Raw genomic sequence first — 276,971 nt, forward strand, 5'->3', positions numbered from 1 at the left:
GCTATTGAAGACACATAATTATTATTAGTAAAAACGCTCACCAAAGTATATAATTTGTCATATATTATCATTTTACAGGTGTATGGTTGAGTAAGCAAAAGGCACATTTTACAAAAATATCATGTTTGTTTTTACTTCATATTTCGTTATTGAGAATCTAAAACAATTGTACTTGGAACAATACAAACATACTGCATAAATATGACTCTAAATACGGTATATGAAAATCAATACATTATTTAATGCTAATAATCACGCACCAAAAACTGTTAAACACCATTTATTTGGACATATTCACAAAACAATAGTTATTACATCATCAGGAAGTTTTTGTCTTCAAAACATGTTCAGTTGTATTGCAGTTATAATTTGGGACAAATAAAAAACAGGCCTGTGTAAGAGGCGTACAGTCTTCGCAACACAATGTTATTATTGAACCAAATTAGAACTCCCGATAGACACCTTTGTAACGACTGGAAGATGACATCTTGAAAATTATCGGTGATAACGGTCTGGTCAGTAGGGTATTGTTGTATAAAACTCTCTCGAGAAGTTATTGCCCTACAATGACCATGTATTTACTGATGTAAAATTGTACGAAAAATCCCAGCCAAAACCTATTTCCCGCAAACATACATAGTACAGTTATCCGGGTGAATGCGCATACAGGTAAGATACGGGAAGGGTTGTTCATGTTGTTGTCTTTTATGACAACACTGAACATATTTCTGAGTAAGAATTCGTTCGCAAAGTCCAAATTATCACAAAACTATAAAGCAAAATCAATATTCGCTACTCACAAAGTTATCATTAATATTATTTGCGTTATCTAGCTAGCTAAATACGTGCGGATTGGTCATGATTGTTACATAAAAGACCCAACATCCCAGCAAACACAAAACGTTTTCGACATCATTCGCAAAAGGTTATAAAAGGTTGTCAGAAAACGTTTAAATGTCGGGTTATATAAAGGGTATATTAAGAGTATAAAACGTTTTCTTTACCTTAAAAAACATTTTTTGATAATCTACTGCTCAGCAAACAAAAATGTTTTGCAGAAAACGTTTAAATGTCGGGTTATGTAAAGGGTATAAAAACGTTTTAATAACATTCCAAAAACATTCTTGAAAACTTGATACAAAACATTCTAAATAGAATGTTATTTTGGGGTTGAAAAAATATTTTGCGAAATATGTTTGCCCAAAATATTTGCAATAACGTTTTAAAAACGTTTTCATGACCTTTATATAACCCGACATTTAAATGTTATTAAAAGGTTTTGAAAAGAACATTTTAAGAACATTTCTGTGTTTGCTGGGTTCAAATATTTTAACATAATGTTATTTAAGTATTGACAAAATATTTGGCAAAAATGTTTGCAAAAATAGTTTAAAATAACATTTTTTGAAAACATTTAAAAAATATTGTTGTAGCGTGTTTTCATACAAAACGTTTTAAAACGTTATCATGACCTTTATATAACCCGACATTTTAATGTTATTAAAACGTTTTTACCTAAACCAAAAGCCAAAATATAACTTATTTAAAACGTTTTTAAAACGTTTTTGTGTTTGCTGGGATCACACGGTTGTTTGATGGCATGTAAAACTGAGTCATTTTAAAGAAAAGTTGAACAATGGTGGCGCTATTTATCTAAAATCTTGTTTGTATCTTTACAAGGGGTAGACACTTGCAAAATGGTATTAGAACATCAGCAAACATACTAACAAGGGAATTTTCAAAAAAACTTAATCATGAAATAAGGCCAGAACTCATTATGATTGGCTAATTTAAAGTTAAAATATTATGTAAATAGTGCCCTCAATTTGCACACAAATGTATACAGTTATTAGAATTAAAATTACCACAAAAAAGCAGAAAAAGATTAATAATTTGATTTAGAAATGAAAATCTATGTTGAAAATTGCTATAAAAATATACAATTTATTAGTGTGATAGCTGTTGGTATTATTCAGGTCTAGAATTGAACATTATAATGTTTTGTTAGAGAAGTTAACAAATGATCACATCAAACAACCGTGATCATCGGCTAACATTTTCTTCACATGTCTCACCAAATTGCTTTAACAAGACCTGCGCATCAGTCTCTGATAAAAGTACTATGTCTGTGTCATTTGGGTGCAGAAATAGGTTCTATTCTCCATTCTAGAAAAATACAGCACTAAATTTTTGGGATTCAAAAAATATTATCCTGTTTTGCCAAAAGAAACATAGCTTAATCCTAATCCTTTAGTTCTAACCGGCAATAAAAGTCAAATTTTAATATTTGGCCAATTTTTGGAAATAAGTGCCAAAAACATGCGTTTTAAGGGCGTTTTTCATAATGCTGTGCCAATCAAGCCCAAAGACCTGTACTAAGACTTATTTCAGGTAATGCATTCTAAATTTCGGGAAAAAAAACCCTTTTATATATATGAATACATGAATACAAAAGCCACCTAAGTCCATGCGAAGTTATTTTGAGAGAAAAACCCGTGTATCATTTTAATTCCTTCAGTTAGATTTACCTGGTCAATATGGTAAGTTTTACGTGCAAATGAGTGGATTAACCTGTATTAGGTATGACGATTAGCATTTCAGGGACTTCGTGGGGTTCATTTTAAATTTTGGACTTTGGTGGTTTTTTGAATCTATGGAGAATGCAAACCTTACTGATGTGTTGAAGCCATCGAGTCCCAAAGCCAATATCTCTCAGAAATGTTGTCCAAGGACATATTTTCAACATACCTGAAGTTGATGGTGGATCAAAATGCCTGACATTGGTTTTCAGGGGGTCAAAATGTACAGAAAATGTACAATTGGGGTTTTGCGTGGGTAATATCTCAGCTAAAAATATTCTAATAGGCTCAATATTGGTTAAGAGTAATGTCCTACCAAAGGGCTCTGACTAGCAAAAAAAATGGACATTAAAATTATTTTTACTTTTGGAGTTTTGACCCCCCAAAGTTGGTCCCGGATGGACGAAGTTGCATTTTGAGGGCCCTATATCTTTTAAAGTAAAGGAGTTACAAGTTTTCTGATGCCATATTTGAATTCTACACAAATAAGTACCCCAGGATACATACTTTTCAAAGTTGTAAATGGTTCCCTTTATACATTCATGGACCTCCAAACATCGTCTTTCGCGTTACGACACATTTTTTACGCTGAACCCTCTAAATTTCAAATTGATGCCACGGGAAAACGAAATGGAGTATGAAGCTCAAATTTTCGGGATTTTACTTTCTCATCAATATCTACCACCACACAGAAAAAGAAAAAAATTGAAGAGGTGCTGCGGTGCACATCCCTGGAGTTGACATGGAATGGGCCTCAGTTGCATTAGGAAATACTGCATCCTTTACCATTTCCTTGCTGACTCACTTTGAATCGCACTTGTTCTGTAACCATGGTAATGAGAGAAAATAATAGTGTATCAGTGAAAAACACTGAAAAAAACATGATATGAGCCTTGTCATTCAGTGATGTTCATCAGGCAACAGAACGTCATACACTATAATGTAGTATAAGTCTCACTGAAGAACGTTTTGGTCAGTACCAAGAGACCAGAAAATAAACAAGATAAAGAATGCAAATCAGGGTCTGATCCTTCAAATATTTTGAGTAGTGCAAATTAGAATAGTAAGTTAACAACATAAAAATCCTAGACATAAGAATAAACAACATTAAAGACTCTAGTTACTTCATCTCTACTTTTGTAAACTACATTAATTCAGCTTTCTATAGGAAAGGCTAAGCAGGGAATTTATTATACTCGTATACTATGTTTGAGTAAACAACTTCAGACGCCATTACTGTTCTTAATCTTAACATGAGTACATAATTTAAGAGAAGATCTCATCTTCTCTGTTTATACCAAATATTTTTTTCTCATTTACAATTTAGATATTTTTGTCGAAATATATTCCAAGCGAACTAAATTTGTATTAACCCACAATATTAGCTCAATGTGGTAGATTTCAATTAAAAACATATACTGTTAAGCTTTACTGTTGTTGCTTTCCAAACTAAACGTGTTATTTTGTCTGGTGATTATGTTGTGGCAGGATGGACAAGCTATCAATTCCCTAATAGATAAAAAGGTTAATTAAAATCATGCAAAAATGATGCAAGTAACGGTCTGCTGAGTCCCACTGTGAATTACTGCGTACTATTTGCGCATTAACTAATACAGTCACATACTGTAACTTATAATTTACATGATTGTTCTAACCTGTACGTGGTGCATTGAAAGTGATATTCAAAGATTTTGGGCTGCATTATAACAAAAAATATGTTTTAATTTTGATTCAATGATCTGACACGTCCTTTGTTGAATATCATATGAAACACAGAAGAACAAAAGAAAGTTGCAATAACATGTTGTTTTGATACGATGAAAATATTGCTGAAAATGTTTGAAATATAACTTTTCATGCTATCATGGTCTGTTGTTCTTATTCTAATTACAAATCCTGTTCACATCCAAAAAAAAGTATAATTACAATTGTGTAACCATATGATCATGTCTATTTTAAAAACTATTTGCCAACTGCTTCCTGATATACCAGCATTAATTACCTGCTAACTTCTTGCGTCCGATGGAGACAAGACTCTCATACAACTCTTTCAATGGGTTATCGTCAATCCCATGAAGCCATATCAGCATCAATCGATACGTGTGCTCTTTCCAACTCTTTTTCCCTGAAAACATAAATTGAAATGTCATCAATTGAGTGACTTATTTTATGTTGTCAAAAACATTTTATGGATTTCATTCACTTCATTTCCAGAAAGTTCTTGTTCTTTCTATAATGACGTACTTACATCAATACCCGGGCCTCAATAACAGAATACTTATCCTCTCTTTAAGAAAGCAAGCAATGATGTTCTTATACGCTTACATTTTGAACACATTGTGGTAATCAGTGAAGTAACTGACTTACATCAAAACACAAGTATTTTAAATTTTGTTATTCCTGATTCGCATGCATTATTCCGGCTGAAAAGCCCACATAATATGAAAATACAATATACGTGATAACTGGTAATATGTATATCTAAACATTATCCAGACTGAAGGTTATGGTCACAACGCAATGGTGTATTCAACAATTTGAAACGTTAGATCTGATCATCTGGTAGACAACAAATTCTACAGTTTGATAAGCATATACCATGTTTAGCTACCCTTTACCAAATTGAAAATTACATATAAATTTGTAAGCGCTCTTTTTTAAAAGTCATACTTCAGTGAATTTACAACCGTATGACAAAATAGGCGAAAATAGTAACTTTTTGCACAAGATTTGCAATTTAAAGAGAATTGACCATTGCTCGTTCTAGTGACTCTAGTATATGGACAATATAAGTGTGCTTTTTCATTTAATGGCATAACATTTGAAAAATATTGTAAGGAACACTTGAGGTTTTGACTTTTAAAACCTACATTTTGGTCAACAAATGTGCTTGGATAGGTAGTTTTCAACAGATTTTCCACATTCGCTTTGCTATAACATTGAATTTCGTTATCTGTTGACCTAGTGACGAAAAGTGTTTTTAGAGTGAAGTGTTAGCCTTCGCGTGAAAAATTATGATTGGATGAAGAGAACACTTGAGGTTTCGACAAAAACTAATCAAAGAGGCCAATTTTTTAGCTAGAAGCTCCACAGCTCTTACATTACTATGCTCTCAACCGTGTAGTGTAATCAAAGTCTGTGGTGGAGACATTGACTGCTTGTTGTTCTCTGCTTGGAAGCTCTTGGGGCGAAAATGTGTGCTCAGGTGTATCGAGGTGGAAACTGATGGCGCATGATGGTTTATCGTTTTTGTATAGAAACCTTTCCATATGAAACGTTTTTACAAGGAATTAAGGGCTGGGGTATGAACGTTTGGACAGTATTTATTTTGGGACATCAGAGCACATCAGACATATCGAATTGCATTCTGAATACGAAGAATGTCATTCTGATATCAAATAATTTTGATTTTTGAAATTCGCAATTTAATTCTCATTTTATGGCAAATCATTAAAAATTAAAGTAAACTTTATAAATCTGATGACTTATACTTAAAGTGTATGTAGGTGGGATGAAAAGCCGACGATCAATTGAAAATTTTAACCTTTCGTATTGAAGATATGGATTTTTTTTCCCAAAACACCAAAAAAATTAGGTCTTTTTGGGAAAAAATCCATATCTTCAATATGAAAGGTCAAAATTTTCAATTGACCGTCGGCTTTTGTCCCTACTACATACACTTTAAGAATATATCATTAGATTTATATAATTTACTTCGAGGACTGTTATATATCAAAATTTGACAAATATCTAATTTTTATAATTTGTCATAAAATTTGTATTATATTGTGATTTTCAAAAAATGAAAATTATTTGATATCAGAAAGACATGCTTCGTATTCAGAATGCAATTCGATAGGTCCGAGGTGTTCTCATGTCCCACAAAAAATACTGTCGAAACGCAATAAACGCTCATTTTAGATCCCTTAAGAATAAGATGAAGGTGCACTAATTACGGATAACATGCAGGTGGTAAATACAGATGAGTAAGTGGGTCTGTCACTTTAACCTACCAGTAAATTGACTCTGTATAGCCTTAACCTGTGGCTGTGTAAAACTCCAAACAAAAATCAGTTTTTCCATATCTTGCGTGAGATGCTAAGTGGCCAAATCCCAACACACTGGTCTCGTTTGGCGTTGCGCTGCGTTGCGCTCTTTACGGAACTGTATCTGCTCGCTACCTCGTTTATATGCTTGACCTGATTGTTTCTACAATAGTGGAATAAATAATTACATTGTACAGATGTTTCATCATGGATCATTTTCTAATATTGACCCCTGAATATAACCATTTTTGATAATATAGGGTTATTTTTCAACTGACTATATTAGGGGTCAAATCAATTTTAAGCCTAAATATAGTAATTTTTAACCACAATTTGATTCAAATTTGCAGATCACCTGGGTCAAATCATATTGGACCCTTCTTTAGTCGGTGCATAATTGACAATCGCCTGTGGGGTCAAAAATGTATTTTTAAGTGTCTACAATCGCTTTTAGTTCATCAAGCATTCCGCTCTTCTCTTGGACTCGTGGCTTCCATTCTTTCTTCTATCACTTTTCATGACAACTTCGAAAGTATTACTATGTGTCCACTCCAATTCTTCTTTCTGCTCCTGATGGTACTTATTATTGACCTCTCTTCACCCACATCATTTAACACTTCTTTATTATTTTGTCTTTTAGTCTTTCCAACAGTGGTGACTTTTGTGTCCTTCTTTATAGGCTTTTTGATAAGCAGATATTTCTTTATATCGAATGTCGCCTCTATAAGCAGACTACATGGGTATTTGAGCTGCTTCACATGCTCTATATTACTATATACCATTTTGGCTAATATTAAATCGGCATCCCTTTCCCAAATTCCATATTGATGTTAACGCTTTCGGGTTCTGTGGTTCATCTAAACAAGTGTATGGGGAGTTGTGTGGATATGGTCATTTCCATATTTTACATCAGAGTGGCAATTTTATCACATTAGAAACGTCTTAAAGTGGAATGTTTACATTGGCGGGGGTGAATGAAAACTAAGCTGACCATTTTGTGTTATATAAATGTTCCCTCAGTCTAGACCCTACATATTTATAAATTGCCAATGAAGGAAACATTGTAACAATAAACCGTCAAACTGCTTGTTTTACTTTCAAACCTTTCTCGAATCATTGTTTTTGTTATTTTCTTTTACAAATTGCCTTTCCGTTCTCTGTATTAGCCGCGAAGTGCTCTGTTCTCTTTGGGCGCAAATTCGTAAGCAAAACACAACATAAATCTTGACACCCTGATCAAGTGTACATCGTAACCAAAATGCCTACAAGATAGAAACATGATTGGCAGTAACAGAGACGTCGACCATGTTAACATTAAGTACTTCATTGAGCACGACGTTGACCATCCTTAATTGCTCACGGCTGAAAGTGTTTTTGTTTGTTTGTTCATGTTGTTTGTTTGTTTCTCGTTGGCTGTCCATTTCTTGAAAAAGCTTGAAGAAAAACAGACGCGTTTTTCAAATCACTGCATGTGCATTTCACGGGTTGTGTGTATGAGTATGGGTGGGGTATAATTATCTGTACCTGCCGTTTCCTCCCTGTTGTCAAGGGCGTAGCGTCATTGGGACAAGGGGTTACATGCCCCCCCCCAACCCCATCGATTGTTGGAAAATTTAGAAAATCCCATAGGAAATTGCCGGAAAACGGTTTTTGCCACCCTTAATCAGCCCCGGTGCACCAATCATGGTTGGTTCTCATAGGATGACTGACACTAGGCCACTGCCTGTTGTTTTTGCATTTCTGCATGGGTTTTAATAGAATTCTTCATTTTTGGCTATCAAACTATCGGATCTGTGTATACATTTGGAGTTGGTATACCTTGCTGCCACCTGCAATGCAATGCAATGCAATGCAATGCAATGCAATGCAATGCAATGCAATGCAACGCAATGCAACGCAATGCACTGCACTGCAATGACCTGCAATGCAATCCAATGCAATGTAATGTAATGCAATGTAATGTAATGTAATAATGTAATGTAATGCAATGTAGATTTGGATGATGGGTTCCGGATGAATATTTTTGTTTTTTGTCAATCTGTCATCTCAATATTTCACTATTGAACTTAGCCTGTGTGATCAAAAAGTTCAACTGTGGTCACGTCTATCTACGGTTTAATTATCTGTGAAGAAGATTAGCAAAAACAGATCTGAATTTGATTGGTACCATAATTGATGCGAATTGAGCGAATGAACCGTATAGTTCCCAGTCATTAGGCTTCTATGACCACTATGAGATTGCATAGTACGCAAAATACACGAGTAACAAGAATCTTTTTATTTTCTCATAAGTTTTATTTCTATTTTATTCCTAGTTATACAAGTACTTTCTAAGACAATAACTTCTTAACGACACTCTCAATGATGGAAGCGAATGCGTAAAAAACCAAACTAAAATTAGTAGCATATCTTATAAGTGAAGGGTATTATAATAAGTCGATAATTTGTCATGGTATTTTTGTCATCATAAAACATATCGCAAAAATGACGAAAATTGCAGTGTTCTTAAATATGAAGTTCCATTCAAATGCTAGATGCAAGTGTCCGTATGAACTCCCCATCATTGACAAAAATAAGACACTTTACACATACCAGGTAATTTTCGGTCTAATCACTTACATGGTATGCTATTAGCACACCCAGTCTTTTACAAAAATGGAATATCTGATTTTTAATGATATTCTGATTCAGTGGATAGTACCTTTAAACATGATAAACGACAATATTAAAAAAATAAAACACATTTAAGTTAAAACACGGCTTACAGAACACAATATCCCGCGCCTTTCACAACCCTTGACGCTATGATATTTGCAAATCAAGGCACATATTAGTACAAACGTTCGCCAAAATATTTAATTTATCATATTTTCATTCTATAATATGGTTGAGCAAGCATAAGGCACATACAATTAATACCATATAAAACATGTTTGTTATTACTCCATATTTAATAAGAAACTATACTATTCTACGGAAAAAAATAGATGACTCTAAATATATGAAAAACAATACATTTGTTAAATCTTCAATGACCATGACTCCCCCCCCCCCAAAAAAAACCCCAACAACATCAACATTAAACAACGTTATTGGACTGATTTACAAAACAATGTTATCATCAAGTGTTTTTTAAGACAAGTCTAGTTGTAGCAGCTACCACTTGGAACGAATTAAGAGCCATAAGGTCTACTGTGTTCATTTGGCAGATCATGCATGGTCATGCATGGTAGAGTGCATCAACTATATTAATTTTACGAAAAGAAAAAAATTGCCTGCCCTACATGTATAAATGGTGTGCATCCCGGATTTAGCATTCGCAATCTAAGGTTATTTGAACCATAAATGAGCACTCCACTTGAGACACTTTTGTTACTCCTGGAGGCTAACATTATTGATCCAAATGTATTATTTTGCACATATTGGGTTATTTTCGCTCTTGATTGTCTGATTTAGCGGATTGTGTCTTTAAATGACAACATTAAAAACACGGCTTACAAAACTCAATACCCTCCCGTGCCACACAACCCTTGACGAATGATATCAAGACACATAGGTCTCATTATTATTAGTAAAAACGCTCACCAAAGTATATAATTTGTCATATATTATCATTTTACATGCGTATGGTTGAGTAAGCAAAAGGCACATTTTACAATAAATATCATACCATGTTTGTTTTTACTTCATATTTCGTTAATGAGAATCTAAGACAATTGTACTTGGAACAATACAAACATACTGCATAAATATAACTCTAAATATATGAAAATCAATACATTTTTTAATGCTAATAATCATGCACCAAAAACTATTAAACACCATTTATTTGGACATATTCACAAAACAATAGTTATTACATCATCAGGAAGTTTTTGTCTTCAAAACATGTTCAGTTGTATTAATAATAATAATAATAATAATTTAATCTTATATAGCGCATTACAAACAAATCTCAATGCGCTTTACAAAGCATACATAAAAGCATAAACACATGGCAACAATATTGCAGTATTGCAGTTATAATTTGGGACAAATAAAAAAAACAGGCCTGTATAAGACGCGTACAGTCTTCGCAACACAATGTTATTATTGAACCAAATTAGCACTCCCGATAGACACTTTTGTTACGGCTGGAAGATGACATTTTGAAAATTATCGATGATACCGGTCTGGGCAGTAGGGCATTGTTGTATAAAACTCTCTCGAGAAATTATTGCCCTACAATGACCATGTATTTACTGTAAAATTGTACGAAAAATCCCAGCCAAAACCTATTTCCCGCAAACATACATAGTACTTTTATCCGGGTGAATGCGCATACAGGTAAGATACGGGAAGGGTTGTTCATGTTGTTGTCTTTTATGACAACACTGAACATATTTCTGAGTAAGAATTCGCTCGCAAAGTCCAAATTATCACAAAACTATAAAGCAAAATCAATATTCGCTACTCGCAAAGTCATCATTAATATTATTTGCGTTATCTAGCTAAATCTAGCTTTATCTACTAAATACGTGCAGATTGATCATGATTGTTGCATAAAAGAACCCAACATCATCGGCTACCATTTTCTTCACATGTCTCACCAAATTGCTTAACAAGACCTGCGCATCAGTCTCTGATGAAATTACTATGTCTGTGTAATTTGGGTGCAGAAATAGGTTCTATTAATTCGCCATTTCAGAAAAATACAGGGCTAAATTTTTGGGATTAAAAAAATATTATCTTGTTTTGCCCAAAGAAACATAGCTAAATCCTAATCCTTTCGTTCTAACTGACAATAAACATGCGTTTTAAGGGCGTTTTTCATAATGCTGTGCCAATCAAGCCCAAAAACCTGCACTAAGTCTTATTTCAGGTAATGCATTCTAAATTTCTGGAAAAAACTTTTTTTATATATATATTTATATCTTTTATAATCAATTATCAAAATTAACATATATATATTTAATTTATGAGCAAACTCATAGCCTATACTACAAATTTTGAATACTTACATTTGTACCAAATCTTTGAATTTTGTGACTAAAATTGTCAGAAAGCATGCAAATTGCATGTTTTTGGCCTATTTCCCCTCAAATTACAAAGCTATTCAAATTTGAATTGACTAAAGGATCAAAATTTAGCTATATATTTAATTTCGCAAAACAGGATAATATTTGTTTAATCCAAAAAATTTAGTGCCGTATTTTTCTAGAATGGGATGTAGTATGTAGTTCAATCCTGTCGCACAATTAGTTGATCAAAATGTTGCTGCTTTCATTTAGGCCGATCGCTTTAAATCCAAAATACATAGGCCTATATGTTGTTGTTTTTTGGCTATTCTGTGTTATCAGCTTGCTTCGAAGACATGATTAAATAATAATATAATAATAATGTAAAACATTCACATATCTACAACTAAAACTAAGTTAAGATGACAATAACACCGAACATTGAAGTATATACGTGTGGACGGTTTATACCATTCCTCCAATAGCACCCTGGTTTTTTTTTTAAGTTATCATTTTATCATTATTTACATGGCATATATATAGTTAAACACGATATGAACTATTTTTCATCAATCTTAACAATTAATATTAGACAATTTTTACACACCAAACATTGAAGACATTGATGACATACATTGTTTTAAAATGTTTTTAAAAGGTGGTGAGTTTCTAAAAGCATGTCATAATGGCATGATAATCAACACGGTAGGCCTACAGCATTATAACATTTTGTTTTGAATATTATAGTTGGTGATATATAATTTGTGCAACTGACAAATCGATCCCTAGAGGATTTGAATGTTCTTATTCAAAATTTCAAAATTCAAAATTTTCTTTTAATGATCTGTTTTGTGAAATGTCACATTCTGGAATTACATTCACTTTAGATACAAAATAGTAAAATTACTCAATGTTGAGTAAAAAGAGAACAGAACAACAACATGAGTCAAAAGGAACTCAATATTGTACTCAATTTGAGTACAATTTAATCAACATTGAGTTCAATTCACTCATTTTATTGCTCTGTTCCCTTTTTACTCAACATTAGAATAATAATTATTTGCCGTGTTCTTATTATTCTTCCCGGATTCATAGGCCAAAACCATTAAGTATAGTTGTATGAGTGTAGTCTTACGAGTGTATAATACACTAAACATTTTTGTAGCTAATATACATTGTAGAATACTGCTGTGTAGCGTTGGATGACAAATAGTTTTTATCTTCTTGGCAAGATTTTGCTTCATATTATGTTGTCTCATTAGGAAATACTGCATCCTTTACCATTTCCTTGCTGACTCACTTTAAATCGCACTTGTTCTGTAACCATGGTAATGAAAGAAAATAATAGTGTATCAGTAAAAAAAAACTATTTATACTCATACACTACTCGAACAACTTATAGGATCAGACTTATTTATTAGCATTTTTCCCAAACAGCATTTTAAAACATGAGATGAGCCTTGTCATTCAGCAATGTTTATCAGGCAACATAACGTCATACACTTAAATGTAGTATAAGTCCCACTGAAGAACGTTTTGGACAGTACCAAGAGACCAGAAAATAAACAAGATAAAGAATGCAAATCAGGGTCTGATCCTTCAAATATTTTGAGTAGTGCAAATTAGAATAGTAAGTTTACAACATTAAAATCCTAGACATAAAAATAAATAACATTAAAGACTCTAGTTACTTTATCTCTACTTTTGTAAACTACATTAATTCAGCTTTCTATAGGAAATGCTAAACAGGGAATTTATTATACTCGTATACTATGTTTGAGTAAACAACTTCAGATGCCATTACCTTTTCTTAACATTGAGTACATTATTAAAGAGAAGATCTCATCTTCTCTGTTTATACCAAATAATTGTTCTCATTTACAATTTAGATATTTTTGTCGAAATATATTCCATGCGAACTTAAATTTGTCAGTATAATTATTTGTTCTTTATTAACCCACGATGTTAGCTCAATGTGGTAGATTTCAATTAAGCTTTACTGTTGTTGCTTTCCAAACTAAACGTGTTATTTTGTCTGTTGATTATGTTGTGGCAGGATGGACAAGCTATCAATTCCCTAATAGATAAAAAGGTTAATTAAAATCATGCAAAAATGATGCAAGTAACGGTCTACCAAGTCCCACTGTGAATTGGTGCATACTATTTGCGCATTAACTAATACAGTCACATACTGTAACTTATAATTTACATGATTGTTCTAACCTGTACGTGATGCATTGAAAGTGATATTCAAAGATTTTCGGCTGCATTATAACAAAAAATATGTTTTCATTTTGATTCAATGATCTGACACGTCCTTGTTGAATATCATATGAAACACAGAAGAACAGAAGAAAGTTGCAATAACATGTTGTTTTGATACGATGAAAATATTGCTGAAAATGTTTGAAATATAACTTTTCATGCTATCATGGTCTGTTGTTCTTATTCTAATTACAAATCCTGTTCACATCCAAAAAAAGTATAATTACAATTGTGCAACCATATATATGATCATGTATATTTTAAAACTATTTTGCTACCTTCTTCTAGACGTAGCAACATTAATTACCTGCTAGCTTCTTGCGTCCGATGGAGACAAGACTCTCATACAACTCTTTCAATGGGTTATCGTCAATCCCATGAAGCCATATCAGCATAACGTGTGCTCTTTCCAACTCTTTTTCCCTGAAAACACAAATTGAAATGTCATCAATTGAGTGATTTATGTTGTCATAAACATTATGTGGATTTCATTTCCCGGAAGTTCTTGTTCTTTCTATAATGACGTACTTACATCAATACCCGGATCTCAATAACAGAATACTTATCCTCTCTTTAAGAAAGCAAGCAATGATGTTCTTATACGCTTACATTTTGAAAAAATTGCGGTAATCAGCAGTAACTGACTTGCATCAAAACACTTTTTTAAATTTTAAATTTTGTTATTCCTGATTTGCATGCATTATTTCCGGCTGAAAAGCCCACATAATATGAAAATACAATATACGTGATAACTGGTAATATGTATCTAAACATAATCCAGACTGAAGGTTGTGGTCGCAACGCATGGTGTATCCAACAATTAGAAACGTTAGATCTGATCATCTGGAACAACAAATTCTACAGTTTGATAAGCATATACCATGTTTAGCTACCCTTTACCGAATTGAAAATTAAAACGGTTTTTACAAGGGATTAAGAATAAGATGAAGTTTACAAGGGATTAAGAATAAGATGAAGATACACTAATTACGGATAACATGCAGGTGGTAAAATAGGGAAGGTGAGTAGGTGGGTCTGTCTGTCACTTTAACATACCAGTAAATTGACTCTGTATAGCCTTAACCTGTGGTTGTGTAAAACTCCAAACAAAAATCAGTTTCTCCATATCTTCTTGCGTGAGATGCTTAGCATGCTTAGTGGCCAAATCCCAACACACCGGTCTCATTTGGCGTTGCGCTGCATTGCGCTCTTTACGGAACTGTATCGGCTCGCTAGTTCGTTTATATGCTTGACCTGCTTGTTTCCACAATAGTGGAATAAATAATTGCATTGTACAGATGTTTCATTGTGGATCATTTTCTAATATTGACCCCTGAATATAGTCATTTTTGATAATATATAGGGTTATTTTTCAACTGACTATATTAGGGGTCAAATCAATTTTAAGCCTAAATATAGTTATTTTTAACCACAATTTGATTTAAATTTGCAGATCACCTGGGTCAAATCATATTTGACACAGGCATAATTGACAATCGCATGTGGGGTCAAAATGACCCTCCGCGGTTATTTTTGACCCCGTATTTTTAAGTGTCTACAATCGCTTTTAGTTCATCAAGCATTCTGCTCTCATCTTGGACTTGTGGCTTCCATTCTTTCTTCTATCACTTTTCATAACTTCGAAACTACCCGGCGAAAGTACTACTATGTGTCCACTCCAATTCTTCTTTCTGCTCCTGCTACTTATTATTGACCTCTCTTCACCCACATCATTTAACACTTCTTTATCTGTCTTTTAGTTTTAATATGTGTATTAGTTAATAGTGAAGCCAATTCTATATACATTAAACAACCGTGTTCCAACTCACATTTCGATTCTTTTGCAGATCCAAGGCCATGCCATCCTCTTTCTCATTTTTCTTCAGTCATGTCCATGTCTTAGCTCCAGAGCAGGTCGCACGTTAAACTGAGTGCGTTTGTGTCCTTTATAGGCTTTTTGATAAGCATATATTTCTTTATATCGAACGTCGCCTCTGTAAGCAGACTACACAGGTATTTGAGCTGCTTCACATGCTCTATATTAGTATATACCATGCTAATATTAAATCGGCATCCCTTTCCCAAAATCCATATTGATGTTAACGCTTTCGGGTTCTGTGGTTCATCTAAACAGGTGTAAGGGGAGTTGGGTGGATAGGGTTATTTCCATGTTTTACATCAGAGTGGCAATTTTATCACATTAGAAATGTCTTCAAGTGGAATGTTTACATTGGCAGTGGTGAATGAAAACTAAGCTGACCATTTTGTGTTATATAAATGTTCCCTCAGTCTAGACCCTACATGTTTATAAATTGCCAATGAAGGAAACATTGTAACAATAAACCGTCAAACTGATTGTTTTACTTTCAAACTTTTCTCGAATCATTGTTTTTGTTATTTTCTTTTACAATTAGCTTTCCGTTCTCTGTCTTAGCCGCGAAGTGCTCTGTTCTCTTTGGACGCAAATTCGTAAGCAAAACACAACATAAAACTTGACATCCTGATCAAGTGTACATCGTTACCAAAATGCCTACAAGATAGAAACATGATTGGCAGTAAAGAGAGACGTCTACCATGTTAACTTCATTGAGCACAGCGTTGACCATCCTTAATTGCTCACGGCTGAAAGTGTTTTTATTTGTTTGTTCATGTTGTTTGTTTGTTTCTCGTTGGCTGTCCATTTCTTGAAAAAGCTTGAAGAAAAACAGACGCGTTTTTCAAATCACTGCATGTGCATTTCACGGGTTGTGTGTATGAGTATGGGTGGGGTATAATTATCTGTACCTGCCGTTTCCTCCCTGTTGTCAAGGGCGTAGCGTCATTGGGACAAGGGGTTACATGCCCCCCCCCCCCAACCCCATCGATTGTTGGAAAATTTAGAAAATCCCATAGGGAAATTGCCGGAAAACGGTTTTTTGCCACCCTTAATCAGCCCCGGTGCACCAATCATGGTTGGTTCTCATAGGATGACTGACACTAGGCCACTGCCTGTTGTTTTTGCATTTCTGCATGGGTTTTAATAGAATTCTTCATTTTTGGCTATCAAACTATCGGATCTGTGTATACATTTGGAGTTGGTATACCTTGCTGCCACCTGCAATGCAATGCAATGCAATGCAATGCAATGCAATGCAATGCACAATGCAATGCAATGCAAATGCAATGCAACGCAACGCAACGCAATGCAACGCAATGCAACGCAATGCACTGCACTGCAATGACCTGCAATGCAATCCAATGCAATGTAATGTAATGCAATGTAATGTAATGTAATAATGTAATGTAAATTTGGATGATGGGTTCCGGATGAATATTTTTGTTTTTTGTCAATCTGTCATCTCAATATTTCACTATTGAACTTAGCCTGACGACTTATGTGATCAAAACGTTCAACTGTGGTCACGTCTATCTACGGTTTAATTATCTGTGAAGAAGATTAGCAAAAACAGATCTGAATTTGATTGGTACCATAATTGATGCGAATTGAGCGAATGAACCGTATAGTTCCCAGTCATTAGGCTTCTATGACCACTATGAGATTGCATAGTACGCAAAATACACGAGTAACAAGAATCTTTTTATTTTCTCATAAGTTTTATTTCTATTTTATTCCTAGTTATACAAGTACTTTCTAAGACAATAACTTCTTAACGACACTATCAATGATGGAAGCGAATGCGTAAAAAACCAAACTAAAATTAGTAGCATATCTTATAAGTGAAGGGTATAAGTCGATAATTTGTCATGGTATTTTTGTCATCATAAAACAAATCGCAAAAATGACGAAAATTGCAGTGTTCTTAAATATGAAGTTCCATTCAAATGCTAGATGCAAGTGTCCGTATGAACTCCCCATCATTGACAAAAATGGGACACTTTACACATATTAGGTAATTTCAGTCTTATTACTTACATGGTATGCTAGTATTAGCACACCCAGTCCTTTTACAAAAATGGAAAATCTGATTTTTAATGATATTCGGATTCAGCGGATAATACCTTAAACATGTTAAACAACAATATTAAAAAAATAAAACACAATATCCCGTGCCTTTCACAACCCTTAACGCTAATATGATATTTTCAAATCAAGGCACATATTAGTAAAAACGTTCGTCAAAATATTTAATTTATCATATTTCATTCTATATAATAGTTGAGCAAGCAAAAGGCACATACAATTCATATAATATATAAAACGTGGGTTTTTTACTCCATATTTCGCTAAAGAGAAACTAATACTATTCTACGAAAAATAAATAGATGACTCTAAATATATGAAAACAATACATTTGTTAAATCCTGAATGACCATGACCCCCCCCCCCCAAAAAAAACCACCCACAACATCAAACAACGTTATTGGACTGATTTTTTTTCTAAAAGACAAGTCCAGTTGTAGCAGTTACTACTTGGAACGAATTTAGAGCCATAAGGTCTGCTGTGTTTATTTGGCAGATCATGCATGGTCATGCATGGTAGAATGCATCAACTATATTAATTTTACGAAAAGAAAAAAGTAGCCTATAAATGGTGTAGCATTCGCTATTATCATAAATGAGCACTCCACTTGTGTCCCGATATCGACACCCTTGTTACTCCCGGAGGCTAACATCTTGAAAATTGCCGGTGATGTCGGGTGTGTTTTGGTGTTTATGGCTTTAAAAATACATGGACATGGTGGACCTGTATTGTAGCTTCAGGTGTCCGTTCAGACAAACTCCCAGCTCCATTATTGATCCAAATGTGATATTTTGCACATATTGGGTTATTTTCGCTCTTGATTTTCTGATTTAGCGGATTGTGCCTTTAAATGATATTTTGCACATATTGGGTTATTTTCGCTCTTGATTTTCTGATTTAACGGATTATGTCTTTGCAACCTTAACAAATAAAACACATTTAAGGTAAAACACAGCTTACAAAACTCAATACCCTCCCGTGCCACACAACCCTTGACGATATAATGATATCAAGACACATAGGCCTCATTATTAGTAGTAAAAACGCTCCCTAAAGTATATAATTTGTCATATATTATCATTTTACATGTGTATGGTTGAGCAAGCAAAAGACACATTTTACAATAAATATCATACCATGTTTGTTTTTACTTCATATTTCGTTAATGAGAATCTAAGACAATTGTACTTGGAACAATACAAACATACTGCATAAATATGACTCTAAATATATGAAAATCAATACATTTTTTAATGCTAATAATCATGCACCAAAAACTATTAAACACCATTTATTTGGACATATTCACAAAACAATAGTTATTACATCATCAGGAAGTTTTTGTCTTCAAAACATGTTCAGTTGTATTAATAATAATAATAATAATAATTTAATCTTATATAGCGCATTACAAACAAATCTCAATGCGCTTTACAAAGCATACATAAAAGCATAAACACATGGCAACAATATTGCAGTATTGCAGTTATAATTTGGGACAAATAAAAAAACAGGCCTGTATAAGAGGCGTACAGTCTTCGCAACACAATGTTATTATTGAACCAAATTAGCACTCCCGATAGACACTTTTGTTACGGCTGGAAGATGACATTTTGAAAATTATCGGTGATAACGGTCTGGGCAGCATTGTTGTATAAAACTCTCTCGAGAAATTATTGCCCTACAATGACCATGTATTTACTGTAAAATTGTACGAAAAATCCCAGCCAAAACCTATTTCCCGCAAACATACATAGTACTTTTATCCGGGTGAATGCGCATACAGGTAAGATACGGGAAGGGTTGTTCATGTTGTTGTCTTTTATGACAACACTGAACATATTTCTGAGTAAGAATTCGCTCGCAAAGTCCAAATTATCACAAAACTATAAAGCAAAATCAATATTCGCTACTCGCAAAGTCATCATTAATATTATTTGCGTTATCTAGCTAAATCTAGCTTTATCTACTAAATACGTGCAGATTGATCATGATTGTTGCATAAAAGAACCCAACATCATCGGCTACCATTTTCTTCACATGTCTCACCAAATTGCTTAACAAGACCTGCGCATCAGTCTCTGATGAAATTACTATGTCTGTGTAATTTGGGTGCAGAAATAGGTTCTATTAATTCGCCATTTCAGAAAAATACAGTGCTAAATTTTTGAGATTAAAAAAATATTATCTTGTTTTGCCCAAAGAAACATAGCTAAATCCTAATCCTTTCGTTCTAACTGACAATAAACATGCGTTTTAAGGGCGTTTTTCATAATGCTGTGCCAATCAAGCCCAAAGACCTGCACTAAGACTTATTTCAGGTAATGCATTCTAAATTTCTGGAAAAAACTTTTTTTATATATATATTTATATCTTTTATAATCAATTATCAAAATTAACATATAAATATTTAATTTATGAGCAAACTCATAGCCTATACTACAAATTTTGAATACTTACATTTGTACCAAATCTTTGAATTTTGTGACTAAAATTGTCAGAAAGCATGCAAATTGCATGTTTTTGGCCTATTTCCCCTCAAATGACAAAGCTATTCAAATTTGAATTGACTAAAGGATCAAAATTTAGCTATATATTTAATTTCGCAAAACAGGATAATATTTTTTTAATCCAAAAAATTTAGTGCCGTATTTTTCTAGAATGGGATGTAGTATGTAGTTCAATCCTGTCGCACAATTAGTTGATCAAAATGTTGCTGCTTTCATTTAGGCCGATCGCTTTAAATCCAAAATACATATATGTTTTTTTTGGCTATTCTGTGTTATCAGCTTGCTTCGAAGACATGATTAAATAATAATATAATAATAATGTAAAACATTCACATATCTACATGATCTACAACTAAAACTAAGTTAAGATGACAATAACACCGAACATTGAAGTATATACGTGTGGACGGTTTATACCATTCCTCCAATAGCACCCTGGGTTTTTTTTTAAGTTATCATTTTATCATTATTTACATGGCATATATATAGTTAAACACGATATGAACTATTTTAATATTTTAACAATTAATATTAGACAATTTGTACACACCTAACATTGAAGACATACATTGTTTTAAAATGTTTTTAAAAGGTGGTGAGTTTCTAAAAGCATGTCATAATGGCATGTTAATCAATACGGTACAGCATTATAACATTTTGAATAAAGTTGGTGATATAATAATTTGTGAAACTGACAAATCGCTCCCTAGAGGATTTGAATGTTCTTATAATAACCTTTTCAAAATTTTCTTTTAATGCTCTGTTTTGTGAAATGCCAAAAAGAGCATTGTTTTTAAGACAACTCCGGTGTTGGTTGACACATTTTGGAATTACATTCACTTTAGATACAAAATGGTAAAATTACTCAATGTTGAGTAAAAAGAGAACAGAACAACAAAATGAGTCAAAAGGAACTCAATATTGTACTCAATCTGAGTACAAATTAATCAACATTGAGTTCAATTCACTCATTTTGTTGCTCTGTTCCCTTTTTACTCAACATTAGAATAATAATTATTTGCCGTGTTCTTATTATTCTTCCCGGATATATAGGCCAAAACCATTAAGTATAGGTGTATGGTCTTAGATCTTACGAGTGTATAATACACTAAACATTTTTGTAGCTAATATACATTGTAGAATACTGCTGTGTAGCGTTGGATGACAAATAGTTTTTATCTTCTTGGCAAGATTTTGCTTCATATTATGTTGTCTCAGTTGCATTAGGAAATACTGCATCCTTTACCATTTCCTTGTTGACTCACTTTAAATCGCACTTGTTCTGTAACCATGGTAATGAAAGAAAATAATAGTGTATCAGTGAAAAAAATATTCATACTCATCAGAATGGTCGACTGCAGATCCGTCGGATAACGCTTTTTCAATGGGAAATAAACTTTGCTGCTTGGATGATGTCACGATGAGGTTAGCATTTATTCCGTATTGAAAAGCGTGTTCCGACGGATCTGGACTCGACCGGCCTCCATACACTACTCGAATAACTTAAAGGATCAGACTTATTTATTAGCATTTTTGTCACAAACATCATTTTAAAACATTGTTAAATGAGATGAGTCTTGTCATTCAAATGTTCATCAGGCGACGGAACGTCAAACACTAAAATGTACTATAACTCATTGAAAACATTTTGGTCAGTACCAAGAGACCAGAAAATAAACAAGATAAAGAATGCAAATCAGGGTCTGATCCTTCAAATATTTTGAAAAGCGCAAATTAGAATAGTAAGTTTACCACATTAAAATGTTAGACACAAAAATAAACAACATTAAAAGACTCGAGTTACTTCATCTCTACTTTTGTAAACTACATTAATTCAGCTTTCTATAGGAAAGGCTAAATAGGGAATTTATTATACTCGTTTACTATGTTTGAGTAAACAACTTCAGACGCCATTACTTTTCTTAATCTTAACATTGAGTACATTATTAAAGAGAAGATCTCATCTTCTCTGTTTATACCAAATATTTGTTCTCATTTACAATTTAGATATTTTTTGTCGAAATATATTCCAAGCGAACTAAAATTTGTGAGTATGTTTGTTCTTTATTAACCCACGATGTTAGCTCAATGTGGTAGATTTCAATTAAAAACATATACTGTTAAGCTTTACTGTTGTTGCTTTCCAAACTAAACGTGTTATTTTATCTGTTGATTATGTTGTGGCAGGATGGACAAGCTATCAATTCCCTAATAGATAAAAAGGTTAATTAAAATCATGCAAAAATTATGCAAGTAACGGTCTACCGAGTCCCACTGTGAATTGGTGCGTACTATTTGCGCATCAACTAATACAGTCACATACTGTAACTTATAATTTACATGATGTTCTAACCTTGTACGTGGTGCATTTAAAGTGGTATTCAAAGATTTTCGGCTGCATTATAAATAACAAATAATTATGTTTTAATTTTGATTCAATGATCTGACACGTCCTTGTTAAATATCATATGAAACACAGAAAAACAGAAAGTTGCAATAACATGTTGTTTTGATACAATGAAAATATTGCTGAAAATGTTTGAAATATAACTTTTCATGCTATCATGATCTGTTGTTCTTATTCTAATTACAAATCCTGTTCACATCCCAACAAAAATTATAATTACAATTGTGTAACCATATATGATCATGTCTATTTTGCTACATTCTTCTTGATATAGCAACATTGATTACCTGCCAACTTCTTGCGTCCGATGGAGACAGGACTCTCATACAACTCTTTCAATGGGTTATCGTCAATCCCATTAAGCCATATCAGCATCAGTCGATACGTGTGCTCTTTCCAACTCTTTTTCCCTGAAAACATAAATTGAAATGTCATCAATTGAGTGACTTATTTTATGTTGTCAAAAACATTTTATGGATTTCATTCACTTCATTTCAAAAAGTTCTTGTTCTTTCTATAATGACGTACTTACGTCAATACCCGGGCCTCAATAACAGAATACTTATCCTCTCTTTAAGAAAGCAAGCAATGATGTTCTTATACGCTTACATTTTGAACACATTGTGGTAATCAGTTAAGTAACTGACTTACATCAAAACACTTATAAGTATTTTAAATTTTGTTATTCCTGATTCGCATGCATTATTCCGGCTGAAAAGCCCACATAATATGAAAATACAATATACGTGATAACTGGTAATATATATGTATATCTAAACATTATCCAGACTGAAAGTTATGGTCACAACGCATGGTGTTTCCAACAATTAGAAACGTTAGATCTGATCATCTGGTAGACAACAAATTTTACAGTTTGATAAGCATATACCATGTTTAGCTACCCTTTACCGAATTGAAAATTAAAACGTTTTTACAAGGGATTAAGAATAAGATGAAGGTGCACTAATTACGGATAACATGCAGGTGGTAAATACAGATGAGTAAGTGGGTCTGTCACTTTAACCTACCAGTAAATTGACTCTGTATAGCCTTAACCTGTGGCTGTGTAAAACTCCAAACAAAAATCAGTTTCTCCATATCTTGCGTGAGATGCTAAGTGGCCAAATCCCAACACACCGGTCTCATTTGGCATTGCGCTGCATTGCGCTCTTTACGGAACTGTATCTGCTCGCTACCTCGTTTATATGCTTGACCTGATTGTTTCTACAATAGTGGAATAAATAATTACATTGTACAGATGTTTCATTATGGATCATTTTCTAATATTGACCCCTGAATATAACCATTTTTGATAATATAGGGTTATTTTTCAACTGACTATAGTAGGGGTCAAATCAATTTTAAGCCTAAATATAGTAATTTTTAACCACAATTTGATTCAAATTTGCAGATCACCTGGGTCAAATCATATTGGACCCTTCTTTAGTCGGTGCATAATTGACAATCGCCTGTGGGGTCAAAAATGACCCCCGTATTTTTAAGTGTCTACAATCGCTTTTAGTTCATCAAGCATTCCGCTCTTCCTCTTGGACTCGTGGCTTCCATTCTTTCTTCTATCACTTTTCATGACAACTTCGAAAGTATTACTATGTGTCCACTCCAATTCTTCTTTCTGCTCCTGATGGTACTTATTATTGACCTCTCTTCACCCACATCATTTAACACTTCTTTATTAGTTTGTCTTTTAGTCTTTCCAACTCACATTTCTATTCTTTTCTAGATCCATGGCCATGACATCCTCTTTCTCATTTTTCTTCAGTCGTGTCCATGTCTCAGCTCCAGAGCAGGTCGCACTTTAAACTGAGTGGTGACTTTTGTGTCCTTCTTTATAGGCTTTTTGATAAGCAGATATTTCTTTATATCGAATGTCGCCTCTATAAGCAGACTACATGGGTATTTGAGCTGCTTCACATGCTCTATATTACTATATACCATTTTGGCTAATATTAAATCGGCATCCCTTTCCCAAATTCCATATTGATGTTAACGCTTTCGGGTTCTGTGGTTCATCTAAACAAGTGTATGGGGAGTTGGGTGGATATGGTCATTTCCATATTTTACATCAGAGTGGCAATTTTATCACATTAGAAACGTCTTAAAGTGGAATGTTTACATTGGCAGTGGTGAATGAAAACTAAGCTGACCATTTTGTGTTATATAAATGTTGCCTCAGTCTAGACCCTACATATTTATAAATTGCCAATGAAGGAAACATTGTAACAATAAACCGTCAAACTGCTTGTTTTACTTTCAAACCTTTCTCGAATCATTGTTTTTGTTATTTTCTTTTACAATTTGCCTTTCCGTTCTCTGTATTAGCCGCGAAGTGCTCTGTTCTCTTTGGGCGCAAATTCGTAAGCAAAACACAACATAAATCTTGACACCCTGATCAAGTGTACATCGTAACCAAAATGCCTACAAGATAGAAACATGATTGGCAGTAACAGAGACGTCGACCATGTTAACATTAAGTACTTCATTGAGCACGACGTTGACCATCCTTAATTGCTCACGGCTGAAAGTGTTTTTGTTTGTTTGTTCATGTTGTTTGTTTGTTTCTCGTTGGCTGTCCATTTCTTGAAAAAGCTTGAAGAAAAACAGACGCGTTTTTCAAATCACTGTATGTACATTTCACGGGTTGTGTGTATGAGTATGTGTGGGGTATCATTACCTGTACCTGCCGTTTCCTCCCTGTTGTCAAGGGCGTAGCGTCATTGGGACAAGGGGTCACATGCCCCCCCCCCCAACCCCATCGATTGTTGGAAAATTTAGAAAATCCCATAGGGAAATTGCCGGAAAACGGTTTTTTGCCACCCTTAATCAGCCCCGGTGCACCAATCATGGTTGGTTCTCATAGGATGACTGACACTAGGCCACTGCCTGTTGTTTTTGCATTTCTGCATGGGTTTTAATAGAATTCTTCATTTTTGGCTATCGAACTATCGGATCTGTGCATACATTTGGAGTTGGTATACCTTGCTGCCACCTGCAATGCAATGCAATGCAATGCAATGCAATGCAATGCAATGCAACGCAATGCAACGCAATGCAACGCAATGCAACGCACTGCACTGCACTGCAATGACCTGCAATGCGAAGCAATGCAATGTAATGTAATGTAATGCAATGTAATGTAATGTAATGCAATGTAATGTAATGTAATAATGTAATGTAATGCAATGCAATGTAAATTTGGATGATGGGTTCCGGATGAATATTTTTGTTTTTTGTCAATCTGTCATCTCAATATTTCACTATTGAACTTAGCCTGACGACTTAAGTGATCAAAACGTTCAACTGTGGTCACGTCTATCTACGGTTTAATTATCTGTGAAGAAGATTAGCAAAAACAGATCTGAATTTGATTGGTACCATAATTGATGCGAATTGAGCGAATGAACCGTATAGTTCCCAGTCATTAGGCTTCTATGACCACTTTGAGATTGCATAGTACGCAAAATACACGAGTAACAAGAATCTTTTTATTTTCTCATAAGTTTTATTTCTATTTTATTCCTAGTTATACAAGTACTTTCTAAGACAATAACTTCTTAACGACACTATCAATGGTATTTTTTTCATATATAAAACAAATCACAAAAATGAAGAAAAGTGCAGTATTATTAAATATGAAGTTCCATTCAAATGCTAGATGCAAGTGTCCGTATGAACTCCCCATCATTGACAAAAATAAGACACTTTACACATACTGGGTAATTTTCGGTCTTATCACTTACATGGTATGCTATTAGCACACCCAGTCTTTAAAAAAAATGGAATATCTGATTTTTAATGATATTCTGATTCAGTGGATAGTACCTTAAAACATGATAAACGACAATATTAAAAAAATAAAACACATTTAAGTTAAAACACGGCTTACAGAACACAATATCCCGCGCCGTTCACAACTCTTGACGCTATGATATTTGCAAATCAAGGCACATATTAGTACAAACGTTCGCCAAAATATTTAATTTATCATATTTTCATTCTATAATATGGTTGAGCAAGCATAAGGCACATACAATTAATACCATATAAAACATGTTTGTTTTTACTCCATATTTAATAAGAAACTATACTATTCTACGGAAAAAAATAGATGACTCTAAATATATGAAAAACAATACATTTGTTAAATCTTCAATGACCATGACCCCCCCCCCAAAAAAAAAACAACAACAACCCAACAACAACAACATTAAACAACGTTATTGGACTGATTTACAAAACAATGTTATCATCAAGTGTTTTTTTAAGACAAGTCTAGTTGTAGCAGTTACCACTTGGAACGAATTAAGAGCCATAAGGTCTACTGTGTTCATTTGGCAGATCATGCATGGTCATGCATGGTAGAGTGCATCAACTATATTAATTTTACGAAAAGAAAAAAATTGCCTGCTCTACATGTATAAATGGTGTGCATCCCGGATTTAGCATTCGCAATCTAAGGTTATTTGAACCATAAATGAGCACTCCACTTGAGACACTTTTGTTACTCCTGGAGGCTAACATTATTGATCCAAATGTGATATTTTGCACATATTGGGTTATTTTCGCTCTTGATTTTCTGATTTAGCGGATTTTGTCTTTAAATGACAACATTAAAAACACATCTTACAAAACTCAATACCCTCCCGTGCCACACAACCCTTGACGATATAATGATATCAAGACACATAGGCCTCATTATTATTAGTAAAAACGCTCACCAAAGTATACAATTTGTCATATATTATCATTTTACAGGTGTATGGTTGAGTAAGCAAAAGGCACATTTTACAATAAATATCATACCATGTTTATTTTTACTTCATATTTCGTTATTGAGAATCTAAAACAATTGTACTTGGAACAATACAAACATACTGCATTAATATAACTCTAAATATATGAAAATCAATACATTTTTAATGCTAATAATCATGCACCAAAAACTATTAAACACCATTTATTTGGACATATTCACAAAACAATAGTTATTACATCATCAGGAAGTTTTTGTCTTCAAAACATGTTCAGTTGTATTGCAGTTATAATTTGGGACAAATAAAAAAAAACAGGCCTGTATAAGAGGCGTACAGTCTTCGCAACACAATGTTATTATTGAACCAAATTAGCACTCCCGATAGACACTTTTGTTACGGCTGGAAGATGACATGTTGAAAATTATCGGTGATAACGGTCTGGGCAGTAGGGCATTGTTGTATAAAACTCTCTCGAAAAGTTATTGCACTACAATGACCATGTATTTACTGTAAAATTGTGCGAAAAATCCCAGCCAAAACCTATTTTCCGGAAACATACATAGTACTTTTATCCGGGTGAATGCGCATACAGGTAAGATACGGGAAGGGTTGTTCATGTTGTTGTCTTTTAGGACAACACAGAACATATTTCTGAGTAAGAATGGGGTAAGAATTCCCTCGCAAAGTCCAAATTATCACAAAACTATAAAGCAAAATCAATATTCGCTACTCGCAAAGTCATCATTAATATTTTTTGCGTTATCTAGCTAAATCTAGCTTTATCTACTAAATACGTGCAGATTGATCATGATTGTTACATAAAAGAACCCAACATCATCGGCTACCATTTTCTTCACATGTCTCACCAAATTGCTTTAACAAGACCTGCGCATCAGTCTCTGATAAAAGTACTATGCCTGTGTCATTTGGGTGCAGAAATAGGTTCTATTCGCCATCCCAGAAAAATACAGCGCTAAATTTTTGGGATTCAAAAAATATTATCTTGTTTTGCCAAAAGAAACATAGCTAAATCCTAATCCTTTAGTTCTAACTGACAATACACATGTGTTTTAAGGGCGTTTTTCATAATGCTGTGCCAATCAAGCCCAAAGACCTGTACTAAGACTTGTTTCAGGTAAAGCATTCTAAATTTCGGAAAAAACCTTTTATATTTTTATATTTATATCTTTTATAACCAATTATCAAAATTAACATATAAATATTAAATTTATGAGCAAACTCATAGCCTATACTACAAATTTTAAATACTTACATTTGCGCCAAATCTTTGAAATTTGTGACTGAAATTTTCAGAAAGCATGCAAATTGCATGTTTTTGGCCTATTTCCCCTCAAATTACAAAGCTATTCAAATTTGAATTGACTAAAGGATCAAGATTTAGCTATATATTTCATTTCGCAAAACAGGATAATATTTTTTAATCCAAAAAATTTAGTGCCGTATTTTTCTAGAATGGGATGTAGTATGTAGGTGAATCCTGTCGCACAATTGAATGTAGATATTCATTTATATAGCGTTTTATGCCGTAAACAGCCTCAAAGCGCTTTACATTTATTCCGCCGTTATTAGAATATGTCGGAACCATGTTTGCTGCCTACAAATGGCGCAGGGTTCATCAGTACAACGACTGTGACTACCCCTAACAGCTTCCCATTGCACCTGGGTGGGGTGAAGCAAGCGAGACAAAGCGCCTTGCCCAAGGGCGCAACACGGTGGCGGGAAGGGGACTCGAACCCATCACGTAAAGCAAGCTCTCAGATTATGAGTCCAAGGCCGTAACCACTGAGCCACCGTGCCCTCAATTAGTTGATCAACATGTTGCTGCTTTCATTTAGGCCGATCGCTTTAAACCCAAAATACATATTTTGTTTTAGCTATTCTGTGTTATCAGCTTGGTTCGAAGACATGATTAAATAATAATATTATAATAATGTAAAACATTCACATATCTACAAATCAAACTAAGTTAAGATGACAATAACACCGAACATTGAAGTATATACATGTGGACGGTTTATACCATTCCTCCAATAGCACCCGGGTTTTTTTTAAGTTATCATTTTATCATTATTTACATGGCATATATATAGTTAAAAACGATATGAACTATTTTTCATCAATCTTAACAATTAATATTAGACAATTATTACACACCTAACATTGAAGACATTGAAGACATACATTGTTTTAAAATGTTTTTAAAAGGTGGTGAGTTTCTAAAATGTTAATCAATACGGTACAGCATTATAACATTTTGAATATAGTTGGTGATATAATAATTTGTGAAACTGACAAATCGCTCCCTAGAGGATTTGAATGTTCTTATAATAACCTTTTCAAAATTTTCTTTTAATGCTCTGTTTTGTGAAATGCCAAAAAAGGAGCATTGTTTTTAAGGCAACTACGGTGTTGGTCGACACATTCTGGAATTACATTCACTTTAGATTTTAAAATACAGTAACATTACTCAATGTTGAGTAAAAAGAGAACAGAACAACAAAATGAGTCAAAAGGAACTCAATATTGTACTCAATATGAGTACAAATTAATCAACATTGAGTTCAATTCACTCATTTTGTTGCTCTGTTCCCTTTTTACTAAACATTAGAATAATAATTATTTGCCATGTTCTTATTATTCTTCCCGGCTAAATAGGCCCAAACCATTAAGTAGTTGTATGGTCTTACGAGTGTATAATACACAATAAACATTTTTGTAGCTAATATACATTGTAGAATACTGCTGTGTAGCGTTGGATGACAAATAGTTTTTATCTTCTTGGCAAGATTTTGCTTCATATTATGTTGTCTCAGTTGCATTAGGAAATACTGCATCCTTTACCATTTCCTTGCTGACTCACTTTAAATCGCACTTGTTCTGTAACCATGGTAATGAGAGAAAATAATAGTGTATCAGTGGAAAACACTATTCATACTCATACACTACTCAAACAACTTATAGGATCAGACTTATTTATTAGCATTTTTCACAAACAGCATTTTAAACCATGAGATGAGCCTTGTCATTCAGCAATGTTTATCAGGCAACAGAACGTCAAACACTAAAATGTAGTATAAGTCCCACTGAAGAACATTTTGGTCAGTACCAAGAGACCAGAAAATAAACAAGATAAAGAATGCAAATCAGGGTCTGATCCTTCAAATATTTTGAGTAGTGCAAATTAGAATAGTAAGTTTACAACATTAAAATCCTAGACATAAAAATAAATAACATTAAAGACTCTAGTTACTTCATCTCTACTTTTGTAAACTACATTAATTCAGCTTTCTATAGGAAAGGCTAAGCGGGAATTTATTATACTCGTATACTATGTTTGAGTAAACAACTTCAGACGCCATTACTTTTCTTAATCTTAACATTGAGTACATTATTAAAGAGAAGATCTCATCTTCTCTGTTTATACCAAATATTAGTTTCTCATTTATAATTTAGATATTTTTGTCGAAATATATTCCATGCGAACTTAAATTTGTCAATAATTATTTGTTCTTTATTAATCCACGATATTAGCTCAATGAGATAGATTTCAATTTAAAAACATACTGTTGGTTATGCTTTACTGTTGCTTTCAAAGCAAAAAGCGTTATTTTGTCTGGTGATTATGTTGTGGCAGGATGGGCAAGCTATCAATTCCCTAAGGGAGCGATCGTTATTTATGGCAGGGGGGGAATGGGTAAATTTAGGGGGGAACACAAAATTTTTTGTGGTCTTGAGGGGGGAACCTGAAATTTTTAGTTGAACCAAGAGGGGGATTGTTAAATTTTAAATGGAGAAAATTGGGAAAACAAGGGGAACGCGAAAATTTTGAGCGGACGCGAGGGGGAACGCGAAATTTTTTGTCGATATTTTTGCCAAAACACCCATTCCCCCCCCTGCCGTAAATAACGATCGGTCCCTAATAGATAAAAAGGTTAATTAAAATCATGCAAACATGATGCAAGTAGCGGTCTACTGAGTCCCACTGTGAATTAGTGCGTACTATTTGCGCATTAACTAATACAGTCACATACTGTAACTTATAGTTTACATGATGTTCTAACCTTGTACGTGGTGCATTTAAAGTGATATTCAAAGATTTTCGGCTGCATTATTAAAAAAAATGTTTTCATTTTGATTCAATGATCTGACACGTACGTCCTTGTTGAATATCATATGAAACACAGAAGAACAGAAGTTGCAATAACATGTTGTTTTGATACGATGAAAATATTGCTGAAAATGTTTGAAATATACCTTTTCATGCTATCATGGTCCGTTGTTCTTATTCTAATAACAAATCCTGTTCACATTCCAACAAAAAGTATAATTACAATTGTGTAGCCATATATATGATCATGTCTATTTTTAAAACTATTTTGCTAACTGCTTCTTGATATATCAACATTAATTACCTGCTAACTTCTTGCGTCCGATGGAGACAAGACTCTCATACAACTCTTTCAATGGGTTATCGTCAATCCCATGAAGCCATATCAGCATCATTCGATACGTGTGCTCTTTCCAACTCTTTTTCCCTGAAAACATAAATTACAAATGTCATCAATTGAGCGACTTATTTTATGTTGTCAAAAACATTTTGTAGATTTCATTTACTTCATTTCCCGGAAGTTCTTGTTCTTTCTATAATGACGTACTTACATCAATACCCGGATCTCAATAACAGAATACTTATCCTCTCTTTAAGAAAGCAAGCAATGATGTTCTTATACGCTTACATTTTGAAAACATTGCGGTAATCAGTGCAGTAACTGACTTGCATCAAAACACTTTAGTATTTTAAATTTTGTTATTCCTGATTCGCATGCATTATTCCGGCTGAAAAGCCCACATAATATGAAAATAAAATATACGTGAATAACTGGTAATATGTATCTAAACATGATCCAGACTGAAGGTTATGGTCGCATGCATGGTGTTTGCAACAATTAGAAACGTTAGATCTGATCATCTGATAGACAACTAATTTTACAGCTTGATAAGCATATACCATGTTTTAATAGCTACCCTTTACCGAATTGAAAATTAAAACGTTTTTACAAGCGATTACGAATAAGAAGTAGGTGCGCCAATTACGGATAAAATGCTGGTAGTAAATACAGATGAGTAAGTGGGTCTGTCACTTTAACCTACCAGTAAATTGACTCTGTATAGCCTTAACCTGTGGCTGTGTAAAACTCCAAACAAAAATTAGTTTCTCCATATCTTCTTGCGTCAGATGCTTAGTGGCCAAATCCCAACACACCGGTCTCATTTGGCATTGCGCTGCGTTACGCTCTTTACGAAACTGTATCGGCTCGCTACCTCGTTTATATGCTTGACCAAATTGTTTCTACAATAGTGGAATAAATAATTACATTGTTAAGATATTTCATATATACAGTATGGCTTTATCCAGTGTAATTGTAACATGCAGGCTGACAAAATAATGAATAAAATGGGTAATGCATATATGAATAGGGAAAGATACTTTTTATTTTTTATTTGTAGCTAATTGTGAAGGGGTGTGTTTCTTTTTAAAGTATTATTCTGTGTCTTGCATTTATTTTCCAAAATGACTATTGCTGAAAGAATACCAATAAAATTTCTGTATATGCAGGAGCGGTTTTAAAAGTTACAAAATAAAATGAATATATAAATCAAATCTAAAGAGGATGATAGGTGAGATTTCACAAACAACTTCTATCGGCATTGCGTTATGAGTGCACTTAAATCACGCCTACACTTTGCTTGTCTGGTAGATAAGTGGTTTCATTTAGTGCCATTTCTAAAACAAAATATTCTCATCAACTCCATTTATTCACGACTTCGTCATTTTCAAATGAAAAGTCAGTTGTCATAGAACACCTAAAAAGACACTTCACATAATATACCAGGGATATACTAAACATGTTTGGGCGTCTATCAGGCAAAATCATGCAATTTGCTATAAATCATGACATTGGTTAGTCGTTTATCTCAAACTTACTCTTTTGATGAAAAATCTATCAGCCTTTATGATCATATCAACGCAGGTAATATTCTCAGCCCTAGCAGCCATCATCAGTGCCGTTTTACCAGACTAGATTAAAATGACGAAAAGAAGTATTAGAAAAGTTAGTCGCCGTCAAATTCCGTATCATGTGGAAAACTCATAATACTTAAAGACAACTGAGCAGCTCCCACGCACGTCACTTTTTTCTTATGTCTTCAGCTCTACGCTATAGCTTCCTCAGATTCACATATTCATATTCCTCTTGGTCTTTTCTCCTCCATTCTTTCTTCTATATCACTTTTCAAAAGTACTGCTATGTGACCACTCCAATTCTTTTCTCTGCTCCTGATGGTACTTATTATTGACCTCTCTTCCCCCACGTCATTTAACACGTGTCTTCTTGTCTTTCCAACTCACAATTCCAATCTTTTCCACATCTATGGCCATATGACATCCTCTTCCTTCAGCATGTTCAGTCGTGTCCATGTCTAAGCTCCAGAGAAGGTCACACTTCTGTAGCCTTCGCTGGAGCTGAGACATCAGACATGGATAGTTTAAAAACTGTTGAGTGTTAACTTTTGTGTCCTTCTTTAGGCTCTTTGATCAGCAGAATGTCTTTTTATCTACACAGGTATTTTAACTGCTTCACACGCTCTATACCATGCAGTTAATGGCGATGTTTAAAATATGGCGCTCTTTCAAAAGTTTAAAGTTCTTTATATGAATCGGTATCCCCTCTCCCCAATTCCATATTGATGTAAACACTTTCTGGTTCTGCGAGGAGTTGGGGTGGAAAGAGTCATTTCCATGTTTTACACCAAACCTATCATTTTAATCCCACTTAAAAAGCAGAGTTGTCGACATACAATAATTGCGATGACTTCCTTCCAACAAAACTGTCTCACTAACAAGTATTCGTACACCATGTAGATATGTAGAGCATCATATTTTTAATAATTAACACGAGGTTGAGCGTGATCAGATCTGAATTACCGTAATGTTTCAATAACCACACTGTAATTACGGCAAGGTTTCACACAAACATTATATAAAATAAGCCAGGAAAATAAGGACACTTGTTGTGCCGGGCTTGTTGTGCTAAGGGCTGTGCAATAATTATGAGCCCTGGGGAGGGTAAAATTGGGGGGGCAAGAAATTTTGGCGAGCCGAAAGGGGGGGCAAGCAATTTTGGCAAGCCGAGAGGGGGGGGCAAGCGATTTTTGGCACACATTCATGGGGCGCCCTTTTAATAAAACGGTCTAAAAAGGCTTAGGAAAACAGTACGGAAACGCTTAAATATGCAAATTTTCCTGCTCGCTGCGCTCGCAACATACATCTAGACCATTTAAGGTTTGCAAATTGGGATCCCAAAAATTTGGCATGTTCAAGGGGGGGCAAAGAATTTTTGGCGGGCCGAGAGGGGGGGGCAAGCAATTTTTGGCGGGCCGAGAGGGGGGGGGGCAAGCGATTTTGGCGAGCCGTTTGGAAATTTTACCCCCCCCCCGGGGGGGTAAATAATTATTGCACAGCCCCTAAGGATTTGATTCAAATATATTTCAAATTACGTTATCTTATCTACGCCTATGTATTGGAGTTACCTTGTCGATTTGGGGTACATAAATTCCACCAATCAGCAGTTTCTCGACAGCGTCTGTAAATCCATTTTCTACGGCTTCGTGCAATGCAGTTCTCTTTTTCTGCAAAAAAACCCCACAATTTTGTTCAAATTCAGCATTTTTACCTTTGTGAATACGGCAAAGGTATACAAAACCCTTTTCATTTTCGAAAACCGAAGAGGAAGAAAAGGAGAGGTCAAAAAGAGAGGGAAGAAACGAAATTGAGAAACAGAAGAATTAGAGGAGGAGGAGAAGAAGAAGAAGAAGAAGACAAAAACGAAACAAGGAGTAGAAGGAGGAACAGAAGAAAAAGAATAAGAGGAGGAAGAGGACGAAGTAAAAGGAACGAGGAAGACTGGAAGAGGGGGAAGAATAAGGAATAAGAACAAGGAAAAATTTATTGGAGGAGAGGAATTAGGAGAAGCCCAAGAATATAGTCTGCATAATTGTAATTTATAAAGTCAATGTCATAAAATCTAAAACCATGCATGATCCGCTAGAAAACAAACATGACATTACTGTTATTTCTTGCCACTTTTGAACCTTCACTTCAGCAAAGTTTCTCTATATAGTCTGTCAATACATTTAGTCTGTCAATAAATTCTTTGAAATACTATTCGATGCATCACATGTGAGACTAAAAGTCCCACACTTTTCTCACTTGTTACAAGAAACATTTAACGTCAATTTTATGAAAAGCATTTGACATAATAGCCCGGGATGTGAGAGCAGGTCCTCCTGGTATAGCTAGTATTGACCAGGAATGTGCCATTGGGTGATCTTGTAATGGGTGCCCCGTGAACATGAGCTATTCTCGGTTTTATCAAATCGACTTTATTAAACTTTATAAATATGTACACATTGTATTGGGATAACTCACCTCGTTCATGGCATTGACATTTCCACCCCCATCCAAAATGGCATCAATAGCTTCACAATTGCCGAGGGCTGAGGCTATGTGAATTGCTGCATTCTGAAACTGTTCAAAACAAAAGTTTCAAAAACATTAAAAACGAAGATATAGACATAATATTCCATACGCAGTGTACATGTAAGAAGCGAGCTATCCACTTGACATTTTTGTAAGTGGAATGTTTATTTCTAAAGCCGTAGCTGGGGATGTGGGGGTGTGACGCACACCCCAAAATGCCAATCCGGAAAAACAGTTCCACTTATTAATATAAAAAAAGGTTGAAAATCAGCGCTTTTTTGAAGGAAAAAATCAAAGTCCACCACTCACCGCACTCCTAAAACAAATTGTGGCTACAGACCTGCATATTTCTCCTGTATACTTATTTGATAGTACAGTCTGAGAATACCGGTCGCCACCCAAACCATAATCCAACTAACTCTGAGTGATCCTAACCATAGACCCAACCTAACCAGAATTTTAACCCCAACACTATATTCATCCTTCATGAACTTTAACATGTTCAAAAGGCTAAATATCCCTCAAATTAACGGGAATCTGGACATTTCGGCACAGAAAGCTTTTTGGTGTTACCTCAACTTGAGTAAGTGGGGACACACGACACAAATGGAGTGTGCGTCGCATCCCCGCATCCCCCAACCAAGGCTTTAGAAATAAACATTTCCGTGGGCCTCTAGGAAGTGGGCCTCTAGATTAAAAAAGAAATAAAAAGCAAACAAAAAAACAAAAAAACATACCTCACATCTTAAGTTGAAATCTACTCTATATTTGGCCAATATTCTGATGACATTGGTGTGGTTATTCTTAGCTGCGAAGTGAATTGCACCAAAGTTTCTCTGAAATGGTAATTATGATAAAATGTTTTATACACAGAGAGGACAAACATCAGTTAAGAAATAGTAAAAAACGTTAATTAGTAGGCCTATATGTGCAAAGTATGCTCATGGCATTATTTTGCTTAGGGGTTCACACAGTGGCGTAGCTGGGATTTTTTTCCGGGGGGGGCAAGCCTGACGGGGCGGGGGCCCAAACCCACTAAACAAAAATGGGGGTAGGTGCGGGTGGTGCGACGCACCTCCATCGAAAAGAAAGTGTACTTTCAGAGTAAAAATATCAAAGAAAAATATTTTTTTTAAAAACAAAGGAAGTAAGTTTAAATTTTGCAATACAGTGGCCCAAGAGGGAAAATTGTCAACTGGGTTATTACTTTTCAAAGAAATTGCGCGCTCCACGCGAAAAATTTGCTTCTAATTTGGTCTTAATAGAAATGAATTTTGGCCATAATTCTTACTAATTTCCTGGCTAAACTTAGCGCGCTAAACAATTTTCCAATTTCAGACAATTTTAGCCTAAGGTAAATTTTACGTAAAGGGCAGTGCGCTCGAAGCGCGCAAAATTTTGCAATGTTACCATATATTAGGCAATTTTAGGGGGCTGGGCCCGGACCCATCTGGTTATTCTGGTATAATGGTAAATCCGGCCCTAAGCTTGAAATAGCTCATTGGTAAATGACTAAATCGGCCAATTTTGTGTCGATACTGACAATTTTTGGTTGGGGCATGCAATACTCCCTCCCTCCTTTTTCCTTGCACTATGGGGCGGGGCCCAAATAGGCAATTTTTGCCAGGGGGGGCAATAACCCAGTTGACCATTTTCCCTCTTGGGCCACTGTATTGCAAAATTTAAACTTATTTCCTTTGTTGTTGTTTTATTTTTCTTTGATATTTTTACTCTGAATGTACACTTTCTTTTCGATGGAGGTGCGTTGTACCACCCCCATTTTTGATTGGTGGATTTGGCCCCCGCCCCATACAGGCTCCCCCACCCCCACCCCCTGGAAAAAATCCCAGCTACGCCACTGAAAGAAAATATCGAGAGTGGTAGACTAATGAAGTGCTTCGAATAGGTGTTGCAAGAAAGAAATCACACATCAATCACGACAGGTCCAAACAAAATCTATACTAACATCAATTCAGATTTATTTACTAACTAACTCAGAAATATAACAAATCTCAAAAATCAGATTTTTCGCATTTTTGTAAAGATATAACTAAAGATACCTAATGACAATTGTTGACTTATCCTTCACTTTTAATTTATTCCAATGGTATTTTGTTGTTGTTGTTGTTGCTTTTGAGGGGTGCTCTCTTGCTGGGATTACTGGTCATACTTTCCTGGGTGTAAAAATGTACCGTGTTGAAGTGGGAATGTACATGCCGAATTTTCAGAATGTCAGTGTCAAGAATTTATAGTCCTCCCCTTTTTGTCTGAAAATGCACCAAAAGCCAAGCATATTTGATACATCCCACTTATCTAACAGGTACGTTTATTACAGCGGGACTATTTTTCTCGAATTTTCGACTTGACTCCTGCTCTATACCTTAATTTGCATTGCACAAATTCCAGCGTGGGTTCAAATTGGAATCCACGAATACACCTTATTCTCAATCTCAGAATATCAGTGTCAAGAATTTATAGTCCTCCCCTTTGTGTCTGAAAATGTACCAAAAGCCATATTTGATACGTCCCACTTATCTATTACAGGTACGTTTATTAGAGCGGGACTATTTTGTGCACCTGCCGATTCCTATCTGGCTACTACATGTTATATACTAGAACTCTCTTGTTGAACATGTTGAGAAGTGAAGTGTTTGATGTTATCAACAAAAAGGTGAGATTATTAACACGAATGACAAGACTAAGGAAATGAGCGAATGATGACCTCACCTAAAAGTTATCAGGAAAACAGAAAGAATCTGGAATGAAAATAGACTGGCAACACTTTGAGCCAATGGTCAATGGCACAGTTCAATAAATTTCATTCAACAAGCCAAACTAAAAATGTGATGCTGTGGAAAATGAGTTTCTGTACCCAATGTATTCATACAGATGTCATTTTGTGAAGCAACTCGTGAATGTGTAAAAACAGTGCCCTGTTTAGATGAGCATTGAAATCCTCACCCCTGTATGGTGTAAATTACACCATGGAAATAGTAGATGATTACTATTTCCATGATTATACTGTTTTATTATGTTCTTCTTTGTGTAGGCTAATGCATATAGGCCTAAAGCCTATAGTACATGACAATATTGAACCCATTGGGTGATCGCAATTTTAACAAATTCAATTGATGAAGCGTATATTAGTACAACTTCAACTTCTATATATTCCCCGGGGGGGTCACTCCCATTGTGACCTGTACACCATCCGCGATAATGAAAACGCGTAAAAAGGGTCGTTTTTCGTGGGTAGGCACGATACGCGCGTATCGCGTTTAGGGTGTCAAAAACATGAAAAATTGGAAAAAAGGGTAGCAAAATTGCTACGCGGAAATGAAATTTAGGGTATGAAATTTGATGTTAGGAATGAAATCCCTGTTTAGGGTGTCGTTTTAGCCAAGGGTTAAATCCTTGTTTAGGGTGCTTTTCAAAAGTTGATTATCGCGGATGGTGTACAGGCCACAATGGGAGTGACCCCCGGGATATATTCACATTGATGCATTATTCTATCCTTGTCTTTGCAACGAATAACAAGAAACACGCAACCATATAAAGGCTGTACACTTATGCAGGATGTAGAGTTATAACCTTAAAACACGGACATCTATGTAGTTTGTTGAAATAGTTCTCGATTTGCTTCGGTCAGTGTTCTGAAATCTATGATCAACTACTATAACGTCTTTAGCCCCATCGTTAAATGGATAGTTTTGTAAATTAAGTTTGTGTTGGGCAAAGTCAACAACCCTGGCCGTATATAGCCAACTGTTGTTATTCAAGTAAGATCAAATGCATTCTGTTGTCAACTAGGCAAATCGAAGGTTAGAAAACCTTTTTCGACCGGCCGCGTGCAACAAACAGAAGTTGCAAAAAGTTTATTCCGAAGTTTTAGCATTTAGTCGCAGAATTACAAGTTTGCTCTCCTTGTATTAATAATAAAACCTGTTAATAATTGATCATTATTATAGCCTATATTGTTTTCGTGCCAACTGTTGAATTGTTGGGTTTATCAAATCAACAATATTACATTTATGACAATTTGAATAATTATTATTTTTTTATCAGTGTACTTCGGTTATATTTATAAAGGCGCTTTTATAAATACGCACGTGACCACAGCTTTATATAGACAGTAAGTCTCGAAGTGACCTTCTACATAGCGAATGGTCTTCCTATACATAAAGGCCGAACAACGTGAGACTGCAGTGCAGCAAAATTGTCAATTTTGTACAACTTTGAGATTATATTGTAAACGTTTCGTCGTTGAATATTTTTTTCCGTCGTCAAATACTTTCAAATATTGTTTTTGCTAACACATTACAAATTCGGAATTACAAAATGTGTAATAATTTTGCTATTCAATTAGTACTTAAATTTGATGATATTTATCTATAGAGTTCCTATCCCTTTCTGTATATAGTGGTCAATGCATGAGGATTTAGTCACGCTTGCTGGTCTTGGTATGTCGTGCCCATGGGTCACGTGCGTATTTATAAAAGCGCATTTAAAAATATAACCGAAGTACACTGTTTATTTTTATGATAGTGATTGTAGCTGTAGACGAGATCCAATCTTGTCACTAAATGCTTGCTAACTGATACACTGCCCTCTGGTTCTTTTACCATCGACAAAGTGAATTATGCTGGCGTGCTAGATTGAAACTCACTGAAACGTCTCTTGCGCCAATCAGGTGCTGTTAGAATATTAAATAGGCATATAGGGGCCTAGTAGGAGTATCCTTATCAATTATTGTTAGTGTGATGCCCGGGTGTGATGGTGATATCATACCATTGCGTAGTTTAAAATATTGTTGAATCAACGTTATCAAAGTTCAGCTAGGCAAATGCGGGGAATAATGCGTCGTTTATCACCAATGAAGTTGATGTAGATATTGGCATTAGAGTTTGCTGGTTAAAACAGGTTTTGACCGCCTCAGATACCAACACTCACAGATTATATAACTTTGAGCAAATAAGAGACCGCTCTATATCAGACTAAAAAACAAGTACATTGCCACGTTGATATTGTTCCATTTGTTTGGCGGGAGGTTTTTTTTAATTGTTTTCTTTGACATTTTGTCCCGTTGTTTGTTTGTTTGTTTGTATTTTGTGAAAACTATTCTCTTTCAGCTATCGTGTCACCTAATGATCAATCTGATATAGGCCTATATAATTGTAGCTTATTGTGAATAGTAATATGATATCAATTTCAGAAAATCAAACTGCTGTAACGCTAGATTATTTAGGCCTTTTGACAAACCATAATTATTTGCTAACAACACATGCCCCGGTCCACATCCTACCTTCCCACCCATGGCGTCAATGTTACTGAAACAGATAGTTCCACTAGTCCTATTTGTAAGAAGACATTGAATAAGATTATAAAGAATGATGTATATTAGATAGCCTAACTATGACATCAAAAGTGGAGCATCTGTAGATAGGATACCAGAACTCGGATTGAGATGATGACACACTAACATCACACCACAGCAGATATATGATTGCATCTATACCATTTCATACATGACATTCATCGCTTCGAATGATTTTTCCATCCCTATGGCTCAAATTCCGAAATACAAGAAACATCAGGAATGCTGGTAATGATACATGATGTAGGACTACAGTTATGTAGGGTAGTAGATTCTATATCAAGGGTTGAGAGCCAGAAAGACTTAACTCACAATTACTTGCTCCTCCAAATGAGCATAAAGTCGCCAGGGCACTATAGAGGACACAGTCCATAAATCATGAAGAGAAAACAAAGGACATTGTGGAAGACCAAAGCATGGAACCAACTTTATGCTCATTTTGTGAGAGTTGGTCATAGTGAGTTGCGCCTTTCTGGTTCTGAACCCCCGATATATCGTCATGAGTTTGGCAGACGGCCGAATTAAATCTGAATTTACCTCTTTGTTAAATTCATGTTACGCATAAATTATCATAAATTAGCAAACATCGGATCAGCGCTTTAGAGATAGATGCCAGCATAATTAAAAATTAAAACTTAAAAATAATTAGGTGAGTGAAAGAGGATATAGAAGGTTAGTTAATGACGCAGCGCCACGCTGTTTATACTGTTCGAACATGAATTTAACAAGGAGATGAATCCAGATTCGGCACTCTGTCAAACGCATAAACATATGATCAGCCGGGAGAGGGTGGAGTTATTCATGCAAATAGGCCCAATTAGCGATAAACTTTTTACATCGTTCATTGAGAACTTTATATATTTTTTTGTTAATAATTTTATTATCCATGACTTGTTATAAATATGTAATTTTTGTGTGTTCAGAGCGATGGATATTGTTATATAGTTTAGTTTACCCCGTAACTCACCGTTCGTTCCTACAAGCAAAGCATGCATAGGGAATATAGAGCAATAATAATAAAATTTAAGTTAGAAAACTGTTATAACCTTTATTAACTGTTATTTCATCAAGATTTCAATATATGTACAGTTTTGCCTTTTATTTTGACTATAAAATCAAGAAATTGTAAGCGGGAATTCCCAGCAAACACAGATCGTTTTTAAAACGTTTCAAACGGGTTAATTTTGGGTTTTGGTTAACATAAAGGTCGTGAAAACGTTTTAAAATGTTGTGTATGAAAACACACTACAAAACAAGTGTTGTCAATATGTTATTGTAAAATATTTTTGTACATTATTTTACCACATATCTTGTCAGCAAACATTTAAATAATATTGTGGAAGAAAAATTGGCAGTAAGTTTTCAAAAATGTTTTTGAAAGTTATGAAAACGTTTTATGCCTTTTATATCCTTTTCAGGCATGAAACTGCACGTTCCTATAAAAGAACCTGAAAATACGCGTGAAATTTGGCAAAGAGTACCCAAAACAAGCTGAAATTAAAAAGTTGCAGAAATTTTGACTAAAATAGTTTTAAAACTGCATGAAAATTCTGAATGCCGCTATATACCAGACATTGAAAAGCTTTCTGACAACCTTTTCTAACCTTTTACGAATAATGTGATAACGTTATGTGTTTGCTGGGTTAACAGATCTGGAATGAGCGTTTTAAGCGTTTCGACAGTATTTTTTGTGGGACATGAGAGCACATCAGGCATGTCGAATTGCATTCTGAATACGCAGAATGTCTTTCTGATATCAAATAATTTTCATTTTTTGAAGTTCACGATATAATACAAATTTTATGACAAATTATTAAAATTTGATATTTTTCACATGTTTGATATATAACAGTCCTCGAAGTGTGTTTTGGTGAAAAAAATCCATATCTTCAATACGAAAGGCCAGTCACAATTTTCAATTGATCGTCGGCTTTTCATCCCACCTACATGTACACTTCAAGTATAAATCCTCAGATTTATAAAGTTTACTTCGAGTACTGTTAAATATCAAAAATATCAATTTTTAATGATTTGCCATAAAATATGTATTACATTGCGAATTTCAAAAAATCAAAATTATTTGATATCCGAAGGACATTCTTCGTATACAGAATGCAATTCGATATGTCTGATGTGCTCTTATGTCCCACAATAAATACTGTCCAAACGTTCATACCCCACCTCTTAAAAAGTATAATTTGGAGAGGAATTTTTTTAATTTTTCTGCAACCTATTGTACTTACACTGGACTTGATATTGCCATTTGTTTTTCTCTGAAGTAACAGCTCAACCACGTCTCCGTGACCATTTTCAGCTGCCATGTGCAATGGAGTTTTACCTTCCTAATTACAAAATAAAATCAAACAATGAATTCAAGTGAATTGCTTTTTGTTTGTTTATTCTCAAGGAACTTCGGATGCTAACATTTGCCTGGGTCGGATATTTTATACATAAATTTTGAAGAGCGCAGACGATATCATTTGCATTCCATGATGAATATCAGAATGTAAAGAAAATGGAATACCTACGTTGTTACCATGATTGTCACATGACAAAATATGTTTCAAGTATTTGATGGTCCAGAAAATGGGAAACCTACGTTGCTACCAATGATTGTCACATGACATAATATGTTTCAAGTACTTGATGGTCCAGAAAATGAAAACCTACGTTGCTACCAATGATTGTGAATTGATGGTGAAATAAACTTGAACTTGAACTTGTCACATTACAAAATATGTTTCAAGTACTTGATGGTCCAGAAAATGGAATACCTACGTTGCTACCAATGATTGTCACATTACAAAATATGTTTCTAAGTAGGCCTACTTGATGGTCCAGAAAATGAAAACCTACATTGCTACCAATGATTGTCACATTACAAAATATGTTTCAAGTACTTGATGGTCCAGAAAATGGAAAACCTACATTGCTACCAATGATTGTCACATTACAAAATATGTTTCAAGTACTTGATGGTCCAGAAAATGGAATACCTACGTTGCTACCAATGATTGTCACATTACAAAATATGTTTCTAAGTACTTGATGGTCCAGAAAATGAAAACCTACATTGCTACCAATGATTGCCCCATTACAAAATATGTTTCTAAGTACTTGATGGTCCAGAAAATGAAAACCTACATTGCTATCAATGATTGTTACATTACAAAATATGTTTCAAGTACTTGATGGTCCAGAAAATGGAATACCTACGTTGCTACCAATGATTGTCACATTACAAAATATGTTTCTAAGTACTTGATGGTCCAGAAAATGAAAACCTACATTGCTACCAATGATTGTCACATTACAAAATATGTTTCAAGTACTTGATGGTCCAGAAAATGGAAAACCTACATTGCTACCAATGATTGTCACATTACAAAATATGTTTCAAGTACTTGATGGTCCAAAAAATGGAATACCTACGTTGCTACCAATGATTGTCACATTACAAAATATGTTTCTAAGTACTTGATGGTACAGAAAATGAAAACCTACATTGCTACCAATGATTGTCACATTACAAAATATGTTTCTAAGTACTTGATGGTCCAGAAAATGAAAACCTACATTGCTACCAATGATTGACACATTACAAAATATGTTTCAAGTACTTGATGGTCCAGAAAATGGAATACCTACGTTGCTACCAATGATTGTCACATTACAAAATATGTTTCAAGTACTTGATGGTCCAGAAAATGGAATACCTACGTTGCTACCAATGATTGTCACATTACAAAATATGTTTCAAGTACTTGATGGTCCAGAAAATGGAAAACCTATGTTGCTACCAATGATTTTCACATTACAAAATGTGTTTCAAGTATTTGATGGTCCAGAAAATGAAAAACTTACGTTGCTATCATTATAGGTATGTCACAGTGGCTGCACAATAATTCTGTCATACTGTGCACGCATACATAACAGTGAATCAAAAAGCGCGCGGATCAAAGTTGGCCAATTTTTGAAAACATACATGTCAAAAAACGATTTCCTCGTTATGTTTCATTGATCACAATAATTTGTCTTTTTAAAATATGGTAGGTGAAACATTTCCTAAATCACTATCAACTCCGCCGAAATTAAACACTGCCTAGTTTAAGAGTTAAGACCTGTTTTATGATTTTTTAAATCGTCCATAAATCAATAAATATAGGTCTCTCGAAATAGAGGACCTAGTACCACCGGTCTGAAATACCAGTGTTTGTTATCATGTATTTTTTTTTCCTTGGACAATGAGTGAAACACTTCCCTATACCAATTGAAAACTCGGTGCACTTAGGCAATTAACTGCAGTTTCTTTATTCAACATCACAGCAGGTTCATATTTGACAAAATCATGCTGTATGAATAAAACATAAATAAAACATTGAAAAAAGTAAAAATTACATATGCCTAATTAACATAAGAATGGCATAAATATATAATTAGATGTAATTAGCTAATTTGCATAATTAATGACTTTTGTGTATTTTTGTTACCAAATGAAAGAACTTTGGGTACTTATGTGTGGAAAAAAAACCGCATCCTCATATCATGTACGGTTCTCTGTTGGCATTATTTTTGCATATTAATTAGCTGGACTTAGTCATTTTTTAAGCTTTTATTTGTCTGCAGATTGGTCAAAATGGCTAAAATTGTATATTTGGTGGATTTATTACATTTATTCGAGGAGAGATTTTTTAATCTTGTTTTCTTTAACGAAGTCCGGAAAGATATGCAATTAATCTGTGATACTTAAATCAATGCTACCTTTTCAAGTAAGTGTCCGAATAAGCATTACAGATCCCAAAAATTACCATTTTGCCATTTATAGCAATTTGTGGCAGGTTTTCACCCGATTTCCGGGTATCTTCAAGTTGACGTTACATCACTTTGCATTATCCGATTTCAATTCCGTTTTTTGTTTTTTGAAGCATTCATAACGATGATTCAATTAAAAGCGTCAAATAACATGTTTCTGCTGCGCTTATTTTTTGGGTGATATACCTACTATCAATGATGGTCACACTACAAAATGTATTTCGAGTATTTGGTGGTCCTGAAAATGGAAAACCTACATTGCTACCAATGATTGTCACGTTACAAAATGTATTTCAAGTATTTGGTGGTCCAGAAAATGGTTAGTTTAGAAAAGTGAAAAGAGTGTTAACCCTCTTTAGTTCTAAAAATCAATTTCTTGGCTGAAGAACCATTTTTTCCTTCTACTAAGAACACTTTATGGGTTCTTTCTGAGTGGTTCTTTAAAGGTTATTCAAGCTTAATATTCTACAACAGAACATTTTGTTTGGTTCTCCAAAGAACCCCATTGGTTTTCATGGGGTTCTTTGTAGTTTTACACAAGGAGGAAAAGAAACAATATAGGCCTACGTTGGACAAAGGATTACGTACCGAATTTCTTACGTCTATTTCCATATCGCATTCCAGTAATTTTGCAAGGATTTCTGGATGCCCTTTCGCCGCCGCTAAATGCAATCCGGTTGAGCCATTCTAGTAAGAATACAATAAGAGTGATACATTGGTTAATATTATTATTTATTGGTTAATATTATTATTTATTAGCCATATAGCAGTTTCAATTCATTTTAAATTTAAAATCGTCGGAATTATATATTCATTCCAAATTATAATTACTACGACGGGCAAGGCAAAAGATTAAAAAATATAATTAAATAAATAAATAATTAAATAAATAAATAAATAAATAAATAAATAAATAAATAAATAAATAAATAAATAAATAAATAAATAAATAAATAAATAAATAAATAAATAAATAAATAAATAAATAAATAAATAAAGTTATGGGGATAAAGGATTGAAATAATCATAAGCTATTAGATCTGACGTTTTAATAACATACACAAATAACATAATATTTAGTCTTATTTTTTTTTGTCCTCCATTCCAGTCCCCGGTTCCAATCTAAGGAACTGAAAGAGCAATAAACCGTATAAGTTGACAAATAACAAAACTAAAAAGCAACTTACAGCGGTCCTGGCCAGCTTATTACACCTAGCATTGATGAGGAATTCTAATGCCGCTAACTGACCTGCCTCGCAAGCTATCAACAGTGGGGTTTTGCTATCCTGAAACGTAAAGACAAAACTCACATCAATATTTGCTTGTCCTTGAAGATAAGATAGCAATTTACTAATTATTTGTTTAATTACCTGTGTCTTACTTTTATTTCATTGTTTCACACATTTAGGATGGTTAGGTCATAGTTCATAAGGAGGAATAAAAGTCTATCAAGAATAACGAGAATTTAGTAAACATGTAAGAGACACGGTTACGGTAGGCCTATATACAATATAACAAAAGAACATAAAACCAGATCAACGGACTTATACAAATTTTACAAACATTACGATGATATACAACATACAATATATAAAGGGACATTGTATTACACTTTGATTCGATCGGGATTCGATGTATAACAATTCACCGAAACACCGTTAACATTTCAAAAATGAAACCAATGAAGTGACTTATACTGTTCGTGCACAAGTGAATTTGATTTCAAACACATGCAAATGAACCCAGCATGCACAATATAGCAATCAAAGTGATTTTCTCCATCCCGGCGCCGCCGCGAACTGCAAATTTGCTTGTTTCGCGCTGCACATGATAAATGAAACACTATGAAAATTGACAACTATGTTATAGCACAGATTATAAATAAAATCTGTGGTTATAGTTTATGAAAGAACGCAAAAATTAATGTTACACACGATTAGTTCAAATTGTTTGCAAACACATCAACGTATTTCACAGTCTCTATAAACCCTTACCTGATCTCTACCATGGTTTTGTTTGCATTGGGGGAAATAAAAGAATTATTATATTCTTTAGGAAATCTGAACGACATATCCAATAAAATAACTCGTGTGCTAAACAACACAGTTAATGGTATCGGTTTTAGTACCGGTTAAAAATAATTATTTTTTGCCAACACTTAAATTTAGGCAGTAGGGCCTATATATTATAACCCAGTAGCATCAAGGTGTCGCCGACAATCTTATATTTCAAAAGAGAACATTTAGAAAATGAGGGATAACTTTTCATCTTTTATATAAAACATTTAGTAATAATATCGCTAACACAACATATTTATTCAATGAATGCATTTTCTTTTTAAAATGGTCATATGTCATAAGTTGATATGAAAAAAGGTACACTTTGCAAATTTAGAGAAACGTCACCAAATCTGATTCAAATGAACATAACTTTTATTCTATACATAAAATTGACATGAAGTAAACATATTTAAAATGCTGACTTATATAAGGATATAGAATATGTCAACATCAAATGTTATTATACAGGGTGTGTACATGAGATGTACAGGGTGAAACATAAAATATCACACATTTTTCGAGTATTCACATACCCAGGTAATATTTTTCTTTGAAAGTATTTGATTAAAAACAAATATTGCATTAAGAGGGCATGATATAGGGCTTTCAGTAAAAAAAAATCATTCTTTCCATCCTCATAAAAATATACAGGGTGGCCAAAATTATTATTATTAAATAATGAAAAATAAATTAATTGACACTTAATTAATACTTTAAGTTGATCTTTGGTTACAAATAATGTTTCATTAGTTTAATGTGTTATTGTTTACAATACATCTGAAGTTTGAGACACCAAAGAGTTGGACTTTTCCAGATATGACACTTAAAAGAAGGCACGGTTTTGACCGATTTGTGTGTAAACTCTATGGGTGATTAGCACTAATTAGCACTTGAGTTAAACAATTAATTAAATCTTTTGTTACAAATAATATTTCGTTAGTTAAATGTGTAATTGATTGCAATGCATGTGAATGTGAATTTATGGCTGTTAAACATCAGAGGTCTAAGATCAAATTGGACCGCTACAGGCAAGGATGCACCTCACTCCACCTTCTTCAAAGCCAGATCTAATCCTGATTACTTTTGAAGCTGACAGCGTGGACCTTTCTAGGTCTTGCATTATTAACAACTTGTCCTGGAACCAAGTAGTCACCAAAATGTCTAAGACAGTCGGTCAGCGGCTGCGACTCCTCAGAAGAGCTTCGCCTTATATTCTACCTGCCCAGAGAGCTCTCATCTACAAGGCCATGATACGATCAAAAATGGAATGCTAGCGGTTCTTGGATTGGTGCAACACCCACCTCGCTAGCTCAGCTTGACTCCATCCAAAATAGAGCTATGCGAGTCATTGGTCTGAAGATCATCGTGTTCAGCCATTGGGCCACCGCAGGGCAGTTGGAGCAGCCATTCTCTTCTTTCGTATGTATGCCCCTGAGTTGTTTTGTCAGCTGATGTCAGACATCCATGACCATGACCCCAGGTTGCCACTGTCTGTGAGGTCACATGACCTAGCAGTAGAAGTCCCAAGATCAAACCTTGTCAGCCATAAAAGATCATTTCTACAATCTACAGCTCAATATATGGGATTTTCTTCCTGCCCAAAATCCAGCCATTAGATCAAGGGCCAGCTTCAGCAGGGAGGTTAATCGCTTTCTGGGTGCTTCCTCGTCAGCAGCCTCTAAATGATTTTTTTGTCTCTGCTGTTGATGCCCAGTTATGATATGTCGTAAAAAATGCTGAGACCCCCCAGATATGAGTCTTTTAAAAAGGCATCATTTTGACCAATTTGTGTGTAAACTCTATGGCAGCACCTCCACCGACTGCACCTCCACCGATTCCACCTCTGACTACTTGAACATTTAAAGTCTAACTGTTTTATTTGTCATCCGATTGAACTGGGGATTTTTTTATTTACAAGACGACAGTATTAACAATAAAGTGATACCTTACTTCATGCAATAGGTTAAGTGCGTTCAACTTAAATTGAAGTCCAAACTAAAAAAAATAAAAAATATTCGTAACTACTCTACCTTATTGATGTACCAATTCACGACATATGACCAAATATAAATATATAAAAACAGGGACAATATGTTGCAACTGACCAGCGGGGAACCAAATGATGGATCTAAAAGGATAAAACAGTGTCACACTAGCAATGGATAAAATCAAAAATGGGGAAAATATGACACAACATTCAATGGGGGAGTAACACAACAAAACATATAAACAAAGTTAAAAGCCCGACGTTTAGAAAAGACAAAACTTTGCTTTTTCAAGGAATAAAAATAAGAGACCTGCTCTCAAATATAAATAAAATCAACTTGCTAATATTGCTATAAACCTTGAATGTTATAACCAATAACTTACCAGTTTTTCGGGAAGTTTCTGCTCCAAGTATGACTTTTCATCGCGTATCTTTTTCTGTTGCTTAACTCCTTGGAGTTTATTTGAAACGTACCCCAGAACGTTGCCTATTCCTCCCCACATGGTTCCAAAAGCACCAGCACTCTCCGTGGTCTTATGTCATGGGTAAATAAACGGGACACGTTAAACACAAGCTTAAATAATACATATATCAGGGCACATTTTTTAACAACTTGCCCTGCATTACACTCAGGTTGATTGTGTGCAACTTGCCCTGTTGCCCACCAGTATTTTATATGACTTTAGTTCTTGATATATACCGTAAAACATCGTCTACAAGCATACATAGGGTTTTTGATGAATGCTTAATTAATACGAACCAGGCGTAAATATAGGCTACCGCACAATAGTACTTGTTTGTATATGCTTGGATCTGTAATTTATTTGCTCAAACTCCATAATGTCACCTGGAATAATTTAGCTTTCATTAGAAGCACTCTATATGTTTGTAGACGGGGTTTTACGGTATTTCATTTTTCTCTTTTGAATTGCAAGGTGAATGCAAAACGCGCAGCCGTGCCATGCACGATAGATACACAGGCAAGTGGCTGTTTACATCTTTATCAACGGGCAAGTGCCCAATGAGCCCTGGTATTATAAATGAGTTGGCATTATGTTGACATTTGGCACGCCCTCTGTTGGTCCGAGATAAAAAACAAAAGGCAGGAAGTTAGTTGAATTTATTTTACATCAACTTTGATTTCAAAGTAAATAATCCCAAAAATGTTATGATATTGCAAAATTAAAACATATAGGCTTTACCAGATTTTATGTGGTATGTCATAGACACATGCCACATGTTTCAAAACACTGCAAATGAATATTATAAAAGACTAAACTTTCAATCCACTGCAATTTATCTATCAAACTTAACATAAATATAATGCGTTATTTTGGCACAGCAAAACACACACAGTATTTTTATTCGACGTAAACGGTAGCGTTGCACATGAAGTTGAAAGCGAGCATTGAGATGGTTTGCAACAATGGCCTGACATGTTTAAAGTGTAGATCATAGCGCTTTCAACATCAGAAGGACATTCCTCGTATTCATAATGCAATTTGCTGTGTATAATGTGCTCTCAGGCCCCACACCACAAAAATAATGTGCAAAGGTGGGTGACCGAACCCTTAAGGGTGCGTATATAATTTAAAGGTTCATTCATAGTCATGAACATGATAAAATGAACCGTTTATAGGCCTACATACCAGAACATTTTGTGATTTTCATCAAAATAATAACAAATAACATATAAAAATAAACGTGAATTTCCTTCTGTTTCCCTGCCGCGATCGCACGTCCGTGCCACCGGCATAAACGTTGTTTATATGCCCGGCTCTTGACCAATCACGCGCGCTTTTATATAGCGAGTATGTGTGAACTTGCACTCTAATGTCGAGTTGCACTGCTAACCATGTTACCATGCATAACCCACTTTAACCAAAGGAGCCAAAGTTTATCCATCCACAACATGCAGTAAAACATTGAACAAAATAAAGAAAACAATATATTATAGCAGGCTGTACAACAATAACAACAACACTCTAAGTACATTTAACAACAGAAGCCAGAAAGAATGCATTAGTTTGACAGTCTTGAAAAATACCATTGGAAGAAGTTCTGTCATTACACTTTCAAATGGTTTAGACGTTAATGCTCCATGTTTTTAATTCCATTGAGTAAACGATATTTTCGTGCTTTCATGCAACTCAAATAAATATATGTAATGCTCCGTAAGTTTGGAATATCAATATTGATCTCAAAGAATCATTACCAATACCTTCGTCTCCGTCCATTTCAAAATTAACCTCCGATTCCCCCAGGGCCGATTCCTTATTACCTTAGTCTGGTCTTCCATATTTGGAAGATCAGCATCTAACTCCTCTGGAGGATCATTATCTTCTTCGTCATCTTCGTCTTCCTCCAGGATGTCGGTAACTATGTACTGTAGCACATCTACGTGGCCTCTTGAAGCAGCACAGTGGACCATCGTTTGACCAAGCTGTAGAAGTTTTAAGTTTTAAGTTATTTGTAGGTTTTATATTTCTTCTTGCCTTTTTTGAACTACATTTCGGATTTTCTCTCATATTTTCTAAACAAGAAAACACAAAATTAGGGTACTTATCGCGGCAACTATTATGTTATAGTCTTACCTTATTTTCAGCTTTGACGTTTGCACCGCATTTCACCAATGACTCTATAGCTGCCTTCTGTCCAAACCATGCTGCCCATAGAATGCCATTCATTCCATACTAAACCACAAATAAAATATTCAAAACATGTTAAAAGCATAATGTGTATGATAAGGTCTACAACGGACCCATTATCAAAATGTTTAGGAATTTACTTTACAAGGTGGTGTTTTTACCCAGTGTTTTTATCTGACAAATCTCAATAAAGCATCGAAATGTATTAAGACAATAGCTATCACGACTATTCCCAATTTATGCATGTGTTAGAAAATCTGCTATTAAAACATGGGTGTTAAAAGGTTAATTTCACTAATTTTCACTTATATTGTCATTCAAATGACTATTAATAGTTCATAGACGACGCACATAAGCTTACTTCTCTTTTATCATTTTTGTCTCACCTTATCAGCGAAGTCAATCCTCACATCTGAGTCAACCAATGTTTCGATCACTTCTGTATGTCCTTGTCCAGCCGCTAGATGAAGTGATGTGCGATCTTTCTGTTGATTTATACAATATTTTGTTTGATTAGATTGGTCGTCATGTATGGAAACGCATTTTTATCGAGGCCAATTTTCCACCGCATGCATAGGACTACCGTAAAAACTCGATAGTAAGCATATGTGTTTACTATCGAGCGCTTTTAAAACATGCAAACATGAAGTGCTCCATCCACAAAAGTGTAAGGAGTTTTGAGCAAATCACTGCTCAGTTGGTAAAGCGCCAGACTTTGGTACAATTTCATGTTTTCAAAAGCGCTCGATAGTAAGCACTTATGCTAACTATCGAGTTTTTCCGGTAGCATATTAATGATTCTGAGAGGACAAGTGGTGTCTTCGTGTAAAGATGACCAAACAGGATACTGTACCTCATCCATACAGTTGACATTGATTCTATTCCTGATGAAGGTCTTCACCAGCTTCACATTTCCACTTCGCGCAGCTTCCTGGAATTCACGCTCCTCTGGAAGTACTAAAATTTCAAGAAAAAATTTGTGATGAGTAGATAGTTTTAGTAGTAGTATTGTGGTATGGCGTAGCGTGGTTCATCACATGGGGGTGGGGTCCGACCATGATTGGGGCACCGGGTCTGAGAGGGGGGGACACAAGCCGTTTTTCGGCAATGATTTTCCTATGGGATTTTTAAAAATTTCAGATCGATGGGGGGGGCAGGTGCCCCCGTGCCCCTGTGACTTTACGCCACTGAGTAGGCCCTATAGATAAAATAAAAATCCAAGCTCACTTGGGGACAAATGATCATGGCATGTTAAGATAGGAACTAAAATACCTGGTAGAGTCAAGTGCTGGAACAACCGAGATGGATTACAGGTGAGCTGGGTGCACAGTAAATCCAAGCATGGAGCACGACCAAGAATGAATCCATAAGCTAGGTAAGATGGCCGTAAGTAGGACAGTGGGGTAAGTGGGACACTCACTATATACTACATCTTCATTGCAGCACTAAATCCACCAATACGATACCGAATGGTGACGTGACTTACCCCATTGCAAATATGTACGTATGTTATAATTTTACTCTTCGATATTGAAGTTTATTTGGTATTTGAGCTGCTGGAGATGTTTGAGACCAACACTACCTTGATGTGGCGGCCAACTTTGAGGAATTATACCTATTTATTACCAAATACTTGAAAATCTTTGCTGACAATTATGGACAAATTGAAAGATAATATATTTCATTTACCATAAAAAAAGAATGCTTTTTACAAGCCTGATAGCAGAAAAACATGATGAAATTACACAAAGGAGCCAATTAGCATGATTAGGCCATTATTTGGTATGGTGTCCCACTTACCCCATCCGCTTGGGGTAGGTGGGACAGTGGTTCTTGTAATTTTTGATACAAAAAATAACAAAATTACTAAATTGCATATAATGTCGCCAACAAGCTCAAAAATGAAATTAATACTGAACACTCCTATTGAATGCTTTGATTATTGATTTTGTGGCTGAAAATCGCAAATCGTGGGCTTTTTGGGGGGTTTGTCACTAAAAACCAAGAAAAAATCTGCCTCATGTATTCAGATGAAATTAATAAACATAATGATAGTCTAGTATTACTATTTTTTGGTATAATTATGTTAATAATGGCCAAATGCTCCAATATAAATATGCATTGTTTCAAAATATGTTCTTAATGTAATAATATCATAAAACTACATGTGTCAAATTTACCTCTACTCCAGAATGTGTCCCACTTACCCCCAAAGTGTTGGGGGTAAGTGGGACAGTTGAGTCATTACATAATTGACCCCGCGCCCTTCTGTACTGTATTGGCGTATCGCCTAAAAATAACACCAGACATTGCCCTAGGATTATACTTGAATTATAAAAACATAAGTCCAATCTTCATACCCTATTTTAACAAACAACGTGTATCAGCATGACCATGCTGACAGAAAACCCAAGCAGAAGAAAGCTTTGTGGTTATGGTTTAACACAGAAGGCACTTAGAGCAGAAAGACGCAAGCATGTGAGAAGTTACCAGATGAGGAAAACAACAGATGCTTAAGAAGACCAGAGAAGATGAGACTTCATCTTCTCTGAGAAGACTACGACAATATGCCTAAAATATATGCCAGAGAGAAGCCAATTTGCTCTCTACTGTCTGCTCGCGGCAGAAAGATGACCGGAAAGGCAGGCTTACACCTGAGTTAAATTCATGGTAAATATAGTTATCCCATATTTAACAGTATGTATATCGGAGCTTATTACGTGTTCAGTGTAATTGTAAATATTCATCGGAATTGAAGCCCAAGTCATGTAATAGGCCTACTTTTACTATCACCGTTCTAAATTTAAGCTAATTATCAATGACCAAAAAATACCAAAACAAACACATAGTATATAATAAATTCTACAGTGAGTGAGTTATAGGCCTATACAGTTGTTGTTGAATGTATAACCGTGTACAACATCCAATATATACTTACATATTTCGAAATCTTCCTCATCAGAAACATCAGCCATGATTCATGTGCTTTTTACACAGAATCTATCATTACACACAAATTAGGCACACCTGCATCTAATATTATGTTATTTAGTATTCAGAGCAAATTACTGCACGATCATAATTTTGAACTGTTTTTTCCTTCAATCTAATTCCGCTATTTAGCATGTGTGTATACTACATACTGTATAAACGTGCTGATTTTTAACCCGTACATTGGCAAAATAAATACACGTACATAAAAGATTTGACTGAATTGCCTGAGGTCGATCACTGAACCAGAAATCGAATTTTTGTTGATCGTAATGTGTGACGCATGCATTGTATATAATTTACATAACAAATGTGAGTTATTCGTTTGGTATTATTCATAATTGTAAATTGATAATATATAGGCCTATGGATATATTAAATAATTGAGGAGACATATTGAAGCAGTATAACCAGAAGAGCTAAATCATGAAATGATATTACGTCTTTGATGATACCGCAGGGGCTTCAATTTTGCTGGAACTAAGTTAATATCTAATACTGATTTAAAAGATTCTTGTATACACATGAATATACCTATTTTTATAAGACATTTAGGGTAAAGATGTTTGTAAATCAAAAAAAAGAATACTACACTGTAAAAATTGACCGTAATATTTTTCCTTTATAGAATACCTGGCAAGTTGAGCATCATAACGTAACGACGATAACAAGTAGGGCCTATTTCACCATTTATAACATACGGTAAAATGAGGGTTTTTCAATATTGCCGTCCATTTCTAATCGTCACCCCCATAGACTTTACATGTAAAATAAAAAGGCTCATAAAATTTAATAGCACCTAGTTCGGATGTAAAATTCACACAAAATACTTTTTGAGTGATTGCATAGATAATTAAATACTTTTCATTCGGGGGCTATGTGGAATTTTTTTTATGTATTCCTTGTACAATGACATTTCACAATAAAATGTCAATTGGTAACAAAGGTGCCCCGTGTAAGAATAGCAATTAATTAATTAATAATAATAATTAATTAATTAATGTAGTGCTGTAAAAGGGCTACTCATAAGACAATTATGCAGCAGGTGCTAATTTGGGATTACCTCTTCCAGGAATTATTCTATGATATTACGCAACTGTTCTCTATCTTAACAAGGGACGCACCACTGATTAGATATGAAGGGAGCTAAGTAGTTTTTAAAAAATTAAAATCATTGTATAGCTATCTGAGCACAAAAAAATAGCTCCACCTCGGACCCCCCCCCAAATGCTCCATCGTTTCGGACCAGAAAAATGATTTCATGTAAAGTTTTCATCATAACATAATTATTCAAGTTCCCAGCAAACACAAAAAACGTTTTTAAAACGTTTTAAATACGTTATATTTTGGCATTTGGTTTAGGTAAAAACGTTTTAATAACATTAAAATGTCGGGTTATATTAAGGTCATGAAATCGTTTTAAACGTTTTGTATAAAAACACACTACAACAATATTTTAAAAATGTTTTCGAAATGTCATTGTAAACTATTTTTTGCAAACATTTTTGGCCAAATATTTTGTCAACACTTAAATAACATTATGTTAAAATATTTGCATCCAGCAAAAACAGAAATGTTCTTAAAATGTTTTTTACAAAACGTTTTAATAACATTTAAATGTCGGGTTATATAAAGGTCGTGAAAACATTTTTAAAACGTTATTGTAAATATTTTGGGAAAACATTTTTTGCAAAATATTTTTTCAACCCCAAAATAACATTCTGTTTAGAATGATTTTGACCAAGTTTTCAAAAACGTTTTACCCTTTATATAACCCAACATTTAAATGTTTTCTGTAAAACATTTGTGTTTGCTGTGCAGTAAATTACCAAAAAATGTTATTTAATGTTATGAAAACGTTTTATACCATTAATGTACCCTTTATATAACCCGACATTTAAACGTTTTCTGACAACCTTTTATAACCTTTTGCGAATGATGTCGAAAACGTTTTGTGTTTGCTGGGTTAGCAATGATGTATATATTAGTGCGCATTTGTTTATGAAAAGTAATTAGTCAGGATCAGCTTCATTGTCCACTTTTTGCTTCATTGTCTTTTGCACTGGTTTGGTTTTAGTCCGTCTTCATATTTTCTTGTTATTTTTGTTGGTTGGTTTTTATTTCTTGTCTTCTTGAGTGCAACATCAAAATACATAATATGACTTCGGACCAGAAAAATGATTTTATGTAAACGGTGAAAAAAAATGTCAGAAGGCAAAATAACATCATTTAGCTTTGCGCGTCTTTGTTCCGTTTTTGGCTCTGAGCGGAGCTTATCAGTGCCTTTGTCATGCAACTAACTAGCATTCATTTTCAGGTCACAATACGCTGTTGGTTTTTATGCTAAGGATCATTTAATGACTGATATGAAGACTTAAGTTTCGTTTCTAAGTTTGGCTAAGTTATTTTCGAATCGATTGCACTCCAGATTTTATTGAAATTCAGGCGATAAAAGTATTATTTTTGGGTAAAAAAGACCAAAATAGTCACGATAATCGAGTTACATCTTGGTTCCCTGTGTGTGCTAGAGATTATTCTGGTCTGTATAATTTAAGATGCGTAATACAGACGGAAACCAATGGAGGTACATTTCTTAAGATTTAGTTCAGATCAGAAATTATTTGACTACTTCTTAACTTTTCTTCACTATTTCTTTATAATTTAAATAAAGAGATAGGTAAGGAATGTCAAAAAACAGTCAAGAACATGTCTGAATCTTGAATAAATCCCCGAATAAATCTGAACAAATGACTTTTCTGGGGGACTATTTGGCTTGCGCAAGTGCAGTACGAAAGCACTGTGCCGATTTTTTTGTTAAAGGTCACGTTTTTACCGATAAGCTGCGATGCTCAACAAACTTCGTACTTTTCTATGAGGCTATTTTGAACCAATAAATCGATTAGTTTTTCTTGATTGATGACATCACCATTTCTGAACCAATCAGCAAACAGTTTTGTGTGATTGATCGATTCTTGCAGTAGTCTCCACAGCAGCCAGTTTGATTCCGCCCTTCCACACAAACATTTTTGTGGAGGGAGCGTAACCAAACTGGCTGCATAGGAGACTAAGTTCACTGACCCACTGACCTTGCAAACTCAACCACAGAGAGCTACGGTGCATAATCGAGGTGAAAATACGCTAGTTTGTTTACCATTCTGAGCTCATGAGCTTCTGGTAAATGTCATTCCGAAGCATTTACGAGCATACCATAATATTTTTTTATTAAATATAAAGATGTTTATTTAAGTTATTTGTAAAATTCAGCGATGGACTTAATATAGAAGTGGTTTGATTTTAGTTGTAAACGCGGGACTCGACCGGCATGACAAGTTGAACATGTGAAGTTCCAAATTCGGAAGCCATGTACTACTATTCCATGTACGTAGGTCTCACACGAACTGCTCCGAGGTTATACTGACTACTAGATTGTCTACTTTTGTACTTTCGTAAGTGATGAAATTGAAGAAAAAATCATGAAGTGAAATCTATCAGAAATAAACACTGATGTGATGTAGGCTAGTCCTGCTTAATCGGAGTACAGCATCCAGACCAGGCAGATCCAGATCCGAACAGAACTTACGATTGTTCGGTTGGACCGGGTTCAACACACATGACACAACAGACATGTCAGGACAGAACAGTTTTGGTGTTTACAAAAAATGCAAATGATCTCAAGTCACAAAAATTTGTTATAAAATTTCATTTTTGTCTCGCCTCAGTATTTCTGTCTGTCCGGGGGTGTGGATGTCCGTGTGTCCGTCTGGAGCTGTATCTGGGAAACTGTAACTTACAGTGTAAGACCTACGCAGTACGTGGACGCTACTTGGTGGGAGGAGGGGTATCTAAGTTTGCTCCGTAATTGTATGTTTTCGGTGAAAAATAATGCAAATTAACATAGCTAATTTGCATAATTTATGCAAAGATCAGCGCAAATTGATAAAATTTCATTTCTGAACTTTGTTCAGGATGGGACTTAGTAATCACTATTTCCGTCTGTGTGTGGGGGTGGGATGTCCGAATGTTTGTCCGGAGCTGTATCTGGGGAACCGTAAGACCTACGGGGACGCTACTTGGTGGGAGGAAGGGTATCCAAGTTTGCTCCGTAATTGTATGTTTTCGGTGAAAATATGCAAATTAACATAGCTAATTTGCATAATTTATGCGAATATCAGCGCAAATTGATAGCGGTGCATGGTAACGAAACCTTGTGACAGGAATGATACACACCTGCTGATCACCTGATTAGTTTTTGGCGAAAAGTATGCGCATTTAGTTGTTAAGTTGCATAATTTATGCGGAACGCTTCTACAAAATGGTTGGAAATCTGAAGAAATCCGCCTTGTGAAGCTGTTTCTGGGGATCCGTAAGAATGCTAAGCCCTATGATGATGAAACGTGGTGGGGGAAGCATGACCAGAGGATCTCGACCTGATTCGATTTTCAGCGCAAAATATGGTAATTACCTACCTAATTTGCATAATTTATGCATAATATGCAAAAACCTTTTCTCTCGGAGACTAGGGGTCGCACATTCTTCAAACTTGGTGGGCGGGTGCATCTTGACCCCAGACAGAACAAGTTTGTATTGGTTAGTGGGTGAAGGTCACTCGAGGTCATCCAGGGGTCATCTAAGGTCAAATTACTAAAAACTGTCGTATGGGCATGAAACTTGGTGGGTACAGTTAACATTTAGAGTCAAATTTTCTGACGGTCATTTTGGGGTCATCCGAGGTCACTTAGGGGTCATCCGAGGTCAAATTACTAAAAACTGTCGTATGAGCATGAAACTTGATGGATACACTTAACATTATGAGTCAAAGTTTCGGAAGGTTATTTTGGGGTCATCCAAGGTCACCAAGGGGTCATCTGAGGTCAAATTACTAAAACTGTCGTATGGGCATGAAACTTGGTGGGTACAGTCAACATTTAGAGTCAAATTATCGGACGGTCATTCGGGGTCATCCAAGGTCACCAAGAGGTCACCCGAGGTCAAATTACTAAAAACTTGTATGGGCATGAAACTTGGTGGGTACACTTAACATTTAGAGTCAAATTTTCAGACGGTTATTTTGGGGTCATCTGAGGTCACCAAGGGGTCACCTGAGGTCAAATTACTAAAAACTGTTGTATGGGCATAAAACTTTGTGGGTACAGTCAACATTTAGAGTCAAATTTTTGGAAGGTCATTTCGGGGTCATCCGAGGTCACCCAGGGGTCATCTGAGGTTAAGTTACTAAAAACTCGCATGGGCATGAAACTTGGTGGGTACAGTCAACATTTCAAGCCAAATTTTTGGAATGTCATTTTGGGGTCATCCAAGGTCACTCAGGGGTCATCTGTGGTCAAATTACTAAAACCTCATGTGGATATGAAACTTATTGATGGATGTATTATGCTCTGCAAATAAGATATAGCTACCAACCAGCAAGATGTATGATTGCGTGTGATCTGGCACATACAATGTATATGATTTCACCTGTTGCACATTCGACTGCAATTACTTTCACATTCAAAAAAGCACAGAGCCACAGCGCCATTGGTGCTCTTGTTCATCATAACATAACTATTCAAGTTAGCTTAAACTGATAAGTATTAGTGCGCACTTGTTTATGAAAAGTAATTAGTCAGGATCAGCTTCATTGTCCACTTTTTGCTTCATTGTCTTTTTCACCAATGGTTTGGTTTTAGTCCGTCTTCATATTTTCTTGTAATTTTTGTTGGTTAGTTTTTTATTTCTTGTCTTCTTGAGTGCAACATCAAAGTACATATGGAGCATTAAAGACCACTTCTAACATGTCTAACTTCACTTTATTACCGTGATTTGACCCTCAAATGTCATTGTTGGGTAATCTAACTTAGGCCTACTACAAACCCATTATATTATAATATAAAATAAGTAAGAGCTTTAAAATTCAGAACATTTGTTTTGATTCATACATGGGAAATCACCTAAATTTCACTGAAAAATTAGTACTGGGGCATTAGAGACCACCAATTTTAAAAATGCAAAATTTTCTTTAAAATAACGTATGGGGCTATCATCTGTTATTTATATCTATTTACACTATTAATAGGCAAAACTAGCTAAAACTAGTATAAGTATCATAAAATAGTGGTCTTAGTACAATTTTTATAACAAGCACACCACCATCTGTAATTTACTATAAGCGGAATGGTGACATCAGTGGGAAGTCCACTTTCAACATGTCATTTTTCTCTTCAAATCATTTAAATATGGTAGACCATAATGAGTGTAAAATACCAAGTTTTTGCGCGTAAAACCCCTTTTGGATTTTTTTGCAGTACGGGTTGAAATGTAACCGTTTGGATAACATTTAGGGCAAAGAGGGGCATTAAGTACGGAGTGGCATTAAGTGCCACTCAATAAACAAATAATTATTATACATATCAGAGAGTCCTGGCTACAATTTTCAATATACCCGCAATGTATGGCGTATAGGGTGGTGTGCTCCAATGTATAACATATTTCACACCACCAAATAAAATTATATCGTTGTGCGCCCTTAATTTCACTTCTTAGAAAAACCCATGAATTTAAGCATTAAAATGAGCAGAAATTTGCATAATTTTAGCCAATTTGGATTGGTCATGATTAGTAATATTATTTCCTGCAAGTGTACCACAGATGGGCGAGATCAAATAACTTTTAATGATTTTAAGCAGCATTTTCTTTTAGAAACACTGGCATGGTTTTACCTGTAAAATAGGCAATTCTCAGACATCGTAGACTTCGAGGGCCAGTCGTAAAAAATAATGAGGGTCAACCTATATTTTTTCCCAGCCAGAGGGATCAGGCAAGGGCTGATTTCAACCATCATAGCTGTCGCTTAAAACTGAGTCGCTCCTGTGAAGAAAAAATGACGTTTTCTTAAGGCAAATTTAGCACATATCTCTATGGGACTCTGATTTGGTGGTGTGAGATCATAATGGAATCTATTGTGGCCTGCTATGGGTGCACAGCACTAAATCCTTCCGCATCCCAGTAAAAAATAGTGCCTATTCGAAATCCCGGTTCGAAATAAATTATATCGGCGTCCCGAGGGAACTGGATTTGAGTGACTCTTGGTTGTGTTCATGAAAACGATAGAATAGGAGCTCAACATCACAAATCTGTTCATAAAATGTTCCGAATCGAATGTGCATGGTGATAAGCTCTTGGAACAATATCATTATGGCCGGAACGGGTAAGGAGGTACGAGTGTCTGCTGAATCATATCTTCGTATTCTCAAATTTCTTAACTTGTCAAGAAAAATCAAATTTAAATAAAATAAAAAATCTTTATTTAAGACATTGGTGCCATCTAAATATTAAAAATATTGTTACATGGAGTGAAAAACAAACTTACTTTCTTGTATTTTCACATGTATTTCAATGGGACGTTTATTTAGTGGTGTGCGCCCCTATGCTATATAGCCAATACCAAAGAGCTTTTAAATAGAAATAGAGTCGCAATAGATTATATAATCTTTTGTTCGTTTGATGCCGATTAGAAGTTGCGACAGGCTATTCATAAAAGTGGTACCATTGTTTCGAATAAAGGGGTTCCGCCATTAAATTGGTCACTGATCCGGCATCATATTAACGCTCTACACAACAGGCGAGTATCAATAAGTGACCACACTACAGTCATGTGTAAGGGCAGTCATGTGTAAAGTGGTACCATTGTACTCAATGTATCCCAAATGTGTGCTTGTGTGGGTCTGAAGACTATAAGGAGGCTTTAGCTGTCGATGCAATCATCTTTACCACCCACCTGACGATAGGTGTTTCATTTAAATAAATTGAATGCTCTTGGTGATCGATTACACATTAGAATGTATGAAGGCTGCCATTTCCAGTCCATATATCTATATTACACTATAATGGTAATCGCTATACGTATAACATGTAAGTATAAGTATAGGCCTATAAAGGTTGTTTTTAAGAAATGTCCATTTAATTTTATTTTAAGAAGGAGATTGGTATAGAAATAGTGGCGTACCCAAAGAGGGGAGGGAATGGGGAGGGACAGATTCACCTCTGTGAGAAGTCTTGGGAGGGGGGGGAGGAAGAGGGAGGAGGGGGATATGGAGAATGAGAGAGGGCTGGAGGAAGGGATAATAAAGACAAGTAGATAAATAGAAATATAAGGAAAATGATGGGAATGAGAGAGGGAGGGTGAGAGGGACAATGAGAGCGAGGGAGTGATAAAATGTAGGCCTAGGAAAGAATAAGTACAGAGAAGGGAAAAGAAAGGAATGATGAATACATTTAATAATAATTATTAGGCATATATAATAACTAAACACATAACAGCACTGGGCAGCCATTCGACGATGTCAATGCCTTTATTCGTTACGTAATTAAAACGCCCAGTCAGATGTATTTCACACCTACCAAACACAACTCACCCAATTTCGCAAACTGGACGTTGAATGTACACTCTCATGAATATTGATTGGCAACATTTTCCAATATGTCAGCGCTCTAATCGGAAACAATAGAACAATAGACCCTGCAGAGCGTTGGCCAATACTATTAATTTGTTTGTTATTTAACCACATGGTTTAACACGACACACATTGGTCGCTATTGGTACACACAGCACAGTGCTTACTACATGTACCCCGGGCTTTACATGATTTGATAATCATTATATAATGGCAAAACCGACCTCGGTATAGTCCAAAGTGCACATCGTAATAATTTAAACTTGACAACAGATTATCTATGATCTAGCTCTTTTGAGTTTCGTCGTCTTCTGGATAGGAATAAAATGGCCACAGTACTTTCATCCATCGAACGCAATGAAGCCAACCGTATGTACCATATTACGCTAAGTGACAAATCTGTGCTTAGATTTCCATACGTATGGCTTCGAGATAATTGTCGGTGCGCTGATTGCTTCGATCCGAGTTCTAGATACAGGACTTGTCGCGTGATTAAACTCGATGCTGATATTATACCAGTATCAGAGGAGATCGCCAATGACGGGAAAACACTGCAAATAAAATGGCCTGAACTGCATACTAGTTGTTATCCAGTGTCATGGTTGGTGCAGATGAGGTTCTCCGAAAGCGCTCCAGAGTGGATTGACCCGTTTAGATACCCTAAACATCTATGGGGAGCCGAGATGAAAGATATGATTCCAACCTTTCAATTTGATGATATTATGAATTCTGACCAGACCTTGTATGATTGGTTGCAAGCAATGGTAACTTACGGGTTGTCAGTCATCAAGAAAGCACCTACTGAATGCAATACCATCGACAAGCTGGGCAATAGGGTGTTCTTCCTCAAACAAACACATTATGGGTAGGTATAACCTGAGTACCATATCAAACAATAATAATAATAATAATAATAATAATAATAATAATAATAATAACAAACACTAATAACAAGGATGATAAATAAGATAATAATAATAATAAATTAATAACCGCATGAAAAACATATAAACTCTGACTGTCATGATCTATGCAATCGTCATTAAGATCATCATGATCAAAAACAATCATGTGAGTTTCCTCGAGATGAAATGGTCAAGGGTTTGTTTGCGTAGTTCGATAACATTTGCTAAAGCTATATATAGAATTGCAGATTCATTCCTTTGCTAAGCTCTTTGATAATTGTTCTTATGGCGCTATATATTTTCCTAAAATGAACACAGCTTGAACTTCTTCTTGGGCTTTTGATGAAGGAAAATACCATAATAAAGCCCATCCATGCTACATGTTGTTTCTTCTTTTGTCTGGTTTACTCATTCAGTGGATGTTTTAACGTAGTAGTCATTCAGTGGATGTTTTAACGTATCCACTGTTCTTCCATGAGTCACATTAAGATAGGGGGGTCGACAGGGAGATACCATGTCACCAAACCTTTTCAACGCAGCTCTGGAAGCCATCATACAAAAGCTTGACTGGGAAAAGAAAGGGATCAACATCAATGTGGAGAGGATAAGCCACCTGAGATTTGCAGATGATATTGTATTCTTTGCAGAAAACCCGGATGATGTGGGGTCTATGCTGTTAGCCCCCAACAATGAAAGTAATCATGTGGGCTGAAGATCAACATGAGCAAGACCAAAAGCATGTTCAACAGATTCGTCACCAAGAAGCAAGTCTACATTCACCAAACAGCACTAGAATAAGTAGAAGAATATGTATACTTGGGTCAAGTTGTCAAAATGAGCCACAACCACTTTGACGAAGTTAGAAGAAGAGTAAGGGCAGGATGGGGTGCTCTTGGAAATGAGGTGATGCAGAGCAATGGCAACATCTCATTATGTCTTAAAAAGAGAGTCTACCAACCAGTGTGTCCTCCTAGCCACGACATACGGCTGAGAAACTGGGCCATGACTCAGAGAATGGACAGCAATTGAGAGTGGCTCAACACAGTATGGAAAGGAACATGCTCGGGATCACAAAAAGAGACAGGAAAACAAATGAGTGGATCAGAAGCATGACAAAAGTCACCGATGCCATCCAGACTGTGAAACAAAAGAAGCGGTCTTGGGCTCGTCACCTATCTAGAACATCAGACGGACGATGGACCAAACTGGTTCAGAATGGATACTTCGAAATGGTACTAGACACCCACGCAGGACAAAGAAAGTTAGATGGAGGGATGAAATCACAAAATTTGTCAATGTAACCTGGATGAGAAAGACGTTGGATAAATCAGACTGGCGTCACCTTAGAGAGACCTTCACCCTGCAGTGGGTCGACGACTCGACGATGGCTTAGGATGATGATGATGATGATTTCAGAACAGAATGCAGACTATTCCATGCTTCCTCCCCCCACCCCACCCAAACAGGAAAGAACGTCTTCCAGCTTCAGTTCTGGGTTTAGAACTGTATTCTAAATGTGGTCGTACTTTATGGACCCAACCATCATATTTGCTCTGTTGCCGACCATAGCAATATGATTTTCAAATTTCACCTCCAGATCGCCAGCTGCCAGGTGTTTGACCACAAACTCCTATGTTAAATATAAACATGATAAAACTCTGTGTCATCCGCAAAAATCTTGACATAAACTTTCCACTACATTTGGTAGATTATTGATGAATATACATTGATTTGTTGTTGTTAATTTCAGCAAGGTTTCTCAGGTGATCTATCAGGCTGACAATACCAACCTCGGATTCACAACTAGATCTCTTGTTCTCCACGTGGATCTGCCGTATCTGGAACACTCACCAGGAGTAGGTACAAGTTTTTTCAACCTTGACAACTATTATAAGGCTAGTAACACACATCAGGAAATTATCATTTCAGATGATGTTTTCAAAATAACCGGTACCCATCATTTTTATGTTAATCATGATAGCCAATCATTTTGATCCGGTATACGGGAATTACGGTACATAATTGGCATGATTCATGAAAAACAGGAAGGGCGCTGTTTTTAAAGACCCACCTGAGCAGGTGACCTTCGGGGACGAAGCTTAGAGAAATCATTTTTGGTCCATGCATCAGATATGATGAACCATCTGTCATGAAAATGATCATGAATTCTTGGATCACATGTCCCAGTGTTTCTATATAAAAATTGCTTTGCCGATTTGGTCCTTTTTTGCAGTCAACCAAAATCATGTATTTCTTGTTGAACGTGTCTATAACTCCAAACTGATTCTGCTCATGATACTTAGTTACACTTCATCACCATGTTAATGTTCCTCTAGGGATGTAAATTGTGAATTTCATCATCACTATCTTAACTCGTGCAATATGAAGGTAAAATAACTTTTATTGTTTTTCTTTCATTTGGTTCAATTAATAATAAGACACCCAAAATAATCAAGACAGTGTTAGTAAGTTAAGTTATGGGTTACAGGTCTATAGTAAGGTCATTTAGTCCGAAATGACTGACCCTTCGGACCAATGAGCTGTTCCCGAGTTATTAACCTAACATAAAGCACTGTTGACAGGACAAGGTGTGCACATTCGCCCACCTCACCCACACGTCCCACCCCGTGACCCTTAATACACACACCCCTACACCTCGCATACCCCCGCCGCACCGACATCCACAAACCGCACTCCGTCCACTACACATATCCCCACCCACCACACCACTTCAAACACACTCCTATCGCCATACCCCACTCTGCTCTAACTCTAATTCTATTAATAACTCACATCCCTAAACAAAAGTCACTGAAAAACTCAAATAATAATTATACAGGCTAGAATATGGGAAAATGAGTCGTCGTTTTGTCAAGACTTTTACAGATTTTCGTCGCGCCCACTTGGGGAATTACATGGATTTAGATCGGATGTTTTAAAGTTCAATCGAATCTCAAAGCGATATTAAGAAAAAACGCTATAAATGAGTTGACATGTGACGTTGTTCCCATTGTTCCTTGCCCAGCAGTATGCGCTCGCATCATATTTTGTTCAGGGCCTGTAAAACTCACACCACATCACAATAAGGCTGTTGAACAGTGTATAGCACATCTATAGACCAGTCCGAGATTTAGTCGCGAACCGAAGTGACAATGTATGAACACTTTGCAAACAACATCGTCCCATCCCAGCAGAGACTTAGTTTATTTCACATTAAACGTGCATTGAAAACCTACATTGAAAGTCCATAAAACTCGATTGACATAGGTATTGATAATGTTAAGTGAGACGTGTTTGTCAGTTATGAAGAGTTACACTGAATAGGTTTAATAGGTAAGGTTATAATCAAGGAATTTATGCTCAAAAATTCTGTAACATCAAGTTCCCGAGCTTAAAAAATCACGTCGAATTGTTTGCATTGGCGAAATTCATTAAGGCATATATTGTTCTCCAAAGTTGGAAGTAAGCACTAATTGTTTCTTTGGAGTTGTCAACACACCAACGCAAAATTAGAGGAAAATCGGCTCACGAGAAATATATGAAATCGCGTCTGCACAAAAAACAGCTTGGGCTAAAATGCAACATCAAATACTAAGTATACCAGCTCTACTAAGTAAATTTGCGTAATTTCCTATGAGTTTGCAAAAGTGATAATGCTAAAAGGTTTCTTATTTACATCCACCATCAATTTTGTAGCTGTGATCAATATTTCTAGGCAAAAATTCACACTAAACATGGCAGATTCCTCCCATTTTTGCCAATTATTTTCAAACATTGGCAGACTTAATAATTTCTATTGGTATTTTGAGGAAAATTGTCATAAATCATACCGGACTTGTACATCCTGAACTGAGTCAAAAAGAGGGTTACTCGTCTTAAAATTTTTTAAAAAAGCATAAAAAATATTCATGAAAACAATGTGTATAAAAACTTAGTGTTATGTCACATGCAAAAATTATCCACGTGAAAAATCACGGGATCGATGATTCCCTTTATAGACTACCTCTTTCCAATACCCTACCCCTTCTTATGTTATGGGACAAAATTACACAAATTAATCATTTAATGTGCAAATACTTCAGAAAGAGAACTATCAAAACCAAGTCTATCATAGTCTGGATATTTATGCCGTCTGGTCCTGCCCTATAACCATAAATGTATGTGGATGATCATGTGAAAATGTTATTGACTTTCCTTCCCTCTCCTGTTTTTGACCAATGGTTTTACCTTTGGCAAAAAGGTGTATGTAGCAGAAGAAGAAAGGCCAAAAGGCATTCTCATAAAATTCTGTATGTGCAAGACAGATATCAATGTGATGATAGGCACTCTTCAGATCAAATTAGCTCAAATTTGAGCATAAAGCCACCTTTTCTGAGAATATAAGACAAAAACGCATGCCTTTACACTTAACTAAAATTTGACAAGATATCCATTTACCAACCTCCGGTCCTAGATCAGCTCTCTTACTATTGATTTGAATTGATAGGTGTATACTTTGACTCGTATACCTCAATAGAATAAAATTTTACTATTCGAAATATAATAATTGCATATAACTTTTCAAAGTTCATATTTAGTTGTGATCATCACAATTTGCCCAATAGCATCAAACTAGAAACTCACCGTATTGTATTATTCTCTCTACCAAGGGCAATGTTTCCGCTTTAAAAGTCACTACTCGCGCTCGGAGAATTCCATGATATACTCCACGTGTTATAATAAAGGCGGTTTATAGTTTCCGTCCGGGCATTTTGCAATAATCACGACATATGCATACGATGTTCTTTTTGAATGCACCAGATTTTAACGTATTATTATGATTTTGAAACTTTTATCAACATACAGATCGAACTCCTTCACTGCGTCCAGCAAAGTGCAATAGGTGGTGACAATCAATTCACAGATGTCTTCAACTGCGCTGAAAAACTGAAACAAAGCAACCCAGAATACTACAAAATCCTGACGACAACATTGGTTGATTTCAGGGACTGGGGTGTACCGAAAGAAAAAGTAGCTCACAACTATGACGACCATCACCTCAAATACAGAAAACCGATTCTTGAGTGAGTACACCAAGGCAACTAGGGTTAATTAAAACATTCACCGGGACAAAACTATTATTATTCTACGTGTTGCTCCTTTCAGTAAGATCTATGTTTTCAGAGTGTCTGGTTGGCTAATCTTACAGTTGCTCATAACCATCGTGCTCCAAAAAACTCGCAACAATGTTTTGCACGGGTTTTGCAGAGCTCTAACCAAATTTGTAATCACATCATGTCGCACTTTTCAAATGAAGCCATGCGTTTGCAATTGAAATTGATAGGAATCAGAAAAAAAACCAATACATTTATGATGTTCATGATGATTCTCTGTCTTGTCTTTTTTTTTTTTGATAGTCACATTGGGAAATATAGGAGAGGGGGAGAAAAAAATGTAGCATCCTTTGTTAACATCAGCTGCACATGACATGTTAGAGTAGCATGATATAGGGAATCGTGAAGAAATTCGAAATACGTTGGTTCCTAACGTGTTTTGTTTAAACACATGTTCAAACATCAAAATTGAAATAGATTATTCAGGAAATAGAATAGCACGATTCCTCACTGTCCACATAATTATCATGATTATGTAGAAACAGTTTGCAGTGTGATTCTAAAAGAATTCTGAAGCTTTGGTTGGTTTGTTAACACTTGGTGTAAGTGTTGATCTACTTTGCTCTCGTTTGCTTTGATCATTTTTCCAGATTGTCGACAGATGGGCGGTTGAAGACCATTAACTACAGTGATGCATTAAGAGCTCCTTACTTCAGAATTCCAGTAGACGAAGTTCACATGTGGTACAAGGCTTATACAGCATTGAATGCTCTCATGTACAGCCCAGAAAACATGATACAAGTGAAACTTGATTCTGGTAAGTGATGAAAACTCGATTATGTATTTTCACATTTGATAAAAAATATTAAAAAAGAACCGAGTCGTACGTTACACTACACGTACCTAGTCAGCATTGGCCAGAGACTTGCTATAAATTGATGTAAAAAACATTCCGCCAGATACTTCGTTACCTTTGCTATCAAACTTAGGCAACACTGCCAGTGCAGTGTCTCCTTAGACTCCTTAATTTCCTTACTACGGATCAAGGAACACCCCGCGAACAATCCCACAAGCTGCTCCATTTTCTCATGTTTCTAAAATTATCAAAATCAACCGAACCAATGATGTTCCAACTTCAGATAAACCTACACAGTTTTACATGCTGTATGTACAGGAAAATAAAACCTAAACCCAAATTAGCATCACTGATCAATAGACGCTTTCACATCTATAATAATATCTGATTCTTCAACCATAATAGAGCCACCATTTGAGGAGCTCCAGATTTTAAGAAGAAAGCATAATGACACTCATATGATTTATTGCTTTTGGAAAATTATAATAAGTCTGATTCGTCATTTTCAGTGGTGTATATTATTTTGATATCAACGGCATTAATTCAATACTTAAGTTGCTATGATCATGTGAAATAAATTGAAATTGAATAATAGTCATTGTGTTTAATCTTATCGTAGGTGAGATTGCCTGTTTCGACAACCAGCGTCTTGTCCATGGACGTATGGCTTACAAGATGTCAGAAGTTGGTAAAAGTAGGCATATGGAATCGGGATACATCGACTGGGACCAGGCAACTTCAAGAATGCGAGTTATCAGGGAAAGACAAGGAGAAGACCCCATCTAATGGGTTGCAAGAGAGATTTTTAAGCAAAAACTGTCAAAAATATTGTCATTTAATTAACGATTATAATTAAAAAATGACAACCTAATTAATGTATTAATTTGTCGGTACGTCGTTTCTGACAAGGGAATATTTTATACTATGAGCTAAATTTGGTTTCCATTATTAAAATCAAATAAAGTGAATTATTGTAGGGGCAATATGAATGTGAAACAATGCGATTAATATGTGATAGAAATCATAATAACCTAAAATAGTAATTTACATTAACCAAGATTGACGGGGTATCCATTATGCATTATATTAATGCGTCTGAAAATGAAAATAATGGCAAAGCGCAGCCAAACCCCGGGGGGCACTTCAATATGAAATGGATATAGGTGTAGGGCTGGTACTTTCGCACCAAGGGGCATTCGGTGAGAGCAAAATGTAAAAAATATGGGGTCATTGGGTGAGAGCGTGATTTTTGGCATTCGGTGAGAGCAAAATGTAAAAAATATGGGGTCATTGGGTGAGAACATGACCTTTTTTTAATGGAATCTTTGGGTGAGAGCCGAAACAGCGCCACAAAAACCTCGAAAATCGAATTTCTAGTTCTAAATGGCTTCAAATTTCATTGTTTTCTCAAAATAAGCAACAAAATCAGTGAAAAATGAAAGTTGCTGTTCAAATTGAACTTGTAAGGGTCTTTGGGTGACAGATCAAATGGAAAAATAGGGGGTCTTTGGGTGACAGAGCATGTGTTCGTAAAAAAATATGGGGTCTTTGGGTGACAGCGATGCTGAAATAGGGGGTCTTAACAGCCCTACATACGCGTCACCTCCAAAGATGGAGTGCCCCCCCGGGAGCCAAACCTCCTGAAGGTACATTATTCAGCCATAGAGGATATTGTGACCCCTTTTATTTCTACTGTATTACCCAACAAGGGCATGATTTGAAAAGAAAGTGCTAAACTCTTTTCCAAAATTGTTTAAACCGTTCATAACAATGAGCTACAAGGTATAGCGCTTAGGCTGCGATCACATAAAAGTATACGGTTGCTTACATCAACGTCAAGGGCGCAAACTTAGCTCTCAATGCCGTTTGTTCTGTTCAACTTGCTTGTTTTAATCTCAAGATATGTTTTAGGGTAAAATCATAATTGTGCCACTTTTACTGGGGAAGATGGCTGTACATGTAAATCAATGATAGACGTTGATGCGTCTAATGCACTCCCCGGCCCTTCGGGGCTTGTGCATTAGACACATCTACATCAGCGTGCGTGCATTATTTTGTCTAATTTCTCTCCCAACAAGTAACACGCGTTCATTAACCTATAGGCCTAAGTGTGCAATATTTGTTTGTCTTTTAACATGTCTTGAGTGACAAAGAAAACAATATTTACCATGATAAAATCATCGAGATGCATATGTATTTTACAGCAGAATGTGAAATATTTATTTATCTTTTAATCTGTACAAAGAGATTCATTATTATACCTGTATCATGATAAAACAGTAAAAACAGTAAAAACAATTGCAATTTTGTATTGTTTTGTAATTGATTCATTCTTTTGATTTCACGAAGGAACTCTTGATTAACTTGATGCTATCATTGATTTACATGTACGGCCCTCTTCCTTAGTAAAAGTGGCACAATTGTGATTTTACCCTTTCGTTGTTAACTAAATATATCTCGAGGATAAAACAAATAAATTGAACAGAACAAACAGGCCGCAGTCGAGAGCTAAGACTATGCCCTTGACGTTGACATTAGCAGCATGTCATAACGGTATTTTCTAATTGCCAAAGAGGGCGCTTTTCACTTGCACAATTTTTTTGAGACAGGCTGTTACTCCTATGTGAACTCAGCCTGATCGAATATTATTTTCATGCTTTATTTTACAGTGGTCCAATTTAAGTGTATACTTATATTAGAAGTGCAACTTTACAATTGTCCATCACTATTACTCATTTGAGTAAAGCCATTTTTCTTATAATAAATCCACTACCATATTGCGGAAAATTAAATACATAGCAACAACGTTTAACTGATCCGAGTAACGTGTAATAATGAACTACCCATAATCATGGTAAAAGAACCAAAAATTAAACAATTTGGTTAACATTTTAAACATACATGTCCATGCACATGTATTTGCTGGAATGATATTGGACCTTCAGCCAAAAACAAAAAGTGTGTGATAAAATCAATTGTGTGCATGTGAATGTTTTGAAGCTTCTATCCAGTTATTCCCTATCATTTATTATAAATTCCAAAAACAGATATGATTTGTGTGGTGTGAAATATACAGCTTTAACCCATTGAACTATGTGAGCACCATTCGAAAGATTTTTTTAATTCTTTGAATTGTACCTGTGCCTGTGCAAGAAAGCAGTAAAGTAAGTATTTTAGCACATGTGTCAGTCATCTAAGAAAACTATTTCTGTAGCTTCATATACCTCACACTTGACTGACTATAAATATAATTTACTGTAAAAGCGCAAACAAGTATTACCATAGCATTATTACTAGGTTCAAAATGATATTAAAATAATAAAATTATAAATGTAAGTTACTCACATTTTTGTTGATCATTCATGTCTCTGCAGTCCTAATTATGTGCAGTCCATTTATTTAGAGAGTAACAATATTTCCAATGTACATTGAATTCTACAACAAGTATGGCTTGTCACCACAATTCAAAGTATATTTCACATCAGAGACCAACTCATAATTCCTCTAAGCCTATCACTACACTGTATGGAAGCAGATTCTGTTCTTGCAAAATGAGCTTATTATTCCTATTACCATCTAATTATGAGCCGTGCAGCTGTATGTTAAAATACCCAGTATTTCTACTAAAATAGTAGTCGCAAAGGCATAAATTATGTTCTAATACAATATGGAATGATTAAATTTAATTGTTATATTATGCGACAGAAAATGCAATTTGAATATTTATGATTTTATTATAAACTGTAATTTTCGTTTTTTAAAAACGTCTTTGCGTTTGCTTGGATGATAATCGGCTGTTCACAGTATTGGCAATTTGGCATAGTGTCTCGTACCATTGCCTTGTGTTTGTCTCACGTAAACTGTCTTATATCCCCCCCCCCCCGATTCTGGAATGCCCTGCTCACTTCCATCATGGAATCAAATACATTTTCTAGTTGTAAAGGGTCTCAAAATGCATCCGATAGACTTCCGATTTCTGTTCATTGCTTTGCTGGCTTATTTACTTCATGCTCTGGTGTTTCTGCTTTACATTTATATGCGCAGCTGCGCTCTTTATGAGCTTTTATGTGCGAGGCACACCGACATTGCCCGGTTAATAAGTACATTATACAGCAGAGACATTGAAATGAATACCCGGGATTGATACACGTGAATGTGCTATGCACGATTTGATATTAGACGATAAATCTTTGGATACTGGGGTAGAAAATGATGAGTATCTCCCGTAATTGATTTAGTCTAAAGAAGCCAGATTTGGTTCCTTGCATTTGAATATACGTGTTCAATGGATATGATAGTCGTTAGCTAGCGTCTTGAGAAAGAAGCGTGCGTCTTGAACTCAAAAACTGAAAAATATTCTGATGTGCCGAACTATAGTGCAGCGTAGGCTAGCTGCACTCACTCGTGCAAGCAGTCTAAAAGCATATGACCATTGACCTAATAATGGCGTAAACATGCTCACTCACACACAGCGAGGTCAAATACCAGACTATTGTCAGTAGCCTTAGTCGGAGTCACTCGGCTCATTATGCGTTTCAAAGGTCGGAACAAAATGGCCATGCGTGGCTGTGGATGCAACCTACCATGGCGATTTCTGCCATGAATATATCGGGGCGATGACACTGTGCGAGGTCCTAAATCTGCATTTTTGCCGAAATTGAGATTTTGATACCAAAATAATCCTGAGAAACTGAACATTTTGGCCAAAAGGTCCTTGATTTTTGTTTTAAAACCTTGGACTGTCCATGTTGATACCACATCGGTATCAAAGTTGGACAAAATGACAATGACACAAAAAATCACACAAAATGAAAAATGCCACCATTTGCATATAGTGGCACAATGTGTATATTTTGCAATAGAGTTATGTATGCAGGGCATCTTGACTGCTCAGAGGCCAAGGTCCAATCTGCACCTTTTTCGGAAATGACAGGGTTTTTTGATAATCAATATGGGCGGGTTACTCAAACACTAGAGATAATAAATTATTCGTATTTTTTTTTTGAAATCTGCACGATTTCAGCTTTATATCCATACCAAATTTACCAAACATTTCAGGAATTGACACAACCTTTATCTCAAAATGCCTTGCTGCATCTCGGTGTGTATGCATGACCATGGAAGGTATGATAACACCTTTTGATTCAGTGCCAAATTCATAGACATAAGGGACGCACCATTAGATATCAAGGGGCTGGGTACTTGGGGTCGTGAAGCAATTTAATTTTAACACCTTCAGACCTTGGTGAAGCAGATCCTTTTTTTTTTACTCATCAGTGAGACATTTTTTTTAATCCGAAGGTTTTTTATTTTCAACAATTTGTTTTTGGATTTTGTTAAACAAATTTTGCTTAATACATTGGGATTATTTGCCCAACTGCTCCAATATAAATATGCATTGCTGTAAAATATGTTCTTTTAAAGTAATAATATCATAAATATGTGTGTCAAATTTACCCCTACCCCAGAATGTGTCCCACTTACTCCAAAGTGTTGGGGGTAAGTGGGACAATTGTGGGATAGGCTTTTACGACGGGAATTCATAACAATTAGTAGGTTTTTAGCGGGTTCGCCGTTAAGTGGGACAGTTGAGTCGTTATTGGCCCCGCCCTTCTGTACTCAATTGGAGTACCGCCCCAAAACAAATACAAGACATTGTCCTGGGATTATACTTGAATTATAAAACGTAAGTCAAATCTTTATTCACTTACATGAGTTTTATATCCAATAATATCATTAAGTGTCTCACTTACACCATGCACCATCTTCTTTTCTAGATTTCTTTTTGACATTGCCGGGGTTGATGAAAATCTAGAGTGAGTAGTAGAGTGAATTAAGCTAGTTTTCGCTCACAATTAACCTGAAAAAACTACTCACCCCCCCCCCCTTGATATCTAGATTTAACAGTGTGTCCCTAATAGTTCAAAGTGCACACTTAAGCTTGAAATACAGAATATCATTCATGATCCCCGGGCCATGATCTAGCTCTTTCGAGTTTTGTCTTTATCTGGAGAGGAACAAAAAATGGCCGCAGTACTTGCTTCCATCGCCCGCAATGAAGCCAACCGTATGTACCATATTGAGCTAAGTGACAAATCTGTGCTTAGATTTCCATACGTATGGCTTCGAGATAATTGTCGGTGCGCTGATTGCTTCGATCTGAGTTCTAGATACAGGACCTGCCGTGTGATTAAACTCGATGCTGACATTGTACCAGTATCGGAGGAGATCGCCAATGACGGGAAAACGCTGCAAATAAAATGGCCTGGACTGCATACTAGTTGTTATCCAGTGTCTTGGTTGGTGCAGATGAGGTTCTCCGAAAGCGCTCCAGAGTGGATTGACCCGTATAGATACCCTAAACATCTATGGGGAGCCGAGATGAAAGATAAGATTCCAACCTTCCAATATGATGATATTATGAATTCTGACCAGACCTTGTATGATTGGTTGCAAGCAGTGGTAACTTACGGGTTGTCAGTCATCAAGAAAGCACCTACTGAATGCAATACCATCGACAAGCTGGGCAATAGGGTGTTCTTCCTCAAACAAACACATTATGGGTAGGTAACCTGAGTACTTGATCATCTTCATGATCATTAGCTTAATCTAAAATCCCGGGTCTAAAATGTGCCATGGCATTATTTAATTTAGCAAAATATGATGACAACAACAACAACAACAACAACAACAGCAACAACAACAGCAACAACAACAACATAGTTAACTTGTCCCTGTTCCGGGGCCCGTGTGGAGCCCCTGGGATACCTCCAGTGCAATTGATCTTGATCAGGTTAATTGGAAGCCACTTTCGTATAGGCATCAATATAACATCTCAATTTGGATTTTCAAAATTTTAAACCACTTTGCACCTCCTTACCTTACTGTATCAACTTTTTCAAATAAAAAATACAATTTTCGGCCAAGTGGAAATAACATCATTATTCACACAACCTCGTACAAAAAATAAGCTTATCATACAGAGGTGCAATCTTTTGGAATAACCTTGATAACAATGTCAGAAATTCTCCCAATTTAAATATTTTCACAAATAAGTTGAAGGTTTTGCTCTGATTTATTGTATATTAGTTTTCATTTAAAACTTAGCTTCTTTTTCAATTTCTTTATTTATGAAATGTAAATATTTAAAGGCCCATTCAGTGATTTGCTCATCCGGATGATCGTAAAAATCATCAAAATTCAGATTTTGGTATACCTTTGTTATTGTCATACGCGGTCATTCAATAAGTTCTACCTCCTCTAACTTTAGTTCTGTAAATGGTAGCTTCTTCAAACTCACCACGATTACACATTGTAATCTCACCTACAAATGAGAGCAAATAAACTCCTCAACAAAAGTTTGGAAAGATTTTTCAAGCACCTGTATCTCAAATTATTTGTGTCCCCTTTGCAATGACACCCCATTTGAAACAATAACATTTTTCACGGCTGAGTACACGCCTTGTGAATGTAGCGGGGTCTCAAACAGAATTTACCAAATTCAAACAACGCTAGCCACTAACCTCAATAACTGGTGGAAAACCACAGGCAGCCCCCAGGAGGCAGCCACAATAGTCAGGCACCTTCCCTCATGCTGCTCACCGACCTGGTTACACGTTACTGTGGCATGGCATTCCATTCTTCAACAAGGATTCGTCGCAGGTCATTCAATGTGGTTGCAAATGGGCTTCTCTGGCACGTACAGCACGATCAACTACTGGATCAAGCTAGTCCCACAATTATTTAATCGGGTTGAGGTCTGGCCCCCGGGTCTGCCTGCTGATTGCAGGCCATTTTGGCTCTACTCCCATATTCTGTAGGTAGTCGAGGGGGGGGGGGGGCAAAATTTGGTCCCACTGATTTGCTGCTAAAACGCAAACAATTGGCAATTTCAATCAAATTTAGGACAATCCAAATTGAGGACAATTACAATGTGTCCTAAAAGCTCCTAAAATCGGGCCAAAGGAAGCTGCATATTGCACTAGAGCCTACCTCCCACTCCTTCAATTATGAAATACACGTGATGTCATAAGGTCTCTTCCTTCGGACGACCTAAAATGGGGAGGGTGGGGGGGGGGGGGGCAAATAATTAAGAAAGGTGGAAGGGTCAAAACGTCGAAAGCTTTTAACTTTCCCAACCCGGCTCCCCACCAAACATGCCAAAGTATTTATCATATTTTCCGGGCATTTTTTCATTTGATGAACACTCCTAACTTGTTCAAAAATAATCGTGCGAGTTATCATTTCCTCGAGTAAATGGTCAAGTTAGTGTTTGATTAATAGTATGTATTATACCATATTTGCTTTGTTTTTGTTACTTTCAGCAAGGTATCTCAGCTGGTCTGCCTGGCTGACAATACCAATCTTGGATTCACAACACGAGATCTTGCTCTCCACGTGGATCTACCGTATCTGGAACATTCACCAGGAGTAGGTTCGAGTTATCCTAAGTATTAACCGATCTATTCAAGAATATAAACGTAAAGGGTTGCTATTCGAAATGTAGAATAATGAATAATAGTAAAAACATAAAGTGATTTTCTAAGTTAATAATTCGTTCTGATTGCCGCACATTGCCTATACTAGCACCCAATTAGAAACTGTCCGTATTGTATTATTCTGTCAAAACCTTGTCTACAGAGAGCGACTTTATCTACTTTTCAGTTTTTATATTATATTGAGTCGTTTTTGCCTTGGTCGCTACTCGCGTAAAGCACTGAGTTCAAGTGTTAGATAGGAACGGTTTATAATTTCCGTTATTCGGCAGTATGAAAAATTACACGACATTATGCGTAAGATATACTTTTTATATGCACCAGACTCTAACGCAATTTGAAACTTGGTCAATATACAGATTGAAATTCTTCACTGCGTCCAGCAGAGTGAAGTGGGTGGTGACAACCAATACACAGATGTCTTCAACTGCGCTGAAAAACTGCAACAAAGCCACCCAGAATACTACAAAATCCTGACGACAACATTGGTTGATTTCAGGGACTGGGGTGTGCCGAAAGAAAAAGTAACCCACAACTATGATGACCATCACCTCAAATACAGAAAACCTATTCTTGAGTAAGTAAAACTAGGAAACTAAATCACCAAGCACTTATGCAGTGGCGTAGTGCGAGTCATCCTATTTGGCACCGATCGTGATGGCGGGGGTTCGGCAATTTTCCTATGGGATTTTCTAAAATTTTCAAATCGATGGGGCCACGTGCCACAACGCCACTGCACTTATAAACAAATAATATACCGCTCATGCGAATTGTTGCTCCCCTTCAGAGTGTCTGGTTTGTTACCTTGCTCATAAATATTGTCTCCCACATGAAAACCCGCAACATGGATTTGCAGGGCTCTGGATTTCACCTTCCAAATGAAACCATTCAAGAGGGGTCAGAAACAAAGCCGCTCTTATGCATAATCATGATAATGACTCTTGTCTTTTGATAGTGGCATTCAGAGAGAGAAGATTGGGATAAAGTAGACATTATTTGTAGAAACTTTGTGATTCTAACATGTCTAAAAGAATTCTGAAGCTCTGCAAACAACATTTCTGCAATTTCTGGTTTGCCGTGTAATATTATTAAGCATGATGTCGATCTGCTTTCGATCCTTTCCAGATTGACGCGAGACGGCAAGCAGTTGAAGAATATTAACTACAGTGATGCATTAAGAGCTCCTTACTTCAGAATTCCAGTAGATGAAGTTCATGGATGGTACAAGGCTTATACAGCATTGAATGCTCTTATGTACAGCCCAGAAAACATGATAAATGTGAAGCTGAATTCTGGTAAGTGGGGAAAATGCCCGGGGGGGCACTCCCTATCTGAAATGGCAGGGATGTGCCTCGGCCATGTTAAAAGTAGGGGGCATTCAGGTCAAATGTACAATTACAAAAATATGGGGTCATTCAGTACACAACCTGAATAAAAATGGGGTCATTCGGTATGAAACTTTGAAAAAGGATGGTCATTGGGGTAACAAAAAGTAAAATGGGAGTCATTGAGTACAGGATTGCCAAAAGAGTATCATTAAGTACACATAAATCAGTGCCAAACTGCGTAAAAACAACTTGGCCACCTTGGAAATGTGAAAAATCTCATTATTTCTGGAGGAGAACACAAATACCACCTAAATTTGGGAATTAAAAGGGGGCTCATTGGGTATAGTAGGAAATAGAAAAAGGGGGTCATTGAGTACATGGATTTTTTTAAAGGGGGTCATTGGGTAATAGGTAGGACCATAACACAAAAGGGGGTCATTGGGTACAAGCCGGTTTGAAAAAGGGGGGCATTCCCGAGGCACATGATGCGTATCCACTATGGAAGTGCCACCCCCCCCCCCGGGGAAAATGGTCCCAATGAATTCAATTTTCACAAGCGATAAAAAAAGGTGAGTTTACACACACTACTTGAACCTGCTCAAAGGCTTCACTGTTTATCGTGCTACATTGTGCATGTGGAGACACTATCCCACCAGAGGTTCAGTGGTTTCTTTGTTACGGATCAAAATCCAACAGGCAAGCAACACCACCAGATAAGAGGATATTTTTCCTCGCTATGAAACAAAGAACACTCAGATGCGAACAATCTCACCAGAGGCTTAGTTCTTTTCCTTACTGAAGATCAAAATCATCAGCCCGAGTGACCATGCATGCAGGATCCATTTTCTAACTTCAGATAACAAACAACAGTTTTCCACGCAACGTACAGAAAAATTAAAGTTCAAACATAAGTGTACGGTATGGTATGAAAAGAAGTCACATTATTTGCATCTATAATACCAAAAACCCTTCCCAGCTATCCTGCACATAATTACAGTATTATAGGGAATGATATGGGAGTAAGGTTTGATGCTATCATGGTGCAAATGATTTGGCTTCTTTCCATAACTCTTCATAACATTTTTTTCGTAAACTATGGAATCAACTTGTTACAACAGGAGAATAACAAGACTTTTTTGTTCTTGATGGCACATACGCTTTGTTCTTACACACACCTTTGGTTCAACAAAATACCACAACACACACACAAAAGAAACATTAACAACATAAATATCTGTGGAAGAAAATTACATTTTTTTCAAGAATAGCAAACATTTTACCTAATATCTGAATAAATGGCCAAAATGAACATATTTTCCCCCTGTTAACTTTATTAGACTAAGACATAGGGAGGTTTCAGAAAAGGGCAGATACGCAGAGGTTATGAATTTGCTTTTGAAAAATGACAATAACTTAGTCTGATCCTGCATTTTTTAGGATCATACTTGCTATCAACAGCATGCAACTGTGTGATATCAAAATTGCAATTGCATATATTATAGGCTATATATATAATATATATTGCAGGAGTTAAATTTATTGATATGATTGCTTTTATTAACTTGAGTCATTATTTGTATTTGATCGCAGGTGAGATTGCCTGTATCGACAACCAACGTCTTGTCCATGGACGCACGGCTTACAAGATGTCGGAAGTTGGCAAAAGTAGACACATGGCATTGGGATACATCGACTGGGACCAGGCAACTTCAAGGATGCGAGTTATCAGGGAGAGACAAGGAGAAGATCCCATCTAATGGGTTGCAAGAGAGACTGTTTAAGTAAACTGTTTGTGGAAGGAAATTACATTATTTATTAAATCAAATTAATAATTATCATTAAACAATGTCACCCAACTTAATGTATTACTTCGAAAGTGTCAGTATATGTCGTATAGCGCAATATTTTAAACTATGATCTGAACACGGTTTTTATTAAAAACAGAAGACAGTGAATTAAAAAGTCCACAACACCATCTGAATTAATAATAGTGGAAGAATTAGATCATGTGAAACCAATCTTAATAATTGTGACTAATAGTAGTCATCTTTATTTGCGTAAGTAAATTTACATTTTAAAAAACATACAAGATCTGGATGATGCAATATTCATTATACGCATTAATGTGTCTGACACAAACATATTAAAATAATAATTCTAACAAGTACAATTTAATGTAGAAGCAAAATATGTAAGTATTTAAGGTGTATAAATAACTACCATATTATTTGTCTCATAAGCAATACCAACAAATACCAGCAAATACCAGATTCAAAATGTATATACATTTTATTGCATAATAATATTCAAATAATAAAACTATGATAGTAACTAACATGTCTCTGCAATCCTACAATAATTATTATGTGTAGTTCATTTAATAAGAGATTTAATGAAGTGACCTGATATAATATTTGGAAAATAGAATTCTTTAAAATTGACGAATAACATAAACTGCTGTCCCTTTCAAGCATTCATGTGAAAAGAACACATAAATGTTTCTTGTTATGGGACTAATTCATATCAAATGAGAGATCAAATTTTTCTCATTAACATACTGAAATTAGGAGTTCCAAATTGGTGTATTTCAAAAGATATCATCAAAAAATTGTTGAATTGGTGTCAAACGTGGTATACCACAGTTAAGACTAATTCAACAGTTTTTTGATGTTTTCTTCGGAAATATACCGGTTCGGAACACCTATTTCAATGTTAATGAAAAAACAAGAGCTTTCACCTGATACCAAAATCTACATGGGGGATGAGGCTGTCAATCAGGTTACCCACCTTTAACTATATTATCACAAGTTATAAGTCTCCGGCATGCGGCATCAAATTCTGCAAGTATGGCATGCCACCAGAATTTGAAATATAAACATATAAAATGTGACATTCCACATAGACCAACTCATGAACTTATAATTCCTATTGACATTGACTACCAAAACTCTTTTAAAATATAATCTGGAAGCAGATTCTATTCTTGCAAAATGAGCTTATAGATTTGTATAACCATCCAATTATGATTTGCAGCTGTGTGTTGTAATACTCAGTATTTATATTAAAATAGTGGTCAAGGTATAATTTATGTTGAAATATAGTATGGAATGCTTGAATTGCTTCATTATGCAACAGAAAAATGAAATTGTAAAACAAAGTAGGTTGCAAACTCTATCTGCAGATGGCATTGTATCAGCAGATAGCTGTTTTCTGTTGACAAGTCTTCAGTGAACAGCTCTTTTCAGAGCCACCAAACCATTTACATTAGCAGAGAGGCAAGGTCTGCATGTTCTCTGTTGGCAAGGGACAGTCTTCATGAATGGCTCTTTTCAGAGCCATCAGCTGGAAAGGGCAACCTACATGTCTCATTATTTGATACTTTGTCCTGAAGAAGTCAGAGCTGCTCCTGACGAAAGCTTGACAATTCTAAACTTGTTCGACAGCAAACCTGCTAAAAACTTACTAATTGTAACATATTGCGCATGATATTTTACAGTCATTTTATAAAAGGAAAAACATATTACATCACTTGTACTTTTTAACCCCATAAGAACTACCTGCCGATTGTCTAAAAAGAAGTTTTCATTATCAATTAGCCCAATCAGCAACATTGTTAGAATAATTTCACCATGCAAACAAATTGGGGTGAATTATTTGCAAAGCTCCATTCTGATTGGTGATTAAAGTGAAAATATCATGTTATTGATCAATCAGAGGCAATGTTAGATCAGCAGGTAGTGCTCATGGGGTTAATGTTTCGTGAGGGAAAACTAAATGTTGTTGTTGAACTGGCATATATCATAACCTAGGATGACATAATGTTTGTGTGCATATTGCTTTGTTACAGATGCGTTTGCTTGACTAATACATCATCCAATTTGTATTTTCTGTTTGTCAACATACAGAAATTACCCAGTAGCTAATGGGCAAGTTAGGGCACTGTAATACACAAACTTGTAAATTCAATGACCGATTCAACTGACATTTGGGAATTAAGTTTTAAAGGTGATGTTAGAATCATAAAATGCTGTTAATGCCCTTTAATTTCTACTTGTCCACAAAAGCCACTGGTGAATTTCCCCACCACAAACTATATCGTTAATAAGGCATGTCTGTTACTTTATTGTGCCACATGATGCAACTTCACACAATGCAGTGGCAGAGCTTGGTATCGCCAAAATGTCAAGAGCAAATATACTGTGATTTTGGAGATGTGCCATTGACCAAGCTAATCTACACTGCCAAGTTTCTGCATGTGTAGAATATTTAATCACTGATGATTCAACACAATCTTCCGTACAACCATATAAAATCGAATAGTGTTGCAAATAATTTGCCTGTGTCTCACGTACAGCTCTCCTGGCCAAGACATGACCATAGCATATAGGTTTCTGTCACCAATTATGATTCAACACAATTTTCTGTACAACCCTATATATTCAAATAGTGTTGAAAATAATTTGCTTGTAACACACAGCTCTCCTGGCCAAGACATGACCATATTATACAGGTTTCTGTCACCTGCTCTCTGGAACTGATAAATGTCCCAATGCCACATATTTTAGAAGAAACTCGCATCAAGTTTGATCCATTTCTACTCTCAGTTTACTCAGTAAATCTTCCACTGTCATGTTTTGATCTGATGAAATACAAATTGTCTTTAGACGAGATTTGGATCCCTGTGAAATGAAGAGAAAAGTAAAATAATAAGTTCAATTCTCTCCCATTATTCCCCCTTTAAATTTCTTTAAAATCTTACTACTACAATTTGCTCTTTAAATACAAGATCCTATGCCACTATTAGTGAAATACAGAAGGAAACAACTTTTTTAAAGATTACAAAACCAATAGAATTGTGGTAAAATGATTTTGAAACACACCAACTAGACCAGTGAGATTTCTGAGTTGTGAAGCTACAACACTGAATAAATCTGACTAGCAAGACGAATGAAACATCAGTTGGTGAGTTTTACCATCACTTCACCACTATTCTATTGGTTTTGTAATAATCTTGAATACCAGTACATGTATTCAGTACAGGCTGATTACTGAGCTTATCAAAGTATAGTTGAACAACAATCAAACTAAATGAAACTTGTTTACCATATTTTGCAATTTCACCACATTTCATTTCTTTTATTTCAGAAATCCAAATAAAACACCACCCATTGTCATGCATAGAATGTTGTAGTATGTACCCATATCAGTTTTCCTTTACCTTATCTAAAGTAACATCACTTTTCCTGAGGTTGAGCACTGAAGCCAAGTATTTGACAAGCTCCGTATTAGCTTCTCCTTCTTTAGGAGGTGCTGCAATCTGGACACCCACTGCATCACTTGAAACATCTGAAATCAAACATTGGTCAAAAAGATCATGATAATAAAAGAAACAAGAAAATCTTATGTTTTATTTACAATGACCAGTGTATGTCAATAGCATGGAGTCCACATCAAGATTTTGAGGTTGAGGTTCAATAAAGCTTATAGTATTTCAAGCACATGTAATATACACATGTTTGGTATACCTGGCTGCCATTTCTAAAACTGTCTTTATATTAAAAACCCAGGGGTGTACTTGGTTTACCCATGTTCGATCCAACAGTGTTTTTCTAAATTAGATCTGATGAGTACACAATCAATTTGTGCAACATGGATGAAGTATGAAGTATCAAATGGATAATTAATATCATCATTAAGTCCTTAACAAAATATGTTGGTGGAAAAAAACTTTTTAGCAAATTATTTCCAATTTGACCAAAGTCATTTTTACATTTAGGAAATATTCAACAAGAGCACCAATGGTGCATTGGCCTTGCCTGATTCAGCATTCACAAAAATGCATTATTTGCAGGTGACTGCAAACCATTACATGTATGTCACATGCCTCTGTTACGCAAGGAAATAAAGAATTACATACCAGTATCAAAGAAAGGGAAGAAAAAGGTCCAGGAAAAAAGTTTTGAAACAATTTACAATTTGCCCTCTACATGACCTTTGATCTTGGATTTATAACCGAGTTGTTTTATCATATCTCACACACCTTTAAATTGATTTCCAGCAAGTATGTGTATAATCATAGCCACTTCCTGCAATTTCACTAACAAAATGATCTATACTTCCTGGGGAAAAAAATCAATTTTGAATATTTGTGTAAATTGAACTCATTTAACCCTAAGATGACCCTTGACCTCAACACCCTTTGGTCACTGTAAGTCCCCTGCCCAATGATCATTGCCACCAAGTTTGAGTTCAGTAGCAGTGATACGTTTGAATAGCATCTATTACCAGTATATGAAACTTAAACCACATACACACCTATACACCATACATACATATGCTGCTATGGCCTTGTTTTGCAAATCAATAGACTTTCTCAACACCTACATTTATATGTAGCATCTGTCAGAGGCATTCATTTTGTCTGCCAGGAGCAAACTCCCCATCTACATTGCCGGGCAGACAGATGGCTAGCTAAGACACTGCATACAGGCAGAAATTGTGACTGCATAGACAAAACAAGGCATGTCACATTTAACAATCTTGAATGCTAACTATGCTACAAAGTAGAAACCTACCTGTGATACAATTCTGTTTTGCCCCTGGTTTAGCTTGGATGGTGATGGCTAAACTTCCATCTTTTTTCTTTGTGACAGGTCCAGCAGGAATATCTGGTGCTGCAGTTTCCTGAATCAAAATAGCAGTGTATTTAAATTAAATACCGTATTACATTTTGTTTTTAGCCTTCCAATGCATAACAGTAATGACACATACAAATAAGTAATGATACCGTAACCACCCAGGTATAAGCCCACCTTCGGCTAATATAAGCCCACCCTCTATTTTTCAAAACATTCTGGGAACAAGGGTGCACTCAGGTATAAGCCCAGTACTAAATTTTGGCCAAGTTCTTAAATCAAATCAATTTGCTCTCATATTTAAGAACAAATATAAAAAAATATCATAATTGATAATTAACATTCCACACTTACAATTTTAAGAAATTGACATAGAAGATTTAAAATTAATACTGGTACATTTTGCATATTTATACAAATGGGGGTGATTGTTCTTATTTTTAAATTCAAGCAGTAGCCCTTTCTCGGTTATAAGCCCCCCCCCCCCCCCCATTTTTGAAGTGAAATCTGCCATCTAGGGGGGTGGGCTTATACCCGAGTGGTTACGATAGTGGCCTGGATTGAGGAGAGACTTGACTCTTCGCTCAAATGAGGTATATATAATATGCTAGAACTAGAACTAGAACGTCATGAACGCATGTCAATGTACTTTTCGTTTGCAAATAAGGCCCTTCACAATTATAATTCTTAGTTTACTGTTTAAGATTTTAAAAGGCTTAGGCCAAATAAAAACAAATAACATGTATATTGTCTGGACTTTTTCCAAAATTGGTGAGGGTTGTCCTACATGGATCGAATCCATGGGTTCCTACAGTCACCCATAGAAAACAGGGTACTGAAAAGTAGTACAGCATATCCATATGGGCCAAGGGATGGTTTGTTTACATGGCAATCATTCCTTCAGAATAGGCAATACAGATTCCAAACATATAAAACTTACCTCATATCAGTTTTAGTTGCCCCTAATAACTCCAAATTGACATGACAATTAATTCTATTTGCTCAATTTCATACCAAAATCAAGGAAAACATGGTTTTGTTATTGCAAAATAACAAGAAAATCAGAAAGGTTATATCTGGTCATTTGCAATAGGCCACTTCAGGTAATCAATATTGGTACTTGAATTGCATGACTCAGTGACTTTCTGCTCATTGTAACTTGTAAGAGTGATAGTGTTGTAAACTTGATTGCATAACATTAAGATTGCCAACTGACATCCTTTGTACTATTTCCATGATTTGAGTTGTCTGTTGATGGTATTGGAACTGTCATGGATGTATTAAAACATTACACAAAATGTCAACAAAACATGCTACTGCAGAACTCTAATATGCCTGTGTGTGTGTGTCTGAGGGCCGATCTGAGGGCTGATGACACACATTCGATGGGTGTAGGGTTGTCCTTATTATTTGTTATTATGTTATTTTCTTACCATTCATTTCTGTGTAAATTTACAATTGCAAAGTGTTTGTCATGTCAACACATCAAAAAATCGGGGAGGCCCCATAACATTTTTGTTATTTCCCCAAAGCCCTACCCCTAGCTTGAAGAAAGTGCTTGCAATGTGTTAATAAATGATAACCAAGAACTTTTCATCACAACAATTTTACTTTAGAAACAAAGTACTTTTTAGAAACAGAGCTTTCTATGAAAAATCACAGTCATAGGACATAGGCCCCTCAGGTCTCTTTTGACCTTTCCTGTGATTATTTCACTCTCACATATTGTATTTTGATTATTTATATTATTCTATTATCGTTATAATTAGTCCTGCCAGCAAGACTTCAGTCTTTATTATAAACATAATGACATAATTTTATACGGTACGACGAGTTACAGTTACTGGAACTACGTTATAATATGATGAGTGAAAATCCCGGGTGTGAAAATGACATCATGTTGAGATTTTCCTCACCTTTGGCTTTGCCTTTGCTGGTGCTCCTTTCCCCTTTTTAGTCGCCTTTGGCATTTTCGATATCGTCCTGGGTCCACCTGAGAGGAAAATTTGGGTTCTACGGAGAAAAGAATTCATCTGAGCTCAATTTCCCTGATCTTCTGGCAATTTCACTGGACATGTTAAACATGATGTTTTATGTTTACATTTTCACTTCAATTTTCCTAATGGGCGACAGGCTCTCTGTACGTCAGTATTTTTTGACGTTTTGACTTTTCAACAACATGAAATGAAAAGGAACATTTTGTTGTGATGAATATTATTATAGTATTGTTTAAAACCTTATTACATTAAAAAGATGTATATTCTTTCTTTTGCAGGTGTTCAATTAATATAAAGCAAATTTCTTTATAGCAATATTTGAATTTTTATAGAACATATTTTTGTTGCGACTATTTTTCAATACAAAGATGGCGGCCTCCTGTATCGCAAAACATGGACCACCTAAGTGTCGGTAAGTGACTTTATTTGACCATAAATAGCTATAAATAGGCAACAGACTGCGCTTGTAACAGTTGCCTTAGTTATATTTAGGTGCCTTGTTTATTGTGAATACTTGGTAGGCCCCAGTTGTAGTTAAAAAAGGACCGTTCACAAACACGTCTTGTAAATACATGAATTAAACTTTAAAGTCATATTATAACATTTGCTGAGAAGAACGCCCTCAAAAAAAATTTTAATTCAGGTGTTTACACGATTGTAATGTACTTTAGTTAACAAAGATTCTCTGCAAAAATCAAGACTTTAGGTGCAGTACGGTAGTTTTGTCAAAATCCGTGATTTCATGATTTTGAATAAACCGCCGGAACCATCGTTTTATTCAGTGCCGTACTATTACGCTGACTTTCGTATTCGGCGAGGAGGACGATTTCGACCTCCTGGTTTGTTTACAAACAGAGAGGTAGACAAAAGACCGTTCCGCTTGTCCAAACACTCAAGTATCAGAAGGATGGTCCACAATAGCGTGATTCACGTAACATGAATAGGGATTAAAAAGCTGTCACGTAGAACCATGTGCTTCTATTGTCCAATTTGCCATCAAGATTTCATATGGAAACAGTTCAGACCCAGTACAGGATCATGTCAGAAATTAATATTTTGTTCTGGGTCTGATTATTCGGACTACGTTTTATTATTACGATAGAAATATTAGTCGAACGCGTATGTGTTGTTCATAGGCACAGTACTACGTACACGGCGTGCGGGACACACACACGCCAGAGGATCGTACTGTATTACAACCGCCGGAGTAACATGCATTGGCGCTAGTACCGTAGTAAATTCCAATTTACTTTGCTTTACCTCACTTGTTCGGCTCAAAATTAAAATGGGACATATCTGACAGTAAAAGCTAACATTTTATGGACAGTATTACTAATCTATTTTTAAAGAAATGTTATAATATTAATATGGCTTTAACAGGGGGTCTGAAGTGAATATCATATGAAGAGCTTATTTCCAAACCATGTTAAGTCCACAACCCCATGTGTCTCATTTACTTCAAAATCAATTGCCATTGCATTGTAGTATTTCTGTGATAAACTTCTAGAAGGCTAGAAGCACGCTCGTAATATCATTTAAATGCATTTAAAGTGTATTTTGGTCAATCATACATAATAATGCTATTCTAATTTAATTGTATTGATTTAATTGTTATTGCCTAAATGTATTGATATTTATTTATACCAATGACTCTTGTTTACATTTAATTTTATTACTTTGTTGAGCTGTTAGTATCACTTGTACATGTATTGATGTTGATGATTGATGAAAATAAAATATGAATGAATGAACTTGTGTGATACAATCACAATTACTTTGACAACTTTGACATTAGCAACAATGAGTTGTACCAGTATGAAAAGTGCGCCGTCGTGCAAAAGTCTAAATTTAGGGGGGCATTTCTCGATCCCCTGCAACCTACACCCCCTAGAACATTCAAATTCTCTACTCAGGGTTGTTTTTACTATTTTAGGGTGTAGATTTCAAATGTGATAAAATCAAACCCATATCTTACTTCTAAAGTTACAGGGCCCCCAAAATGGGAAAAATTTCATATGAACCATACTTTGGGGGCCTCTGCCTGGAAACTAAAAATACTTTTGCTGTCCTTTTTTTCAGAGTTGGTAGATAATATTAAGTACCGTACTGACTTAGTATATCTGAGTAAACCTGTCTGAGATCAATTAGCTACTCTGGGGCTGATCAAAAATGACAATTTATTATTTCAGTCATAACTTGACCCCCCTGAAAATCAATGTCACCCATTGAGCACCAACTTTTACTTCATGTTTTAGATTGGTCCAGATGAAGTCCTATGAAAGATTCCAGCTTGGTGCGAAAGCTCCTTCTTAGTTAAACAAGCCCACACAGCTGTAATACTAAGGTAGGCCTATAGGGATTTATGGATGTGTAGTCATTTTTACAAATCTGCAACTCCTACACGTTAGTGTTATGTATGTATGGTCTTGTTTGACCAAGAAGGAGCTTTAGCACCAAGCTAGAATCTGTCATATATGTAGGACTTCATCTGGGACCAGCCTGAAACATGCCATTTGGGATTATATGATTTGTAATTTGTAGTTTTTGCTGCAATTTGATTTTGCAGTTTTTGTTTTTTTGTGTGTGTTTTTATTTTTATTTTGACTTGGGAGGCATAGGGGAGAAACAGTTTGGGATACAAAATAATGTTAGCCTTACATGCAATCACAATGATCGAGTATCACTGACACAAGCCAGATAGACATAAAAGTGATTTGTGAAAATATTTCATGGCAGTATTTTTTCTGCCAAGCTATCATACAGCATGACCTCAAATGTAATTGAACTCAAAATGTTTTTTTTTTGTGGTTTTGACAACAAAATTTTTCCTCAGAGTGAGCTCTGTATTGAATCGAGATGTAAAGCAATTTGGCAAAAAGTACATGTTTGATGATAATGAAGAAACCTGTTGGAATTCCGATCAGGTAAGTTAAAAATTACAATTTGGAATGAAATGTTATCATGTAACAAAACTGATTCAAAGATTTTGGGTAATAAAGTGATTCCCTTAATATTTTGATGATATTCACCCTGAATTTTCAGCCCTAAATTATGGAGTACAAATGGCTTGAATGACTTGAATGTTTATATTTTGTAGTAGCTAACCAAGCAAACACAAAACATTTTTGCAAAAGGTTAGAAAAGGTTGCCAGAAAACATTTAAATGTTGGGTTATATAAAGGGTACAAAATGTTTTCATAACATTCAAACACATTTTTTATGAAAATTTTATACTGCAAAGTATTAAAAATGTAATTTTATTCAAATGTTGACCAAATGTTTGACAATCATTGGCAAACATATTTTACAATAACATTTTCACATTAAAAAAAATGTTGAAGTGTTTTTTCATACAAAACATTTAAAAACATTTTCATGGCCTTAATACAACCCAATATTGAATGTTATTAAAACTTTTTTACCAAAACCAATCCCCAGCCTATAACCTGTTTAAAACGTTTTAAAAACATGTTTGTGTTTTCTGGGAGGTCCTTGGAGTTGTATTAGATTTGAATGTTAAACGTGGCTTTATTTTTGCTGAACCATGAAATGGTCAGCCTATAGTAGTCTTTGTTACTTCCTTCCTTACTCCCTTACTCGGCAACCTTTTGGTCTGAAATGGACATATCTCTAAATGCCACGAAGGTATGACCCCATGAGTGGTGTCATATGAAAGAGGAAAACATAAAGAATATAATAAAAATATTTCCAAACGTCAGAGGTCATCCAGGGGTCACAGGGGTCAAAAAAGGTCATTTTAACCGAAAATGCTCAGATTGAGCTTAAATTTAAATGCAATGATCCTTATGACATTCTAAACATTTAAAAAATATTTTCAAATTTATTTAAGGGTTCATACCACTAAATCCGCGTGTGAAGCGGTTTCCGGTAAAAGTTTATCACAACTATAGTCCCAACTTTGCATAAAAAATGTGCAAAATCGGTACAATATTAACAATTTTAGTGTTGCAAATCGTGTTTTGCTAGAACTTGTGAATGTGATCTCTACTAATTTGAACAGAAAACGCGAAAATTTGAGTGATGTTTACGATGATGAGCGCATGAACACACGAGGTCAAAACGCGTTAGCAGTCAGACGTAAAGACGGAAAATCGGGTCTTTTTATATAGCGCTATTTTTCTCAAAAAGTAGACCTAAAATATGGTGTCATTTTCAGATATGTTATGCAGAATTTTGTTCTGATTAAAATGATATCAAATATATATTTCAAAGTAAGACGTAACTTGACTTATAGCCTAAAACGTGACCCCTGTTTTGCACGTAAAGTCTATAGGGGTCATAAAGGGGTCAAAGGTCAAGTTTTTAAAAATGCTCCAATTGAGCTGCAATTTATATGCAATGATCCTTATGACATTCTAAACATTTTAAAAACATTTTAAGGTCATTAAGGGGTCAAAGGTCAAGTTTTCCAAAATGCTCCGATTCAGCGAAATTTAAACGCAATGATCCTTATGACATTCTAAACATGTTGAAAATATTTTTAAATTCATTTAAGGTCATTAAGGGGCAATAAAGGGGTCAAAGGTCAAGTTTTCAAAATGCTTCAATTGAGCTGAAATTTAAATGCAATGATCCTTATGACATTCTTAACATGTTTTAAATATTTTAAAATTCATTTAAGGTCATTAAGGGGTCATACAGATGTCAAAATTCAAGTTTTCAAAATGCCAGCTTTCCACGACCAAGGTATATTAAAACGGCAATGAATCGGCCAGTCATACCTTCGTAGCATTTCGAGATTATGTCCATTACAGAGTCCGGGTGACAGTGGTATAGGCCTACCACAATATACTGCCGAAGCCACATGGTTCAGCTATGGTGCGGTTATCGCTCTAGTTTTTTTTATCATAACAGCAGTACAAGAATAATATTTTTGATTATTAAATTTAATTTACCAAATGAGATTTCAAATTAAAACTAAAAGTGAATAGAAAATGCATGTGTTTTAAATATCATATCATTCTTGAACATTGTCATGTACTTATTTACTTCAGGGGTCACCTCAGTGGATTTTACTAGAATTCCAATCTGCTGTGGAGCTACAAGAATTACAGATTCAATTTCAAGGTGGTTTTGTAGGCAAGGAATGCTGGATAGAAGGCTCTACGACAGATGCTAATGATTTACATAAAATATGTGACATCCATCCGAAAGATGACAACTCACTACAAATATCCTTTTTGAAAATCCTGTTTTATAGTGATGTACAGGGTTCACACCACTAAATGAGTGTCCCATTCTTTACTATGTAAAAAGGTATGGCCCCATACATAATAATAATCATATATTAATTTTGCCACAAGATTGAAAAAAAAAAGGAAAATCTAGCACATAAGAAAAAGAATGAGCAAGATGAAGTACAAAACAAAGAAGGAAATAATTATTTTTGAAATATAAGTTAATTTCCTTGTTGTAACTATATCTTGATCCTTAACTTTATGACTTCACAGTTTCGATATTCCAGGTGGACACACTGCAAAATTCATGCGACTTACGTTTGCTAGTAGTACCGATTTCTATGGACGAATCACTATTTATAAATTAGATGTTATAGAAACACAGAGGTGACACGTTATGGAACACAAAGCACACCTCAGGAACTTTTAGTGAAAAGCCTCAAGAGACTTTTTAGTGTAGCGGTTTAAAAATTAAAAATCAGTGAACCGGAAAAGTTGGTATATGTTGGATATTTAACAAAATATTTCAAGATTAAAGTCCCATTCAGTGATCCCAGCGAAAGTGTACAAAAATTCAAATTGTTTGTTAATTACTCAAGTGAAGGATAAGTCATTAAAATTGTCATTTTGTATTTTTGAAATGAAAAATTTGGCAAAAATTGGGCCCATTCAAATACATGTAGATATTTTTGTATGTACTGTCAGTATTACAAATTCATGTAAATGCCTAATTATTTCGTCTTAAACACACAGCTTTCAGCTGAACCACTAGCAGGCTATATATGTTAGCACATCTATGACAATAGCTGACAGTGAGAAAGGTACCAAAATCTGAATTTTGATGATTTTTACGATTGTCTGGATAAAGCAAATCACTGAGTGGGCCTTTAATGTTCAAATTACCCAGTCTTGATTTGTACAAGTTTTTGCATTCTAAGTAGTTTTATCACTACTTGAGACACAAATCTAAATTGCTGTTGCAAAACAAAGCAATGTGTGACATTGCAACTTTAAATAAACTTCAAATTTACATAAATCATTCATAAATGTGACCAAAATATGAAAGTGACCACCCAATATCTTATATATTAGCTTATATTCATATTAGACAATTTTGATGTTTTTCTTCTGCATTGCGTACCTAACAAGTCAATTAAATGATAATAATGTCTTTTAAGCTCTCTCAATATGCCAATGATGCAACCTTAATTCTCGATGGATCTTCCAAGTTATTATAGAACATGCAACAAATAATTGAATGATTTGAAAGATATGCCCAGTTGTCAAAAAAGACCTCAGCAATTTGGATCTAGGCTCAGATAAGTGCTAGAAAGAGAAAATATGCAAGAATTTGAAACTAAAATTGGCATTTTGAATTTCTTTTGATGGTGACATAGACATATTGGGAGTTACTTGTAGCTTCGTAATCAAAAGGTTGCGGGTTCGAGCCCCACCACGACCGGTGTGTTGCGTCCTTGAGCAAGATAGCTTAATTCCCAATTGCTTCACTCCACCCAGGTGTAAAATGGGGAGCTGCTGGGGGTAATCTAAGTCGCTGAGAGTACCTGCGCAGCAGTTGCGGACTTGGTGAAGCGGAAATGATTCTGATATATGTCCTAATATTAGGTCATGCCTAGCTGCAGCGCACTTTAAATCAAACAATTATTTATTTATTTAGTACAAACCTGCCTGATAAGGTGGATGTAATTTTAACAAAGCTTTGACATTAAAAAGTACTTGCAATAAAGTACATGATATTAATATATTTGAAACATCATGTTTCTCTTATATTTTTTTAAAAATTATTATTTGAAATTCTATTGTTGACAATGGCAAATGGAAAATGTCCTCCAAAATGTGTACGAAAAATCACTTCCGTCTCGCAAATACCCCCCCCCCCACAATTTTTTTGCAATGTCCAAGCTGAACTGGCACAAAATATAATCGGCCACCACTCACAGCTTATCAGCTACCGTACGGACACAATATCGCTTGCCCCCCCTCTCCGCCTACCAAAAATTATTTCCCCCTTGCGCCGCATTCTAAATTTTTGGGATCCCAATTTACAAACCTTAAATGGTCTAGATACATGTTGCGAGTGCAGCGAACAGGAAAATTTGCATATTTAAGCGTTTCCGTACCTAGTACTGTTTTCCTAAGCGTTTTTAGAGCGTTTTATTTAAAAGGCACCCCATGAATGTGTGCCAAAAATCACTTGCCCTCCCCCCCTCTCGGCTTGCCAAAAATTGCTTGCCCTCCCCCCCCCCTTTCGGCTCGCCAACAATTTCTTACCCCCTCCCCCCCGGCTCATAATTAGTGCACAGCTGCAGCCCCTAATATGAGAGGGAGGTGAAGAAAGTTTTAGGTCCATTTATAAGGATACGATACATGATTTAGCGACAAGTGACTCATTTCGGAATGCGATCATGAATTTTGAAGAAAAAATAGTTCCCACAGGCTTCGAGGGGACTCGATTCACTCGAACCAACGATTCCACGCGTCGTTGATTATCAGTCCCGGTCTTTACCGCTCTGTCATGGAGGCAGATGAACGGAAGAGTGTAATAATAAAAGATAAATCTCATAATGCTATCTTTTAGCCTTTTGTTTGCAATATTATAACATTTTCAAACAAAATAGATTAGCATTTCTTTGCCATAAAATGTTAGGTTTTACTGTCAGATATATCCCTTTTATTTTTGAGCCGAACAACTACGGCAAAGCAAAGAAAATTGGAATTTACTACCAGCGCACATATATGCCAATACGCACTACCACTCCTTCGGTCATGTTGTGGTACGACCCTTTGTTGTGTATATCACCGTCCCGCACGCCGTGGCGTACTGTGTGTTATGAACATCGTGTATGCGTTCGACTAATAATTCCATCGTAATAATAAAGCGCTGAATCAGCCTTTAATTCAAAATCACGGATTTTGACAAAACTACAGCACTTAGAGTCTTGATTTTTGCAGGGTATATTGGTTTAATATTAAAAGTACAATTTAATCGTGTAAAAAAAGGAATTTTAAAAATTCAGTGAGGGCGTCTTCCTCAGCAAATGTTATAATATGGCTTTAAAATGACGCATTTTGTAAAGATAGATTGGCCGTTTTATGTATAAATAGCACGAACATTTGGAAAAGGGCTCAAACAAATAATAAAGACACTGATACGATGATGAAATTGCATAAGTCGGGGAATATCTCAAGCGTCGCAATGTTAAAATTCTACGAGGTTAAGACATTATCATTCAAATCAACACAAGATATTTCAGCAGTATATGGCAAAATTCTTTCTCTAGAGTGTTTTAGACAGGTATGTGAAATAGCTTCAACAATGATTCGCTGCATCAAACAGCCTTGACCTGAAAAAGGGCAAGAGGTGCCATATTTATGGATTCAGGCTAAATTCAAAATTTGTATAAAACGTTTGGTTTTTGATTGATTACAAAAATTCTTTTTTGTCATTAAAAGAAATTGTATCTGGCATGAATTACACTACAATTTTTATTCCTAGGGCTCTTTAAATATTTTTTTTAATGATAGAGTGAATCCCCTGGCCCTCTATAATTACGCACAAAAGATCGACCCCCCTTAAGAGGGGTCAAAAAGTTTTGGGTTCACGAAGAGGGCGGGATAAAAAATTTTGACATGAAAAAAATTCCACTCCCTCCCCCTCCCCGAAGTATTTCTGAACACTCCGCAACACTAGGTATGTCTTTTTTGAAGACAGTTCTTGTTGTTTAATGGTTGCTTACACTGCGCATGCGTATAATATAACAGTCTCTGTTGCCAGCAGTATTATCATCGCATTTACTGACATTCTATTGAACACAAGCAAACCGCAACAGCGACTGTTTCCATGGAATTGACCCATTGACCTGACAACAACTGCGAAAACTGCTCGTGTTTTCACCTATTTTTTTGTAGAAAATTAATCATTTGTGTATAGTTTACGACAGAAAAAAAGTACATTATGATTCCACCAAACGCTTCGCTTGTAAAATATGATAATCCTGTGCTAGTGAGTCGAAACACAGAGAAGAAAACACCTAGGGTAAGTTTTACTGAGTGATACTGATTTGGTAAAGTAAGCTTAAAAAAGTTTTGGCGATCTTTTCCTTTGCCCACCCTCGCTATAAAGTGACTAAATTATTACTTTTGCATGAAGGTGTACTTTTGCAGCAAGGTTAAACAGTTGCCAAACACTTTGAAGTCGAGGTTTAATGTATTGGAGGGAGGGCAGGACTTCGATAAATGAGGGAAATTATGGGGGAAAAACAACTTTTTGAAAACAAAATTTAAATTACAAGTGAAAACGGCTATTCATGTATTCTGCTACAGTAAAATTAAGTTTTTCTTGGCCAAACTAAAAAAGCTAGTGGCGCCGCGATAAACACACGAATGTATCGCGGTACATTACAGAAGACGGCCAGTGTTCGATTTACCTGGATTAGCATAGCAAAATGCTACTCACAATTTTGGAATTGCTACTCAAATCTGAAAGTGAGTAGCAGTTTTTGCTACACAAAAAAATGAACGAAAAATGATGACTGGCCACTGCATTTGTCTACAAACTTGCAAGAAGGGAGAAAAAAAAAAGATAGATGCAGTTATGGCAGGAATTCCCCTGAAAGTAGGAATGTTTGGCGATGGTAAAAGGTATCCAAAAAAAGCCATAAAATGTGGTGAAAATAATTGCTACTCACTATTTTGGAATTGCTACTCAAATCTGAAAGTGAGTAGCAGTTTTTGCTACACAAAAAAATAAACGAAAATCGATCACTGAAGACAGCATACACGCGCCTTACATTGGTTCTGCGTACACGCTAAAATAATAGTTTCTCGATTATCATCATGAGAGCTCAACATTAGGCACGCAATGACAATTGCGTCGGCGTACAACGCCTACCACACACGCTCTGCATTTCCCGTGGCTGTGCGTGCACAATCAATCGCGCTATTGTGTCATTCCACTAAACTTGCGACATTACGCACATTCATACTCTCAGCTCATGATCGAGAAACTATTATTTTAGCTATACGCTACATCATGGACGCAACATGTTCCAGTTTGACCAAGAAATACTTAATTTTACGCAAGATTTTTTTGTTTGACGCGATGTAACTTTGTTAGGCGGACATAGTAACTGATGCTCACTATTTTGCGGTCCCTGAATATTTTTTACTGGGTTTTTTTTGCTCATTTTTAGACTTTAATCACTAAGATTGAAAAAAATGAGGTGAATATGCAGCGTAACTCGGTAAATGATTAAGTTTGCAAAAGTGAAATTTGCAGTTGCATCACCACTGTTCGAGTTTTTATCACAAAAAGTTTTGCAACTTTTGTAAATGATTAAGGGGGTAGGCCTACTACACCCCTGCCCAATTTGTGCCTATTTTTACATGTTTCTCAAAAATTATAAAGCATTGTTGACAAGTAAGATATTTATAGGGGCAAAGACTACAACTACTGCACTGGAAATTTTATTTCAGCACAGACAACATTTGTGGAGTTACAGTCAAAAATGAGGGAAAACCAATATTTGATCAATAAATCAATAACTACTTGCCTTGAGTTGCTGAATTTTCAGTGCAATAGTTGTAGTCCTTGCCCGTATAATATACATATCTTTATATTTGTCACCATTGATGCGCTATAATTTTTGAGAAAAATGCAAAAATAGGCACAAAATTGGCCAGAGGTGTAGTACCCCCTTAAGTGTGCAAGACTGAAATTTGCAGTTCCATCACCACCGTTTGAGTTTTTATCACAAACAGTTTTGCAACTTGGTAATTTATTATCTAAGATGAGGGAATTTTTCAAAGAAAAATATACTGTGTTTTTCAAGAAATTCACCATCTTAAATAAATGCGGTTTCTGGTTCTGCTTTGTAATTGGCGCCGCCTCCGTAGAGTATCACGCCAATGGAGCCTATGGAGGGTCAGGGTCAGTTAGATGTGCTGCAGATGTGCTTTCAACCTTCCTTAGATAGGCTTAGTTTAAATTGAGTTGTTGAAGTAGATTCGATGGCATTGGGGGCAGGGCGTTCCAGTCGACTATTGTTTTTAAATGTTTCTGTTCTGGCATTCAGATGTTTGTAACATGCCTGATGTATGCGGGTACTCCTCGATGGAATCAGCCTTTTGTTTGCTGCTGTGACAAAAAGTTCTTCATTTCTGGTACAGGTTTGTCAATCTTGAGGCTTTTCTTCTTTCTTGAAGAGTTGGCCATTCAAGTTCACTGAACATAGATGTAACAGCGATCCTGACTTTTTAGACCACCTGAGCTAAATAAGGTTAAACTGTTAATCTATCAAATTAGACTTTCTCAATAAAGTTAAACTTGTTTTCAACTGTACAAAAACATACCGTTTATTCTGTTGATCAAGCTTTGTTTTGTTCCAGAATTCATGTTTTTTTAGGTATTTTTGATGTAAAAGAGCTTGATGCAAAACCGGTGATACCAGCTCCAAACTTTCGTGTAGCACGAGCGCATGATGTACGCACGTTTTGCCGGTAATTTACGCTTCATTTTTCAAGTGCAATTGACATAGATTTTACAGTGTGACGCAATTCTGCATTCATTCAAGATGGCGAATTCTCAAAAAATGTGACAGTTTTTCTGAGAAAATTCAAATATTTCTCAAACTTTTCACTCATCTGGTCATCTTTTCATGTGACGGAAGTGATGCTTATTTTATAAAGACACGTTTCTTGGTTTTCTGATTATTTTCCATTTTCACTTGTTTTCAAAAAGTTGTTTTGACCTTGTTTTTTACCCCATAATTTTCCTCATTTATCGAAGCCCTGCTCTCCTTCAAATACATTAAACCTTGACTCCAAAGTGTTTGGCAACTTTTTAACCATGATGCAAAACTAAACCGTGATGCAAAAGTAAAAATTTAGTCCTTATATAGTGAGGGTAGATCGCCATAAATGCAAATTGCGCCATGCAGTAAAATATTGTCAAACAAGCGTAAATCACGGTCAAAGCGAGTGTAAATCAAGGCTTCAAATGCTTGTGCTATGTGAAAGTTTTGGAGTTTGCATCACCTGTTTTGCATTCAGCTCTTTTATGTCAAAAATTGCAATACAAAAATGGATTTTGGAACAAAATAAAGCTTGATCGAAGAAATAAAAGGTATGTTTGTATAGCTAAGAACATGTTTAACCTTGATGCAAAAGTTTAATTTGTTAAATTCGTAATTTTAACCTTAAATAGCTCGGTGGATAACACTGCCTAAAAAGTTGATTTACTATCCATACGATAGCACTATCCATATGTGCTTTAAAAAGAGAGCGTAATTCTTACTTACTATGTCATTCTGTTTTGCCTTTATTTCATTGCAGGCTCGTGCTTTGAAAACAACAGCACAACCTCCCACTAACACAGGACCAGTACCCAACCCACCTCCTAAGGGAGGCAGTAAGCTACCTCCAGTAGAAGCACAGAAGGCACAGCAAACAGATGAAATCCTCAACTCAATCCTTCCACCAAGGTACATATATCGAGTTAAAGTTAACAATTTCGAATTGATATGTGACCTGCTACCACAAAATCAGCGTAAAGTCGCAAGGTGTTAGTCACTTAAAATGTCCTGGCTACTGCGTTGGTGTTCACTCACCTGTTAAAGCCACTAAGTATGTCTGTATGTCGTTTGTGAATGGGGGCACAATGGGCCATTCACGAAGGATAATATTACTGGTTTGTACAGTACAGGTGGCGGGCGGCAAACAATGAACATCAGGGCTATTTCATTATAAATGACACGTTCACAAAAATGGCTTTTATCATATCTGGTTGATATAATTAGGGTGATAATGCAGTGTTATTAACTTAATTCTAAGTATGCCACAAACTACAAGCTACATGAGCATTTTTACAGAATTCTGTCTATTTTTTGTATAAAAAATTGCCAAAAGGTACATTTTAACCCAATTTTGGAGTCCCATTTCATTTTGCCCATGTATTCTGAATAAATTCTTTGAAAAATTAGGTACATTCTATGGCAATGTGCTTGTTGCAATGAAAATATGATATGTGTGGAACATCATGCAAGTTGAATGGTGAAAATTGGTGCAAAAATGTTAAAATTCAGAGATTCTTGCAAAATTGGCATTTTATGTTAAATAAAAAATGAGTGTCCTCTCCAATTCATGCCTCCATTTTTGTTAACATTAAAGAGGAAATATAAACCCTTACCCTACCTGTATAATCTGTGTTATATTACCAATTGATGGGACAGGGCACTGATTGAGGAATTCATTTATTTTACATACAGTAGACCACTTGTTCTTGATACCACAGTTCCGCGTTAAAAATTTGTCCTCTCCAGAACTGAAGTTAATTACTAATTGTTGAAATAAGAAGGATTATATCATAGAATGTGAAATTTGTAGAGGAAGAGTGGTCTTCCTTCTACCAAGGTGGCACATGATTTGGTATTTGTTGCATTTTTGTAAGCCTGTATCCACGATTCTGTTTGCAATTTAACAAATGTCCTCTCCAGCACAATTATGTCATTTCCATGAATTGGTAAACAAACTAAAAAATAAAAATTTCAAAGAGCCAAACCCACAAGAAATTTTTGCATTTTATTGCAAATTATGCTTACAAACCACTTTAGTGTTCAAATTATTGTCCAGTTGTTGAGAACACATATGATATTATTCTGCATTGAACTTGGTTAGCTAAAAATTGCAATATTCCTAATTTAACCAGAATATTAACCCTGTTTGTAGTGGATTTTAAATGCTGGGGATCTTTTATGCAATAATATTGATGCAATAATATTGATGCAGCTATTTCTAAAGTTAAAGTATGCTTTATTATGTGTTAAAAAATGTGTCCTATCCAGAACAAATGACACAGGAGGGGTCTTTTATTTTAGGTTTTCCATGACTAGTACAACAGATTGACGCAGAATACTCACTTATGCATCAGTGTAGCTATTGGGCAGGACAAAATGACTATTTCATGAATTTTTCATGTGAAGATAAAGTTTATCCTTAAAATATGTAGTAATTTTGCACCATTTATCTGGATTAGTATCAATTTACTAATTGTTTTATATTGAAACTGGCATATTTAAGACACTGAAGTGTAAAGGAACATACAACAATTATTACAGACTAAATATGAATAAGTATGAACCCAATGTTGGTTACATATACTCTTTCAAAGTTGTGTATTAAATTGTTTAAAAAATGTCCCTCCAGACGGCAGCTATGTTTTACACAGCAAAAATTCAATTTAATTTTTTTAATGGTTCCTGAGGGTTTGACGCTCTAATATTTTGAGAATTATCGACACACCATCTGAACTTTGAAATGATAATGAATTTGCATGAAATAAATGAGTTTGAATTTTGACCCCTTTTGGGACTCAATGTTGTCATTTATAATGAAATAGCCCATCAACTAATAGTCAGACCAAATATCTCAAAAATACCAGCTCAACAAAATGAGTACGGTATAAAGTCGTGGCGACTTTACGCCGATTTCGTGGTAGCAGGTCACATATATGGGATTGGTCCAATTGGTAGTAGATTGGTAATAGTAAAGTGATAAACAGTTTTGATGAAAATGTTTCTGGAGAACTGAGGTGGTAATAATGGTTCACCCTCATTCCCAATAAGAGCTATTTATAATAGTTGTTCATACGTATTATTATGTGAACTTCAGATGATGCAAATGTTATCCACCCACACACATGACCATACAGGTATTCTCCCCTGAAAGACCAATGTTTTTGGACAATGCAATTCCGAAAGACCCCTGAATTTTACACAACAGCGCATTGAAAACCCTTGATTTTGGAAATTTCAGCTCTAAAAGATCACTAAATTGCTCATTCTTCACATTTCTGGTTTATTCAAAGTGATTTTCAACCAGAAAGCCAAGAAAACCCTTCATAGCTCTGAAAGACCGTTTTACCGGTATGCCATCAGCTCTCAAAGATCATCACCCCCCAGTTCAACCTCTTACCTCAAAGTGTGCTTTTTTGTTGTTTTGAACAATGTCACAGGGCCTAGATTTCGACGAGAATCACAGAATCGATTCTCGTAATGATTCTCGTAAAATTCGGTTGCGAGAATCAACTTCTCTTATTGTATCATACAGTAAGTGCAGTGACTACGATGGATTTTGATTCTTGTAAACCAAGACATCTAGGCCGTGATTGACACACAAGAAAGTTTGGCCTTTTGGGGCATATATTACCATACCCTGCCTGCAGTGCACATTGCAATGAAAAGAACAGATTTGTTCTGTGATGTTGCAGATTATACACTGTGGTACAGTAGTAAGAAGTGTAATGTTTGATATGGCTCTAGGGAATAATGGAAATATAATTTACATCTGAGTGCTAATAAGAATGTGATTTCTTTAATTCCTGTCAATGCCAGATATGGTTTTTGGCAGTGTGATTTACTACTATTTCTTGGCTTTTGTCTTCTTCTTTAACAATTTTGAAAACTTTCAAATATTTCCACAGGGAGTGGACTGAGAATGGTCAGTTATGGGTTCAGCAAGTGTCCAGTACTCCAGCCACAAGACTGGATGTTGTCAACCTACAAGAACAGCTGGATATGAGGTTACAGCAGAGACAAGCCAGGGAGACTGGAATTTGCCCTGTTAGAAGAGAACTTTACTCACAATGTTTTGGTAAGCTTTGATAAAGTGTGTATCTACTGGAAGTTTGTTGTTTTTAAAATGTATGGGTTGCTTAAGTAAAATCAGCATGTAGTTTCAGTTCTGCAACACTCTGTTGTGTAGCACACACACTTCCAATAGGTCCTAATATGTAGGTGACTATTTATGATGAGAAAATTTAACGCATTATAAGAAGCAACTTTCTGTGCCCTGTAAATATAGATCATTATATCCACTCTGTGCATGCTTTAGTCATCAGTTGACAATTACCATAACTATGGTGTGAAAGTTACAAGCTGTCCTTCATTCACTTGCCAGGTATTATCATGGATTTTGAATTGAACATACTGACAAAGGCAAACCGTACCCAGTACCACCATTTCATTTTCCTCTATTGATGTTTTCTCACATTTGCAGATGAACTAATTCGTCAAGTCACCATTGAATGTGCAGAGCGCGGTCTCCTTTTACTAAGAGTACGAGATGAGATTCGTATGACTATTGCAGCGTACCAGACCTTGTATGAAAGCAGTGTTGCTTTTGGTATGCGAAAAGCACTACAGGCAGAACAGGGAAAATTTGACATGGAAAAGAAGGTATGGTTTTGGTATATGAAACTTGGATTGATGTCCAACTTTTGGATCATCCAAATTGTGATATTGACAGGTGTGATGCAAAGTTTGGAAAATATGCAGTCAATATCAAACTATCTGTTAACACAACACACATTAATATTTTTGGAATATTCCAAGAAATTATAATGCAAAGTTTAAATCTTTTAAAACTTCAACATAAATGTTGCGTGGTATCAAAAATCACACGTAAAGCTGTAAGCACTTGATCATAATGTCATTCTTGGCTCAAATGTTCTTTGGAAAGTTAAAATATAACATATTTGCACAACATAAAGAATTAAAGTTAGAAAGCGTCCAATTGCAGAAGTCAAAGTTTTCTCGGACAAACTGTTATTCATCTTCAGTGAAAGCATGAATTACGTACATGTAACACCGTCGGATTATAGATAATGTGAACTAAATTTGATGAGATATACAAACTTTAGGAAGCGGTGAGCGAGTATGAAAAAAAGCGCCTGTTGATCAAACTTGAATGAACTTAATTTATGCACGCATTATGTAATCGTTCGTTTCTTCGCAACCAGTCAACCGAATCAAATAAAATTTTCGTATGTGATGCACAACAAAATAGGCTATGTGCTACATTTTAAATTTTTGATTCTGATGTCTATTTCTCGATTTACATTCAATTTTATTCGCTCGGTAATTTTTTCTGGGACACCCTGTAGATCCAATAATCAATCTCTTTTATAACAACAAATGTAAATTCAATTTTGTTTCTTATTCACAAATGACTGATCTAGATTCAAGAATTGGAAGAAGACAAACGAGAGCTTGAGAGACAGGTCAACGAACTTAAGGCCAAGTGTGATGCTATTGAGAAGCGTGAGGCAGAGAGACGTAATGTAGAAGAGAAGAAACATGCTGAGGAGCTGCAGTTCTTAAAACGAACCAACCAACAGCTGAAGGTGAGCGTGCCATATTAGCATCTTACTATAAATAGGGGAATGTTGTATCTATGTATGTATCTATCTATGTATGCACATAAAGGCTCCGTCAGTTTCGATCCAAATGTCACCAAATTCATACGGGAGATCGAGGAATATACGGAGACGGTAATGCGAAAATTTGGTTGAAAACGGTCAAGAATTTGCCTCAAAATCAGTGAAAATGTGGTCTGTTGCTATACTAGGTAAACAAAAAAAGGAGTCAGTTACTAAGCTAGCCCTGCGCGTCGCACAGGCGTATCTAATGCCAAGCCGCTCGCGTAGCGCAGCGATACCGCACAGGTAACGCAGCACTACGCCATGGCACGCGTAAACGACGCAGAAACACGTAATGAATGATATTAACGACCGTAGCGTAATAAATACGGGAAAAAGATGTGTGTTAAAAAGTACAGACAACATGAAGAGGTAGGCCTACTATAAATAAAAAAGAAAACAAAATGAGGACAAACAGGCTGTACGAGTATGTGGGTTCTTCAGGAAATGTAAGAAAAAAAGCTATAATAAGATCAGGAAATTTAAATAAAAAGGCTATTAAACTGAGGACAGAATTAAATAAATAACATGAAAACGGGAAATCACAAGCTATGCAGCAAATAAAAAAAAGAAGCTAAAAGGGAAATGTAAGATAGGATAGATTTAGAAAATAACGGGAACGGGATTGAATAAATAAAAACACATGGTCAACGGAAAATCGCAAGCTTTGCAGCAAAATTTTTTTTAAATGGAACAAAATTGGCCCATGTAGAAGAAACTAAAAAGAAAGAAAGATGTTCAAATGGAAACGTAGGCTTAAGGAGGGTCAGGTTCAGATAAATAATTTACTCACCTAGCGGGGACCCGCGCGTAGCGCGGGTGTCCTGCTAGTTAAGCATAATAGATGAATCCTGATTCATTGCTGAGCATAGAATTGCATGTGCATGGATGCTTTACCATCTTGTTCTGCAAAAGTAGATTGATGAGGTGTTCATTACTACAAAGTGCAAGCCTTAATTATGTCTGATTGAGAACAGGTTGTTGTGCCATCAATGGTCATTTTCTCCTTAGATTTACATATTGCATCCTTTATACAAAGACTCTTGAACACCCTTAAAAATATACAAAAAGACTCTTCAACAATGAACATACATTGTTATGTATACAGAGGTATTTAAATGAGTCATTCACAAACCAGAACTCATCCTTTAGGTTATGATGCTCTCTGTAACAAAACTGTAAGAAAGTTGATGTTTACAATGATATCAAAATGCGTATTTGGTTGAGTTGCAGGGCGCAGCTAGAATCCCTAGCATAAAAATCTCAAACTTTTTTTTTTAAAAAGTGGGGGATGAGGCTATGGCCCTTTAATGATTTGTTTTGAGATGTAAAAAGTGAAACAATATTTTTTAGTCTTTGCCATTTTTGCTGGCTAAGTGGGGAAAAAAAGGTTCCAAAAACCTGCAAATCCTACATAACTATTCAGTTTTTACTTTGACTAACAATTGGTTTATGTTTTGTTTATTTTCAGACACAATTGGAAGGAATTATAGCCCCATCAAAGAAGTAGGAGTCTAATAAATATTATAATTCAAATGTGTAAATACAAGAGTGCCTTCTGTACATAGGACAATGGCAGGTTGAAGCAGCAACCAATTCCTCAAATCTCTAGGTTAGGTACTAGTACCTATGATATCAAAATAAAAGTTTTTATTATTATAATAATTATTATCTATTGAACATATTTCATAATATTTGTAAATATGATAATTTATGTTCATGTTCAATGATACATGTACCGTATTCATTCCATTAACCGCCCATGCTCCTATAAGCACCCATACAGTGACTATACAACAAGTTAACTGATATTATTAACTGCCTATATGCAAATTTGGATCATTGTCTGAAACATACGGCACATTGATGATGATGGATGAATATTTTGGGCTATTTTTTACGTACATACAATTATGTTAACAATGTAAAAATAGCGTCTACCAAAAATAACTTTGGCTATGTTCTATAATCAAGGTAATTGTGATTATAAAAAATAGCCTGGGCGGTTAATGGAATGAATACGGTAATTAATAAACTTGTTTGCCCTTTTATATGCAAATTTACAATTTTCACATGTATGTGTGTAAAAATGTCCACACCTGAGTATATAAAGCAGCAAAGGGCAAATTAGTTCATTAAAATATCATACCAGAGGCTTTCTTGGAACCTGGTGAATATTCCTTCAGTTGAATCCTGAAACATCAGGAAGTGGTGTAGTGTTAAGGTTGCCTTCCATCCAATTCCTTTTATCAAATTGTACAGCTTCCAAACTTATGTCAAAAAATGGCTAATAAATTGAAACAATGCTGTAAAAACATAGTTTTCCAATAGTGCATTCTCCCACTGATACTTCATTATACAATATTTGTACATTACTTTTGTATGTGATTTCAATCCGTCCACTTCAATAACTAATATTCCTTCCATCTTTTTACAATACAATGTATCAATTCCATCCATTCAGTGTATCCTGCCATAACGTGATTGTATTTTATGTATGTTAGTTATTGTGTCTTTAATAAGCAAAATGTAGAACATTAGTATATAATTTATTGACTAATTGTACTAAGTCAAATTTTGAATCATTTATACTGAAAATGCTAGTAAGCTATAGTTTGCATACCTTCCTCGAGTCAGTAAAGTGAAATCACATTTTGAGACTTTCTCAAAAACTGTTAATTTGTGCAGGAATCTGTTACGCTAGTTAGATTCCTTGCATCATTTCCTTTCTGAAAATGTATATTTTTAATCTTGTAGTCATTACATTTAGAGATACAATAAAAAGCAATATCTAAATTACTTAATCGAGGAAGGTATACAGATTACATGTATAATATGTGATTTTTACAGAGAAACCATCTTGGCCTAATAAAAGTCATGATAATTTCAATGAGACATTTTGGGTATCTCCAACAATTCACTCTTCAACAATACACAGAAGCACTATTGTCGTTGTCAACAGTAACAGCATACATGAACTAGGAATAGGAAATCTCTGCAAGTAAAAGTGACCTCCTCAAATAGTAAAGGAAGGATAATGGGCCATAATTATTGTCGTGGCCAAAATAGCAATGATACAAATTCAAAAACTCCACATCCAAAATGTTGCTACTTTTGCTGAAGTGGATCATGCTTCAATTGTGTTGTTTTCATTCGATGTTGATAATGGGCTATTGCATATGAAATACTCACTGCCTATGGAAGACATGACCTTAATCTCCTACACAGAGAGTGCGATTTCAAATGAGGTTACCTGAATGAGTGATTCCATTTGAAATCTGCACTCTTGTGGGAGATTAAGTTAGTATCTTCCATAATGGTGTGTGGCTTTCATGGTGCAATCCATATGCAGAACGGTTTGGTCTTCTTTCCAATGATGTAAACGAGACTTGAAAAAGTACAATTACCCAAAAGGGTGCAACTTGCTAGACTTGAGTCCAGTCCTCATTTACGGAGTTTAATGTTGGGGTAGGAAAGTTTTGTAATGAGACTAGTAGAGTTGCACCCTATTCGGTAATTGCTCCGTTGATAAATGAAAACAGGTGTCCAGGACACACACTTGTTTGGACAAATATCTGGGTGTTCTCTAGATGCACAGATGGGTGGCTGGGTCATATAAAACCGGCTTCTCAATGTTATATTCTTCTTGATTGTTGCATTCCAAACAACTATAGGGTATCTATCTACCCATCTCATGATCATTATAGTGTTTAGCAGTGCACAGGGGGATTTCTTGAATGGCTTAAACTTTAAGTTAAAGCATGTAATATTACTTAAATATTTTGAAATAACTTGTGTAAATAAAAGTTGGATGTTGAAGTATAATTGGTTTCAGAATTTTTCTTGCAACATCTACGTAGTTTGTCACAAGCAATATTCGTCACAAATTAATTGTCACAATGAATAACCTCAGTATAACAAGAGCACCAATGGCGCTGTGGCTCTACTTTTTCGTAACAGTGAAAGTAATTGTTCTTGACAGATCACATTCAATGGGTACATCTCATATGCAGAGCATATAAGAATACATCAATCAATTTAGGGAATTACTATTTAGCGACATGAATCGAATCGGGTGGAATTGGATAGAAATGGGCCGAAACTGATCAAAATAAAATACATAGGCCAATGTCAAGAATAGTGTTGTCTGTTTATACTAATTTGATCTCAGTTGACCCCAGGTGACCCTGAAATGGCCTTCCAAAACTTTGGCTCTAAATAGTGACTGTACCCACAAGGTTTCATGCCTATCCAACAGTTTTTACTCATTTGACCTCAGATAACCCCTGGTGACCCGAAATGACCTTCCAAAAATGTGACTGCAAATGTTGACTGCATCCACCAAGTTTCATGTCCGTCCAAAAGTTTTTACTAATTTGACCTCAAATGACCCCTGGTGACCAGAAATGACCTTCCACAAATTTGACTCCAAATGTTAAAACAGACTGTACCACAAAGTTTCATGCCCATGTGACAGCTGTTACTAAATTGACCTCAGATGACCCATGGTAACCCTGAAATGACCTTCCAAACATTTGGCTCTAAATGTTGACTGTAGGCCCTACCTACCATGTTTCATGCTCATATAACAGTTTTTACTAATTTGACTTTAAATGACCTCAGGTGACCCTGAAATGACCTTCCCAAATTTGGGCTCTAAATGGCGACTGTACCTGCCAAGATTCATGCCCATCCGACAGTTTTACAAAGATGACCCTGGTGACCCCAAAATGACCTCCCAAAAGTTATACTCCAAATGTTGACTGTACCCACCAAGTTTCATGCTCATCCGACAGTTTTTACTAATTTGACCTCAAATGACCCCTAGTGACCCCAAAATGACCTTCCAAAAATTTGACTCTAAATGTTGACTGTATCCACCAAGTCTCATACCCATATGACAGTTTTTACGAATTAGACCTCAGATGACCCCAAAATGACCTTTTAATAATTTGACTCCAAATGTTGACTTGACTGTACCCACAAAGTTTTATGCCCATACAATTGTTACTAATTTGACCTCAGATGACCCATGGTGACCCTGAAATGACCTTCCAAAAATTGGACTCTAAATGTTGACTACACCCACCAAGTTTTATGCCCATACGACAGTTTTTACTAATTTGACCACAAACGACCCCTGGTGACCCCGAAATGACCTTAAAATTTGGCTCTAAATGTTGACTGCACCCACCAAGTTTCATGCCCATACGAAAGTTTTTACTAATTTGACCTCAAATGACCCCGAAATGACCTTCCCAAAATTTGGCTCTTAAATGTTGATTGCACCCACCAAGTTTCATGCCCATACGACAGTTTTTACTAATTTGACCTCAAATGACCCCTGGTGACCCCGAAATGACCTTCCCAAAATATGGCTCTAAATGTTGACTGCGCCCACCAAGTTTCATGCCCATACGACAGTTTTGACTAATTTGACCACAAATGACCCCTGGTGACCCCGAAATGACCTTCCCAAAATTTGGCTCTAAATGTTGACTACACCCACCAAGTTTCATGCCCATACGACAGTTTTTTACCAATTTGACCTCAGATGACGACCCCTGGTGACCCTGAAATAACCTTCCAAAAATTTGACTCCAAATGTTGACTGTAAATACCAAGTTTCATGCCCATCCGACAGTTTTTATTAATTTGACCTCAGATGACCCCTGGTGACCCCGAAATGACCTTCCAAATATTTGACTCCAAATGTTGACTGTATCCACCAAATTTCATGTCCATCCGGCAGTTTTTACTAATTTGACCTCAGATGACCTCTGGTGACCCCGAAATGACCTTTACAAAAATTGGTTATAAATGTTGATTGTACCCACCAAGTTTCATACCCATACGATAGTTTTTACTAATTTGACCTCAGATGACCCCTGGTGACCCTGAATTGACCTTCCAAAAATTTGACTCCAAATGTTGACTGTACCCACCCCAGTTCCATGCCCTTACGACAGTTGTTACTAATTTCCGAAAGCAATCGGGTCAAATTTTTTTTTTTTGGTAACTTTTTCTGATATTGGGGAATTTTTTGTGATTTCCCTTCACCAATAACATCCAAGAACGCATTACGTTTTCTCCATAATAATAATAATAGCCACAAAGCACATATCCACTCAATGAAGAGCGCTCAAGGCACTAAAACAAAAACAAGAACTAACAATAGACAAAGAATACTGTTTAAGATTGAATAATCGGATGGAATGGTTTATGTTTGGCAGTTCAACACGACCTTTTACATTCATTTTCAGTGTTACTTAGGCCTGTCTCTCTTCAGGTTAAAACAACTCTTGACTCGCATAACCAAATCTATGGACACCAAAACAAGCTTCTGTGGCAAAATTGCGTTTGGCAGCCGGACTAAAACGAATAAATCGACAACTTAACGAATCAATATTAATAATAATAGTGTTATAATTGTAACATAAGGTCCCCGTGCAACATGTAACAAATAATATTGAGGTCATCCGAGGTCAATTTTAAACTTCTCTTGATTGGGCTTAAACTTGGTGAACAAAATCAAACCAAGGTATAAATCCAAGGTCAAAAGTCATAGGTGGAATCTTTTGATATAAGGGGATAAGTACAAAATAAAATCGAAGTCAAAGGTCATCTAAGGCTAACCTTATTCATATTTTGTACTTTGTTCTCAAAATTACAAAAAAATGACTTAGACAATTAACGCAGTAGGCTGACGATATGAGGGGAGCATCCCGGGGGAGCATGAAAAAAATAAAATCGAGGTCATCTGAGGTCCAAGGTCATTTAGACAACAACAAAAAGACAATAAATGTGCCAGCCAGTTGTCATTTTTATCACAGATTTAAATTTTGTTCAAATTTTGTTTTATTAAATGTCACCCAAAACTACCACTACAAGATTTCTATTGGGGTCGCCTGCACAGGAACACAATCGCCAAGGTTGGTTGGTACCAGTGTAGTACCACTGCTGGTTCTGTGCAGTAGCAGCATTGGTACTGTGAAGGTACTCTGTGTGTTTCAGTCAGGTGTATCCGTGCAGGTAGCCTCAATAGGATTCTTGTAGATTACAAATTAATACAAAATATTCTATAAATCTTTAATTTTTACAGCTGATTTATCATTTTGGAGGCATACCTCTATACAGGCTATATCAAAATGATTGGTACCCATCGGTTTCCAGTGATTATGGACAAGGCTATCAATCAACAAGCAATATAGGAGCTACCTTATTTATAGATGAATGTTATAAAAGACCATTAAACTATCAATCCTGGGCACTTCAAGAGGATCCAATGTTGCATGTTGAAGAAGCGGGCTTGTCAATAAACACCAAAAACTGATGGGTACCAATCATTTTGATACAGACTGTACATTGGTTTATATGTTTGTATAAGATACAACTTGGTAATTGGACTTGGAATCAGAATAAGGGTTAGTCTAGGGTTATAAGTATTAGGATTAAGAGGTTGATATTAAAGGCTTAGGTTTATTATTGAGTGTTTTTAGACCACTACGGTCCATTTCTCCAAAAGTGACATCTTGGTGAGATAAATTTGATGTCAGTTTCTTGCTTATAATTATATATAAAATTAGACAATATAGCAAGGTTATAAGGCTGTTTATTGTTGCAAATGTCAGAAATTCTATCAATTAAGAACAATTGAAGTTGAAGCCTACAGTGGAGTGGGTTTAGCCTATAATGTCATTCACCCATTCAACCAGAAGCGGCAGATGAGTATAGTAGCCATAGTGTTTCTTTTTAGCACAGTTTTCACCCCAGCTAATAATTCCAATCTGATACCACGACTCTCTCCAATGTGTAGACATGTCTTCTCCAGATGGCCTCAGCCATCGCCGCATCAGAGGGCCACCAGAGTCGCCATCACAGGTGTCTGCAGTGCCATCGGAATAACCAGCACACAGCATTCGTTCCGTTAGATTTCCATGCCTTTCCGATTCTGTTACGCGACAGAACTTATCGTCCCTTATCGGCAGTGCTATTTGTTTCAAATGATCGCTAAGATGTCTGTCCTGGAAGTCAACTTTGCCCCAACCTGTTGCAAAAGGTTTGTTCTGCTCACCGGGTGTCATCAGTGATTGCCCTATAGCAAAAAAAAGTCAGTTATACATCAGTTATAGTACTGATAATCAGAAAAATACAGAGCTGGGTTTTTTTTTTTCTTTTTTCTTGTTTTTTGTTTTTTTGTTTTTGTTTGTTTGTTTTGTTTTGTTGGTGTTTTTCAAATAAAAAATAGCTCAAACGTTTAATTTATTAGTTTCATGTAACTGGGAATAATAGACTTACAGTTAGTACTAGGAGGTAAACAGATAGTTCTAACGAAAGGCCCCAATTCAAATGGTTCTTGTAACTCTAGGAGAGCCATGTCGTAGTCATATGTAGGTTTGATTGACGAGTCATAAGAGCTGTGATTCACGATTCGTTTCACCTCCCTCTTCTGTGCTCTTCCAGGCACACGAAACCCTTCTTTTATCCTATCGTTCATTCCTGCAAAAGTGCGATAAAATGTAGATAAAATATAACAATGTAAAGCCAATGATGAAGCCTAGAAGTTTCTAGATTGACGATATTACTATTACCAATTACTGATTTCCAGGATATAATTGCTACTATAGGCAACCTGCTCATCGACATCAAACGCTTTGTTTTTTTTCGTGTATAGCTGATGACCATAAGATGATGATAAGAGGAGACTAGATAAATTACTGAAGTTAGCAATACAAACAAAGTCAGATCTTTTCTGGGTTGCTTTGTCAAGTCCTGTTGTTGCACAGCGTTTATGTCAAAGTCAAGCTTTTTCACAGCACTTGTGTTACAGTATTGCTCTATGGCTGCGAGTCCTGAGTGATATCTACTGACATGGAAAATAAGATCAACGCTTTTGGTACATCATGTTACAGGATAATGCTGAACATCAAGCACACTGACCATATTAGTAATGAAAGGGATATGCACTCTACACGTACCCCATTACATGGTAAAAGAAGGCAAAGAACATTCTACTGTCTTATGTGCAAAAACTGTTGGGGGATTTCGACAACTTTTTATTGCCAGATGCCATTACCACTTTGGCTTCAAATCGTAGTACATGGAGAAACTTTGAAATCGCCTGCTTCGCAGCCGAATGAAATGAATGAATGAATATATGTCACAGATCTATACTCTTCCCTTCTCATGTTACGCGTACATCGGCCGGCGTAGCCGGGAGGAGGGTGTGGCAAATGCAATTCCCCGGGACTGCATCATCCACACATATACCCTGAACTTATAGCAACTAATACATTTCCCAGCATCAGACTAATAACTTTCTCATTCTTGATAAATTACAAAATATTATTTTTCTTACCCATATACACAACCAAATTGTCTGGTACATCTCTCCCTGGTAAACTGTGTGCTTCTTGTGGATCGAAACAATGTGCTGCTGTTAGAATCCAATTCGGTGCAATCAGTGTACCGCCACAGAAAAATGTGGGCTAAAACAAAATGATCGGGAAAATGTTGAAAAAGATCAAATTATTAGACTGCCTGTCTGGAAGTATAAGCTACTGCCAGTGGCAGGGAAGTGGAAGGAGGGGCCTAAAAACAGCGTTAAGTTTGGGGTTTGGTCAAAATCAGTTTATAGCAGAACATAAACAGTAAAACACTGATTTACATGAACCTGTATATTTACTATATAATACTGTCAACTTACCGTTCCTTTACGTTCAATGTGCGTATAAAGTGCAGCTTGCCATGGCCAAACATCATCAGCCTCCCCTACACCTTCATCCGTGTTTTCTGGACCAGCAGACACTCCACATATGCTATAATCTATTCAAAATAGATGTAAGGCGTTAACAAGTTCTTTATCATTTATACAACTATGTGGCTCTGAAACGAGCCCCGCAGCCCACAGAGTTAAGAATGAGATACAAAATGTATTGTTTAAACTGTCGTATCATTGCATAACAATCAGGCCAGCCTTTGGTGTACTACTCGGGGATTTCGTTGATAGCTCGTTTGTCATTATGTGGAAAACGTTATCAAATTGAATTATAGCGTTGTTATTTATGAATAAAATCACTTATTAATGTCGTAGAGTGTCTCTTTTTAAGAGAAAAAAATAACTTGCAGACAACATTTATATTTGATAGTATTGATCAAACACGGTACCTGTGGGAGTGACTGTTATTGTACTTGTGAGTTCATCAAGTGTCTTGAAATCTTCCAAGGTAAACACATGTTCACTTTCAGGTTGAGAAGCGATTACTTTCAATTCTTGCCTATTTACGTCGTTACCAATGCCAATACAATGGATAGCCACGTCGAATTCAGTCTTCAATTTAGATGCCTCCTCGTCTGGTGACCCATTCATGTTAGACTGACCTATTACAACGAACATTATGTCAAGCAAATGTTATGCTACAGTAAAGAAATAGATTTTAGATTTCAAAGTGGTTCAAAGTCTGTTTGCTGACAATTAGTGAAAGGTGTGCTTTTACCATTGTTTACCAATCGATATTATGTACGTTGAATTTGATGATTTTTATATCGTACGAATGTTAATTTCCTATCAGAAAATATCTTACCATCCGTTAACAAAAACAGGACCTTGTCTGTGTCAACACGTTTACCTCGCAATTGAGGGGAGTTACTCGTATGTTTCATGATATTTGAATGCACTAAGTTTAAAGCACTCGATGTAGCAGTTCCTTGACCTGTAAATGAAGGGAATAAAATATTGATATCAATATTGTGAGAGATCAGCAAGTCTATACAAACACACCAACTTTACTTTATTATACATTCACTTCCTTTCACAGCATTTTGTAAATTATTGTATTCCGACATTTTATACTCGGTACTTTGAAGCAGACAGCAAGTTCCCCAAGCAAGTTCCCCAGCAAAGTACTCTGGGAGTGACCAGGAACACCGCATGGCGTATACAAGTTTGTTTGTTTAACACGGTTGGTCCCTAAGGATAAACGCTAACAACTTTTAATCTCGTCTGCTGGTAAAGCTAAACATTGAGATACAAGGTAACCATCCTAAGGGACTGAGGTCCCCTTAGCCATCCTGAAGTCAGGCCAAACTGAGACTTGGGGTTGATTTTGTAAATAATAATGGTAAGGCGTGTCAGGTAACATACAAACCTTAATACTGAACCTACCAAGATGCTGATGCGTCACCAGGTCTTCTATGCTATCTAGGCCTTGCAGGACTCTTTCTGTACTGTTATCTGTCATCTGAAAGACAACAATGGGTTTGCTGGCATAGGCGATGGCACCATAGCGAGTTCCTCCTACACCAGTTCCGGATACGCCAACCTAAAACCAAGAACATCCAAGAACGCATTACGTTTTCCCCAAATATTGTACAAGAGTGAATAAAACAGTCACAAATGGATGGACTGGTTTATGTTTGGCAGATCAAGACGACTTTTGAACACTCATTTTCAGTATTCACTTCTAGGCCTATGCATGTCTCTTACTTGAACTTCCCGCCGGTTAAAACACCATAACCATGAAGTAAGGCTACGCTGAAACAATTTCTCCGACCTTGATTCTGCTGATTATACTTCAAACGAGGATGAAGCTATATGTCTTGATCGACATGCATGGCCAAGATGAACAGACCTACCTTCTCAACAAAAGCTTTGGCAAATCGTATTGCCTCAATGTGTGTCTTCCCAAGCTGGACACTTTTCGAAACGTCAAACACGAAGTACACATCGAGCCCACGGCTCTGCCCATCTACAGAGGATTCGAGAGGAATGGTTGCTAAACGTCCAGGTTTGGCTGGTCCGTTGATGAGTGGTTGCTGATCGCTGCTGTTATTTACGCTCTCTCCTTTAAAGGTTCTTTGGATGGTAAAGCCGTCTCTAAAGTTGGAAGTGGCTTCAACAAGATGTCTGCCTACCGCCTCTAAATCGTCAAATTCTCCGATACCTGGAAGATGGGGATATAGGTTAATTTTTAGAATACAGCTGCATCCGGTAATAATAACAGACGATTTTTTTAAAACTTGGTGTGGATTTGTAGACGTGCTATATGTCGGGTGTTTTTTTTTATCAAATGTCCTGTCAAAATAGATAGGAAGTGACTCTTTTATATTATAGCGAAGGAACTTTTATGAAGAGAGGAAATCAGTTATAGTCGCGTCACCAGATTTATCAGATTTGGACTATTCGTCAAAATACAATTTATTAAAAAAAGAGAACGACTTCCTCTTACAACCTTTTAACTCTTTATTAGCACTTAAAAGTGCTAATAAAGAGTTAACTAAGTATCTAATAACATTAAGCATGCGTTGACAGGAATCCTGTACTGTGAGAAAACATAGTTTTTAACTTATCTTAAAAGCTTATGAATAAAGCCCAGGGTATGCAATTGTGTGAGCTCTTACTAAATGTCTTTGCAACAAAATATATTTCGTGCACATTGGAAACTATCATGTGGTTCGCAAATCTTACCACGGCACTCTGGTTGCTCGCCACTCCATTGGCCAGTTGTAGTACACCGACGTTGACTAGAACCAATCAGATCAAAGCCATAATTGCATTCAAATGTAATGACGTCATCATGGTTGTAAGATGTGGATCCACTTACTCTGCCGTTGAAAGGTACGGCTGGTGTAGGACAATATGTCTCTAGAAAATATAGGGGTACATGTATAGAGAAAGATACTTCAAAACTCTTGTTGACGCAAAATATAGTGACTGAGGACATGGTCTCCTTGTGCATATGCCTATTATATTACATTTCCATGATTATAGTTTAAAGCAGTCAAGTTAGCTCAATCGATAAGGCGTTCGACTGTGGTGCGAGAGGTTGCGGGTTCGAACCCTGGCGGTGGTACGCTCACGTGGAAAAATTGAGTTAGCTTGAAATTCCCTGGACAAGGAACTCACTGCTAATTTGTCTCGTTGTAACCCGTACGAAACTCGGGGAGCTGATCCTGGTTGCGATAGATATTTGTGGAATGTATAGGGTGTGCGCTCTTGAAGCAGCAAAGTCCCTGATTTGTTGTTTAATGGTTTGTGGAATGATGTGGGGCCGTAGTGGTCAGCGTCAACCTGTAAAGTGTGCTGAGGCTTGTGGATCAACGTCTAGGCGTTGTGCCTGTGCGTAGCGCACTATAAATCACTGCGCTTTTTTTTTTTTTTTTTTTTTTTTTTTAAAACCATTGCACTCACAGACAGCTAAAATTGTATAATCTATTTTCATTTGGTGCATAGAGCTTTGTATACCGCACACTCCAAAAATTCGGTTTATATAATACGAGTATTATACATGCATCTTTAACAACAATTCTTTTACCCGGATTGTTGCAGGTTGTTATGGTGCCATCCCATCTCCCATTCGCCTGACAACGTCGTACAGGAGAACCACGTAGCTGGAAATTTCCCGAATTACAACGAAAATGAACTTCTCCACCAATGTTTCTTGAGTACAGCAATGTGAGTCCGTTTATTATCTGTCCTGGATCGGGACATTGGATCGCTGGAAATATCAAACAATCGGAAATCATTGCTATTGTTTGTAATTAATTGTCAATCTTCAAAATAACAGAATATTTGTCTACTTTTTAAAAATCAAGAAGTCTTTAGTGGGTATCTCTTATATATTACACTTTACCATTAAAATATGTGTATTTAAGGACAGTCTTTATCAGTCCTACCTCGACAACTAGGCGTTCGGCTTGTCCACTGTGTGTTGGCACAAATACTCCAGCTATTCCCATCAACAAGTTTGAAGCCTTCGTCACAGCCATAATGAATCTCTTCTCCATGAGTATATGTGCGATTTTCTACGTCAGACCATCCGTTAGCAATATTGGCGGCAGGTAGTGGGCATGTTGTGACTGTGAGTGCAAGCAAATGATACTTGTCAGGTAACCAGCTTACAAACCAATTACACACATCATGTGCGTGAACATTTAATGGGTTTACCAGCAGACAAGGATCCGACCAGTATTAGCACAACTCAGGAGCGTAGCAAGTGGGTGGACAGGGTGGACGAAGGAAATGGTTAGGGATATGGCTGCTGGGCTGATAAAGGAGATGTTAGAAAGGCCCGCACTATCCTTGTCCATGGGCCCCCGATGTTCATGCTACGCCCCTGGCACCACTTCTGATGGATTAGTCAAGTGAAGCTTTATAATTGGCCATTAGCCGACACACTGTCCATGAAGGCAGAGCAGTAGCTCAGAAAAGAGCTGCGTTATAATACAACATTATAGAGATTGCGATTTCCAAACTAGGTGGAATCTATTCAAATCCACTCTCCTGTGACGGGATTTTGAATAGTTTCCACGTACGTTCGATGCTATGTTTGGAAATCACAATCTCTCTACTCTGTTGGACAGCACTTCTCCATCTACTATTTACGCACAAATAAAATATTTATAGACGCTTCTTACCTACAAAACAAAAGAGTATTACACGTACAATCAGTGGGAATTCCAAATTCATAATTGGTAGTAAACTCATTAATGTTGTTAAGCATATGTTAATGATCGGAGGAATTGCACATGGGTCCATTTCCGCAAGGACTTACCTTGGCATATCGGTTGGACTCCACTCCATCTACCATTCACACATTTACGTATCTCGCTACCTTCGAGACGGTACCCATCATTACAAGTATACGCTGTATGTATCTGAGACTGCTCTATGATTGTTCCAAATTCAGGAGGTTGTAGATCATCACACGAAATGAATCCTATCCATCACGAAATTATCAAACAAAAAGAAATGGTCATGAGATTGTTGCACAATCTGTTTCCAAACGAACCCATGATTGCGTCATTTCTGAGAGTTTGAACGCATATATATAGAAAATGAAGTGATTCTGTTTCTGTTTTCTAACCCTAAGAAAGGCCGATATCAAATATTGTTTATTGGAAAGTCTTTCCAAATGGCAACCCCATCCCTACGGGATGGCTCCTTCCATTTTTCATTTTTTTAGATTCACATTGATGACCAAATGGGTCTCAGAACAATTTCGAAACAAAATCCCATGAAGACTAAAAAAGGCAATGTCTTTATAAACATATTTAAAAACGAAGGCAATAAAGGGGATATTTGACATTGTACGCATGTTTAAAGACAATCCATATCGTAAACCAATAGGGTTACCTCATTGTGATTTGTTGTTTCCATCCATGCACAAAAACTTACCATCACACGCTGTAACTGGTTTTAGCCTACATTTGCAAGCAAACGACCCTTCTGTGTTAACGCATGTTGCTGGTTCTTCACAGGGATAGTAATTCACTGAAGGCAATATCTGCTCGTCGTAGCTTACAAGACTATAATCAGTATCCTCGTCTTCATCGAAGAAGTTGCACTCATCAATATCTTTAAAAAATAAAAACGGACTGATCTTTTAAAACAGTTCCCGGAAGAACCTCAAATTATTTATGAATTCTGACAGTGAATGTGATCCAGACTCCAGCGACGAGCTATGTTACAAGGTATTAAGGCCGGCGTAACGATTATTGAAAAATGGAAAGTGTACGCATAACTTAAGCAGGACAGTAATACTACAACCATTTCTTCTCAATGGTAACAGAATGTAGATTTACCTTCACAGGTACTTTGTTGATGCAATCTTCCATCAGAGGTACACTCAACTCTTCCATCCCAACTAAACGAAACCCTGGGTTGCATTTCACGTATATTTACCTTCACAGGTACTTTGTTGATGCAATCTTCCATCAGAGGTACACTCAACTCTTCCATCCCCAAACTAAACGGAACCCTGGGTTACATTTCACGTATATTTACCTTCACATGTAGTTTGTTGATGCAATTTTCCATCAGAGGTACACTCAACTCTTCCATCCCCAACTAAAGGAAACCCTGGGTTGCATTTCACGTATATTTACCTTCACAGGTAGTTTGTTGATGCAATCTTCCATCAGAGGTACACTCAACTCTTCCATCCCCAACTAAACGAAACCCTGGGTTGCATTTCACGTATATTTACCTTCACAGATAGTTTGTTGATGCAATCTTCCATCAGAGGTACACTCAATTCTTCCATCCCCAACTAAACGGAACCCTGGGTTACATTTCACGTATATTTACCTTCACAGGTAGTTTGTTGATGCAATCTTCCATCAGAGGTACACTCAACTCTTCCATCCCCCAACTAAACGAAACCCTGGGTTGCATTTCACGTATATTTACCTTCACAGATAGTTTGTTGATGCAATCTTCCATCAGAGGTACACTCAACTCTTCCATCCCCAACTAAACGAAACCCTGGGATGCATTTCACGTATATTTACCTTCACAGATAGTTTGTTGATGCAATCTTCCATCAGAGGTACACTCAACTCTTCCATCCCCAACTAAACGAAACACTGGGTTGCATTTCACGTATATTTACCTTCACAGATAGTTTGTTGATGCAATCTTCCATCAGAGGTACACTCAATTCTTCCATCCCCAACTAAACGGAACCCTGGGTTACATTTCACGTATATTTACCTTCACAGATAGTTTGTTGATGCAATCTTCCATCATCCACTCAACTCTTCCATCCCCCAACTAAACGAAACCCTGGGTTGCATTTCACGTATATTTACCTTCACAGGTAGTTTGTTGATGCAATCTTCCATCAGAGGTACACTCAACTCTTCCATCCCAATTAAACGAAACCCTGGGTTACATTTCACGTATATTTACCTTCACAGGTAGTTTGTTGATGCAATCTTACATCAGAGGTGCACTCAACTCTTCCATCCCCCAACTAAACGAAACCCTGGGTTGCATTTCACGTATATTTACCTTCACAGATAGTTTGTTGATGCAATCTTCCATCAGAGGTACACTCAACTCTTCCATCCCCCAACTAAACGGAACCCTGGGTTACATTTCACGTATATTTACCTTCACAGGTAGTTTGTTGATGCAATCTTCCATCAGAGGTGCACTCAACTCTTCCATCCCCCAACTAAACGAAATCCTGGGTTGCATTTCACGTATATTTACCTTCACAGGTAGTTTGTTGATGCAATCTTCCATCAGAGGTACACTCAACTCTTCCATCCCAACTAAACGAAACCCTGGGTTACATTTCACGTATATTTACCTTCACAGGTAGTTTGTTGATGCAATCTTACATCAGAGGTGCACTCAACTCTTCCATCCCCAACTAAACGAAACCCTGGGTTGCATTTCACGTATATTTACCTTCACAGATAGTTTGTTGATGCAATCTTCCATCAGAGGTACACTCAATTCTTCCATCCCCAACTAAACGGAACCCTGGGTTACATTTCACGTATATTTACCTTCACAGATAGTTTGTTGATGCAATCTTCCATCATCCACTCAACTCTTCCATCCCCCAACTAAACGAAACCCTGGGTTGCATTTCACGTATATTTACCTTCACAGGTAGTTTGTTGATGCAATCTTCCATCAGAGGTACACTCAACTCTTCCATCCCAATTAAACGAAACCCTGGGTTACATTTCACGTATATTTACCTTCACAGGTAGTTTGTTGATGCAATCTTACATCAGAGGTGCACTCAACTCTTCCATCCCCAACTAAACGAAACCCTGGGTTGCATTTCACGTATATTTACCTTCACAGATAGTTTGTTGATGCAATCTTCCATCAGAGGTACACTCAACTCTTCCATCCCCCAACTAAACGGAACCCTGGGTTACATTTCACGTATATTTACCTTCACAGGTAGTTTGTTGATGCAATCTTCCATCAGAGGTGCACTCAACTTTTCCATCCCCCAACTAAACGAAATCCTGGGTTGCATTTCACGTATATTTACCTTCACAGGTAGTGTGTTGATGCAATCTTCCATCAGAGGTACACTCAACTCTTCCATCCCAACTAAACGAAACCCTGGGTTACATTTCACGTATATTTACCTTCACAGATAGTTTGTTGATGCAATCTTCCATCAGAGGTACACTCAACTCTTCCATCCCCCAACTAAACGGAACCCTGGGTTACATTTAACGTATATTTACCTTCACAGATAGTTTGTTGATGCAATCTTACATCAGAGGTGCACTCAACTCTTCCATCCCCCAACTAAACGAAACCCTGGGTTGCATTTCACGTATATTTACCTTCACAGATAGTTTGTTGATGCAATCTTCCATCAGAGGTACACTCAACTCTTCCATCCCCAACTAAACGAAACCCTGGGTTGCATTTCACGTATATTTACCTTCACAGATAGTTTGTTGATGCAATCTTCCATCAGAGGTACACTCAACTCTTCCATCCCCCAACTAAACGGAACCCTGGGTTACATTTAACGTATATTTACCTTCACAGGTAGTTTGTTGATACAATCTTCCATCAGAGGTACACTCAACTCTTCCATCCCCAACTAAACGAAACCCTTGGTTGCATTTCACGGTAGCAAATCTGCCAATAGGTAGCGTTGCGTTTCTTGACATATAATGCTCGTAATACCCATTTGAAAACGGGTCCAGTCTACAATCTGGAAAAGTATAAAAAAAATTAATGATCGGAGTAATTTAAAGACAGAAAGTCCTATTTCCAGGCACGTCTCGCACTTTAATAAATTCATGAAAGTTAATCCAATATTCTTCATTAACCGTGTAAAATCTTGATATCCGTATGGCATACAGCAACATTCTGACTAGAATGTGGTTATTAGCATTTTTCCAATATAATGTGGGCCACACGGTTTCGATTAAATTCGAACTAAAAACAAAGATCCGCTTGAAACTTCAGATGTGCAGTTTCAAGGTCATTCGAGTAAAAAAATGCTGAGGTTAGATCTTATTGTACATATTTACCTGAGAACCAAGAGAGAACAGTACCAGTGCATTGATTTGGGCACCAGGTTAAATAAGAAATAAATACATAAATAAATGTTGTCTTGTCCAACTTAAAAGACTTGGATGTTAAACTATTTTGGCCATGTTGAATGATCAGTGACGTAATCAGCATTTGTATATTTGTGCAGCAAGGGTGGACAAACACGATTTATCAAAATACTGCAGAAACTGTCAGAACATTTCAGCATTAGGGACCGTTCACAAGCACTTGTAAGGGGGGGGGCCTGATGCAAAAAGGGGGCCCTGAAAATTTTTGACCCTCCTAAGGGGGGGCCGCCCTGAAAAAAATTACCACAAATTTTCCTGGAAAAATTGCGTTTATATGCTTTTCTATGGGGTTGACCCATAATTTTCATGTCAAAAGGGGGGGGCCCTAAAATTTTTGAGGTCTGTAAAGGGGGGGGGGGCCGAAAAAATTTCGCGATAATTTTTTTTTTCATCAGGCCCCCCCTTACAAGTGTTTGTGAACTGTCCCTTAACCCTAATTAGTCTTCAAGGAGGACCACACTCCATTTAGTACGATAGTCAACGTCGTCAGGCGGCGTTGATTATTGTGCTAAATATTGCATTGGTCCTGTATGGACTAACCCTAACCGAACCCATGGTTTCTTGCAATCGGAAAGGAACAGTGGTGTAACTAGGCATTTTCGTTGGGGGCATAATAAATAAAGGGCAGGCATCGTTCATGCTGCCCCCCCCACTAGTTACGCCACTGGAAGGAAATCTGTACCATGTCAGTGCATTTTGCTGTTGCGTCAGTTGGACAACTGCTTGGTTACTGACATGTGTTTAGGGACCGATCGTTATTTACGGCAGGGGGGGGGGAATGGGTGTTTTGGAAAAAATATCGACAAAAAATTTTGCGTTCCCCCTTGTTTTCCAATTTTCTCCATTTAAAATTTAACAATCCCCCCTCCTGGTTCAACTAAAAATTTCAGGTTCCCCCCTCAAGACCCCAAAAAATTTTGTGTTCCCCCCTAAATTTACCCATTCCCCCCCCCCATGCCATAAATAACGATCGCTCCCTTAGAGTTCAGGGCGCTGAGTAAACAAGTTCAGGGATAATGCAGGAGAGTCGTAAGGGATATACTTTCTATTGGACGTCGAATATTCAATCCAACATGTCTTCTTTATTATCTATTCCCATTCTATTCCGTTAGAAGATACAAATTAATTGAAGGTTTTGACCCAACACCCTACAAAATACATGGCAAGTGCTTTTTGAACGGTGGTCACGGAATGGATTATGTGAAAAATGGTAACATCAGATAACAACATTTGCAGTATTTTTGTGATACATGGGCGCACATCACATATCGAATTGCATAGGAATACGATGAATGTCCTTCTGATATCAAGTAATTTTGATTTTTTTTTAAATTGGCGATATAAAACACATTTTATGGCCAGAAGAAAAATTGATGTTTTTTTTTTTATTTTTCGTATTTAACAGTCCTCGAAGTAAAATTTATGAATCTACTGATATGTATGCAGCTGGGAGGAAAAGCCGACGTTCATTTGAAAATTTGTATCTTTCGTATTGAAGATACACATCCCCAAAAGACCTAATTTTTTTAGGTCTTTTGGGGAAAAATGTCGTCGGCTTTTCCTCCCAGCTTTATACACTTTAAATAAATGTCATTAGATTTATAAATTTACTTCGAGGACTGTTGAATATAAAAAAATATCAATTTTTAATAATTTGCCATAAAATTATTTGCCAAATATTTTGCCAACACTTAAATAATATTATGTTAGAATATTTGCAGTTAGTTATCAAAAATGTTTTTGAATGTTATAAAAACGTTTTATACCCTTTATGTACCTTTATATACCCCGACATTTAAACGTTTTCTGGCAACCTTTTCTAACCTTTTACGAATGATGTCGAAAACATTTTGTGTTTGCTGGGGAGTCAGCAGATTGTACAGTTTAATAAAAAGATGGTGTGTGAAAAAGGAAACATAAAATTGGACTTACCTTCTGAGGTAAATAATGCTGCTTTCACTGGCAGTCCCAAACTGAAGATACATAATATCATCGTCAGTGAAACAGCCATGTTGGTTGTCTGGTTGTAGCAAGTTCAATCTCCCGAGTTACTTCTGAAAGTATTGTTATATGCCTTGTTCCTTATAGACTTATAAGAACTTATGTGGGGAATCCCCTAACAGCTAAATATGTTATGTTAGCATTGGTATTCCGGGTTTGATCATGATGACATCCTGCCACATCCTCATGAATGATCTCTGGAGTGCTTATGTATACGGTGCTAAAAGGTCCTGAAATCAGCTGGTTGCCCATTTTTATTTCTGATTTATTCCTTAAACACTGGTAAATATGGCAAATGGGGAACTTATACATAGAATAATATGTACATGGTAAGTGATAAAAGGAAGTTATCTGTGATCATAACCGTTTATGCTGTGATATACTCATTTACAGAAAAATACTCCTAAGTTTTGTTCAATAAACAATGATAAAGTCAGTGTTTCACTTAAAAAGTGCAAATAGTTCGGCGACGGTTCGCTATCTCTAAGGACCGCTATCTCTAAGGTTCGCTATCACTAAGGTTCGTTATCACTAATTACGAAAAAGGTCCACTATAGGGCCTACCTAAGGTTTGATATCACTAACTTTGAATAAGGTTCGGTATTTCTAAGGTTCGATACCACTAATTTTAAATAAGGTTAGCTATTTCTAATTTTAAATAAGGTCCGCTATCACTAATTTATTGAAAATTCGATATCTATGGTTCGCTATCACTAATTTAAAATAAGGTCCGCTATCTCTAAGTTTAACAATCCCGCGCGGTATCCCTAAGGTTCGCTATCTCTAATTCTAAATAAGGTCCGCTATCTCTAAGGTTCGCTATCTCTAAGGTTCGCTATCTCTAAGGTTCGCTATCACTAATTTCAAATAAGGTTCGCTATCTCTAATTTTAAATAAGGTTCGCTATCTCTAATTTTAAATATGGTTCGCTATCTCTAATTTCAAATAAGGTTCGCTATTTAAAATTTCAAATGAGGTTCGCTATCTCTAATTTTGCATTTTGATCGAAGCTCATAGGAGAATGCAATTTGAAATTAGAGATAGCGGACCTTATTTGAAATTAGAGATAGCGGACCTTATTTGAAATTAGAGATAGCGAACCTTATTTGAAATTAGAGATAGCGGTCCTTATTTAAAATTAGAGATAGTGGACCTTATTTAAGATTAGTGATAACGAACCTTAGGTATAGCGCACCCTAATCGAAATTAGTGATAGCGAACCTTAGAGATAGCGAACCTTAATTAATTAGGGATAACGAACCGTAAACAAAATTAGTGATAGCGAACCTTAGGTATAGCGGACCTTTATTGCAATTAGTGATAACGAACCTTAGAGATAGCGAACCTTCAATAAATTAGTGACAGCGGACCTTATTCAAAATTAGTGATAGCGAACCTTATTTAAAATTAGTGATAGCGAACCTTATTTAAAATTAGTGATATCGAACCTTCGAACTAGCGAACCTTATTCCATTAGCGATATCGAACCTTAGAAGTAGCGGACCTTTTTTAGGTATAGCGAACCCTTTTTCCTATCAGAGATAGCGGGATTCTGATCTCCATAGACTTTACAGTTACACGTTAGTGATAGCGAACCTTAGAGATAGCGAACCTTAGAGATAGCGGTCCTTAGAGATAGCGGGATGTCGCCAATAGTTCGACCGGTATCATTCGATCGATAGCCGACCATTCTGTGGCAACAAAACAACGTCATCGATTGGCAAGGGTCCTGAATTCTAAGCAAGGAATGTGTCGCTAGATCGCAATTAAGTCATGAACAGAGACGAGGGGCCCATTTTCTAAGTCACATCTACGACCTGCCCATCATCACCGCGAGGGCTGAGCCCTCTACAGACCGAAATTCGTCGGAGATGTGTTGAGAAGGCTTTGAGACCTAGTTCAAAACTCTGAAGAAGAATGTCAACCATGACGTTCGAAACTGTCAGGTTAGTGAACAAATCTACTTGGTTATGAAAGATGAACTTTGTAAACGGACCATAATTCCTTCAAATAAAAGGTTTGGTGCCCGATTTTGCGAATTGTTTTTCTCTCGATAAATGCTCGAGGACAGTATTATTTGCAAACGGTATAAACCTATCAACCTTGGTGGTTTCCTTTATAAAGGATTCTATTGGTTTGTGTGGCGTTTAAAAGTTTCGACATAACGATCTTTTTTTCATGGGGATTTTGCCTTTAACTTGTCTTAAGGTGGTATACACCCCTTGATATATTTATGACTATTTTTGCATTTTTCTCCAAAAATAATAACACACTGGTAACAAAGGTTATGTATACAGAGGCAATGAATCCCGTTACTGGAATTTCAGTGAACCACTTGTCTTGAATCGCTGAAATTTTAGTGAAGTAGGCCTAATTGGATTCCTTGCTCCTATAATATAGGACCTACATAACTTTTGTTACCAGTCAGTGTATAGTTATTTTTTGAGAAAAATGCAAAATTAGTCACAATATGTATCAGGGGGCGTAGTACCACCTTAAGGGGCAATGATGTAACACAACTATATAGAGCAGTTACCGTACCATAGCTGAACCATGTGGCTTCGGCAGTATGGTATTATACCGCTGTCACACGTTTCGGGTTTTGTTTTCAAAATATTCAGAAAAGATCCTAAAATTATGAATATTGACCCGGATCTTTTAAAGGAATAGTGTCACGTCTGGTTTAGACAATGTGTTATTATTATTATTTTATTACATTCTTTACTTTTTTCGCCAGCCCATAGGGCTGGTACCTAATTCTGAGATGGGATTTGTGTACACTAAAGATTAGCTAAGATTATAGCCTTCTTCTATTGGTATGATTTGTTTTTGTACTTCTTGTGGTGGAAATGTTTTTGATGTCTGCTAATTCGATTTGCAAGGAAAAGAAGGTATGTTTTGCCGTTTCAACGAACGAAAACGATTGAGTATAATTGCCAAAGTTATGTTTGAATTAATTATGACTTAAAAAGTTATCATAGGTTAGGCCTACACATATAAACATAAACTTGTTCAGCAATCAGCATATCAAAAATATGACATGGTCAACAATTAGTAATTAGCGGGAATGATCACTGGAACAAGGTCATATCAGTGGACATAGCATGATGTTTGGTTGCCTGTGAGTGCATAATTGATGTTGATAACAGATCTAATAATGTTGTAGAATCAAAATCTTCATTATATGGACCACATTGAAGTCAAAGTAATTATCTATCCTATCCTGTATCGTTTTATGGATACAATTGACTCAAAATGTTATTGATGATATTATTGCTATCTTTAACATTAGTTTTGTCTTTTCAACGGGAAAAATCCGATGGGAAAATAAAGTTTTTAGGGGTTAGCTATAATATTGAACAATAAATCCCATATTTTGGCATGCACTTATAGAAAATAAATAAATTATTGTCTTACTTTATAAATTATAAATACTGTAAAATGACACATAACTAAAGTGAGGCCACTTTCTATCTTTTTTATTTGATTCATAAAATTACATTCAACAAATTAAATGATTGAAGACTGAGAAAACACACAATGCAGACTATTACAGAATGGAGTAGGTAAGATGCCATGTCCATAGCTTTGCAGGAGTTTCGGACTAACAATCAACACATTCAAAAATACAGTTTAAAAGTGAAGATTGTAGTGAATGATCAGTCCTTTTATCATGTGCTTGCCACTATCTACTTTATAGTAAACTATACATTGCGAAATAATATAAAATCATTTTAAAATAAAATGTGCATGTAAGTTGAGTTTACATAGCGAATTAACTAACAACTGCAGTGTATTTCTTAATTTTAATAATAAGCATGGGTAAAAAGCAGTAGGCCTAAAGACAAAAATACAGAACAATTTGGAGTAATGAATTAAGAGTTGACAGGAGTTATGAGTTAATGCTTTTTGCTGTTTCAGTGTGCATGTTCTCAGCATTGATGGTTTGGTGAACTGTCATGTAACATGGATGTAAGCGTGATCCTAAAAAATGCCTTTCACGGTGACCCAAACTATTTACAAGACCTCTTCTGCATTGAGGCTGGCCTTCCCTTTTAAAGGGAATTTTTATTCTTTCATGTGACACCACTCGAGGGGTCATATACCTTCTTGGCATTTTAAGATGTGTCCATAGACCAAAAGGTTGCTGATTAAGAAAGTAACTAAGTTAGACTAACATAAGCTGAGACTATTTCATGGTTCAGCACAGGTTCAGCAAAAAGAGAACACAAAAAAGCCCCGAGTCGTGATATTCTAAATAATCTCGACTCCATGTCCATAGTTCAAGTTGATACAGTAGCGTAGCGTTGAGCGACCATGCAAAAAGCGCCTGTTGATCAAACTTTTTTTTTTTTTTATCTTCATGTATTTTTATTGTCAAAACAAAGAAATCACATAGAAATCACAAGAAATCACATGGAATCACATGGAAAAAGCAAAGCAGCATACAAAAATAGATTACAGTGGTACAACTAAAACATTATACAGTGTACAAGTGAAAAGTTAGAGAGTTACAATTCAAATCTCCATTTTTTAAAATGCACAGATAATTTACCTTTCCTCTTAGCAATATAATATTCAGTATCTTTAAGAACATTCAGAAAAGTTTTAAATGAAACGAAAGTAGGTTTTTTGTCTTGAAATTTACACAGATAGATATGATATTTCAAAAATAAGCAAATGTAAGTGATATATTTATCTGAGGGCACTCCAAATAATTTATCAAATGTTGACAAATCAAAATCAATGTCATGTTTAACTTTGATAACTTGAACAAGCGCCTCCCAAATAGGTTTAAAAATATCACAATTGCAAAAAATGTGGGAGGAAGTTTCTGGAGCTTTATCACAAAAAGCACAGTTGGGAGAATTTTTTCTTTTGATTTTAAATAAAAAATCATTAAAAGCAATGGCATCATGAAAAATTTTTAAATAAAATGAACGTAATTTGGAACTAATGGAACATTTGAAATTCCTAAGATGAATTTCTTCCTGTTGATCAAACTTGGAATGAACTGCATAATATAAGTGCAATTATTTTTGCTATCTTCAGAAGACAGCAATTAATTGTGTCATTTGAGGGGTCATGAATTCTGGACCACTCCCGGGAGCACTATGAGGTCCGTGGTCATTCTTTGATTCATTACAATTCTAGACTCAACTAACGCGATATTTATACATCGCACGTTATACTCGTGCAATACACTCTTTTCATGTCCATTCACCTGTATAGGAACGAACTTGTGCAGAGAAATTTTTTGGCCTATTTCATTAAAAAACAAGGCGGATTTTTAGATGACCCTGAAATGACCTTCCAAAAATTTCACTCTAAATGTTGACTGTAGGCCTACCCACCAAGTTTCATGCACATACGAGTTTTTAGTAATTTGACATCAGATAAACCCTGGGTGACCCCGGATGACCCCGATTTGACTTTTTTTTATTATGACTAGCGGTCCTAAATTTATATTATGACTAGCGAAAGTGTTTCTCTATTATGACTGGCGGTCCTTTTGATATGACTATTGGCCGTGAATTTTTTCATTTATGACTAGCGAGCCTTTTTTTCTATTATGACTAGCGAGCCTTTTTTTCTATTATGACTAGCGAGCCTTTTTTTCTATTATGACCAGCGGTCCTTTTTTTCTAGCGAGCCTTTTTTTCTATTATGACTAGCGAGCCTTTTTTTCTATTATGACTAGCGAGCCTTTTTTCTATGACTAGCGAGCCTTTTTTTCTATTATGACTAGCGAGCCTTTTTTTCTATTATGACCAGTGGTCCTTTTTTTCTATTATGACCAGCGGTCCTCTTTTTCTATTACGACTAGCGAGCCTTTTTTTTTTTAGCGAGCCTTTTTTTCTATTATGACTAGCGAGCCTTTTTTCCATTATGACCAGCGGTCCTTTTTTCTATTATGACTCCTTTTTCTATTATGACCAGCGGTCCTTTTTTCTATTATGACCAGCGGTCCTCTTTTTCTATTATGACCAGCGGTCCTCTTTTTCTATTATGACTAGCGAGCCTTTTTTCTATTATGACTAGCGAGCCTTTTTTTCTATTATGACTAGCGAGCCTTTTTTTCTATTATGACTAGCGAGCCTTTTTTTTCTATTATGACCAGCGGTCCTTTTTTTCTATTATGACTAGCGAGCCTTTTTTTCTATTATGACTAGCGAGCCTTTTTTCTATTATGACCAGCGGTCCTCTTTTTCTATTATGACCAGCGGTCCTCTTTTTCTATTATGACTAGCGAGCCTTTTTTTTCTATTATGACTAGCGAGCCTTTTTTCTATTATGACCAGCGGTCCTCTTTTTCTATTATGACCAGCGGTCCTCTTTTTCTATTATGACTAGCGAGCCTTTTTTTCTATTATGACTAGCGAGCCTTTTTTCTATTATGACTAGCGAGCCTTTTTTCTATTATGACCAGCGGTCCTTTTTTCTATTATGACCAGCGGTCCTCTTTTTCTATTATGACTAGCGAGCCTTTTTTTTCTATTATGACTAGCGAGCCTTTTTTTCTATTATGACTAGCGAGCCTTTTTTCTATTATGACCAGCGGTCCTTTTTTTCTATTATGACCAGCGGTCCTTTTTTCTATTATGACTAGCGAGCCTTTTTTTTTCTATTATGACTAGCGGTCCTCTTTTTCTATTATGACTAGCGAACCATTTTTTCTATTATGACTAGCAGGCCTTATGATTATAATGAACCCTTTTTCTTATGACTAGTGAACCCTTTGTTTTATTTACTAGCGAACTCATGGTATAGGAAACTACACGTTATGACTAGCGACCCTTATGACTTATGAACCTTTTGACTAGTGACCCTTATGACTATAGCGACGTCTAACCTACATTCCGCCATGCACTTATACTTCATTATACAATATTTGTAAATTACTTTTGTATGTGATTTCAATCTGTCCACTTCAATAACTAATATTCCTTCCATCTTCTTACAATACAATGTATCAATTCCATCCATTCAGTGTAGCAACAGTGATTGTATATCTTGGGCATTTCGTGATCCACATCATCATCCCCCCACTTTTCTCAAAAAAAGATGAGATTTTTATATTGTTGGAAACCTCTGGCATGCACAAAAAATTTCCTGCAGATCAATTCGTTTGGCAAAGATATCATGAAATTTGAATTTCGTTCTGATACCAGAACGAAATTACAACATATTGTCTATGGAGCAGTGTAATACACATAATCATGCATAACTCGCGAACGCAAAATCGGAATCAACTGACATTTTGGGAATAAGCTTTTTTCGTGGATATCTACTGCAAAAATGTCATAAAAATAGGATGCTAGGATCACGAAATCCTCCTTTAATAAGCAAAATGTAGAATATTAGTGCATAATTTGGTGTTTTAGTGTCAATTTTGAATCATTTATAAAATATATTGAATGCTAGTTGGCTACTGGCTAGTATATAATTGTTAAAGAAACCATCTTGGCTTCTAGTTACTAGAATTGGAACAAGACTTTTCTGTGTTTCCAACCATTCACTCTTCAACGGGCTGTAACACAATACAGTACAGGGGCAGCATTCTTGTCCTTGTCTTCAGATTTGAAAATACAACAAAGATGGAACAGTAACTAAGCATGGACTATGAGAGTAAAAGTGACACCCTCAGATAGTGAGGTATTGATAATGATCCCCGGGTAATGATCCATAATAATTGTCTTGGGGCCAAATGAAATATCAGTGATAAAAATTCAACACAGTGGCGTGGTGGGAAGTGCTTAAATCATCCTCTGAGCAGGCCTTATGATTAATGAACCCTTTTTCTTATGACTAGCGAACCCTTTGTTTTATTTATGACTAGCGAACTCAAGGTATAGGAAACTACACGTTATGACTAGCGACCCTTATGACTTATGAACCTTATGACTAGCGACCCTTATGATTGACTATTCGCTACTTGCACGGTTCCGCCATTATGCACTATGTGCAGGGAGAGCCTCGAACTGGCAGCATACATGAATGGGAATTGAACTAGTCATAACGTTCTGTGTAAGGTTACATAATTCTTCCTTTCATGTATGCTGCCTTTTCGAGGCTCTCCCCGCACATAGTGTATAATGGCGGAACCGTGCAAGTAGCGAATAGCGACGTGTAACCTACATTCCGCCATGCACTTATACTTCATTATACAATATTTGTAAATCACTTTTGTATGTGATTTCAATCTGTCCACTTCAATAACTATATTCCTTCCATCTTCTTACAATACAATGTATCAATTCCATCCATTCAGTGTAGGAACAAACAGTAATTGTATATCTTGTGCCTTTAAAAGGGCATTTCGTGATCCACAGCATCATCCCCCTACTTTTCTCAAAAAAAGTTGAGATTTTTATATCGTTGGAAACCTCTGGTATATACAAAAAATTTCCTGCAGATCAATTCGCTTGGCAAAGATATTTTGGGAATAAGCTTTTTTTGTGGATATCTACTGCAAAAATGTCATAAAAATAGGATGCTAGGATCACAAAATACTCCTTTAATAAGCAAAATGTAGAATATTAGTGCATAATTTTGTGTTTTAGTGTCAAATTTTGAATCATTTATAAAATATATTGAAAATGCTAGTTGGCTACTGGCTAGTATAATTATCTTGGCCTCTAGTTACTAGAATTGAAACAAGACTTTTCTGTATTTCCAACCATTCACTCTTCAACGGGCTGTAACACAATACAGTACAGGGGCGTCATTCTTGTCCTTGTCTTCAGATTTGAAAATACAACAAAGATGGAACAGTAACTAAGCATGGACTATGAGAGTAAAAGTGACACCCTCAGATAGTGAGGTATTGATAATGATCCATAATAATTGTCTTGGGGCCAAATGAAATATCAGTGATAAAAATTCAAAATTCCATCCAAATTTTGCTACTTTTGCTCAATGGATCATGCTGCATTATTGATAAGCCATGTTGATAAATGGGCTATTGCATATGAAATACTCACTGCCTATGAAAGACAACACAGAGAGTGTTAATTTCAAATAAGGTTACCTGAATGTGTGGCTCCATTTGAAATCCACACTCCTTGAGTGGAATATTAAGTTCATATCTTCCATTGGGGTGTGTGGATTTCAACTGGAATAGCCCGATCCATAATGAAAAGCAGTTTGGTCTTCTCTCCAATGATGTCAACAAAAGTTGAAAAAGTTAAAAGCAGATGGAAACAGGTGTCTGGGAAACACACTTTTTTGACAAATATCTGGTTGTTCTGTAGATACAATCAGGTGGCTGTGTCATATAAATCCTACTTCTTAAATTTTAATGTTATTCTCTTTTTGATTGTTGTATTCCAAACAACCATAGGGTATATACCGCATCTTAGCATCTAATAGTGTTTGGCAGTACACAGAGGGATCATAATTGTTAGTGGACAAAATGAGTTGAAGCATGTAATATAACTTAATATGTTCAAAATAACTTGTGTAAATAAAAGAAACCATAAAAACAGGGAAAATCTATTCCAACTGACCAGCGGGGAACCAAAGGATGGATCCAAAAGGATACAACAGTGTCACACTAGCAATGGATAAAATGGATAAAATAAGCCTCAAGCCTCCACTGTTATTCAGATATCTTTTATTTTCTGCTGCTATATTCAATGCTCCAGTCAATGCAGCTTTTTATCTTCTTTTTGTGTTTTTGATCAGAGCTGGTCTCCACTATATTGAGAGCAGGTTTCTTATTTTATCCCTTGAGAAAGAAAAGTTTTGTCTTTTCGAAACATCGGGTTTTTACTTTGTTTATATGTCTTGTGTTACTCCCCCATTGGATGTTGTGTCATATTTTCCCTGTTTTTAATGTTAAAGGCAAACAGTTGAGTGTTATAATTAATAACTGGAAACCATCCATTTCAAGTGTACTTGTTTGAAAGTTGGTCTTGCAATATCTATGTGGTTTATCACAAGCAACTTGAAAATAAAATGTCACAATAAGAAATCTTTACATGCACGTTCAACTAAATACAATCTTTCTTGTCAGTGTAATTGTTGATAACATATAGTCTCATTCAAGCATTTAACCCCCTGAGCAATACCTGCCAATCTAACATTGCCTCTGATTGGTCAATTACATGATATCTTCACTTTAATCACCAATCAGAATGGAACTTTGCAAATAATTTACCCCAATTTTTTTGTGTGGTGAAATTATTCTAACAATGTTGCTGATTGGTCCAATTGATAATGAAAACTTCTTTTTGACCAATCGGCAGGTAGTTCTCATGGGGTTAAAAATATTTGAATGAGACTCCAAATATAAATCCTTTTATAATATGAGAAATTAGATATAACATGATGCCTTTAAGTGGCAGAGAAATCCAAATGCCAGATTTCTGTAGTCGGAAGACTATCTGGTTTCTCTGCTTATCTCGCATTTTTATGTGGGACTGGGATGTTCTTCAAACATGTCTAAGTCTGCACAAAAAGTAAGGCAGCTGTTATAAATACACCTATAGCTTCAGAACTAATAATTGTTTCCACAATATTTCTACATAGAAAGAAGGATGCTTTATTTTTGCGTATTTTGATACCCCATTTGTCAAATGCTGTTTAAAGAAAAATACCCAAATTTAAAAGTTGCAGTTTACAGCGATCAATGTTATTTCGCAAGCATTGTGATACGTAAATGCTCCATTATCTCCGCGCTGACTTCAAATCAATACAAATAGCTGCAACTTTTAAATTCCGGCATTTTTCTTTAAATTGTTAATTTAATATTGAACAAAATTGGGGGTATCAAAATGTGTAAATAAATCATCCTTCTTTCTATGTTGAAATATTGTGAACACAATTATTAGTTCTGATGCTATAGGCGTTTTAATAACAACTGCATTACTTTATGTGCAGTCTTTACATAACATACAATTGAACTTGGCAAATTAGAAAATAAAGCACAAGTAGCTCAAGAAGTTAAGATCAAAATTTAATTTTATTTATTTATTTATTGCCGTCCATATACCCATATATTACTACCTTTTGATAAAAAATTTGATAAAATTATATTCCATAAAATTGTATTAAATATTAAATAGTACAATGCATTGACCTTATATTCTTAAAATAATTACAATGAATATCAGTTCTCTAAAAACTACAGTGTGTCAAAAAGATAATATATTTGAAAGATGAGCCTTGGTTATATTTACATCATTAGAAATCATGATTATTTCTGAATACAATTATGATTGCCATATACAGTAAGCCAAAAAATTATGGTACCGGTTTTGTTAACCCCTGTATAGCCTAAATAAAGACAAATATGTCAAAATAAAAACATGCAGCCAATACCTGTATTCTTTAGCTCTGATTTAAGACCTTATTTGTTGAAATTGGTTGAGAATTAAAGAAACAGTGATCTAAAACCTAATGAAGAAACAAAATCAAAAGTTGCACTTTTGTGTTCTAATCAATGAAAGCATGACGCTAGTTTTAACGTGCTAATCAATGGAAGCACCGCGCTATTTCGCTTGATTGCGAACGAACGCGTTGTGTACAAATCAATAGGGCATCATATGGAGCAAACTGCAACTTTTAAATTGGCATCTTCCTTGGGTTTTTGGCTTGTCGTGTCTTTATTTTTTGAACAATATCAACAAATGAGGTCTTAAATTCGAGCTATAAGATGTAGCTATTGGCTGCTGATTCCAATTATGACATATCTGTCTATTTTTTATTTTGCGTGACAAACCCAGAAATATTACTCACGGCTTGAGGTTTCGCCCTCTTGGCTGATGGCTTGATCACAAGTGCCTGTTGTGATCTGGTGAGCAATATTTCTGGGTTTGTCACGCAAAATAAGAAATAGTTTGATCTACAACCCTACTTGATGCATCTGTTTACGGATGACATATCTGTCTTTGTTAAGGTTATATACAAAGGGTGAACATAACTGGTACCTTAATTATTTGACCCCAGTCTCTAAAAACTACAGTGTCTCAAAAAGATAATAAATTTGAAAGACTATCCTTGTTATATTTACATCATTAGAAATCATGATTATTTCTGAATACAATAAGCCTCCTTTATCTGTGACTACAACTGGATGTTGCGGTCATAGGCACGGAGCACATGAATTAACTGGATCAGATACAAAGCACATTGTTTACTTTATCAATCATGATGATTCAACTACAAATTACAATGTTTCTTACCCCTCTTATTTAGCCATCTACATCCATATATACATCCATTTAAATGAAAACGAGCATGTTCGCTTCAACCACATACCTTGTTTTGATTATGAAAAGTTAATTACAATGAATATTATTTCAATTGTCATAATATTAAAATTACCCTAGACCCCACCCAGTCTCTAAAAACTACAGTGTGTCAAAAGGATAATACATTTGAAAGATGAGCCTTGTTATATTTACATCATTAGAAAATCATGATTATTCCTGAATACAACAAGCCTCCTTTACCCGTGAATACAACTGGATGTTATGGTCATAGGCACGGAGCACATGAATTTACTGGATCAGGGACAAGGCACTTTGTTTACTTTATCAATCATGATGATTCAACTACAAATTACAATATTTCTTACCCCTCTTATTTAGCCATCTACATCCAAATTTACATCCATTTAAATGAAAACGAGCATGTTCGCTTCAACCACATACCTTGTTTTGATTATGAAAAGTTAATTACAATGAATATTATTTCATATTTCAATTGTGATAATAATAAAATTGCCATAGACCCCAGTCTCTAAAAACTACAGTGTGTCAAAAAGATAATACATTTGAAAGACTATCCTTGTTATATTTACATCATTAGATTCATGATTATTTCTGAATACAATAAGCCTCCTTTATCCATGACTACAACTGGATGTTGCGGTCATAGGCACGGAGCACATGAATTTACTGGATCAGATACAAAGCAATTTGTTTACTCTATCAATCATGATGATTCAACTACAAATTACAATGTTTCTTACCCCTCTTATTTAGCCATCTACATCCAAATTTACATCCATTTAAATGAAAACGAGCATGTTTGCTTCAACCACATACCTTGTTTTGATTATGAAAAGTTCATTACAATGAATATAATTTCAATTGTCATAATATTAAAATTGCCATAGACCCCAGTCTCTAAAAACTACAGCGTGTCAAAAAGATAATACATTTGAAAGATGAGCCTTGTTATATTTACATCATTAGAAAATCATGATTATTACTGAATACAATAAGTCTCCTTTACCCGTGAATACAACTGGATGTTATGGTCATAGGCACGGAGCACATGAATTTACTGGACCAGATATAAAGCACTTTGTTTCCTTTATCAATCATGATGATTCAACTACAAATTACAATGTTTCTTACCCCTATAGCTCTTATTTAGCCATCTATAGGAATTGAGAAAAAACGTTTTTATCATCATTTAATGTCCGGTTATACAAAGGTCAGGGAAATGTTAAAGAACGTTTTGTATAAAAACACACTACAATAATATTTTTAAAATGTTTTAAAAATGTTATTGTAAAATATTTTGCAAACATTTTTTGCCAAATATTTTGTTAACACTTAAGGGATCTAGAATGAGCGTTTATTGCGTTTCGACAGTATTATTTGTGGGACATGAGAGCACCTCAGACCTATCGAATTGCATTCTGAATACGAAGCATGTCTTTCTGATATCAAATAATTTTCATTTTTGAAAATCACGATATAATACAAATTTTATGACAAATTATAAAAATTTGATATTTTTCAAATTTTTGATATATAACAGTCCTCGAAGTAAATTATATAAATCTAATGATATATTCTTAAAGTGTATGTAGCTGGGAGGAAAAGCCGACGGTCAATTAAAATTTTGACCTTTTATATTGAAGATATGGATTTTTTCCCAAAAGACCTAATTTTTTTGGTGTTTTTGGAAAAAAAATCCATATATTCAATACGAAAGGTCCAAATTTTCAATTGATCGTCTGCTTTTCATCCCACCTAAATACACTTTAAGTATAAATCATCAGATTTATAAAGTTTACTTCAGTACTGTTAAATATCAAAAATATCAATTTTTAATGATTTGCCATAAAATGTGTATTAAATTGCCAATTTCAAAAAATCAAAATTATTTGATATCAGAATGACATTCTTCGTATTCAGAATGCAATTCGATATGTCTGACGTGTTCTAATGTCCCAAAATAAATACTGTCCAAACGTTCATACCCCAGCCCTTAAATAACACCATGTTACAATATTTGCAGCAGGTTATCAACAAATGTGTTTGAATGTTTTGAAAACGTTTTATACCCTTTATATGTCCTTTATATAACCCGACATTTAAACGTTTTCCGGCAACTTTATCTAACCTTTTACGAATGATGTCAAAAACATTTTGTGTTTGCTGGGATGTAACACAAAACAAAAAATTCTGGTACATATAGCTTACACATTACAATGATTGCTATTTGGGTGTCCCACCTGCTGTACCATATTCCAAAAAAGTATTTTTGAGTTTTAATGTGTGAACCAAATTGTTTACATTTAATACAAAGACAACAAGTATGTTCTTTCTTCAATGTTAAAGTGGTTAATGTAGAACAATTTGGCAAACAGATTATGTCACAAGTTCCTGTGTCATAACATTTGTAATTCCTAATTGCAAAGGTTTAAAGGTAATCAAGTCACTTAGGCCATATGTGATATGATCTGGTAAAAGTCATTAAGCAAACTGTACTTCATAAAATATGATGAAAATTGCATCCAAATAGTCCTGAGATATATAATTACGGTACATTATTTCACATTGTTTAAAAAAAGACAGTCAATTGAATTAACAAGATTAATTTGTAATTCCTAATTGCAAAGGTTTTATGTAACACGATCAAGGGAAATGAGTTGGATGTCACTAATATCGATTTTGAGATATTGGTAAAGAAAGTGTTAAAATTCTTTTGTTTTATGTTGTTTTCAGCAATTACTTCGCAACGAAAAGTCATATCAACATGGTGTTTTCAGTGTCTGAAAGCTCTAAATGTCCTCTTTAGAAATATATGCAAAACTCATTTTCGACCAGGGTCGACATGTGACTCATTCACCTTGATCATGTCACATATAATCAAGTCACTTAGGCCATATGCAATATGATCTGATAAATGAGTCACTTATTATGCTGTACTTCATAAAATATGATGAAAATTCCATCCAAATAGTACTGTGATTCCTGAGATAAATTATTATTTCACACATGTCAGTTGAATTAACACTTTATTTGGGTGCAGAAATTAAATTTCAGGAATAATTGACTCATTTTGCTTGATTGTGTCACAAATTATCTCGTCTTCATACACTCTTAGATCGTGAGAACCAATCAGAGCAAATGTTAGAAAAACACGAAACATGCATTGATTGTGTATATTGTGCACTCCGCGTACATGTGCACTGTTTCGCATCGCGTAGGATTGATTAATTTTTCCGCCGGTTGATGCATTTATATTTGTTTCTATTTTGCGACATTTTTAGTGACAATTCGTTATAAAAACAGAAAAATCATGTGTTTTTTTTCTTCTTGTGTATGAAATAGGTTAATAAACGCGTTTTACTTGTTGCTCGAGAAATTAGACAAAATAATGCACTGGCGCTGATGTTGATGCGTAACATCAGCATGTGTGCATTATTTTGTCTAATTTCTCTCCCAACAAGTAATACGCGTTCATTAACCTATAAACAATCAATGCGAGATAACGATGAAATCAACTTAAAGCAAAGCAAATGTCATACTTGTCATATCCTCCCTGTTTGTGTAACTGCTGCATATAGTGGCCCAATATGAGCTCAATATTTCTAACATTCAAAACCTTTTTTGACATACCACTTAAAATCTCTTAGGCTGATGTGTAAAGGGTGAAGTGAGATCCAAGTCTAATAGGGATCCCTCGTTCTCCTCTCCAGGCACTTTTGAAAACGTGTAATGGTGTCACAAATTATCTCGTCTTTATACACTCTCAGATCGTGAGAACCAATCAGAGCAAATGTTAGAAAAATACGAAACATGCATTGATTGTGCATATTGTGCACTCCGCGTACTACGCGCAGTGTTTCGAGCTCAATATTTCTAACATTCAAAACCTTTTCTGACATACCACTTTAAATCTCTTAGGCTGATGTGTAAAGGGTGAAGTGAGATCCAAGTCTAATAGGGATCCCTCCTCTCCAGGCACTTTTGAAAACGTGTAATGGTGGAAAAGCCAAGTGAATAAGAGAAAGATTTCTGCTTTGGCAAAAGACTCCCCAAGACAGGATCTCCTCCCTATAGAGAATGGAAGAAAGCTGTTGGGATGTTGTCGAACCTGGCCAGCTTCATCTAAGAAGTGTTCTGAAAGAAAAATGAGAAGCAAGTCTTGACATTGGTTTTAATCATGATTTAACACAGAGGTAAGGCAATATAGATATATATAATGTGCCTTCTCGGGTAAAAACTTGGTAATACTGAGCTCCAACTTTGTGATGTTGCTTGGAGTGAGATATTGTCAAACAGGGGCTTACTGGGATTGTAATATTGTTAGCCAACTAAAATTATTAATTGTTGACCTGACCCCTGATGTTTTTCTCCAGCGTACTCAAGAATCTATAAAGTGTTGTGAGGGACAAAAAATTGTCCAACATTATTTTGATGATGCGCGAGATTTTACAACCTTGTGACGTGAGAAAGTGGCAATTGCGAGACTCATGCCGAATGTGTGAGAGTTGAAAGACCTACTTGTGTTACTTTGGAAGCAGACTGGTTAAAAAACATGAAAATTTCACAACCAATAACTGCTGATGTGTGACGACCACTTGAATCTAGAGAGCTCTAAATTTAAAATTTAATTTTACATAAGCTTAGGTATTACAAACTAGACATGCCTTAACATGTAGGAAGCATTAAGCACAAACTTCCTCCCGTTGATGAATTGCTGGCAGCAAGTGAGCCACAAAACACTCACTGGGAGCTCACGCTTACGCAAAATCATTTAGCCTTAAATTGAGGGCGCCCTACTACATAAAAGTGGACATAATAAACGGCTGTGATATATAATTATATCTACCTCCCAAATAAACAAAACATAATATTTATTATATACCTCATCTAAAGATTCCCGCCATCTGATTGGTTACAAGAGCGGGTATAGTTTTGACTATGCCCGCAAAAGTAACTATTCCCCGGGCATAGTTCTGCGTGTGCGTTGTTCCCAGCGTAAAATGATATTACGAACATGTTAATATTTTCGCGCGCTATAATTACGCGGAAATCACAGATTGTAAACTGTGCCGTTCGCATTGAAATTATTAATTTCTCTTCCCAAAATCGATGCTTTTAACCAAACAGATGACAAGAATCTTAAGATTTGGTATATAAAACAAATATTGACTGCTTTTTATTCGGGGCATAGTTAAAATTATAGGCCCTCGGTGATCTCAACACCATGACTATGCCCTTGGCTACGCCTCGGGGCATAGTCATGGTTTTGAGATCACCTTGGGCCTATAATTATAACCATGCCCCTCATAGCAGTCAATATTTGTATACTATGCTAGTTAGTTTGTCCAATTTAAAGTACGAAGTAAGGTACGCACATCTTGCATAAGCGTATCGTGTGTCACATATTAAGATGCTCAAGCATTTGTGTGCACCTAGCAGTGTGTTAATTCCTTTTGACATTATGACGCCCCAAATCTGTGCAATTTACTGCGTACTTTTACTTCGTACTTTATTTACTGCTTAAATGTTGGAGCAAACTAATCAGTGGCATACCGTGGCCGCCCCTTCCCCGGGGGGCTGAAGAAAAGCCAATTTTGCCGCCCCTTCCTCAACAGCCCGAAAAGGTTGCCCCAATTTTTTTTACGGTCGTTTGAAAAAGTGAAGAGCAAAAAAAAAAAAAAGGGAATTATAGGCACTACCGCCCCAAAAGCAATACATTTTGATATATAGTACAATTTTTCACATTTTCCGCCCATTTTTTCTTTACTAATTCTTTTTGCCGCCTTCTTCTTCTTCCGCCCCTCTTCCCGCCGCCCTGCATCTTCCCTACCGCCCTTGATTTTGCCGCCCCTGCTTTGACCCCCAAAGCCCCCCAAAAATATGCGCATGCTAATCCAACAGCTTACCTCCAGATTGTTTATTTTAGAGAGGCAGATTTTCTTGGTTATTACATGTATAACTCTCATCTTTTGTATTTCATAATACAATGTAGTTTGCATGCCAAGTCTCTCTTTGCCTCAATGTTCATAGACATACCACCTAGACCTATCGGTCAGTTGTCTAGGTACTTGTTTGTCTGGGCCAATGATTATAACTTCATCTTTGACCTTCTTACCTGGTCTGAATTCAAATGGCTTTTCCCAATATCTCTCATCTCTATGGAGACCCCAGTGGTTAATCATCACCCATGTGTCTTTAGGAATGTTGTAACCACCTGCAATATAAGTCAAACAAAATAATAATTAGAGAATAAAGGTATTGTTTTTAGTCACCGGAGTGTATCTATCGTCTCATATAACATGTGCGACATCATTATTTTCGCCTCATTGTTTTACACCAAAAATGATGTCGCGTGTTATATGAGACGATAGATACACAACAGTGGCTAAAAACAATACTGCTATTCTCATTCTTAAACACTTCAATTCAAATAAATATATTAATCATAAGTATACCAAATTTTAATCAAATCCTACAATTTTACAAGAAATTAACTAGAGCTTAAAATCAATCAGTCCTGTTGTTATTATTATTTATTCTTTCTTTATTGAGGGTTATACTGCTTCAGTGACAAGCACTGCTTTTCAAGCAGGCCCTCATGTTGTTGTTATGCACCTCTGATTGGTTCGAATAACACGTACGAGAATCGGGATCGCGTCGACTCGCACATGCTTAAGTGTGTGATATCGTGTCATACCACATGGGTAAGAACCAATAAGATTGCAAGAACATTGTCAAGTGTTTAAGAATTTAATATACAGATTACATGTTACTTGCATTAACCCTAATTCTAAAAGTGTTTTTTGCTATCAGAAAGGAAAGAATTAAGGAACAAAAGAGATCAAGATGAACACAAAATTGTTTGGTACCAGCTGCAGGGATTCAAACCCCAGAGCCCTGGCTTGTCAAGTACTCCATCGCCAGGTATTCACTGACCTGGCCATAAAAAATGTACATTTGGATTTTATTGGCGCGCTACCATAATAGATTTCTGCTATCGAAATGATTTTGCCTTGTTTGTTTTAATATTGGGTGCCCCGACAGTCAATTTGAGGCAGACCCACTTCATGTTACAATACAATTATCAGTAACTTACACAGTGTAACATCTTCCATAGTAGTGTGTGGAACCCCAACTGGACCCACAGAACTATAGCGAAACACCTCATACAAAGTTGCCTCTGTGTAATGCAACGTTCCTCTATCGTCCATACATGGTAGCCTGTCCCTGCCGATAACACGATCACATTCCTCAGCAACTTTAGCTTGGATTTCAGGATGCTCACAAAGTAATGCGAATGCCCAGTGAAATGTGTTGATGGTGGTTTCTGTACCAGCTGAAATGATAACATACACAGATGAAGAAGATATAGTATCGGGTATGTATAGCTGTTAGACTCAAGTGGCAAGTTTTCTGTGATTTAAAACACAGAATTCCACGATTTTCCGAGGGCGGTTTTAAATACTAAATTCTTTGATTTCATTAGAAAGGATGGAATGCCCTTGTGCTAGGTAGGCGTACAGAAGATCACACCGCTAAAAATCGGGGTAAAAATAAGTTACTTGCATTATATTTTTACTTGTTTTAAGGTTGATTAGTTTTACCTCACATTCTCATTATTTTTTCTTCACTTTTATTTTTCTCAAGGAAAAACATGTTTTCCGTGAATTTGTGTGTTTTCCATTTTTTTTTCATAAATTCTGTGGATTTTTCCATGCCACTTTATGTTAGACAGAGCAGGGATGTTTATTAATGCTGACAAACCCCAGGCAACTACAGGTATGAACTCTCACTTTGTATTATACTGCAGTGTTCCCACGGTCCTTGAAAGTCCTTGAATTTGAAAACACCTTTTCAAAGTCCTTGAAAATTGGAATTTTATCTAAAGTATAATTTTGACAAAATTGGAGAGGAGCTGTCACTTTTGTTATGTGCGCTGCATGGAGAGCTGTATCAACTTTTTATGTTGTGGTAAGTCCTTGAAAATCATGCTTTTGGACCTTGAAAGTCCTTGAAAAGTCCTTGCATTTTAAAGGCTTCAATGTGCGGGAACCCTGTACTGACTTTAGAGAGTACTATATCTTTTTTATAGTGGAAAGGGGGGACACTGTTTACGACTATGCAAGTAGAAATATTACTTCCTGACTCACTAAATAAGATTCATCAGGATTGTAGATATACAGTAAAATAATTTTCTTATGCACAAAACCAAAATATTTTACTCACTTCGCCTATCATGGTCGATAGGCATCATCTAGAATGATGTTGGTAGATCCTTACTTCTGGTAGGACGTATCCGGACTGTAGAGGGTGTATTTACAGTCAGGAGAGGATCATACAAGTGACTAAGGTAGTGGTAGAGATGCAAATGCCAGATATGTCAAAGAATCAATATTTATCAGGAGACGAGGACCCAATGTCATGAACAGAGAAGAGGGGGCCCACTACCTTAGTCACGTGTATGATCCTCTCCTGACAGTAAATACACCCTCTACAGTCGTGATATGTCCTACCGGAAGTAAGGATCTACCAACAACATCATTCTGATGATGTCCATCGACCATGATAGGCGAAACCGTCAAGTGAGTAAAATATTTTGGTTTTGTGCAAAAGAAAATTATTTTACTGTTACTTCCTGCACAAGATTATGACATGTCAATCAGGGACATATTTTTTGTTCACAGATAGGGTATATACACTCTTAATTTTGTATTTACTTTATTTACAGCCCATTGTACATATTTATAAAACAGGGATGGTACCGGGTTCCTGAGAGGTTCCCAGGTATCACACTTAGACCAAAAAAGTAAATTGTTTGTTTGTCCAATGTCCATAGATCACTTTCACAAGTTGGGTCAGTCTGATGGGAAAAGATTTTTTTTTTAATCTTTTCTTTTAAAGTACCAAGAGTATAATGTGAAGTACTTGTACGTAAAACACTCAATGACCACAGAATTTCCACCAAAGACAAATTCAAGATAAACCCTACTTTATTGACATTATACATGTCTGGCAGAGTTAAAATACTGCATTTTTAAGTTCAACAATGTTTTACTTGTGTAGAAGCTGAGGATGATAATACAAAATATCGGTACCCTCAGCCAGGTACGACTGCAGGGGAAACATGCAGGAAATGGTATTTTATAACATTTCTTTTCTATCTTCAGTTTTTCAGATAAAAATATCGTGACTTTTGGGGGGAAAATTGTAAAAAAAACTTCCGTAACAAAAAATTCTACGGTCGGGACTGCAGAGACAGTCAGTCGCACCATGAGAAGCAAACAACTTTACAAACGCACACCCACTCACTCACTCAAAAAGAAAACATTTCACATGATTGTATTAAATACTGAGTACCTCCAAATACATCAGCTACAGTCTGAAATAGATGAGTGTCAGTAAGGAGTCAATTGTAGGAGATCCTTCATCAATGGCCTCTTGCTGAGCTTTGAACAGAGAGTCTACCAGATCTCGGATGTTTTCTGCAATTAAATATAAGACATGCATTTATTATGGCAAATGATATCAGATTTTTTTTTTTTTTTTTAAATCCAGAATATTACTCCTATCTTTAGCTTTTGCCATTTAGGATGATGGCTTTCTCAAAAGTGACTTGGTTCACTGCTTCTCCCACAGAAAACAGCTGTTACATTATTCCAGGGTGCAATGGTGGTGGGAACGGTGAATCAAATATGTGATCTAGTGGGAAACTACAAACGTCATGGTTCATGGTGTTGGCCCCCTTTCTCCTGATCCATATTGCCTCCCTGACTTTTATTTTGAACTGGTACACTTTGTTAAGTATGGTGGCTCCATTCCAATCTATGACATGGTTTTCTGCAGGGGGGCCGGCCAAGATTGACTGAATTTTGATGTCGTCATTGGTTTAACACGTAAACACGAAAATGTCTCAAATAATTCCAAAAGTGTATGTATGTTATCAAGCACTAATTTATCAGACTAAATCCTTCGAGGATCGACAGTGAACCTCGTTGTAAATACTGTTTTTTTAAATTTTTTCTGTGTGTGGCAACGACATGTTATTATTATTATATACTGAAAAAATTCCACCGTGGTATCAATGGGCGTGTGGTGTAGTTGTTAGCAGATTCACCTGCCACCCAGGCGGTCCGCGTTCGATCCCCAGCGAGGGAAATTTTTTCTTCATATCCTATTTGAATCCAGAATTATTTATTTTCATGCGAAAATGTGTACATTGCACTGGGAAGTATATGTTGTGAACTTTTTTTCCTGTAACGGGGCCAATAGAGTTAAAAACGCACCTCGACTCAGGGAAAATAATTGCGTCCAACGTCCAGGCAGTGTTGCCGTCATATTGTCTGTTTTGCTGAATACGATATTGGCTGTTGCCGCATTAAATAATGTTGGCCACCATCGTCTGGTTTTCTGCTTGTTTGTTTGTTTGTTTGTTTACCCAGGTTGGTCCGTGATGACATGATCCGAAATTGCTGATTTATTGAGTTATGTAGTAGATACTTTTTGTCTTGTGCGAGTGTACTTATTTTCCACTTTCTCAACATATTTCTTGTGTTCTTTCAGTCGTGTGCCAAACGCTATCCCTGTTTCGCCAATGTAGGATTTTTCACAACCTTCACAGTCGATGTTGTAGACTACCTTGTTCATCTGGTTGGTTTCTCTTTTGTCTTTGGGATGTACTAACAAACTCTTAAAGGGGCATTTCGTGATCCACAGCCTCATCCCCCCACTTTTCCCAAAAATTGTTGAGATTTTTACACCACTGGATACCTCTGGCTACATAATGTTTATGTACCAAATATTTCTTGCAGATTAATTTGTTTAGCAAAAATATCGCCAAATTTGAACCAGAACGAAATTACAACACATTGTCTATGGAGCAGTGTAATACACATAATCATGCATAACTCGCAAATGCAAAATCGGAATCAACTGAAATTTTGGAAATAAGCTTTTTTCGTGGATATCTACTGAAAAATGTCATAAAAAGAGGATGCTAGGATCACGAAATCCTCCTTTAATAGTGTTGTGAGGTGTCATGGCTGTTGCGATTTTATGTTTCCAGAAGATACATTTGAGCGTTTCGGAGAGTCCTGCAATGTATGGTAAGACTACCATACCCTTTGATGGGTTGTCATCATTATTATTCTTTAAACTGTTACTATTGGTCTACCGTCTTACCCTCTTCTTCTTCCTTCTTATCTTCCTCCTCCGTTACTATATACTATCCATTCTGTCAAATAATGTTCTAATTACCCTGAGTTTTTGGTGTACAGGGTATTGCGAGTCAAAGTTTAAATATTGATCTATGTGGGTTTTCTTATGGTAGATGAGGAGCTTCAAGTTATACTGCCATCTTGCTTACGAACCACTAACATATCAAGGAACGGTATGCTACCATCTTTCTCCACCTCACGTCTTAACTTGATATTCCCCGTTTCATCCACCTGATTAAGATGTTCGTTAGTCTTCCTGTGGTGTCCTTCTTGATGACCTCAAGCACGTCATCCACATAACGGCGCCAGTATTTTGGTGCACAATCTAGCATTGCCGTAGCAATGGCTTGCTGTTCTAGCCATTCCATGTATAAATTCGCCCCTATTGCACTGACTGGGCTACCCATGGCTGCTCCAAACTCCTGCTGGTAAATGTTACCTCTGAAGGAGAAATATGTTGTCGTGAGAATAAATTCTAACAACTCCATGATGTTGTTGACATTCAGTCTAGTGCATTCAGGTAATGATGTAACTTTTGTAAGCTGGTCTCTTATGATCTCCAATGTCTATTGGTATGTTGGTGAATAACGATACTACATCGTGAGAGTTAAAAAATGTCTCCATCATCGATGAGTACACCTGTGGGCTCTTCAGCACACATGAACCGTGACGTTGGTAGTTTCACACTAGTCACATTTAATTCACTGCTTGCGCCACCATCACACCCTGGGAATGAGGCAACAGCCGTTTTCCGTGGGAGAAGCAGTGAACCAAGTCAGTTATGAGAAAGCCATCATCCTAGATGGTGAATGCTAAAGACATGAGTAATATTTTGGATTTGTTTACCAGATGAAACTGTTGAGTCGCAGCGCCTCACACACTAGTACAGTGACCATTTTGAATTGTAATATTGTTAGTTATTTAATACATTGGGCTTTTTCAGTTGAAACCCATACACCCCCTATCTGTTTCAGATTTCCTATGTTTAGTTTTTCTTGTTTTTTGCTTCTTTGTTTTTGTTTTTATTTTTATTGCGCTTTGAATCCAGCGGTAAAGGCGCTATATTTAGGATGCTCCCTGCTCCCAAAAGTAAAAGACACGGTAAAAACCTCAGGAATGCTCAACAACTTGACCCGCCTAGATGCAAGAGAACTCGCTACCAAAAATCAACAATTCCTGCAGTTGTGAATCTTTTAAATTCTTGATTTGTTGTTTGTCAAAATATGTTGTTGTTGTTTTTATATTTATATTTCTGTGTCTTTTGATGTATGCATTGTTAACCAGATGTCTCAGTTTTCTGACTGTATTTCTGGATTTTTATACCGTAATAAATAAATAAATAAATAAATATAAGTGTTGGTTAATGTAATGTAATGTAATGTAATACATGACCTTAAGCTTCCACACAGGGAGTGTGAATTTCAAATGGGGTTATCTGTATGGGTAACCCCATTTCAAATGTACACCCCTGTGTGGGAGATTAAGGTCATGTTTTCAACTGGAATAGCCCATTCCCTTTGTCATCTTGTTATCAGATCTTTTCATGGACTATATTATATTTTAATAACTTTTTGTCATAAATACAGTACCTGGATCAAAGCTTTTTCCGTGCTCCGCAAATTCTTTTCGAATTGGTTCATAGTATCGTCTGATAAAATCCTTGGCTTTTCTTAGTTGTGGAGTAGGGATGTGCTTCATGAAGGGTATAGCGTCTGCTAGTAGTCCGCTATTAAATATTTCATTTTGTTCCTTCAGTAGATCAATAAAATTCTGAACACGTGGATCATCATATGGATAGCTGCATGATGTAAACAAAATACATGTAAAAAATGTGAACTAGTAAATGCAGAGGAAATTGGCCAAGGAAAGAAAATCTACCCATTCCTGACCATGACCCCAAACCATCTTATCTGAACAAAGGACCCCCATGTTTCACCAGCTACAACTCTTACCATCTTTTGAGCTATTTAACAAGCTTGTGGTGTTGAAGCATCATAGATATACATTGTACCAAGGATTCTCGAGTACTAATATACTATAATATACTATAAGCCACTCGTTTGCGCAAATGAAGTCAGTCACACAGCCAATGCGCGATCATGCATGTGATGGCATGCGCTGTGTAGGAGTGTATTTTCTGTGGAAGAGGTGATGCATGTTTACGTCATCGTTTCAAAAAATATTAAATGGCGAAAAACGGCGAACAATTGGTCGTTTCTTTCCATTACTATCATATTGTGAAAAACCAAGTAGCTGAGGAGTTACCTCAATATGCTAGGAAAATATTATAACTGATGACCCCATGATGAGACTGGCTAAATAAGCTGTATTTTTTTTTTTTTTTGTCCGAATAATTGGCAGTCGATGTGCGCCATCTTGGCAAAATAGCTCGAAATAGACTTCCTCGACAGTCGTTCAAGATTGAGGAGATTTTAGCCTGACGATGTTAGACTTGATCAAGACGGACTGTCGTTTGTACTGCAGCGGTCTAAATGTGCATATTTCGTACATAAAATTAGCTCAAAAATCAATAAAACAAGTAACGAATGTGTCTAATTTCCTCTCTACTAACACAAAATGTAATGAAAAGGGTATTTCTTTCCTAAAACAAATAAACATACTTTCAAATTGCGTTACAATCGTATGTGTACTTGCACGTCTGGAACTAAGACTAATTTGCGCACTGAAATGTTCAAGAACTGTCAATCATTGACGAAAGCTGTCAATGCAATACAGGACAAGTTCCTTTGGCCGTACGCAAATTAAATACCTGCACAAGTACGTAAGTTTTAGGCTGCGCACTGGATTGCATAGCAACCGGCATAGCAACTGTCAATCAATGTCAATCAAAGTCAATCAAACTGCCGGCGAAGTGACTTCACTTTTTATACAGGGATTGAATACGAGTGTCACGGCCCTGATTGTACTGTAAACTCAAGATTCCATACTTTATATTTCTCCTTTTATACCAACAAGCATTAAGGGCTGGGGTATGAGCGTTTGGACAGTATTTATTTTGGGACATTAGAGCACATCAGGCATATCGAATTGCATTCTGAATATGAAGAATGTCATTCTGATATCAAATAATTTTGATTTTTTGAAATTCGCAATTTATAAACATTTTATGGCAAATCATTAAAAATTGATATTTTTGATATTTAACAGTACTTGAAGTAAACTTTATAAATCTGATGATTTATACTTAAAGTGAATGTAGGTGGAATGAAAAACCGACGATCAATTGAAAATTTTGACCTTTCGTATTGAAGATATGAATTTTTTTCCAAAAACCAAAAAAAAAATTAGGTCTTTTTAGAAAAAAAATCCATATCTTCAATATGAAAGGTCAAAATTTTCAATTGACCGTCGGCTTTTCTCCTGCTACATACACTTTAAGAATATATCATTAGATTTATATAATTACTTTCAGTACTGTTATATATCAAAATTTGACAAATATCAAATTTTATAATTTGTCATAAAATTTGTATTATATTGCGATTTAAAAAAAATGAAAATTATTTGATATCAGAAAGACATGCTTCATATTCAGAATGCAATTCGATAGGTCTGAGGTGCTCTCATGTCCCACAAAAAATACTGTCGAAACTCAATAAACACTCATTTTGGATCCCTTAAGGGCCTACAGTGATCCCAGCACAATTGTAAAAAAATAAAAATAGTTTATAAATTGCTTAAAAGTGAAGGATAAGCCATTCAAATTGTCATTGTGTTTTTGAAATGAAAAATTTGGCAAAAAAAACAAAGAAAACAGTACGTATTGACAAAGTTGAAGCCTCATTCGAATACTTGCAGCTAATTTATCTACTGTCAGTATATATAAATTACATGGTGTAAATGCCTTATTTTGTCTTAAATACATGGCTTTCGGCTGAACCACTATCAGGCTATGTTAGGAAATCTATGACAATGACAAAGGTACCAAAATCTGAAATTTTGATGATTTTTACGATCTTCCGGATGAGCAAATCACTGAATGGGCCTTTAGGAGAAATAATATTAGGGATAACCATCAAAATTTCATGTTGCCCCTATTGCTACAAAAGATTGTTTTCTGGATAGAACTCATCAACAGAAGTATTTTGGTGGTTAAATGGTCAAAATCGGACAAAAACTTTTGAATTATGAATTTTCAAAGTTTCCCATTCTGACCGGTCATTGGAGCGAAATAAAATGACAAGGTCCAAAAATAGCAATTGGGAGCAAAATTGGCATAAGCATGTATTTACCTTTATATATTTCTTTATTTTAACATATATGCAAACATGAAACAAGCATATTGTGAAAGTATCAAAGGGTTTCTTGTGAAATGGCACTTTACTAGTCAATGGCATAAATTATTTTTTTTTTTTTTTTCATTGAAATCATGCATTTAGAGAAGATTTTCCAAAAATCATCCACGATGGCTGATATGGCACAAAATCAAAATTGCACTAAGTCCAGGTGAACTTTTTTTTCACAACCAAAAATTTCAATGTTATTGGGTTTAATATGACCAATTAGTAGGTGTATGCAAACAAAATCTTCAGTGTCATTGAAGGTCATTGACTCATTCACAACAATAGAGGTTAAATCCACTTCACTCATCATGCTCATGTGTGACTTCTAACAAAAGGTGCTGGTTCCCATAGTATTCCTCATTCAAACCAATTCAATGCATGACCTCGGAGTCACCTGCATGACTTTCGCGGGCTATTTTGAAACAGTTATGTCTGCACATTCAGGTACTTCTTTTGAAAGTTCTAAATAAGGTATAGCCAGCAGCAAGTTGTAGATGGTATAGGCCTAAATATAAGAAAATGTTTAGGGTTGAAATCAGGTGAAAAATACATCGAATAAGCACGAAACTTCACATTTATGTTCAGAAAGGTGTCTTCTTAGCATGATCCGAAAGGAGTATGGAAATTCTAAAGGGAAGCTGGTGATTTAATTTGTAACTCGAGATCTACTTGTTCAATTTTTTTTCCTTTTTACAGAGGGTATGATAGAGGTATTACTGGCAACTCTGCCAAATTACAGCTCAGTAGACCACGTTTTTCACCTGAAATTATTGACATGAATATTTTGTGCCATTCTTGAGCAGTGCTGAACTCAGCCACTGGCAATTAAACGCACTGTGGCGATGGACCAATTTTGACTCGCACTTACAGAAAAATGAAATAAGTTGTGTTGCTGTAATTTGCAAGATAGTTACAAAATATAATTGGCATTCACTTCCCCAATTTTTACAGAAAAATATTGAAAAATAAAAGAATGAGATCAATTTAGAAATGTCTGTGCAAGCAGTGCACAGTTGAGCTCCCTGCATGTCTATGGGAGCGTTCTAATCAAGTTGATGGTTCATTGGTCATCCCTAATAATATCCATAAACTCAGGTGAATTTTGTCCTTTCACAATTTGAAAAATCTTGTACTGCGCATGACCTGCACATCAACAACCGGGTCTCCATGAGAGATAAATATTCAGATTAATTCAATGAGGGTGAACTTTGCACATTCTGAGAAACACTATAACCTATATGTATTTTGCATATAGTTTGTTCTTCATGTCTTTTGAACACTTGCGCAAGACAAGGAAAGTATTGATGAGCTAGGAAAGTAAAATTCCCTTTCAGTTCATGCGTAGTCCAAGATTTATGAAATTGCAAAAGGTCTTATTAAGTAGAGAAAGCTGATGGGCTTAATAAACAACTTGTTAAGGGCGTACTACACCCATATATTGGTTTGATTGGTCTAAAAAAATATTTTTTCATTTATAGCGAGGCGATATATGCACGGATCATGTGAAATAAAAAATTTAAAAAAATAAATAAAAAGGTGTTTTTAAACCATTGTATAGTAAGTCATTTTAGCCCTATATATTTTTTTGTTTACCGTATCCTGGTAACTCAGATGCGTGTTTCATAACAAACCATAATTTATTCTTTTCAACATGTTCAAGTAGGGTACATGAATAGAATACATTAAATCCTTTGTTATACTCTCTATAGAAAATCTAGTGGTGCTTGCAAAATATATAACACTGAATAAATTAAATAAACACTTACACAATAGATGCATAGTCATTAGTCAATTTGATATTGATGTTGTTATTGATGTGTTGTTAGGAGAAGAAAAGGCTATTAGGTCACCGTATGTCAGGTTATAGGTCAATTGGTTCAGGTCAAATTTAAGCATCAATTTTGAATACACATGTGAGAGTCTGTGATACAAAATGTATCATAATGAGGAATAATTTTGATATTCTGTCTTTAACTGGATATATATCGAGAAGTGCAAGGTGGATATACTAATATACCTTGGGATGTAAATGGTGAGTACAATTTAGAATGCCTAGTTGAGATGGATTTCACAAATAAATATAAAATAGTTACCAAAATCACAAAAGCTAAGCTTACGGAAAACTACCCAATATGGTGGTATAGGTGACAAGAAATACAATTTTTTTCAACATTGCTGTAGTATGGTTGTGGTAACCTGTTACCTATGGCTTAATTAAGTTTCAGTGAAATAATGTCGCAAGTTAAAAATACAAAATATAGCTCAACATTGAAAATAGAAGCATTTTAACCAGTTCCTTTTTGATAGTTGTGGAGCACCAAGTTCATGAAGTCATAAAAGAAATCAGGAACCACTTATTCCCATTTACATATCAACTTTATTTCCCTAACGTGTTAGCAACACATATCCAAAATTTTAACGAAATCCGTTGATATTAAGCTTTCCAAAATGAAGTGAATTTAAATCATCAGTGATGTACCACCTTTTGGCTTCTACTTTTAAAAGCATGTAAGCTACGTTGATACCGATGCCACCAATAAAACGAGAAGATTTGCCCTTCATTTTGCATACCACTTTGTCCAATTTTTTTGTAATTTCTTCACAAAATGCAAAAAATGCAAAAAAAAAAATCAATGGGTGTAGTACCCCCTTAAGGGTACACAATTTGAAACAAAAAATGTTTTGCATGAATACCAAAATTATATTGTTTCCATTTTATATGAATTAATGTAAGCACCAGGAAAATATTCCCAAAATGTGTGCATTTCCCCCCAAAATGTTCAAAACTGCAGTTTTTAAATTTTAATGCATTGATTAATTTTCTGCACGGATTGTATTGCAGATCGCCATGATTTCTTTCAATGTTAGTGTAAAACTAAAGTTTCTTTGGAAAATGAATACTTTAAAAATGGATATTTTGGAAAAATCTTAAAATTTGCAGCTGAACTTAGAATTCGCGATTATACCCAAAATTTGAGAATTTTGGCGGTTTTTGCACATCGTGAATTCTCCCGGCACTTAAATTAATGTTATCATAATACTTTTATTCATAGTCATAATTATAAAGGTTCTCATGGCGCTTTACAGTCAATTACCACAAAATTGCAGTGGCTCCGGAACTGGGGGGCTGGGGGCCTGGCCCCTGCAATAATTTTGGTCAGTGGGCCCAAGTACCCTAGAGCCCCCAATAATCTGAGGTAAAACTCATAATTTTAGGGAAAAATTCATAATTTTAGGATCAGATTCATAATTTTAAGGTAAAATTCATAATTTTAGGGTATAATTCAAAATGTAAGGTACAATTCATGTAAAAATGCATGCATTTCAAAAGCGCGGGATGGGGATACCCACTCCCGCACCCACCCCCCCCCCCTTCAGCATTTCGCGCCTCGGAGCTGGCAAAAAAATTTAGGCCCCCCAATATTCAAAATCTTTCGGAGCCTCTGCATTATATTACACTGTCAAATAGTCTACATTTTCTGGATCATTTTCTCTGTGCTTCACTCATGCTCATCATCCAATTTCAACACTAAATTGTGGGCCAATATTAGATCATTAAACTAACTACTCCCTATTCCAGAAAAATATAGAACTAATTTTTTTGAATAAAAAAAATTTTTATCCTGTTTTGCCAAATGAAACATAGCTAAATCCTAATCCTTTAGTTAGTCCTAACTAAAGCAATAAAAGTAAGCCAATTTTTGGAAATAACGGCCAAAAACATGTGTTTTTCGTATGCTGTGACAATCAAGCCCAAAGACTTGTATTAAGACTAATTTCAGTTTATGCATTCTAAATTCTGGAAAAGACATTTTTCATTCTTATAACCCACCATTTAATCAAAGTAACACAAAAAAGTGAAAATTAGAGCAAAATTTCGGCATTATATACACAACATGCTTAGACTTGTTCCAAGTTCGTGATTTTTGTGACTTGATTGTCAGAAAACATGCCGAAAATGCATGTTTTTGGCTCTTTTTTCAAGAAATTAGTAAAATATTGAACTTTTTCTTTTATCTCCAGTTAGGACTAAATGAATGATTAGGATTGAGCTATGTTTTATTTGGCAGAACTTGATAATATTTTTTTAATCCCAAAATATTAGTGCTGTATTTTTCTGGAATGGGGAGCACATTACTTACTCGTGTCCAAAACAAAGGCTCAACAAGATGTTGTATACAGCAATAAAGGTCATATCTTTTGGGTCAAAGGGTTCATCACCTTTGACCTCCATGGCTTTTTTCCAGCTTAGCAGTCATGCTAAATACCAGCTTTTCCAGATTCTTGCCAGTAGCAAATGTTCTAAAAGGCACAGAAAAAAGGTTAACATAAAATTGTCAAATATCGGACCAAAAACTACAAAATAACCTTAGTTTGCTCTTTTGAGATGAAAGCTAGGCTTTCGAGTAACATTTGTTTCAGATAGTGTCCGAATTATTATAAGGATTGAGCTTAGCGTTAATTAAGGATTCACTAATCAATTGATTTTTCATGGAAAATGGTGCAATGTATGGAAAAAATTGGCTGAAAAAAAAAACCCCATAAATTTGGACAACAAACAAAACTGAACTCATTTGAAAAATATTCACGCCTAAAAATGATCATGCACTGTTTAAATGTGAGAAATACAATGTACCTCACCAAAGCAAGTAGTTCTACAGTATGCCAATATTTCCTACTTGCATTACATAAGAGCAGCAGGCAGGTCAGAGGGAGAGCATGCATAGCATTGCTTGCACTCAAATATTATTAAGACATATACAGCTAACGAAAAGGAAAAATGGTATGGGTTCTATAAAGGGGATCCCAAGGCTTGCCCATTTCTGGCCCACATGCATGATTTTTCTCGGTAGGAAGAAAACGCCCAAATCTTTCATTTTGATATCACTGGCAAAATATAATACAAGCTTCCATGACTCATTTCAATAAGATAAGTATTAAAATTAAAGAAAGACACTGCAGTACATGGCTAAAAATGGAAAACTTTGAAAAAAGTTTTGAAGAAAGTTTTTAAGAAAAAACAACATTTATAAATTATTTCAGGTTCTTACCCCCCCCCCATTTGTAATTGGTTGTATATACCTTATTGCTGTATGTCCAAGTTTTCTGAGCAATTTCCATGTTTCATTCATTGGGCTAAACAAAATATCTTTATACCCATCTGTACAGAGCTCCACTGTGGGGGAAAAAAGACAAAGCTATTATTTTAATTCAGTTACAATGTAGGCATAAGGCCTTAAAAATTGTTTGATTGGCGTAACATAAAAACTAGAGCGATAACCGCACCATAGCTGAACCATGTGGCTTCGGCAATATATTGTGGTAGGCCTATACCACTATCACCCGGAGTCTGTAATGGACATAATCTCCAAATGCTACGAAGGTATGCACGAGGTAAGTTAGGCGGATGACTGTGACGATCTGATCAAGCAGCAATACTGTGCTGGATAGTAGGCCTATTCATTTTAATAAGACTGTTTCATTAATTGCCGTTTTAATATACCTTGATCGTGGGAAGCTGGCATTTTGAAAACTTGACTTTTGACCTTGTATGACCCCCTTAATGACATTAAATGAATTTTAAAATATTCAAAACATGTTAAGAATGTCATAAGGATCATTGCATTTAAATTTCAACTCAATTGAAGCATTTAGAAAACTTGACCTTTGACCCTTAATGACCTTAAATGAATTTGAAAATATATTTTAAATGTTTAGAATGTCATAAGGATCATTGCATTTACATTTCAGCTCAATTGGAGCATTTTGAAAAACATGACCTTGGACCCCTTAATGACCCCTTAATGACCTTAAATAAATTTTAAAATATTTTTAAAATGTTTAGAATGTCATAAGGATCATTGCATTTAAATTTCAACTCAATTGGAGCATTTTGAAAACTTGACCTTTGACCCTTTTATTGCCCCTTAATGACCTTAAATGAATTTTAAAATATATTTTAAATGTTTAGAATGTCATAAGGATCATTGCATTTAAATTTCAGCTCAGTTGGAGCATTTTGAAGAACTTGACCTTTGACCCCTTTATGACCCCTTAATGACCTTAAATAAATTATAAAATGTTTTAAACATGTTTAGAATGGTATAAGGATCATTGCATTCAAATTTAAGTTCAATCTGAGCATTTTTGGTTAAAACGACCTTTTTTGACCCCTGTGACCCCTGGATGACCTCTGACGTTTGGAAATATTATTATTATATTCTTTATGTTTTCCTCTTTCATATGACACCACTCATGGGGTCATACCTTCGTGGCATTTACAGATATGTCCATTTCAGACCAAATGGTTAGTTAGTAACCTAGGGACCTAGGAACCTAGTAACATACACTAATATAGGCTGATACCATTTCATGGTTCAGCAAAAATTAGGGTACATGTAGGTAGGTCGGGATCGTTTCCGTACGGTTTTCCTAAGCCTTTTTAGAGCGTTTTATTTCAAACGCGCCCCAAGAATGTGTGCCAAAAATTGTTTGCACTCCAAATTAAATAAACTGATCTCCAATGATTTTACAGATTTAACAAGGGGTAGTGCTCACACCCATCCCTGAGTCTGACTGGCTGTGATGGTTCACTATTGCCCCTCTGTGTGCAGTGCACATAAAGTATGAAAAGCATGTGTTGATTTTCAATCGAAGAACAATCACCAAAGAAAAAGCTACAAAAGTTACCGGCACAATCAGCAACTTATGATACTTTAATAGTCTGCAGCAACTATACCTTTCTCGAGTCAGTAATTTAGATATTGTAGTTTATTGTATCTCTGAATGTAATGATGAGAAGTATATAAAAGAATTTTTGCTGAACCATGAAATGGTATCAGCCTATATGAGTGAATGTTACTAGCTTACTTACTTACTAGCTTACTTACTTACTAGCTTACTTACTTACTAGCTTACTAACTGACTAACCATTTGGTCTGAAATGGACATATCTCTAAATGCCACGAAGGTATGACCCCACAGTGGTGTCATATGAAAGAGGAAAACATAAAGAATATAATAAAAATATTTCCAAACGTCAGAGGTCATCCTGGGGTCACAGGGGTCAAAAAGGGTCATTTTAACCGAAAATGCTCCGATTGAGCTCAAATTTAAATGCAATGATCCTTATGACATTCTAAGCATGTTTAAAACATTTAAACATTTATTTCAGGTCATTAAGGGGTCATAAAGGGGTCAAAGGTCAAGGTTTTCAAAATGCTCCAATTGAGCTGAAATTTAAATGCAATGATTCTTATGACATTGTAAACATTTAAAAATATTTTATAATTCATTTAAGGTCATTAAGGGGTCATAAAGGGGTCAAAGGTCAAGTTTTTCAAAATGCTCCAATCAAGCTGAAATTTATATGCAATGATCCTTATGACATTCTAAACATTTTAAAAACATTTTAAGATTCATTTAAGGTCATTAAGGGGTCATAAAGGGGTCAAAGGTCAAGTTTTCCAAAATGCTCGATTGAGCTGAAATTTAAACGCAATGATCCTTATGACATTCTAAACATGTTTGAAATATTTTAAAATTCATTTAAGGTCATTAAGGGCCAATAAAGGGGCCAAATGTCAAGTTTTCAAAATGCTTCAATTGAGCTGAAATTTAAATGCAATGATGACAGTGGTATAGGCCTACCACAATATACTGCCAAAGCCACATGGTTCAGCTATGGTGCGGTTATCGCTCTTGTTTCAGAAAGGAAATTATGGAAGAAATCCAACTAGCATAACAGATTCCTTCAAAAATTAACAGTTTTTGAGAAAATTTAAAAATTTGATTTTACTTTACTGACTCAAGGAAGGTATAGAGTCCCACCACAATCTATTAAATTTTGAGTTAAACCTTCTGACCAAATTGTCCACAATTCATATATACCGGGGACCATAAGAATGAGAATGTTAACATACCTGTGAAAAATTTAGGTCTGCCTGCAAACTGGTCTTGTTTGTGTAGTAGTGCTTCCTTCACAACATCTATGCCATTAAGAACAATGATCCATTTGGAAATAACCTTGATAGCGAACACATCACCGTGTTCTTTAGCAAGTTCTTTGAAATTAACATGAGGTTGTCCTTTGAACACTGTATAAATGGAAAATTAAGTACAAAAGTCACAAGACAAAATATATAATAAATCGCCATATGTAATGTGGAAAGACAAGACTTAAAGTTTGCATAGAAAAACAGTGGCATGATCAACGGGAATTATATAAATAAAAATTTTTTTTTTCACCAGGTTTGCCAGCAATTTTGGGGCCCCAAAAATGTGGGGGCCCATCTGGCCCAATGGTAAATCCGGCCATGTGGCCACCTGCACCTCTATTGAAATAAGATACATTCATATGCAATCTTCATTAGTCAAGTTACAGACCAACTCTAATAATCCCTTGCATTTTCGTATCTCAACAATAGACTTCCAGAAACCGAAAAGATAATGGCCCTTGGTGTGAGTCATTCAATTGCAAAGATACCATATATTCTTTGCAATTTTTTGATGGACTTTCTCTCAGTTCATATGTTCACTTAAACGTTCAATGGAATGGGGTGGAAGAAGGTTCTTGGCATTTTGCTGTAAAGTTCTAAAGTTTTATCCTTTACATGGCCCAAAATAGGAGCCAAGGTAAAATGTGATCCCAATTTCCTAAACTTTACAGAACTTTGTAGAGAATTTTGATACTTGTTGGGATTTCAAGATATAGGCCACAGCATGTTTGACAATCTTTTTACTGCCGAGTACTATAGCCAGCATTTGAAATAGGGCCGGTCAGCCTGCCACTGGCCTGTAACTTTTTGGCCTGGCCGGTAACTTTTCTGACTGGCATCTAGTTGCCGACCCGGCTGGCCGGTAACTTTTTAAGGTCAAGCCCGGCTGGCCTGTAACTTTTTGCGGCATATTTCGAACACTGACTATAGCCTCAGCTAGACAGCTACATCTATGAAAATTCTTGCACTACATGTAGGATCCACAACATGCGCATCTATCAGGACAGTTCTTTAACCCCAATACATTCAAACATTCATTGAATGACCTTTGAAACTTTGGGTACAAAAACTCACACTTTGTAACTTGAGGTCAAATTTTTGCATTATGATTGTTTTAAAAGGTTATTAGACTAGATAGATGCCATTGAGATGAGGCTATTGTGGTCTATAGCATTGTCAACACCTGTTCAGCAACTGAATGAGGGTTTGAGGTGCTGTCTCATATACAGACCAGGTTGTGGGAGTAATGCCATTCAGCCTAATTGGCTCTGATGGCTCCCTTAGACTGCTCTATAGAAGGCAGCGTAATAATCTGCTTGTGGCGCCCGTCACTGTCTCTGAGCGTCTCTCTCCAATCCGCAAAGTAAAAAATTATGTTCGTGAAGTTATTCTATCAACATTTAACACTCACCGGTTATGCTTCCTATAAACGGCCAACCCTTTGGTCCTGGCGGCATTCCATCCGGGCGCTGTACACTCTTATACCCACGGTACAATAGCCATGTACACACCAATACACCTATGGTAGTTAGGTTTATCAACCCAGAAATGGTATCCACAAATGCTTGCATCATTGTGGTATCAAAAATGATCCTAGGTCTTTCTTTAAGGTCTGTATGTACCTGAAAACAAAATAAGACTGTCTGATATTAAGTTTTGCATCGGTAATATGCTTTATTTTATGAGAATTGTGTCATATTTATATTTAGTGTGTTGTTATAAAAGTGTCATATTTATCATCGCATTGATTGTGTTCAAACTTCAAAGGCTTGTGAGGCCCACGGATTGGCTCTTCACATTGTAAACTAGACATAAATACCAAAACAATGGTACAATACGATAATCCATCTCAATACTTGCTGCATTATGAAATTACAGAAAAAACATGCCTTGTTTAATAAGTGGAAGAAAATATCTAAAGCCGACATTTAAACCAAATATAAAGCTGCTAGGAATGCCCTTTCAAATCAGTTGAAATTTGCCAAGTAATCTTTCTTTGCTGGCCTTTTGAACAATATTCTCTCACTTCTACACATTATTACGATTTGTGCATGCTCTAGCCCATATGAAAAATCAATTTGTTTTCAGGTAAAACCAGGGTTTTGTTTCCAGTAGACTAACTTGAAAAGCAATACACTAATTAGCAGAGCCTTGCAGCTTGCTGTGGATATCTTTTACTAGGCATGTCCACTAAAAATTGAAGTACTTTTAAATTGATTCAGACCTAACTTATTGGCTGGGAATTGATGAAAGAAACATTTTGGCGTTTAAATAATCTTAATCGGACGTTTCATTCCAGAGATATGGCCTTTTGAGTGTTACGGTTTTATATAGGGCTGCTAGAACATTTTAAAAAGTTAAAGTCCAAAAGGATTACTAACAGAAAGTGCAATTTTAAGGTACTTTTTCTTAATGTATTTATTAACTAGCGTTATCTGGAACATTATATTTGCTTATAACAACATGAAAATAAGATCATCCTGAAAATTTAATCGATTTTGTTGACATACAACAAAAAATATAAGACCTCAAAACCCATGGTTTGTTTGGTGAAACCGCATAAGCATGATCATAGATGGCACACATGGAAAATATCTCCATAGAGGAGATGAACAATAAGTGCATTATTTCAAATGAATGGCGGTAGTCTTAAACATTGTTCAATCTTTTACGGTCAGCACATTTTATCTTCAAAAATTATTATATTTCATCATGGCATAAGTTGATTAATCACTGCCAATTTTGAGAAATTTGCTCCAACTCAAAGTTTATCTTTACTACATTGAGCAATACACTGTGTGCATGGAAGCCATGATGGTCCCCGGTTTTTATACTCCCTATGAAATGGACATGGTAGTAAGAAGTGCAGGGAAGTGCATGATTTGAGATGGGCATGGTAGGCTTAAACATTCTTAAATTTCTTAACATCCTACACATTTTGTCTTCATAAATAGTTAAATTTTATGAGTATGTAAGTTTGCTTGTCTGATTCACTCCAAATTTGGAGATAATTGCGTTTGAACACCTGATGCACGGAATGGTGTCACTTCAACCTGTTGTAGTTCTCATCTCATTAAATTTTTCATTAAAAAAGTTGATCTCTTCATGCAGGAAGGTCCTCTCTATTTACTGACCAAACAGGAAAAAGTTTGGTGAATGTTTTCTGGTGGAATCAGGAATTTCTTGAAACACCCTGATATAGGCCTACATTTGGATCAAAACAAGTATGTATGCCATTTAACATGCCTGGGATTTCTTGTATCGATCAGTTTCTCCATAGACAATACGTGTGTGAGTGCACGCACACAGTAAATGAAAAATCGTTCTAGTGGAAACTGTATTGAGAGTGGGCATCCCTACTTTTACTGCATTTTATAAGGCCAATGAAAGTCAATTCCTTGTTTCCCGTTACACAATTTTTCATGACTGTGTAGGTGACCATTTCATTTTTCATTATTCATTTTCATATCATTTCATTATTGCATCTGTTACAGGTGTAAACCAATAACTACCCATGTATAGGCTACATGTGATAAATCACAGTTTGTAGTTTACAGATCTATGTAGTTTACAACCACATGAAGGTGATTGTACAACTATATCAAAAGTTTCACAATATTTTTTACGGGATGAGATCAGAGCAGATCAAAAAGTACGGGACAGAGAAGTGAGTATTAATTCATTATTAACCATATACCATGCTATGCAAAGAAAATCCCTGAAAATCAACAGAAAGAGATTTATGATATATATATTTAAAATCACAATTATTTATTTGTATGTTTTATTTTTGTTAGAAATCAACATTTTATTCAAAATAATGAAATATTTGGCCAGCAATTGGTTTTGAGCGGAGTAGGGTAACGGGAAACAAGGAATCGACTTTCATTAGCCGAAGTAAAGATTTTGAAATCCAAAGTAAAAATTGTGATATATTTAATTTTGAGAATTACAATTATACTTTATAGGTATAAAGGAACACGTTTAGCCCATTCAGTTAAGTTCCAGGTGCAAGCTCCTATAACACAATGCATATGTAAACTTTCTTTATCTGTGTCAATAAATAGAATATTGATTTTAACGGAGTATTGATCTGTATGGAAAAAATATTTATAATATAGGGTTATGCCCAGCGAGGTCACGTCACACTCGGTGTGACGTGCCCTGAACTCCCAATAACTTTAGTAAGCGACAGACAAATTGCAGGAAAGCGTGCCAATTTAAGCTTCCTGTAATTATCTATTGCACATAACGTACGAAGTCACAAACTTCAATATGCACTTCAAATACAGCAGACCAGCTGTTAATTATTACCGATCCTGTAGAATAACTTACATAATCTTCAATTTCATGGAATCCCGTTGCTCAGAATTGTAAATGTCATTTTTATCTGTCAAATCCGCTGTGTATGTGCTCAGAGATTTTATGATATGCTCCATAAATCACAGGTGTGAAACTGACTTTATACCACTCGCTCGCTTTTAAAGCTAGCAGAAAAGCGAAGCCTCCGGCTACCTCGTGCCATGACGTCATCATGGACGTGTACAAAATTTCCGATGGGCGCCTTATTTATTTGTAACCCGTTTTGTGATTGGTTGCAAACACCATTCATCGCAATCCAATCAATGAAGGCGTCGGCCTTTTACGGTATAAATTAATGTGACCCGCCAGTAAAGTACGTCTAACCTGATTGGTTTACAAAAATAATTGGATATTTGCTAAGCCAGTCAGCATAGCTCGATGCTTAACAACCTGGTCGTAGAGGTTTTTTTTTTTTTAATAGGCGAATTCACATGGTGATCCAGCGATCGAGTATAAATTCAGCATGACTTCTGCTTTAACAGGTGCAATAACAATACGTGGACACAATCAGTGACATTTACACAATGCAATAATGAATTATTTATGACATGCATGGGCTGGATTTTACGATCGAGGTAAGGTTTTCGGCCTGTCCCTGCGTGAATATCGTTACTTTTCAGCATCATTGCGGACACTTTGATAACAGGTAACTTTTATAGGTCATAGGCTGAGACCATAGGGTAGAAACGATAGTTGTACAATTGTACGAAAATATACATTTTGTTATAGGCTTAAAATGTTTACAAAAATATATTGGTCCGTACGTTGTGCATGTATTCAGTTGTTCGACGTATAATATAGGGTGTTGACACTGTGAGTTGACTGTGTGTCGTAGCCCTGCGTTGGCATCAGTGTTGCCAAAACTTTTCAGCGTCAAGGCGCGGCGCATTGACTCGCTAGGCCGCGGTAAAGGATTCTCAAGTAGCCCAATTTTTAAGCTTCAAAAAGCGCCCAATACCGGATATTTGGGCGGATTTACCCAATTTAGAGCATAAAACACCCAATTGGGCGGAAAAGCACTTGACTTTAAAACTTCCGGTACCCACAATTACTGACCGATCAATAAATGGTCACAAAACCCATTGTAATTTCAATTTGGAGCTTCAAAGACTCAAAACCTTTATAAATCGGCTAAATTGAAGGAAAATTAGTGCCGCGGCCGGAGACTGGCCAAAGTAGCCCAATTTTAGGCAAGTAGCGGCATGCTTTTTTCCCGGGCTTTTTGAGTAGCGGCAAGTGATCGCCAAGTAGCCCAATTGTGCGCCTAAGGCGCGGCGTTGGCATCACTGGTTGGCATCACTGCCCGTGTGTGCATGCATGGCAGTGATGCATTCATTTGCACTTGCAAACAATTACGTAATACATCGTCCTTAATATCGATATATCATGGGATTCATGATCATGTGATGATGTGCAAATTCGAAGCTTAAAGTTCTCCAGTATAAATGAGTAAATCCCAGGTCATTTTTTGGTACGTACAGAAGACAAAATCATGTTTGATGTGAATTATTCTCGGCATTCATGCATTACTTACCTACTGGTGAATGCTTAATATCAATCAGAACGTAGAAATGCAAAAAGTAAATGGAAAATATCCTCGCGAACTAGACACACAACTCCTCCCTCTCTCACAGCACAGCTCAGAGGCAGAGCTCACTTCTGACTTTTCCAAAGATCTTGTGACTTCTCTGGATGCAGGATGATTGCTTCCGGTCGCTTTGTAAATATTAGGAATGGGCGGTAACAATCGTCTATTTTCCATCAGGATGCCAGGATAGACCCCGGGGATAGACTAAATCCTCCAGTCCTTTCAACATATGCCAGGAAGGCATGGTTGATGAGATGGATTTATATGGGTTTGGGTAAAGGGGGGTGAGGGGTAAACTTAAAAGTTTTGTCTAATCATCATTTTCATGTTCAGCACATTATTCATTTTGCCATTGAAACAAAGCATTCAAAAATTATATCCGAGAGTCAATCTCATGAAATAGTGGGTTTTTTAAAACCAATATTCTTATAATTTTCAAAATTGATTTTTCATTGGGATATTTTTTGTTAATGTTTAGGCCTACACATGTCCCAACTTACAGGGGGGTAATTACTTTTTGGTACTGAGATGTTTATTATGCAACGTGAGCAAGCAATATAGTCGCCGGGATGTCGGGAATACCATCGTATCCGCGGATTTTAAGATATGAGCCAATTGTAGGCCTATTCAACTTCTCTGTATTTTTATACTACTGTGAACCATCTCCGGCGGAAGCCGATAAGTATAATTATGGGGTTTCAGTAAAATAATTTGAAAAAAAAACCCTGAATTTAGTTGATCCAGGGATTTAGAGATCCCCAATTTAATTGTAGCCAAGTAACACTGATGTATATCCGGACTTTTTCAAAAAATTGGTGAGGGAGGTCCTTATTATTTGTTATTATGGTTTTTTTTACTCATTTCTAACCATTGCAAAGTTTTTATCGGGGAGGAGGCTAATTCTCCCAAAGCCACCGGGGGGCACTTCAATGATGAAATGGATATAGGCGTAGGGCTGGCACTTCGGGGGCCGATGATTCGGTGAGAGCGAAATGTAAAAAAACATGGGGTCATTGGGTGAGAGCATGATTTTTGGCATTCGGTGAGAGCAAAATGTAAAAAATATGGGGTCAATGGGTGAGAACATCAGTGACCTTTTTTTTAAATGGAATCTTTGCGTGAGAGCCGAAACAGCGCCACATAAACCTCGAAATCGAATTCACATGGCTTAAGGGCTGGGGTACCGGTATGAACGTTTGGGCAGTATTTATTTTGGGACATTAGAGCACATCAGACATATCGAATTGCATTCTGAATACGAAGAATGTCATTCTGATATCAAATAATTTTGATTTTTTGAAATTCGCAATTTAATACACATTTTATGGCAAATCATTAAAATTGATATTTTTGATATTTAACAGTACTTGAAGTAAACTTTATAAATCTGATGATTTATACTTAAAGTGTATGTAGGTGGGATGAAAAGCCGACGATCAATTGAAAAATTTGACCTTTCGCATTGAAGATATGGATTTTTCCCAAAACACCAAAAAAAATTAGGTCTTTTTGGGAAAAAATCCATATCTTCAATATGAAAGGTCAAAATTTTCAATTGACCGTCGGCTTTTCCTCCCTACATACACTTTAAAATATATCATTAGATTTATATAATTTACTTCGAGGACTGTTATATATCAAAATTTGAAAAATATCAAATTTTATAATTTGTCATAAAATTTGTATTATATTGTGATTTTCAAAAATGAAAATTATTTGATATCAGAAAGACATGCTTCGTATTCAGAATACAATTCGATAGGTCTGAGGTCTCACATCCCCACAAAAATACTGTCGAAACGCAATAAACGATCATTTTTGGATCCCTTAATGATTTCTTTGTTTTTTCAAAATAACAAAATCAGTGATAAATGACAGTTGCTGTTCAAATTGAACTTGTAAGGGCCTTTGGGTGATTAAATGGAAAATAGGGGGTCTTCAGGTGATAGAACAAGTTCGTTAAAAAAATAAGGGCCTTTCCTTCTTTGGGTGACAGCGACGCTGAAAAAGGTGCTTTTTCTTATACTCGTCACCTCCAACTTCCCCCCGGGCCCAAAGCCCTATACCCCTAGCTTGAAGAAAGAGTTTGCAATGTGAAATGATAACCAAGAACTTCTTGAGATGCCTTTTCCATTTTAGAAACAAAAGTAAGGAAACAAATAGGAAAAATAACAAAAATATTTGAAAATCACCAAAAATCGGCGAGGGTGGGGACGATTGTCTTGGTCTTATATTGCGAATTTTAAAAAAAATTAATGTCAGAAGGAAATTTATTGCATTCAAAATGCAATCCGATGATATCTGATGTGCTCAAGTCTCAGAACCCGCAAAAAATAAGAAAACGTCGCTATCCGAGCCCTTGTTGCTTTAATATCACCTGTAGCTTATGTCATGTCAGTCACCAATTTTCACACCGTTATGAATTGTACAATGTACATCGCCCAACCCTAAATTGACGGGAATGTAGCGTTGGCAGTATTGCTAGTCACGTAGCTCACTAAAACGCCCAAATTTGTATTCGATTTGCAGCTTGAAGATCATTTTGTGGATTTTACATATCTTTCATTTTCTTTTGTATTTTATTCCTAGCATATAGAAGAGTATCAGATTTTCTTCCTAATTTCTTTGGATCCATGAACTTTCCAAAACGTTGGTGGCTTTTTATGACAGCTTTTATGGCAACACCATATAGTTCATGAGAGCAGTCGAGCCGAGGTCATCTTTCCCGTGGGTCATTGAACATCATTCATCATTCAACATGTTGAACCATAATACAAGGTGCTTGCAGCTTTTGAATTCCTGATAGATCACGCAGATGGTCATACATATGAACTTATGAAATGCTATATTTCTCGTGATCTGTGGGCACTATCGCTTTCATTTTAAATAAAGAACAGGCTTGATTTTTGTTTTGTTGTTGTAATTTATGTATGTATTTATACTACACTGAAGTCCGATGATTGAACTAAACATTTTTAAATGAACAGCCCGGGCGCGGTGAACATGATCATGAAGTGCTGAAGTTGAAGTAGTCAATGGTCTATGGATGTACTCATGTACTGAACCAACCAGTATATACATGTATAATATCAGCAGCAACTTAAGCAAAGTAAGTTTTAGAAAGTTACTTTAATGCATGTATGGTTTTCAGTTCAAAATATTCCACAATGTAAAGGCAACTTCCCCGGGGGGGGCACTTCAATTTGAAATGGATATAGGTGTAGGGCTGGCGCTTTCGCACTAAGGGGCATTCGGTGAGAGCAACATGTAAAAAATATGGGGTCATTGGGTGAGAGCATGATTTTTGGCATTCGGTGAGAGCAAAATGTAAAAAATAGGGGGTCATTGGGTGAGAACATGACCTTTTTTTTTAAGTGGAATCTTTGGGTGAGAACCAAAACAGCGCCACAAAAACCTCGAAAATCGAATTTCTAGTTCTAAATGGCTTCAAATTTCTTTATTTTTTCAAAATAAGTAACAAAATCAGTGATAAATGAAAGTTGCTGTTCAAATTGAACTTGTAAGGGTCTTTGGGTGACAGATCAAATGGAAAAATAGGGGTCTTGGGTGACAGAGCGCTGGAGCGAAGCATGTGTTAAGTAAAACAATATGGGGTCTTTGGGTGACAGCGATGCTGAAAAGGGGGGTCTTAACAGCCCTACATACGCGTCACCTCCAAAGTTGGAGTGCCCCCCCCCGGGGCAACTTCGCATGTAAAACATATGTTATATACCGCACAGTGTCATCACCCCGAATGCCCGATATCTTCATGGCAGAAATCGCCATGGTAGGTTGAATCCACCACCATGCATGGCCATTTTGTATCGACCTGTTTAATAGTTTTGAGTCGCATAATGGGCCGAAGGACATCTGACTAAGGCTACTGACAATAGCCCCATTTAGCTCGGTGACTGACCTCGCTGTGTGTCAGTCGAGCATGGTACACCATAGGTCATATGCTTTTAGATTACCTCCACAATTGGCCTATACCCACTGCGCTATATAATTCGGCACAAATAAATCAGAATTATCGTCAGTTTTTGACTCAAGACGCAAGCTACTCTCTCAAGACGCAAGCTAACGACTGTCATATCTGTTCAAAATATATATTCAAGTGCAAGGAACCACATCTGGTTTCTCTATACGAAATCATTTACGGGAGATATTCATAATTTCCTACCCCGGTATCCAAAGATTTTCTTCTCATATCAAACTCGTGCATAGCAAATTCACGTGTATCGATCCCGGGTATTTATTTTAGTATCTCCCCTGATAACACAAAGAGGTTGGCCCGACGTCGGGTATTGGTCGCCATGGACGGTGGCTGAGCGTCGGCTCAGATGTCGGCTGCTCATTGGGTGATATGTCCTGCCGGCGAGGTCGGCCCGACTTCAGTTCGACCACCGGCCGACGTAATGCCGACTGCTTAAAAGCCGGTGCCGACCCTAACCCGACTTCAACAACGTCGGCCCGAACTTGGAACTACATTGGACCAACCATTATCCAACGTCGATCCAACGATTGGCAAGTTAGCCCAATGAGGCGAAAAATCATGAAAAAAAAAATCAAAAATTATATTTAGTAGCGTATACTCTGCTTACACCGAGTCTTACACTTAATTACCTACTCTCTATTTTACAACGAACACAAATTTCCTAGCTTAATTTACACAAGTCACTTACCTTAATGGACCTACCGGGATTTGAACCAGGGACCTTCGGTTTATAAATCTGGTGCTCTACCGATTGAGCTACCGAGGTTTCTATATTTGATGAAGTGTTTTAAGTTAATATAAGCAATATTTTGATCAAATTTACTGTAAATATTGATAACATTTACTAAATTTGTTGATTTGTTTTCTTTATAAAGTAATATACATGTAAAAATAAAAAATTTGGTCAATGGATGGATTAATAACATTGGCCCAACATCAAAGATTTGATGAATTTCACCGACCTCAACCCGCCCCAAAGCAGCAGGCCGACGTTCACTCAGTGACGTAGGGCCGATGTCCGCCCGACTACTTCAGCAGGACCCGACCCTTGCCGACTTCGCCCGACCAGTCGCATACGTCCGGGAACCGACGGCATCGTGTTTACAGGGTCTGCTGACAAAGTATTTATTAGCCAGGCGATGTCGGTGTGTACTGTATACGTATAAAATAATTAGGCACCAAATTTCTGACCGCCAGCCAAAAGCCTGAAATGGATGATCATGATAAGGAATGTCAGAATGCGACACAAAAAATAATCTATGATGAATGCGATTATTGGCTTCCTCACAGCAGGTGAATAGAGTATCTCATCATGCATTGCATTCTATCTGCTTGTACTGTACTGAGACGTTGATGGGTCTAATGTAAGCATGTGTACATGTACACTGTACCAAAGCAAAAGTGGGAGAGGAGAGGAGAGGTCCAGGAGATCGAGAGAAGAGAGGAGGGCGAGTAGAGCAGAGAGGAGTTTATTCTGTTTATTTTAATTTTTCCACGTTGATCATAGGCCTACTGCTAAAACAGTGAGAGGGGAGAAGGGTAAAGGAAATTATACAACATCCAATATAATTCAGATATCCACATAATTCAGAAGATGACACAGGTGAGAGTTGGGGAGGGGGAGAGACAGACAGACTAGAAAGAGAAGAAAGCGAGAGGAGAGGCAGGGGTCCATTTTTAAATGTCACATTAATATAGACCAGAATGACATCAAATTTGCATTTGGACCTGATGTAGGCCTATCCTGCCTAGTTTAATGAGAGACATGACTAAGATTGCCCACTTGCAGCACCAGTGTTAAATGTTGCATATAATTGACTTATCCAACCTTTATTGACAGACATAAGTGTGATTGACAGCACCTATAATTACCTCTTGAAATGAGAAGCATGATGCCCCAAACGTAACAATGAAGTCAATTACACACCATCTCACTTAATCCCTTGCGTTTTTGTTTCTGAAAAATAGAGCTCCCGAAACAGAAAAGATAAAACAACAGATAGTGTGAAACCTACCTGAAAATCTTATGTAATCTTTGCCCTCCATCCGCCCATGTCATAAAACAACTTTAACCACCTGAGCACTACTTGCTGATCTAAGTTATGCCTCTGATTGGTCAATTACATGATATCTTCATTTTAATCACCAATCAGAATGGAGCTTTGCAAATAAGGCACCCCAATTGTTTTGTGTGATGAAATTATTCTAACAATGTTGCTGATAAATTAGTAGATAATTAAATCTGGTCAACCAGAAAAACTCACTTTTGGTCAGATGGAATCACCGAAGTTTCGGCCAAAACCTTTGGCCTTCAGCTGGATGAATGATTTAGGGTCATCCGAGGTCAATCGATGAGGAAGTTGCTTGATGACCCGATCCCAACCATGTGACAGATTAACTCTAACGTCCCTGCTCCTGTTGAGGGACGGTTGTTCGGCTCGTACCCACCCACCCACACAGCTGAAGGCCAAAGGTTTTGGCCGAAACGTCGGTGATTCCATCTGACCAAAAGTGAGTTTTTCTGGTTGACCAGATTTAATTATCTACTACTAATTGATCAAATCCCAGATGACTGAAAGTATACACCGTTTTAATGTTGCTGATAGTGAAAACTTTTTTTTGACCAAAAAGCAGGTAGTTCTCATGGAGTTAAAATTTCTTTGTTTTACAGAGCATGGCTAAGAATGGTGGTGTGTATTCTGTCCACATCCTGAAGGAAGGCTACTCTAAAGCAGAGGAACCTGGAGAACAAAGAGCATGTGGTACAATATCTCTTGTGAAAGGAACGCACAAAATAATTGTGGATACAGGAAACCCGTGGGATAGAGAACTTATAGTGCGAGGTATTCCATCTCTCAGTGTTGTAATCACCCATTGACAGGCCATCTTTGACAGATATGTCACTCTTCCTGTGACATTAGGGACCGGTCATTATTTACACCAGGGGGGAATGGAGGATTTCAATTTTTTGACGAAAAAATTTGTGTTACCTTTCGCTTCCATTCAAAAATTCCGGATTCCCCCCTCATTTTAATGTCTCCATTTAAAACTTAACATTCCCCCTCTTTCCTGGTGTAAATAATGACCGCTCCCTTAGTTCAATTACTAATTATGCTAATATTACAAGTTTGTTCCCTGTAGGTGACCTGAAAATATAAAAATGTTTTTTGTTTTGTCAATTTACTTCATAGTTTTGTCAAATCAGTGTAGATTTTCATAGGATAATAAAATGTATGGGAACAAAATTTATTTAATTAAACAAAATATATATTTTGTTTAATTAAATAAATTTTGATAATTTTCACCGGAGCGCTTTCACCAGGTCAACCGGCATCTTCAGCGGATGTTATTGCTCTGAAGATTTGTTGTTGCTTGTGATGTTGTTGAGACACCTCCTTTGATGTTGCAGATGTAGATGACATCATACAAGAAGATGTTAACAGGAGCAAAGGGCACCCGATTGACTGGGAGAACGTAAAAGTGTTTAAGAGGGAGTCAGGACTTCCCTCGGAGGGTCTTGGAAGCAATCCATATCAGAACTAAAAGACCCAGGCTGAACAGTGACAAAGGGTTAGACATCAACCCTGTTTGGGACAACCTCCTCAACAATCTTCTTGTTTGACGTCATCTACATCTGTGACATCATTGGAGGTGTCTCAACAACATCACTTGGGGAGTCTGTTGCCCGGGGTCTGTTGGGGGTCTGGAAATCAATATTTTCATCAACAATCATTACATTATATGCCTGATTACCCAAAGACCGAGAAAGGAGAGACTGGAAAAATATCACATTTTGCCACACATCAGCCCTCCGCTAGGATCAGGCATTTATTTTGCTGATTGCAAAAATCCTTTACATATTATAATAAATACAAGAACAATTTACCGTATATAAAAAGCAAAATTGGCTAAGGCTTCAGCAAGCGTTAAGCATACAAAAAGATGCAAATATGGGAAAATAGATAATATATGGAATACCGGTAAATAAAAAGCAACGGAACTGTGTGATGCTACATGAGGCCAATAGCCTTCAGATGAGGTACCTAAAAGGGACACATAATATGATTTGAATAGGGTGAATTACGCTATATATTGTAAGGGAAGCTGCTTACAAGCAAAAATGTTGAGCAAAAGCTGATAGGGTGAGTTACGCTAAATATTGTAAGGGAAACTGCTTACAAGCAAGGAACCTTTAAAAGCAAAACGCTGAAGCCTTAGAAGCATATTTAAATTAAAGATTTGTTCTTTTCATTTGCTGGAGCCCGCGAGATGTTCCCGAGCATCCTTGTAGCTTTGTAGGAAAATAACCTATATATTTGAAAAGATAATCATTACTATTTCTTAATACTTTACAAGCAAGGGCGCCTTATAAGTCTATAATTTGAGTAATTTTTTATATGGAATGTTGAAAATGATCCGCCATCACCCTCTAATAACACAATAGCATGCATATCATATTTATCAAACATTGTATGCGCATTCCTTTTCTGCATTGATAAAATGTTATTGATATTTTTGGCCTTACAACCAATTCATATTTTTCCTCAACCGCTTATGGGAGTGGCGGGTGGGAAAATTAAATTTTCGATCCTAGTCGGATGAGAGCTGAATGCGTTGTGATATTTGAAAAAGAAGACAAAGCCAATCTCTCCAAAAAAGGCTTCCTCTCATTGGCTAACGAAAAAACTAGGAGGAATCTGCCTTGCGAATGGGCACGCCCACCGTTGCCAAACACGCCCGATCGATGACCGCATGACAATGACCCGATTGACCTCCTAGTTCATGACCTTAAAAGTCGAGCATGGGTAAACTGGTTTCTTCAAGACGAACATTCAGAAACATTATTATGTTAAAGTTGGTATTGATTTGTATGTGATTGATGTCTAGATTTCCATTATTGAAAGTTGCATAAAAATTGGAGTTGTTGTTTTCTTAAAATGGCCATTTTACGCCGAAATAAAGAATTTGAAACATCACCTCTTTTAAAGGCTGTTTTACCTACACCTATTTAAAGGATACTATAGGGTGATTCGGATAAGTATAGACTAGGCAGATGATCAGTTATGTTGCCCTCAGGTAGTTATCATTAGCACTAAACATCTGAGTGTCACTGAATTTTCAAGACAACATTTCAGCCTCCATGTAGAAACTTTCTCCGTGAAATTGAAGCAATATTTTTTTCATTTTCAGACCATTTTATGCAGTGTGAACAAATAACTTCCGGTTGCATCTTTGATTTAAAGGGAAATAGTACCATATTTCCCTCATACTGGGACATGGATTTTTGGCCACGAAACAGCTCTGGCCTCAGTCCAGTTGAAAATGTGTGGTCCATAATGGAAGAGAAAGTCTACTGTCCCCCACTAGCCACAAACAAGAACATGCTGGTCAAAAATTCAAGGATGCATGGGATTATGTGAAATTGGGAGGTCATACGAATGATACTATTCTTCCAAATCATCTCGACGGATTACGGGGGTGGAAGAATCGCTGCCGCAAAGTGATAGAGAACCAGGGAGAGGAAAGTTCGTAAACATTCAGTTCTTCAGTCCATAAACTGCAAATAAAAGTACAATGTTGCCACAATTCATCTAAATATATTTTGTTTTATTCATTTAAACAAACTTTATACTATAGGTGGTCCATTCTTATCCGAATCACCCAATATATAAAGTGGTGCCAGATGACATTTCAGTGGATACCAATATCAGTTTGGTCTTTTTTGTTGTTGCAGGTTTGGCATCCCATGGATTATGTGCAGATGATATTGATCATGTTGTATGCACTCATGGACACTCTGATCATGTAGGCAATTTGAATCTATTTCTGAATGCGAGACACATTGTTGGTTATGATGTGTGTCAAGGAGATCTCTATACGGATCATCCTTTCTCAGAGGTATGTGAAGAAAAAAGCTATTAACTAGAAAGTTTCTTTCCTCTTCTTCCTTCTGCTTTTTTATCACTCTTTAATACATTAGGCCAAGAAAAAAAGAATGTATGTCTCAGACACCTGCATGCATTGCTATGTGAAATTTAATTTAGCGCTTAGGGCTACGCGTTGGCGTAATTATTTTTTTGCCCATATGTTCATTTAAAAAAATATATTTCAGTATCATATATAGCGATCCAATTTTGTCTTTTTTTTGCAGTTTGGTTGTTGTTTTTTGTACACATTTCTCCATGTGTATAAAATCTACAAACAAAACTATTCATTGTGTATGTATATTACTATGTTTCTGTATTTGAATATCAAAAGTACATAAATATTGACTGTAACAAAATAAATAAATAAAAAATATCGCATATCTCATTTTCTTAAAAAATAAAAAAATGCATAGCACTTAGCTTTTTACCAAATGTGTCTGAGACATACTTTCTTTTTTTTTCAGCCTTAGAAATCAATAGACTGGCACTTCTTTGTAGGTAAAGGCGCTGACTTGTAAGGTTCATCAGTACAACTACTGTGACTACCCCTAACAGCTTCTCATTACACCTGGGTGGGGTGAGGCAAGCGAGGCAAAGCGCCTTGCCCACGGGCGCAACACAGTGGTGGGACAGGGACTCAAACCTCGCATGTCGAGCAAGCTCTCAGATTATGAGTCCAAGGCCGTAACCACTGAGCCATTGTGTCCTCAGATGAAGTTGGTAGTTTATGTTTGTAAATTTTAATCTACACATTAAACAGAAATATGACCAAACAGCCTATGATCCCTGGAGCAATTTTATTAGAATAGGATGAAGAATGTGTTGGGGTATAGTATGTAAACAATGGCCTTTTTGCACAAAACTCATAATTGAAATCAACCCCGATTATTTGGGAGGTGGGAGATGGAAAAACCCACGTCTTCCTCCGATGGATAATCAAGTGACCCATCCAGTCATCCACGCCTATCATTCAGCAGGATTCAAACCTAGGCTTTTCCCGTACAAAACTAAACAATTGGTATTCACATCCGAACATCTACTTTTTTATTGTTCTGATGTTTTTGCTGCTTCGATTTCGCTCTTGACTGAAACATGTTCGAATATGCTGCGCTCACATATGATAAGACAAGTAAAGGTTTTTTAGCATGTTTAGCAAGGCGAAAGGGGGGGGGCAAAGATTTTTTGGGGCAAGCAATTTGTAGCAGACTATTTTGAGAATTCACCACCTCAGGTTACACATAATTACTGCACCACCCCTAATGATAATCTGAGGTGATGAAAGGTTTATTCCATCAAGAGGAAATTATTAAATGGTAAATGATGACTTCAAGACTTCTCAAGGAAATAACATATCAACATACTCGTGTTAGTTGAAACATAATGATTGTGAGCAAGAGATGTTACACTTTGTGAGTCTGGATTCTAGCGCATGTATGCAACACTACATATATGCATGTGAAATTTACTGTATGATTGTAATGCTTGATGGGGAACACTGGACATCATTTGTCAGATAACATACATCTAAAATTTACACACATAATGTACATGTAATAGCCAAAGTGTGCACAATTTGCAAGTGGAGAAATCTAAGTGCACTAGTATTACTCTGACTATAGCTATATATGAAGATTTAGAATAGGAAAGAGACTATAGGAACATCTTGTATGATTCCTTGTATCAGTTGTAAGGGGACATGATCCAGAGCGGAAGAACCCAACTTTTATTTAACTTGTTCTATATAACTTTCACACTCACAGGGAATTAGCCTATGGATTGATGATGTTGTTGAAGTGAAGCCTACTCCAGGTCATACACATAGTGATGTCAGCCTGATAGTACATAATACAAAAGATGGAGTCACTGTTATTGCAGGTGAGCTGTAGAAAATCTATCCAGATACTACCTACTACCACACTGAATAAAGCAATTCTATTGTGGTAGCTTGGTAGTAACTGGACTGTTATCAAGATTTGGCTTTCTGCGTGAAAATGGATATAATGAGAAATGGGCAAGAACGCATGCCGGAGGGTCACTCTCATACAAAAGTGCTACCCACCCATGTCCCGACCACCTCTGAAATGCACCCTTAATGGTGAATTTTCACATAACCAAATTGCACCCCTTAATGGAGAAAAACATGCAAAATCCTACCCTAAATGGCATAGCACAAGCAAAAACCATACCCTAAATGGCGTCAACTGCGAAATATCTAATTTATACCCTAAGTGGCGTAAACAGGAAAATGAGCTGATTTGATACCCAAGGTGTCTTTTTGATGTTGCAGACCTATAGATTAGATACTAAAGAAAACATGCACAAAGGTAACAAGAATCAATTAAAAAGTGGTAATTTTTATCAAATTAGTGCAAACTCACTCAAATAATAATATTACTAACCCTAAACGTCTAAGGATTTGGCTGAAAAAGGACCCCTAAATGGCGATGCCTTCTAAAGAAGTACCCCTATTTCAAAAGACGTCGACGATGCTGTGTGGTGAAAAACATACCCTTTTAGACGTTTTTCTTGGACGCAGGTGTGTAGCAAGTCAAGTATTGAATGACCCCCTGGGAATGCATGTCTCTTGTTTTTCCTGTGACTTTGGTCTTTCATAATTTCTCCACAGAGCAAACACACGTGCAAGATAATATGTCATCAGGTTAAGGTTAGCAACTATTTTAAACTGTTGCAATTTGGTAGTTCACAGCATCTTGCGAATGGTAGTGAGCTTTGGCAAAAATTGCATTGATCATTTCATAGCGAGCGAGTGGAAGAATTCAAATATCACAGAATATACTGTTGTAGGTCCTGTGGTTGTTGAGGGCTGAAACAACAACACTTTTGTAAAATGTACATAATTCATTAACAACAATAAATCAAGCAAGTTTTCAAAGTAATGATTTGTTGAATGAACTTGTGGAAAACATCAAAGTGTTATTTTTCAATAAAATATTGATTTAGATTTATGAAAATCTATTTTTTGGCTGCTTCGATCAACAATACCATGTCTGTTTTGTTGGTCGAAGCTGCCAAAATATCGATTTTCATTAGTGTTGTTGTTTCAGCCCTCTTTACAACACAACTCAAGAACCACAGGACCTACAAAAAAGTATATCTGTGATATTTGAATTCTTCTACACGCTCGCTATGAAATGATCAATGCAATTTATGCCAGAGCTCACTACCATTCGCAAGATGCTGTGAACTACCAAATCGCAACAGTTTAAAATAAAAAATAATTGCTAACCTTAAGGCATCGATCAGTACAAAGCATTAACATATCTATTCTATATGCATGATACTGGTGCATAATGCCTTGGTGTCGTAGTAGGCAAATTGCCTGGCTGCATGCCCTAAAATAAAACCTGAAAAGAATCTTTTACCCTGCAAGTGTGAGACAACCAAGCACCAAGATACAGGAACCAGGATCATGTGTGACCTTACACTATGCAGATGATAGATATCCTAGGCTATTTTTCTGCTTTATCCGAGTCTGAGCAGTGCCAAATCCATTTGTATCTCAGTCCGAGCCAAGTCCAATGAAACTATAACATAAGTCTGCGGGACTTGAGTCCAAACTTGGCCTGAGTCTGTGTTCATCATTTCCAAACAGAGCAGAATTTTTAACTAAATCATTGCAGCTGTGAAGGCTCATATGTTCTGGTAGTTGAATAAACAAAAGTAGTTTTGAAACTTTCAATGGAAACTAGTGAAGGAAAATTTTCATTTACCTTGCAAATATTTTCGACAATGATCTGTTACCATCCTCAGGCAGTTGTGACTGGCTGATGGTCTACTTCACACCTGGGTGGTTTAGGTGTTTCTAGAAGAAGACCTGTAGAAGAGGGCCGAGATCTTCCGAAGATTTACGAAAGTCGTCTTCTACTTTTGTTTAACTAAATCATTCTACATACTGGATCTAGCAGATTTGGAACTCATGCACTCACACATGGGCCTAATTTGACAACTATGTTCACATCCATTTTGCAGGTGACCTCTTTGAATGCGAAGAAGATCTCAAAAACCCATCCATATGGAAGGACAACAGTGAAGCACCAGACATGCAAGAATCAAACAGATCACAGGTACTAACTGTGGCTAATGTAATAGTTCCTGGACATGGCAAGTTATTTCATGTGACAAAGACTAAATGACACAGATCACTAGGATCCACAACATGCTCATCTATAAGGGCACAGTTCTTTAACCCTAATACATTTGTACATTCATTGAATGACCTTTGACAATTTGGGTACAAAAACTCATAATGTGCAACTTGAGTTCAAATTTTGCACTTTGATTGTATAATTGAGGTTAATATTGAAAGTATCCCATTGGGATGAGGCTATTATGTTCCATAGTGGATGATATCCATCTCATCTACAGTGCAGCTAAGGTGTGTATTATTATATATATTTTTGAATAATGTACCTGTGTACAAGATTTAAGTTCTTTGTGGCTCACTCTTACAACAACAACTCTTGCAGATATTCTTTTTCTTGAGGAACCATCTGAAGATCTACTGCACACATGATTGTCACACATAACTCTTATCAATGGGCCTATCAGTTTTTACTCTCTGGATATTGAGTGCCTCTGAAGCGTTTCCCCCAAATTAGCCAAAAACATTTTTGGTTTAAAAATTCCTTGAATTGACTAATTGCGATGCATAATTACAAATGTTTGCGTGTGCCCCCTATAATTTTCTCTGGGCCAAAATATATGGCCTCTGAGTAAACACTGGTGCCTGATGTGTGATCTAGTAATGTATTCCAGCTGGACTGTTATCCAACATTTACAGCATTGAATCATGGTCATTACATGTATATGGCCACATGGCACACATCACCTGTGGTATGTGTGTAGGACAAGTGTAAGAAAACATTGACGTCACTCTTTTGAGAAAGCAATATATACTTAAGCAATATAACCTTGGTGTAGCTGATGTCACAACTGGGATAAACACCCACATATTGCCTTTGCTGACATGGTTGCAATGTGAGTGTGCACACACATACCGAATGTTTAGAACAGTTTGCCCAGATGTCGCGGGGGCACTCATGTATAAAAGTTATAAGCATCTGCGTGAATTGACTTTCAAAAATGACCTTAAGCTAGGATGTTGAAAATTTGTCAAACTAACCCTAAACAATGATTTTACTCAAATAAAAACACCCTAAGCGAGAAATTGGTTTGAAATTTACACCTACACAAGAAAAGGCATTATAAAAACACCCTAAGTGAAGATTTGGTTTGAAATTTACCCCTAAACAAGGATAGACATTACGTGTGTCGGTGGTCATTCAGTGACAGTGATAGCGGTAAGCTTAAAATTACATTGACTATTGAAGTTGACTCCGAATTTGTAAAAACCTGGTTTGTAAATTTTTTCTTGGAAACCACTTTTTTATGCCGAAAAACTTGACAAATATGTCACCACTATTAAAAAACTACCCTAAGCAAGGATCGTCCATAAAAAAACACCCGTTCATCTAGTAAAATGAGTGTTTTGATACCCTAATCGCAGATCCGTGTGGATCCTCGTTTTGCTTTTCAAAACCACCCTAAATCTGTGTTTTCTTTCACACAGATGCTTATAAGTGATACGTGAGTGGCCCCTGGGCCAGTTGTCTAATTACTATGATGATAGTAATGAATAGGAATGTATGGCCTGTCAATGATGTGTAATAATAGTAGTAAAATGTATTCATGACTGAACAGAAAAAAACTCTTGTTGGTCCACATTACAAGAGGATGATTTTGAAATTGGAATTCATTTGAACACCAGTAGGTTGGCAAAGATAGCCTAAATGTTTTTTATGGCATATTATTTGGGACATTTAATTTTATTCAAATTGTGGAGAAAGCTTGATTTCTGGCTAAAACACTGTTTATTTAATAGGCCATGTATCATTGTTTTCTGTCAAGCTGAATAATACACATATCCTGGGTTTCTCTACCTGTAGTCAGGGCATGCTTGGCGTATTTTGGGGGGGCTTTGGGCGCCAGCCCACGGGAATCAAAGTAGAGGCGGCAAAAAGCGAAGGGCGGCGGAAGAAGAAGGGCGGCAAAAACAGGGCGGCAAAAAGCGAAGGGCGGCAAAACAATTAGCAAAGAAAAAAGGCGCCAAAAATTGAAAAAGCATAACAAATTTAGAAAAAGGGTTGGTTTTGGGACGCTAGCGCCTAAAATCCTTTTTTTTTTTTTTTTTTTTTTGCTCTTCACTTTTTCAAACGACCGTGAAAAAAATTAGGTCAACCTTTTCGGGCTGTTAAGGAAGGGGCGGCAAAATTGTTTCTTCTTCAGCCCCCCCCGGGATTGGGGCGGCCACAGTACGCCACTGCAGGGTGTACCAAAATGCCTTCCCACAAGATAATAGCATAATATAAGCATATTGTATATTAACAATAGATACAGCTGGGAGGTTAATCCATTTCCTTTGTTATGCAATGCTTCTTTGGCGCGCCAACTGCTGCGCGATTTGTACACTACGCTCTTTACGCGTCGCGCTTGCGTGTGATGCCACAGATTTGGTTTGTACTTCTACATGTATAGTGGACAGACTGTAGTTAAGGGTTTTAAGAAGTATTATGCTGAACATGCTGAATGTCAGCAACCCAGCATTGCACCATTAGCTAACCCTGTATGCTGCCCTCTTTAGCTCACTTATCATGTGGCTCTCTCTACTGATTTTCTGTTCTATAAAATTAATTCATGCATAATATGTGACACGATCGGTCCATGGGGGCCAAAGGCGGCAAATTTGAAACTGACATAAAGGTGAAAATATGAAGTAAAAAACAATAAATTATGTTAAGAAAATAGACATAAAAAAACTTTAGACCCAAGTATGCAAGACTTTTGGTGTTTTCAGTAAATGGTAGCCTATTGTATGTATAATGTAATAATTACAGTAACTCAATTTTCAAAAATGCTTCCTTTGGCCCCCATGGACCAGATCGTGTCTCATACGAATTTAAAACAGACAAATCAATCTTCGGCACAATGGCACACTTAAAACTATTATGTAGAAGTGGGTAGTGGATTCTATTCGCTACTTGCATGGTTCTGCCATTATGCACTATGTGCAGGGAGAGCCTCAAACTGGCAGCATACATGAATGGGAATTGAACCAGTCATATAACATTCTATGTAAGGTTTATAAAACGTAATTCTTCCTTTCATGTATGCTGCCAGTTCGAGGCTCTTCCCGCACATAGTGCATAATGGCGGAACCATGCAAGTAGCGAATGATGGGCTTTCCATGTGTTAAAATAGAATGTTACAGGATGGCCACAACCATGTGTTCATTTTGCAAGTAACATGAACTAGCAAAATGATTGGACTATAGACTCCAGTAAACCAGTTGTCTGAAATGCTTTGTATGTATTCAAACTGAACATTGAAATGTTTTACTCTGTAAATAAAGGTATAAAGAGAATTGCATATGTGCCACAGTTTGTATTTTTGCTCAAACTTTAAATGAAAATTGGTTTGAAAACAAGTCGTGGAGACAAAATTAAGAACAAATACATAGTCAAAAATATATTTTTCATTTGTATTTTATTTAAAACTTGACTTTCCAAGTCAACATTTATGACAATGATTTTATTATATTGACACATACCTTATACATGTACTATGTACATTATCATAACAGTTAAACATTGCTTTAGAAATTAAGATTTTCTTATTATATAATAATATACAAATAATAAAAGAAATGTTACATGTATTCAAAACACAGAGGAGCCCATTCAATATGGGTCAATCAACAAAGTACATCAAAAGTTTCTCTATTTCACTAAATAAATTTAAGAACTTTGACACTTTTACAAATTATAAAGCTCCCAGCCAGTATGTAGGCCGAACTAATTAAAAGTTTCGCTTGGCACCAATGTTGAATTAAATCTAGTACAAACCACGGTATTATTCTACATTGTACTATTACAAGTTGACATGTTATTGATTACAATTGTCGATCATCGTACATCAATAATAAAAATATAATTGTGTGTGAAAATATCGTCCGCAATGATAAACCATATCATACATCATGAAATTTTTCAGAAATGACCACTGGAGGTCGAACGTACAGTATTACACAGAATTTTTCATCCAAAGGACATAGATGTATCAGTCAATCCTATCCCCTTCTAGATGATTTTTAGAACATGTTCCCTCAAATTATATCTTCTGCTACGACAGTAGCAATTTTTGCAGAGTGCTTGACGATGAAGCAGGGTATATTATAAACTACCCTTTGTCAAATTAGGCTGCAATTTTTTGGACAAGAGGGCTATCACTATGTCCACTGTTTAGCTACTTTTTTAAGGACACAGCTTAAACAATTCCTATGACCAGTGCCACATCTGGACCAACAGGTTTGCAATGACACCAACATTTTACTGAGAAGTGTAACAAGTCCCAAATTCCCAATGGTCTTGAGACCTGACATCAACTACAATATAACTAATTGGCAGCCAAAAAGTACATAATTTTCAAGTGATTACCAATTTGAAGAAACAATACTCCATGTATGCCATATTTAAATTGACACAAAACACATCATTATAGTGAACTTATTCATCAGAATTTGATTATTGCAATAGGTTAAATATCTATGAAAAATTGTGTAATTCTCATTTCACTTCACTATTTTAACTTATTCCTCTCACCCTTGAGCATTGCAACAGGTGGCTCTTAACTTCCCAGGTTTATACATGCTGTGGTTGCATAGCAAATGTTGCCAATCTAGCTGGTCCATTGAGTTTATAACAGGCACTGTCTTTGGAAGGGAGTACGGTGTTGATTAACTACCTTTCAACATGAATCTTCTTGGCTTTTATGACCTTTTGGAAAGATTTGAATAGATTCCAAATTTCCAAGTTCATTTCAAAACACAAGTGTCATTTGTAATGTTGTATGAGACGGTTCTTTCATATATTATTATCGTAATTAATTGTTCCACATAGTAATAAAATACATTTTACATTAAAACAAATATGGCACTATCTGGACTTGCAGCTACATTTTGTGGCCATTACTGAAATACAAGTTTGCTGAACTAATTTATATTTCATGTGTGTTCAATAATCAAAATCGGTTAGGTGTGAACATTTCATTAATACAAATGTTACAAATTTGAAACCAAGTTTGGAAACTATTCAATTAAATAGTAATATCTTCAGTCTTTCCAATTTTATTGTCAACTTGGGTATACACACTTTTAGTTGCAGCAATATGATTTGCATGAAGGGACAAAAAAAACCTGTTGATATACACTCACATTATTATTCCTTAATCCAATTTAGAAGGTGGTAGACCTACATTATAAGCAGAAAAATGTTTCTAGTGATTTGGTTTATAAATACTGCAAAGTATATTCACATTTTGAACACAAACCATTCCTTTCCCATTAATGCACTTTTTTATATATTTTTCAACACCTATATGACTTGCAACAGGGCCTCAGAATCGATGAGAATCACAGAATCAATTCTTGTAACATTTGTTGCAAGAACCAATTTCTTTCATTGAATCATGCAATAAGTGAAGCGACTCAGATGGTTTTTGATTCTGGCAGACTGGCACAAAATTGAGGCCCTGTACAAGTAGGGCTGTTGTCGACAAAGCTGTTGTCAAGAAATTATCAACAAAGCCATTTCTCCTATTGTCGAAAAGCATGAACCAATTGTCGACATCATAAGATGACAATGATCTGGTGGAATTTGTTGTGGCAAGTTACCGATTTGATTACATAACGGTAATATTTTAATGTAAATAAATTATGCATAACACAGTTTCCGAACTTAATATTTTGGCTTAATAAATTATGCATAACACAGTTTCTGAACTTAATATTTTGACTTAATTGATGTATTGCATTGTCGACAACTTGTCAACGCCAGATTTTGAAATTTTATGATTTGTCGACATGCAAATTCTACTCGACAACAGCCCTATTAGGTATGTGAAGGCTATGACTTGCCTGGGCAACCAGAAGTGACCTACGGGCTGTCTCCTGGCAAGCCCAAGTCTTATAATCAGCTCTGAATACACAGCTGGTTTAAAGTCCCTGGTGCTATGACAAAAAATACATAATTTATACTTTGAAATACATTTTATTATATTGAAATAAAATTCAAGTAGAAAAATCATGGCGAAAACCTGTACAAAGTGTTTTATGCTAAAAGATTGTTGAATATATAAGCATTCGGTTTGATATAGTATTAAAGTTTCATAGTATATATTGTATCTGACGAAATATCCTGCACTTTATACAAGACAACCTGCAGTGCAATATGCATCCAGAAATATAGAAGAAAATTATATAATACTTATTTTCAATATCGATATAAAGACATACATTCACTTCTTAGTAAATCGTTTTGACATTAATCTTGCACTATTTTGTACATTCATAACAAGATTTGTCATTTTATCATTTTCCTGAGATTAAGAATATCCTAAAAAATTCATCCTTCGAAATATCAAATCCTTTTAAAATCAAATGTTTTCCATGACAACAGTCAGTCAATTTATTGTTCCAAGTCCTGATGCCAAAATGTAACTCTGAACTTTGGAAATAAAGCTCATAACATTTTCAGTTTTTGTAGTTTTTAGATATGCCCTACCACTTGTAAGTAGAAAAAATAAATACAATCATTGGAAATGGAAAACCAGATGACTTATATTCCATAGATGTGTGTACATTTTAGGTATATATAGAAGACATTTGCAACTTACAACGGCTCAATTTTTATATCAATTTCAAATCCAGTACCTTCCCTTACTTAAACTTACTGCTGTAATTTCACATCATCAATATCAAATCCAGTACCTTTCCTTACTTCAACAAACTTAAACTTACTGCTGTAGTTTCAGTACATTTAATCCTTCCTTTCCAATAATGCCCAGTAACTTCTCATAATATACATATTACTGTCCTTTTAGTCTTTGTAAATCCATGCATTTTGCTTCCTATTTATAATATCAACACATAGATACAATACAGTCACTCCGTTACTAGATCTCCTAGTGGGTAAAGAGGAATTCTCTCTTCTCCTTCATCCCCACTATCAGTAAATTGATTCCAATTGATGACTTCACCAATCCTCTTAACAATGCCACTGATTTGGCATCAATCTAGCATCATTTACGTATAAAAAAAATTACAAAAATCTTACTAAGCTCAACTGCCACTTTTTGTAATTCAAGAATAAATACCTCACAGTTGACAATAAAAAACAATTATTAAAACAAAACATTTTACCCATTTCTTTATAATCAAGTAGTAAAATTACTCTTACAATGCCGAGAAACCATATTTTCCTCATCAACAAATCATTTTTCCCTTTCAAAATTAAGTCCAATAAAATAATCAATTCCATTCAATAAGTATATAATAAGTAATAAAACATAATAATAAACTGGTAAATCAGTGTAAAAATTGTCCATACCAAGGATGGGAAACTGGTTCAAATTTATTCATTTATGAAAAGATTTTGAAGTGCAAAGTGCCGAAAAAATATACTTTACCATGGATGCAACTTCCATGGTTGACCTGATTAAGTGTTATCTGCATCATCAAAGTGTATATTGCAATGTGCAATTAATAGATAGCAAGTCATAAACTCACCCACCCATTTACCTACAAAGTAACCTAAGATACAGCTGCATTGCATCAAAAGGAAAGTTACAAAAAAACATATAAAAAAACCAGATCAGTATAAAATAGCTGCTTAAAATGCCATATGCACTTTGACATGCGAACAAGCTGCTTTCCAATCAAACATACAATTTCAAAAGTTCATGAAGGCATCATTCATTTCTTAAAGTAAGGGTGATTTATATCAGCCCGCATAAAAAAGGATACTTTTGATCAAATTGTTTGGTAGTATATTGCATTTTAGCTTGCTTATTATGGAAACATTAACATAAAATGAGAGAATAGCTGACAAGAAAATGGACTGTGCAATCACATTTCAACATTAACAGTTTTTAACTGGTTCATGACACAGTAAACTTGAGACTATCAAAATAGCTGCTTAAGGTGGTTGAAGCTATATTGCATAAAGTGTTACCTAGCAACCAATGGGTCACATGATCAGGGATAAGGGTGTTACAGGAAGATCCAATCAAGCCTCTATGAGCTGGACTGGACTAACGCCAATTCCATGGCATGATGCAGTGCCAAAAACTAAGCTTCTCAGTATAGCCTTTTCACCACAAAGGTAATTGCACAAGTTTTGATCTCTATTTTGGGATTTTTGTGGTTTTTCTGTGCCATTTCTAGGACCTATCCTGTGCTACGGAGAGTTTATGTGAGAAATCACATGAATGTTCAAGCAAAGGTTACAAATATCAAAACTCAATTCTTTTAGAAAGAAAAAAGATGTTGGTTTGAATCCAAATTTAGAAAGTAACTAAAAAGTTGCAGTCAAACTATTGGAAATATAAAGCGCTATGTTTCTTTACAAATGGTAGTCAATTCAATGACTTTGTATGTGAAATGGCTTCGATAAAATTGTCTAGGCACTTTGGTGTCAAATTTTCTATGACCTTTTAACCTTATACTTATAGTGATAATTTGATGAAATATCAAAATTCAAATTATGAGATGTTTTCCTCGAGAAGTTAAGCCTTCAATTCAAACCCAAAAGTGCATCTTGTATTAAATGATACAACCAGTGCTCAAACTAAGCCAACATCTTTGGGGCCTTGGGTTGGAAATATACAGGCCTTCATCAATTCTTACTCTCCAAAACTCCATTGTAAAATTGTAATGTTATACTGGTCACATCAGCAACAGGTTATGCCTTTCACATTCTTATGGTGCAAGGGCTCAAAATGTTTCAAACACTGGATGCAACATCTAATTAATATTATTTGAAACTAATCAGGCTCTATCTGAAAAAGCAAACAATCCTTCATGCCCACAATTAATTTTGAAAATTATCTGGGAAACAACATTGCTGCATCCAGTATATACGAACGTGAGCTTCTGATGACATTTTTTCATGTGAAAGGAACAAGAAGGATATTGCATATTAAATCATCATTATCCTGAGCCGCAAAACATTTCAATATTGCTATAAGAACCATCTCATCTTTTATAATTTTGAGCTATCATATAAAACAAAACATAAGGTCTGGCCAAATTAAAGTAATTCTCACTTCTCAGATGTGAGACATTTTGAACCATTTCCAAGTTTGTCAACACTGTTACCATGCCAACCATTTCCAATGCGGTAACTGAAGTAATCAAAGTAGTTCATCTCCTCCCTCATGCACATGGTAAGTCATCACATGACACAGGGTTCTGCGGTTTCCAAGCATCTTTTTTCGTAACACAAACCTGATATTCGCCTTTCTATTTTCTGCACCGGGCAAATCTGATGAATGACAGCTCACAGAGCAAGCCAAGAATTTGGCAGCTACTAGCTAGTACCTGGCTTGAAAACTTGCAGCTTCATCTTTCTTATGCCAACCTGCAGCAGAAAAAAAGTCTAAAGTTCACCTTCTGATAAAAGGTCTGTATATTACACTTTTCAAGTAAATCTCACACATGCCTTTTTCCACCTGCACTGTGTACACCAGAGATCGCGATTGTCCATACCGTATACTTTCCGACACTTCTTACCCTCTGACCTGATTTTGGCATGGACAGGAGAGCCAGCAGGCCCTGCTTTGGGTGGAATGACAAAGTGCTGGTTAGTCTTTGGTGATGCTGCCTGATGCTGATGTTGCCTCTGCTCTACCAGACTGTGTTTGTGCCTCATGTTCGGATGTGGCGGTGATGACGGAGTAAACTGTAGAAATGTAAAATAAAGAATTTTATTGATTACTTGAGAACATTACTTGACTGCAGTGTAAACAATTGGGTGTATGGTCATTAGAAGCCCCCAAAGCAGTCAAAATTTGACACATTCCCCAGAGAAAAATGCCACAATATGGTCCCCCCAATTAGATACTGTGTCCCCTCAATCAGTTCCAGTGCCCCGCCCAGCTCCCCCCCCCCCAACCCATCAGATGACTCATGCTAGACTACTCTATACTTGAATGCACCATTCTGAAATTTTGACAAGCATTGCCAATTTCTATTCTCATTTAAAGGCCTTCAGGAGATTTTTTTTTTCTGGAGGGTAAAATGACCCAAAATATGACAGAATCTTAAAAATGTTGCCAAAATTTGATGATTTTTTTTGCAAATATGTTTTGAAAATTTTCAGTCAAACCAAATTTTACAAAACACAAAATCTGGGTCAGTCGGGCACGTAAAACAAGTGTTTTTTGGGGTGCCTTATTAGGAAAAACTTTTTAAAAGTTTCATACCTGTGGTGCAGCCTGAAATCTTGTAAATTGCGTTGTGGGTACTGTCGGCCATGAAAACGATGCCTGCTGCTGGTGCTGCTGAGGTGAGATCAGTACTGGGGTCACCTGTACATGAAAAGGAGCAGGTAATAATTGAGTCTGTGATCATCTGATTTCATTAATACAAGGTTGTCTCGCATATTGCAGTATCCGGCCTATCAAACACTGCCTACATTGATGTAGTAACTCTTGAGGGGGTCAACAACTGAAACAGCCAATTTCAGGCGGCATAGGACACGCAACACGGACGTACGAGGCTGGCGAAGATACAGGGCTGACAGCCCCATTCACAATACACGGTTAGCGATTATAAATGGACAATTAACATACTTGCAGTGGGGTACTTTGCAGAACCCCAACGGTTTTAGAGTAAGATAATTTTGCTTTGACACCACATAACAAATTTAGAATTGTTTGTGAAGATTTCATGATTATGTGTTAATCCAATGGCGGCGTCAAAAATAGCGATATCGCATCCACCATCATCTGGCCAATTTTAAATACACCTACATCGCATCCTCACTAAACGCCCATGTCATCCATTCAAAAATCCAGCTGCTATATGTTTTTGGTTGAGATGAGTTTCTAAAATCATCCCCAGTGGATTATAGTAATCGTTTTTCCAATGTGATTATGTGCCTCATAATTAGATCACAATTCATTTATACATTCTTTATATTTTAAGCCTATTTTAAACCCGCTCTACTTACCACTGCAAATTGCTGTTCGTTGTTGTTGTTCTCAACTATCTGTAATGGCGGTGGGCTCAACCTATCACAGAGTGTTTCTGGCCTGAGTTCTGCACTGAAGGGGATTTGTTCAGGAGGGGGCGTCATCATTCCTGCTGGGTTTACCATATGTGTGGGGGTGTGTAACGGTGATGATGGGGAGGTATACATATTGGCAAATGTATCTGACACCGTGTCCACAGTTGTGTCAATTTCTGTGTAGTAAAATTCTTCTTCGTGATCGTTGACTTGGCCAGGATCATTTCTTCTGAAATATAAAATAGGTATGGGAAATCAGAACGTGTTCTATTTTTCGGGAGAGGGGTTAACTTCAGAATAGCGGCTGCCATCCTAACTAGATGTAACCTAATCCTAAGGTCTAATTTTAAATTGCCTTAATAATAATGAATTTTTCAACGTCAGCAGATTTCGCATCTCCACTGTCTTGCACAAATTTGCACTCAGCAAAATTACTGGGTGAAATATTTGTTATCTCAGCAAAAAACAAATTAATTAATACCAAAGTTACTGTAGAGCCCCTGGAAAATAGAAGAGCAATATTTAATTATCCTGCCATAGTATCTAATTTACGAACCTGATTTGGTATAATGTATGAGGAATTTTAATTAAGACATTTCTACCATAGGACCCTTTAATGGAATCTAGGGCGGTTCATCTCTAATCCAGCATTATAATACTGCCCTCTTATGTCTTTAGTTTGCCAATGATGTAAACATTGCTTAGACTGATCCCAGTCTTCAAATCAACAAAGTGACATTGAGTGATCATATCAATTCCCAATGCTGAAAACCTTGTATTAGATTTCATACTTGAGGAAATTTACCTGAGATGAAGTGTTCTTATGTGTTTCTCAATGCCTTGCACAGTGCAGAGTGTTTTCCCACAGCCTGGCCATGTGCACTTGTAAAGAGTCTTGACAGTTGCCTGGACAAAAGAAAAACATAAAAGTTGGGCGAAGTTAATTAAAAGGCATACTGTCGGTAAAATATCCTTGCACAACTTGTACCACAGCATTGCAGCAGATAATAGTAACCAGGATGCAACAGCGTGCCTAAGCATGTGCGCACATGCTCGCTGACTGAAAACAATGTGCAACAGCTAATTGCAGTGAACTATATCACCCGACATATATATTTGGACAAAATATAAATCGGACAAAACAATTAGACATAAAAATATTGGACAAAATAACTTTGGACAACACGATATTGGCCAAAATAACTTTGGACAAAGTGCTGTTTACCCCCAAATTTTAACTTCAATGGGAAATGCGCCAAATGAAACACATCACTGGACACCTGAAGTGCCATAGGTTGACAACCTTGTCATCAAGAGAGGGTTATGTTTGCCATTTTTATTTCACCTTAAATTCATTTTTTAATTTGATTGGTTTGTGTTTTTAAAAACCTATAAATCATTTCACCTGAACAGCATTGTGAACATTAATTACAAAATTCTTGATTGAAACAAACTGAACAATGGGAACATTTGGTATTGAAATGCAATCTGATGTATTATTCAGTTCAGAGATAATTAAAAAAGCTTGTCATTACGGCATATGGCCACGTAGCTCACGCACACACACTAGTTCAATGTTCACAGAATTACAGTCAGCTTGCACGTAGCATCGGATGATTTTTTTCTTCCATATAAATATGAATTGCGCCACCTGGAATTACCCAGTGATGCCTATCATGTGATGTAAACACCGGCACTTGCCAGTGGACAAGTTGAGACATGTTATATAGCAGTATGCCGGGCAGCATTATAGATCCTCAATGTAAAAAAAATGTAAAAGTACACTCCGTCTTCAAGTGTCAATCGTAATCTGCCGGCAGGCATTATGCAAATGAGAAGCGGGTTCTTAACATAGAATGGGCATGTGAAATTAACATTTCAAAGGCATGATTCATGGGTTTGAGTCAGGAGCCAAGGATCTTTTTTAAATAGGTATTCCCCGAAATTTCCTTCGGTGCATTTACAAGTGGGGATTGTCAGGATATGTGCTTGATTTACCATGGGCATTGTCAGTCACTTTGAACTGTTGTAAAAGTCAATTGTATTCAACTTTTTTTTATTTAAATTAATTACTTTGCACTAAATCTTGATAAAGACTGCATTGTACAAACTGAAGTTTCTGTATTGTGTGGCTATAGTTTCGGTTTCGAAAAAAAAAACCTTTTGAACTAAAATCACGATATTTTATATAATAAAAAATTACTACCTACCAGAAATAATATCAATTAATTTGGATAACAAATCCCAACTAGTTTACTGACAATATTATGAGACCTACCCAAATCAAAATAAATTGTACACAAGTTTTACAAATGGCTCTAATTTTCCATAATTGTTGTATTTAGTTCATTTAGATATTATACCCATATGGTTAATTCCCGGGTTAATTGGTCAAATAATGCAGAAATTATACTTTACTGTGTGCAATTTCCTTTTAAAATGATGAAACATGCATTTAAGAGGCAATGACCCTGAATTTATACATTGAAAATATTTTACTGACATTTCAAATTTTCAAGTGATATTCAGAAATGGATATTTGACCCTGAATTTATACAATGAATCGTGTCATCAGAGCCTGCTTTTTTTGACATTTCAAATTTTCAAGTGATCATATATTTGAGGAATGGATATTGTTTTTTTATATGAAACTACAGTCCTGGCATATTTCTATTGAATTCAACGAAATAAAAGTGCTCCTTTTGTCATCCACAATCTTTTTTTTTTTTTTTCGTTAATATTTATTGCATATTTTACAGGCAATTCCAAAACTTGCATCAAAATTTGACCTGTGGTAGGAGATGAATATTTTTATGCTGCAATAAAAACTGAGGAATTTAACCATTTATTTTAGAGCCAATTTCAACACAATCTCACTAAATAATATAAAAATTTATTACAAATAATATAATATGCTTATGTATTTTACCTCTGGAAATTGTATAACCCTACAAACATGCATGGCAAATCACTCTGAATTGATCATAGTGGAATGAACAATCAAATCTTGTTTTTCACTTTTCCAGGAATTAATAAATGTCAATATCCCTGCCAGAAATAAGTGTTATTGGTTAATTTTGTGTCAACAAATTCTACAATATTATACTGGTCAGTAACCTGGTCAGTTACCAGGGCAGTGTAAATGGACAATTATATGTATTTTCTCTTCAATGGTACTTCTGAGAAAATCAGCATTAATTACTTCTACTAATTGTGATCATAATAAATGAAAACTAAATAGCAATGACAAATGTAATATTCTGAAATCAATTCAATTGACCTTCATCGCTGGACAACCAAAAAAGGTAAACAAGTACCATGTGTTACTGTAGCTCTAATTATGTAAAGCCCCATTCCAAGTATGTTCTCGTATTTGCCTCAAATAATGCATGGCCATTGCGCCTTTGTGTTCTAGTTTGCTCGCAAATCTAATCAATAATTTCAAGTCACTTTTCCAGGAATGCTGCGAACAGTGAAAATGTCAATGTCCCTCAAGAAAAGAACAGTGCTGAATGGCTTAGTAAAATGAAACACAGTAGTAAGCACGACTAACATGTATACCCATATGGTACTATTTCTTCAAAATTGAACCAACATTGCATAGCTATAAAAGTAAAGCTGTTTCTGATCTGATCCAATGCTATAAATGTTTGTACTTGGTCGCTTTCTTTCAGCCTCACTCGCTGCGCTGCAATCACCATTTGCAAATACTTGTATAAGAACCACTGGCCCTGGGCTTGTTTGCTATCATTATTGGACTAGGTATGTTTGTTCTCATTCTTACCCTCTAGTATAATAAACATGCCAATATTGATGATCATTATCTTTTTGTTTCACCAAAATGTCCAAACATATGGAATCGAGAGTATAAAAGAGTTTTCACTGGCAATTGCTAGCTACATACAAAGGGTGAAAAACAAAACTGTACGGGCTTTCATCACATCATTCCTCTCAATAGCGCACAGCAAGTCAGCACACAAATATCAGCAGCAATATTTCCCACCACATATCCAGGGTCCTAAATGAAATCCCTCAGGGTCATATTATGTAATACCAAAATATAAATTACTAACCATGCTAACACATGATTATATTATTAACATATAACACACCACCTATGAAGGACATTTATTTTTATTCATTTTTTTCCTTCCTATTTTTAATGTGGCTTAAAAGCCCATTCAGTGATCACAGCAAAGTGTTAAAAAAATATAATTGCTTTATAAATTACTCTGTAAATTACCTAAGAGTGAAGGATAGATATTAAATCAGGCTATGTTTAGCATCTATGGCACTAACAAATGTGACAATGCTAAATTTTGATGATTTTTACGATCCTCCAGATGAGCAAATCACTGAATCGGCCATACAAACAGCTTGAACTATACTACAGGCATGAAATGTGATCATTGCCTGCTTTTTGTCAAAAAGACACTGCAAAATGGTACAAGGTTTTACTGCAACTACATGTAGTACAATGCCTCATTTCAAATATATAGTTTTAGTTTTGGTCACGTGGTTTCCTATTGTCCTGCCTAACCACTTGAATCATAAGATATCGAACTCATTGTTTCTACCTTTTGTTTAAAACCGAACATTTGTGTCAGTCAGTTTCGCTTTGGTTTCAGTTTCTTATAAGTGGTGTGGATCGTGGTGGTCTCCGTTTTATTGTAAAATACTCTAAGTATACAAAAGAAATGTTTAAATTTTGCAGTGCAATATTCACGAGCAGAGAAGTCGAACAAAGCAGTCTACATTTGAAAGCATTGATTTAGTTTGAAAGCATTGACTTGAGACAACGAATTAGCCTAAGCTGATTTCACTGTGAAAATATATAGACCATCGAAATATTTCCAGACATTACAATAGCCACTTGACAGATTATGACTTCATTGATATAAACACTATTATGCACAACTCTATTTATGTGCATATCGCATGACGGAAGATCAATATCATAGAAAGCTGGTTTAAACTAACTTTTATTCAATTTATTTATTGGAGAATAGAGAGAGAGAGAGATAGAAGAGATCGCCAGGGAAAGAGGGTATGTGTGTGTGTGTGTGTGGGGGGAGGGGGTAAGGGTAAGGGAGAAAGAGAAACAGAGGGGAGAGAGCATTGGAAGTGGGAAGGGAAGGAGGGTGAGAGGGGGGCTCAAGAGTGGAGTGGAATAACAGGGAAGAGTCGATATCGAGTGTGGGGAGGGGGGAGGAGGAGGTTATATATAGGTGGCGGAGGGAACATAGGTAAGAGGTATGGGTTGTGCTTTCCGGGAATAATCTAATTCATAATCAAATCATCTACATCATCATGCATCGCTCATATTTCAGACAAATAAACAAAACACCCCCCCCACCCCTCAATATATGCACATGATTTCTACATGTAGGCCTAGGTCTAGTATATATCCATCATTTGTGTCTCAACGATGGCTATGCATAACTTATCAAACGAATCTCGAACTCGGGTAATTTTATGGTGTCATGGAAGTGTGCCACCTACAGCAAAAAGTCGCCTGCGTGATAGATATCGATAATGAAAATGTTAGCACAATAGGCTATTATATACGTATGGTTATAGGCCATTATACTTTTGATTATATATACCCTCTTGTGTCCTCCCAGCACAATAGTGTTATGATTGCATACCAGTTCATCTCCACATTTTAATCCCTTGATTTTTGGTTTCTGAACAATAGAGAAACCAAAACTATATATTTAAAATGAGGGAATGTACCAGTACTGGTTTTAGCAATGTTGCTGCATTTGTGAAGGATGCCAGGCCAACACAAATTTGGTTTTGATTTTGAGCATGGATGATTTATATTAAAATGTTTGCTCACCACCCCCTCCCTTTTCAGTGAGTATGTATGTCAATGTCAAGCACTACAGGTGTGTTTGAATGCATGTCATTGCAATTTGTATAAAAACTGGCACATATTTTTCACTCTTAATTATCCAATTCATATCAAACATATCTCAGATCTGATCTCTGATCTTGTCATTGCTGACTACAATCCACATCACATTTTGACTTTGACGTCATAACACAGCCAACAGAATTGAAAACACCAAATTGCAACACCTAGAGACTTATCTATATCATAAATATGATAAGTATTATGACGTAAAAGCACTATTGTTGTGAAAAGTAGAAAAGCTTTCATCCAAATAAAAAATATAGTCATAGATTTGAATGATCAAAATCGGGTCAACATAATCTCTTTGTGCTGTAGTCATTTATCTTGCCTGTCAAGAGTATAGTATTCATGCCTCATCACACCAGGTCCCTGGGCATTGGTATCAGAATGGAGGATAAACATAACCATGAATGATCAAGATAACCTTTCTATGTGATTTCACAAGTAGGCCCTACTTTTTTTGCGTGAGGTAACTGACGCTGCGCTGCACACACATGTAACAATGTTGCTGAAATTTAATATACAATTGAAAGTGTAATCTGGGTTATGATTAGACATCTGCAACATATTTTTATTAGGCTTGAATAGATCTAGATTACATGTTTGTTTAATTTTCTCATTATTTTCACAAATTTCACAGCTGACACCCCATATCTCTAGTGTAGGGATGTACCATTAGATTTCTAGGTGGGGGCTGAAAGTAGGCCTATTTGAAAAACAAAACATAACTTAACCCTCTAATTAGGCAAAAACTGGGGGGGGGGGCAAAAGTTCTAACTGGAGGGTAGTGGAGGGCATTTCCCATATGCCCCCCCACCTACCAGCACTACCTATATTGCGGTGGAGGAAATTTCTTGTTCAGATGTAAAATGAATGCACTATTAAAACCCACATCATGTGAGTGGGTGCACATGGTAGGCGTTTTGGAGTCAAAAATGGCTAGGAAGGGGAGGCCAAAGGGGGGAAGACGGATATGTCAAAACTGCATGCACGCCCTAAAAATCTACAATCACTCACATATTTATTTCATTTTAATATTGAATAAGTTTTTGTATACTAAGGGTTTAATTTCACAAAAGGAGTTTGAACCACAAAATTAACACTCTCTGAGCACAGATGTGCTCAATGGCCTATTATCATGATTATAGGCCTACACTACCCTGGTTATTACAGGTATTAAATTCACAATCAACAAGCTCAACTATTATTTCTTTACTGTTATTCCATAACAATAAAGCGTGATGCCCAACACATCTGGGCTTTTTAAATATAATTTTTGTCTTGGACCACTTTTGAAATTAAAATATAATTTTACTCCATCATGCAGGCAATACCTAATCTTATAATCTATTCTGCTGCTTTCTTTTTTCTGGTAATTCAGTACCTTCAAGTAAAATGTCAGGATTACAGACCTACTCCTCCATGTTCATTCAGTCTTGGAAGATTTTGCAACCTATGGGCAGTGCAGTGAGCCTTTAATGCAATAATATGATCTGATTAGGCAACATACATAATGGGAGCAATTCTGACCAGAATATAAGAGGCCATAACTGTAAACAGCATAATGAACAATAGGCCTGTAAATCCAGGGACGTGGTACGATCTCTCACCTCAAACAGAGAACGCACTGGAACAATCATGCTTTCACTAGTATATAATGGCAAACAATATATCCAGCATGATAACAAGCTCCAATGCAATCCAACCGGCAGAGTTTACTTTCCTGTGGTTTCCTACTGCAACTCAGCACAAACAAACAACATTGAAAACTCTCAGGTCAATGTACCATGCACAATTCAGTTTTCTATAAACCAAATGGTGACGTTCACAGATTTATCAATATTCCGATTAATATATGTGTGAATTAAGTACATAATCAGGTATGAGTTAACATTATAACAAACCTAAGTGTGTGAGCATGACAGGTGTTTGTGATCCTGTTGATTTCCCTTCCCCATACTTGCGAAATCGTTCAATCATACAAAACATCTGTACATGTGTAAAATTACAGAAGCATGTCAATCCTGGGATTCTAATCACATCCTGCAGTAGTATCCTGAAATTTTGATTTAAAATGATATTGGACTTGGTAATTAATTGATACTTTAATTTGTATGATATGGTTAAATGTGTGGTTAACCACCAATGCAATTTATGCAAACACAAAATGCTTGATGGCTAATGGCTACTCTAACTACCATAATTGCCTTGCAGCACCAACTGAACCAAATTACTTCCCCTTCACAATCACACAAACCTGGGATAAGGAGAGGATGCTTGGCTGTCAAATCTGCCTAAATACTCGCTACTATTAAGCCTGCCCCCCCCTCACTCTGAAGTCCAGGAGAAATTATGCCATTTGTCCAATCCTGGAACCACCTCTGCAACCGATCTCCTTAATCGATACACTTCAAGTTCTTATATATATATATTCAAGATGCAAATGTTCCAGGATTTCTTCCACTGTAAAATTTGTAAACATTTTTTTCTGTAAAATGAAATCCTGGTTTCAGTAGTAATTCACACCACCAACCATCCATGATAACCAATTTTAAAGGGACCAATACTTGATACTAGTACTAGTAGTAGATGGTCATGTCACAGCAGCATACTGAACTGATTTCAGGCCATTTTGGCATGCAGTCAAAACTACCCTGGTCGCTCTGCCCCCTACTTCAGTATAATGGTGAAAGGCTAAGCTATCTTGTTATGATGAGATCCGCTGCTTTGTACTTGGATTATCTTTAACTTTTGTTAAGGGCTGGGGTATGAACGTTTGGCCAGTATTTATTTTGGGACATTAGAGCACATCAGACATATCGAATTACATTCTGAATACGAAGAATGTCATTCTGATATCAAATAATTTTGATTTTTGAAATTCGCAATTTAATTCACATTTTATGGCAAATCATTAAAAATTGATATTTTTGGGGAAAAAATCCATATCTTCAATATGAAAGGTCAAAATTTTCAATTGACCGTCGGCTTTTCCTTCATGCTACATACACTTTAAGAATATATCATTAGATTTATATAATTTACTTCGAGGACTGTTATATATCAAAAATTTGAAAAATATCAAATGTCATAAAATTTGTATTATATTGTGATTTTTAAAAAATGAAAATTATTTGATATCAGAAAGACATGCTTCGTATTCAGAATGCAATTTGATAGGTCTGAGGTGCTCTCATGTCCCACAAAAAATACTGTCGAAACGCAATAAACGCTCATTTTGGATCCCTTAAGTAATTTTTCATATATCTAAAGTAGACCATCACCAGGTTCTGCCAATATTATACCATGTTTCAAATAATACCTTTTTAAAAAAAAGAAAAGGATGATTGCGTTCATTCATTCTGCATCAGGGTTCCTTTGGAAGTGATTGGTTTTAGCTTTCTATCATTAGAAAATGTAAACCACTCTGTCTTTAAAGGTCATGTTTTAAGTCGTCTTGCCAATGGCCATTATGTTTTTTTGTGCTATCAGAGAGAGAGAGAGAGAGAGAAAATTCAAGCAGGAAGGAAATTCAAATGCCAATGTCCTCACTTTATTCAAGAAGAAATGTATGAGGATGATATGCATTCACTTAATTTTATTATTACTTTTATATTGAAATGTGCTCTATAATTTATTCAGGCAATTTAATAATGATCCAATTTCGTAGTGACATTTCAATATTACTTCATGGTAGAAGGCACGTATGCAAAGCAACATTTGACCACATAATATTAATCCTATTTCCTAGCAAACCCACACAGCGCAATAAATACAAAGTTCAAGATCATAAACAATAACTGACATCAATTGCTATTCCTTTTGTTATACAAATATTAACCCATATCAGGAAAATGGTACACCAAAATATGATTCATAACACAATGAACTGACCACAACAAAGTTCTACAGGTACCTTGCTGATCCCAGTCTGACACAACTTCTTTTAAATCCATTGCTTTTCAAAACCGGAAAACTTTACAAGACTTACAGATTTTTTTTCACCTGCAATATATTTTATGGTTGGTTCTGGCTTTAAAAAATTAAATGCAAATGTCATGTATTCTGAATACAAAGCTGGTGGTGGTTTGGACACCCACCTGCCCCCACCCCACACCCATTTCTGGGTGTATAACTTGATCCTCCTACTCAAGACTTGTAAAATAGCTCAAATGTGTGCATTTTTATAATCCATTTTAAATTAATGACTCAATTTCGCCAAAAATGGTACATACGACTAGGCGTTATTGCACTCGCCCATCAATTTGCTGACCTCAGCCAAAACACAGCATTGTCAGTGTAATTTATTTACACATACTGCAATGAATAAACAAATATATATAAACCCACCGTATTGTTTTGTATTGGTTTGCTGTCCGTGGAGCGCTGCAGTGTCCCAGGATCAGTCATATCAATGCCTTCATCAACGGATGGTGGACCAAATATCATACTACCATAATGCCCTGATGTGTATTCAACATCACCTGTAAAAAAATCAAACAAAATTTCAAATAATCAGCCATTAATTTTCTAATCAAATAAAATCACATTATGTCAAGATTTTTTGTGTAATCAATCGTTTTCAAAAATTCTAACCTCCCGAATTCTTTTATTCAGCTGCGGTAATCTTTGAATCAATTACTGCATTCTGAAAACTCTTATCTTAATTAAATTTTTTGACTATTCAAAGTATTATTTAACTATACAAATCTGAGCAGATGACCTAATAATGGAAGGAAAATACAATCTAAGGTCACTTGTATTGTTGAAAGAACAATACTATTTCCTATTTTTCTTTTACTCCAAATTTTAACCATTTATTTTCAAATTCAATAAATTATTGAAAATTGTTCAAGAAATAATACAAAACAAATAGACCGTCCATAACTAAGCACTGTTACACAAACATGTGACTGTTTACATCATTTCTGTGTCCAGGTTTGTTAAGACAAATAGTTTCTAATTAACCTGTCCTCCTTCCAATAGTACCTAATTCAAAAAATCGATTGCTTCAATTAAGCAAATGACATCAAGGGGCGCGCAAGGTTGAGCAAACACCATGCGGGCTCTAATAGCTCAGCATTAGATTCCATTGTGCCGATTCCAGGAAAACCTGGCTCCCTGCGGCGATGTGTACGCTGCGTTGATTTGATTATGGGAGGACTATGAATGAGTTCACCGGCTTCCATCCCCGAGAACTGCATAACAACTGCTGTGGCGCATATTTTCGCTGCATTATTTTTTACCACTTCCCATCTAAAATTCTTAGTATTAAGGGTGTATAGGTCCGAAACATTGATTCAGACACAAGATGCATTCAAATTTCTAGAAAAACTGAAAAAATACCATCACTTATTGGTATATCGGCATCACATTACGTTACGGGATAAATACAGCTTACAGCAGGTGAAATTGGTGAAATATTTCACATTCAAAAAATTCACCCATCTGTACTAGGATTCCTCTCCCTTGGTTCAGTGATAAAGTGCATTCAGAGTGCAACATACAACAACAATATTTATTAATGGCAGCAGTATGCGATTATTGATTTTATTATCCCCACCCTTATATTTTTTTCCATTAATTTAATTTTCATTGAAAATTTATTTGTAATATTTTATTGTTTTCATTTCAAGCAAGCTTCACAATGTAGGCGGTCAAAAAATTAATTCAAATATTTATTGCAATAACAAAGACCTAGTCATGAAAATTTATTCATTTTTTTCACAACAAAAAAAAAAAAAAAGGGGGGGGGAAGAGATCAGGATTTGATAATTGATATTTTAGTGACTCCTTTCACAGAATATTACTCATATTGCATTGTCTTTCAATTTCAAATGGATTTGCTATCATCAAGAGGATTTCTAATGTGAGAATTTAAACCCTACTTTCTTGGAAAACTCAACTGACACATCAATGACTTCATAACTTCTTGCAGCTGATTTATTTATTGTGTTGTTTTTTATTAGTCACTGACAGCTATAAATAAAGAAATGAACCATGGACGTAATCGTTCGTTGGCTCTTCTAGGCTCTTCACTGGAACGTGCATACTAAGCGGTGTCAGATTGTCAGTATACCTTTAAAATTGCTAATACCGGACTACCGGTACATGTATAGGAAATAATTAGATATGCCCAATATCCCCGGCATTATCCACCAAGTCTGAATAACATCCATAATATTAACTATTATTTGAACTTTAGTCTTTTTTTAATACAGATAGTTTATGGCTATCAAATCAACCCTGGATACCCTGTTTCAAGTGAATAAAGTGCTATGTTGTTCCACAGCTGTATGCACTGATACAGGCAATATGGTACAATGTACTGTACGTGACAATCTACATCTATGTGTACAATGTGCATGTATCATTTGTGCCTTTACGCACAGTTTGGCACGTCAGCACTGGGAATTTCCCAATATCTACCACTATGACTAACTTGTTTACCGGTAATAAACCGGTATCATATCAGACTTCAGCATTTGTGGTTTTACCTCAAACGCTAGACAACCCAAAGTTGTGGTTTGGATCCAGGCCTGATGTTTAAAGTCCTCAACCCCTGGTAAACTGCCAAATTCAATTACTGTATGATTGGCAAGAATTTGCAACAAGATCATGGTCTTGTGTGATGCAATTATCACCAGTTTCCTCATCACATGGTGCTCATAGTCATTTGTTCCCTCTCATCATTTTTATGTCAAACAAAAATGGGCTCTTCTACCGTCATGTAAGGGTTATCACAAATTCTAAGGTTTGGGTGTAGGGTTAGAGTTTAATGTTTGAATTATAGGGAAACAAGATGCTAGATGTAGATGTGCTTGACATACTTTTTTTAATATCAGAGCTCTCATCAAATCAAATTTCCACAACATTACAATAAGAGCTAATAAAATCACTGCTGACAATACATGTTTATGATGTAAAGTTCTTTCAATTGTGAATTCCCTGCTTCTTGAATATTCTGTCACGTTCCCATCTCATTATGAGGGCTTTTTCAAATTATCAACATGATCATCAATCTCATTGGTTGCCCGCCTTCAACGGCAGTGCTGTCCACACAGCAATCCAAATGGTCATTGTTTCTAGATCTGTAATTCAGTTCTGATGATCAATGATTGTGGCATTTCTCACGTACTGGTCATAATAAATGTACTTTAGCATTAAGACCAAGCATTGCATGTCAAATATCATGCATGATGAAACAAATGGGTGGAGTCATCACTCATGACCAGTGTTCGAATTTAGGAAAAATAAATGGTTGTCCCACGGACAACCAGATTACAATTTCTGGTTGTCCGTCTAAGTTTTTGGTTGTCCGTAGGCCTACGAATGTGACTTTTGGCTAGATTTATGGTTGTCCGGCGGACAACTAAATCAGTATTTTTGGTTGTCCGGCGACTTTTTTAGTTGTCCCGGCAACCGGACAACCAAAATTTGAGCGCTGCTCATGACTAAACCAGGCATGAGAATACATTCAATGAAAAAAAAAAAAAAGGAAAAAGCACAAAAAATATGGCAAAAATGTTCAAAACGGGCTAAAAAGAAATACAAATTTTATTAAATTAATGCAGAAATTTTGGCCCCCAAAAAGGAATTCCTTTTAAAAAGGAAAGTTCTCATGTTTGAGACTACACACAGACTGCAACACACACTGATCTCAATTTATTTTTGAAAAATCTGATGAGGTTACACTGATGTTTCTTAGAAGTTTAGCACTGGCAAATTGAAAACTCTTGAAATCATCTCTATTTCATGCCAAGAATGTTTCTTTTTAAAAAAACCAGATTTGTGAGCCTGGCTTGTAGTGCATCTCTTAATTGGGTGAAATTTGTACTACTTTCTTACTTCCATTTTGTTATCTGCAAATTTATTGTCTGAATTACAAATTCACACTTAAAGTCGGTCACTTCATGATCAGCTGTACCAAACTATACGATGACCATGAGCAAGATTGACCGTGACTCACAAAAATGGGTCAGTACTATCAGATACAATTTCATATAAAAGGCCATCACAATCGCAGGGGGTACAGCTCAGGCTCAGGTACGGGTCAAATTCAAGGATATCTTTGTTCAGATGTGGGCGTTTTGGGTAAAATTGCGCAATTGCCAAGTGCATTTTTATTTGATTTGAAAATTAGCAAACATTTGCAATTACTCCCAACCTACCGTAAAGATAAATAAGCCCAGCCTATATATATATGCATGCACAAAAAGTTTGTATGTGGGAGGGTGGTGGAGGACTGATTCCAAAGCCAAAATTAATACATTTTTGCAGAATACCTAAAGTAAAACCCCACCACATTCCCCTGGGTGTGATTCCCCTGATTAGCAGGCAAAAGTAGAAGGGACCAAACTTCGGCCCCCTTTAAACAAAATATTATGAATATCCCAATGTACAATGTAGGGCCAATTATGTTGCCATAATACTAATTTTAGAATAAATGGAACCTGTGTAATTATCACTATATTATAGGATAGGACCCTGGCCTATATGCCAATGTAGGCAGGAGTATCTCCCATATTTCAGTCACTAACAAAGAAACTTAAAATTTAATTAATTTTCAAACTTACGATCAAATTAATTTTCTTTTCTTTCGACTTAATTCACGTAATTGAAAGACAAAGACGGACCAAAGTAAACACTTGAAAATTAAAGGTCATTGCGAGACTTTACATATCAGGGCCGGCCGGCAAAAGCGGACTTAAATAAGTCAATGGAGTAAAACTTTTCCTGAGGGAGGTTCAAAACCAATGGTCTAGTGATAATGACCAACTGCCCTTGGACATGTTATTTGCAGAATTGACCAATTGGTTGGAATTGTCCTGAACTGACCAGGCTGTTTAATCAGTAATATCAATATTCCTGATAGTCTGACCACTGTCTAGTTTGATTGTGGTTTGTAAATAGTGACCAATGACCAGGTCACTTTGTCCAGGGTCTAGTTTGCTACCTGCCCTTAGGCACAGATCCTGGAAAACCCAAGGAACACACTTCAAGCAAGTCTGGCATCCCTACATGTAGTTGAACAACAACTTGAGCACACAGTAGTGCTCATGTAGGGAAACACAAGATCAAGGTTACACTGATCTGCCTTTGGGACAATAATTAAATGCCCTTGAAATAGCGGCCAGGGATTGTTAAAACACACACACACACACACACACAAAAGCATGAAAGAAATAAACACACTGACTTGGTTCTGGACTTTTCCATTGTCATGATTGTAAGAAAACTCTGTTTAATTTTACAGAGTTAAGTGAGGTGCTTTTTTTTTAAACGTGCTCATACATTGCATAGGTATTTCTTTGTGGTTCATATCAGAGTCATCTATCCCTGCATCTCTGTGACTACCATCTAATATATTGTCCTTTACATTTTATTTATTTCAACTTCCCAAGTTTCATAAATTTCACTCAAGTTGCACATTTCAATTACTGCCAAGTTTCAGCCCCCTGTTGGAAATGATGTAATCATATAATCATGTTGCTGAAAACTAACCAAACTTTGTAGCAAGTCATGACTCATGACTTTAACTCATGACTCACGAGTTAAAATGGTCTGATCGACTCAAATGATATTCAGTGACTCAACCCCACTGAATAGTTAACTCAAGTTTAGACACAATTTGAGCTAAAAATTCGTTCAAATGAACATACTGGACCTGATTCCATTTTTATTAGTCAAAGCTCCCATTGGGCACCCCATTCCTTTTTTAAAGGAATTTTTATTATTAGTTGGAACTAAAAGATGATGATGATTTTTAACTTAAAAGATGAAGGAGTCTTACTTGTTGATGAGACTGGTGATGGTGTTCCCCTCGAGTTCATGTCCCAGCTGAAATGACCACTACTGGTTGGGCTAAAAGACATGTCTCCAAATGGAGGTGGACTCCTTGGACTTGTAGGCAGCAAGATATCTAGAAAATCAAAATAAGAAAACAATACAATTGAAATATTTAGTGTACCTGGATAGTTTTCTAAAATGTGTAAATGCATCATAGTTTATTGAAATAAAGAAACTTTTCTATAGAGTAGAGTAGGCTACTACCATCCGGGTACCAAGTCTTAGTTTTGGGCATTTAGAAGGGGATGGGAGGGCTCAGAGCTGAAGATTTTTAAGATTCAATTTACAACTGTGCAGAATATTTGGCAATATATTTGAGAAATAGCCCCCTATTGATGTTTGCTATCCAGACTGCAGGTGATGGCATATTTGTTTAATGAAAAAATTATGTTCTCACATTATTATTCAAAATATAGTCCCCTTTTTGCGAGTAGGTGTGAAAGTGCAATCATGTATAGTGTTCTTTTCAACCAGTTTGCAATGGTAACTTAGTTCTCTTGCTTTTCTTTTTTAAATTATATTACAATAAGTTGGTATAACATATTTGTCAAGCGCACATAAGCAGGCGAGTGATGAGAACTCAGGCTGCTTCTAGTACACACATGAATGCATGCATTCAATGTTGATCGATGCACACTATATAAATTACTAGGTCATTGCCCTGCATCATAATGCGCATAGTAATGAAAACCATGTCAATGCACACCGTACGCTCAAGTTCATTAAGCTTTAATCAACACTACTGTATCAGCAGAGGCTTTCCTGCTTTCCCAGAAACCCCTCTTATATTCACTTCAGGGAGCACAATCTATATGATGACAATCTCCTTGCATCTGTTCCATGACTACTGTGCAAATATTTTCACATGGTATCTACTTCATAAGATGATTTCTGGTTAACAATGGTAAATAAATATTAATACTATTCATAAAGTCTTAAGCAGTTTGTTAGCCCCTCCCACATTGAATGGGTATTGAAGAAATTTATGAGTAAATATTACCAAGTATTAAACATTCAGTTCCAAGTACCATTCTAAAAATTAGGGATTTTAATGATGTCAATATTTAGAATTATCTCATTTAATTATGGGGTGGGGCATCTGGTGAAGAATTTCTCAAAAGAAATTAACTTAATTTATCTCTGGTGCAAATAATGGGGAGGGGTATCTCCCCCTGCCTTCATAAGTGAATTTCATATTTCATTTCATATTTTTGCACACTATTTATGCACTTCGCTTCCAAGTACGGATATTATTAGCTCATCACCATTTATTTGACATAATCTGCCAATTTCACATAGATTGGACTTGTAGTGCAAGACCACAATAACACATTTCCTTGAAAAGAGTGTTGTACTGAACATTCAAAATTCATGAAGAAAAACATGTCAAAAGTTCACCGTTCATAATTCATAATAAAATCAATTGATAGAGTGGAAGGTCTTATTCTATCATTAGTTGGGGATTTATAAATTGTTATTGTGGTTTCGCTTCGTTATTCCGAAGGGTCGTTATTCCGAAGGTTCATTACTCCGAATTAACGATAAGGTTCGTTATTCAAGGACCGTTATTCGAAGGGTCATTACTCGAATTTACAACAAGGTTCGGTATTCGAAGGGTCGTTATTCGAAGGGTCATTACTCAATTTAAAACAGGGCTCGTTATTCCGAATTTACAACTAGGCTCGTTATTCCGAATTTTAAACCAGGCTCGTTATTCCGAATTTAAAACAAGGCTCGTTATTCCGAAGGGTCATTACTCAATTTAAAACAGGGCTCGTTATTCGAATTTACAACTAGGCTCGTTATTCGAATTTAAAACCAGGCTCGTTATTCGAATTTAAAACAAGGCTCGTTATTCCGAAGGGTCATTACTCCGAATTTAAAACAGGGCTCGTTATTCCGAATTTACAACTAGGCTCGTTATTCCGAATTTAAAATAAGGCTCGTTATTCCGAATTTAAAACTAGGCTCGTTATTCGAAGGGTCATTACTCAATTTAAAACCACGCTCGTTATTCCGAATTTAAAACAAGGGTCGTTATTCAAGGGTCATTACTCCGATTTTAAAGCAAGGTTAGATATTCGAATTTAAAATAAGGCTCGTTATTCGAATTTAAAACAAAGGTCGTTATTCGAAGGGTTATTACTCAATTTAAAACCAGGCTCGTTATTCCGAATTTAAACCCATGCTCGTTATTCCGAATTTAAAACAAGGGTCGTTATTCCGAAGGGTCATTACTCCGAATTTAAAGCAAGGTTCGATATTCGAATTGAAAATAAGGCTCGTTATTCGAATTTAAAACAAGGGTCGTTATTCGAAGGGTCATTACTCCAATTTAAAACCAGGCTCGTTATTCCGAATTTAAAACAAGGGTCGTTATTCAAGGGTCATTACTCAATTTATATTAAGGTTCATTATTCCGAAGGGTCGTTACTCGAATTTAATATGAGACTCGTTATTCCGAAGGGTCATTACTCAATTAAAAAGTAGGCTCGTTATTCCGAATTTAAAACTAGGTTCGTTATTCCGAATTTAAAACAAGGGTCGTTATTCCGAAGGGTCATTATTCGAATTTAAAAGAAGGCTCGTTATTCCGAATTTAAAACAAGGGTCGTTATTCGAAGGGTCATTATTCGAATTTAAAATTAGGCTCGTTATTCCGAATTTTAAACAAGGGTCGTTATTCGAAGGGTCATTACTCAATTTGAGTATGACCCTTCGAGATTGATTCCTTCCGGAATAACGAACCTGGTTGTAAATTCGATTCAATAGGGTTCGTTATTCCGAAGGGTCATTACTCCGAAATGACAATAATGGGCCTTATAGGTAAAAAAAGAAAGAAAGAAAGAAAGAAAGAAACAAAGAAAGAAAGAAAGAAAGAAAGAAGAGGAATGGAGAGAGAGAGAGAGAGAGATAAAGATATAGACAAAATGAAAGGATATAAAGAGAGGAATAAAAGAAAGAACGAAGAAAGGGGAGGGCGAGAGAGAGAAGAGAGACAAAGAAAGACAAATAGAAAAAAAGACAAAAAGCAGACAAAAAATAAAGAAAGTAATAAAAGAAAGTAATAAAAGAAAGTATTAAAAGAAAGAAGGAAAGAAAGAAAGAAAGAGACAGACAGAAAAAAAAAGAATTAAAGAAAAAAAAAATGAGCGAAAGTCAGAAAGGCAGGCAGACAGACAAAACATAAAGAAATACAAAAATAAAAAAAATGACGGATAGAGAGAGAGAGAGAGAGGAAGACAGACAGAAATATAAAAAGAAAGAAAGACATACAGACACACAGACACAGAAAGAAAGAAAGAACGAAAGAAAGAAAAAAAGAAAGAATGAGAAGAAAGAAAATAAGTAAGCAAGTAAATAAGAAAGAAAGAAAAAAAAAGAATGGCCAAAACTTGCAAAAAATATAGTCAGTCAAATATTAAAAAGTAACACAGAAAGCTCATAAACAGTACCACACAACTTAAGTTATAATGAATCATTCAACACATTTTTTGTCTCATTGATATGATGACACATTTCAGTGAAGTGCACTTGTGAGCAATGACACCCAATGCCTTTAATTTCTTATACTTATAATTGCAAAATCTGGCCTTATTAGGCCTACAGTCAGAAATATTTTTTGTTACATAATAATTAGTTTTGAGATGAAAAAAAATGAAACATTTATCACTTATTTACAAATGCAAATTGAATCACAAAACATGGCTTGGCTATTTGCAATAATAAAAAAAGATACAAAAACAAAATTTTCTGTAATAAAATAGGTTTAATAACCAGTTTAACTACAAGTTTGTCAAAATTGCCTCATAAAAACAATAAAATACAAAAGAAATTGCATACGTGCATTAGTAAAGTCTCGGTCCCAGCTGGTTTGTGCTTCTCCGTCACTTTGTTTAGTGACGGAGGAGCACAAAACCGCTGGTACCAGACAAAAGGAATGATAAGTGGTTTCAATTTTATGTTATCTTGTCCACGTCTATGACCATAATGAGAACCGAATATCCGATATCTTTCAAATAAAAAAGCCAATTGAAGCTGCAATTTCAAAGAAATTAAATATGAGAAAACCGAATATGACTTAATTATAGGTTAATACATGCGTATCACTTGTTGGGAGTGAAATTATACAAAATAATGCATCGCAGTACTGAGATGTTGATGCGTCTAATGCACGAGCCTCGAAGGGGGGAGTGCATTAGACGCATCAACATCACAGTACAAGTGCATTATTTTGTACAATTCTCGAGCAACAAGTGATACGATGATTAACCTATTTCATACACGAGAAAAAAAATCCTGTTACTTTTTCATTTTTGTAACAAAATTGTTACTAAAAATTTGGGAAATGCAGGCAAATACAAATGCACCAACTCGCAAGTAAAAAATGAACGCGTCCGAAAGCACTTTCACGAGCACTACGCTGAGTGCGGCGCCCGTGCAATTATACAACATTCATACATACTCACGATATAACGGCGTTTCTGATTGGATTTGCGCTCTTTTTTGCTGGTTATAAATACCGTTTATGACCAGTACGCGGGGCATAACAAGCTGCGTCACGCAGCGTTGGAACCCAATTAACACGATCCACGATTTGCTAGTGTTGCGTACACGCGATTGTCACCGCGCCCATCTCACGCGGGCGCAAAAGATGACGCGCTGCCTCCCAGCCGTTGACCTCATGAGCGGAGCTGCTTCCTGCAAGTAGGCCTACTCATTTTCTTCCAATTTATGAAGGAAAACGGTATGGAAATGTTATTTAAACTTGTAAACCCTTATTATTTTCATCTGTATTGAATTGCTAAGAATGTTGGGTATGTATGAGCAGGGTTCATTCATAGGATTCGGGCATGATCGCTGTTTATGCCCTCGGCTCACGCCTCGGGCATTTCAGCGATCATGCCCTCAATCCTATGAATGAACCCCTAATTTATGCACGGCTAGTAATTTACTAAAGCTGGTTTCATACTTTCTGCCGCTTGCCGCTCATAATGCTGGTTTCATACTTTCCTGCCGCTTGCCGCTTTGCCGCTCTGAAGATGATTTTACTTCACTCGCAATCTCACTAAAAACGCTTAGCGGTGACCAGCGGCAAGCCGATATATCGATTACTCACCGCTTTGCAGCGGCGGCAGCACCGCTGGGAGTTGAATTCAAGTCAACTCGGGCGGTGCCGCTCTGACGTATGAGAACAAAATACGATTTTGGAGCGGTGCTGAGCGGCAAGAGTAGCTTTCAGAGTCATACCGCTGCCGCTTAGCGGTGTGCCGCTCCGCTTGCAGAAAAGTACAAGCGGCATGATGAAGCGTCATGCCGCTCAGCGGCAAGCGGCAGAAAGTATGAAACCAGCTTTACGGAGGCTTTGATTGGTTCTCACTATCTAGGAGTGTATACAATATCATCATTTCGCCATTTGCCCACTTCAGTGCCCCCCTTTGTTTTTTTGGGTTTTTTTTGTTTCTTTGCATTCCGTACCCATTCAAATCTTCGAGGTGTAATGCTGGTTTCATACTTTCCTGCCGCTTGCCGCTTTGCCGCTCTGAAGATGATTTTACTTCACTGCGCAATCTCACTAAAAACGCTAGCGGTGATCAGCGGCAAGCCGATATATCGATTACTCCACCGCTTTGCCGCGGCGGCAGCACCGCTGGGAGTTGAATTCAAGTCAACTCGGTGCGGTGCCGCTCTGACGCATGAGAACAAAATACGATTTTTGAGCGGTGCTGAGCGGCAAGAGTAGCTTTCAGAGTCATGCCGCTGCCGCTTAGCGGTGTGCCGCTCCGCTTGCAGAAAAGTACAAGCGGCATGATGAAGCGTCATGCCGCTCAGCGGCAAGCGGCAGAAAGTATGAAACCAGCTTAACTTTTCATTAATCTCCTAATCTATACAATGAAAATTGAGTTTCTGCATGACTATTCCGACACGCCTTAAGGTTATTATGATGTTGCGATTATAAAATTTGAAAACAAAATTTGATTAGCAAGCTAGCCAGAGCTGCATCATCTTTTCTTCCATAATATAGTACATGAAAATACAATGCGTTAGGTGAATTGTAATTCATTATGGAAATATAATAGACATACAGGGTGTCCCAGAAAAAATTACCGAGCGAATGAATTTGGACGTAAGTCGAGAAATAGACATCAGAATCCAAATATTGAAAGATCAGCGTGTAGCCCATCTTATTCTGCATCATGTATGTCAATTTTACTGGAATCGGTTGACTGATTGCGAAGAAATGGGCGATTACATAACGCATGCGTCAATTCATTTCATTCCAAGTTTGAGAGAAAGATAATTCTGCAACACAATGAGCACTATATAATAGTGGTTAAATGTCAATGGGCTTCATGTTTTGTTCTGTGAAATCCTTTTCGTTCTTTTTAAACAATCTGTTTCTTTCAAAACATTTAATTAGGTTTTGTTAAAATTTGAAAACAACCAGCACGATATTGAAATTGAAAGCTTGCATGTAAGATGATGCTCGGTACTTGTAAATATCTTTTTCGTTAATGTTGATATTAATGTTGTATAAAGAATTATTGCAAAAAAGAACCCCAGCTGGCTTAAAACAATTCTCACAGACATTTAAGCTTTTGGAATCTTTCGCAGAACTTGTAATGCAAAGTGTAAATCTTTTAAAACTTCAACATTAATGTTGCATGGTATCAAAAATCACACGTTAACTGTAAGCACTTGGTCATTGTCATTTGTGGCTCAAATGTTCTTTGGAAACTTAAACTATTTGCACAACCTGAAGAATTAAACTTGGAAAGCTTCCAATTGCAGAAATCAAAGTTTTCTCGGACAAAATGTTATCATCTTCAGTGAAAGCATGAATAACATAACACCGTCGGATTATAAAATAGATAATGTGGACTAAATTTAATGAGATAGACAAACTTTAGAAAGCGGTGCGCGAGTATGAAAAAAGCGCCTATGCTCAAACTTGGAATGAACTGCATTGATGCGCGCATTATGTAATCGTTAATATCTTCGCAACCAGTCAACCGAATCAAATAAAATTTTCGTACGTGATGCACAATCAAATAGGCTATGCGCTACATTTTTAATTTTTTGATTCTTATGTCTACTTCTTGACTTACGTTCAATTCTATTCACTCGGTAATTTTTTCTGGGACACCCTGTATTAATATTGAATAGCAAAAACTTGTTGCATCGAATATTCGACGTGGACCAAAAAGTGACACTAACAATACCAAATCCTTTTATCTAAAAACATTGAAAATCTCACCGTATTATCAAACTTTTGATAACATTTTCAAACATATTTTCTCATTTTTAAATAGGCCTATATCACATTCTCAAAGATCATAGTTTGCCAATACCATGTTCCTGGTTTTGAGGGAGCGATTGACATATTTTGATACAGTTTTCTTATAATTGACACCCTTCCTGGCGTTGATGACGTTTTGGGCGCTTTAGCTCGGCTAACTCTAATCAGCGGAATCAGTGGACCGGAAAATTCAGGGCAACTTTCATTGCATCAAAATGCGTCATTAAAGGGAAAAACCCGGAAAAACATATCAAGTACTGAGTAAAATGAAATCATTTACTAAGATATATTATTACTGACTTTTCCTTGGTCTCACATGAAATTTCTTAACATATCCAAACTGAATGTAGAACGTAGCCTTTAAAGTGTAGGCCTATACCGGGGCCTATACGAGGATCCAACATGAAAGCTTACATCGGCTTTGCCATTTCAAGCAGCTTTTGATGACATAATGGTAATCTAGCTGAAACTTAACCAGGTATTTTCTTGTTTTGAAAGGTCCAGTAGCTTCTAGTGACAGAATTTAAACTTCTGAAGTCCAAAATCAAATATCTACAGTTGGTAAACATCATTAGCAAACATTCCTGACTTGAATATCTAAAAGTTGATATCCATGGTTTAAAAAGGGCACCTGAGTTTGAGAATAATTGTACAAGTGTGCTCTTTTCAAATATGTATTTGGATTTCCCTTACGATAATACATGTGAGAGATATAAAGGCTCGAAATGGTAAAGAGACTTTCGAGATAACCTATACTTAGAATGTCATGTACGTAGAACTATAATAAAAAGGGTTATGCAAGGGCCAGAAAGAACCATTTTAGGCATGAGAAGCCAGGTTCTGTTAAAGCCCGCCATTTTGAGTTCTTGCAATTTCCTAGAACCCCTAGTTGTCCTGTATGTAGAACCCCTACAACCTGTTTGTTTCTAAGATTGTGTCATCAGTTGATTAATAGGCCTACTCTGTCTTCGTGTTCATGGATTTCAACCCTAAAAGTTCAGTGAGAGCACTCAACTTTTGAATAGACGGGTATAATGTGCCTGTCAAGAGTTATCTTATAACTGGCACCCATCCTGCCGATGATGGCGTTTTGGGCGTATGTGGCTCGACTAACTCCAATCAGCTGGAATTAGCGGACCGGAAAACTGCCAGCGAGATAGCTAGATCTCACACCACTCTTCGCCATACATACATTCTCCCAGCCACATTTCCCTAACATAATATGAAATGAAAAAAAAGGAAATTTAGTTCGGCAGAGGCGCCATCCAGTTTTCCGTCCGCTAATTCCGCTGATTGGAATTGAGCCGAATAATAAGAAAAGACCCCTTTTTTAAAGTCAATATGCTAGATGAGACCCTCCTTTTTTTTTACATTCTCCCCAATTTTATCATAAAAATGCCATGAAGTAATTAATGAAGAAACTTAAAATCAAACTATTGGCATCTATATTTCTATTGCAAATTTGCAAAAAATTAAAACTTTTGAAATTTGTTCCATATTTATTGAAATTTCTCTACCCGATAACTCCCTTTTTCAAGTCTTATACCCAATAAACCCATTTTGTCAAAAATTTACACGCAATTACCCTTTTTTCATTTTTATAATACCCAATAAACCCTTTTAATCACCATTTATTACCGACAGGCCCCTACTACCCAACGCCTGTCGGCACTATACCCCCAACCATCCTCCCCGAGTTCAGTAGGGCATACATGTTTAGAAAATGAACGCTTTTCCAGTTTTTTGGCCACATAGGGGCCAAAAATTACTTTATGGCCAATTTTGTCAATAACGAAGCATTTTAGACAGTGCAAACAAATCCTTCTTTGACTTGCTTTTGCATGACGAGCAATTTGAGACAATTTGCGTTGAAATCGGAGCATTTTTAATTGTTGGCCCCTGTGTGGCCAAAAAAACTGACCACCGCCCAAAATTTGACCTTTTGCTTATAACTCAAGAACGTGAAGTCGAGGTAGGTCAAACTATACTTTTTCTGAATCCTTGCAATGAGAGGAATAATTTGTTAACCAGATTTGAGCAACTTTGAAATTTGACCACTGTGTTGACCTTTAACCTTGAATATGGCCGGAGTGCCGGGACATATTTTTTGTTAACATCTTGAATGTGTTATAGGGGAATTAAAACTATTAAAAGCGAAAACAAACATTTAAATAGGAATCTATTCTTTATGCAAATCACACATTATTGCTTTAAATGTGTTTATCGTTAGGCCATAGACCTAGGGGCTATAGTTAGCCCTTAGTGTTTTTGAGTATTTACGTGACTGTTTAATTTACTGTTTAATTTGGTTAATTTAGTCTTTACCTCATGTACCTTAACTGTAATCATGGTAACCTTTAAAGGTATTACAAAGTAACGTATTGAAGTGTTTAAACAAGTATTTAAAACCCAAACATTTTTATTTCCAGTTCATTAATAGGGAACGCTATTATTATACCAATTCATGTTTAACAAAATCTAACTCCATACTTTTTTATCGTTCATTAAAAAAGTTAGGTTTCTAGCATGTTTCGTTTTGTACCTTTACTCTGTTGAAATCCCGACATCTAAAAACCCAAGATGGCCGCCAGTTAAATATGCAAATTAGGTTATTTTTGTATTTTTCGCTTTTATTTAACCAAAGTATTAATTAATTAGTTAATTGATTAATTAGTTTCTTTCTTTCTTTCTTTCTTTCTTTCTTTCTTTCTTTCTTTCTTTTGTATTGGTTTTTTTACCTATAAGGCCCATTATTGTCATTTCGAGTAATGACCCTTCGAATAACGAACCCTATTGAATCGAATTTTCAACCAGGTTCGTTATTCCGAAGAATCAATATCGAAGAATCATTACTCCAAAATTCGAGTAATGACCCTTCGAATAACGACCCTTGTTTTAAATTCGAATAACGAGCATGGTTTTAAATTCGAATAACGAGCCTGGTTTTAAATTCGAGTAATGACCCTTCGAATAACGAGCCTTGTTTTAAATTCGAATAACGAGCATGGTTTTAAATTCGAATAACGAGCCTGGTTTTAAATTGAGTAATGACCCTTGAATAACCACCCTTGTTTTAAATTCGGAATAACGACCCTTGTTTTCAATTCGAATATCGAACCTTGCTTTAAATTCGAGTAATGACCCTTCGAATAACGACCCTTGTTTTAAATTCGAATAACGACCCTTGTTTTAAATTCGGAATAACGAGCCTGGTTTTAAATTGAGTAATGACCCTTCGAATAACGAGCCTTGTTTTAAATTCGAATAACGAGCATGGTTTTAAATTCGAATAACGAGCCTGGTTTTAAATTGAGTAATGACCCTTGAATAACGACCCTTGTTTTAAATTCGGAATAACGAGCCTTATTTTCAATTCGAATATCGAACCTTGCTTTAAATTCGAGATAATGACCCTTCGAATAACGACCCTTGTTTTAAATTCGAATAACGAGCATGGTTTTAAATTCGGAATAACGAGCCTGGTTTTAAATTCGAATAACGAGACTTATTTTAAATTCGGAATATCGAACCTTGCTTTAAATTCGAGTAATGACCCTTCGAATAACGACCCTTGTTTTAAATTCGGAATAACGAGACTTATTTTAAATTCGGAATATCGAACCTTGCTTTAAATTCGAGTAATGACCCTTGAATAACGACCCTTGTTTTAAATTCGGAATAACGAGCATGGTTTTAAATTCGAATAACGAGCCTGGTTTTAAATTCGAATAACGAGACTTATTTTAAATTCGGAATATCGAACCTTGCTTTAAATTCGGAGTAATGACCCTTCGAATAACGACCCTTGTTTTAAATTCGGAATAACGAGACTTATTTTAAATTCGGAATATCGAACCTTGCTTTAAATTCGAGTAATGACCCTTCGAATAACGACCCTTGTTTTAAATTCGGAATAACGAGACTTATTTTAAATTCGGAATATCGAACCTTGCTTTAAATTCGAGTAATGACCCTTCGAATAACGACCCTTGTTTTAAATTCGGAATAACGAGCATGGTTTTAAATTCGGAATAACGAGCCTACTTTTTAATTCGGAAATGACCCTCGGAATAACGAGACTTATTTTAAATTCGGAATATCGAACCTTGCTTTAAATTCGAGTAATGACCCTTCGAATAACGACCCTTGTTTTAAATTCGAATAACGAGACTTATTTTAAATTCGGAATATCGAACCTTGCTTTAAATTCGAGTAATGACCCTTGAATAACGACCCTTGTTTTAAATTCGGAATAACGAGACTTATTTTAAATTCGGAATATCGAACCTTGCTTTAAATTCGAGTAATGACCCTTCGAATAACGACCCTTGTTTTAAATTCGAATAACGAGACTTATTTTAAATTCGGAATATTGAACCTTGCTTTAAATTCGCAGTGATGTACCTTCGGAATAACGAGCATTGTTTTAAATTCGGAATAACGAGCCTGGTTTTAAATTCGGAATAACGAGACTTATTTTAAATTCGGAATATCGAACCTTGCTTTAAATTCGAGTAATGACCCTTCGGAATAACGACCCTTGTTTTAAATTCGAATAACGAGACTTATTTTAAATTCGGAATATCGAACCTTGCTTTAAATTCGAGTAATGACCCTTCGAATAACGACCCTTGTTTTAAATTCGGAATAACGAGCCTTATTTTAAATTCGGAATATCGAACCTTGCTTTAAATTCGAGTAATGACCCTTCGAATAACGACCCTTGTTTTAAATTCGAATAACGAGACTTATTTTAAATTCGGAATATCGAACCTTGCTTTAAATTCGGAGTAATGACCCTTCGAATAACGACCCTTGTTTTAAATTCGAATAACGAGCCTTATTTTAAATTCGGAATATCGAACCTTGCTTTAAATTCGAGTAATGACCCTTCGGAATAACGACCCTTGTTTTAAATTCGAATAACGAGACTTATTTTAAATTCGGAATATCGAACCTTGCTTTAAATTCGAGTAATGACCCTTCGAATAACGACCCTTGTTTTAAATTCGAATAACGAGCCTTATTTTAAATTCGGAATATCGAACCTTGCTTTAAATTGAGTAATGACCCTTGAATAACGACCCTTGTTTTAAATTCGAATAACGAGCGTGGTTTTAAATTGAGTAATGACCCTTCGAATAACGAGCCTAGTTTTATATTCGGAATAACGAGCCTTATTTTAAATTCGAATAACGACCCTTGTTTTAAATTCGGAATAACGAGCGTGGTTTTAAATTCGAGTAATGACCCTTGAATAACGAGCCTAGTTTTAAATTCGGAATAACGAGCCTTATTTTAAATTCGGAATAATGAGCCTACTTGTAAATTCGGAATAACGAGCCCTGTTTGAAACGCGGAGCAACGACCCTTATTTTAAATCCGGAATAGCGAACCTTGCTTTATATTCGGAGGAATGACCCTTGTAAATTCGAATAACGAGCCCTGTTTTAAATTCGAGTAATGACCCTTGAATAACGACCCTTGAATAACGACCCTTGAATAATGACCCTTGAATGTAATGACCCTTGAATAGTGAACCTTGAGTAATGACCCTTGAATAATGAGCCTTGTTGTAAATTCGAGTAATGACCCTTGAATAACGGTCCTTGAATAACGACATGACCCCGTTATTGTAATATTGATTGTACATCAATAAACTATAAACTTACATTGATAAATCTATTTACAGAGTTACTTAATACCAGAGGTATTGATAAAGATAATGGTGTCCTTCTGCGAAAATTGTAATACAAAACATCTCTGACGTCATGCATGCAGAGCAGTTGTTTTTGGTTCTCTTGCGATTCTGATTATAACTATCCTTTGAAGATAGCTGCCAATGACACCAATTATTGATATTTTTCTTGTGTGTATTTTAAGGAGATGAGGAGAAAATAACTGCGATCAATATCACCTAAACAATGCTGTGCCCTTGTGGGGGTATCACACACTAATACTAGTTTAAATCCGAATTGTTTATTTTTAGGGTTGAGTTGTAGGCCTATGCCAAGTGAGTGTAAAATAACATAATGGATGGAATCAATGATAAAATTAGTACTGATGTGTAAGTTTATTTTCCTAGTATGTACCCTGGTGGGGTAGCAACTATCAATCAGAAGTTTCATTTATATAATTTTCTGAAAGGTGTGCCAAATATAAATTAAAGCCTGTACTTGTACTACCATCATGTATTATTCCACCATTCTCTGCAGGTAAAAAGTACTAAAGAGCGTCAAACTTCAAATTAGGTTCACGTGTGTCACTTCAGAATCTTTCTTAATCTCTCCCATATTTAAAATTTGATGAATCAACTCATGAACTCTGTATTACTTTAAATAATTATTAGTCTCCTAGCTTTTTAACTTCTTGATGACAATTAGGCCTATATTGTTCCATATTAGGCACAAGAATACCAAAAGATGCTAACAAAAAAACAGAAAATCACACAAAATGCACGACACTATCAAGAAACTTGGATCCTGCATTTAAACAAAGGAACAAAAAACCTTGGAAGGATTTTGCATGTAATACATGCCATCTTTGTCTCACCCAGTGAACTGAACCATTGCTTATCAATCCCATTATGGTCAATATTTCCATGTGGTTAGAGAAATTATTAAAATAATAAAAGAAACAAAAAAACGTAAAAGAAAGAAATCCCCCTCTCACCATCTGGCCCCAGGCTAAGGATACACCTGCAACCCCGGGGTGGTTCACCGATTGGTCATCAAGATTGTAATCAAACTAAGGGGGCAAGTGAATAACCTAGACCATCAAAATTAAAAATTCTTGCTCAAAATTATTGAAATATTTCAAGATCGCAGACCTATAATTTGCCTATACCGGTACCATGATTAGATTTTCTATCCTTACACAGTAGCCCTGTTTGTAAATTCTATTTTTATCTGGAAATATAGGTTTTCAGAATTTATCAACATGGCTTAAGAGCCATTTTTAACTTGAAGACCTCCTATGACCCTTCCTGGCCGTCCATATGCTTCAATTCTAGTGATGATGCCCAGGAATAAAGCTGAAACAATTCTAGGGTATAATTAAATGTCAACAAAATCAAAAGCGATGAATTATTCTGAGAAAATGATGCATAAGTTAAGCGGATCAGCCCCCTACTTGGTGGTAGAGCTGGAATCTGATTTGGTCAATGACTGGCGCCAGCTCCCAAGGTCATCATGGGGGCAATCAGGGTTAATGATTCCTCTTTGTCCACTCTTCACATGGTCAAGCTGCAGGGAAGGGCTGGTCAGTTAGAGAACATGCAGGCTTTAATATTACGCCCATGAAACATGCCCATGACACTCAACTTGCCCCTGATAGCAGATAATTAAATATCCCTATCATTGTTTCTTGAAAGTGAATTTTACATGTGTTACGTGCAGTAAAATTCAGAAATCAATACTTAAATTTTCTTTCAGATTGAAATGTTTACAAGTGAAGAATGTTGTTGGCTTTTATTCAAAAACAAATCAGTTTTGAAATTGACGACAATGCTCCACAAAAGACCTGAGCAATACTATCATAATTAGTCAACATTTATGCAATTTATTAATCTAATTTTCCTTGTTTTCCCTACCAGGCATAGAACTAAATTAACCTGGTCAGGTAGCCATGTTTTCAATTATCTTTTTAATTATAATTTTGTTGTTCTCTCATCAAAATGTGTGAAATTTTATTATAATTATTCCGCACGTTTTTAGGAAACAATTAAAGTGACGTACACAAGTTCAGTCCCATATCAATGCCCTCTTAAGACCGCCCACCACCTGGTTTAATATTACACTTCATCAACATGTAATTCTGGTCATTTTTATTATTTTCTGAATCGGAGAACAAAGATGACCCATGTCCACTGTCATTAGCAGGTATAATTTCACTTTTTTCATTTCCGTTTTGTGGTCGCTGCAAGTGTGACGTGCGCTTTCAAAAGCAGCGCATGACATGTTCAGCGACACACTCAGGTGCACCCAGTGTTTTTTGTCCATGATAATGCATAGCACACAAGTGCATTCAAGCGCAGAACACAACTCTGGCTCAAATCTCTGGTTATATTTTGGTGCAGAGGTTATTCACCGATTTGTCGCCAGAAGGCTATTTGTGAAATTTTACGCAACAAAAAGAAATGCGATCTGGCACATTATCACACTGACAAAGGGATTTGTAATATTTCCTCTTGGTCAAGAGATATTGTGTGCTACAGAACATATAATTCTGTTGGACATCAAAGACCTTCTAGTTATTGTTTGCTTGATCAATAGTATCCGAACTAATCATTTCTGACGAACAAGATCTGAAAGGGTCATATTATATTAATAGTGAACGTGGTGTAGTGTTTCTTAAGAGACCAAGCTAGAACATGACATCGGGAATATGACAACATTAAGTTCAGAAAATGGTTTGGTATATTTTCGATGCTTTGAAATTACACAATTTTTCACTGAAAGCCAGCTCACCCTTCCCATGACCCAAACAATAACCATACATTGTTATTCCACACCAGAGTCAAAGTTCAGTTTGTACCCCAAAGGCTCTCCTCAGCCCACTTTGTGTTTCTTATATTATTTCTTTGTTGCTTCAACTCTCTTAAGTGACACTTCACATACTCCTTTCCAACCAAACAAGTGCTAAACAAGCAAGAAGGAGCAACACTGTGATTTTCTGAATGGAAGATGTGACCTACTTGCAGTGTTTAACAGAATTTGGCCTAGTATCCACCCCCTTGCAGGGGGAGGGGTGGTGGGAGCAGATGAGAAGGGGGGAAAGGCAACTGTGACTTTCAGGGTGGACAAAAATTTGACCAAAAATAGGCTAAATTTATATTTGACAGCAGTGGCATATCCAGGACTTTCCTTGGGAGAGGGGGAGGGGGCAAAGGCTACCTTGGCTTTTTCAAGGTGTGCTCAAATTTGAAGCTGCTCCCCTTCCCCTCACCAGTTATCAACTCCGGAATGTAGACTGAATAACTTTGTATTGCTGTTCTTATTTGGATAGCTAAATTGGATATGAACGTTTGTCTTTGTAAATGTAAATGTTGAGTATCAGCTGAATTTCTATCTGAAAATTCCATATCTTTACGTCTGCTTTATTAAATACTGCAGAAATATGAATTAAATTTTGCCAATTGACGCACACAAAATGTACACAGTACACTACACAGTCAATATGGTAATTACAAAGATCACCAATGACAGTACAAAGCAAATAAATCCGCATACATACGTCACAATTTTATATCATCGAAATTATCTTGTTCAAAATTGACAAAAAAGATAGATAATCTTTATGATTGTTAATAAAAGCCGGTATTTTCAACAAATGCACTATTTATGTGGTTGAGCAACTCACCGACTTTGTTTACAATCCTGGAGCAGGTCAATTCTGTAATATGGCCTTGACCTAGCTTTATGTAAATAGGCATTTTTAGCTGGCCCAGGAACGTGACTAAACCCACACAAATTGTACATCTGCGCATGCTGCTGCTGCCAGCATAAATCTGATTATATTATCAGCAGCATTACTGAATGGATGGATACGTGCTTTTAACTCGGTTCCTCGTTGATTTACCCGGTTCGCTGACATGTGACTCAACACTCATGCCCACAATATCATTATCATTAAATGGTATGCTACGTGATATGGGAATACAAAGACTAGTTCATGCTTCAGTAAAATACAAAATGAATTTTTATTTCTCGATCAGAAAGTAAACAAACTTGTATTATTCCATTAAAGTACAAGGGCTTCTGAAGTATTTACATGTTATTTCATGGACTTTTAAAGCACAACATTGTTATGCGGATCAACATAGGGTGATAACAAAGGACAAGTTTTTGAAGTTTATACCCCCTCCCCTCCTCCTGAGTAACAACTGTTTCGCAATATCTCAATTCTTATGAACAAAAAAATGCATTGGCAACCGACTGTGAAAGCTCTCCAAGGTTTCTCTCCAGAAAAGTTTGAAGTGGACAATTTACAACAGAGGTGTTGCCACTTTGCCAGGGGGATGAGGGGGTCACCCCATCAGTATCACCCATGTGGAAAGTCCTTCCATCGAGGATTGTGTTTCTAAAGTTCTTTTTTGGTAGCCCAATAATAGTCCAATGTACATTGTATCAGAGTTGATTGGTTCCTACCTGATGTTGATGAAGCTGTAGATTCATTTGAGTTGTGTCTGCTACGATAGCCACCAAGAGGACTTGCAGAAAGACTAGTAAGCACCATTGCTGCCATCACATCATCCATCAGAGGCTCCTCTTCTACTTTGGGTGTCTTGGCACTGTTCACAAAATACAAACAAAAAGTTTTGTAGTCTGGTTAGAATCCCAATTTTTACTACAATCTTGCAAATATTTGACAAAGTTGCAAAAACTTGCAATTGAGTCTGAAATACTAACTTCTGGGGCAATGAAATCAAATGCTTCAAAGAGGCACAGGCCTAGTACTATATTCATTTTCAAATGTGCCCCAATTAGGCTGTTCTTTCAAGGTAGACAAAATGGGCATAAAAATGCAAGTTCACGCCCAAGTCCCTCCCCAGCATTCACCTGGCAGGCCTATGCATCATTGATTGGTAGGCCTATACATATTTCCATATTTGCTATCCCAAGGAGAAGAACTTTATGTTTGCATTTGTTTAACATAACCACATTTTCAGGTTTGAAAATATCTGAGACCTTAACTTCTTTGACCTATAAAACACTGAAGGAAAGTAAATACGAAGTACAAATATGGCGAAATATTTGCTTCATATCTTGTTGGCACATTTTGGCCTTGTTGCCCAGCTACACCAAATCTATTCAATTGAAGTCTGCAATCAAGGTGTGCTCCACACGAAATGGCAGCTCTTTGACGATCTGCTTATGAAGGCAGACTTTATCAAACAGCTAGAGCTCCAGTGGTCCACCTTTCTCAGCCCTCCTCCCCCCACACACAATAATAAATAAATGCATTATTTTGTATGAAAATATCGAAAATGTTTAGAATTACTACAAAAAGCATCCTGATCATCAAGAACACATGAGTTGAAAATGAGGGAATGTTGAAATGTCAATCATTTTACCCCTTTTCTTCATTTTTTTCCAAATGAGATCATGAGCCGGCATTCCTCCCCAACTGCTAAAACCTGAACAATTGTTTTTTGCTGACAATTCAAGATACCCTAATACTATTTGCCATTGATATCAGGCTAGACACCAAACAGGCAAGATAAGTCAATGTTTGTTTGAACTTGAAAAATGCAAATACTTGATTGGATTTCTTGGTTTTGTAAACAATAGCAACAAAGAAGTAAACAGGTGTATTTGTTTCTAGATAAGGTGGTCAAAGTTCAAACAATTAAATGATCATGATAATTACTATCTCACTCTTTTGTTAGATTTTGGAATTTTAAGGGAAGTTTTGCTAAATTTCAAGAATTGGTGTATGGATGGGTCATTTACATTTTTAGGAAAATATCCCAATTTTGCCTCACAAATTTGGGGGTAAAGTTGTAAAAATTAAGACAATTTGTGTTTAACTCTTGGTATATCGATGGGTCCAAATTACTTGAAAAATTGGTGTATTGATGGGTCCACTTTCAAATTCTCAGCAGCACACTCCTACCCAAACCAAACTTGAGCCACCCCCCTACAGTCCTTAGGGCTATAAACACACAAGTTAAATTGACCTAAACTTGGCCTAGAACCAGTATATGGCATGATACTGGTATCAGCAAATAGCCACACCTAGCAATATGCAGAAGTCCTCCCCCAATCAACTGTGAACATGTCAAACATTTAGCAATAGGGGAAGGCCTGTATAATAGGCCTTAGTACTTAGGTTTATATCCCTGGTTTATAGGCCTACAATTCTGTTGGCCTAAATGACATTTTCAAAAAGTTCTTGGGCCTTTATATTTAACATATATTTTAGACAAAATAGAATCCCTCTCTTCACATCCTTTACAATTTTTTTCCAAGTCTGCATTGTACATTTATTTTCAACAATACTTAGTAAGCACCCCATTGTCCCCCAACTAGCGACCAGGGGGTGAAGTTCAGTGGCGATGCAAGGTGGTTTTTTTTTTTTGGGTGAATTTCAGGGGGAGGGACAAAATCAACAACTTTTGTGCAAAAAGTGTTGCAAAAAGTGGTTTATTTATTTATTTCTTATGTAACCTGGGGTGACCAATCAATGCACTGCCACTGTTCTCCTTGGTTCCCCCCCCATGGTGCCACCACTGGTGTTATTCTGCTGTTTTAAGTTCGATGTATACTCCACTTCGCCATTTCGCAATAAGTTGTGATGCAGGGTTCGCAGGTTTTTGCCGCAGGTGGAAAAAACCGTGGTTTTAACCACTTGGAAATGGCAAAAACTAAAAAAGTTATTTATAGTTCAGTTTTTACATCTCAAAACAAATTATTAAGTTACAAAAATAAGTTCTCGAGTGTAACAAGGCCAGATTTTGTAATTATAAGCAATATATTAAGAAATTAAAGGCATGCGTTTTCATTACCCAAGTGCATTTAACTGAAATGTGGCATGTATCAAATTCAAAACTTTTTTCATTTCAAGGACATGATGAGACAAAAAATATGTTGAATGATTCATTAAAAGTTGTGTGTTACTTTTTATGAGCTTTCTGTGCCACTTTTTAATATTTGAGTGACTAATGTGAGTTTTTGCCATTTTGCGGTTTAAACCAGGCAAAAACAGTTTTACCAGGTTTTGCCACTTTGCGGCAAAAACAGGTTTTTGCCGGCAAAAACCGAACCCTGTAATGTGATGAAAAAAATAATTTGCAGCTTTGTGTAAGGCATTCATGTATACTTCATCAAAATATCACAGAGTATCGCAAAGAATTGTTGCCCACTCTGTGCTTTCTTATAGGAACTTTGCTGGCCTACCCCCACCCCCCAAAGTTGAACCAAATCCAAATCTGTGAAGCGAAGTCATAACATTTCAGCTCAAATTCCGGGCTCAAATTTCTTTGCGGCCTGCGCAATCGCGATCGCCAATTGGAGTATACATCGGACTTGAGAGTAGGCTTATATTTAGGCCCTATATACACTTTAAAAAACATTTAAAAATGTATAAAAAACTGGGATACAAACTTGTATTGTTTCCCAAAAATTGACCAAAATTTGAAACTGATGCACAATTCCCCAGGCCAAGGCATAATTTTAATAAGACTCAATGATGAGGTTCAGAGAGGTTGCTCTGGAGCAACTTGTCCTGATCCTGATTATAATGAAGAAGTTCAGGTACGCACACACAATACAATGCAAGCCCTGCCCACACAAAATGCTTTCAGATAAATAAGCCGGCCGGTGCATGCACAACATGCGGCCAGAGCGACACACAATACCGGCCGGTTCGCCTTTGCTTTTTCCTCTGGGCTTTATTAAACCGGGGAGTAAACAACTCTGGTAAACAATTTTACAAGGAAAAAAGAATCCAGTGGCAAAACGAAAACAATTTTTTTTTTCTGAAATCGCTGCTGATGTGAACAGCAACGCTACATAAACATTCAATGATATTTTCATAATCATTACACATGTCTTTTGACCATATCCTCTTGCCATACTTGCCGAGGTATTTAAATGGGTCGCTCAGTTCACTCCGCCCGGCCCTCGCACGCGTTAAGATTTATAATTCAATTTCATAAAGACCATAGCGGAAAACACTTTTTTCTTTTTTTCTTATTTTTAACATGTGAGAACATTCTGGTGATTTTGATCTTGCGCCTACGAAATGAAAAATCCCCCGTGGGCCTGGTTGGCCTTATGCCACGCTTGCTGTAACATCCAGGGTCCTGCAAATAGAGCAACCAGGCCAATTACCTACTGTGAATGTGGCTGCACCGGGAGAACATGCAAAGCCTGGTTCTTGGCACAATTCCAATATGATCAAAACAAACAGGCTGTACTTTTTCAAAACACAAGTTATTGAATTTAAAGGTAACTGTGATTTTAAGAATCCAATTTTACATATTGCAAATATAATCCATATTAAACACAAATAATTAACTAATTCATGTATTTCAACAACATACACAGGTCTAAGACTTAAAATTTCCCCTTCACGTACTACAATACAAACATGAAAGGAGTTTAAAAAACATCAAAAACAAGAATCTGATTCCCCTCATTGCAGCTCAAGACTTTGTGTTAGACTACGTTCTTGTTTATACCTGAAAGAAATGTTTTGTATGTGTTCAAAATTAAATATCTCCCTGGGTCTCAGATATTATGTATGGAGTTAAATATAGTGCAATACTGAATACACAAAAGTAGCTTGGTAAAACATATAATCGCTGTGATTAAAAAGTTTCTATAAATAATTCTACTATTCAATTTTACATGTATTTTGGAATTGGGAAACACACGCTTGACATGAAAAACTTGAACATTTAAGAAGGTTCATGGGTTGTCAACAACAAAGTTTCGCCTACCCAGATTACAGAGTTTCAAACATAGCTTTCAGTTTAAAAACGTTACTTCAGTAGCCTATCGGAATGATTTGGGCCTTGTTGTTTATTTACAAACAATAGGCCTATATAAGTAAAGTGAAAATAATCAATATAAATATAAATACCATATTGCAACATTTATGATTGATATGTACATTTACTACATGTGTACCATACAATGGAATGCGTAAATCATGTAAGTACATTCAATATGAATATTTTTATTTATCGACGTTTTAATACTATTAGTAAATTCAGTATAATAATTTTGATGGTCTTACCTTGGTACATCCATCTTGTTGATATGTGTTCCTTTTCGCTTAGCTTCAGAACACGATGAACTTGTGATTTTCTGATGTTCCACACATTTACGCTTTTCTAATAACCTAACTTCATCAAGTTTCCTGTGTACCAACGTTTCTGAAACGTCGTTCAATTTGATGAAAACTTCGTTGGTTTGTTTCTTATGCTTCTGCACGTGTCCACAAACTTCGCGTCCGTTGTGAGTGATGTAAACTTTTTGGTTGAACTTCAGATGAACAGTGCTGATGTTCTGAAAACCTGGTCCAATGATCTGATGGGCCAAGTAATCTTTGCAATATCCATCATCGAAGATAACAATGTAAGACAATTCAGATCTGCATTTAGCCAATTTATTAGAAGTCATGGTTCTCACAACGCCAGAGTAATAAATGCCGTCCTGCCATGGGGCACAAACCCTCGTGCCGAAGAAGGAGCGCTTCACCGGCCGTTTTCCACAGTTATTCATCGCGAAAGTTGGTCTAATCACTGTTGCAGCATCCATACTTCAACTTTCAAGTTGTCCGATAATGTCCAGAATAATGTCAATTTCAAAACTTAATAGTTTCGTATGATTTTGTATAGTAATTTATACCGAGTATACACATAATAATCTGCTCCGACCATAGCCTTGATTGCTTTACCCAATAACACATGCCTTCACAGCACTCGCGGGGTTGTTGTTTTGGTTTGCAAAGTAGGCGGAGCCCAACCCGGCATTACCAAATCGCGCCGATAGAGACACTTGTGATTGGTTCACAGAGACACGCCCACGATTTGATTGGTTAAAGGTTGACCTCGACTTCTTGATTGACAGTGATATTTAATACAATGTCAGCTTGCCCGGTATCACGTGGTAAAATGCCGGTTGTTTACATCTCATGGTGGCAATAACACATGTCACATGTGTTGTGCAGCGAAACTCATCGAGCTAGAATTTTTCAAAGCCATTGCACGAACAGCTCATGCAGCATGCAGCTAGCCCTACTAGTATAGGGCCTTTTGACTGTGGTGATCCAAAACCATGCTATATCATAAAACCTGGCTATGTTCAGAGAGCTGCTGCCAGTGACTGCCATCTCGGGGACAGCGGTTAGTGGGTTGTGAGCTGTCACTGGGTTTTTAGCAGTTCTCAGTATATAGCATGGTGTATATAATGTGTAATAAAAAAAGGCCCTGTGGTAGGGCTACATGCAGCGGCCATGATAGCCGGGATGATAGCTCAATATGTTTTAGTTTCAGCTTCGGGCATTATGCATGATGATTCAATAACATGAAAATGAGCAGCAACAACATGGGCAGAAGATGTGGGAAGTAAAAAACAAACACATCCAGGCCTTTGAGAACCCATTTTGTGCAATTACTAGTATTTATTATTTTTCATATTAAAAAAATGCCACCTTTTCAAATTTTGGACCGATATCATTCGGTAATTGTACCCAAATTTTAACTTTGTTGACATGACATCGATCCCGCCATCAAATCAAATATGTATTAAATAATCGATATTTTTTTATAACCAAAGAAGATGGTTCTCATTTCGGGCTTTTCGGGCTTACACCATGCACACAGAAGATGATCTTCTCTGATCTTGGTTCTTGGACGGTGTTCTTGTTTCGATACTCAAAAATTATTAAATTTTCATTAAATTGAATATAATATATTGAAATACATTTAGAAGGTCTACATAATTACATTCCCATCATTAATTTGTAAATCTATGGAAACGATCAGAGCACTACTCGTTCGGTTTGTAAAAATTCGTGGGCTTTTCTGAAAAATAAATTCATTCTTGAATTTTGAGTGCCTGCCGGCCGGTCCAAGGCCACCACGCCACCGTGAAACCGCAGATATCTATCGCGTTGATTGGTTAATAGGGCCACACCCCCTTTATGTCGTGTCATCGCCCAGGCCTGCCAATATAAACACTGTTGCCATTACTATTAATTTGCATTATCCAGTATTGCGCAACCAAACAAAACCGGGAAAATAAGGTGAAAGAAATTGTATTTTTGAAAGATATGATATAAAAATGAAAGTATTGCTAAATCGGGAACAATTGAATCATATAGAATACAATTATGTGAAGATATGTCAACGTATTTGACATTTGCTGCAAGTATTTCAATTACTAAATGAGGGAGTGTAAACAATAAATGTATCGGCAGTAAACAAATCCGCAAATGAGTACCAATTGGATGGGTGCCAACTTTCGTTGCCCGGTACCAGTTCTGTTGATCTGATGATAGGGTGGTAGTAGATGGTCATGGCAATTGGTAGTGATATATTGGGATGTCCTTGAGTTTTCATTAGGTTTTCAAAAAGAATCGAAAATTGTGACTTCCTTTGAACAACAACAAAACAAAGCGTCACAATTCAGTTAGTTTTAGTAGATTTAAAAGTCACTGTTTTGGGGCCTAGGCCTATATATTTTCTTATTTCATTTTTAATTGTTTTGAGATCAATTTTGTTTTTAATTCTATATATTATCATTTTTAAATAAATGGTGTTTCGTTGATGTTTCATATCATTTGGTATCAATGTTTATTGTTTTTCCTTTTGATATTTGTTGTTTGTTTATTTGTTTGTTTGTTTATCTTGTTACCATGTGTAGTGTAGATCATAATTCATCAGCTATGAAAAACTTGAACAGAAATTACGTCTTCGTTCATATTACCTTAAAACCCAAACTTTGACGTAAAAGTATACTCATGAATGAAAGTTTACGCAAATCCCAAGAAATCAGAAACAGATTTGAGAGGGAGGGTCAATGCCCGGTGCAATGACGGTGACTTTTTTGTTATTATTTTTCTTACATCACCCCTATATACGTATTTACGGTCATTGACATCAGGCGGGACGTCAGATTTTCAATCACGTGACCTCTTTTCCTATATGATTAGTCCCCGGAAAATGGATCTGTGGACTATTTAAAGAAAAATTCAGTGTGTCAAAAATGGTTTGTTTTTTTGTTTGTTTGTTTGATTGTTTGTTTTGTTGTTGTTTTGTTTTTGTTTTTGTTTTTTTACCAATGTAAATTGGTCTTTGAGCAGTGCTAAGGGAAGGAAGTCCTGAAGGAGGGAGCCTTTCCAACATGAGTGGTGTGAGAGTCTGAGTATTAACCCCCAAGAGTACCACAAAAAAAGTCTTGGAAGTGATCATATGAATGTTCTCTAATAGTAATACACATATTTAGGTCTATAAAGTTTTCCTATGTATTCCAAAGTCTAAAACATTGTGAAAAATCTATAAAAAATACTCTGATAAATCCCAGAAATTGAGAAGCGAGAGGACGAGAACCAAAACATTAATCTTATACGGCTTTATATTAATGTGGAATCAACTCAAGAACCACACACAGCCGTATAAATAAAAAATTTCTACCGTACGAATTCTATTTATTGACTAGCCTCCTTGCACGTCATTCACTCTATTTTCAGGTTATAGAAATATATTTCTTTGAAAAGGTCTTCGGTTAAGACTAGCTCGGTAAATAAATCCCTCGGCAGTACAGCCCGCTCGTGTAGCGTTTACCACGCTGCAGATACTTTGTTTACAAAATAAAGCTATAGCTCGATTTCTTGGAAATTACCCTGGCGCTGTCAACTTGAAATATTAAAATGAGTTCAGCCGATGAGCTCACATTAAAAACGGCACGTCGCGTTGCTCTTCTTGTTCCTGTATGTGATTCATGCTCAACAGATATAACATACAGAATAGCTAAATTGTTGATGTAAAATAATAAGAAGAAAAGTTAAGAAAATAAACAAATAAATTGACGATAATAACACAATGACACAACAACACTGAACAACCACTCGTTAAAAAACTAGAGCGGTTACCGCACCATAGCTGAACCATGGAGCTTTGACAGCTTATTATTATAATCTTTATTTTTTCTCTTGACACCCCTCTTGACACCCCTTAGCATTTCAAAATTTCAGATGATGATGACGATATGATGATGATGATATGATGATGATAGACCGATGATGATGATGATGATGATGATGATGATGATGACGGATGATGATGATGATGATGATGATGATGACGGTGGTGGTGGTGGTGGTCATGATGACAATTATGGTTATTTTGTAATTTTTTAAATATGTTCAAACCTGAATAATTTCAAAAAGAAAGTGCAAGACATTTGCTCCCCGTAGTCACGTCCCAGCCATGCCTACAAGAATTATATATAGGCCTGTGACATACCGGATCCTTTTCGTGCCAAAACGGAAAGTGACAAATTGTGACTGCAACTATGCCGTGAACATTATTGGCTGCGTTTTCTTTTTACAAGTTTATAAACAAAATCAAGGCAAATACGAACGATCGATTCGATAAGAATGAATTATGACCATCCCAAAAGAGGAAACGCCAAATGCATGTGTTCTGATAACCTTTAAATTTTACCGTCCGTAGAACTTCTATAACGTGCGGATAACATTTCATAATGATGGTCAAAAGCTGTCAAAATACGCTTGACATTTAGGTCCATGTAGATAAATCATGCAAAATGGTGAGTAGAAAGAAATGACAGAAAAGCTAGGCAGAACTTATAAAGACAGATTTGAAACAAGAAAATGTTTGGTTTGTTGTGTGCGTATTCCCATTTAGTTGATGATACCGTAAAATTCCACCTATAAGCAGTGGGCGGTGGTTGGTTATTTTCTTGCGCCCTCTATATAGGTTTGGAGTATGATTGTGAAGGATGAGTTTGGGTGGAAAAAGTCTGGAATTCCCGACCAAAGTCTACGGAATTCCTGTCTATAGGGGTGGTTGATTACATACTGCAGTTACTGTCCGTTTTCCTATACACAATACACAGTGCTCTCACCATTGACGCGTGACCCTACAAATGATGTATGTTGGGAGAATGGAAACTTGCCTAGTTAACATCACTGTGTGAAAAATAACCAGTCAATATTTTATTTATTCTCCAAAACTTCTAGCAAATATATTTCTCTAACATGACCTAAAATTACAGCTAGGTTAGATGTTCAGAAATGGTCGCACTTTTGTAAAATATGAGTGAGGGCAAGGCATAGCTAGCCAACTCCCCGTGTTAATTGAATGGAGATTTGACCAAAATATTGGTATCGGACAGCTCACTTCTGAAGGATGCCACAAAAAAACGGTAAAAGCTACATTTAAATTATTCTAAATAGGTTCTAGAAAATAAAGTTTTGTAACATGTCCTAAATTTTTAGCTAATTTAGGTGTTTGGAGAGGGTCGTACTTTTGTGTTTTAGGAAGGACATGTAAACGACAGATAACACCAAAAATATGAAGAAATTATTTCCAAACCGTGTTAAGTCAAAAATCATTATGTTGCTCATTTTCAAGAATGCTGGTTTACAAAAAGCACGACATTGTCTGATTTCGTGAACAAAGCCACACATAACATTGTTTCCTTTCGTTTCCTTTATAATCGGTTACCCAACTGAAGCTATGAATACCAGCTTTATTGCGATATCGCACATGAAAACAGTCACTTGTGCACAACCAGAGAAGATCCGATTTAATCAGTTGAGCTGTTTCAATGAGTGTTATCTTGGTTTAATAGCTTTTAATGGGGTTAAGTCCTGCAAAGGTCGAGATGAATTCTACTGTAGACATGACTGCATCATGATTTTCTAGAACAGCCCATTGACTGTATTAAACCTGAGTAAATGGATGAAAGTTGGGTTGCGTTTCTATTGGGACACCCTGTGCATTTGTATGTACGTTCATTATGTTAGCTTTATGTTTGGTGGAGTTTTTGTTTAGTTATTCCATCTTTTGAAGTTGTTTGTTTTTTATTTGGCAATATTATTATGATACAAAACAAATGATAGAGACAGATAAATCATCACAAAGCACATCAATGTGACAAATTAATTAACGCTTAATTTATCCAGCCACAAAGCAATCTGGGATCAGGACACACACAGACAAAAAAATGGAAAATGGAAAAGTATCATCAATATAAAAAAAAAAATGATGTAAGGAGCGTAAAAATAGTGTCCTCGGGATTTGAGAAAAAATATTTTTGGAACAAGTCCAAAAGCTGGATTTAACACCAAAACGTTTAAAACTGGTCACAAATATTTATAGTTGTAGATTGTCACGCTTTTTATGAACGTGTCATAAATACTACGCCTTCAAAACGGCTATTAATAGTTGAATCAATAAAATAGATTGAATAATTTCTCGGAAAACTCCAGATCTGGAGATGGTCAGGTCACTGCATCTTCATTGACATTTTTATTACCTTTTCTTTAAAAAAAAAAAAAATTAAAAAGGGATAATAATAAAATTTTATAAAAATGCAATAATATTAAAAAAAAAAAAAAGTTGCGCGCGTTTATTCAAGTATATTCGGCTAGCTTTTTTAATAACTTCATAAATCGAAAAAGTCATCAACATAGAATAGGTCAAGGTAATGATAAAACACGGCATTGAATTCATTAATAATTGCTCGTCATGATCTTCTGCACCGTTGCAAACAAAGATATAATAAAGGTGTGTGAGTTTCATCCTGGGTTTATCATACAATTGACATTGGAGTGGATGGAGATCTTGAGCCATCGTGGCACCGAATACTGATGAGCCAAAAAAAAAAACATCTCATACAAATATCATATTCTCTATAATTCTTATGATTTTTCAAGCAGATGTTTACTCCTTTAAGCTATAAGAGGATCGTGTTTCATAAGAAGGTCAATGACTGAGCGTACAAAGATAATTTTATTCAGATTCAAACATTATTCCCAGAAAAAACCCTATACAATGACAATGTAATTGGAATCAAATACCGGTACTGTATTTTGTGCAGCATGGGTGTTGCCAACGCTCAAGCTAAGCCACTATTTGGGCTACTTCCAACTATTTAGTGCCATACCATCTTCTGCTATAAAATGCGTGCAATGTTTAAAATATTTCAAACCGTTATACCTTTTCATCAACAATAATGTAACATGTCAACTTTTGACTATTCAGTACAGGTGAATAAAAATGGGGAAAAAAAAACCCTTTTGACTATTCTAAAAACCCGGGCTAAAAACGATCTGTTTTGGCATGGGTGTCTTATCATTGCGATATACATGCATGATGAAGCTGCATGCTGCACTTGGGCTTGGCAACACTGACTTCATCCTCAAGGCAACCTGAGTGATGTGAGTCAATAACTTATTCCTGAAGTATGATCAGGGAGATGTAAAAAGGTGTTTTGTGCCTCTCAACTCCTCCCCTTAAGTGTATCTTTGACCGACAGGCCGGCTCCACGTCACCTTTAGCAAGAGAATTAATCAGTGGACTTGATTATATGCTTTCTTTCTGGTCAACCTTTTACGTAACCTTTCTAGCTCAATCAGTAAGGATCAATCACACTAACATATCAATAATAAACATCTCAAAAAAAAAAAAGTAACTAATCCCCCTTAAATCATGGCCATTATTCAAAAAGGGGATATTGTGTTGCAAATCTGTAAAATGCGTTGAAGGAGAATTTATTTCTGCGCATTTTGACACCTCATTTGATACGATAGCCCAGAAAACAATAAAGCACCGGTCAATTTAACGTGAGGTCCAGATTTGAAAGTTGCACTTACATACAAATTTTTACAATACAAAAATACTCAGATATCATTACACAGATTTCCTTCCATTACACTGAATGCAAAATCAATAGAATTTACTGCAACTTTCAAATCTTGGGCTACATTGATTTAAATGTATACACAGTGACGTCAATATTTAGTCAATTGCTACTAATATAAGGTGTCAAAATGTGCAGAAATAAATTCTGCTTCCAACGCATTTTACAGATTTGTAATACAATCACCCGTTTTTGAATAATGGTCATTATTTAAGGGGGGTTGGTTACTTTTTTTGAGATGTTTATCATCATTCAAGGCACTTTCATCTATACTCAAAGAAATGAAATATTCAACTTGAAAGAGAGAAACTTGAGAAAGAAAGAAAGAACTAGACTAAGCTGTGGTCTAACCCACGAACACAGCCGTGTTGTTACCCCTAATGACCTTTGACCCCAAAATATATGAAAACGGCCATAGACATTGGCTAATGTCAATGCATGGGTGCATGTGGCACCACCTTGCTATGTTACTTGTGGCAGAAGGGGCATTTTGAAGGTTTTTCGTCTCAGACCGGAAGTGACCCCTTAATGACATTTGACCCCAAATAAAAATACCACATATGAATTGGGTACCCACAATTCATGTGTGAACATACCGTTACTGTCCTATGTTTTTCTTAGCAAATAAAAATTTTTGACGGTTTTTCGTTTTATACCGGAAGTGACCCCTTAATGTCCTTTGACCCTAAATAAAAAAATACCACATATACACAGGGTAACCACAATTTATGTGTGAACATACCGTTATTGTCCTATGTTTTTCTTAGCAAATAAAAATTTTTGAAGGTTTTTCGTTTTATACCGGAAGTGACCCTTAATGACCTTTGACCCCAAATCTGTGAGGACCCCATAGACACTGGGTAATAACAATGCATGTGTGCAAGTGGTGTCACTGTCCTACGTAATTTGTGGGAGAAGAAGCATTTTAAAGGTATTTAGTTTTATACCGGAAGTGGCCCCTTAATGACCTTTGACCCTAAATAAAAAATACCACATATACACAGGGTAACCACAATTTATGTGTGAACATACCGTTACTGTCCTATGTTTTTCTTAGCAAATAAAATTTTTTGAAGGTTTTTCGTTTTATACCAGAAGTGACCCCTTAATGACCTTTGACCCCAAATCTGTGAGGACCCCATAGACACTGGGTAATAGCAATTTATGTGTGCGAGTGGCGTCACTGTCCTACGTAATCTGTGGGAGAAGAAGCATTTTGAGTTAAAATCACAATTTTGACCCTTATGACCCCTACGTGACCTTTGACCCCACGAGTTTCATGTGACATGTAGGGGCATGTGCAATGATGGTTGTGACCAAGTTAGGTCAAAATCGGTGTACGCATGTGAGTGCTAGAGCAAATGTAATGGTCGGCAGAAGAAGAAAGAAGAACTAGACTAAGCTGTGGTCTAACCCACGAACACAGCCGTGTTGTTACCCTTAATGACCTTTGACCCCAAAATATATGAAAACGGCCATAGACATTGGCTAATGTCAATGCATGGGTGCATGTGGCACCACTTTGCTATGTTACTCGTGACAGAAGGGGCATTTTGAAGGTTTTTCGTCTCAGACCGGAAGTGACCCCTAAATGACATTTGACCCCAAATAAAAAAATACCACATATGAATTGGGTACCCACAATTCATGTGTGAACATACCGTTACTGTCCTATGTTTTTCTTAGCAAATAAAATTTTTTGACGGTTTTTCGTTTTATACCGGAAGTGACCCCTTAATGACCTTTGACCCCAAATCTGTGAGGACCCCATAGACACTGGATAATAACAATGCATGTATGCAAGTGGTGTTACTGTCCGACGTAATTTGTGGGAGAAGAAGCATTTTAAAGGTATTTCGTTTTGTACCGGAAGTGGCCCCTTAATGACCTTTTGACCCTAAATAAAAAAATACCACATATACACAGGGTAATTACAATTTATGTGTGAACATACCGTTACTGTCCTATGTTTTCTTAGCAAATAAATTTTTTGAAGGTTTTTCGTTTTATACCGGAAGTGACCCCTTAATGACCTTTGACCCCAAATCTGTGAGGACCCCATAGACACTGGATAATAACAATGCATGTATGCAAGTGGTGTTACTGTCCGACGTAATTTGTGGGAGAAGAAGCATTTTAAAGGTATTTCGTTTTGTACCGGAAGTGGCCCTTAATGACCTTTGACCCTAAATAAAAAATACCACATATACACAGGGTAATTACAATTTATGTGTGAACATACCGTTACTGTCCTATGTTTTCTTAGCAAATAAAAATTTTTGAAGGTTTTTCGTTTTATACCGGAAGTGACCCCTTAATGACCTTTGACCCCAAATCTGTGAGGACCCCATAGACACGGGATAATAACAATTCATGTGTGCAAGTGGTGTCACCGTCCTATGTAATCTGTGAGAGAAGAAGCATTTTGAGTTGAAATCACGTTTTTGACCCCTATGACCCCTGCGTGACCTTTGACCCCACGAGTTTCATATGACATGTAGGGGCATGGTCAATGATGGTTATGACCAAGTTAGGTCAAAATCGGTGTAAGCATGTAAGTGCTAGAGCAAATGAAGTGGTCGGCAGAAAGAAGAACTAGACTTAGCTGTGGTCTAAGACCACGAACACAGCCGTGTTTTGACGCCTTAATGACATTTGACCTCAAAATATATAAAACGCCCATATAGACATTAGCTAATGTCAATGTATGGGTGCAAGTGGCACCACTTTGCTATGTTATTTGTGGCAGAAAGGGGCATTTTGAAGGTTTAACGTCTCAGACCGGAAGTGACCCCTTAATGACCTTTGACCCCAAATGAAAAAATACCACATGTACAATAGGTAAACACAATTCACGTGTGAATATACCATCACTCTCCAATGTTTTTCTTAGCAAATAAAAAATTTTTGAAATTTTTGAAATTTTGAAAAAAAAGGTTTTTCGTTTTATACCGGAAGTGACCCCTTAATGACCTTTGATTCCAAATTTGTGAGGACCCCATAGACACTGGGTAATAACAATGCATGTGTGCAAGTGGCGTCACTGTCATACGTAATTTGTGGGAGAAGAAGCATTTTAAAGGAATTTCGTTTTAGACCGGAAGTAACCCCTTAATGACCTTTGACCCTAAATAAAAAAATACCACATATGCACAGAGTAACTACAATTTATTTGTAAACATACCGTTACTGTCCTATGTTTTTCTTAGCAAATAAAAATTTTTGAAGGTTTTTCGTTTGATACCGGAAGTGACCCCTTAATGACCTTTGACCCCAAATCTGTGAGGACCCCATAGACACTGGATAATAACAATGCATGTGTGCAAGTGGTGTCACTCTCCAACGTAATCTGTGAGAGAAGAAGCATTTTGAGTTGAAATCACGTTTTTGACCCCTATGACCCCTGCTTGACCTTTGACCCCACGAGTTTCATATGACATGTAGGGGCATGGTCAATGATGGTTGTGACCAGGTTAGGTCAAAATCGGTACAAGCATGTAAGTGCTAGAGCAAATGTAGTGGTCGGCAGAAGAAGAAAGAAGAACTAGACTTAGCTGTGGTCTAAGACCACGAACACAGCCGTATTGTGACCCCTTAATCACCTTTGACCCCAAAATATATGAAAACCCGATAGACATTGGCTAATGTCAATGCACGTGTCCACGTGGCATCACTTTGCTATGCTTTTTGTGGTAGAAGGGTATTTTGAAGGTATATCGTTTTATACCGGAAGTGCCCCTTACTGACCTTTGACCAGAAATGTGTGTACACCATATAGACACTGTGTTATAACAATGCATGCGTGCAAGTGGCGTCACTGTCCTACGTAATTTGTGGAAGAAGAAGCATTTTAAAGGTATTTCGTTTTATTCCGGAAGTGACCCCTTAATGACCTTTGACCCCAAATAAAATAATACCACATATAAACTGGGTAACCACAATTCATGTGTGAACATACCGTTACTGTCCTATGTTTTTCTTAGCAAATAAAATTTTTTGAAGGTTTTTCGTTTTATACCGGAAGTGACCCCTTAATGACCTGTGACCCCAAATCTGTGTACACCCCATAGACACTGGGTAATAACAATGCATGTGTGCAAGTGACGTCTCTGTCCCACATAATCTGTGGAAGAAGATGCATTTTAAAGGTATTTCGTTTTATACCGGAAGTGACCCCTTAATGAGATTTGACCCCAAATACAAAAATACCACATATACATTGGGTGACTGCAGATCATGTGTGAGCATACCGTTACTGTCCCATGTTTTACTTAGCTAATAAAAATGTTTGAAGGTATTTCGTTTTATACCGGAAGTGACCCTTTAATGACCTTTGACCCCGAATCTGTGTACACCCCATAGACACTGGGTAATAACAATGCATGTGTGCAAGTGGCGTCTCTGTCCCACATAATTTGTGGAAGAAGATGCATTTTAAATGTATTTCTTTTTATACCGGAAGTGACCCCTTAATGAGCTTTGACCCCAAGTAAAAAAAATACCACAGATACATTGGGTGACTGCAGATCATATGTGAACATACCGTTACTGTGCTATGTTTTACTTAGCTAATAAAATTTTTGAAGGTTTTTCGTTTTATACCGGAAGTGACCCTTAATGACCTTTGACCCCAAATCTGTGTACACCACATAGACACTGGGTAATAACAATGCATGTGTGCAAGTGGGGTCGCTGTCCTACGTATGTTGTAGGAAAAGATGCATTTTTAGTTGAAATCACGTTTTTGACCCCTGTGACCCCTGCGTGACCTTTGTCCCCACGAGTTTCATGTGACATGTAGGGGCATGGTCAATGATCATTGTGACCAAGTTAGGTCAAAATCGATGTAAGCATGTGAGTGCTAGAGCAAATGTAATGGTTGACAGAAAGAAGAAGAAGAAAGAACCTATAAGAAAAAAGACACAGCCGTGACTAACGTCACGGCTGTGTAAAGAAAGAAAGAAGAAAGAACCTGTAAGAAAAAAGACACAGCCGTGACTAACGTCACGGCTGTGTAAAGAAAGAAGAAAGAAAGAAGAAAGAAAGAAGAAAGAACCTGTAAGAAAAAAGACACAGCCGTGACTAACGTCACGGCTGTGTAACTAGACTAAGCTGTGGTCTAACCCACGAACACAGCCGTGTTGTTACCCCTAATGACCTTTGACCCCAAAATATATGAAACGGCCATAGACATTGGCTAATGTCAATGCATGGGTGCATGTGGCACCACTTTGCTATGTTACTTGTGGCAGAAGGGGCATTTTGAAGGTTTTTCGTCTCAGACCGGAAGTGACCCCTTAATGACATTTGACCCTAAATATAAAAATACCACATATGAATTGGGTACCCACAATTCATGTGTGAACATACCGTTACTGTCCTATGTTTTTCTTAGCAAATAAAAATTTTTGACGGTTTTTCGTTTTATACCGGAAGTGACCCCTTAATGACATTTGACCCCAAATAAAAAAAAATACCACATATGAATTGGGTAACCACAATTCATGTGTGAACATACCGTTACTGTCCTATGTTTTTCTTAGCAAATAAAAAAATTTGAAGGTTTTTCGTTTTATACCGGAAGTGACCCCTTAATGACCTTTGATCCCAAATCTGTGAGGACCCCATAGGCACTGGGTAATAACAATGCATGTGTGCAAGTGGTGTCACTGTCCTACGTAATTTGTGGGAGAAGAAGCATTTTAAACGTATTTCGTATTATACCGGAAGTGGCCCCTTAATGACCTTTGACCCTAAATATAAAAATACCACATATACACAGGATAACTACAATTTATGTGTGAACATACCGTTACTGTCCTATGTTTTTCTTAGCAAATAAAAATTTTTGAAGATTTTTCGTTTTATACCGGAAGTGACCCTTTAATGACCTTTGACCCCAAATCTGTGAGGACCCCATAGACACGGGATAATAACAATTCATGTGTGCAAGTGGTGTCACCGTCCTATGTAATCTGTGAGAGAAGAAGCATTTTGAGTTCAAATCACGTTTTTGACCCCTATGATCCGTGCTTGATCTTTGACCCCACGAGTTTCGTATGACATTTAGGGGCATGGTCAATGATGGTTATGACCAAGTTAGGTCAAAATCGGTGTAAGCATGTAAGTGCTAGAGCAAATGAAGTGGTCGGCAGAAAGAAGAAAGAAAGAAGAACTAGACTTAGCTGTGGTCTAAGACCACGAACACAGCCGTGTTGTGACCCCTTAATCACATTTGACCCCAAAATATATGAAAACCCCATAGACATTGGCTAATGTCAATGCACGTGTCCACGTGGCATCACTTTGCTATGCTTTTTGTGGCAGAAGGGGCATTTGAAGGTATTTCGGTTTATACCGGAAATGACCCCTTAATGACCTTTTACCCCAAATCTGTGTACACCCCATAGACACTGTGTAATAACAATGCATGTGTGCAAGTGGCGTCACTGTCCTACATAATCTGTGGAAGAAGATGCATTTTAAAGGTATTTCGTTTTATACCGGAAGTGACCCCTTAATGAAATTTGACCCCGAATAAAAAAATACCACATATACATTGAGTGACTGCAGATCATGTGTGAACATACGGTTACTGTCCTATGTCTTTCTTAGCAAATAAAAAAATTTGAAGGTTTTTCATTTTATACCGGAAGTGACCCCTTACTGACCTTTGACACCAAATCTGTGAGGACCCCATAGACACAAGATAATAACAATGCATGTGTGCAAGTGGTGTCACTGTCCTACGTAATCTGTGAGAGAAGAAGCATTTTGAGTTGAAATCACGTTTTTGACCCCTATGACCCTGCGTGACCTTTGACCCCACGAGTTTCATATGACATGTAGGGGCATGGTCAATGATGGTTGTGACAAAGTTAGGTCAAAATCGGTGTAAGCATGTAAGTGCTAGAGCAAATGTAGTGGTCGGCAGAAAGAAGAAAGAAAGAAAGAAGAAAGAACCTGTAAGAAAAAGACACAGCCGTGACTAACGTCACGGCTGTGTAAAGAACTAGACTTAGCTGTGGTCTAAGACCACGAACACAGCCGTGTTGTGATCCCTTAATGACCTTTGACCCCAAAATATATGAAAGCCTCGTAGACATTGGCTAATGTCAATGCACATTTGCACGTGGCATCACTATGCCATGTCATTTGTGGCAGAAGGGGCATTTTGAAGATTTTTCGTCTCAGACAGAAAGTGACCCCTTGATGACCTTTGACCCAAAATAAAAATACCACATATACACTGGGTAACCACAATTCATATATGAACATACCGTTACTGTCCTTTGTTTTTCTTAGCTAATAAATATTTTTGAAGGTATTTCGTTTTATACCGGAAGTGACCCCTTAATGACCTTTGACCCCAAATATGTGTATACCCCATATACACTGGGTAACACCAATGCATGTGTGCAAGTGGCGTCACTGTCCTACGTAATTTGTGGAAGAAGATGCATTTTATAAGTATTTCGTTTTATACCGGAAGTGACCCTTAATAATCTTTTGACCCCAAATTAAAAATACCACATATACACTGGCCAACCACAATTTATGTGTGCATATACCATTACTGTCCTACGTTTTTCTTAGCTAATAAAAATTTTTGAAGATATTTCGTTTTATACCGGAAGTGACCCCTTAATGACCTTTGACCCCATATCTGTGAGGACCCCATAGACACTGGGTAATAACAATGCATGTGTGCAAGTGGTGTCTCTGTCCTACGTAATTTGTGTGAGAAGAAGCATTTTAAAGGTATTTCGTTTTATACCGGAAGTGGCCCCTTAATGACCTTTGACCCTAAATAAAAAATACCACATATACACAGGGTAACTACAATTTATGTGTGAACATACCGTTACTGTTCTATGTTTTTCTTAGCAAATAAAAATTTTTGAAGGTTTTTCGTTTTATACCGGAAGTGACCCCTTAATGACATTTGACCCCAAATCTGTGAGGACCCCATAGACACTGGGTAATAGCAATGCATGTGTGTAAGTGGGGTCACCGTCATACGTAATCTGTGGGAGAAGAAGCATTTTGAGTTGAAATCACGTTTTTGACCCCTATGACCCCGGCATGACCTTTGACCCCACGAGTTTCATGTGACATGTAGGGGCATGGACAATGATGGTTGTGACCAAGTTAGGTCAAAATCGGTGTACGCATGTGAGTGCTAGAGCAAATGTAATGGTCGGCAGAAGAAGAAGAAAGAACCTGTAAGAAAAAAGACACAGCCGTGACTAACGTCACGGCTGTGTAACTAGACTTAGCTGTGGTCTAAGACCACGAACACAGCCGTGTTGTAACCCCCAATGACCTTTGACCCCAAAATATATGAAAACCCCATAGACATTGGCCAATGTCAATGTATAGGTGCACGTGGCACCACTTTGCTATGTTATTTGTGGCAGAAGGGGCATTTTGAAGGTTTTCGTTTCAGGCCGGAAGTGACCCCTTAATGACCTTTGACCCGAAATAAAAAATACCACATATGAGTTGGGTAACCACAATTCATGTGTGAACATACCGTTACTGTCCTGTTTTTCTTAGCAAATAAAAAATTTTGAAGGTTTTTCGTTTTATACCGGAAGTGACCCCTTAATGACCTTTGACCCCAAATCTGTGAGGACCCCATAGACACTGGGTAATAACAATTCATGTGTGCAAGTGGTGTCACTGTCCTACGTAATTTGTGGGAGAAGAAGCATTTTAAAGGTATTTCGTTTTATACCGGAAGTGGCCCCTTAATGACCTTTTGACCCTAAATTGCAAAATACCATATATACACAGGGTAACTGCAATTTATGTGTGAACATACCGTTACTGTCCTATGTTTTTCTTAGCAAATAAACATTTTGAAAGTTTTTCGTTTTATACCGGAAGTGACCCCTTAATGACCTTTGACCCCAAATCTGTGAGGACCCCATAGACACTGGATAATAACAAACCATGTGTGCAAGTGGTGTCACGGTCCTACGTAATCTGTGAGAGAAGAAGCATTTTGAGTTGAAATCACGTTTTGACCCCTATGACCCCTGCGTGACCTTTGACCCCACGAGTTTCATATGACATGTAGGGGCATGGTCAATGATGGTTGTTGTGACCAAGTTAGGTCAAAATCGGTGTAAGCATGTAAGTGCTAGAGCAAATGTAGTGGTCGGCAGAAGAAAGAAGAAAGAAGAAGAAAGAACCTGTAAGAAAAAAGACACAGCCGTGACTAACGTCACGGCTGTGTAAAGAAGAAAGAAGAAAGAACCTGTAAGAAAAAAGACACAGCCGTGACTAACGTCACGGCTGTGTAAAGAAAGAAAGAAGAACTAGACTTAGCGGTGGTCTAAGACCACGAACACAGCCGTGTTGTGACCCCTTAATGACCTTTGACCCCAAAATATATAAAAACGCCCATAGACAGTGGCTAATGTCAATGTATGGGTGCACGTGGCACCACTTTGCTATGTTATTTGTGGCAGAAGGGGCATTTTGAAGGTTTTCGTCTCAGACCGGAAGTAACCCCTCAATGACCTTTGACCCAAAATAAAAAAATACCACATATGAATTGGGTAACCACAATTCATGTGTGAACATATCGTTACTGTCCTATGTTTTTTAGCAAATAAAATTTTTGAAGGTTTTTCGTTTTATACCGGAAGTGCCCCCTTAATGACCTTTGTCTCCTAATCTGTGAGGACCCCATAGACACTGGGTAATAACAATGCATGTGTGCAAGTGGTGTCACTGTCCTACGTAATTTGTGGGAGAAGAAGCATTTTAAAGGTATTTTAGTTTTATACCGGAGTGGCCCCTTAATGACCTTTGACCCTAAATAAAAAAATACCACATATACACAGGGTAACTACAATTTATGTGTGAACATACCGTTACTGTCCTATGTTTTTCTTAGCAAATAAAAATTTTTGAAGATTTTTCGTTTTATACCGGAAGTGACCCTTTAATGACCTTTGACCCCAAATCTGTGAGGACCCCATAGACACGGGATAATAACAATTCATGTGTGCAAGTGGTGTCACCGTCCTATGTAATCTGTGAGAGAAGAAGCATTTTGAGTTGAAATCACGTTTTTGACCCCTATGACCCCTGCGTGACCTTTGACCCCACGAGTTTCATATGACATGTAGGGGCATGGTCAATGATGGTTATGACCAAGTTAGGTCAAAATCGGTGTAAGCATGTAAGTGCTAGAGCAAATGAAGTGGTCGGCAGAAAGAAGAAGAATTAGCTGTGGTCTAAGACCACGAACACAGCCGTGTTTTGACCCCTAATGACCTTTAACCCCAAAATATATGACAACGCCCATAGACATTGGCTAATGTCAATGCATGGGTGCACGTGGCACAACTTTGCTATGTTATTTGTGGCAGAAGGGGCATTTTGAAGGTTTTTCGTCTCAGACCAGAAGTGACCCCTCAATTACCTTTGATCCCAAATAAAAAAATACCACGTATGTATTGGGTAACCACAATTCATGTGTGAACATACCGTTACTGTCCTGTTTTTCTTAGCAAATAAAAATTTTTGAAGGTTTTTCGTTTTATACCGGAAGTGACCCCTTAATGACATTTGACCCCAAATCTGTGAGGACCCCATAGACACTGGGTAATAACAATTCATGTGTGCAAGTGGTGTCACTGTCCTACGTAATTTGTGGGAGAAGAAGCATTTTAAAGGTATTTCGTTTTATACCGGAAGTGGCCCTTAATGACCTTTTGACACTAAATAAAAAAATACGATATATACACAGGGTAACTACAATTTATGTGTGAACATATCTTTACTGTCCTATGTTTTTCTTAGCAAATAAAACATTTTGAAGTTTTTTCGTTTTATACCGGAAGTGACCCCTTAATGACCTTTGACCCCAAATCTGTGAGGACCCCATAGACACTGGATAATAACAATGCATGTGTGCAAGTGGTGTCACTGTCCTACGTAATCTGTGAGAGAAGAAGCATTTTGAGTTGAAATCACGTTTTTGACCTCTGTTACCCCTGCGTGACCTTTGACCCCACGAGTTTCATATGACATACAGGGGCATGGTCAATGATGGTTGTGACCAAGTAAGGTCAAAATAGGTGTAAGCATGTAAGTGCTAGAGCAAATGTAGTGGTCGGCAGAAAGAAGAAGAAGAAGAAGAAAGAAAGAACTAGACTAAGCTGTGGTCTAACCCACGAACACAGCCGTGTTGTTACCCCTAATGACCTTTGACCCCAAAATATATGAAAACGGCCATAGACATTGGCTAATGTCAATGCATGGGTGCATGTGGCACCACTTTGCTATGTTACTTGTGGCAGAAGGGGCATTTTGAAGGTTTTTCGTCTCAGACCGGAAGTGACCCCTTAATGACATTTGACCCCAAATAAAAAAATACCACATATGAATTGGGTACCCACAATTCATGTGTGAACATACCGTTACTGTCCTATGTTTTTCTTAGCAAATAAAATTTTTTGACGGTTTTTCGTTTTATACCGGAAGTGACCCCTTAATGACGTTTGACCCCAAATAAAAAAATACCACATATGAATTGGGTACCCACAATTCATGTGTGAACATACCGTTACTGTCCTATGTTTTTCTTAGCAAATAAAAATTTTTGACGGTTTTTCGTTTTATACCGGAAGTGACCCCTTAATGACCTTTGACCCCAAATCTGTGAGGACCCCATAGACACTGGATAATAATAATGCATGTATGCAAGTGGTGTTACTGTCCTACGTAATTTGTGGGAGAAGAAGCATTTTAAAGGAATTTCGTTTTATACCGGAAGTAGCCCCTTAATGACATTTGACCCTAAATGAAAAAATACCACAAATGCACAGAGTAACTACAATTTATTTGTGAACATACCGTTACTGTCCTATGTTTTTTTTTTTTTTTAAAAAATTTTGAAGGTTTTTCGTTTTATACCGGAAGTGACCCCTTAATGACCTTTGACCCCAAATCTGTGAGGACCCCATAGACACTGGCTAATAACAATGCATGTGTGCAAGTGGTGTCACTCTCCTACGTAATCTGTGAGAGAAGAAGCATTTTGAGTTGAAATCACGTTTTTGACCCCTATGACCCCTGTTTGACATTTGACCCCACGAGTTTCATGTGACATGTAGGGGCAAGGTCAATGATCATTGTGACCAAGTTAGGCCAAAATCGGTGCAAGCATGTAAGTGCTAGAGCAAATGTAGTGGTCGGCAGAAGAAAGAAGAAGAACTAGACTAAGCTGTGGTCTAACCCACGAACACAGCCGTGTTGTTATCCCTAACGACCTTTGACCCCAAAATATATGAAAACGGCCATAGACATTGGCTAATGTCAATGCATGGGTGCATGTAGCACCACTTTGCTATGTTACTTGTGGCAGAAGGGCATTTTGAAGGTTTTTCGTCTCAGACCGGAAGTGACCCCTTAATGACATTTGACCCCATATAAAAATACCACATATGAATTGGGTACCCACAATTCATGTGTGAACATACCGTTACTGTCCTATGTTTTTCTAAGCAAATAAAAAATTTTGACAGTTTTTCGTTTTATACCGGAAGTGACCCCTTAATGACATTTGACCCCAAATAAAAAAATACCACATATGAATTGGGTACCCACAATTCATGTGTGAACATACCGTTACTGTCCTATGTTTTTCTTAGCAAATAAAAATTTTTGAAGGTTTTTCGTTTTATACCGGAAGTGACCCCTTAATGACCTTTGACCCCAAATCTGTGAGGACCCCATAGACACTGGGTAATAACAATTCATGTGTGCAAGTGGTGTCACTGTCCTACGTAATTTGTGGGAGAAGAAGCATTTTAAAGGTATTTCGTTTTATACCGGAAGTGGCCCTTAATGACCTTTTGACCCTAAAAAAAAATACCACATATACACAGGGTAACTACAATTTATGTGTGAACATACCGTTACTGTCCTATGTTTTTCTTAGCAAATAAAAAAATTTGAAGTTTTTTCGTTTTATACCGGAAGTGACCCCTTAATGACCTTTGACACCAAATCTGTGAGGACCCCATAGACACAAGATAATAACAATGCATGTGTGCAAGTGGTGTCACTGTCCTACGTAATCTGTGAGAAAGAAGCATTTTGAGTTGAAATCACGTTTTTGACCCCTATGACCCTGCGTGACCTTTGACCCCACGAGTTTCATATGACATGTAGGGGCATGGTCAATGATGGTTGTGACAAAGTTAGGTCAAAATCGGTGTAAGCATGTAAGTGCTAGAGCAAATGTAGTGGTCGGCAGAAAGAAGAAAGAAAGAAAGAAGAAAGAACCTGTAAGAAAAAAGACACAGCCGTGACTAACGTCACGGCTGTGTAAAGAACTAGACTTAGCTGTGGTCTAAGACCACGAACACAGCCGTGTTGTGATCCCTTAATGACCTTTGACCCCAAAATATATGAAAGCCTCGTAGACATTGGCTAATGTCAATGCACATTTGCACGTGGCATCACTATGCCATGTCATTTGTGGCAGAAGGGGCATTTTGAAGATTTTTCGTCTCAGACCGGAAGTGACCCCTTGATGACCTTTGACCCAAAATAAAAATACCACATATACACTGGGTAACCACAATTCATATATGAACATACCGTTACTGTCCTTTGTTTTTCTTAGCTAATAAATATTTTTGAAGGTATTTCGTTTTATACCGGAAGTGACCCCTTAATGACCTTTGACCCCAAATATGTGTATACCCCATATACACTGGGTAACACCAATGCATGTGTGCAAGTGGCGTCACTGTCCTACGTAATTTGTGGAAGAAGATGCATTTTATAAGTATTTCGTTTTATACCGGAAGTGACCCCTTAATAATCTTTGACCCCAAATTAAAAAATACCACATATACACTGGCCAACCACAATTTATGTGTGCATATACCATTACTGTCCTACGTTTTTCTTAGCTAATAAAAATTTTTGAAGATATTTCGTTTTATACCGGAAGTGACCCCTTAATGACCTTTGACCCCATATCTGTGAGGACCCCATAGACACTGGGTAATAACAATGCATGTGTGCAAGTGGTGTCTCTGTCCTACGTAATTTGTGTGAGAAGAAGCATTTTAAAGGTATTTCGTTTTATACCGGAAGTGGCCCCTTAATGACCTTTGACCCTAAATAAAAAAATACCACATATACACAGGGTAACTACAATTTATGTGTGAACATACCGTTACTGTTCTATGTTTTTCTTAGCAAATAAAAATTTTTGAAGGTTTTTCGTTTTATACCGGAAGTGACCCCTTAATGACATTTGACCCCAAATCTGTGAGGACCCCATAGACACTGGGTAATAGCAATGCATGTGTGTAAGTGGGGTCACCGTCATACGTAATCTGTGGGAGAAGAAGCATTTTGAGTTGAAATCACGTTTTTGACCCCTATGACCCCGGCATGACCTTTGACCCCACGAGTTTCATGTGACATGTAGGGGCATGGACAATGATGGTTGTGACCAAGTTAGGTCAAAATCGGTGTACGCATGTGAGTGCTAGAGCAAATGTAATGGTCGGCAGAAGAAGAAGAAAGAACCTGTAAGAAAAAAGACACAGCCGTGACTAACGTCACGGCTGTGTAACTAGACTTAGCTGTGGTCTAAGACCACGAACACAGCCGTGTTGTAACCCCCAATGACCTTTGACCCCAAAATATATGAAAACCCCATAGACATTGGCCAATGTCAATGTATAGGTGCACGTGGCACCACTTTGCTATGTTATTTGTGGCAGAAGGGGCATTTTGAAGGTTTTCGTTTCAGGCCGGAAGTGACCCCTTAATGACCTTTGACCCGAAATAAAAAAATACCACATATGAGTTGGGTAACCACAATTCATGTGTGAACATACCGTTACTGTCCTGTTTTTCTTAGCAAATAAAAAATTTTGAAGGTTTTTCGTTTTATACCGGAAGTGACCCCTTAATGACCTTTGACCCCAAATCTGTGAGGACCCCATAGACACTGGGTAATAACAATTCATGTGTGCAAGTGGTGTCACTGTCCTACGTAATTTGTGGGAGAAGAAGCATTTTAAAGGTATTTCGTTTTATACCGGAAGTGGCCCCTTAATGACCTTTGACCCTAAATTGCAAAATACCATATATACACAGGGTAACTGCAATTTATGTGTGAACATACCGTTACTGTCCTATGTTTTTCTTAGCAAATAAACATTTTGAAAGTTTTTCGTTTTATACCGAAGTGACCCCTTAATGACCTTTGACCCCAAATCTGTGAGGACCCCATAGACACTGGATAATAACAAACCATGTGTGCAAGTGGTGTCACGGTCCTACGTAATCTGTGAGAGAAGAAGCATTTTGAGTTGAAATCACGTTTTGACCCCTATGACCCCTGCGTGACCTTTGACCCCACGAGTTTCATATGACATGTAGGGGCATGGTCAATGATGGTTGTGACCAAGTTAGGTCAAAATCGGTGTAAGCATGTAAGTGCTAGAGCAAATGTAGTGGTCGGCAGAAGAAAGAAGAAAGAAGAAGAAAGAACCTGTAAGAAAAAAGACACAGCCGTGACTAACGTCACGGCTGTGTAAAGAAGAAAGAAGAAAGAACCTGTAAGAAAAAAGACACAGCCGTGACTAACGTCACGGCTGTGTAAAGAAAGAAAGAAGAACTAGACTTAGCGGTGGTCTAAGACCACGAACACAGCCGTGTTGTGACCCCTTAATGACCTTTGACCCCAAAATATATAAAAACGCCCATAGACAGTGGCTAATGTCAATGTATGGGTGCACGTGGCACCACTTTGCTATGTTATTTGTGGCAGAAGGGGCATTTTGAAGGTTTTCGTCTCAGACCGGAAGTAACCCCTCAATGACCTTTGACCCAAAATAAAAAATACCACATATGAATTGGGTAACCACAATTCATGTGTGAACATATCGTTACTGTCCTATGTTTTTTAGCAAATAAAATTTTTGAAGGTTTTTCGTTTTATACCGGAAGTGACCCCTTAATGACCTTTGACCCCAAATCTGTGAGGACCCCATAGACACTGGGTAATAACAATGCATGTGTGCAAGTGGTGTCACTGTCCTACGTAATTTGTGGGAGAAGAAGCATTTTAAAGGTATTTTAGTTTTATACCGGAGTGGCCCCTTAATGACCTTTGACCCTAAATAAAAAAAATACCACATATACACAGGGTAACTACAATTTATGTGTGAACATACCGTTACTGTCCTATGTTTTTCTTAGCAAATAAAAATTTTTGAAGATTTTTCGTTTTATACCGGAAGTGACCCTTTAATGACCTTTGACCCCAAATCTGTGAGGACCCCATAGACACGGGATAATAACAATTCATGTGTGCAAGTGGTGTCACCGTCCTATGTAATCTGTGAGAGAAGAAGCATTTTGAGTTGAAATCACGTTTTGACCCCTATGACCCTGCGTGACCTTTGACCCCACGAGTTTCATATGACATGTAGGGCATGGTCAATGATGGTTATGACCAAGTTAGGTCAAAATCGGTGTAAGCATGTAAGTGCTAGAGCAAATGAAGTGGTCGGCAGAAAGAAGAAGAATTAGCTGTGGTCTAAGACCACGAACACAGCCGTGTTTTGACCCCTAATGACCTTTAACCCCAAAATATATGACAACGCCCATAGACATTGGCTAATGTCAATGCATGGGTGCACGTGGCACAACTTTGCTATGTTATTTGTGGCAGAAGGGGCATTTTGAAGGTTTTTCGTCTCAGACCAGAAGTGACCCCTCAATTACCTTTGATCCCAAATAAAAAAATACCACGTATGTATTGGGTAACCACAATTCATGTGTGAACATACCGTTACTGTCCTGTTTTTCTTAGCAAATAAAAATTTTTGAAGGTTTTTCGTTTTATACCGGAAGTGACCCCTTAATGACATTTGACCCCAAATCTGTGAGGACCCCATAGACACTGGGTAATAACAATTCATGTGTGCAAGTGGTGTCACTGTCCTACGTAATTTGTGGGAGAAGAAGCATTTTAAAGGTATTTCGTTTTATACCGGAAGTGGCCCCTTAATGACCTTTGACACTAAATAAAAAAATACGATATATACACAGGGTAACTACAATTTATGTGTGAACATATCTTTACTGTCCTATGTTTTTCTTAGCAAATAAAACATTTTGAAGTTTTTTCGTTTTATACCGGAAGTGACCCCTTAATGACCTTTGACCCCAAATCTGTGAGGACCCCATAGACACTGGATAATAACAATGCATGTGTGCAAGTGGTGTCACTGTCCTACGTAATCTGTGAGAGAAGAAGCATTTTGAGTTGAAATCACGTTTTTGACCTCTGTGACCCCTGCGTGACCTTTGACCCCACGAGTTTCATATGACATACAGGGGCATGGTCAATGATGGTTGTGACCAAGTAAGGTCAAAATAGGTGTAAGCATGTAAGTGCTAGAGCAAATGTAGTGGTCGGCAGAAAGAAGAAGAAGAAGAAGAAAGAAAGAACTAGACTAAGCTGTGGTCTAACCCACGAACACAGCCGTGTTGTTACCCCTAATGACCTTTGACCCCAAAATATATGAAAACGGCCATAGACATTGGCTAATGTCAATGCATGGGTGCATGTGGCACCACTTTGCTATGTTACTTGTGGCAGAAGGGCATTTTGAAGGTTTTTCGTCTCAGACCGGAAGTGACCCCTTAATGACATTTGACCCCAAATAAAAAATACCACATATGAATTGGGTACCCACAATTCATGTGTGAACATACTCGTTACTGTCCTATGTTTTTCTTAGCAAATAAAATTTTTTGACGGTTTTTCGTTTTATACCGGAAGTGACCCCTTAATGACGTTTGACCCCAAATAAAAAAATACCACATATGAATTGGGTACCCACAATTCATGTGTGAACATACCGTTACTGTCCTATGTTTTTCTTAGCAAATAAAAATTTTTGACGGTTTTTCGTTTTATACCGGAAGTGACCCCTTAATGACCTTTGACCCCAAATCTGTGAGGACCCCATAGACACTGGATAATAATAATGCATGTATGCAAGTGGTGTTACTGTCCTACGTAATTTGTGGGAGAAGAAGCATTTTAAAGGAATTTCGTTTTATACCGGAAGTAGCCCTTAATGACATTTGACCCTAAATGAAAAAATACCACAAATGCACAGAGTAACTACAATTTATTTGTGAACATACCGTTACTGTCCTATGTTTTTCTTAGCAAATAAAAATTTTGAAGGTTTTTCGTTTTATACCGGAAGTGACCCCTTAATGACCTTTGACCCCAAATCTGTGAGGACCCCATAGACACTGGCTAATAACAATGCATGTGTGCAAGTGGTGTCACTCTCCTACGTAATCTGTGAGAGAAGAAGCATTTTGAGTTGAAATCACGTTTTTGACCCCTATGACCCCTGTTTGACATTTGACCCCACGAGTTTCATGTGACATGTAGGGGCAAGGTCAATGATCATTGTGACCAAGTTAGGCCAAAATCGGTGCAAGCATGTAAGTGCTAGAGCAAATGTAGTGGTCGGCAGAAGAAAGAAGAAGAACTAGACTAAGCTGTGGTCTAACCCACGAACACAGCCGTGTTGTTATCCCTAACGACCTTTGACCCCAAAATATATGAAAACGGCCATAGACATTGGCTAATGTCAATGCATGGGTGCATGTAGCACCACTTTGCTATGTTACTTGTGGCAGAAGGGGCATTTTGAAGGTTTTTCGTCTCAGACCGGAAGTGACCCCTTAATGACATTTGACCCCATATAAAAAATACCACATATGAATTGGGTACCCACAATTCATGTGTGAACATACCGTTACTGTCCTATGTTTTTCTAAGCAAATAAAAAATTTTGACAGTTTTTCGTTTTATACCGGAAGTGACCCCTTAATGACATTTGACCCCAAATAAAAAAAATACCACATATGAATTGGGTACCCACAATTCATGTGTGAACATACTCGATACTGTCCTATGTTTTTCTTAGCAAATAAAAATTTTGAAGGTTTTTCGTTTTATACCGGAAGTGACCCTTAATGACCTTTGACCCCAAATCTGTGAGGACCCCATAGACACTGGGTAATAACAATTCATGTGTGCAAGTGGTGTCACTGTCCTACGTAATTTGTGGGAGAAGAAGCATTTTAAAGGTATTTCGTTTTATACCGGAAGTGGCCCCTTAATGACCTTTGACCCTAAAAAAAAATACCACATATACACAGGGTAACTACAATTTATGTGTGAACATACCGTTACTGTCCTATGTTTTCTTAGCAAATAAAAAAATTTGAAGTTTTTTCGTTTTATACCGGAAGTGACCCCTTAATGACCTTTGACACCAAATCTGTGAGGACCCCATAGACACAAGATAATAACAATGCATGTGTGCAAGTGGTGTCACTGTCCTACGTAATCTGTGAGAGAAGAAGCATTTTGAGTTGAAATCACGTTTTTGACCCCTATGACCCCTGCGTGACCTTTGACCCCACGAGTTTCATATGACATGTAGGGGCATGGTCAATGATGGTTGTGACAAAGTTAGGTCAAAATCGGTGTAAGCATGTAAGTGCTAGAGCAAATGTAGTGGTCGGCAGAAAGAAGAAAGAAAGAAAGAAGAAAGAACCTGTAAGAAAAAAGACACAGCCGTGACTAACGTCACGGCTGTGTAAAGAACTAGACTTAGCTGTGGTCTAAGACCACGAACACAGCCGTGTTGTGATCCCTTAATGACCTTTGACCCCAAAATATATGAAAGCCTCGTAGACATTGGCTAATGTCAATGCACATTTGCACGTGGCATCACTATGCCATGTCATTTGTAGCAGTAAAAGAAGCATTTTGAAGATTTTTCGTCTCAGACCGGAAGTGACCCCTTGATGACCTTTGACCCAAAATAAAAATACCACATATACACTGGGTAACCACAATTCATATATGAACATACCGTTACTGTCCTTTGTTTTTCTTAGCTAATAAATATTTTTGAAGGTATTTCGTTTTATACCGGAAGTGACCCCTTAATGACCTTTGACCCCAAATATGTGTATACCCCATATACACTGGGTAACACCAATGCATGTGTGCAAGTGGCGTCACTGTCCTACGTAATTTGTGGAAGAAGATGCATTTTATAAGTATTTCGTTTTATACCGGAAGTGACCCCTTAATAATCTTTGACCCCAAATTAAAAAATACCACATATACACTGGCCAACCACAATTTATGTGTGCATATACCATTACTGTCCTACGTTTTCTTAGCTAATAAAAATTTTTGAAGATATTTCGTTTTATACCGGAAGTGACCCCTTAATGACCTTTGACCCCATATCTGTGAGGACCCCATAGACACTGGGTAATAACAATGCATGTGTGCAAGTGGTGTCTCTGTCCTACGTAATTTGTGTGAGAAGAAGCATTTTAAAGGTATTTCGTTTTATACCGGAAGTGGCCCCTTAATGACCTTTGACCCTAAATAAAAAAATACCACATATACACAGGGTAACTACAATTTATGTGTGAACATACCGTTACTGTCCTATGTTTTTCTTAGCAAATAAAAATTTTTGAAGGTTTTTCGTTTTATACCGGAAGTGACCCCTTAATGACATTTGACCCCAAATCTGTGAGGACCCCATAGACACTGGGTAATAGCAATGCATGTGTGTAAGTGGGGTCACCGTCATACGTAATCTGTGGGAGAAGAAGCATTTTGAGTTGAAATCACGTTTTTGACCCCTATGACCCCAGGCATGACCTTTGACCCCACGAGTTTCATGTGACATGTAGGGGCATGGACAATGATGGTTGTGACCAAGTTAGGTCAAAATCGGTGTACGCATGTGAGTGCTAGAGCAAATGTAATGGTCGGCAGAAGAAGAAGAAAGAACCTGTAAGAAAAAAGACACAGCCGTGACTAACGTCACGGCTGTGTAACTAGACTTAGCTGTGGTCTAAGACCACGAACACAGCCGTGTTGTAACCCCCAATGACCTTTGACCCCAAAATATATGAAAACCCCATAGACATTGGCCAATGTCAATGTATAGGTGCACGTGGCACCACTTTGCTATGTTATTTGTGGCAGAAGGGGCATTTTGAAGGTTTTCGTTTCAGGCCGGAAGTGACCCCTTAATGACCTTTGACCCGAAATAAAAAAATACCACATATGAGTTGGGTAACCACAATTCATGTGTGAACATACCGTTACTGTCCTGTTTTTCTTAGCAAATAAAAAATTTTGAAGGTTTTTTTTTTTTTTTTTGAAGTGACACCTTAATGACCTTTGACCCCAAATCTGTGAGGACCCCATAGACACTGGGTAATAACAATTCATGTGTGCAAGTGGTGTCACTGTCCTACGTAATTTGTGGGAGAAGAAGCATTTTAAAGGTATTTCGTTTTATACCGGAAGTGGCCCTTAATGACCTTTGACCCTAAATTGCAAAATACCATATATACACAGGGTAACTGCAATTTATGTGTGAACATACCGTTACTGTCCTATGTTTTTCTTAGCAAATAAACATTTTTGAAAGTTTTTCGTTTTATACCGGAAGTGACCCCTTAATGACCTTTGACCCCAAATCTGTGAGGACCCCATAGACACTGGATAATAACAAACCATGTGTGCAAGTGGTGTCACGGTCCTACGTAATCTGTGAGAGAAGAAGCATTTTGAGTTGAAATCACGTTTTTGACCCCTATGACCCCTGCGTGACCTTTGACCCCACGAGTTTCATATGACATGTAGGGGCATGGTCAATGATGGTTGTGACCAAGTTAGGTCAAAATCGGTGTAAGCATGTAAGTGCTAGAGCAAATGTAGTGGTCGGCAGAAGAAAGAAGAAAGAAGAAGAAAGAACCTGTAAGAAAAAAAGACACAGCCGTGACTAACGTCACGGCTGTGTAAAGAAGAAAGAAGAAAGAACCTGTAAGAAAAAAGACACAGCCGTGACTAACGTCACGGCTGTGTAAAGAAAGAAAGAAGAACTAGACTTAGCGGTGGTCTAAGACCACGAACACAGCCGTGTTGTGACCCCTTAATGACCTTTGACCCCAAAATATATAAAAACGCCCATAGACAGTGGCTAATGTCAATGTATGGGTGCACGTGGCACCACTTTGCTATGTTATTTGTGGCAGAAGGGGCATTTTGAAGGTTTTCGTCTCAGACCGGAAGTAACCCCTCAATGACCTTTGACCCAAAATAAAAAAATACCACATATGAATTGGGTAACCACAATTCATGTGTGAACATATCGTTACTGTCCTATGTTTTTTTAGCAAATAAAATTTTTTGAAGGTTTTTCGTTTTATACCGGAAGTGACCCCTTAATGACCTTTGACCCCAAATCTGTGAGGACCCCATAGACACTGGGTAATAACAATGCATGTGTGCAAGTGGTGTCACTGTCCTACGTAATTTGTGGGAGAAGAAGCATTTTAAAGGTATTTTAGTTTTATACCGGAGTGGCCCCTTAATGACCTTTGACCCTAAATAAAAAAAAATACCACATATACACAGGGTAACTACAATTTATGTGTGAACATACCGTTACTGTCCTATGTTTTCTTAGCAAATAAAAATTTTGAAGGTTTTTCGTTTTATACCGGAAGTGACCCTTTAATGACCTTTGACCCCAAATCTGTGAGGACCCCATAGACACGGGATAATAACAATTCATGTGTGCAAGTGGTGTCACCGTCCTATGTAATCTGTGAGAGAAGAAGCATTTTGAGTTGAAATCACGTTTTTGACCCCTATGACCCCTGCGTGACCTTTGACCCCACGAGTTTCATATGACATGTAGGGGCATGGTCAATGATGGTTATGACCAAGTTAGGTCAAAATCGGTGTAAGCATGTAAGTGCTAGAGCAAATGAAGTGGTCGGCAGAAAGAAGAAGAATTAGCTGTGGTCTAAGACCACGAACACAGCCGTGTTTTGACCCCTAATGACCTTTAACCCCAAAATATATGACAACGCCCATAGACATTGGCTAATGTCAATGCATGGGTGCACGTGGCACAACTTTGCTATGTTATTTGTGGCAGAAGGGGCATTTTGAAGGTTTTTCGTCTCAGACCAGAAGTGACCCCTCAATTACCTTTGATCCCAAATAAAAAAAATACCACGTATGTATTGGGTAACCACAATTCATGTGTGAACATACCGTTACTGTCCTGTTTTTCTTAGCAAATAAAAATTTTTGAAGGTTTTTCGTTTTATACCGGAAGTGACCCCTTAATGACATTTGACCCCAAATCTGTGAGGACCCCATAGACACTGGGTAATAACAATTCATGTGTGCAAGTGGTGTCACTGTCCTACGTAATTTGTGGGAGAAGAAGCATTTTAAAGGTATTTCGTTTTATACCGGAAGTGGCCCCTTAATGACCTTTGACACTAAATAAAAAATACGATATATACACAGGGTAACTACAATTTATGTGTGAACATATCTTTACTGTCCTATGTTTTCTTAGCAAATAAAACATTTTGAAGTTTTTCGTTTTATACCGGAAGTGACCCCTTAATGACCTTTGACCCCAAATCTGTGAGGACCCCATAGACACTGGATAATAACAATGCATGTGTGCAAGTGGTGTCACTGTCCTACGTAATCTGTGAGAGAAGAAGCATTTTGAGTTGAAATCACGTTTTGACCTCTGTGACCCCTGCGTGACCTTTGACCCCACGAGTTTCATATGACATACAGGGGCATGGTCAATGATGGTTGTGACCAAGTAAGGTCAAAATAGGTGTAAGCATGTAAGTGCTAGAGCAAATGTAGTGGTCGGCAGAAAGAAGAAGAAGAAGAAGAAAGAAAGAACTAGACTAAGCTGTGGTCTAACCCACGAACACAGCCGTGTTGTTACCCCTAATGACCTTTGACCCCAAAATATATGAAAACGGCCATAGACATTGGCTAATGTCAATGCATGGGTGCATGTGGCACCACTTTGCTATGTTACTTGTGGCAGAAGGGGCATTTTGAAGGTTTTTCGTCTCAGACCGGAAGTGACCCCTTAATGACATTTGACCCCAAATAAAAAAAAATACCACATATGAATTGGGTACCCACAATTCATGTGTGAACATACCGTTACTGTCCTATGTTTTTCTTAGCAAATAAAATTTTTTGACGGTTTTTCGTTTTATACCGGAAGTGACCCCTTAATGACGTTTGACCCCAAATAAAAAATACCACATATGAATTGGGTACCCACAATTCATGTGTGAACATACCGTTACTGTCCTATGTTTTTCTTAGCAAATAAAAATTTTTGACGGTTTTCGTTTTATACCGGAAGTGACCCCTTAATGACCTTTGACCCCAAATCTGTGAGGACCCCATAGACACTGGATAATAATAATGCATGTATGCAAGTGGTGTTACTGTCCTACGTAATTTGTGGGAGAAGAAGCATTTTAAAGGAATTTCGTTTTATACCGGAAGTAGCCCCTTAATGACATTTGACCCTAAATGAAAAAAATACCACAAATGCACAGAGTAACTACAATTTATTTGTGAACATACCGTTACTGTCCTATGTTTTTCTTAGCAAATAAAAAATTTTGAAGGTTTTTCGTTTTATACCGGAAGTGACCCCTTAATGACCTTTGACCCCAAATCTGTGAGGACCCCATAGACACTGGCTAATAACAATGCATGTGTGCAAGTGGTGTCACTCTCCTACGTAATCTGTGAGAGAAGAAGCATTTTGAGTTGAAATCACGTTTTTGACCCCTATGACCCCTGTTTGACATTTGACCCCACGAGTTTCATGTGACATGTAGGGGCAAGGTCAATGATCATTGTGACCAAGTTAGGCCAAAATCGGTGCAAGCATGTAAGTGCTAGAGCAAATGTAGTGGTCGGCAGAAGAAAGAAGAAGAACTAGACTAAGCTGTGGTCTAACCCACGAACACAGCCGTGTTGTTACCCCTAATGACCTTTGACCCCAAAATATATGAAAACGGCCATAGACATTGGCTAATGTCAATGCATGGGTGCATGTGGCACCACTTTGCTATGTTACTTGTGGCAGAAGGGGCATTTTGAAGGTTTTTCGTCTCAGACCGGAAGTGACCCCTTAATGACATTTGACCCTAAATAAAAAATACCACATATGAATTGGGTACCCACAATTCATGTGTGAACATACCGTTACTGTCCTATGTTTTTCTTAGCAAATAAAAAATTTTGACGGTTTTCGTTTTATACCGGAAGTGACCCCTTAATGACATTTGACCCCAAATAAAAAATACCACATATGAATTGGGTACCCACAATTCATGTGTGAACATACCGTTACTGTCCTATGTTTTTCTTAGCAAATAAAAAAAATTGAAGGTTTTTCGTTTTATACCGGAAGTGACCCCTTAATGACCTTTGATCCCAAATCTGTGAGGACCCCATAGACACTGGGTAATAACAATGCATGTGTGCAAGTGGTGTCACTGTCCTACGTAATTTGTGGGAGAAGAAGCATTTTAAACGTATTTCGTATTATACCGGAAGTGGCCCTTAATGACCTTTGACCCTAAATATAAAAATACCACATATACACAGGATAACTACAATTTATGTGTGAACATACCGTTACTGTCCTATGTTTGTCTTAGCAAATAAAAAAAATTTGAAAGTTTTTCGTTTTATACCGGAAGTGACCCCTTAATGACCTTTGACCCCAAATCTGTGAGGACCCTATAGACACTGGATAATAACAATGCATGTGTGCAAGTGGTGTCACTGTCCTACGTAATCTGTGAGAGAAGAAGCATTTTAGTTGAAATCACGTTTTTGACCCCTATGACCTCTGCGTGACCTTTGACCCCACGAGTTTCATATGACATGTAGGGGCATGGTCAATGATGGTTGTGACCAAGTAAGGTCAAAATCGGTGTAAGCATGTAAGTGCTAGAGCAAATGAAGTGGTCGGCAGAAAGAAGAAAGAAGAAAGAAGAAAGAAGAAAGAACCTGTAAGAAAAAGACACAGCCGTGACTAACGTCACGGCTGTGTAACTAGACAAGCTGTGGTCTAACCCACGAACACAGCCGTGTTGTTATCCCTAACGACCTTTGACCCCAAAATATATGAAAACGGCCATAGACATTGGCTAATGTCAATGCATGGGTGCATGTAGCACCACTTTGCTATGTTACTTGTGGCAGAAGGGGCATTTTGAAGGTTTTTCGTCTCAGACCGGAAGTGACCCCTTAATGACATTTGACCCCATATAAAAAAATACCACATATGAATTGGGTACCCACAATTCATGTGTGAACATACCGTTACTGTCCTATGTTTTTCTAAGCAAATAAAAAATTTTGACAGTTTTTCGTTTTATACCGGAAGTGACCCCTTAATGACATTTGACCCCAAATAAAAAATACCACATATGAATTGGGTACCCACAATTCATGTGTGAACATACCGTTACTGTCCTATGTTTTTCTTAGCAAATAAAAATTTTTGAAGGTTTTTCGTTTTATACCGGAAGTGACCCCTTAATGACCTTTGACCCCAAATCTGTGAGGACCCCATAGACACTGGGTAATAACAATTCATGTGTGCAAGTGGTGTCACTGTCCTACGTAATTTGTGGGAGAAGAAGCATTTTAAAGGTATTTCGTTTTATACCGGAAGTGGCCCCTTAATGACCTTTGACCCTAAAAAAAAAATACCACATATACACAGGGTAACTACAATTTATGTGTGAACATACCGTTACTGTCCTATGTTTTTCTTAGCAAATAAAAAAATTTGAAGTTTTTCGTTTTATACCGGAAGTGACCCCTTAATGACCTTTGACACCAAATCTGTGAGGACCCCATAGACACAAGATAATAACAATGCATGTGTGCAAGTGGTGTCACTGTCCTACGTAATCTGTGAGAGAAGAAGCATTTTGAGTTGAAATCACGTTTTTGACCCCTATGACCCCTGCGTGACCTTTGACCCCACGAGTTTCATATGACATGTAGGGGCATGGTCAATGATGGTTGTGACAAAGTTAGGTCAAAATCGGTGTAAGCATGTAAGTGCTAGAGCAAATGTAGTGGTCGGCAGAAAGAAGAAAGAAAGAAAGAAGAAAGAACCTGTAAGAAAAAAGACACAGCCGTGACTAACGTCACGGCTGTGTAAGAAAGAACCTGTAAGAAAAAAGACACAGCCGTGACTAACGTCACGGCTGTGTAAAGAAAGAAAGAACCTGTAAGAAAAAAGACACAGCCGTGACTAACGTCACGGCTGTGTAAAGAACCTGTAAGAAAAAAGACACAGCCGTGACTAACGTCACGGCTGTGTAATGAAATAAAAGTGTTGTCGAAACAGTTTTCTCGTATATGTAGCAGTCTTCTATAGCATCATATTGAAAAACAGCAACAGCATGCATTCGAAATTGTTATAGTCATAAAGTAAATAGCACAATTACAAACAGATAAGATCAATGTGTTCACCATAAAGTTACAAGCGATGACAAAATCTGTTCATCAAGAGCCATCCGGGGCAGTTCGGGTTTCTTCTACAAGGCTAAGTTCGTGGGAAATATGTGAATGATGTTTGCTATCTACTGAAGACGAAATCTTATCTTATCTTGTGTTGTAAGCTGGAAAATGCCGTTATACTTCAGTCAAGTTAGATGTTTATGAAAGTCAATGATCTTTTCATAAATCAAACTTGCATGGAAATCCAGACATTTCTTTTATTGAAAAGTACATTTTATCTAGGGTTACTTATTTTCTGGAAAAGCCCATATATATATGGATATCTTGCATTATGTGATGTGACCAAGTAAATTCGGATAATTTCTTCTCTTTCCATTTTTTTTTGAAACCCTTCAACTGCTTCAGAACAATCTGTCCAATTTCAATGGGGTTTTCTGCAAAATGTAGCTTTGCAAATGGCATGATAAGTGTTTGGGGCCAAAACTTAGGGTAAAAATTTAATTTTGGGATAAGATAGTCTAAAATTGAAAAACATTTCAATTCAAAAAACAATATTGGCATTTTTTTACCAGGTTACATTGAAAACTTAGCATTCCAAATTATGATCACATTGATGAAGAATTTTATTTAAACACTGCTCTGACTTCATTACTCACAAATGCTCGTTTTTGTGGTGGTTTTTAATGGAAAACCGTAGCCTATGTGTTGAATCATCCGATCATGACTTGGCCTAATTAATGTATATAGAATTGTTAAAAAATATAGGTTAATAACTTGAAATTTCAATTTCTAACAAGTCCTGCATGATTCACATTCTTTACCAAATTATGTAGTTTCGACAGAAAATGCCAGCAACTTCATGTGCGGGCTTGTCATTCGATTTTATGGGTGTGACCACATGACGTGTCTTTATTGTTAGCCCTGTTTAGCATGATTCGTCATCATCACGTGACAAGGGAATTTCCCTGATGGAGTCAGGTGATCATGACCATGCATTAGTCTCCTCAGCATCCAGTTTGTTCCCTCACTACACACAACGAGCAGAATCAAACTGGAGATTAAGGAGACTACACACCATAGTGTCATAAAGGGTTCAAAAGAAATACCACCCCTCCCCATAAAATTACAAAACATTTCTTTGCATAACTTGACATACATTTGGTTGATTTGAAACATTTGAAAGCCTGTGAATAGAGGAATCTTTTTGCTACCCTCCCAATTTTCTTTATTTTTGAAAATCATTTTTTGTTGGTCAAAAATTATCACATTTTCCAAAAATGATGCTTTCAGAAAGTTGCACTTTTCAACATCCTATACATGTAATGTACAAAAGCGTTCTCGATATCAACGTGATCAATGTAAATTGTTAGTTAATTTGTCTTAAATTTTATGTATCGGATTACTCAGTCACCCATGCAATCATCTTTCAGTATAAAACAATGATTCATTGACATGAATTTTGACAAGAATGGAGTTTTCAGTCGGTGTTTCAAAAATGGTAAAATCACTAGAAATAAGGTTTGCAGTGTGATGCTTATTTCCTTTGTTGGTTAGAAGAGATGAACAATTTACTTGCAAATTGTAGACTGAAACAGTTGCAAAGATCTAGCAACGGCTCTCTTGAATAAAGGCGTACATGACAAGAAGTAATGGCCAACAAAGATTGGAGGTTGGAAGTTAGCATTCAGCCAATTAACTGCATGCAGCCAATTTCTTGTGGCCACATCATGAGTGTTACACCTTTATCCAAGAAAGCCATCATTTTAAATCAAGATGCTTCAACATGTTCAACTGACCCAATACAGGCAAATGTTCACCCTTTTGGTGTATAATCAGGAGCTTTCAGGAGCGATAATAGTATCAGGCGGGCATCAGCAGAAGTATATATAGAGTAGACTGCATGTCCCTTTTTGACTACCCACCAGTAGCGTAGGCCTATTATAGCCTACACCTTTTTGACCCCCCCCCCCCCCGACATGAGAAAAGAGAAGAGAAACGCCTGTGTGCATGTAATTTTGATAAAATATCATATTTGACCATTTCAGCTAATAAAACAAATCAAATTTAGACTTGCTTCGCACGAATTTGTTCCAATTTTACCATCATAGCTTCAATATTCTAAGATGTTATATTTCATCATTCATATCATGATCCTTTCTTCATGTTCTTATCAAGAAATTCGCCCCACCGGTTGCTAGAGTTCTGTATACGCGACCACCACCCTAGCTAAAACACAAGCAAAGTGAATTTCAGGGGGGTGTATGGGGCGGGGAATCGATCCAATTTTATGTCAAAATTGCCGCAAAAAGTTTCCAGGATCGTGCTTTATATAGGTAAACCAGGATAGGTAGGCCTAAACCAAAGAATACTTTGGGTAAACTGTGCACGTTAAGCCCGTGCGACAATACTCAAATTGAGGTATGCACGATATATATTATATAAAGAAAAGTCGGACATTTGCAGGCACCTGAAATTTGCGTAATTTTGGGGTTTTTGCCTAAAAAGTGTGGGGGTGCAAAATATATGGGGGGGGGGGGCAAATGCCCCCGTTGCGCCGCCACTGAAAAAAGTTAAGTCTTTAATAATACTTTCAAGAGCCATTTGCTCACCAGAAAGAATTTTGTCAATTTTGATTATGACCCAAATATTTTACGGACGAGTTTTGTTCGTGTGTAAAGACAAATTGTTATCAATGAGCCATTGCAGCTGTATAATATCACTGCTGGCTGAATCAGGCCAGGGTTCAATGGCATAGAGTTTAAATGTTAAACTATTATGATTAGTGAACATTCACTATTATTTATGAATGTTATAACAATCATTTTATATGAAGTTTTACTCCTACCTGATGTAGCAACTATTTTAAACTGTTGCGATTTGGTAGTTCACAGCATCTTGCGAATGGTAGTGAGCTTTGGCAAAAATTGCATTGATCATTTCATATAGCCAGCGTGTAGAAGAATTATCACAGATATGTACTTTTGTATAAGGTCCTGTGGTTGAGATGTGTTTTAAAGAGGGCTGAAACAACATCACCTTTGTAAAACGTAGACCTACATATCATAACTCATTAAGAAAAATAAATCAAGCAAATTTTCAAAGTATTTGATTTGTTGAATAAACTTTTGCAAAACATCAAGGTGTTATTTTTCAATAATAATAATAATGAAAATCAATCTTTTTGGCTAGTCAACCCATATCCAGCCTGAACTTTTAAAACGGTACAGATTAAAAGGCCCTCTACCGACAAAGGCCGATCGCGTTTCAAGTATGTGTAAATTTGAGGGCGCAATATCTACTTTTAGTGTCTGGGCTTTTCGATGGGTACCACCCATACCCTCTGACCCATACCCATGCTAAAACAAAACAAAATGTGTGAATGTGATAATGAAAATTTGCACAAAATTTGCCTTTCTTTCCTATTTTGTTCGTTGTTGCCTACGAGGGTCATTCAATAAGTTATGCTATCTAACTTATGCATAAAATGGTAGCTTAGGCCTAATGTAGCCTCATTTATGATAGACTCAGGGCGGCGCCACAGGGGGGCGGGGAAGCAGGGGGCAATTGACCATCACCACCCCCCCCCTCCCGTAAAGAAGGAGAGCAATAAAATCAGAAAGAGAAAGAAGGCGAAAGAAACGGAATTTGGTCAAATTCAGGGGTTAAATTGTTAACAGATAACAACGACATCAAATGTCAACTAAAAAGATATATGACATGAGAATAAAGAAAAGGTATAGTACTTGACATCCAAAATGTAGGCCTACTCTTTAATTGGCTCTAGACAGAAATTAAGTAAATTTAAGGACATATCTCTTGCTTATGGAAACGAGAACATGGAAATGGTAAATAAATACAAATATTTAGGTGTACTATTTGATCCAAACTTATCTTGGAGTGAACATGTAAATTTATACGTCATCTATGTATCTAAACGTTGGTTTGGTCGAGTCAAGAATTATCTTCCAAAGCTCTGATAATATAGTCTTCCCTCATTTTGACTATTGTAGTTATGTATGGAATAATTCCAATGCTAATTATCATCATGAGCTCCAGGTCTTGCAGAACAAACTTGCTCGAATGCTTCTCCATGCTGAAGACCTGAATTGGGTAAAACTAAATTGTAGATGGGATAATCACTGTGTTTAAAACAAATAGCGCCATCTTACCTTTTATCAAAAATTGTATTTTCACTTTTACATGGGCGGCGCCAGGGTGTTTTGATAGAGGGTGCAATACAATTTTGAAAGATTTTTGATGCATTTTCAAACGCATATTTTTATGGATTTCATTCTCGGGCCCGACTTTCGGCCCGCTGCATGGTTTTAGGCATGGACCTACTCAATTACGTTCAATTTTGCATTTCTTACTTTTTTTCCGTGCTTTCACCTTCATTTTCTTGAGATAAAATTTCTTTCTTTTGACCATGTTTACCCATTTACCCACATTCCTTCCATAGGCCCACACAAATGATCGGGCATTACAATTTATATTACTTAGAGCGTATTTGCAAAGTCCCAGTTAATTAATATGCAAAGTTTAAGTCACAACCAGTGGCGTAGATTGCTTTTTGACATGTGGGGATAGGATTGGAAAAACTTCTTGAAGTATAGTAAATCCAGCACCTTTTGGCAACAGAATAAGTTGATGGTACAAATGTTCGCGAAGCACGCGAACATTTTGCGATATTTAAGCTAAACTGGTGAAATATACATGGTGGAAAAGTGATATAAAGTCGCGTGAAGCGCGCAAAAATGGGCAGGAGAGGCCATTATATATATGACTTTCATGGGGGAAAATTTGCCGAAATGGGCCCAAAATACAAAAACCAACAACTTAAAAACCACGTCGGTCAGTATTCCACAGGGGGCAAGATGTCCGAAGGGGGAGTTCCCCTTCTCCTAACCATGATGACCAGGGAGGGGAATGGCTCCTTTTCTTCTTCCCCCTCCTCTGTTTCTCTCTTATATAGGCCTATATATTGATATTGTCTGATCTTGAACTCTTGGGAGATCAGTACTATGAATTGAAAGACCTTACCATGCAGAATAAAGATATATTGAATGAATGGCCCTTCAGTTATTTGCTCATCCGGACGATCGTAAAAAACATCAAAATTCAGATTTTGGTACCTTTGTCATTGTCATTGATGTGTTAAAATGGCCTGCTAGTGGTTCAGCCGAAAGCCGTGTATTTAAGACAAAAGACATTTACATGAACTGTAATTTATATAGGCTATATAAATTAGCTACATGTATTTGTATAGGCTTCAACTTCGTCAATAGAATACTGCTATTTTCATCGTTTTTGCCAAATTTTTCATTTCAAAAATACCAAATGACAATTTGAATGGCTTACCGGTATATGGTCTCTCACTTTTAAGCAATTTATAAACAATTTTAATTTTCTTTACACTCTCGCTGGGATCTCTGGTGGTCAAATCCAAAATGCCTCCACATCCGAACTTTGGACCATTGCATGTGTGCAAATTATGATGCTTCTATCAGAAAGTGCACAATTAACTATATAATAATGTTACGATTTATATGGGTAGGTCTACGGTAGTACATCACGAAAGAGCAAACACTGTCACGTCTGTATGTCGACTCACGATTAACTGTGTCATCTTCTTTCTAAATCAAGTATTGGCTCATAAACCCGGGGGTGCCACTCATATACCATTGCATGTTGTCATCACTGACCAGACACTTTTATTTTTCACCCAAAACACTGACATGCCCAAGGGCTGAAAGGTAACCCTTACCACTGACCTGCTATGAAAAAGGATACCCAAATCATTGACCACAGCCATGGTGCAAACAAAGGTACCCATATCACTGACCTTATGTCCCAATGACCCTTTTCACTGACGAAGGTAGAAAGCAATATTTACCTAGTGTATTTCCAATCCCTTTACATACAATTTCTGTTATAATATGAAATAGCCTGGAATATCATCCTTAACACAAAATTGTGGTCATACACAACAAACAAGCTGCAATCATTTCATTGGTATGACAAACAGCGATGGCAAATGTCACTTCACGATTTCCAAAAGGCATGGTTCCTGTCATATCTGGTTCAGCAGTCAAACGTATGTCGTAATCCATTCCGATTACACAGTATCTGTACCTTGTACAAAATTCGTAGTCTCTACGCCCGTCTCTACGCAGCCCGCTCGGCAGCATGCACAAACATCACCGAGTTTTAATCATGGTACAAGACCGGGCACAAGACTAATATATTACACTTACAGACCCGGAAGTAAGAAGTTGTTTACAATCAGGAACGAAAACAGCGGCTGACGTCAAATGCTGGACTTTGATTTTTCATGAACCCAAAACGCCGACATATCTATTGTAAAAAGGTACCCTTTTTCCAGAAAACACCAAAATTGAGACCCTTTTCGCGTCCCGCGCGGGACGTGGCCTATGCTTAAAAAGATACCCTTTTACCGCGAAATTTTGGTCGGTGATGACTTCATTGACGGTTCAACTGGCACCCCCGGGCTCATAAACAATAATTATTTTCAAAAGTTGACGACATATATAACTCTCATAATTATTGCTTATCTTTTAGAAATTAGAAGAACTCTTTCTGAGACGAAAATGATTGTTCCAGTAAAAATTAAACGCTGAAAAAAAAAAAAATTATACAAATCAAATAAGTTTTGATCATCCATTGAAAACGTCAGCTGATTTATACTCGATCGCTCAGTTTGAAAAATGTTGTTTTTAAGTACTTTGCCTGCAACGGTGCAATTCGCTTTTCTGCTAAAGCGATCGAGTGTGAATTTAGCTTCAGTCTTGAAAGACACACGTTGACGCATACTGATCTTTCATTTGCTTTTTTTTAATTCATCTGCTTTTATACACAAACACTGTAAATTAAACTTGAAAGTATTGCAAAACACATTTTCTTCTGGGTGCTTTACCATGCACTACGGAATCGAACCAAAGACTTTAATCTGAATTTGTATGTATGCGGAATTGCGCATCCAAATCATCACCTTAGGTGATATCAAGGTCATATAGGGTATCTAACCCTAACTCAGATATCACCTGAGGTGATATTTTGGATGAGTAATTCCACATCTACGAATTTATATTCCCGAGTCGCTATAACAAAAAGGGATCGACTCTTACCAATGAATTGATTAATAGTTACGCAAGGAACCTAAAAATAATGTTCAATGTCTTGTCGCTATCAGGTCTATTCAGACCATTTTTTTTACATGTTATCCATTCAGCTGCACTTTCATCGGTGATCGAAAATAACCGACTTTTCTTAAGCATTCGGTTTTGTTATATAGCAAGTTGTTCACATTAGATTTTCAACCGATTTATATGAAAAATAGTTAAAAAGTATGATTATAAATTCTGACGCTCTACTTGAAGTTGGTTCCATTTCTTTCACGAAATAAATATGGAAATTGTACAAACAAATGAAAGAAATATTTGTGGACCAAATACCTACTACGTATTTATAAAAAAAAATAATATGGGAGTCATCGGGTTTGTTGGGCTAGCCGTTAGCAACGTATGGTTAGGCCATAAACACAGTAAGACACGGGCGTGGTATACGGATCTCTGATGTTGACAAGCAATGTCAAATGTCGTCATGCGTCTTACCATAGGCCCCCTAGATTTTAAATATGGTCTTACACACCTGCTGTTTAATGCTTCTACGAACACGTGCATGCAAATGTAATCGTCCCCGCTTACTCAGATAAGCCGCGTCTAATACGCGTGAAAATACTGTATAATGTCAGTTTTCTATACTATTAGCTACTATCATAGGCCTTTGAAGTTCTATAGGCCTTTGAAGGCCTATGCTACTATAATAGTCTGTTTAGAATGGTGTTACAGGTCGCTCAGCTATCCAAGCTGCAATCTTCTCATTAGCAGAAGCCCGTTCAAGTAGTGCCTTCAGTTTAGGGTATTTATCTAAGCCATTGTCGTTCTTTCCCGGGTGAAGGTAGTAGCTCATTACATGTATGAAATCAATATCAGCTAAGGTGATCTGCGTATTAAATGGAGAAAAACAAAATAAACAAATATAAAAGGTGACCGTTAATCCCTTTATTTATTTATTTATTTATTTATTACACTTTATCACTGGCACAGAATTACAAGAAATATATAATATTGCACATAAGTTACATCAAAAATTACACAATATTATGAAAGGAACATTTGTTTTAAAAAGTCCAGTGAATGGCTGGAGCGAACAGGTGCCAGGCACCTCTAAGACCGCCCCACCAAAACAAAAAAAGAAGGGAAGGGAAAAATAAATTAGAGGGAGAAAATGCAGGTAAGTTACATTTGCCTGCAATTTGGACAATTACAAAAAGAGGTCCAAGTGCAAACAGAAGTTGCATCAAAGGTGCGAGCAAATTTGGACTGGTAAAACTCCAAAACTTGGTGCTTAAATGAAGCAACAGAATTTGTAGATCTGATAATACTAGGGAGCTGGTTCCAAATGGGCACCATACGCTGAAAAAAGCCCATCTTGTGGCACTCAGTTTTAGAAAGCTGATTTACCAGCAACAAAGGATCAGAGGTTTATTTTTCTTTCTTCATTTATTTTTTGCTGTTCACTTTTTGAAACATTTGGGTCAACCTCTCTGGGCTTCGATGAAGGGGCGGCAAAATTTACCTTTTCTGCAGCCCCCCGTAAGAGCGGCCAAGTTTGGAAGTTTGCAATGCATTGTGGGATAGTTTTTGCAGTTTTGGGACACTTTGCCCTCTGACCTATTGGGAAAATTCTGAAAAATTGGTTTTTGTACGTACAAAATATCATCTAAAATGTTTTGCAATAATTGAAACAAATATAAAAAATATTATTATTTTAAAAATTAATTATTTTAATATTTTAATGATAATATTATGACAATAATAAATATATTAAAAATAATTGCATCAATTTCTCCGATATGTCAGAGGTCAAAGTGTCCAAAAACTGCTCTCAAAATTCGGAAGTCACAATGGCAATTGGGCTCGCAAAAACTGACACTTTTAGGCTAAAATGGCTAAATATGAGGTTAATTTGGTCAGAAACATACACACACCCCAGAAGCGTCAACAAGGGGGAGGGGGGGGAGGTGATTGTACGGATCATTCCCCATATCAAAATATTTTTTTTTA

At 36.5% G+C, this 276,971-nt stretch overlaps 11 protein-coding genes and 1 long non-coding RNA gene across 17 annotated transcripts in view; 5 read left to right on the forward strand and 7 right to left on the reverse strand.

The window, feature by feature from the left end:
• Positions 1-3,331: 3,331 nt before the first annotated feature.
• LOC140158232 (uncharacterized) lies at positions 3,332-6,667 on the reverse strand. The gene is made up of 3 exons (XR_011859735.1): positions 6,593-6,667; positions 4,582-4,704; positions 3,332-3,401 (listed from the first exon to the last, which is right to left on the reverse strand). It is a non-coding gene; the product is annotated as an uncharacterized lncRNA (long non-coding RNA).
• A 6,210-nt stretch (positions 6,668-12,877) lies between these two features.
• LOC140158712 (uncharacterized) lies at positions 12,878-74,853 on the reverse strand. 4 transcript variants are annotated; one of them, XM_072181901.1, is made up of 16 exons: positions 55,915-56,185; positions 53,830-53,933; positions 53,363-53,461; positions 52,923-53,021; positions 52,610-52,771; positions 50,712-50,861; positions 47,469-47,567; positions 46,870-46,968; positions 43,713-43,811; positions 36,836-36,934; positions 36,048-36,146; positions 35,150-35,248; positions 33,546-33,638; positions 32,711-32,909; positions 31,972-32,094; positions 12,878-12,939 (listed from the first exon to the last, which is right to left on the reverse strand). In XM_072181901.1, exons 1-16 carry the CDS (start codon positions 55,949-55,951, stop codon positions 12,881-12,883), a joined length of 1,719 nt encoding a protein of 572 aa, XP_072038002.1. In that variant the 5' UTR covers positions 55,952-56,185; the 3' UTR covers positions 12,878-12,880. The 4 variants fall into 4 exon arrangements, 3 of the variants coding, with proteins under 3 accessions (XP_072038002.1, XP_072038003.1, XP_072038001.1); XM_072181902.1 differs by lacking the exons at positions 12,878-12,939; positions 55,915-56,185 and adding exons at positions 29,787-30,436; positions 74,617-74,853; XM_072181900.1 differs by lacking the exon at positions 12,878-12,939 and adding an exon at positions 29,787-30,436 and having other exon boundaries at positions 55,915-56,183.
• LOC140158711 (gamma-butyrobetaine dioxygenase-like) lies at positions 64,565-72,396 on the forward strand. Its single transcript, XM_072181899.1, has 5 exons — positions 64,565-65,282; positions 67,073-67,178; positions 70,168-70,385; positions 71,066-71,232; positions 71,891-72,396. Exons 1-5 carry the CDS (start codon positions 64,744-64,746, stop codon positions 72,055-72,057), a joined length of 1,197 nt encoding a protein of 398 aa, XP_072038000.1. The 5' UTR covers positions 64,565-64,743; the 3' UTR covers positions 72,058-72,396.
• A 2,442-nt stretch (positions 74,854-77,295) lies between the features above and the next one.
• LOC140159441 (gamma-butyrobetaine dioxygenase-like) lies at positions 77,296-83,847 on the forward strand. The gene is made up of 5 exons (XM_072182918.1): positions 77,296-77,834; positions 79,596-79,701; positions 80,126-80,343; positions 80,892-81,061; positions 82,685-83,847. The coding sequence occupies exons 1-5, from the start codon at positions 77,296-77,298 to the stop codon at positions 82,849-82,851; spliced, it is 1,200 nt and encodes a 399-aa protein (XP_072039019.1). The 3' UTR covers positions 82,852-83,847.
• Positions 83,847-89,885, reverse strand: LOC140158713 (UPF0235 protein C15orf40 homolog). The gene is made up of 4 exons (XM_072181903.1): positions 89,646-89,885; positions 87,670-87,778; positions 86,313-86,440; positions 83,847-85,773 (listed from the first exon to the last, which is right to left on the reverse strand). The coding sequence occupies exons 1-4, from the start codon at positions 89,760-89,762 to the stop codon at positions 85,672-85,674; spliced, it is 456 nt and encodes a 151-aa protein (XP_072038004.1). The 5' UTR covers positions 89,763-89,885; the 3' UTR covers positions 83,847-85,671.
• A 186-nt stretch (positions 89,886-90,071) lies between these two features.
• On the forward strand, positions 90,072-97,060 carry LOC140158714 (nuclear receptor 2C2-associated protein-like). The gene is made up of 4 exons (XM_072181904.1): positions 90,072-90,138; positions 92,560-92,650; positions 94,742-94,918; positions 95,196-97,060. The coding sequence occupies exons 1-4, from the start codon at positions 90,095-90,097 to the stop codon at positions 95,313-95,315; spliced, it is 432 nt and encodes a 143-aa protein (XP_072038005.1). The 5' UTR covers positions 90,072-90,094; the 3' UTR covers positions 95,316-97,060.
• Positions 97,061-98,769: 1,709 nt separating this feature from the next.
• On the forward strand, positions 98,770-111,299 carry LOC140158715 (33 kDa inner dynein arm light chain, axonemal). Its single transcript, XM_072181905.1, has 6 exons — positions 98,770-98,981; positions 102,278-102,426; positions 105,423-105,592; positions 105,998-106,176; positions 106,959-107,123; positions 108,670-111,299. The coding sequence occupies exons 1-6, from the start codon at positions 98,901-98,903 to the stop codon at positions 108,706-108,708; spliced, it is 783 nt and encodes a 260-aa protein (XP_072038006.1). The 5' UTR covers positions 98,770-98,900; the 3' UTR covers positions 108,709-111,299.
• A 2,733-nt stretch (positions 111,300-114,032) lies between these two features.
• Positions 114,033-122,937, reverse strand: LOC140159442 (complement factor B-like). The gene is made up of 14 exons (XM_072182919.1): positions 122,781-122,937; positions 122,374-122,553; positions 121,751-121,915; positions 120,873-121,055; positions 120,512-120,694; positions 119,665-119,841; positions 118,833-119,140; positions 118,363-118,519; positions 117,782-117,910; positions 117,366-117,578; positions 116,905-117,023; positions 116,557-116,686; positions 115,497-115,697; positions 114,033-115,293 (listed from the first exon to the last, which is right to left on the reverse strand). The coding sequence occupies exons 1-14, from the start codon at positions 122,935-122,937 to the stop codon at positions 114,881-114,883; spliced, it is 2,715 nt and encodes a 904-aa protein (XP_072039020.1). The 3' UTR covers positions 114,033-114,880.
• Positions 122,938-144,059: 21,122 nt separating this feature from the next.
• LOC140159443 (steroid 17-alpha-hydroxylase/17,20 lyase-like) lies at positions 144,060-169,874 on the reverse strand. Its single transcript, XM_072182921.1, is given in 12 exon segments — positions 144,060-144,469; positions 146,451-146,549; positions 147,432-147,671; positions 149,693-149,740; positions 149,743-149,817; positions 153,138-153,346; positions 159,995-160,095; positions 160,097-160,154; positions 160,935-161,028; positions 163,775-163,948; positions 165,261-165,471; positions 169,746-169,874. Coding segments are annotated over 11 exon segments (1,515 nt in total). The 5' UTR covers positions 165,424-165,471; positions 169,746-169,874; the 3' UTR covers positions 144,060-144,215.
• Positions 169,875-172,803: 2,929 nt separating this feature from the next.
• Positions 172,804-184,023, forward strand: LOC140158716 (metallo-beta-lactamase domain-containing protein 1-like). Its single transcript, XM_072181907.1, has 5 exons — positions 172,804-172,908; positions 176,465-176,636; positions 179,528-179,691; positions 181,481-181,595; positions 183,711-184,023. The coding sequence occupies exons 1-5, from the start codon at positions 172,846-172,848 to the stop codon at positions 183,872-183,874; spliced, it is 678 nt and encodes a 225-aa protein (XP_072038008.1). The 5' UTR covers positions 172,804-172,845; the 3' UTR covers positions 183,875-184,023.
• Positions 184,024-187,264: 3,241 nt separating this feature from the next.
• Positions 187,265-233,370, reverse strand: LOC140158717 (zinc finger protein 704-like). Of its 3 annotated transcripts, XR_011859821.1 has the most exons (9): positions 232,678-233,369; positions 228,081-228,223; positions 210,577-210,705; positions 205,134-205,267; positions 195,669-195,769; positions 194,807-195,092; positions 194,058-194,162; positions 190,564-193,534; positions 187,265-190,506 (listed from the first exon to the last, which is right to left on the reverse strand). XR_011859821.1 is itself a non-coding variant. In XM_072181909.1 (8 exons), exons 1-8 carry the CDS (start codon positions 233,199-233,201, stop codon positions 193,274-193,276), a joined length of 1,680 nt encoding a protein of 559 aa, XP_072038010.1. In that variant the 5' UTR covers positions 233,202-233,370; the 3' UTR covers positions 187,265-193,273. The 3 variants fall into 3 exon arrangements, 2 of the variants coding, with proteins under 2 accessions (XP_072038010.1, XP_072038009.1); XM_072181909.1 differs by having other exon boundaries at positions 187,265-193,534; positions 194,807-195,089; positions 232,678-233,370; XM_072181908.1 differs by having other exon boundaries at positions 187,265-193,534.
• A 41,291-nt stretch (positions 233,371-274,661) lies between these two features.
• LOC140158718 (S-crystallin SL11-like) overlaps positions 274,662-276,971 on the reverse strand; it is a 7,458-nt gene continuing 5,148 nt past the window's right edge. The window contains exon 4 of the mRNA XM_072181911.1: positions 274,662-275,847. Within this exon, the coding sequence (XP_072038012.1) occupies positions 275,677-275,847 (171 nt within the window). The 3' untranslated portion in view covers positions 274,662-275,676. The remainder of the gene's footprint in view (positions 275,848-276,971) is intronic.

Source organism: Amphiura filiformis, chromosome 8 (genome assembly GCF_039555335.1).
Source record: "Amphiura filiformis chromosome 8, Afil_fr2py, whole genome shotgun sequence".
Taxonomy (NCBI): Eukaryota; Metazoa; Echinodermata; class Ophiuroidea; order Amphilepidida; family Amphiuridae; genus Amphiura; species Amphiura filiformis.

Excerpts from the sequence above, each read along its gene's own strand:
- LOC140158712 (XM_072181901.1), bottom strand. The coding sequence starts at position 55,951 with ATGGCTGATGTTTCTGATGAGGAAGATTTCGAAATAT. Across the intron at positions 53,462-53,829 it reads ATGTCAACTGTATGGATGAG|AAAGATCGCACATCACTTCA; the intron begins GTACAGTATCCT and ends ATAAATCAACAG. Across the intron at positions 52,772-52,922 it reads ACGTCAAAGCTGAAAATAAG|CTTGGTCAAACGATGGTCCA; the intron begins GTAAGACTATAA and ends AAACTTCTACAG.
- LOC140158711 (XM_072181899.1), top strand. The coding sequence starts at position 64,744 with ATGGCCACAGTACTTTCATCCATCGAACGCAATGAAGCCAACCGTATG. Across the intron at positions 65,283-67,072 it reads CTCAAACAAACACATTATGG|CAAGGTTTCTCAGGTGATCT; the intron begins GTAGGTATAACC and ends TGTTAATTTCAG. Across the intron at positions 70,386-71,065 it reads TACAGAAAACCGATTCTTGA|ATTGTCGACAGATGGGCGGT; the intron begins GTGAGTACACCA and ends TCATTTTTCCAG.
- LOC140159441 (XM_072182918.1), top strand. The coding sequence starts at position 77,296 with ATGGCCGCAGTACTTGCTTCCATCGCCCGCAATGAAGCCAACCGTATG. Across the intron at positions 79,702-80,125 it reads ATCTGGAACATTCACCAGGA|ATTGAAATTCTTCACTGCGT; the intron begins GTAGGTTCGAGT and ends GTCAATATACAG. Across the intron at positions 80,344-80,891 it reads TACAGAAAACCTATTCTTGA|ATTGACGCGAGACGGCAAGC; the intron begins GTAAGTAAAACT and ends GATCCTTTCCAG.
- LOC140158713 (XM_072181903.1), bottom strand. The coding sequence starts at position 89,762 with ATGAATTCTTTTCTCCGTAGAACCCAAATTTTCCTCTCAGGTGGACCC. Across the intron at positions 87,779-89,645 it reads CAGCAAAGGCAAAGCCAAAG|GAAACTGCAGCACCAGATAT; the intron begins GTGAGGAAAATC and ends ATTTTGATTCAG. Across the intron at positions 86,441-87,669 it reads AAAACAGAATTGTATCACAG|ATGTTTCAAGTGATGCAGTG; the intron begins GTAGGTTTCTAC and ends GTTTGATTTCAG.
- LOC140158714 (XM_072181904.1), top strand. The coding sequence starts at position 90,095 with ATGGCGGCCTCCTGTATCGCAAAACATGGACCACCTAAGTGTCG. Across the intron at positions 90,139-92,559 it reads CATGGACCACCTAAGTGTCG|AGTGAGCTCTGTATTGAATC; the intron begins GTAAGTGACTTT and ends ATTTTTCCTCAG. Across the intron at positions 92,651-94,741 it reads CCTGTTGGAATTCCGATCAG|GGGTCACCTCAGTGGATTTT; the intron begins GTAAGTTAAAAA and ends TATTTACTTCAG.
- LOC140158715 (XM_072181905.1), top strand. The coding sequence starts at position 98,901 with ATGATTCCACCAAACGCTTCGCTTGTAAAATATGATAATCCTGTGCTA. Across the intron at positions 102,427-105,422 it reads AACTCAATCCTTCCACCAAG|GGAGTGGACTGAGAATGGTC; the intron begins GTACATATATCG and ends ATATTTCCACAG. Across the intron at positions 106,177-106,958 it reads AATTTGACATGGAAAAGAAG|ATTCAAGAATTGGAAGAAGA; the intron begins GTATGGTTTTGG and ends TGACTGATCTAG.
- LOC140159442 (XM_072182919.1), bottom strand. The coding sequence starts at position 122,937 with ATGGAAGAGTTGAGTGTACCTCTGATGGAAGATTGCATCAACAAAGTA. Across the intron at positions 119,842-120,511 it reads AACAACCTGCAACAATCCGG|AGACATATTGTCCTACACCA; the intron begins GTAAAAGAATTG and ends TATATTTTCTAG. Across the intron at positions 117,579-117,781 it reads CCTGTTTTTGTTAACGGATG|GTCAGTCTAACATGAATGGG; the intron begins GTAAGATATTTT and ends TCGTTGTAATAG.
- LOC140158716 (XM_072181907.1), top strand. The coding sequence starts at position 172,846 with ATGTACTCATGTACTGAACCAACCAGTATATACATGTATAATATCAGC. Across the intron at positions 172,909-176,464 it reads TCAGCAGCAACTTAAGCAAA|AGCATGGCTAAGAATGGTGG; the intron begins GTAAGTTTTAGA and ends TTTGTTTTACAG. Across the intron at positions 181,596-183,710 it reads TGGAGTCACTGTTATTGCAG|GTGACCTCTTTGAATGCGAA; the intron begins GTGAGCTGTAGA and ends TCCATTTTGCAG.
- LOC140158717 (XM_072181908.1), bottom strand. The coding sequence starts at position 233,201 with ATGGATGCTGCAACAGTGATTAGACCAACTTTCGCGATGAATAACTGT. Across the intron at positions 205,268-210,576 it reads ATCACCAGTCTCATCAACAA|GTGATGTTGAATACACATCA; the intron begins GTAAGACTCCTT and ends ATTTTTTTACAG. Across the intron at positions 195,093-195,668 it reads ATAAGAACACTTCATCTCAG|AAGAAATGATCCTGGCCAAG; the intron begins GTAAATTTCCTC and ends TTTATATTTCAG.